General features: G+C 39.8%; 1 protein-coding gene and 3 pseudogenes across 3 annotated transcripts; 2 read left to right on the plus strand and 2 right to left on the minus strand.

Moving 5' to 3' along the window:
* Positions 1-32,053: 32,053 nt before the first annotated feature.
* LOC138847056 (adenosine deaminase-like protein pseudogene) lies at positions 32,054-35,197 on the plus strand (annotated as a pseudogene).
* A 22,612-nt stretch (positions 35,198-57,809) lies between these two features.
* LOC138846910 (egl nine homolog 1 pseudogene) lies at positions 57,810-60,200 on the minus strand (annotated as a pseudogene).
* Positions 60,201-60,287: 87 nt separating this feature from the next.
* LOC138847157 (protein shisa-3 homolog) lies at positions 60,288-68,015 on the minus strand (annotated as a pseudogene).
* A 40,448-nt stretch (positions 68,016-108,463) lies between these two features.
* Positions 108,464-238,244, plus strand: LOC127486139 (uncharacterized). 3 transcript variants are annotated; one of them, XM_070063769.1, is made up of 6 exons: positions 108,464-108,620; positions 198,694-198,820; positions 201,366-201,499; positions 204,864-205,074; positions 205,814-205,890; positions 235,343-238,244. In XM_070063769.1, exons 4-6 carry the CDS (start codon positions 205,013-205,015, stop codon positions 235,804-235,806), a joined length of 603 nt encoding a protein of 200 aa, XP_069919870.1. In that variant the 5' UTR covers positions 108,464-108,620; positions 198,694-198,820; positions 201,366-201,499; positions 204,864-205,012; the 3' UTR covers positions 235,807-238,244. The 3 variants fall into 3 exon arrangements, with proteins under 3 accessions (XP_069919870.1, XP_069919869.1, XP_069919871.1); XM_070063768.1 differs by lacking the exon at positions 108,464-108,620 and adding an exon at positions 159,451-159,934; XM_070063770.1 differs by lacking the exons at positions 108,464-108,620; positions 201,366-201,499 and adding an exon at positions 159,451-159,934.
* Positions 238,245-266,695: the final 28,451 nt, after the last annotated feature.

Genomic DNA, 266,695 nt, shown 5'->3' on the forward strand with positions numbered 1-266,695 from the left:
TATTTTCCTGGTTCTTTTTTCTGAGGCTACCGTAACTCCCCTTTTATTAAACTAAATTTTCCCGGACTATCCAAGACCTGTGTATTGGGTCATTTAATAGTAATCCATAAATCTCTAACACTGTTTATAATTTTTCTATTTTCCTCTTCCATTTGTGTGTGTGTGTGTATGTGACTGAAACATTTCCAAAGTTTTGTCTTTTAGATAATATTTTTTTCTACCTCACAAAGTCTGTTTTTAAGGCTTTCCACTGTATTTTAATTGACATATTGAATTCTATATTTGTTGTATTTCATTTTGAATTCTAAATCTTAATTTCATGGGCAAATTTTTCATTCATGTCATTTACAGATTTCTTTAATTTGTGAATTTGCTTCTCATTGCTTCTGAGTAATCCTATGATTAATTGTTTGTATTCTGTTTCAGGCATTTCATCAATCTCTTCATCTTAACATTCTAATATTGAAGTTTCATGTTTCTTTTAGGGAAGTCATTTTGTCTTCCTTATTTTTTTAAAGATTTTTATTTATTTGAGATATACAGCTACAAATATAGAGGGAAAAGACATATTGAAAGGTTTTTGTCGATTGGTTCACTACCCAAATGGAAATGATGGCCAGTACTGAGCTGAGTCAAAGCCAGGAGACAGGATCCTTGTCCAGGCTTCCCATGCAGGTGCAGGGGTCCAAGCTTTTGGGCCATCTTACATTGGTTTTCCAGGCCACAAGCAGAGAGTTGAATCAGAAGAGGAACAACTGGGAAACAAACTGTTGCCCATATGGGATGTTGGGCCACTGGCAGAGCATTAGCCTACTATGCCAAAACACTGCCTCCAACTTCCTTATTCTTGGTTCTTGAATTTCTGTACTTATTTTTATGCATTTGTGGAGATACTTGTTGATTTTTTCCCTCTTACTCTTCTTACCTTTGAACTATGCCTCTGTGGTTTAATAGGGTGTCTGCTGTTTCAATGAATACCCAGAGGTGTGTGCTGAGTGTTTCCAGGGAGCTCTGATCAGTGCTAAAGGGTAGGCCAAGTATCCAGGTGACTACCAATTTGGGCATGGTAGATCTCTTGTTAACAGAAAGGGAGGTATTGTCATCTCTCTAACCACACCCTCACTTCCTCTCTAAAAATGTGATCAATGCTTAGGTATTAGCCATCAGTGAATGTGATACTCATCTGAGATTCCACATGAACTGCACAAGGAATCTGTGCAGTTCTGAATGTGAGCATGGTTCCCACTCCAGTGACCCACCACAGGTAATCAGGGAGCTCTGAGGGTGTGAAGCTGCACACAGTGATTTCCTTGAGATCCAGCTACACGTCACACCCTCTTATGCAGTCACAAAGTTCCTTCTGTCTCAGCACACAAGGCTCCAACATTCATGACATGTGCACAAAAGAGCTATGACAGCTGCTACCTACTTTTGTCTAAAATGGTGCCCTCCCTTTCTCATCTGGTTTCTGGGCAGCATTGTAGGGGATAGGGAAAAAGAAAAGTGTCCCTTTCTTGATTGAGTGAGTAGGCATCCTGATCCTCTCAGGGCTCTTGGCTAGAATCAAAGACAGTGTAGTCTTCTAGGATCTCCCTCAGGCTAAATCTCCAGTGTCATGTGTCGCTCCCCGTCTTCATGGAGGAACGACACAGGACCCTGTGCTGTTCTTTCGTCTGCTCGGCCCTCCCCGGGTTTGCTGCTGGTTCTTCCCGGGTTGGCTACCGACCCTTCCACCTCCGTGGAAGGGCGGTTCCCCCTAGCCACTTTCCCCACTTCCGCGGGGGAGAGGCATACCGCCGGCCAGCTCTCTCGGGGGCTGCACAGGTGTTCCCTCAGATGTTCCTCTTAGATGTTCCTCTTAGATGTTCCTGGTGCATGTTGTCTCTCTCCTCCTTTATAGTCCTCTTCCGCCAATCCCAACTCGGCTGCCCACACACCGAGTACGCTGCTCTCCTCCAATCAGGAGCATGATCAGCTCCTGGAGGTCATCACTCAAGTTGGCAAGAGGCAGCTGCATAGAAGCTGTTTTCTCCTCTCACAGCGCCATATTGTGGGAGAGCAGATACATAGAATAAGTCTTAATTCCAGTAACTCAGTCCAGTCCGAGTTGCTCCCCACAGTCATGGGCAATTACAGTCTGATCTCACCTTCCTCTCCAAGCTGGCACTTTTTTGGCTCTGTGCTGTTGAGGTTTTGTGCTGTGTCTGTGCTCATTGCTGCACATTTGCACCTTCCACACAGTTCCATGATGTCTCTCCTCCTGCTGCAGAATCTCCAATGGAGATTTTCCTCTAACCCTCTCCTGAGAATGCACTTTCTCCACTTTTTAAAAACTATTTTCCCCTAGCCTACAGCAGCCCATCCTTTCCCTATTCTACTATCTTGCAACCCAGAATTTCTTGTAAGGCTAATTTGGTAATGGTGAAGTCTTTTTTTTCTTTTTTGCTTATCTTGGAGATACTTTATTTCACATTTAGTTTTTAAAGATAGCATCACTGCTTATAATATTATTGGCTGGAAGATGTTTTTTCAGACGTTGAATACAACCTTCACTCTCTTCTGGCCTATAGAGTTTCTAATAAAAAGTTTTCTGTTAGGGTGTTTTTTCTTTTTAAGTAATTTGACACTTTCATTATCTTTAACATTCTCTATTTGTCTTTTTTTTTTGACAACTTTTCTACAATATACCTTGGAGAAGATTTTTTTGGTTGAGTCTTATTGGGGTATTTTGTGTTCCTTGTATCCTGATGGCCCTGTCTTTTTCAAGACCAGGGAAATTTATGACTACTATTTCATTTAATAGCTTTTCTTTTTTTTATCTTTTATTTAATGAATATAAGTTTCCAAAGTACGACTTATGGATTACAATGGCTTCCCCCCCATACCGTCCCTCCCACCCACAACCCTCCCCTTTCCCACTCCCTCTCCCCTTCCATTCACATCAAGATTCCATTTAATAGCTTTTCAATATATTTTACTCACCTTCTTATTAAGAAATCAATGTCATATGAATATTTGTCCATTTAAATCATTAAACCCATACTTCACATAAACTTTGTTCATTCTTTGAAATAACTTTCTATTTGTTTTTTTTTCTACTTATTTATTTTTCTTTTTTAAAGATTTATTTATTTATTTGAAAGTCAGAGTTACAGAGAGGCAAAAGCAGAAACAGAGAGAGGTCTTCCAACTACTGTTTCACTCCCCAGATGGCCACATCAGCTAGAGCTGCACTGATTCAAAGCCAGGAGCCAGGAGCCAGGATCTTCTTCCAGGTCTTCCATATGGGTGTGGGGGTCCAAGGTCTTGGGCCACCTTCCACTGATTTTCCCAGACCAGAGCAGGAGAGGTGCTGTGATCAGAAGTGGAGCAGCAAGGACTCAAACCATTGCCCATATGGGATGCTGGCACTGCATGCAATGGCTCTAACCACTACATCACAGCACTGGGTGGTTGGGCTATTTCAAAAGTTTTGTCCAGTGCTGACATCATAAATAAGAATGCCAATTGTTAAATCAATAACGGGAGTCACTGGGTACATGCTCCCCACGTAGGATCTCTGTCCTTAATGTGTTCTACTTTGAAACTTAAAAACAACACTATTAGTCAAAAAATACCCTATACCTTGTGCGGTTGTGTGAGTGCAGCCTGTTGAAATCCTTGCTTAGTATATACTAAGTTGACCTTCAGTATATAAAGGTAATTGAAAATGAAACTTGTTGAAGGGCAGGATGGGAGAGGGAGTGGGAGATGGGAGGGCCATGGGAGGGAGGGAGGTTGGGGGGGAAGCCACAATAATACAAAAGCTGCACTTTGTAAATTCACATTTATTAAATAAAAAAATAACTATATAGCAAACAAAAAACAGAAAAAAAGAACTTAATACTTTACCCTTTTAGTATTTTTTATGTTCTACTTAAAACTATTGGTTAAACTCTGTAATTAATACACAATTACTCTTAGGTGTTTAATTAATGCTATAACTAGTACTCAAATAATATTTTACACTTTGTGTTTCTGTGTGGGTGCCAACTGTTGAAATCTTTACTTAAAATATGCTAAATTGATCTTCTGTATATAAAGATAATTGAAAATTAATCTTGATGTGAATGGAAGGGGAGAGGGAGTGGGAAAGGGGAGGGTTGTGGGTGGGAGGGACGGTATGGGGGGGGAAGCCATTGTAATCCATAAGCTGTACTTTGGAAATTTATGTTCATTAAATAAAATAAAATATAAAAAAAGTTTTGTCCAGATAAGAAATCCTTTCTTCCACTTGATGTATTCTGCTTTTGAAACTATTAATTATATTTTTACTTCACTAACTGAAGTTTTCACTTCCAGTATTTCTACTTTGTTATACTTAATGATTTGTATCTCTCTGGTGAAATTTTCATTCATTTCAACATTGCTCTTTCCATTTCTCTTGTATCTCATTAAGTTTCCTCACAATAATTATTTTGAATTCTAGTTCTGCTATTTCATTGATTTTGTTTAGAAGATGATCTAATTATGGAGAAATCCTGTGTGCTTTTGGTGGTGTCTTGCTACATTGCTTCAGTTTTACTTGGTCCCCATGTTGATGTCTTTGCTTCTGGTGTACTAATCCCTTCTATATGGAGCAAGTTTTATTAGAAAAGATTTTATGGTTTAGATGGAATGTAGAGTAGCATTTGACTTGTTGCTTTGTCTTTGATTCTAGGTAAGCCCATAAGGGTAGCCTTTGAGTGATTTCTTTTTATTCAGTGTCAGATGTGTCTATAAGTGACACAGTGGTCTATTCTGATGTAGTTCATAGGATAGAAGTGTGACTTGGAAGTGAATGTGGACTTTCAAGTTGTGTATATTTAGTCCCCAGAGTTTGGTGCATTACACTAGGGATTGTGATTACCAGGGTCTAATTTTTGTTCATATTGACAAAAAGCTGACTGTCCCATTGTCTCACTAGAGAGCTTGGGAGATTTGGGGGGCATTTGGCACCAATATCTGGGGATCTATCACTGTATGGTGTGACTGGTTCCTTCTTCAGGTCTTGCTGAGAAAGTGGCAATGGTGCTCAGGCTGGTAGCACCAACATTCCTAGTCCCTGGACTGAGAGATGTGAACTGAATCATGTCCAGTCCTACAGAATGAGTATAAGGTATACAGAATATTTTGCAATGGCAGATATGGGTTTAGAATAGAATGCAGACAGATCTTCCTTGGGGTCCACAGAGCCAATTCTAGTTGAGTGGAGCAAATTAGTACTGATTTTTACAGTGCTAGAGTAGCCAGGAACCATGGAATCATTATTTAGATCTTTCAGAGTATGAGTCAGGTTTGGGGGATAGTGATAGCCACCTATCTGAAGCAAAGTGATGTAGATAGAGCACTCCAGATATCACATGTGCAAATAACACCAAAGTTTATAATATAAATGTCAACAGTCCCAGTTCTGCAAGGCAAAGAAACTGCCCCCAGTTCTCACAAAACATACATGGATTTTTTTTTTTTTTTTGCTTTGTGCCCATGGCTCCTAGCACTATTGTCTAGGAAGTAATGTGGGAACTTCCTCATGTCAGATTCAGATATTTTGGGGGCTACTGTTCTTGCTATTCCCAAGTAGCAGAAGAGAACTCCCCTGAATCATATAGAGTCGATGGATACAGCTTTTGGGATTATGCCCAAAACTCCTACTGTTGCAGGAGGCAAGACATCTGTTCTATACGGTGTGAGATGCTCTGACTCTGGTTCTTGTCACTTCTAATAGCAGCAGAACAGATATCAGCTGCATGACCCTGGAAAGTTGAGTCTGATGTTCTGCAGATGTAGGGGAAGGGAGGGAAGCTAGGTGGCTTCATTTTTCAGAGCCAAATTGTTGCTCAGACACAGTTGGCTTCCAGATAGCATGAGTTAGGGACTGTAAGATTCTCCCTCAGGCTGGTGCTGTAGCTCACTTGGCTAATCCTCTGCCTGCAGCACTGGCACCCCAGGTTCTAGTCCTTGTTGGGGCACCAGATTCTGTCCCGGTTGCTCCTCTTCCAGGCCAGCTCTCTGCTGTGGCCCGGGCGGGCAGTGGAGGATAGCCCAAGTGCTTGGGCCCTACACCTGCATGGAGACCAGGAGGAAGCACCTGGCTCCTGGCTTCAGATCGGCACAGTGCGCTGGCCACAACAGCCATTTAGGTGGTGAACCAATGGAAAAAGGAAGGAAGACCTTTCTCTTTGTGTCTCTCTCTCTCTCTCTAACTCTGCCTGTCCAAAAAAAAAAAAAAAAAAAAAAAAAAGATTCTCCCTCAAGTGAAACTGCCACCAATGGGGCACAAAGAAACAACTTTTCACAGAAAGAAACAACTTTTTACAGTGGGAAGATGGTAATTCCCAGCTGGCAGCTGGCTGTGCCACACAGCTGGCTGCAGACATCTCTCTGTCCTCAATCCTTATAATGCTTGATGGAATCTCTTTTATGTTTTATCATTTCTTCACTGGTGATATATGTCACAGATGTGTCTACTCTACACAGCTTCATGAGGAGCTATACTAGTGGAACTTCCTTATAGTGACTATGGTGCTGGGATGGGCACCCTGATTAAACCATCCTTTGAAATCTGGGTGGAAGTCTCTGTCTTCATGGATTTGTGGGTCTTCACTAAATAGGTGTACTCTGAGGCTGCATGCTGATATTGTTGTCCAGACTACAGTGACACACTTGTAGATTTCCTCAGCATATGTTTCACCTTGCTGGCACCTATGCTGTTTTGTAAATTCCTCTGCAATTCATTTCTTTTTTTTCCATATCTAGACTAATTCTAATGAAATATTAGAGAAAGTCATTTCTTATAAACTCATCACAAATTTTTCTTTAAATGTTTTAAGGAGGTTGATTCTAATTTTTTTTAATTTTGAATTTAATTGACTTTTTCTTTTTACTTATAAAAAGAAAATAGATTTCATGTATTTCTTGTATACAATTTTAAGACCATAATGATACTTCCCACTCTCCCTCTTCCTTCCTTCCTCTCTTTTTTTTCTTTTAACATTTATAATGACTTAAAATAATTTTTTAACTTTTATTTAATGAATATAAATTTCCAAAGTACAGCTTATGGATTACAATGGCTTCCCCCCCATAATGTCCCTCCCACCCGCAACCCTCCCCTTTCCCACTCCCTCTCCCCTTCCATTCACATCAAGATTCATTTTTGATTCTCTTTATATACAGAAGATCAGTTTAGTATACATTAAGTAAAGATTTCAACAGTTTGCTCCCACACAGAAACATAAAGTGAAAAATACTGTTTGAGTACTAGTTATAGCATTAAATCACAATGTACAGCACACTAAGGACAGAGATCCTACATGAGGAGTAAGTGCACAGTGAATTTTTTGTTGACTTAACAAATTGACACTCTTGTTTATGGCCTCAGTAATTACCCTAGGCTCTTGTCATGAGCTGCCAAGGCTATGGAAGCCTTTTGGATTTGCCAGCACTGATCTTATTTCAACAAGGTCATAGTCAAAGTGGAAGTTCTCTCCTTCCTTCAGAGAAAGGTACCTCCTTCTTTGATGACCCGTTCTTTCCACTGGGATCTCACTCGCGGAGATCTTTCATTTAGGTTTTTTTTTCCCCCAGAGTGTCTTGGCTTTCCATGCCTGAAATAGTCTCATGGGCTTTTCAGCCAGATCCGAATGCCTTAAGGGCTGATTCTGAGGCCAGAGTGCTATTTAGGACATTTGCCATTCTATGGGTCTGCTGTGTATCTCACTTCCCATGTTGGACCATTCTCTCCCTTTTTTATTCTATCAGCTAGTATTTGCAGACACTATTCTTGTTTACGTGATCCCTTTGGTTCTTAGTCCTATCATTATGATAATTGTGAACAGAAAGTGATCACTGGGACTAGTGAGATGGCATTGGTACATGCCACCTTGATGGGATTGAATTCGAATCCCCTGGTATGTTTCTAACTCTACAGTTTGAGGTAAGTCAGTAAAAGCATGATTTCTTCAGAAATTCACCACATAATAGGGACAATAAAGAAGAAAGGCATCTTAGGAATATTTCAAAATGGCAGAATATGGAATGAATAACATTGTACTAGGCTAGGGAAAAACAGTCAAAAAAAAAAAAAAAGGAAGTACACTCTCAGGGTAAAAATGGAGAGAAAACCACACTAGAAATTCTACAAAGAAAGGGGAATACTGTATACCTATGTAGAAAGTGCAAATTCACAGCACAAACACAGACACAACACATGACTGCATCAGCTGAGAGAAGCAAGCAGAGGCTTGGAGACAGAGGTGAGACCAGATTGCAGTATTTCGTAGTGATATAGCCAGAGGGAGAGCATTGCATGAGTTAGACTGGAGCCTAGAAGCAAGAGATTATCAGTGGCAGACCCAGTGGAAGTAAAAGAGCCACATTTATCTCACCTTATTCTGCCCGCAATAGCACCTGCTTCCTGCTGAGAAAGTGAGAACACCATTTTGGGCTTCAGTGGTAGCTGCATGGCCTTTTTATATGCAGAGCAACTGACTGAGATAAGATGTCATCTTCTCAGCAGTACTGGTGGCAGTGGCAGGGAGAGGGCAACATTTGGTGAGCGGCTCTTGTATATGAATGTGATCCAGAGATTCTAGCAGAGGGAAAAATCCACAGTCTCCATAGACTTTGAGCCTGGCTGGGAGGATTGACAGGTGGAGGTGAACCCACTCTGTGCTCCCAGCCCTCCAACATACCATAGGATCCAGGGCACAAGCCACCTAGACAGAGGTGGCTCAGGAAACATCTGCCTCTCTTTTGACTAGAGAGGCTGGCAGAGAAGAGCCAAACCTCTGCATCCAATGACTGAGGGAGCCTTGTGAGCTGAGACTGTGGGGACTTGGTGTCTACATGAGAGGGTACAGGATATAGCTGTGTCTCTGGGCATCACTGGAAGTGGCCCCAAATGATCAGTGCTCCACATGATCAGTGGTTGCCTGGAGTGGGTCATGGCTGTAGGAACCATACTCAGGGTGAGGACTGTGCAGACAATTTCTGTGGTTCATACAGCAGTGCAGATAAGTGTTGAACACACTGGTAACTAACAAGTGGGCATCACTCAGCTTGAGGAGAAGAGGTGAAGGGGTGATCACATCAACAGAGGTGAAAAATTCCTCTTCTTTTAAAAAGAATGGCTCTTCTAAGCCCAACATGGGTCTTACCCTAGATAATTGCCCCAGCCTATAGTACTGACCAGACTGCCCAGCACACTTCTTGGTATTCCCTGAAAGTGCAGACATTCTACTAAGCCATAGATGAATAGCTCAGAGATAAAAGACATCAAAGGAAAAAAACCAAACTACAGAAAACAACCCCAATTTAGAGAACCAAAGGGACATCTAATAACAGGAAACACAGACAACTCCTAATAGACATGACCAGACATGACTTCACCATGACACACTGTAGTCAAACTAAAAGACATCAAAGGAAAAAAACCAAACTACAGAAAACAACCCCAATTTAGAGAACCAAAGGGACATCTAATAACAGGAAACACAGACAACTCCTAATAGACATGACCAGACATGACTTCACCATGACACACTGTAGTCAAACTTTCAAGAGAAAAACAAAGAAAAGGTTTTAAAATGTGCAGAAGAGAAATGTGACTACTATCAGAGGATCTAAAATTATAATCACAGCTAACTTCTCATCAGAAACCATATAGGTTAGAAAAGAATGGGGAGATATAGCCCAAGTCTTAAGAGAAGAAAACTTCAACCCAGAATACTGTACCCTGTCAAGCTCTCATTTATGAATGAAAGTGAAATAAACACCTTCCATAACAAACAGAAATTAAAATAATATGTCAATAATTCATCCAGCTTTACAAAACATGCTTAAGGATGTTACACCCAGAAGCACATAAAGATAGCCATGATTATGAAAGAATAGGAAGGCGGAAAACACTCAATAAAAGTATAAAAGTAGGCCAGTGCCACAGCTCAATAGGCTAATCCTCTGCCTTGTAGCGCTGGCACACCGGGTTCTAGTCCCGGTCGGGGTGCTGGATTCTGTCCCAGTTACCCCTCTTCCAGTCCAGCTCTCTGCTGTGGCCCGGGGGTGCAGTGGAGGTTGGCCCAAGTCCTTGGGTCCTGCACCTGCATGGGAGACCAGGAGAGGCACCTGGCTCCTGGCTTTGGATCAGCGTGGTGTGCCAGCTGCAGTGCACTGGCTGTGGTGGCCATTGGAGGGTGAACCAATGGCAAAAGGAAGACCTTTCTCTCTCTGTCTCTCTCTCTCATTTTCCACTTTTCCTGTCAAAAATAAATAAATAAAAATTTTTTAAGAAGTACAAAAGTAATCCAGAGTAAACAATATAAATATTTATGAAAAAATGGCAGAGTCAAATCATTATTTGTCAATAGTCACATTGAATGTAAATGGCCTCAACTCTCCAGAAAAAAGATACGCACTGGCTGACTGTATTAAAAAAAAACATAATCTATTGTTTGTGTAAATGTAAGCTGGTAAAGCCACCATGGAAGACAGTATGGAGATACCTCAGAAATTTGAGTATAGACCTAGCATATGACCCAGTCATCCCACTCCTGGGAATTTATCCAAGGGAAATGAAATCAGCAAGTGAAAGAGTGATCTGTACTCCCATGTTTATTGCAGCTCAAATCACAATAGGTAAGATATGGAATAAACCCAAATGCCCATCAGTTGAAGACTGGATAAAAAATTATGGGATATACACAGTGAAATACTACACAGCAGTAATAAAAAAACTAACTTCAGTCATTTGCAACAGAATGGATGGAACTGGAAAACATCATACTTACTGAAATAAGCCAGTGACAAAAAGACAAATATCATATGTTCTCCCTGAACTATGACAATTACTAGAGCACTTAAAATGTAATCTATAGAAGTGAAATTGACTCTTTGAGAAGCAATTACTTTCAACACCCCTTGCCTTGGCTACTGAAGAATAGTTTCTTTTCCATACAATTTGTTGAACACTTTACTTCTCAGAGTTAATCATATGTGTATAAAGTTAATTGAAAATTAAACAAGAATGGAAATAGGAGAGGGAGGAGGAAGTGGGTAGGAGATTATATGGTGGGAAGGATCACCATGTTCCTAAAGATGTAATTATGAAATGTATGCAATTTGTATTCCTTAAATAAAAAGTGTATAGGGGAAAAATAAAGGAACTTTAAGGGCCAATGAATGGAACAGCAGATTAGTCTGCAGCCTGGAGTGAGGGCATCCCATAAAACTCACAGTACAATTGCAACCACTCTCCATGCAGTCATCCATTCTTTTAAGTTGGACACATGCTACAATTTTGAATCGATATTTTTGTTACCATACTCCATAGAGTGCTAAGATTAAAAATCATTTGAAGTTTCTGTTTCCTTTTATAGTTATCAATTTGAATATATAGCACTGCTTCTTTTAATATTTTAAAAGTATATGGAATAATAGAAAAACTCTAATATCAATGAACCTTTTCACATAAGAAATATAACTAGAAGTCATTTTGAATATTAAATTCCCTACTAATTTTTATATAAAATATTGCTATATGCTCATAAGATATATACATATAAAGGAAAAATCATAAGAAAAACTGTTTATGTGCATACACATGTGTATCAGCAATTACTCTTCATGCTACCACTCATTTAATTATTTTGTACTGTTTCTTTCAAGCTTTGTCTGAAGTATGCATCTATGCATATTTAAACTCTTATAGCCCATACAACTTGGAACCATGAGATTTTAATTATTTTCATGTTGAATGATACTATTTATGCCCAGAGAAACATATCTATTTATCACATATCTCAATAAAGAGAACATTAAGAGCACTTATGAATTACTATATACTTACATTTTATGTTTACTACACTTGTGTTTATTCTTAGACAACTTTGTACAAACGTGTCATCCAGAATAGATTTGTCTGCACTTGTTTCTTTTAATCTGACATTAAATATATAAGCTTCATAAATGTAGTTGCTGTAGTTTGGTAATTAGCAATTCTGTATAGTATACAAGAATATGAATAAGCCATATGTAAATTAGCCATTTCCTATTAATGAACATTAACATAGTTTACCTTTGTTCTTGTTAATAATGGTATCACTGTATAAACATCTCTATTCACTTCTCCAGGTGTACATAAGCAATATAGTTTCTGTGATATCATGTCCTAGAATTAAATGCTGATTGTAGGGTATATACTTCATTTTCCTGGATAATGCAAACTATTTTGGAAAAGAGCTGTACTAATTACCCCTCAACCAGTAGAAGTCACTGTTGCTCTGTAATTTGTCAATGCTGGTATTGTCAGATATAAATAATTTAAATTCTGATGAGAATTAAATGCTATTTATTTTGAATACAATTTATGTTTCTCTCTATAAGGGGGAATGTTTTTTTTAATATTTATTTATCTGAAAATCTGAAAGTAAGAGTTACAAAGAAAGAATGAAAGAGACAGCAAGAGAGATCTTCTATCACTGGTTCATAACCCAGATGCAACAATGACCAAGGCTACGCCAAGCAGAAACCAGCAGCCAGGAGGTCTCCCACGTGGGTAGCAGGTCTCCCACATGGGTAGCAGGTCTCTCACATGGGTAGCAGGTCTCTCACATGGGTAGCAGGTCCCAAATACCTTGGCCACCTTCCACTACTTTTTCCAGGCCATCATCAGGGAGCTTGATCAGAAGTATGGCAGCTGGGACATAAACTGGCATCCATATGGAATGCTGGATTTCCAGGTGGCATCATTACCCACACCGCAATGCAGGTTCTCTGAATGTTTTTCTATGGTTGGTGATTGTTCTAGTTTCTTAGTCTATAAAGTGTGTATTCATGTCTTTTGTCTATTCTTCTATGGTTATCTTTTTCTTGCAGCATTAGCAGTTCTTTATATATTATGGATATTAATCTCATTAGTAAACATAATATAAGTATCTTGTCTTTCAGGATTGCATTTTCATTCTTTTTATGGTAATTTCAGCAGGACACACATTCCTAATATTACTGAAGTGGTATTTGTCTTTTTTTTTTTCTTAAATTCTTTACGTATCTTTTTTCTATTTTTTATTTTTATTTTTAATTTATTTAAGGAATACAAATTTCATGCATTTCATATATACAAACTTAGCAACATAGTGATTCTTCACACACTATCCTCACCCCGTCCATCTACCCACACTTCTTCCTACTCCCTCTCCGATTCCCATTCTTATTTTTTACAAAGATCGATTTTCATTCAACTTTATACTCATAAGATTAACCCTACACTAGGAGTTCAACAAATAATATGAAGTAAAACAAAACAAAACAAAAACACTGCTTCTCAATAGGTGAGATACAGGCTGTTCAAAATCATCGCATCTCAAAGTGTCAATTCTACTCCTATAGACTGCCTTTTAGATGCCTTTTTGATATGCTGGCCTGACTTTAATATAAAGCATAAATAGTACTTCTGAGTTTCTGAAGGCTTAGTAACTCCATACATAACAATGTTAAGAATACTAACCTGTGCTTGCTAGATTTGTGTAGGTCATACACAAGAGTGTAGCTATGATTCATTGACAAGGTTGGATGCACAAATATTTCATGATAAATTGGATAATCTTGACTTGGGCCAAATATATTGTTATGCTATGCCACCCTCACATGTTTTACTTAATGTTTCTAATATTGTTTTGTCATTATTTTCTAATGGATAAACTAATTTTCCTGAGTAAGATTATGAAAAAGTTGCTCAGTCTATCAATGGTATAAAAACAAAAAATCAGCACCCTGGTAGACTTTTTTTTACATAGCAATGCTGTTTCAGACATAATGACTGCTGTTCACTCATTCATTGTGACTGGCCAATGGAATGAACCAAAACATGGAAACTTTCTCTTTTTTTCTGTGTCTCTCTTTCCTACTCAAGAAATATATTTCTAAAAATCAATTAAAAGGTTAAGTACCTCAAATGTTAGTAAATAGTGGTATTTAGTGAGTTTAAATATAATCTTGAGTTATAAAATGATATCTATACATGTACTATAGATATACCATGTTCATTCTCCCACCAATTGTACACTATTCTTAAGCACTTTCATAGAACACGATCTACCATTCTTTTATATTAAAAAACAATGAGATGGTGATCATTTTGCTAATATGTCTTTGCTGTGATTTAAATACTTTTGTAGGATAAATATCTAAAGGATTATTTTTCCCAATAATTTTTGTCTTCATTGTTGTTTACAATTGTGGAAAATATTTAGATGTATATATTTTTTTAGTAAAACAAAGTACAGAATAATAATATGACAAGGAACTTTGACTAATAAACATCCTAATATATTATATATGGTGTGACAATTGAAAGAAATAAAGTATATTTTCTACCTTTCTACTGCAGTTGAAAAGTTCAATAAAATAAATATAATTCAAAAAGTGTGATAGTTTTAAACACTTAAAATTTTTGTCTGTGCAAAAAAGATATAGCTGGCCGGCGCCGCAGCTCACTAGGCTAATCCTCCGCCTAGCGGCGCCGGCACACCGGGTTCTAGTCCCGGTCGGGGCGCCGGATTCTGTCCCGGTTGCCCCTCTTCCAGGCCAGCCCTCTGCTGTGGCCAGGGAGTGCAGTGGAGGATGGCCCAGGTGCTTGGGCCCTGCACCCCATGGGAGACCAGGAAAAGCACCTGGCTCCTGGCTCCTGCCATCGGATCAGCGCGGTGCGCCGGCTGCAGCGCGCTGGCTGTGGCGGCCATTGGAGGGTGAACCAACGGCAAAGGAAGACCTTTCTCTCTGTCTCTCTCTCTCTCACTGTCCACTCTGCCTGTCAAAAAAAAAAAAAATTAAAAAAAAAAGATATAGCTGTGTTTTGTTAGCAGTTTTCATGTGAGAATGATGGCAGAGATTTTGTTTATGTATTTTCAGTAAATCATAACAATTAACATAACAGTGTACATTTACTCTTTCACACTGTAATATTTATTAGAAACCATGTAGAATGTATATAAATACGTTCTACAAGACACCCTACTCTTATGTGTCCCTCACTAATTATCCAGATTCCCTCTTGGTTATAGACTTACCAAGACCGGCTACAAGTAAAGCCTGAGGAAGAAAACATGATCCGAACTGTGGATACTGTAGTGACACATCCCACATCTCATCTCATGGATTGGGCCATTTTCAGAAACATCTCCCTTGAGAAAGCACTTCTCCCCAAATGCAAGTACAATATTGACTCTGGTCAGTATCAGCCAGAATCACATGACCCAAAAATCAGCTCAAGTGCTGACAGGGACAGTAGTAGATATGGGACAGGCACTTGTGCACTCAGAACTGAGGCCTTTGCTTCTGCATTTGGGGAGGGTGCAGTCTGAGGCCCCTGCAACTTTCCTGGTGTTGTATGCTTTGGTCAGCAGCATTCCAAAGTGACCACAGGCTTAGTGTCACAAGTGCCCAGCAGGTCACTAATTTTCAGGACTAAGTTAAAGACCTCTTAAAAAATATCTTAAGTATCTGCCAGGGATGTGAGCTCAGGACCTAAGAAACTACCAAGTGACTCATTCATTCTGAACCATGGCACAGCAGGTTTGCAACCAACTGTGACCAGCCCTAGATCAGTACTGGAGAATTAGACCCTTGTGTGCAGTAACAAGGTCTTTAGTTTGTTCTCACAGTTCTACCTAGACAGGAGGGAAAGGCAGGGACTGGGAAGGTGGCCATAGAGCACCAGATATGGCAGTGGTTTGGGGAATTTTCTGAATGTATCTTACCAAAACTACGTGAAACAAGGATGAAGTAAGTGTTATGAACAAGGAAGTGAGCTTGGGCTCAGGATTTATAGGCTGACTGCACACAGGAAAAGGATGGGCCAGTGTGACTAGGGTGACCATCACGTCCTCTGGGCCTGACAGGTGTTAGATGGGGGAATCAGGTGTTGCATGCAGTCAGTGAATAGGAGAGACAGATGGACAAGTGGACACCTTTTTAGGGTTGTGGCAATGCCACTCTTGATGGCACCAAGCTGCACGATCCCAACAATAACCAATTCTTAGGTCATAACTGCACATCAGTCAGTTCCTGTGGATGGTTACTGTGGGTAAGCAGATCACCCAACCATGGGCAGTCCATCTGTTCTCATGAGAAGCCTCTCTCAGTTCCTAACAACAATAATGTATTCTGCCTGGAAAGGACAGCCTGAAATCAAAGCCAGTATCTCCCATGGACACCAAGGAACTTTGCCTAGCCTTGTGCTCTCTGTGTTCTCTGCCCATACTGGATGATCCTTAAGGGCCCCCTTGTCCCTTTCCTCCTCAGTCTCCTGGCTGAATCATGGGGCCTGATGGGAACAATGCTGCTACTTCTGTGATCCTCCACAGGAGGTGGATGGCACATACCTCTGCCTTGCTTTACAGTTAGAAGAAGCTGCCATATGACAAGGTTATGTGGACTGTGGGCAATCTCAGCAGTTAGCTGAGCCCAGGTACATTTCTCCCCCCGCCCCGCCTTCTGCCAGTCAGGTAAACTACTGGGTGTGGCCAGGCACATTACACCCACCTGGGAAGCCAATTGACCTTCAATCTGATTCAATAGGTATATTGGTGCCAGTGTCCATTCTGTCCAATGGTTAGTGTTCCTCAGAGTTGGTTACACCCCTTTCACCTGCCCTTTATAATGTACGTGCCTGTGAATAAACACAGACATGTTCACAGAAGTCTGTCACCCATGTCTTTGTGGAGGAAAAAGGTACCACCACCCTGCTCATCCTCAAGTGTGGCTTAGCAGGATGAAGCAGCATCTGGCAATCAAACATGGACCTCAATGCATAAGGTATATGACGAGCAAAGACATCTCCTCCCAGGTGGAGAGGCATATCCCATTGGCTGGGTGCCCATTACCACCTCCACTAGATGAAGAGAAAACTCCTATATGTCTCATTATAGAGACCTGCCTCACAGGCTTCTGGGCCTCTCTGCCAGGAGAGAGGAAATCGCATCTGGTCATAGAGGCTACTCCCATGACTGGCCCCAAAGACTTCCGTCTGCTACTGCCACAAGCTTCTCATGTGGGAAAGCAACTCAGCAACATGGTGAAAAATAGCCACCCACATCTTTAAGCTCTGCTTCTCTTCCTACGCTCATCCTGCTCCACACCCCCTGCCCAGACCGCAGGTGGGGGAGGGGGAAAATGGAGATTGGGTGTGCTTGCAATGTACAGCGTGCTCTTGCAGATCTGCCCCAGGCTTGTATTGGCTTCCCACCAGTGGGCAAATTCTACAGGGGGAGGGAACCTCACTCATGGCCATGGTGGCATCCACAGGTGCCATAGCAACCTGCATTCTGGCAGCTCAGACATGTGCCCCAGCCCCAGGACACCATGAGGGATGAGGGCAGTACCCACTCCAGCAAGCCCAACCTGGGCTCCCATGGCTCTGCAGCTCCTTTGTCAACCTGCTGCTGACACAGGTAAGAAAGATCTTTCAATTAACCCTATAATTACCATCACAGGTTGTCCCCACCTTGTAACTGAATACCAAGAAGAAATTTCTCTCTTTGAATCCAGGTGAATTGCTGCCTTCAAAAATATTGCTTTGGGCCTGTGCTGTGGGTCACTTGGCTAATCTTTTGCCTGCGGCACTGGCACCCCAGGTTCTAGTCCCAGTTGGGGTGCCGTATTCTGTCCCAGTTGCTCCTCTTCCAGTCCAGCTCTCTGCTGTGGCCCAGGAAGGCAGTGGAAGATGGCCCAAGTGCTTGGGCCCTGCACTCACATGGGAGACCGGGAGGAAGCACCTGGCTCCTGGCTTCAGATTGGCACAGCACACTGGCCATAGTGGCCATCTGGGTGCTGAACCAACGGAAAGGAAGACCTGTCTCTCTGTCTCTCTCTCACTGTCTAGCTATGTCTGTCAAAAAATTGCTTTGTAACTCACTGAATTTACTTTGCAATCTATATTTTAACAGGTTTCCAATGCTATAGCAACATGCAATCAATCAGTGTTCAATGAAAACAGCAATGAGTAATCAATGCTAATTATAGAAAAATGGAATTTTAGTTTTGAGTAAGTTCAGATACTGATATAATATCAGAATCTTAAGTCATTTAGGTTAAGTGCTAAATGTAAAATAGTTCCATACCGCTTTGAATTAACTAAGCTCAAAATCTGATGTTACCTTATTTTTTAAAAAGTCTTAATTTGGAGATTTCTAAAGGGATATTTCAAAATGTAAATCAAGGAAATTGGTAGATGAAAAACAAGCTATTAGTCTAGTCTAGTTTTAGTTCTATTTGACATAGAACTAAAATCTGTTAAAACAACAAGGTTTTTACAATACATATATTAATAAATATCCAAACTAGTGTCAAAAATCTATGCAAAATCCCACAGCAACTTCTTTTGATAGCTTTGTTTAATTAATGACTCTGCTTAGTTTTCAAGCCAGCTCCAGTAAGCTATTCTGTCTTCCCTAGTTCTGATTGTGTTAAAACTTCCAAATTATGGGATTTGATTCAGTACACCAGCTCTTAAATTTAAGGTTTTATATAATTCTTGGCTCAACTAAAAAATACGGATTTTGTATTATGTTAAAGTAATCTATTATGTTTTCTTAATAGCTAAAATAGTTGAGTTTTTATTGGAGTTATGATTTGTTTAAATATATGCTTATTCTAAAACATGTGAGTAATCACTTTATAACCATAATCAGATTTGGTCTATATGATGTCATGTGTAAAAGGATTCTATTTCAACCTGATATTTTAGATTTTGAGCCTTCTTGACATCCTTTACAGGAATTAAAAAATCAAAATTCCAAAAATATTGGGCTTTGAAATTTCCACATGGGCCCATGGAAATGACAAAGACACATGTCTGTCATCTTGTAGAGATACCAACTAATCAGGCTATTTGAATTATATTAGAAGTACTGTCAAGATGTGAAGTGGTGCTAAATTTTAAGTTTTGATAATATAAGGTACTGCTAATACAAATGTCTAAATGTTAAAAATTCTAGTGACCTTGTATTACTAGATGTGATGATTATCTTAATGAGAAAGGCCCAGAGGAATGAAAGGGTTATTTCTCTTAGAAGATCCTACAGATGCTTTGAAAAATACTATATGGAGTAAGTGAGTACCTCTTGTTAGTTAATGAGTTTATAGTTTTAAACATGGCTATTTGAATTCTTGTCATCCACAGTTCTGTATACCAGACCTGCTGCTCATAAAACATAAAACATTATTGTTTCTGTGTTTAAATGTGTCATTTTAGGTTTCAAAGGACCTCTTTTTCCCGACTGCTATTGTGTTCAATATTCTGGCACAGTCCTATGAGCAGATAAAGCCAATAATGTACTAGGTTCCAATTTCAAGAAGTTCGATATATTTAGATTAATAAGAAGGGAAAGTAATTCTCATTGGTTTTTGGTAATAAAATACAGCTGAAGTTTTTGGGAAACTATTACCAAAGCTGCTTCATTATTCTATCTTATATGCTTTGTTATGCATATGTACATATTGTACATCTAAATAGGAAAATTTATTCAAAGCTCCATCTTAATTGGCTTATAAATTAAAAATTGCTCATAAATTTAAACTGACAAAATTGATCAAAGAAATATTTGATTCATTTGACCTAAATATCTTTGTCAGATGTTTAAAATCTATTGGTAATATGAAACTAAAAATGCTTCATATGTGTGTGCTTAAGTTTGCTGGTTAAGCAAGGTACACTGTGTTAGATATTTATCCAAAGACATGCATTCTTAAAATTTATAAAATACATTGGACCTTCTAGTAAATATTTTCATAAGTTGTTATTTAATGGTTGAAACTGCTGTTCCCTCATTTCTCTATTCGCTTTAATTTGGGAAACATACTCTGTGCTTAGGGATTCTGCAAGATGTACAGACTGATTTTCAGATCTTATGAAAGGAGTGGCTAACATTTTTTACATAATAGCATGACCAAAATGAGAGCTTAACTTGTAACTTTACAACTTTCACCGTGGGATCTCAAATCCCTTTGGGCTAGATGGTGAAAGTGGTGTGTTAAGCTTTAATGTGATTATGCAAATTAGATTGTTTTGAAATGACCATATGAGATTGGATTTTTTAAAGCTTTCATATAGATAGGACTAATTGTTATAGTGATCATATCAATAAATTAATAAAATTATAGAGGAGTGAATGCTCTGACATGGAAAGCAGTTCTTGCAGCAGATTCATGGAGTGGCAATCACTTTAAGTAGCACTCAGTGACCTCAGAATTAGCCCTAAAGGTGTTCTAGTCTGGGGAAAGGCTCACAAGAGTATTTCAGGTGTGAAAATCCAGGACACTTGAGGGAAAATGTGTCCCTGCATGGAGAACTTCCCTAGGTGAAATCCCAGTGGAAAAAAATGGTCATCAAAGAAGGGTGTACTTTTCTCCAAAGGGAGGAGAGGACTTTCACTTTGTTTATGGCCTTGTCTGAATACTGACAGAGTCTGTGGATTCAGAAGGCTTCCACAACCTAGGCAGCTCATGTCAAGAGCCACAGGTGATCACAGATATCACACATAAGAGTGTTAGTTGTTAAATTAACAATAGGAGTCACTGTGTATTAACTTCCCATGCAGGACCTTAATACTACGCTTAAAAAAAAAAAAAGAGGGAGGAGTATGGCACCCATCCACCAGCATGTTAACTTTGCTCCTTTCACCTTAAAGATAATCTTTAGTACAGCAGAGTTACATTTTGTAATGGTCCTGGCAAAGAAGCCCTCATAGTGCACAGAAAGGACCCAAAGTTCCCCGGGTCCAAAGAAATCCTGGGACTCCTTTATTGTCCTGTTACGAAAGAAGGCAATATCCTTGTGTTCCCTCACAATGAGCTGAAAAAATAACCCCCCAAATTAAAACCCATGAGCAGATCTACAGTAAAGATGGAGTTCAGGCCGCCACTGTGGCTCACTAGGGTAATCCTCCGCCTTGCGGCGCCGGCACACCAGGTTCTAGTCCCGGTTGGGGCGCCGGATTCTGCCCCGGTTGCCCCTCTTCCAGGCCAGCTCTCTGATGTGGCCAGGGAGTGCAGTGGCGGATGGCACAAGCACTTGGGCCCTACACCCCATGGGAGACCAGGATAAGTACCTGGCTCCTGCCATCGGATCAGCGCAGTGCGCCGGCCACTGCACACTGGCTGCAGCAGCCATTGGAGGGTGAACCAATGGCAAAGAAAGACCTTTCTCTCTGTCTCTCTCTCTCACTGTCCACTCTGCCTGTAAAAAAAAAAAAAAGATGGAGTTCAGGCAAAGCTGTAGAATTATGCCTTCCTGTTGACTGAGCTGTGACAGTGCTCCTGTCTTACAAGCAGGGATGGCGCTGTGGCACAGTGGGTTAACACCCTGGCCTGAAGCACCAGCATCCCATATGGGTGCTGGTTCAAGACCTGGCTGCTCCACTTCTGATCCAGCTCTCTGCTATGGCCTGGGATAGCAGTAGAAGATGGCCCAAGTCCTTGGGCCCCTGCACCCAAGTGGGAGACTCGGAAGAAGTTCCTGGCTCCTGGCTTGGATTGGTGCAGCAGCTCCAGCCATTGTGGCCATCTGGGGAGTGAATCAGCAGATGGAAGACCTCTCTCTCTCTCTCTCTCTCTCTGTCTCTACCTCTCTAACTCTGTCTTTCAAATAAATAAAAAATAAATCTTTAAAAAAAAGAAAATGAAATATTCAAAACACATATAGAGTCATGTATTTCCTAACACTTTCTAAAGCATTTGTTTTCAATGCCAAGATAAGAAACTATTTACTATAGAGAAGAAAAATTCCTCATCCAAAATCCAAAATATAGAAATCTGTACAACTTTGCAACAATCTGTGCAAACTTACACTGGTTCTTAATTTACCCAATAAAACATGACTAACAAAGTTAATGAAATAGATAGTAGTTTTTGGAAAAGACTTTTACATAATTAAGTCCAAGGAGAGTTACAAACCAGACCTCTACTTTCTAAAATTAAGCTGTTTACTCAGTCTTAGAAAACTGCAAACTAAGAAATGTACAGAAAGCTGGCTGGTGCCTCGTGTCTTCTCAAGAGCCTTTTTTTTAAAGCCTGCTGACATGGAAGATTCTGGTCACTTGCTACTTTAAAGGCCAAAAAAACAGCATACAAGAGCTGACCATTTCCCCAGGTCATGCTTACTAGTTTGTCTTTATGTACATTTATAGATATTCAAGTGCTAGGTAAAAGTCTTGTCATAAAATTTCCAGTACTACTATTCTAAATATTAAAAATTTCCAGTACTACTATTTTTATCTTTCCTAGTGAACTACCAAAAATTATGATAATTTTCAAGCATTAATAGTGAAAATTTATCTGGAAGGCTTAAATGCAGAGAACAAGTCATTGAAATATTGATTTTCATTAAAGAGAAGGATTTAAAATTTTAGGTATAATGCCTGGGAGAAACTGAAACATAGGACTTCACTCCCTAGGAAATAAAGTGATCATTTACTTGGTCTAAAAGACTACCAAGTCATTGAAAAGGACTGTACAACCCATGGCTTTTGGCACTTAAAAATTATTTTATCATTCTATCTTGTGTAAGGTCTTCACAGCTATGACGTGCTTTAAGTTCCATAATGTATCCTCAAGAGGAGCTCACCCAAAATGAAAGTCAAATTGTCCATCCATTATAAGATGTCTTTCCAGACTATCTTAACCTAATAGTCATCATATTGTAGTTTTTGAAAGGGTTTTTTTCTACTCAAGAGAACCATCCTTTTTTAAGATTTATTTATTTATTTATTTGAAAGATTTACACAGAGAGAGGAGAGGCAGAGAGAGAGAGAGAGGTCTTCCATTTGCTGGTTCGCTCCTCAATTGGGCACAACAGCTGAAGCTGGGCCAATCCGAAGCCAGGAGCCAGGAACTTCTTCTGGGTCTCCCATGTGGGTGCAGGGGCCCACAGTCTTAGGCTTTCCTCCACTGCTTTCCCAGGCCCAGAGAGCTGGATCAGAAGTAAAGCAACTGGGACTAGAACCAGCACCCATATGGGATGCCGGCAATACAGGCAGCAGCTTTACCCACTACCCCACAGCACCGGCCCCGAGAACTCTCCTTTGAGCTGATTCTTCTGCCTACCATTTGCACTTTGGTGCTGTTTTGACTGGGGCTGCCTGCTGGCTAGGCTTCCTACAGTACTCTGATGGGGCTGTACTGTCTGACTCTGTAGAACACTTCATGGGGATCAACCCAGAGTGTAAGTTAGTGTTCAGAGAGTATCCTGAATAGCTCCTGACTGGCTCAGTGCAAGCAGAGTATCCAGTTTGTGGTTGATGCCAATAGAAATATGATGGTAACCTGATCCCTTGCACAACTTCTGTGGGAGCCATTGGAGTGTGTAATGCTCTGCCCACCTCTCCTGCAGGTTCTGGAGGACCTTTATCTCTCTCTCTTTGCCTCTCCTTCTCTCTGTGTAGCTCTGACTTTCAAATAAATAAATAAATCTTTTAAAAAAAAAGATCATTCCCATTCACAGTATTTACAAAAATATTTAAATGCCTTGGATTAAAGTTAACCAAGGAGATTAGCAATTCTATCATGAAAAAATTTTAAAAATAGAAAAAACAGAAGACACAAAAAATGAAAATATCTTCCATGTTCATGGATTGGAAGAATCAATATAATCAGAATGTCTATTCTACCAAAAGCAATTTACAGATTCAGTGTGATCCCAATGAAAATGCCAAGGACATTCTTCTCTGATCTAGAAAAAATAACGCTAAAGTCATATGGAACACTACATACCCTGAATAGCTAAAGCAATCTTATAAATAAAACCAAAGCTGGAGGTGTCATGAAATCAGATTTCAAGACATACTACAGGATGGTTATAATCAAAACAACCTGGTACTGGCAAAAAAAAATATGTGTGTAGACCAATGGAACAAGATAGAAACTCCAGATTAATCTATGCATCTACAACCTACTTATTTTTGACAAAGGAGCTAAAATCAATCCCTGAAACAAGGACAGTCTTCATCAAATGGTGCTAGTAAAACTAGATCTCCACATGCATAAGAATGAAACTAGGACTCTATCTTACACCTTACACAAAAATCCACTCAAAATGGATCAAAGACATAAATCTATGACCCAATACCATCAAATTATTATAGAAAAAATTTGGATAAACTTTGCAAGACATTAACATAGGCAAAGACTTTTTGGAAAAGACCCCGGAAGCACAGGCAAACAAAAGCAAAATTGAAAATGGGATTACTTCAAGCTGAGAAGCTTCACATTGCAAAAGTAACACTCAGCAATGTGAAGAGGCAACTGACAGAATTGGAGAAAATATTTGATAACTATGCAACTGATAAGGGAAAGTGTTAATATCTAGGCTCTGTAAAGAGTGTAAGAAATTCAACAACAACAAAACAAAGAATCCAGTTAAGAAATAGGCAAAAGACTTGAGCAAGCATTCTTCAAGAGAGAAAATTCAAATGGCCAACAGACACTTGAAAACATGCTCAGGATTATTGGCCATTAGGGAAATGCAAATCAAAACCACAAAGAGGTTTCACATCACACCAGTTAGAATGGCTGTCATACAGAAATCAACAAATGACAAATGCTGGTGAGGATGTGGAGAAAAAGGTACCCTGGTCCACTGTTGGTGAGAATGTAAATTGGTAAATCCATTATGGAAGACAGTATGGAGATATCTCAGAAATCTGAATATAGACCTACTATATGACCCAGACATCCCACTTCTGGGAATTTACCCAACCAAAAGAAACCAGAATATGAAAGAGTTATCTGTACCCCCATGTTCATTGCAGCTCAGTTCACAATAGCTAAGATATGGAATCAAATCAAATGTCCATTAACTGTTGACTGGATAAAGAAATCATTTTATGTATACACTATGGAATACTATGCAGCTATTTATGAAATCAAATTCTGCAACAAAATGGATGCAACTAGAAAATCATTATACTTAATGAAACAAGCCAATCCCAAAAAGAGAGACACCATATATTTTCCCTGATCTGAGGTAACTAATAGAGTACTTAAAATGTAATGTATTGGAGTGAAGTGGACATTGTAAGATTTGATGATTGTTTACATCCCTTATTTCTTCCATTGAGGAATTTTTTTTTTTGGTTTCCATACCATTTGTCAAATTCTTTTACTTAGTGTTAACTTCATGATCATTTAACTAAAGTAGATATTTGTAAAAGATAATAGTGGGAATGGGAGAGGGAGGAAGAAGAAGGTTTGGAGCATGGCTGGGAGTGAGGGTGGTGTAGGAAGTATTACTATATTCCTAAACCTGTATATATAAATTCCATGAACCTTGTATAAGTTAAATAAAATTTGAAAATATATAAAAAATTAAAGAAAACCCAAAATAAATAAATCTTTAATATATATTATAGACTATGCAATATTTTACATATTTTGTTTTTCATTCAGTTAAATATTAATATGGGTTAGTTATTTTGCTGTATATATGTGGACAAATATTTAGCAAAATTGTATCGACTCTAACTTCTACTAGGCATCTTTGACACTTCTTTTTCCCTTAACCTTAAGCAAGCCTAATAGTTATGCCTCATAAATATTCCTCAAATACACTATTTATTTCTGTTTCTACCCACTACTATTAGCCAAAAATTATCTTTCCCTATAAATATTAGAAAAACCAAACTTATTTCTGGTGATGTGTAAAATTACTTTTCTAGCAAGTAGACTAAAGGAGAAGGGGACTTAGAATTGAAGGTAAATCATAATTTATAAGACATTGCTATGTATCACAAAAGATAAATTTTTCTAAGACATGAAAGGGACACTAGCATAAACTCTTTTTAAATGCCCATATATCAATATCAATACATCTGTTAAATCAATCTAACAGTAATTTGGTATTGTGTCATATGTTCTAAAGATAAAAGAAAACCTGACTACTTCAGCAAATTGCTTACTTTACTAATGATGATCTGACCCTGACAAAACAGTAGACTATGTCCCCCAAAGCCTCCAAATTTATTTTCCTGACATGTTGCTTCTGAAATGTTCTTGGTTCTTCAGGCTGCTTTCAACATTGTAAGAATGGAAAGCCAACCTTTGCTGTCAATGTGACTATTATCTTTCTTCCATGGTTTTTAACATATTTAGGGAGGTACCTACACAATTCAGCAACACCTTTAATACTAGGGACCAGGGCTCTTCACTTAGTAATTCTGATTAATTTTATGAGTAAGGGATGCTCAGGGATGTGGCGAAACATTATTTCCAGGTGTATACGAGGGTATTTCCAGAAGTGACTAACATTTGTACCAGTATGAGTGAAGATTCACTGTCATCATTGTTGGCCAGTGTTGTCCAAACCACAGAGGGTCCACACAGAACAAATTGGTGTAGGTAAAGCCAATTCTATCTCGTTACTCTTGTGCTGAGACATCCCTCTTCTGTCCACTGACACCAGAGCTCCTGGTCCTTGGGCCTTGGTAACTAGAATCCATTTCAATAGAGGATTTCATCCAGGATCTCAGGCCTTCACCTGGAACTAGGAGTTATATCATTGGTTTCCTGGTTCTCATCTTGCAATAACCATTTTTTTGCCACAATAATCACTTGAGCCAATTTCTACAGTAAATTTCTGCAAAACATATACTTATATATCAATATATTCTATTGGCTGTTTCTCTGGGTAACTCTGGCAAATACAGTAATAGTTTGTACATTTAAGAATACTTTAATTTTTATCCCTCAAGGCCACTATGCCTGTGATTATGAGGAATTACTATAATTAACTGTGAATATGAATTATGGTAATAAAAATAATGACTAATAATTTTTGAACACTTAATGAAGGGCAAATTTTGTTCTAGGGACTTGGCAGATATACTACCATTAATTTTTTTCAGTGACCCTGTAAGGTAGAAACTATAACTTTTTTATGTTTTGAAAACAGAAACTGAGGCTCAGTGAATTTAAGTAGCATGTGAAGGTCACAAATGCTTTTCTTTTATTCTACAAAGAGAAACTGTTCTGCATAATGCATTTGAGCATGGGGTTAAGGGACTTACAGATTTGGGATTATGCCTTATCCCTCAAAGTGCAGCCACAGTCATTTGTCATTGGTTTTCCACAAATGGTGGAGAAATACAAACTTAAAGAAGTATATTGCTCTTTTTAATCTACTCTGAAAATGTTTTGACTTACTGGAAGTTTAGGTAGCAATTAATGGATAGATATTGACACATGGGTGAGTGGATGAAGACCTTTAGGTTTGTTATTTTCTGCCACTGCATAGCACAAAAAATGCCTAAACAAGTTGAAAGACTCCTTTCTGGGAGTCACAAAACATATGCAATAATAAATAGTCACTAGACTTTAATACTAAGCACTGAAGATTAAAAGGGGATTTTACACTTTATAAACATGATGCAAAGACTACTTTGCTTTCTTATTGTTTTGTCTTTTTCTATGCATTCAATATAATTTTTTAAAATTACCTTCCTTGTTTTAAAATATTTTCTCAGTTCTTTTTAATTTTCATTAATATAAAGAACAGATTTAATATATTTCAGAGGTATGATTCTAGTGAGATAACCGGACTTCACTCCCTCCCTTTTCTCCATCAGCCAGTGCTCTTCTTTCCCTTCCTTTTTCCTTTAATCTTTGCAAAAACACAATTTCAATCCATTGTATAATCACAGATTTAATGCACCACTAACAATAATAAGTTAAAGGTAGAAAGACCACAGTTTCACAGAAGTATAAACGAGGGCTAAAAACATCAAATCACAAGATGTCCATTTCATTCCTATACATTTTTGTGCTTTATAATATCTATTACATATCAGAGAAAACATATAGTATTTGTCTTTGAGATACTGGCTGATTTCACTAAGCATAATTATTTCCAGTTGCATCCATTTATTTTCAAGACAGGGTTTCATTATTTTTTAAGGCTGAGTAGTAGTCAATCATGTATATATACTAAAAACTCTTTTTTGAGGATTTATTTATTTGAAAGTTAGAATTATAGAGAGTGAGGGAAGGAGAGAGAGAGAGAGAGAGAGAGAGAGAGAGAGAGAAAATATTTTCCTTTTGCCTTCTGCCAGTTCACTCCTCAAATGGCCACAGCAGCCAGGGCTGGGCCAGACTGGAGCTGGGAGCTTCTTCCCAAGTCTGCCACATGGGTTCTGGAGCCCAAGAACACAAGGCATTTTCCACTGTTTTCCCATGTGCATTAGCAAAGAGCTGGATTAGAAGTGGAGCATCCAGACCTTCAACAGGTGCCCACATGGGATGCCAGCACTGCAGATCTGGCTTAACTTGCTACAGCGCAGCTCTGGCCTCCACATATTCTTAATTGAGTCATCAATTGATGGACATTTGGATTGATTCCATGTGTTAACTATTTGTGGATTGATCTGAAATGAACATGAGGGTTCATTCATATGGTAGTCTCATTTTATTTGGGTAAATTCCCAGGAGATGGATGACTGGGTCATATGGTAGATCTATTTTCAGATTTCTGAAGAATCTCCCTATTGTCTTCCATAATGATTTTGCTAGTTTACCTTACCACCAACAGTGTTTAAGGTCACATTTTCACTACATCCTCACCAGAATTTATTATTTTTCTGATTTTTAGATGATTACCATTGGAACTGGGTGAGGAAAAGCCTAATGTGGTTTTTATTTAAATTTCCCTGATGATTACTGATCCTGAGCATTGTTTCATTTGTCTGTTGGCATTTGTATTTCATCCTTTGAAAAAATGCCTGTTCATGTCCTTTACCCATTTCTTAACTAGATTATTTTGTTTTATTGTTTTTGAGATTCTGGAGCTCATTATAGGTTCTGGATATTAATTATTTATCAATTTCATAGTTCACAAATATTTTCTCTCTTTCTGTCAGTTGCTTCTTCAATGTGTTGAGTATTTTACAGTGAAAAAGCTTCTTAGCTTGATGTAATCCCATTTGTCTATTTGGACTTTGACTATACTTATGGGGTCTTTTCCAAGAGTTCTTTGCCTATGTCAGTGTCTTGCAGTTTCCCCATTGTTTTCCTCTACTAATTTGATCATATCAGGTCATAGATGTAGATCTTTGATCCACTTTGAGTTGACTTTTGGGTAAGTGTCATATTTCATACTTCTGCATGTGGAGATCCAATTTTCCCAGAACCATTTGTTGAAGAGACTGTCCTTTCTCTAGGGATTGATTTTATCTCCATTGTCAAAGATTTAGCTCCTTTGTCAAAATTGGGTGTACATGCATGGATGAATTTCTGGGTTTCTATTCTGTTCCATTGGTCTTCATGTCTTTTTTTTTTGCCAGCACCAAGCTATTTGATTGTAACTGTCTCATAGTATGTCTTGAAATCAGGTATGTGATGCCTCTGGTTTTGTTTTTGTTGTTCAAGAATGCATTAGTCTTTCCAGGTGTTTTGTGTTTCCATGTGAATTTTGGCATCATTTTTTTCTAGATATGAGAATATCATTGGCATTTTTATTAGGATTGCATTGAAATCTGTAAATTGCCTTGGGTAGTTTGGACATTTTGAGTATATTAATTCTTCCAATCCACAAACATGGATTTTTAAAAATATTTTTGTGCTTTCTCTTATTTCTTTCTTTAATGTTTTGTAATTTTGATTGTAGAGATATTTCAAACACTTGATTAAATTTATTCCAAAGTATTTAGATTTTTTGTAGTTATTGTGAGTTGTACTGAATTTACAAGTTGTTTCTCAGCCATGGCATTGTCTGAGTATATAAAGACTACTGATTTTTTGTGTTGCTTTTATATCCTGTAACTTCACCAAATTCTCTTATGAGTTCCAGTTTTCTTCAGTGGAATCTTTTGGTTCCTTTATATATAAGATCATGCTATCTACAAACAGGGAGAATTTGATTTCCTCCTTTCCAAATTGTATATCATTGATTTCTTTTATTTTTCTTTTTGCCTAGTGGCTCTGGTTAAAACTTCCAGGACTATATTGAATAGCACATGTGAAAGTGGGTATCCTTGTCTGGTTATGGATCCCACTGCTTCCAACTTTTCCTCATTCAGTATAATGCTGGCTGTAGGTTTGTCATATATGTCCTTGATTGTGTTGAGAAATGAATGTTTCTGTATCCAATTTGCTTAAGATTTTTATAATAATAAGATGTAGTTTATCAAATGCTTTCTTTGCACGTATTGAGATAATCATGATTTTTATTTTTCAGTTTGTCAATGTGATGTATCACACTTATTAACTTGCATATGTTGAAACATCCCTGTACACCAGAGATAAATACCACTTGTCCAGGTGGATGATCATTCTAATGTGTTGTTGGATTCAATTAGCTAATATGTTATAGAGGATTTTTGCATCTATGTTCATCAGGGATATTGGTCTATAGTTTTCTTTCTTTGTTGTATCTTTTTCTTGTCTTAGAGTTAAGGTGATGCTGGCCTCATTTCAATTGTTGTGAAGATTTAAGAATTAGAATTTGTTCTTCTTTAAACGTTTTGTGGAGTTCAGCAGTGAAATCATTTGGCCCTGGGCTTTTCTATGTTGGGAGGGTCTTTATTACTAATTCAGTCTCCATCTTGTTTATTGGCTGATTTAAGATTTTTGTCTTCATGACTCAATTTTGATAGATTGTATGCTTGTAGAAATCTATGCATTTCTTGTAGATTTTCTGATTTGTTGGCATATAGTTGTTTGCAGTAATTCCTGATGATTCTTTTTATTTCTGTGGTCTCTGTTTTAACATCTCTTTTATCTTTTTTTTAAAGATTTGTTTGTTTTAAATTCAGAATTACACAGATAGAAAAGGAGAAGCAGAGAGAGAGAGAGAGGGGGATTCCATATGTTGGTTCACTCCCCAAATGGCCACAATAGCTGGAGCTGGGCCAATCCAAAGCCAGGAGCCAAGAGCTTCTTCTGGGTCTCCCATGCATGTGCAGGGGCCCAAGGACTTGGGCCACCTTCTACTGGATCATAAGTGGAGCATCCGGGGCTCCAACCAGTGCCCACGTGGGATGCCAGCACTTCAGGCCACAACTTTACCTGCTGTGCCACAGTACCAGTCCCAACATCTCTTTTTTCATCTCTGATATTGTTAATGTTGTTCTTCTCCCTTTTGTGGTTATTTAAACCATGGATGTATCAATTTTGTTATTTTTCAAAACAGTACTTCTTCATTTCAGTGATCTTTTGCATTATTACATAATGACTTTATTTTTCTCTAAAATTCTATTCACAATAGATACAAAAATTTAAATATTAAGAAATAATTTTGGAAGGTGAAAGATATTTAAGATTATAAAACATCAGTGAAAGGTGTCATCAGGGTCACAGAAAAAAGGAAAGATTTTTGTTCATGAACTGGAAGTACTAATAGTGTTGAGATGTCCATACAATCTAAAGCAATATACAGATATAATGACTTTCCATCAAAATATCAATGACATTCTCTACAGAATTACAAAAAAAATCCTAAATTTATGTGGAATCACAAAAGATCCAGAATAGCCAAAGTGAACCCAAGTGAAAAGATAGAACTGGAGGCATCACAGTACCAGATTTCAAAGCTTCAATAATTGAAACAGCATCATACTGGCATAAAAACCAACACAAGGATAAATGGGACAGATTAGATAATGCTGAAATCAACCCATACACATGCATCCAATTTATGTTTGATGCAGGTGTCAAAAACAGACATTGGGAAAAGGATAATCCATTCAACAAATGATCTGTCAAAACTGGCTATACAGATGTAAAAAATAAAATAAAATGCATACTTCTCACCATATACAAAAATCAACTCACAATGAATAAAGACCTAAAGATAAAACATGAAACTATAAAATTACTAGAAGATAATTATGGGAACAAACTTCAAAATATTGATGTAGACAAAGAATATATGAACGATGACAAAATGGCACAGGCAAGGAATACAAATTCCTTGTATTAAATTAAAATATAATATAATATAATATAATATAATATAATATAATATAATATATAAATATAAATTAAATTATATTACATTCAGATACTACTTCATAGCAAAGGAAGTGACACATCTAACAAAATGGAAGAGAATATTTGCAAGCTACTTACCAAAGAAATGATTAAGAATATATGGGAAACAAAAACTCATGAGCAAAAATAATCCAGTGAAGAAATGGGCAAAGGACATGAGCAGACAGTTCTCAGGAGAAGATATACACATCCCCAAGAAACACATGAAAAATGCTCACTGGTCAAATATCACTGGTCAAAATAGAAATTCAAATGGAAACCACAATGAGATATCACCTCAACACTGTTCAAATGCTATCATTAAAGAGACAGAAAGTATAAATGCAAGCAAGGATGTGGTGAATTGGAAACTCACACATGTCTGTGGTAATGTAAATTATTTAGCAACTATGGAAAACTGTCAGAATTTCTTTTTGTTTTTAATTTAATAAGTATATTTTGGAGATAAGATTGTTAACTTACATCATAGTCAAAGGCTTAATGGTTCTACTAATTTGTAAAAGTTAAACAAATAAAAATTAAAAATACCATAATCCAGCAGAAAAATAGGCAAGCGCTATAAGCAATAATCAAATGAAAAGATATGCAACATCACTTACATAAATTAAATTTTAAAATAGTCACAAAATTATTAACACTATAGTAATATATAATTCCTATCTATGCATTTAGCAGAGATTCAGAATAAATTTTGACAATTTCTTTATAATTAGGATCCAGAAATCCCACTATTGGGTAAATATCTAAAAGACATAAAATAATTGTATCAGAGAGTTACAGTACTATTCACAGTAGCTAAATATGGAATCAATGGAGTTTCATTTTCAAGTGAATGGAAAAAGAACATATGGTACATAAACACACTGGAATACTACTCAGTCATAAAAGGGATGAAGTCTTGTCATTTGCAGCAAAATGCTGGAAACTGGAGTCCATTATGTTAAGTTAAATGCACCAACATGGATGGATACATGTAATGAAACATCATATGGTATCCCACAGATATGCATAGCTTTAAAAATCTGGGTGACATTTCCCCATACTGACTTTCCTCCTTACATTCAGTGTATCCACTATACAACTTCTGTAAGCAGTGAAATACATATTACTAAGCGTTTGTTTATTGATAATTATATGTGTATTAATAGGTACTAGAGTTACATTTCTAACATTACCAGAGAATGGGTAGGCTTTATGCCCTATCTGCATTACATAGGCCTGAATGGAGTTACAAGATATCTTGACCATATTCATTACCAAAACATATTTATATTGAATTTCTAAATACTGTTTCCAAATGGATTCCTTTGAAACACTAAGCATCTTTGTCTATATTTAAGTATACATTCTTAATGGAAATTTTGTAAGAATGCATGCAATTTAAGTGAGGCAAATTTGTTGTCTTTCCTGCTCTTCATTATCTGAGAGGCAAATGGAGAGACAGAGCCATGTAGAGAGAAGACGGAAGCAGAACTCCCTTACACTAGTTCATTTCCCATTTGTGCAAAAGAACTGGGAATGAACCTGTTGAAACCAGAAGTCAGGAACCCAATCCAGATCTCTTATATAGGTGGTATGAATCAAAATACTTGATCCAGAGGTGCCAATGAGCTCAGGAAGGGGTAGCTTGTGCTAAAATATGAGGGCAATTGACATTTTTTTGGTTCTGCCGGGAAGACAGCCTGCTACCCCTGTGACATGTGTGTTATGGGAGCGCCGCTTGTCATTTTTCTGTACCAGCTTTTCAGTCTGAAGAGAAAACATGTTTAGAGCCTCATAGTTGCAAAATCTCCAGGTGAAGCTGAGCCCAGACCTACCTAGTGTGCTCATCTTATCAAAATATGTGGAAGTAAAATAATCTGAAGAAAATTCAGGACCACAGAATTTACTGATTGAAATACACTGTATTTTGCACACCAAGAGTAAGAGTGGAGAAGAACCATTTTTTCCCTTCTGCAATCATGGTGGAGGTGGAGGAACAGCAACAGTCATGGAAGACAGACTTTTACTTGGAACTACCAAAAGTGGAACTTCATGCCCACTTGAATGGATCCATTAGTTCTAATACCATGAAGAAGTTAATAGCCAAGAAGCCAGACTTTAAAATCCACGATGAGATGACCATGATTGATAAAGGAAAGAAAAGAACTCTTGAAGAATGTTTCCAGATGTTTCAGATAATTCATCAGCTTACTACTAGTCCTGAAGATGTTCTAATGATCACAAAAGATGTCATTAAAGAATTTTCGGATGATGGTGTCAAATACCTGGAACTAAGGAGAACTCCCAGAAGAGAAAATGCTATTGGAATGACTAAAAAGAGTTATGTGGAATCTATACTTGAGGGTATAAAACAGTCCAAACAAGAAAACTTAGACATCGATGTTAGGTATTTGATAGCAATCGGCAGAAGAGGCGGCCCTTCAGTTGCCAAGGAGACTCTTAAACTTGCGGAGGAGTTCTTCCTTTCTACTGAGGATGTAGTTCTTGGCCTTGACCTTAGTGGAGACCCTACTATAGGACGAGCAGAAGACTTCTTGGAACCTCTTTTAGAAGCTAAAAATGCATGTCTGAAGTTGGCGTTGCATCTTTCAGAGATCCCAAACCAAGGAAAAGAAACCCAAATGTTCCCGGATCTACTTCCTGACAGAATTGGGCATGGAACTTTCCTCAACTCTTCTGAGGGAGGATCCCTGGATCTGGTGGAATTTGTGAGGCAACATCGGATAACTCTGCAACTGTGTTTGACCTCAAACATCAAAATTCAGACAGTTCCATCTTATGACCAGCATCATTTCAGATTCTGGTACAGCATTGCACATCCTTCTGTGATCTGTACCGATGATACAGGTGTTTTTGCAACATACCTTTCTCAAGAGTACTGGCTGGCAGTGGAAACATTTAATTTGACCCAGTCTCAGGTGTGGGATTTATTGTATGAATCCATCAACTACATCTTTGCTTCTGATAGCACCAGATCTGAACTGAGGAAGAAGTGGAATCATCTGAAGCCCAAAGTGCTACAATTTTAAGCTATAATGAAGTCAACTACCTTTGGGTTAGTGTTGCAACCAATCTTCTTGTTATATCCCATAAGCTGTCCACCACTGCTTTTAGGAAGCACAGCAGCCAAGTATCATGGGCTCCTTTACTGAACCATACCCATGGCTGGTGTTCAGTTAATATGTCTTAAACTGACTAAGGCCTTGAGATGTAGCTTACTTCCCTGCTACTTACTTGGAAAGACTTTAAGTGCTGTTGCTTCCTAAACTCCCTGTTCCACTAGTGATTTCTTTGATTTAGCAGTCCCTCCCCAATAGCTAGAGGAATAAAACTAGAGGAATCAAAGTAATTTCTTATCAAGAAAAGTTTTGGAATGATAGCCTACAGTAAAGCATAAAGGGGAAAATAAATTACCACCAAGACCCTTATAAGCCTGCTAGCTTGTGACGATAGCCCTGTATTTTGTTGTGCTTACTCTAATCAGACTCCTTTCACTTAAACTCTATCACTGTAGTTTTTTCCTTTTTCTTTCTTTCACTGGAGCTACCAAGATTTCTACTGCACTACTCATTTTCTTCATTTGCAAAGATCTCTCTAGTAGTGGCAAAACTGGAGTTACTGGGGTTCTGTGCATGACCAGTAACCACACTACTGGTCACACTATCAGACTACTGGAGCAGGCCTACATAAACTCACACTTGTAACATGTCTACTTCAGATGAAGACAAGGGACAAACTAAGATCAGTTCTGAATAGTAAGAAAAAGAATTTATTACATATCAAAGTATACTTGAATTGCTTTGCTCCTTAGAATATATATCCTTGATATCAGGAAGTTGGGCTAATACTAATTTCAGTTGCTAAGGGTTTCTGAAAAGCATTTGTTCTCTTTGGGAACAGGGTGAAGGAAGCTCTGAGGTTTTTGAAGTACTTAGATGTATGTTTGTAACTTCGTATAACATTATATTATTCTCTACTCCCATCTACTCATATAGAAATCACAAAGTAAAAAAGTAATGGTTTATCCATAAAACATGGATATTTTGCAGCCACTTAAAGTGTTAATGTATATATATGGAAGTTAGTGATGTGAGTGATTCTAGTTTATTAGCTTTATCATGAAATTCTTTTCACAGTATGAAAGTCATACTAGTTTTAATTGGGAGTGGGAAGGTGAGGAGGGCATAGGTTTTCCTGTTTGAGGTTCCAGAATTCAAAATATGTGGATTGACTGATAAAGAACATTTATGAAGCTATGGCTAACATCAAAAAAATTGTTTGGAGATTTTTTTCTTTGTTTGAAAGACAGAGAGAGGGAGAGACAGGGAAAAAGAGAGATCTTCCATCTGTTGGTTCACTCCCCGGGTGGTCGCAGTGGCCGGGGCTGGGTCAGGCCAAAACCAGCAGCCAGGAATTCCATCTGGATTTCCCACGTGGGAAACAGGGACACAAGTCCTTGAGCCATCATCTGCTGCTTCTCAGGAGCACTGGCAGGGAGCTGGATCAGAGGTGGAGTAGCCAGGACTCCAGCTGGTACTCTGACATGGGATACAGGCATCCCAATGCTGACTAAACTCATTAAGCCACAATGCCTGCCTGGTAGCATCAAATTTAATGGTGAAATATTTAATGTTTTCACTTAAGATCAGTAACAAGTAAAGGACAGCTGCTCTAACCACTGCTCTGTGATACTGATCTAGAGGTCCTAGCCAATATAATAAGGCAAGCAGAAGTAAAAAGTAGAAGGATTAGAGAAAGAAAGAAGTAAAAACCATTTCTATTTACAGATAACATGATTATTTACTTAGAAAATCCAAAGGAATCTACAAACAACTAAAAGAATTCTACAAAATGAAGTAACAGTCAGAGGAAGAAATCAATATTCAAAAATCAGTTGAAGAAAAAGATGAATGATTACAGTAGAAAAACACACAGTGGGAAACACCTACTGCATCAGAAAATAAGGGAGTGCAAAATGAGTACAAGAGCTAATTTGAAGAGACTCCTACAGTCCACTCTGAGATAATTTTAGCATTGAAATATAGGATAGTAATAGATTTTTTAAAAAATATTTATTCATTTATTTGAAAGTTAGAGACATCCTCCATCTGACAGTTCACTTTCCAGATGGCTAGAATGGCCAGGGATGGACCAAGCCAAAGCTAGGAGCCAGGAGCTTCAAATGGGTTTCCCATGTGGGTAGCGGGGGCCTGAGTGCTTGGATCATCTTCCGCTGCTTTTTTCTAGGACATTGCCAGGAAGTTGGATCGGGGTGGAGCAGCCAGGACAGGAACTGGCATCCAAATGATAAGCTGGCGTTGTAGGTGGTGGCTTCACCTGCTGTGCCACAGTGCTGACCTCAGGATAATAATAGATTTTTAACTCATCAAAATAAAAAATTTGAGTTATATAGCAATAATATATGGAGGAAAAGGGAAAGTTTTTCCTTAAAGTAGCATGTCAGCTAATATACAGTCAGTCTTCTGTATCCATGGGTTCTGTATCTGTGAGTTCTGCATCTGTGGATTCAGCTAACTGCAGATTGAAAATATTCAGAAAAACAATTGTGCCTACACAAGAGTGTGTACAAACTTACTTACCATCATTTCCTAAACAGTAGTGTGACAATCATTTATATAGTGATTACATTGTAGTGACTTTGAGATGATTTAAAGTATGTGAAAGGATGTACATGGACTTGAGCATCTCTGGGAGGTCCTAGAATCAATTCTCCATGGATAATGAGAGATGATTATAGGGAAAGAATGATGGAGTTAGAAAATGTAGTGAATGGAGGCCAGCATTTTGATGTAGCGGGTTGAGCTGTCCCTGTAACACCAGTGTCCCATATGTGTGCTGGTTTGAGTCCTTGCTGCTCCACCTCCAATCCAGCCCCCTGCAAATGAGCCTGGGAGGGCAGCGGAGGATGGTCCCAGTGCTGGGTCCCCTGAACCCATGTGGGAGACCTGTGTGAAGCTTCTGGTTTGTGCCTGGCCCAGCCCTAGCTGTTGCAGCTATTTGGGTATGAACGAGCAGATGGAAGGTCTTTCTTTCCTCTCTTTCTGTAACTTTGCCTTTCAAATAAAAAATCTTTAAAAAAAGAAAAAGTAGTGAATGCTAAAACTGGTGGATGAAACAAAGTATGAGAAACATGGTCTCAAAGTATTCCTACATATTACTAATAACAATGGGGGATAGTAACTACAGTGAATAAACCTAATAAACACACCATAGCCAAGGAACAAAGTTAATACCACCAATATTGGGAGAAACTAAATCATGTGTCTCCTGATAGTATGCACTCAAAAAGACACAACATTTCTTTTATGGTATTCTTTCCAAAAATGCGCACACTGAACCTAATCATGAGGAACCATCAATTAAACCTAAACTGAAGGTCATTCTAAAAAATAACTGACCTAATACTCTTCAAAAAGTGTGAAGGTCAAGAAAAATGAAGGGTAAGATTTAAAAGAGACTAAAAAGAAATGTCAGATGTAAAATATGATCCTGGAGATGGGCGTGCATCCTACATTGGAGTGCCAGTTTCAATCACAGCTACTCCATTTGTGATAAAGCTCCCGCTAATGTGACTTTTGGGGAACGGCAGATGATGGCTCAGGTGTTTGGGTCCCTGCCATCCATGTGGGAGAGCTGGATGGAATTTGTGGCTCTTGGATTCAGCCAGGCTTAACCCTGGCTGTTATCATTTGAGGAATGAACCAGCCACACATGGAGGATCTCTCCCTGTCTCTATCCTTATCTGTCATTCTGTCTTTCAAATAAAGAAATCCTTACATAAAGACATGACACTGGATTGCATATTGGATGATGAAAAAAAATCATTATAAGGAACACTAGTGGAGTGATTTTAAAAATGTGAATGAAGAGTATTAATTTTTTTTAACTTTTATTTAATGAATATAAATTTCCAAAGTACAGCGTATGGATTACAATGGCTTCCCCCCATAACATCCCTCCCACCCGCAACCCTCCCCTCTCCCACTCCCTCTCCCCTTCCATTCACATCAAGATTCATTTTCGATTCTCTTTATCTACAGAAGATCAGTTTAGCATACATTAAGTAAAGATTTCAACAGTTTGCTCCCACACAGAAACAAAAGTGAAAAATAATAGATGATTTTTTAAATGATGATGAAATCAGATCAGACCTATTGTCATGTTTAATCCCAGTGAGAGTCAAGTTGGGAATTGATAATTTCTTTTTTTTTTTTACAGAAGATCAGTTTAGTATGCATTAAGTAAAGATTTCAACAGTTTGCACCCCCATCGAAACACAAAGTGAAATATACTGTTTGAGTACTAGTTATAGCATTAAGTCTCAATGTACAGCACGCTAAGGACAGACATCCTACATGAGGAGCATGTGCACAGTGACTACGGTTGTTGAGTTTACAAATTGACACTCTTGTTTATGTCCTCAGTAATTTCCCTATGCTCCAGGCATGAGTTTCCAAGGCTATGGAAGCCCCTTGAGTTCTCTGACTCTTATCTTGTTTAGACAAGGTCATAGTCAAAGTGGAGGTTCTCTCCTCCCTTCGAGAAAGGTACCTCCTTCTTTGAAGACCTGTTCTTTCCACTGGGATCTCACTCACAGAGATCTTTCATTGAGTTTTTTTTGTTGTTGTTGTTGTTGTTGTTGTTGTTGTTTTTTTTTAACCAGAGTGTCTTGGCTTTCCATGCCTGAAATACTCTCATGGGCTTTTCAGCCAGATCTGAATGCCTTTAGGGCTGATTCTGAGGCCAGAGTGCTGTTTAGGACATCCACCATTCTATGAGTCTGCTGAGTATCTTGCTTCCCATGTTGGATCACTCTCCCCTTTATTTATTCTATCGGTTAGTATTAGGAGGTACTAGACTTGTTTATGTGCTCCCTTTGACTCTTAGTCCTTTCATTATGATCAATTGTGAACTGAAATTGATCACTTGGACTAGTGAGATGGCATTGGTACATGCCACCTTGATGGGATTGAATTGGAATCCCCTGATATGTTTCTAACTCTACCATTTGGGGCAAGTCATCCTGAGCATGTCCCAAATTGTACATCTCTTCCCTCTCTTATTCCCACTCTTATGTTTAACAGGGATCACATTTCAGTTAAATTTCAACACTTAAGAATAACTGTGTATTAATTACAGAATTAAACCAGTCATATTAAGTAGAACAGACAAAAAAAACTACTAAGAGGGATAAAGAATTAAGTTGTTCATTAACAGTCAGGGCTATGTTGATAAAGTCACCGTTTTTCATAGTGTCCATTTCACTTCAACAGGTTTCCTTTTTGGTGTTCAGTCATTTGTCACATATCAGGGAAGACATATGGTATTTGTCCCTTTGGGACTGGCTTATTTCACTCAGCAAGATGTGTTCCAGATTCCTCCGTTTTGTAGCAAATGACTGGATTTCGTTGTTTCTTACTGCGGTATAGTATTCTAAAGAGTACATATCCCATAATTTCTTTATCCAGCCTATCGTTGATGGGCATTTAGGTTGGTTCCAGGTCTTGGCTATTGTGAGTTGTGCTGCAATAAACATTAGGGTGCAGACCGCTTTTTTGTTTGCCAATTTAAATTCCTTTGGGTAAAATCTGAGGAGTGGGATGGCTGGGTCGAATGGTAGGGTTATATTCAGGTTTCTGAGGAATCTCCAGACTGACTTCCATAGTGGCTTGACCAGTTTGCATTCCCACCAACAGTGGGTTAGTGTCCCTTTTTCCCCACATCCTTGCCAGCATCTATTGTTGGTAGATTTCTGTATGTGAGCCATTCTAACCGGGGTGAGGTGAAACCTCATTGTGCTTTTGATTTGCATTTCCCTGACTGCTAGTGACCTTGAACATTTTTTCATGTGCCTGTTGGCCATTTGGATTTCCTCTTTTGAAAAATGTCTATTGAGGTCCTTGGCCCATCTCTTAAGTGGGTTGTTGGTTTTGTTTTTGTGGAGTTTCTTGATCTCTTTGTAGATTCTGGTTATCAATCCTTTATCTGTTGCATAGTTTGCAAATATTTTTTCCCATTCTGTCGGTTGTCTCTTCACTCTCCTGACTGTTTCTTTTGCAGTACAGAAACTTCTCAATTTGATGCAATCCCAATAGTTGATTTTGGCTTTGACTGCCTGTGCCTCCCGGGTCTTTTCCAGAAATTCTTTGCCTGTGCCAATATATTGAAGGGTTTCTCCAATTTTCTCTAATAACTTGATGGTGTCAGGGCACAGATTTAGGTCTTTAATCCACGTTGAGTGGATTTTTGTGTAAGGTGTAAGGTAGGGTCTTGCTTCATGCTTCTGCATGTGGAAATCGTTTTCCCAGCACCATTTATTGAATAGATTGTCCTTGCTTCAGGAATTGGTTTTAGGTCCTTGATCAAATATAAGTTGGCTGTAGATGTTTGGGTTGATTTCTGGTGTTTCAGTTCTGTTCCATTGGTCTATCCATATGTTTCTGTACCAGTACCATGCTGTTTTGATTACAACTGCCCTGTAGTATGTCCTGAAATCTGGTATTGTGATGCCTCCGGCTTTGTTTTTGTTGTACAAGATTGCTTTAGCTATTCTGGGTCCCCTGTGTCTCCATATGAATTTCCGCATCCTTTTTTCTAGATCTGAGAAGAATGCCTTTGTATCTTGATTGGTATTGCATTGAATCTATAAGTTGCTTTTGGGAGAATGGACATTTTGATGATGTTGATTCTTCCAATCCATGAGCATGGAAGATTTTTCCATTTTTTGGTGTCCTCTTCTATTTCTTTTTTTAAGATTTTGTAATTCTCATCATAGAGATCTTTAACGTCCTTGGTTAGGTTTATTCCAAGGTATTTGATTGTTTTTGTAGCGATTGTGAATGGGATTGATCTTAGCAGTTCTTTCTCAGTGATGGCATTGCTTGTGTATACAAAGGCTGTTGATTTTTGTGCATTGATTTTATATCCTGCTACTTTGCCAAACTCCTATATGAGTTCCAATAGTCTCTTAGTAGAGGTCTTTGGATCCCCTAAGTAAAGAATCATATCATCTGCAAAGAGGGATAGTTTGACTTCTTCCTTCTCAATTTGTATTCCTTTGATTTCTTTTTCTTGTCTGATGGCTCTGGCTAAAACTTCCAGAACTATGTTAAATAGCAGTGGTGAGAGTGGGCATCCCTGTCTGGTCCCAGATCTCAGTGGAAATGCTTCCAACTTTTCCCCATTCAATAGGATGCTGGCTGTGGGCTTTTCATAGATTGCTTTGATTGTATTGAGGAATGTTCCTTCTATACCCAATTTACTTAGAGTTTTCATCATGAAAGGGTGTTGAATCTTATCGAATGCTTTCTCTGCATCTATTGAGATAATCATATGGTTTTTCTACTGCAGTCTGTTAATGTGGTGAATCACATTGATTGATTTGCGAACATTGAACCATCCCTGCATACCAGGGATAAATCCCACTTGGTCTTGGTGGATGATTTTCCTGATGTGTTGTTGTATTCTATTGGTGAGAATTTTATTGAGGATTTTTGTGTCTATGTTCATCAGGGATATTGGTCTATAATTTTCTTTCAGTGCTGCATCTTTCTCTGGCTTAGGGATTAAGGTGATGCTGGCTTCATAGAAAGAATTTGGGAGGATTCCATCTTTTTCGATTTTTCTGAATAGTTTGAGAAGAAATGGAATCAGTTCTTCTTTAAATGTCTGGTAGAATTCAGCAGTGAATCCATCTGGTCCTGGGCTTTTCTTTGTTGGGAGGGCCTTTATTACTGTTTCAATTTCTGTATCAGTTATGGGTCTGTTTAGGTTTTCTATGTCTTCCTGGTTCAATTTAGGTAGATTGCATGTGTCCAGGAATCTATCCATTTTTGATAGATTTTCTTGTTTGCTGGCATACAAGTCCTTGTAGTAATTTCTGATGATTCTTTTTATTTCTGTGGTGTCTGTTGTTACGTTTCCTTTTTCATCTCTGATTTTATTGATTTGGGTCTTTTCTCTTCTTTTTTTTAGTTATTTGGGCCAATGGGGTGTCAATTTTGTTTATTTTTTCAAAAAACCAGCTCTTCGCTTGGCTGATTTTTTGTAATTTTTTTTTTGGATTCAATCCTGTTAATTTCTTCTCTGATTTTAATTATTTCTCTTCTCCTACTAGATTTGGGTTTGGTTTGCTGTAGGTTTTCTAAATCCTTGAGGTGAATTGAAAGCTCATCTATTTGGTGCCTTTCCAATTTCTTGATATAGGCCCCTATTGCTATAAACTTGTCTCTCAATACTGCTTTTGCTGTATCCCATAAGTTTTGATGTGTTGTTATCCTCATTTACTTCCAGAAAGTTTCTGATTTCTCTTTTGATTTCTTGAATGACCCAGTGGTCATTCAGGAGCATGTTGTTCAGTCTCCATGTGTTTGCATACTTTCTGGGTTTCCTGAGTTGCTCATTTCCAGCTTCATTCCACTGTGGTCTGAGAAGCTGCATGGTATGATTCTAATTCTTTTAAATTTGCTGAGACTTGCTTTATGGCCTAGTATGTGATCAATCCTAGAGAAGGTTCCATGCACTGCTGAGAAGAATGTAAAGTCTTTGGATGTAGGATTGAAAGTTCTGTAGATATGTGTTAGATCCATTTGGGCAATAGTGTCAATTAAATCTGCTGTTTCCTTGTTGATCTTCTGTCCAGATGATCTATTTCTGAGAGTGGAGTATTGAAGTCCCCCAGTACTATTGTATTGGAATCTAAATCTCCCTTTAAGTCCCTTAACATATCTTTTAAATAGACCGGTGCCCTGTAATTAGGTGCATATTCATTTATAATAGTTACATCTTCCTGTTGAATTGAACCCTTAATCATTATATAGTGTCCCTCTTTGTCTCTCTTAACAGTTTTTGTATTAAAGTTTATTTTGTCTGATATTAATATGGCTACACCTGCTTTTTTTTGGTTTCTGTTGGCATGGAATATCTTTTTCCAACCTTTCACTTTCAGTCTGCGTGCCTCTTTGTTAGAAAGATGTGTTTCTTGTAGGCAACAAATAGTTGGGTGTAGTTCCTTAAACCAGTCAGCCAGTCTGTGTCTTTTAACTGGACAGTTCAGGCCATTCACGTTCAATGTGACTATTGATACGTAGTGACTTTGCCCTGCCATTTTCCCGGAGATATTTTCTAGTATATGCTTTGAGCTTCCCATGCTCTTTTACTGGTAGGTGTTCTTCCTTTCCCTTCTTTCATATTGATGGCCGTGTTTCTGTGTTTCTGAGTGTAGCACATCTTTATGTATCTTTTGCAGGGCCGGACGAGTGGCCACAAAGTCTTCAATTTCTGTTTGCTATGAAAGGTCTTTATTTCACCTTCATTCACAAATGAGAGCTTAGCAGGATATAATATTCTGGGCTGGCAATTTTTCTCTCTTAGCACCTGTGCTATGTCTCGCCATTCCCTCCTAGCCTGTAGTGTTTCTGATGAGAAGTCTGCTGTGAGTCTGATTGGAGATCCTCTGAGAGTAATCTGAGGTTTCTCTCTTGCACATTTTAGGATCTTTTCTTTATGTTTCACTGTGGTAAGTTTCATTACCACGTGTCGTGGTGAGGATCTCTTTTGGTCATGTTTATTGGGGGTTCTATGAGCTTCCTGTACTAGGATGTCTCTGTCCTTCTCCAAACCTGGAAAGTTCTCTGCTAGTATCTCACTAGAAAGGCCTTCTAAACCTTTCTCTCTCTCCATGCCTTCAGGAACTCCTAGAACCCAAATGTTGGGTTTTTTAATAGTATCCTGTACATTCCCAACAATATTTTTTAGATTTCTAATTTCCTCTTCTTTTCTTTGGATTGACTGTATCCTTTCCTCTTCTCTGTCTTCTAAGTCCGATATTCTCTCTTCTGCTTCACCCATTCTGTTTGTAAGGCTCTCTAATGTGTTTGTCATTTGATCTATTGAGCTCTTCATTTCATTTTGATATCTCTTCACTATCACTCTTTCCTGCTCTACTAGTTTCTGCGTTTCATTTTGATTCTTCCTTAAAATTTCATTTTCATGAGAGAGATTCTCAATCCTGTCCAATAAGGATTTCTGTAGTTCAAGGATTTGCTTTTGAAAACTTCTAAATGTTTTTATCATAAATTTTTTTAAATCCGTATCTTGCATTTCTTCTATCTCATCATCTTCATAATCTTGGCTTGGGGTGTTTTGTTTATTTGGAGGCATCATAATGTCATCGTTGATCTTGTTCCCTCGATTTCTGTGTTTATTGCTTGGCATGGTTAATTCTGTTTCCCTCACTGTGAGGTTTTTTTTATTATTATTATTATACTATGTCTGTGTTAAGTGGACTGCCTGCTGTTGGAGGAGCCTTGGAGGCTTGAGATGGGTGTGGCCTGAGAGCTCTGCTTGGTTCTTCAGGGTCACAGGTGTGCAAAGGTGACACCCTCAGGTTATGCATGGTAAATCTCTATTATTTATTTATTCTTTTATTTTATTTTATTTTATTTTATTTTATTTTATTTTTTGTTCAGGAGGTAAGTAATACTGCAAGGCTGAGCAGAATGGATGGTATTTAGCTTCAGCTGGCTTCTACCCAAAGAGTCTGTGCAGGCTTGGTTTCTCCTGTGGACTCCCACTGGGTTGCCTAGGCTACTGAACTGTAGGCTTAACTCTCCCCTTTTATTATGTATATCCCAGCTCTTTGTCTCTTGCTTGCCTTTGCAAGGTTGGAGGAAAGTGGAATTTGTCTGTACCAGTATGCCCCCAGCTTTTTATTTATTTATTTTTCCTTCTCTCCTGTAGTCTGTTGGACTTTCCTGCTTCAAAACCCACGTCCCTCTAAAATTCTGTCTGCCATTTCCCCGCCAATGTCTCCAGTTACTGAGCTCACCTCCGCTTCCAGCGCCGATGTGGAGCCCTTGGCGTCCCTTCTCTCCCCGCTGGTGTCTTTGTCACATAGACTCCCCTTCCCACACTGGCACTCAGACTCTGCAGCTCCTGCGGTTCGGCTTCCGCGTGGTGGGCGACCCTGCTCTCCCAGTAGGTCCTTTTGGTCACAGCAAATAGCTCCGGAAGAGTTTCCTCTGCAATTTTTTCCTGATCCTTTTTCTGAGGCTACCGTAACTCTGCTTTTATTAAACTAAATTTTCCCGGACTATCGGTGCACGCCCTCACTATTCCGCCATCTTGGCTCTGCCCCCTGAAGAGTATTAATTTTAAATGTCCTGATGTTGATAATTATTCTGTGGTTATTTCAGAGAATGTCCTTGTTCTTAAGAAATACACAATATGAAATGTTTAGGGGTAAAGAGCCCTGTGTCTCCTAGTTGCTATCAAGTGATTTTTATTTTTTATTTTATTTTATTTTATTTATTTGTAAGACAGAGTTACAGAGAGGCAGAGACAGAGAGAAGTCTTCCATCCACTGGTTCACTCCCCATATGGCTGCAATGGCCGGAGCTGTGCCGACCTGGGGCCGGGAGCCAGGAGCTTCCTCCTGGTCTCCTACTGGGTGCAGGGGCCCAGGGATTTGGGCCATCTTCTACTGCTTTCCCAGGCCACAGTGGAGAGCTGGATCGGAAGTAGAGCAGCTAGGACTTGAACCAGTGCCCATATAGGATGCCGGCACTGCAGGCGGCAGCTTTACCTGCTATGCCACAGTGCCGGCCCCAATCAAGTGACTTTTAAAATGTGTACATAGGGGCCGGCGCCCGCACACCACCGGGTTCTAGTCCCAGTCGTGGCACTGGATTCTGTCCTGGTTGCTCCTTTTCTGGTCCAGCTCTCTGCTGTGGCCTGGGAGGGTGATGGAGGATGGCCCAGGTGCTTGGGCCCTGCACCAGCATGGGAGACCAGGAGAGGCAGGCGCCTGGCTCCGGGCTTCTGATCGGCGTGGTGTGCCGGCTGCAGTGACCATTGGGGGGTGAATCAATGGAAAAGGAGGACCTTTCTCTCTGTCTCTCTCTTTCACTGTCCACTCTGCCTGTCAAAAAGAAAGAAAGAAAGAAAGAAAGAAAGAAAGAAAGAAAGAAAGAAAGAAAGAAAGAAAGAAAGAAAGAAAGAGTAAAAACAAATAAACAAATGTGTACATAGGTATATGTCTGTATATACAGAAAGAATCTAAAGCAAATTTCCAAAAAATTTACTTTGGTGAAATTAGATATACAGGAGTTTTTTTGGAACTTTTTCTGTTAAGTTTTAAATTATGTCAAAAAAAATAACAAAAGTTACAAAAAACTACATATATGTAGATATGGAACAGACCCTCTGGAACTTTATTTCCTTGATTTCTTTCATGATCTGCTATTTTGAAAAACATGCCCTGTTTCTACTGATAATACCAATTCATCCTATGAGTACATTCTATTTTAATTTTCAGAGTTCCTTCCCAGACCTACCTGATATCACAGTAGCTGCTGATTCTTCCCTATGCTAAAAACATACATTTTTTGAAAAGATTTATTTTACTTATTTGAGGGGCAGAGTTACAGAGAGAGAGAGGATAGAGATGCACAGAGAGAAAGATCTTCCATCCATTGGTTCACTCTGCAGATGGCCACAACTACTGGGACTGGACCGGGCCAAGGCCAGGAGCCTGGAATTTCATTCAGGTCTCCTATATGGGTGTCAGGGAACCAAGCACTTGGGCTATCTTCTGTTGCCTTCCCAGGAGCATTAACAGGGAGCCAGATTGGAAATGGAACAGCTGGGACTCAAACCTAACACTCATATGGGATGCCAGTGTCACAGGCAGCAACTTAATCCACTGTGCCAAAACAGTGGCTGGCCCCTTTAAGGGTGTATTTAGCTCATGGTTTATTATTTTACCTACATGAGATCCACATCAAGACCATCACTAGAACTTGGCCCAGTTTCTTAAATGGTTGCTTCCTCATTTATCTGTTAAAAATTGACAAATGCCAACTTTGGACAAACAGGGGTTTGTGAAGCCTAAGAAATGTTCAGGTGCTTGGTGGCCACAGCATGAGATATTGGAATATGGACCTCACTGTGTAAAATGACATAGTGTCCTTTGGTTTCTCTGCTGTTCAGGGAACATGTCAATAAAATACTATTTTTAAATTGAAAAAAAAAATACTTGATCCATCACCTGCTGCTTCCCAGGGTGTCTGATATTACAAGGCCAGAATCTGGAGTAGAACCAGGGCTCAAATTGAGGCACTATATTATATGTGGGCATCCCAACTTGTGACTTAACTGCCAGGCCACATACCCATTTACTTTTATTGTTTCTAAAATTTCTTGACAGTCCAAGACTCTTTTTTTTTTACTTTTATTTAATGAATATACGTTTCCAAAGTACGAATAATAGATTACTATGGCTTCCCCACCATACCGTCCCTCCCACCCACAACCCTCCCCTTTCCCACTCCCTCTCCCCTTCCATTCACATCAAGATTCATTTTCGATTATCTTAATATACAGAAGATCAGCTTAGTATACATTAAGTAAGGATTTCAACAGTTTGCTCCCACACAGAAACATAAAGTGAAAAATAATAGATGATTTTTTTTTAATGATGATGAAATCAGATCAGACATATTGTCATGTTTAATCCCAGTGAGAGTCAAGTTGGGAGTTGATAGTTTCTTTTCTTTTCTTTCTTTTTTTTTTTTTTTTTACAGAGGATCAGTTTAGTATGCATTAAGTAAAGATTTCAAGATTTCAACAGTTTGCACCCCCATAGAAACACAAAGTGAAATATATTATTTGAGTACTCATTATAGCATTAAATCTCAATGCACAGCACATTAAGGACAGAGATCCTACATGAGGAGTAAGTGCACAGTGACTCCTGTTGTTGACTTTACCAATTGACACTCCTGTCTATGGCATCAGTAATCTCCCTATGCTCCAGTCATGAGTTTCCAAGGCTATGGAAGCCCTCTGAGTTCTCCGACTCTTATCTTGTTTAGACAAGGTCATAGTCAAAGTGGAGGTTCTCTCCTCCCTTCAGAGAAAGGTACCTCCTTCTTTGAAGACCTGTTCTTTCCACTGAGATCTCACTCACAGAGATCTTTTGCCAGAGTGTCTTGGCTTTCCATGCCTGAAATACTCTCATGGGCTTTTCAGCCAGATCTGAATGCCTTTACGGCTGATTCTGAGGCCAGAGTGCTATTTAGGACATCTGCCATTCTATGAGTCTGCTGAGTATCTCACTTCCCATGTTGGATCACTCTCCCCTTTATTTATTCTATCGGTTAGTGTTAGCAGGTACTAGACTTGCTTATGTGCTCCCTTTGACTCTTAGTCCTTTCATTATGATCAATTGTGAACTGAAATTGATCACTTGGAACAGTCCAAGACTCTTAAATTACAATGCTCTATGATGTGCCCTGGATGCAATTTCTCTTGTAATCTTCATACTCATCTTTAATGGTTTGAAAGTCACATTTTATTCCTGAAGTGTAGGTGTAGAATTATCTCTATAGATTGCTCTAAAATTGGCAAATGTTATTAAGACTTTTCATGGAAATAAATGAATCATATATCTGAATGATATAACAATTGTAAATATTAATGTGACCAAAAGAAAGTATCAAATGACATGAAACAAAAGACACATGGGTGATCACTGAGGTCATAAATAAGAGTGTCAATTGTTAAATCAACAACAGGAGTCACTGTGCACTTACTCCCCATGTGGGACCTCTGTCCTTAATTTGTTGTACTGTGAGAAGTAACTGTAAACCTTGTTTTCAAACAGTACTTTAAATGTTGTGTGTGAGTGGTACAAATTGTTGAAATCTTTAAGTATAGAAGTGGTCTTCTGCATATATAGTTAATTAAAAATGAATCTGAATGAAGAATGGGATGGGGAGGGAGTAGGAGGTAGGATGACAGTGGGGGTGGGAGGGTGGGTATGGGGGAAACAACCACTATATTCTTAAAGCTGTACCTATGAAATTTATATTAATTAAATGAAAGCTTTCTAAATATTTTTAAAAAAGAAGTCAATAAAAAAATAGAAGCCCGGAAGCCTTGGGTATTTAAAACTCAAATAACCTATATAATCTATGGGTAAAAAAAAAAAAAAAAAACACAAAGAATTTGTGTTGAATGAAACAAAAATACAAAATAACAATGACAATTGTGATAGATACCTGGAGGCCAGAATGTCTTTGTGACTCTCACATCTGAGGTGGAAACTACTGCCCTTTGAATGTAGGCTGGCCAAGGCTTACTGAGCCAATAAACTTGGCATATTTAAAACACTGAAAAAGCTAGTAGTAGCAAAGGATGCCACCCTAACTGGAAATGTATTAAATTTAATTTGAATATTGTTCTCTAAATAAATGACAATATTTTAATAGTTTGTTATGATATCAAATTTTAATTTTGGATTTAAAATGTTAAGAAAAAAGGGAGAAACTTATTTTATATAATAAAATAGGGTTGCAGTAACTTATTTATATAATATTAATGATTCAAAAGCAACAAAAGAAAACTGCAACAGGAATTGTATAAAATTAAAACTACTTATACACAACAAAAAGCACTATCACAGTTAAAAGGGAACCCATTTAATGGGAAAAGTCTTTACAATTCATAATACACAAAAGATCATTATTGGGGATATATTGCATATAAGAAAATCATACAACTTAGAAACAAAAACATTTAGAGATGGACAAATGATTAAATAATTCTACAATTACTGTAGAGACCTTCCCTGTTAAACAGAAATTGAAAAAATTTCACCCCACTTGTTCAGCTTTATGAAGGATGTTTAAGGATGTGCTACACACAGAAACACAGAAACAGGGTCATCGATATGAAATAAAGTGAAGACATAAAATGTCCTAGTAAAAGTACAAAGGAAATCCAAAATTAACAATAGGAAATAGGAATATTCACCAGCGCCTAGGCTCAATAGGCTAATCCTCTGCCCTGCAGTGTTGGCACACCAGGTTCTAGTCCCGGTCGGGGAGCCAGATTCTGTCCAGGTTGCCCCTCTTCCAGGCCAGCTCTCTGCTGTGGCCAAGGGGTGCAGTGGAGGATGGCACAAGTGCTTGGGCCCTGCACCCCATGGGAGACCAGGAGAAACACCTGGCTTCTGCCATCGGATCAGTGCGGTGCGCTGGCCGCAGTGCGCTGGCCGTGGTGGCCATTGGAGGGTGAACCAACGGCAAAGGAAAACCTTTCTCTCTGTCTCTCTCTCACTGTCCACTCTGCCTGTCAAAAGTAAAAAAAAAATAGGAATATTCATGGAAAAATGGCAGGGCTGGGGGTCGTGCTGTGGCGCAGCAGGTTAACACCCTGGCCTGAAGTGCCAGCATCCCATATGGGTGCCGGTTTGAGTCCCAGCTGCTCCTCTTCTGATTCAGCTCTCTGTTGTGGCCTGGGATAGCAGTAGAAGATGGCCCAAGTCCTTGGGCCCCTGCACCCAAGTGGGAGACCCAGAAGAAGCTCTTGGCTCCTGGCTTTGGATCGGCACAGCTCGGCCCATTGCGACAAATTGGGGAGTGAACCAACAGATGAAACACCTCTCTCTCTCTCTCTCTCTGTCTCTCTCTCTCTCTCTGCCTCTCCTCTCTCTCTGCCTCTCCTCTCTCTCTGTCTCTCCTCTCTCTGTGTAACTCTGACTTTCAAGAGAATAAATAAGTATTTTAAAAAAGGAAGAAAAATGGCAGGGCTAAGTTGTTATTTATCAATAGGCACCTTGAATGCAAATGGCTTCATCTCCAGTTAAAAGATACAGACTGGCCGAATGGATTGAAAAACAAGACCCATGTATTTGCTGCCTACAAGAAACACCAACAAAGATACATGTGGACTGAAACAGAAAGGATGGAAAAAGTTATTCCATGCTAATGGAAACTAAAAAAGAGCTGATATAGCCCTCCTAATATCAGACAAAATATATTTTAACACAAAAACTGTTAAAAGAGAAAAAGAAGGGCACTATGTAATAATTAAGGGAACAATTCAACAGGAAGATGTCATTATAATAAGTGTATATGTACCCAGTTACAGGGCATCTGGATATTTAAAAGAAATGTTAAGGGATCTAAAGAGAGATATAGACTCCAATCCAATAGTAATGGGGGCCTTCAATACTCCACTTTCAGCAATGGACAGATCACCAGACAAAAAATCAGCAAGGATACAACAAAGTTAATCAATATTGTAGACCAAATGGACCTAAAAGATATCTACAGAACTTTCCATCTCACAGTAGCAGAACACACATTCTTCTCACCAGTGCATGGAAGTTTCTATAGGATAGACCATATGCTATGCCATAATGCAAGTCTCCGAAAATTCAAAACAATTTAAATCCTACCATGCTTCTTCTCTGGCCACAATGGAATGAACCTGGCAATCAACAATTTAAGAATCTCTAGGACATATGCAGACAAATGGAGACTGAACAACATGCTCCTGAATGAATAGTAGGTCATAGAAGAAATCAAAATATTTCTGGAAAGAATCAAAGAGTACAATACATCATATCAAAACTTATGGGGTACAATAAAGGAAGTGTAGAGAAGGACGTTTATAGCAATTGGAACCTACATAAGAAATTGAAAGACACCAAATAAGTGAGCTGTCAATGCATCGCAAAGACCTAGAAAAACAATGAACCAAACCCCAAGTTAGTAGAAGAAAAGAAATAATTAAAATTAGAGAAGAAATACACAAAATTGAAACAAAAATACAAAAGATCAGTGAGGGCCAGCACCATGGCTCAGTTGGTTAATCCTCTGCCTTTGGTGCCGGCATCCCATATGGGCACCAGGTTCTAGTCCCTGTTGCTCCTCATCCAGTCCAGCTCTCTGCTGTGGCCTGGGAAGGCAGTGGAGGATGGCCCAAGTGCTTGGACGCCTGCCCCCATATGGGAGACTGAGAGGAAGCTCCTGGCTCCTGGCTTCAGATCAGTGCAGTTCCAGCCGTAGCGGCCATTTGGGGGGTGAACCAACAGAAGGAAGGTCTTTCTTTCTGTCTCCCTCTTTCTCACTTTCTATAACTCTACCAGTAAAATAAATAAAAAAAGATCAGTGAAATGAGGAGCTGATTTTTTTGAAAAAATACACAAAATTGATACACCACTGGGCCAACTAACCAATAAAAGAAGGAAAAGATCCAATTCAATAAAATCAGAGATGAAAAGGGAAATATAAAAATAGATAATATAGAAATAAAAAGAATCACTGGGACAAACTACAAAGAGCTATATGCCAATAAATTTGAAAGTCCTGAAGAAATGCATACATTTCTGCACACATACAATCTAATTAAATTGAGTATGAAGACAGAAAATCTAACAGACCAATAACCAAGACAGAAACTGAATCACTAATTAAACCATCCCAATAAAGAAAAGCCCAGGGCTGGATGGTTTTACTACTCAATTCTACAAGACATTTTAAGAGAACTAATTCCAATTCTTCTCAAGCTATTCAAAACAATTGAAAAAGAGGAAAAACTCCTAAACTTGTATGACACCAGCATCATCTTCATTCCTAAACCAGAATAAGAAACAACAGAGAAAGAGATCTATAGATGAATATCCCTGCTGAATATAGATGCAAATATCCTCAAAAATATTAGCTAACTGAGCAACACATCAGAAAGATCATTCACCCAGACCAACTGGAGTTTATCTCTTATAGATAGGGATGTTTCAACATTCTCAAATGAATAAATGTGATACATCACATTAACAAACTGAAAAAAACAAACCATATGGTTATCACAATGGATGAAGAGTAATTCCACTCTAGGAATTTACCCAAATGAAATGAAATAAGCATATGAAAGCTATCTGTACCCCCATGTTCATTGCAGCTGAATTCACAATAGCTAAGATATGGCATTGACCCAGATGTCCATCAACTGATGACATGATAAAGAAATTATGGCATATGTACACTATGGATCACTACTCAGTTATTAAAAAAAATGAAAACCTGTCCTTTGCTACAAAATGGATACATCTGGACACCATTATATTTAGTGAAAAAGTACATCCCCAAGACATAGATATCATATGTTTTTCCCAACCTGGGATAACTAATAAAGTGCCCAAAATGTAATGTATTGGAGTGAAATAGGCATTTTGAAACTTGATGATTGCAGTTCTAGTTGAGGAGCAGTGTTTTTTTTTTTTTTTCTTCATACTGTTTTTTGAACTCTTACTTAATGTAGGGTTAACTATACAATCAGTATGTAAGCTGAAAATACATCTTTGTAAAAATTAAACGTGGAGGCCAGTGCCATGGCTCACTAGGCTAATCCTCTGCCTGCAACACTGGCACCCCAGGTTCTAGTCCTGATCGGGGCACTGGATTCTGTCCCGGTTGCTCCTCTTCCAGTCCAGTTCTCTGCTGTGGCCCGGAAAGGCAGTGGAGGATGGCCCAAGTGCTTGGACCCTGCACCCACATGGAGACCAGGAGGAAGCACCTGGCTCCTAGCTTCAGATCGGCATAGCGCGCTAGCCATAGTGGCCATTCGGGGAGTGAACCAACAGAAGGAAGACCTTTCTCTCTCACTGTCTAATGCTGCCTGTCAAAAAAAATTAAGGGTGGGAATATGAGGGAGGGGGAAGAAGTGTTGAAGCATGGTTGGGAGGGAGGGAAGAGTGGGAAGTATCACTATGCTGAAAATACATGAAATTGTGTAACTTAAATATAATTTTTAAAACAGTTTTAAAAGATGGAAATTATGCCTTTTGTGTAAAGAAGTTGCCAATTTTGTTAAAGTAAAAAACTCCCCCAAATTTAGAGCCTTTTAACTCTTTTTTTTTTTACAGACAGAGAGGGCAGTGAGAGAGAGAGAGACAGAGAGAAAGGTCTTTCCTTTGCCATTGGTTCACCCTCCAATGGTCGCCATGGCCAGCGCGCTGCTGCTGGCGCAGCACGCTGATCCAAAGGCAGGAGCCAGGTGTTTCTCCTGGTCTCCCATGGGGTGCAGGGCCCAAGTACTTGTGCCATCCTCCACTGCACTCCCGGGCCACAGCAGAGAGCTGGCCTGGAAGAGGGGCAACCAGGACAGAATCTGGCTCCCCGACCGGGACTAGAACCTGGTGTGCCGGTGCTGCAAGGCAGAGGATTAGCCTGTTGAGCCACGGTGCCGGCCTACTCTTTCTTAACTATATGCTCATGCTCATCCCTCCAATCCACAGCAACCAGAAATCTACTATTTTGAGAAATCTGCCTATTGTAAACATTACATGCAGTTGATGATGGTATCTAAGTGTTCTTATGCACAATGTAGAGCCCCCATCAACAAATGAGGTCAGAAACCTACCTCTCAGTTGCACTCAACTATAACATATGACCAGCAGCAGGTACCTGGGAAAGGAGAAAAAATGAGCATGTCTTGTCACACTCAGAATACTCACCAACCAACTACTGGGAGAGGAAGCCTCATGCTCTTGACTCCACATGTCTGAAATAGAGTTCCCATTTCACTGACAGGAGAGAGAGATAAGTTCTGGATTGAAATACCACTGGATCTCCATGCTGTTACTGTTTCTTAGAAGATCTTTTTCAGTAACTATTTTTCTTTTATTTGCTGTATGACCTTCCAATCATTTACAGAACATTTAAATGGTTGGCTTTTTGTTTTTCTTTTAAGTAATTTTCTAAATAGGGGTCTATCATGCCAGATTTTTCTCTAGGAACCATTAATTTTTTTTTTCAAGAACATTTATATATCTTTTTAATTAGGTTAGCTTTACAAGCAACTTGAGAGCTGTTTCATAAAGAAACACTGCTTCCCAAATTATGACTTTATAGTCTTTTCTATATAGGAATTCTGAAATTATTTGCCTACTATTGATAAAGTTATGTGTTTTACAACTGGTTAATGTGTTGAATACAAATAAGCATTGTGAAGAATTATCTTTAACCAGGATTAAACACATAGAGGCCACAAACCATTTTCAATTTAGTTTTAATTATAGTCCTACTCAGTGACAAGTTAATGGTCCCACTAACATCAAATGAATAGTTTCAGCGAGTATTAAAATAAATGGCTATCCTGATTTCTTGATATTTTCACACTGATCTCTAAGAAAGTATATAAACTTATTCAAAAAATACACAATTTAAGACCTGTCTATCAAGCACAACCAATAGATATTAGAATCTGATAACTGTACAACTGCAAAGGTACACACATTTGAACAACAGGGGCTCCCAAATTAAAAGGCTATGCTATACATCTTACAGACTTCACTATACATAAAACAATTCCTACTAACCCTAAAAATGATAGTGCTTTCAAGATGTGGTCCAAGGCAGTGCACTGCACTATAGATGAGATGGCAAGAATAACTTGCACTCCCATATCAGGCTGGCAGAGAGGAACTTACTGTAGGGTTGTTATGTTAGCATCTGGGGGAGGAAGTAAGACAAAGCTGAACATGTGCAAGGAGAAGCAATGATCTACCATTTTTTTCCTGCAGGTTCTCCTAAGTGAGAACATGATATCGAATAATTAATCATTCTAAATTCACACTGTCAGTTTCACTAAATAATTTTTTCATATTTTACATGAACAATAGCAATATTTTAATAAAAATTACTGAGCTTTCCATAGAAAAGGTCTGCAATTACATACAAACTATACAGATTCTAAAACTTGTAAATTGAAATATATAGGAATATTTCTGTATACTCAGATTTCGGCAAAGAAGATAGAGGAAGGAGGATAGAAAACTTAAATTAGTAAGGGCTCTTTGCTAAAGGGCCTAAGAGAATGAAATCCAGGAAGTCTATCTCAACTCATTCTTTAACTAACAGAAGTCTTAGATGATTATGTGGTGTTTCTTCTTTCTCTAAAATGTAAAAAAGAAACCCCCCCAAAATAAAATTGTCTGGTTTTGCACTTTTTTGTTTTTCTAAACTAAGCATACATCTATCAGTACTGACAAGAAGGCTGGCATCACATTTGAGGAAGGCCTCAAGAGCTGTCTGAAGATTCACTGAACATCAAGTCTGCATAAACACATTTCCTTCTCAGTGCAAATATAATCTCCCCCTGATATTCTTCAAAAGAAACAAGGTTCTGATCTGCAAATCAGATGGATCATAGTAATAGGAAGAAAACAATAAATTTAAAAGTACAATCAATTTGAGAAAACCTTGGAAATGGGAAATTATCATCTAACTCTTTAGGAAACACCTGAAAGCAGAAGAAAGCCCTTTATCTTAGGAACTTGATGCTGAGGATAATCTCAAGTTTATTTAGAGGCAGTCATTTTAGTTTTGTTAAAAAAAAGTTTGAAAAGATAAATCCTTCATACAGTGTATTTTTCCTTATAAAACATGAACTAAAGTTACTGGTAATAAATGGTGACTGTTTTACTGTTAGGTTTTATTATTAACAATGTCAAAAACATGATGGCAGCAATCTTTAAGAATCCAAAATAGAGCAAGATTGGACTACAAAACATCTGAAACCACTGGTAAAGTGCTCCTTTTCTTATTTTAAATGAAAAGAAAATTAATTAATCATCAGTCACTAGCAACAATCATTTTGAAGGTGTTTTAGGGCAAAATTTAATAGTATGAAGAGGTTTACAAAAATAGATTGAGAATAATAATTTTGAGAAATAATACTGTAATTTTTTTCTCAATTCAGTTTTTATAAGTTGTACCTAATCATACAAAAATTACCCCAAATTCAAACTTGATATAAAAAAGGGAGAGATGAACTCAGCTAGATGACAGATTGGACAAAATATAAGAATGAAAAAATTCTATACAGGGCACTTACTTCATGTACAGATGTAAAAACCCTTTCAACTGATAGCTTACCTTCCTCTCATAAGCAATCACAGATTTGGGGTAGATTATGCAGTACAAAGTCACAGCAATTAAATCTTCTTGTTTGATGCACCACAAAACAGTTGTATCTTTTCCTCATTAAAATGCCAACTGGTTGTCTATTTTTCTTTATCCCATTTATTTGCATTCATAAGTTAACAAACAGTGTCAGCAATTATTGTAGTGAACTGAGGGTATTGCTGGATGAGAGGCTTCATAAGACACCTTTACTGATTGAATCAGGTTTATTGAGTTCAATCTTCACTCCTTTTTCACCTGTTAGATATTTTATTTTAGCTCGTGCTCTCTCATCTGCATCAAAATACCAAACAGTTATTGTAGCATATGCTGGTTGTACTTCATGAGGGTTGTGACAGACCAGAAAAACAGTAGTCTATCAAATTTGGGTTCAATGTCAGCAAACTGGGCTTGCATTCTGGAAAAAATTCAAAGTATACCTCCACTTGGCACCCCAGTCCTTATTAAGATAATATATACATGTCAGACATCTCCCATCTCCATTTGGATTATCAACATACTGCACATAACCTGTTCCACTGCCTGGATAACAAGCAACCATGGCTTTCATCCGGCCATTGATTTTGTAGTTGCCCAGCTTCTTATTACAGTGGTGGATCAGGTCGTTCATGCCGCTCATCAGCAGCCCAATGGTTTCACAGCAGGGCTCTTTGCCCTTGATCCAGGTGATCTTATTGCTTGGGATGTCCTTGGATGAGTCGCTGTTCTGGCTAACCAGCTGGCCATCCGTGAACCTGCAGGTGTAGTGCAGGGTGCACCTCGTCGCGGTTCTGCTGCCCAGTCTCCTTGCCCAGGAAGTCATCCACTACACAGATACCATGCTTGTTCATGCAAAGCAGGATGTACTCGAGCGCAACTTCAGTGACCACAGCGGCTTCTCTGCCCTTTGGGCTGCAGGCCGACGCTGTGGCCCAGCCTTCGCTGGGTGTGTTGCTTGGTGGGTACAGGTTCATCTTCTCCAGGTACAGCGACCAGCTGGTCATTGGTGCCTCCTTCCCAGGCTCCGCCTTAACCGATGCAGGGCCCTGGAGGGCAGGGTTCCCACGAGGCGGGGACACGGCTACTGCAGGGTTGGCCACCGACTTGGCCTTTGCCTTGGTCGCATCTCTGGCGGTCGGCCAGCCTGAAACTTTGGCGGCGGCGGCGGCGACAGCGCTGTCCCGAAGCAACGCTCCTTTTCTGGCCTCCCAGGCTCCGACCCCACCGGCCCTGGGCAGCGGCCTGGGTGCTGGTGCAGGCCTGCTGCGTGGCCAGAGGCGCCCTCGCTGCCCTAGCACAGGAGCTTGTGTTTCTTCTGGTCCTGATGCTGGTGCTCCTTACAGCAGAAGGAGCTGCAGCAGCGGCCTCAGCACAGCTGGTTCTCCATCTTCCCGCAGGGCTCACAGTACTGCCGGTACTTGCTGGGGCTCGGCCCGCCAGGCCCGCCGCTGTCATTGACCATGGTGGCAGCGGCGGTGGTCCAGTAAGAGAGGTGGTGGCCGCAATGTCTAGCCTAGGGCCAGGGAGCAGGGAGAGCTGTAGGGAACGTTACCGTGCCATGCGCCTGCCGCCCCTCTACTCAAGCAGGCCAGCGCCCCTCGCCCTCTGCCAGGCTGCTTTCTCGTCCTTGGGGACGGCCCCGCAGCACCAGCGGCTGCTTCAGCGCCTCATCTCGCAAGGGCCGAGGGTGTATGGCCTGCATGGTGGACAAGGATCTCCACTCTGGGCACACAAGATCATCAGCCTTCCGGGCCGCCTCATCAGCACCCCGGGCGGCCAGGCCCAGTTTCTGGAGGAGTGCAGGGTGTGCAGACTCCTCTAGCTCTGCGTGCTCTGCTCCGTATGTACACCACAGCCCCCTTGAGACCCAGTTGGGAGGCATGAGAGGCCTGCAGGAGGGCCAAGGTGGGCAGTGGCTGCTTACAGGCTTGGTCGCAGGTGTGGCACCTAGGCCTCCTCCTTAGATCTCCTGCACTCTGCAGGACATGGCCTCGGCCTAGGGTCCAGCCCCATCTCTCCGACCCCTGAGCCCTTTCTGCCTCAAGTTGGGGAACTGCGGTTACCAGGAGCATCAAACTGTTGGCCATTTTCTCTGTTCCCTGTTCCTGACTGACACTGACATCTGCCTTCTGCAGTACTGGACCTTTATTCTAGAATATTTCATCTGCTCCCTGCTACTTAGCGCTGATTGTTGCACAGTTCCCTAGCCACTGGAATGTTAATTACTTGAGATGCTGCCTCTCACTTCTCAGGACAACCCTAAGCAATAAGGTACTCTTCATAGCTCCACTTTATAGATGAGAAAATAGATAAAATGCAGTTAAGCCATTACCTAGAGTAGAGTTAATCCTCTGTGTATAAAGTTCAATGAAAATGAATCTTGGTAAAAAAAAAAAAAAAAAAAAAAAAAAAACAGGATGGGGAATGTAAGAGGGAGGAGGAGCAGGAGGGGTGGGAGAGTGGGTGGGAGGGCAAGTACAGTGGGAAAAATTGCTATGTTCCCAATGTTATGTTTGTGAAATGCATGCAAATAAATTTTTTTGAAAAAGGCAGTTAAGAAAATAGCCAAGGCGTTGGCCTTGTGGAATAGCAGGATAAACCACCGGCTGAGATGCCAGAATCCCATGTTGGTGACAGTTCAAGTCCTGGCTGCTCTGCTTCCAATCCAGCTCCCTACTTATAGCCTGGGAAAAGCAGCAGAAAATGGCCCAAGTGGTTGGGCCCCTGCACCCATGTGGGAGACCCAGAAGAAGTTTCTGGCTTCTGGCTTCAGTGTGGCCCAGCCCTAGCCATTGCAGCCATTTGGGGAGTGAACCAGCAGATGGAAGCTCACTCCCACTTGCTCACTCTCTCTCTCCCTCCCTCCCTCTGTAACTCTGCCTTTCAAACAAATCTTTTTTTTTTAAAAGAGAAGAAGGGGTGAGAAAGACAATACTCAAAAGCTACTCCTCTTTTAAGAGACAGAGCCAGAAAAACTCAAAATCTCAAAATCCATGCTAAGGGTAGAAATTTGAGGCACCAGTTGAGACACTGGCTTACAATGCCCACAAACCATATTAGAGTGCCTGGGTTTGAGGTCTGGCTCTTTTGGGATTCCAGCTTCCTGCTTATACACCTAGGAGCAGTGATGATTCAAGTAATAGGGTTCCTGTCACCTACATGGGCCCAGTACCAGCTGTTGTGGGCATTTGAGGACTGAACAAGTCAACAGAAAATTTCTGTCTCTCTGCCTTTCAAATAAATTAATTAAAAGCTAAATCAACCTTTTGTGTCCTGTGTCTCACATGCATATGGGGAGAAACATTTATCATCCAGTACCTCTATTTGAGCTTTTTTGTATTCTATGTCCTCATGATGTAGCACAAACTCTACTTATTTCAAACCCCTGATATTTTTAGGATATAATATTACACAATTAATAATGTTTCTCCCACAGATTTTCTGAAATTAGGAGGGATATGTTTCCCTGAAAAATGTAGGCTTTCTAAGCCTAATGTCACAAAAATTGTAGTTTCAAAACAGAATGCCTGGGTTCAAATCTGGGCTCTCCTATTATTATCTGCCCTTGGACGTGGTGATTAACCTTCCTGCCTTGATTTCATCTGCAAATCAGGCATGATAGTCCCTGCTTCAGGGTTGTGAAGATGAAACAGTACAATCCATAAAGCACTCAGAATACACATGGGCTTAATAAATGTTATTCATTATTGACATAACCATCTTTTAGGGTATAGAGCTTTCACTATTAATAATAACCATGGTTTGAAGATGTTGAGGCTCACTTTTGTGTTTGTGTGCATGTGAAAGTAACAAAAACATCCATCAGACAAGTTTTTGCTGTGTTCTGGTGTTGTGGCAGGTTATGGTGAATATCCCTGTGGAAAACCAAGTGATTTGGGTTGAGCTTTGCTGTCTAATCTTCCAAAAAGAAGATGTGATAAAGCCACTGCCCTCTGTAAAACCCTTCAAGGTCTGTCTTGCTGGCACATTTCCCAGCCACCGCCCTAGCATTCAGGATCTCTCCACCCTCACTCGTCTTTTGGATTGTGTCTACTTTCCAGAATAGTCTTTGTTGTTTCATGCCCATGGGTACTTCTGTAATATGCTCATCCTCTTATTTCCATCCATGTTTTCTTCCTCTATCTCTTCCTCCTCACCTCCCCCCAATCCAACCCTGGTCTCCTTCATTCAAATTCCAGGCATATCTCAAGGCCCAATTTCAAATTTAACACTTCCAGGCTGCATGAATGCCCTTTGTCCATGCTGCCTGGGCATGCTGTACTCCCCTGTAACCATCACAGTTAGCTCAATGCTGTTTAAGTGTTGGTTTATGAATTCCTCCTCCCTTGTCTGACTGTGAGTTTCTAGAGAGCCCAAAAGGTAACAAGATTCTTTCATAAAGCACCTATAACTTTTACCACAAGCCCCTGTTAAATAGTGGCTCCTTGAGTTAGAGGTGCAGCTTATCATTTATCTTGGGAGTCCCAAGCCCTATTACAGTGCCTCACAGGTGTTGTTCCAAAAAAGTTGGTTGAATAGGACAGCATCTGTAATTCTGTCACAGGATGGCCTTGTTACCCTAGGATTGTGAATAATAATACTACCAGCTATGTAACTTCTATATAGAAAGTCAAAGACATGCACTATGCCACCAATTACATAAGAATGTGATGTGATTCAGTATCACTGGATGTCTAATGAGGTAGCATTATCTCCCTAATTTTAAAACATATATGGCCAGTGAACTTAGCTGATTGGGACATCCTACTAAGGAAGGAAAATCTGCAGATGTGAGCTCTGTATGAATTTCTTAGTGTTAATCAGCCTGGTGGACATAATTGCTCTCCAAACAGATAGAAAAATACAGTCACAGAAGAAACCTGATGAACCTAATGGTTCTACCCTCTGGAGGACACTGCAGAATTGCAGGGGGGCACCTGTGGCATTAGGAGGCTTGAGGATAGAGGTGGGTATGCTACTGGCATTCACTGGGTGGAACTTGGTTATAACAGAGTTACTACAATGAATGAAGCAACCTGCACAATAAATACTCTATGTCCAGGACCAGGACTTTGCAATGTCCCACCATTCCTACTGGCGTACAAAATTAATCCCGTTACACCTATAAAGAAAATACTCTTGTCTTCATATATAGCAAATTTTCTACTTATACAACTATTATGTAAGTCAAAGGAAGTTCAACCTTTGTTTGAAAAGTCACTGTAACAGCAGCAGGGCAACTGTGTTGAGCTGTCCATCTCACACACCTGCAGTGATACGGATTCGGAGCTGCTGCACCCCTGTGATTCTGCATAAGGAGTTAGCCTCTGAGTTCTTTGAGTCTGTTCAAATTGTTATATTTTGAAACAAGTTACTTTCCTTTTCTTGCTCCTTTCTATTTACCAATAATATTATAATTATGAGTTAGGTTATGAGTTTCATTTTAGGATGGTTAAAGGGATCTCACAGAATATTTGTTCCGAGGAGAGCTCCTTGGGTCAGCCTCCTTGGAGGCTTTAACTCACACTCGACCTCTGCAGTGGCTTTTGTGTACAGAGAGGTCAGAATCTCAAAGCAAGTGTTTCCCCTTGATGTTTGAATCTATTTTTGCATACCAACTCCAGGAGTGACTAACTATGGGACCTATTTCTCTGTGTCTCAATTTCCAAATCTGTACAATAGGAATTATAATCCCACCCTGCTGAGGTTGTTTGGGGGATAAGTTAGTATATCTAAATAATTAGAAGAGTGCTCAGCCCATTATAAGAGCTCAATAAAGGTGAACTTAAAACTGAAAAAAACAAGCAGTACACAAACAGATAAAATCAGTCTGATGGTGTAGGAGTGTGACCACCCTCTCACACCCACCATTTCCTTCCTGAATTATCCAGAGTAATTTGAGGTACCTGGGAAACAGACCCCATGTGGATGTGGAAGAAAGCAAGAGACTGGAAGTCAGAGCCATCAGACTGAGCAAATCTTTGAACTTGTTCCCTCATGTGGAAAATAAAGCAACTCTCTGAGATCCAAATTCAATCCTTGCCCAGTTGTGCTCAGAAAGAACCACTGAGGAAGACATGTGATAGTATGAATTCATTTAAACCTGCACTCCCAGGCCACACTGCAGGGGCCAGGTGGGCCAGGTAGGGGAAGACCAGGCAGGAAGCCAGCCAGTGGCAGGTGGTGCCCTGACTGAAGAGGGTTGGTGTGACCCCATGGCAGTGAATGACCCATCATGCCACCCCTTCTGCATGTCACAAGAAGCCAGAAATCTATATTCTTACAAGCAGTGTCACTTTGCTAAAACTCTACAGGCCAAAGGACTTGTCCAAGGGCTGCGTACAGCCCTCAGACTGAGACTGCTTGAAAATGTCAATTCCTCTGCTGCTCTCCTAAGCCCTGCTGGAGAAAAACTTAATCTCAAGATAAGAGGTAAAGACATTTCTTTTTATTGAATAACAAACACTATCTCTCAGGAGATAAAATGAAGTGCTTTGATCTGAAATTCAAATAGAGTTCATAAAAACATATTTTATTTATTCTAACCCAGCAGGATATTTGCCCAAATACATACATAATCATCAGGCATGAAATTCAGTGGCCCTTGAGATATGTAATATTAGATGATTACACCAATAGCTGGACTTTGAACTCCACAATTATCATTAACATAGAAATTACAGTGTGAGTACTAAATAATTAGTACTGTCAGTGTAGTAAATACATTAAATTATCAACTTTTACATTTATACATAACTCATTTTATAAATAAATGTTTTAAGACCCAACTGTTCAACTTTCATTTAAACACTAAATATTGCTGACCAAAAAAGTCTGCAATAAATATTCCCTCAGGTGGGTTGGGAAAATGACTTTATATAGAAACTGTGTTGCAATTGATGAATATATGAGTACATAAAACTTGAAGCTCCTCCTGTGGTTATTGAAACTTTGAATTATTGAAAGAAAATAATATTTGAAACAAAATTTACTTATTAATTTAAAAAGTTAATGTTCCCAACATGCTAATATTATTAGGTTACTCCAAAAGATATAAATAGATTATTCACTGATTTCTCAAGTTTACTTCATAGTTAATTTTTAACTGATCCTTTGATAATCACAATTAGGTATTTTTCTTTACTCATTTATGTATATTTGTATTATAACTCCATAAACAACTGATGTGAAAAAGGATCATGTAGCCCTTGTCTAACCACTATGCAGCTAAATTGTCGAGTAAAACATTTTCAGTCAATTTGTGACTTCAAAGTCAAACTGTTGCATATTTTGAATAGAAGTAGCATGGGTTGAAATGCAATAGTCATAACATCTGCCAAGCCAGACATTCTGTGATTGTAGTCAGGAACCTCAAGACTAGAAAGTGCTGTGTTTTCTTACCTCTTTTTGCCAAGAAGTTGATCAATTACACGAGAAATTCCCTCAGCAAAGCACTTGACATTGGAAGCATCACTCCACCTGTCTGCAACTTTACTACTTGCTGGATTCATGGCCATGACCTGTCAACTGGAGCTGAAGTCTGGACAGTTCTTCCCAGGCTGTGGGGGCTCCTGTTGAAGGCGGTAAGTGAAATATTGAGGTGACACCAGGAAACCGGATGGCTGTGTCAGGTGGATTGGGTGGCCTGTGGTGTAAGGCGGGGGAGATGAGGGCACCAGGCAGCTTGGCTCCATCCTGGCAAAGGAGAATCTAAGGATGGAGCCACCTGTGGAGCTGGAGCTGGTGGCTGTGCTGGATCATCTGTAAAGTGTCCTGAGGCTCCTGGAGGTCAAGATCATGGGCAGGGTATCTGTCTGATAGCTGCGGAGTGAGAAGCGGATTGGCTGCTGTGAGGGCTCCTTGGGTCTCAAACAGGTGCAACAATAGCTACTAAAGAGCCCAGGATAATGAATGCAATGAAGATGGAGCCGAAGATGAGGAAGGGGATGTAGAGGGGCTCTACAAGGCAAAAACAGACACACAAGTGTTTGCATCATGGTCTCCCAAGCCTAGGCTCTGCCTGGGCAATTGAGGGGAGGGAGGAGGAGGCTCAGTATTACCACTGTTGGTGTCCGCAACCCAGGCTCCAACAGCTCTGAGAGCATTTCTCTTTCTCTACTAGACAGACATTTCCCACCCCATTGGCATCCCCCACCCCAACCCGGTTCAGTTCTCCATGGCTCTCCCCTTCTGATAGAGCCATGATGGGATGCAGCCTCCAGCTCAGGGAGAAGAGAAAACCTGCATTGACTAAAGTCCTACTGTGCACCTGGCTCTTTCATGATCTGATTCAAGTGCCATGGAGAGCCTGTTAAAATGACATGCTAAGCTGTCTTACCCACGGGCTTTTTTGACTTTTCCAAAAACACAGCCAGCGGCTGACAGGTAGCCTACAACCTCAGGGGACTCCCAGGTCTAAGCCCTTGCCGGCCACCCACTCTCCCGTGGTTAATGGCACCGTGGAGCAAGGCAAGGGAGGTGAATGGCGGCCCTCATGGCGCGCCCCACCAAGCACTCACACACTCATTTAATCAACAAGCAGGCCAGGGCCAGCGAATCAACTTGCCCAAGGTTACACCCTTGGCAAGCGACAGAACCTCAGGGCGCCTGATCCCAGCCTTGGGGAGAGGGAAACCACTCCTCTTCCCTGCTGTCTCTTAGGCCTCAGAGAGAGGAGAGAGGGGAGGCCCCGGAGGGAGTCCTGGCTGCAAACCCAGCAGCTCCCCTCTGCGGGAAGGAACGCGCTCCCCACTGACGCCTGGGGAGCCACTGCCTTTTTCTAACAGGGCAGAGCCACCAGAGTCCCCTATTTTCCGCTGAGCATCTTATCTCCAGAAACCACTCTCCAAATCCTCCAGATTGGACTCACAGACTCCCGCAATTCACTCCCTTGAGAGCCTGGTGGACCCGCAGAGAGCTGGCTCCGCTTTCCTCGGAGGCAGCAATTCGGGAGGAGGGCCTCCTCAGCGAGGCCACCAGCCTTTCCCAGGACCCTCCCTGGCTGCGGGTTGTGGCTCCTGCGACCCTCCCTCGCCCTCCCTCCTCCCCCCCTCCCTCCTCCCCCCCCCCTTCCTGCCGCCCCGCTCTGGGCTCAGCCTGCCTCTCTGGTTTCCTGACCATAAAACCGTGGCCTGGAGTGCTGAGGGGTTTCCCTGATGTCCGATTGAGGTGGAAACTTTTTTTTTTCAAGGTGTAAATTTCCTGTGCTGGGGTCGTGATTTATTCCCCTTTGAAGTGAACGGAAATTTGACCCGTGTTTCTCTAAGCGAGAATAGGGGGCAGGGAGGCCCCTGCGCCCCCAGTTTCTAAATCTCAACCTCCAAGTCCTGGGTGTTGCTGAAAGGCGTGACAATAGCGGGTGGGCTGGGGAGAGTCATTCCATGCAGAGAAATGAAAGGAAGTCGGAAGAGTGGAGCAGTGGCTTAAAAACGCTGCAAGGATGGTGGGAGAAAGAGAGAGATGGAGGAAGGAAGGGAGGAGATAGAGAAAAGAAAGAAAAGAAGAAGAGGTTGAAGCTGCTTAGCGCAGCCGGCCCACAGTCGCGCTGCCCCGCCCTTGGCACCACTGTGGCCCCTCGCCGCCCCGAAAGCCACCCGTACTCTAGTGCTACCCCGACCGCCCTCCTCCACGGACCTCCAGCGTCCTCTCCCGGACCGGAGCATCAGGTGTAAACTCCTGGTCCTCGCTGTCCCTCGCGGGGACTCGCGAGGGACTGCCTGTAGCGGGAAGAGGGACTGCAAAGGAACAAGGCCTCCTGGCCCGAAAACGCGACCACCCACTCCTCCCTTGATTCCCCCCACCTGGCTGCTGCGTGCACTCTGCGCACGGACCCTGGGAGGCCTGCGCATTCCCCCATGAGCACTTGGACGCTCGCGGCGTGCCTGCTGGGGACTTCTCCCCAGGGCTTGGCATTTATGCGCGGTGATGCCCGGGTGCTCCAGCTCGCCATGGTCTTTCGTGCAGCCGCCCGGCTCCAGCCTGGCGACGGCCGCGGCTCAGCAGCAGCGGAGCGCTCAGGAGCCTCAGCAAATGGTGGCGTCCAATGTGTCGAAGTCCTCCGGGCATTGGAAGCCCTCGTGGTAGTTGCCCTGCACGGCCAACCAGCCGCGGCAGTACTTGCCAGGCTGCTGGGCACCCGCAGGGCCCCAGGGCAGCCAGCCCAGGAGGCAGAGCCAGCAGCGACCCCATCGCTGCTGGATGCTTGGACGGCGGGGAAGGGGACGCACGCAGCTGGAGAGCGAAGGGCTGAGCTGGGACTCCCTCCTGGCACCGCAGTTCCGCCTCCCTCGGGGTATGGCACGGGCGGCTGACCGCTCCCTCTGTGGCTAGCGGTGTCCAGAGAGGCGACAGGGGCTGTGCTGAGGGCTCCACAGGCAGGGGGTCTGCATGGTGCGCGGGAGCTAGTTGGCGAGGGACCATGGGAGGTGCTGGCAGAGGCTGCCGCTGAGGCTGCTGCTGCCGCCCTTTGCCAGGCTCATCATGGGAGGGGCGCGCGGCTCCCCCCCCGGCCACCTCCCTCCCCACTCCTCACGGGAGCCATCGCGTAGGGCGAGGGCTGCCAAGTCCAGGATCACACTGCGTCCTGACTTGTGCCTGTAGCCTGGTCCCAAGAGGAGCCCAAAGAAGGCAGAATTTGTTCCCCACGTGCGGCTGCCCAGCCCCCGCCCTTGCCTGTTACAGGAGCTGGAGTCAGACTGGCCGCCGCCAAGTGCAAATGGCCTCTCAGCTGCTGACAGCTCTGCCAGCCAGGCGTCCCTTAAAAAGGAAGAGGGAGAAGAGGGAGGAGGAGACCGAGGGTGAAGAGAGAGTCCGCCCTCCTGGGTGTCGCGAATGGAGCTAATCATGGCGGTGCGGCGAGCGCTGCGGGGCCTCTGCGCTCCTCTCGTTCGCGCGGGGTCCGCGGCCTACCCCTGCCACCCCCGCCCATCACGCTCCCCCAGGACCCGACGCTAAACCTGCGGGACTGGGACCTCACCGGCACACACCCCAGCCCTCACCCAGCCCAGACAAGCGTGCGCACTGAGGTCGAGGTTGCGGGGCTCCAGGTGTGTCCACAAGGTGACTGAAGTTTGTCGGATCTTCTGTCTCCTCGTTCCTGGGACACCAGTTCTCGGGGTTTGGGACTCACAACCCGATATTTACGGGTCGCCAACATTATCACTGAGCTTTCCACCTGTGTCACCATGGTTTCCAGAAGAAAGGGACGGTATTCCCACGTTCACACCCCGTTGCCCCCCCCCCCACCCTATGCTGCGCGCCTCTGGTCCCCTCCGCCAGCCAGGGCTCGCGCACCCGAACTCGGCCTAATATTGCGGTTCGCACCCCCAAAGGACATAAAAGAACAAAATGAATGACAATTGAGCAGATCTGAACTTCTGTTCCGGCAAAGAAACACATTTCTTTAAATGATGTGTCCTCCATGTGCTATTTGCAGGGGCACTGATCCTTTAGAGGCGTAACTGCCTTATGAACTGGTGTTATGTGAAACCTGGGCCAAATTACAGAATTTATTTTTGCTGCACCCTGAGCTACCTCTCATCGTTTATGGGGATGCTGAATGTGTTCGGCATGGCTCTATTTGTCAAACACGCTGAGTACCCTTGTCCCTGATGCAGATGCTGGCGAAGTGAGTGAAACCAAATGGGCTGCGCACTAGCGATGCCAGCGTGCGACAGCCAGCGCCTCTCGCACCTGCAGCTTCGCGATGGTCCAGTCTGTTCTAGAGATGCTTTTTAAAAAGAAAAAAAAAAAAAACCCTCCAAATAAAACGGCTCCTTTTATGAAATCTAAGCTAAAGTGTACTCCAACTAAAGAATTGCTTCTGACTTCTAATTCTTAAACACTGGGATTATCCTTTGGTTTATATCCCTGTAAAACTAAATGTCCAACACATTTAACATGTTCAGTAGGACTGTAAATATTTAACTTTATTCTCTTAGAAATAGATGTTTCTTGGGACAATAAAAAGCTATTCAATAAAACAAAATTAAGTTAGGGCTTTTTTTTTAATCAACCAACAACTCTTGGGACAGTTTATATTGTTTTAAAGAATTTAAACACATAGAAAAATGTTTTTGCAGAATTTTTTTTAGGTACTGGGTCTTTATTTACCAAAAAAAAAAGTGTTCTTACCAGGCTTAATGAGTTTTTTTTTTTCCCCCTAGTTTGTTTTTAGGAGTGTTATTAATGTTGTAAATATATCCTAAGCACTGAAGGGGAAAGGTAATTTGGAATCACAGCAAAAGTAAGATGGAATAATTATGATAAGATGCTAAAACTACAAAGAGATATTTACTGCTAATAACTTTCCCAGAACCACACTTCTTAGTGCTATTGCTGTTAACATGGAGAGGAATTTCATTACATCACAAGTACATAAAGTTCTGCAGCAGCAGCCTCTGCAGTCCCCAAGGGTCAAGATTTTCTCATTACCCAGCTGTTCTTTGATAGCATTAATATTTTAGGGAGTGATTTGTTGGCGCTTACCTCCCATTAATTATATTCTTCCTGCCACACTGGGATTCTTTTCCTTGAGACACCAGCAATAATTAATTCCCCCATTCAAAGCCCCTGTCTATTCGACTTACTCAAAGGGCATTTTACCCGAATTCAGTTAGATGATATTTACTAGTTGAAAATATCAAACCTCCAAATTACTTGATACTCCATATATCTGACCTCCTTTTCATTAGTGTATACTGGAACCAGTGGCTAGAAGTTCTCTCTGTCTCTCCCTCTCTCTCTCTGTGTATATGTCTCTGTCTTTGACACGTTGTCTTTCAAATACACAAATCTTTTAAAATAAGTAAATGAATAAAAATAAAAGAGGGGTAGAGTAGGGTGAGAGAATAATCCCCACCTTGACAGATTGCCATAAGGCTTCAAAATCAAACACGCAGCAAGTCTGGCACATAGTGGGAGCTTCATAACCTTCATCCCTCCACCAGCTGATGTGAATCCATATCAATTATGGCAGGGAACCTGTTAACTGGAACAGATCAATTCCCTGATTAAGTGGAGGTTATGTATACATCCTCAATGTCCATTCCCTGATTTATCCAGTGAAGCCATTCAGAACCACTGGTAATTGAATATTGATTATTTGTCTTTAGAGTTGCTCCCAGGAGACAGGCCTAAAGCTAGGAGAAGAGGAGCACAAGGGTGTGTGTCAGATGATCACAGGGTAGGCACAGGCCCTACTGGACAGATCTTATTTCAACTGGATTTCTACAAGGTATAGCCCCAAGCACAGGTGGGCATTTAATAAGTATATGATTAGTTTATGATTCCATATGATGTCAGTTGAGATGTAATTTATTAACCTGGGCTCCTGGCATCCTTCCAGTGCATGTATAATGGAATGACATTTTTCATGCAGAAATATAAATTAAATTAATTGGCATCCACATTTAATTGATACTTCCTGACAGTAGATGGATTCTACCCCCAACACCACCGCCTTCTCAGCAAGGGACATTTCCTTCTGAGTGTGTGCAGACTGAAGAGGGGCCAGCCCCAACAGCTGGGGCTCCCCAAGGAGCTGGCTTTCAGCAGAGTTTAGAGCAGCAGGACAAGTGAACTGACCCTGGAAAAATGGTAAGCTGCTGCTCAGCAGCCATGTGTTCCTTTGATGAAGGAAAGGCTTTTAGAAGAGGAAGAAAGCAGAGGGTTCTTGTCTTATTTCTATCTTCTTACTACTCTCTCACCTTTACCAGCCATAAGAGAATGTTTTGAAAAACTGCCTTTAAAGTTTGTAAATCATATGGAGTTCTTTCAAAAGCTGCTATATAATTGCTGTCAAAGGTATCTTTTATTTAAATTTTTTTCCTTCTCAAATGGTCTGCATTAAGTTAGCTCTGCAGGAACTGTAAGGGACCAATGAGGCAAAGATCTTAATTTCTACCCCTGAGGGTTAACTAAGTTTCCACTGTCTCAGAAATACAGAATCCATACTTGACCTTGGTTTAAGAACACCTGCTGTGAGTTATTTGAAGGCATCAGCTGAAGAGCTTGGATGTAAGAGACACAATCAACTATGCAGCATGGGAAATGGACTCAATGCTATTCACTCCTACAGGAAATGGTCATTAGTGTTATCTTTGTAAATGCCTATAATAGCACTTAATACCTGGTACTCACATGCCCTTTGTCCTATCAGAGCTGTGCGTTGGGGATTATATTTCTTTAACATACTTTTTGTAACCAAAAACAAAAAGAAAAGTTGTCCTTAGCATCTTTCTCAGCTTCTTTGCTTGATTCTGCCTTGAAGGAGCAAGCACTGTTGAAGCTACCTGCAATGTTATTCCAATTTAGCATATCAAAAATCAGGATTCACTATTTCTTTAGTTTATCTGCCACTTTCCTCCCCTTGTCTTCCTAAAAGGGCACAGAATGTCACAAAGTCTGCTACTAAATTGACTTAATTGATAAGAGAGTTATTTATACTTCCACACAAGACCTATCTTTCTATAAGTACCACTGTTAATTTGTCTACCTATCTTCCTTGATTTTTCTACTGGTCTGAGCAAAATGCCCCCTCCCTTATTTTAATAACTATCTCACTTTCCCCCTTCCATGTGGGCCTGGAGGTGCTGTCAATCTGCTGTTGCACTCCAGGTCAAGGGCTGAACATGAGATCACAATGAAGCAATCAGAGTTCCTTTATATATCTGGACTTTGTGATGGGTTCAAGGGGGGAGTACATGACTAAAGCATGGCCAATCAGAATGCTTCCATGAGATTTCATCTGGATAGTGAGGGGGAGCAGCACTTTTCATCTTTTTACATTGTGAACTGTGGGGATTCTTGTTTGGGACAAGACATGATCCCTACCTAGTAGAGTAGATCTCAATGAAAATAAGACAACTTAGAGAGGTGAGAGAAGAAATAAAAATATCTTAGTCCCTGTATACAGCTATGCTTGAAGTTAATGTTATCATGGTTCTCCTGTTACATGAGATCATACTTATCACTTTAAGTTTGGATTGGGTTTTGATAAAATATAACTGAAAGCATCTTGACTTCTACAATAAATGTTATGGAGATAGCCTTAATAATTGATTGCTTCCTGCAACTGTGGGGTCAGTAGAGCTATCAAAACAGAACGATGTGAAAGCACAGCATCTGGAGCTATACCATGAAGGGACAAAGGTTTTATTCACATCATTAGGCCTTTAGGGAAGTATATTTCAAGATATCAGTCACAGAATATCACCTGGGTCATGAAATAAATTTAGCTGTATGTGAGTGACTTTTTTTAAAGCACAGAAAATACAGAGTACATCATACAGAGTAAAGATAAATTTTATCTCCTGACTTGTAAAGGATGTTTATGTATTTATTTGTTTACACACACACACACACAGAGAGAGAGAGAGAGAGACAGACAGACAGCCAGCCAGAAGGAGAGGGATATCTCCCATCCACAGTTTCACTCTCCAAATGCCCAAAGCAGCTGGGCCAGGTCTAAAGCCACCAGGAACTTAGTAGAGGTTCCCCACATGGTTGACAGAAACTCAATTGCTTGAGCCATCATCTGATGCTGTGGCAGGAAGCTGGAGCCAGAAGCAGACTTGGGACTGAAACCTAGGTACTTGGGATGAGCACATCTTAATCACTCAGCCAAATACCCTGCCCATTTTGTGACATCTTATTTCAAGCACATGCATAACTAGAAATATTCTTGATAATGCTGTAAAATATATTTTTATTCAGGGGTATGATCAAAACATTTTGAAGTCATTGCTTAAGAGAAAACAGATGATTGAATATAGAAGAGAAGTAAAAAACGGCACACTACTCTTCATATATTCTAAGAAAAGGACTATATTTTCTTAACTGATTTTTGTCCCTACGTAGCTAGGCATGCATGTGTAGGAGAGATGAGTAGAAAGAGTGCTTAGAATTTAAGTGGTTAATTAAGAGACTCAGACTCTTCTTGTTTAAAACTTCTTTGTTGGAGTTATTCATTCAGCTGGTTCAAAGTTCATTTATCAGAACTGTTTGTCCCTGATCTTCCCTTGGGAATAAGGGCTAGGGAGAGAAACAGCTTGCCCCACTCTGGGAGAGAAGACCTCACATTACAGGGGCATCAGAAATGATTTACTTAAGAAATTTAGAAAATTCTTAAAAGTTTCCAGACCATTGTGTTTGAATGAATTTAAACAAACAAACAAAAAACACCCCATATTGGTAGGCAAAACCTAGGGATCAGCCCTTTCCTTCTCTTTCTCCTATTTCAACAAATCTGAATAACTTGAGGTAAATGAATGCTCTTGGTTGACTGGGGGAAGGTTAAAACCTTGATCTGCATTGTGAAAATTATTGACATAATCATACAAATATTATCCTTTTCAAACACTATTTTGTGTTTGTAATTATTACATGTGGGATCAGCTTGAAACATGCTTTTCTAAAAAATACTTGCTGCCAGGTGGAGGGCCTTTATCCTAGGAGTAAGGCCCCTGTTAATATGCCCATACTCCACATCAGAGTACTGAGGTTTGATTCCTGACTCCAACTTCCTCCCAGTTAAGACTCCGGGAGACAGTACTGATAGTTCAAGCAGTTGGGTTCCTGCCACCCATGTGAGAGACCTGGATTGAATACCTGCCTCTTGGCCCAGTTGTAGCAATTGTGGATATTTAGAGAGTGAACCAGGTCATGGGAGCTCTTGCTCTGTGTGTTTGCTCTCTGTCCCTCTACCTTTAAAATAAATAAATGATATTTAACTGCCTGACCACATATACATGCACAGACATGGCTGTGTTCCAAAGAAGCTGTATTTATGTGTATTTAAATACTGAGATCCAGTTCTCTGATTCCTAAGTATCTAGGCCATAGAGGCATACATCATGAGTCATTCAGGAAAGTTCCATATATGATCCATTTAAGAAAAAAACTAGATATATGATGCAATTAGATAATGTTCCAATCATAGATGGGATCATTCAAATATTCTACAGGATACAGTAGGATAACTATGATTGGCAATTGTATATTTATTTTTTAAAATATTTATTTATTTGAAAGTCAAGGTTACAGAGAGACAAGGAGAGACAGAGAGAGATTTTCCATCTGCTGGCTCACTCCCCAGATGGCTGCAGCAGCCAGGCCTGGGCCAGGTCAAAGCAGGAGCCAGGAGGTTCTTCTAGGTCTCCCACATGGGTAGCAGGGCAAAGCACGTGGGCCATCTTCTGCTGCTTTTCCCAGGCAGGGTGCTGGATTGGAAATGGAGCAACGAGGACTCAAACTGGTGCCCATACTTGATACCAACATTGCAGGCGGTGGCTTTACCTGCTGCACCACAATTCCTGCCCTAACAACTGTATATTTCAAAATAGCTAGTAGAAAGGATTCTGAATGTTCCCAACACAAAGAAATAATAAATATTTAATCATTTACCCTGACCTTACCATTCACATTGTATTGTAGACATGTATTAAAATCTCACATTGTACCCTATAAATATATGCAATTACTGAATCTAAAAATCTGCAGGGCTGGCACTGGTGTAGGGGGTTGGGCTGCTTCCTGTGGCAGCATCCCATATGGGTGCTGGTTTGAGTCCCAGCTGCTCCACTTCAGATCTAGTTCCCTGCTAATGCTCCTAGGAAAGCAACAGAAGATGGTCCAGGTCCTTGGGCCTCTGCACCCATGTAGGAGACCTGGAAAAAGCTCCTGACTCCTCGCTTTGACCTGTCCCAGACCCAACTATTGTGGCCTTTGGGGAGTGAACCAGCAAATGGAAGATCTTTCTCTATCCCTCCTTCTCTCTTTGGGATCTGCCTTTCAAATAAATAAATTAATATAATAATAATAATAAATCTGGGACATGCATTTGGCCTAGCAGTTAAGATGTCATTTGGGAAGCCCATATCTCATATTAGCATGCCTTGGTTCAAGTCCTAGCTCCACTCCTGATTCCAGAGTCTTGCTGAGGTGTGCATTGGGAGACAGCAGGCAATGATGGCTCAAGTAGCTGGGTTACTGGCACTCATATGGGAGACTCAGACTGAGTTCCCAGCTCCTGGCTTTTGCCTGTTCCATCCACAACTGCTGCAGGCATTTGGGGAGTGAGTCAGTGATTGGAAGGTCCCTCTCTGTTTCTTTGTTGCTATAACTCTTTCCCTGTCTTCCAAATATCAATTAAAAAGTTTTAATTAAAAACTTATTGAAGTTGAAAAAACATTCCAATACAAGTCATTGAAATATTCATTATTTTGCTATTTTAAAACAGCTATCTGGAACCTACACAACAACTCATTCCCAGTGAATCTGGAATAGCCAAGCTTTCCTGTAAAGTTGCCTTCTGCAGGGCTCGTCACTGTCACGCAGTGTATAGGATTTGCAAGAGTCATTCATGGCAGTATGTGTGAGGTTAAATACCACAAACTTCTATATAACACTATTTTTATTACCCAAACAAATTCTAACTAAATAAACAATGTGTAAAATATAAATCCTCACCAGAATTACACCGTCCCTGACTCCTGGCCATCATTCATTTTCACATTACATAATTTAAATTAATTGAATGAAAATAGTCCAATATTTTGAAGGTATAGACTTTAGAGGTTTCATTATAAGAAAGAAAAATAAATTATTCACACAAGAAACCTCCTTTAAGAGAACTTCATATAAAATGTTTACAATTAGTGAACATTGGAGTTCTTGATTCACTAAAGGTAATTTTATGACCATTTTTATTTGCTTCTATTCAAGTTGTTTCTACAGGTTAAGAAAAATGATTTCTCTGTATATAAAAGTCATAAAATGGCAGCTAATTTTATATTATACTCTTGAGTGTGGAAGGTCTTTAAGAATAAGTACAATGGTAGATGTTTGCCATATTTTCACTTGTTTAATCATCACATCAACCATGTGAGAAACTTAGAACACAAGTAGGGTTATCCGAGATCATTGGCCCAAGACTGCTGAGCTGTACTGATGTTCTCATCCACTACAGGGTCTCAATGCATCCCCAAATTGTCTATTCATTAAGGCTGCAGCACAATGCTAACAACAGGGAAATAGTCAATCAGTGGATTGTCTTATTGATGTGGTAACAAAAACTCCAGCTGATAGATTTTTCTTAATAAATAATCTTTCTTGGTTTTGTCCAATTAACTCAACATGGTTTCAAATTTAATATACTGATTACCTTCTACATGGGGAACTCAGGCCTTCATGCAGTTTTTATGTCACTAGACAGATATGCAGTCAGGCTAAAGAATTAGGCATTCCAAACAACCTCTTCACACCAAGCATAACTTACACCTTAGCCTGGCTGACAGTGTAGATGTGTTACTGCTGGAGGAAGTGTCATCCCATGAAACCTTTTTTTTATTATTGACAAAGCTCAGATTTCAAAGATTATAACCTAATTATGATTTCATCCTTGGATAGTTCTTTCTGCAATTAACTTATTTTCAGGAGTAGATTGGTTATACAGTATATTAAAATTGACTTTGGGGATTTCTTCTTTAATTCCCACTTCTGTAATATTTGGCTCTCACTAAATATTGTAGGTTAAAAATAATTGGCCTCTGAAGCAGATTCATTACTTAGGAAAAAAATGAACAGACTTCTGAGCAAAACAATACAATAACTTAACAGCTAGTGAGAAATTATTTTGTCCTGGAAGAGGACAGAAAACACACTGACAAGGCCATGAAGTTGGTGATACTGGAGCAAGGAGTGCATTGGGACACCTGGGAAGTGAGAGGGAAAGTGATGGAGACCTGCAGAGCATGCTAATGACTTGTCATAATGTTTTTCAGGAAAATGGCATGTTGAGGCCAGCCTAGTGTTTTGTAGAGGCTACATTAGAAGATACGAAGTCTGAGAAATGGAACTGATGGGCAATTTTGAGTAATTTAAGACAAACCCCTCACACAAAACCTAGAAAGACAGGAGGATGTGTTTGCAAGTGTTTTAGGATAGCATCCATGTCTATTTAGTGGCCTTCCCTGGGAAAGAAAATGCAAGTTCATGTCCTATGTAGAGTACTAAATTCTCCACAAAGTTCTCCACTACACACAAGCAAAAAATACACAAATATAAACTTTTCCATCATTGCTGGGATCTCCGGCTGAAGGGCAATGCTCAAAAAAGAAAGAAAATTTTAGCAGTAAACACATGTAAAACTTACCCAGAAGTCCTGACACTCTCACAACAGGGCAGAAAAAAAATGGGGAAGGGCTAAATTGTTACAGGTACTTTAGACCCCTGGCAACTGAAAAAGGCAAATATGTATCTTCTTACAAATCAAGTTTTCAAACAAAAATGAACTCACAATCAAAGATAAACAAATGCTTTTTTTCCCTCCTCTTAAAATTTTATTTAAGTTATACAGATTTCATGTATTTCATGTACACAGATTTAGGAACATAGGGATACTTCCCACTTCACCCTCCCATCCACACTCCCACCCTTCCTCTTCCTCCCTCTCCTAATCCCACACTTAATTTTTACAATGACCTACTATTCTTTTTTAAAAGATTTATTTATTTTATTTGAAAGTCAGAGTACACACAGAAAGAAGGAGAGGCAGAGAGAGAGATCTTCCATCTGCTGGTTCACTCCCCAGATGGCCACAATGGTCAGAGCTGTGCCGATCCAAAGCCAGGAGCATGGAGCTTCCTCTGGGTTTCCCACTTGGGTGCAGGGGCCCAAGGTCTTGGGCCATCTTCTACTACTTTCCCAGGCCACAGCAGAGAGCTGGATTGGAAGTGGAGTAGCCAGGACTCAAACCGGTGCCCATATGGGATGGCAGCACTGCAGGCAGTGGCTTTACCTGCTATGCCACAGTTTACTTTATAAGCATAAGATTAAACCCACACTAAGTAAAGAGTTCAACAAATAGCAAGAAGGAAGGAAAAAAGCTACTTTTTAGGGCTGTAAACAATTACCAAAGCTCAAAATGTCAATTTCACTCCCATACATTACATTTTAGGTGCTCAATTAGTTACAACAGATCAAGGAAAATATATGGTATTTGTCTTTTTGGGACTGACTTATTTCACTAAGTATAATGGTTTCCAGTTGCATCAATTTTGTTGTAAAAGACAGGGTTTTATTCGTTTTATAGCTGAATACTATTCTATAGTGTATATATACCAAAATTTCTTTATCCAGTCATCAGTTGTTGGACATCAGGGTGGATTCCATACCTTAGCTATTGCAAATTGAGCTGCAGTAAACATAGGAGTACATATAACTCTTTCATCTGCTGATTGCATTCCCCTTGGGTAAATTCCCAGGAGTAAGATGGCTGGGTCATCTTAGTAGATCTATTTTCAGCTTTCTGAAGTATCTCCACACTGTTTTCCACAATGGCTGCAACAGTTTACATTCCCACAAACGTTCCCCACCAACATTTATTGTTGGTTGATTTCTGTATGAGAGCCATTATAACTGGGGTGAGGTGAAACCTCATTGTGGTTTTGACTTGCATTTTCCTGATGGCTAGTGATCCTGAGCATTTTTTCATGTGTCAGTTGGCCATTTGAATTTTCTCTTGAAAAATGCCTGTCCAAGTCCTTTGCACATTTTTTAACCACATTGCTTGTTTTTTGTTCAGTTTCTTGAGCTCCTCATAGATTCTGGATATTAATTCTTTACCAGTTTCATAGTTTGCAAATATTTTCTCCCATTCTGTTGGTTGTCTCTTTGTTGAGTGTTTCTTTTGCAGGGCACAAGTTTCTCAGCTTGCTGTAATCTCTTTTGTCTATTTTAGCCTTTGATTGCCTGTGTTTCTGAGGTCTGTTCTAAGAAGTCTTTGCCTATGCCAATGTGCTACAGAGCTTCCCCAATGTCCCTCTCTGGTAATTTGGTGGAATCAAGTCCTAGTTCAGATCCTTGAATTAATTTTTGTATAAGATACAGTAAGGTAGGGTTCTTGTTTTATACTTCTGCATACATAGATCCAATTTTTCCCACACCATTTGTTAAAGAGACTGTCCTTTCTTCAAGGATTGATTATAGCTCCATTGTCAAAGATAAGTTTGGTTTTAGATGTGTGGGTTGATTTATGGGGTTTTTATCCTGTTCTGTTTGTCCGTATGTCTATTTTTGTGCCAGTACCAGGCAGTTTTGATTATAACTGCCCTGTATTATGTCTTGAAATCTGGTATTGTGATACTTCAAGCTTTTAAACAAATACATTGAGGAAGGATGACATAAGTGAGAGACAGTGGGCACAACAAAATATAAATTTAGTCTCCCAATACTTTGGAATTTGGAATTATCTGATTCAGAATATTAAAAAATTACATATTTTTAGGCTCTGCACACCAGTGCTCCAGGGGAGTGCGTGCCACACAGACAACAGCAGGGAGACTTGGGACGTCCAGGGCTCCGAGTCCACACATCGGCGCTGGAAGGGGAGCGGACCTGCGTGGAGAGCGTGGGAGCCCACAGTTCGGGACACCAGCGGCAGACTCAACACACCAGCGCTGGAACACGAGGTGAGCCGAACCTCAATAGCCCGAGACACCGGCAGGCAAGCGGAGAGAGGAGACTAGAGGGAACAACCCCTGGGGGAGGGCCGACAGTTCAGCAGGCTAACTGGAAGAGAGACAGAGAGAAAAAAAAAAGGTGACTGGTACGGACACGGGTTTCTCTCTCTCCCCTCACCTCTCAAGGGCGAGCAAGACAAAGAGCAGGCGCCATCTTGGACATACGTCATAAGCAGAGCGACCTCAGGTCTGCACCGGCCCTGAGCCTAGCAGTAAAACCTGACTCTGGGCGGGGCGAATTAACAGGAGATTAGGACCTAGTAAATTTGTGGTGCTACTGAACTGAGACTGCGAAAAAAGAGACGGTGGGGGAGAGAACTCACGGAATTCACGTGAGCACTCACCAGAGACGCTACAATTCCGTAACTTTGGCAACCTAGTGGGAGACTGAAGGAGAATTTGAGCTCACTTTGAGGGCCAAACAGATTCCCTGTGTGGTCCTTGGGAAAGAGCTTCCGATCTCTGGCTCCTGTGGGTATATCATTTGCCTGCTAACTACCTCCAACTTCGTTCAGCTGTGCAGAATAACTTCCCTTTTGAATCAAAAAAAAAAAAAGAGAGAGAGAGAGGTTTACCACGCCTAACCTGGGAGTGTCACCTTTGGCACAGCAAACAGAGCTCTCAGGCCACACCCATCTCAAGCCCCAAGGCTCCATCAAAAACAGATAGTCCACTTAATCTAGAGTCATAGTATAACAAGAAAAAGCACCACAGTGAAGAAAACAAATATCTCCAATATGCCAAATAACAAACACAAAAACCGAGGTAATAAAAACAAGGAAGTCACCATGAAGCCCTCAAATGAAAAAGACACCCCAATTCAAGATTATGAGGATGATGACATAGAAGAAATGCAAGAAGCAGATCTCAAAAAATTGATAAGAACATTAAGAAGTTCTCAAAAACAAATTCGTGAACTACAGAAATCCTTAATGGACAAGATAGAAAATCTCTCTCGTGAAAATGAAATATTAAGGAGGAATCAAAATGAAACGAAACAACTAGTACAACAGGAAACTGGGATAGTGACTGAAGTGAAGAATTCAATAGATCAAATGAAAAACACAATAGAGAGCCTTACAAACAGAATGGGTGAAGCAGAAGAGAGAATATCGGACTTAGAAGACAGAGAACAGCAAAGGATACAGTCAGACCAAAGAAAAGAAGAGGAAATTAGGAATCTAAAACATATTGTCGGGAATCTTCAGGATACTATTAAAAAACCCAACATTTGGGTTCTAGGAGTTCCTGAAGGCATGGAGAGGGAGAAAGGATTAGAAGGCCTTTTCAGTGAGATATTAGCAGAAATTTCCCAGGTTTGGAGAAGGACAGAGAAATCCTAGTACAGGAAGCCCACAGAACCCCTAATAAACATGACCAAAAGAGATCCTCACCACGACACATTGTAATTAAACTCTCCACAGTGAAACATAAAGAAAAGATCCTAAAATGTGCAAGAGAGAAACGTCAGATTACTCTCAGAGGATCTCCAATCAGACTCACAGCTGACTTCTCATCAGAAACTCTACAAGCTAGGAGGGAATGGCGAGATATAGCCCAGGTACTAAGAGAAAAACTGCCAGCCCAGAATATTATATCCCGCAAAGCTATCATTTGTGAATGAAGGTGAAATAAAGACTTTTCATAGCAAACAGAAATTGAAAGAATCTGTTGCCACTCGTCCAGCCCTGCAAAAGTTGCTTAAAGATGTGTTACATACAGAAACAAAGAAACACGGTCATCAATATGAAAGAAGGTAAAGGAAGGAAACCGAGGAAGGAAAGCTCACAGCAAAAGATCACAGGAAATTCAAAGCATATATTAGAACTTATCTTTGGCAAATGGCAGGGCAAAGTTACCACTTATCATTAGTCACATTGAACGTGAATGGCCTGAACTGTCCAGTTAAAAGACACCGATTGGCTGATTGGGCTAAGGACCAAAACCCATCTATTTCCTCCTTACAAGAAACACATCTTTCCAACAAAGATCCATACAGACTGAAAGTGAAAGGCTGGAAAAAGATATACCATGCCAACAGAAATGAAAAAAGAGCGGGCCTAGCTATCTTAATTTCAGACAACATAAACTTTACCACAAAAACCGTTAAGAGAGACAAAGAGGGACACTACATAATGATTAAGGGATCAATTCAACAGGAAGATATAACAATTATCAATGTATATGCACCCAACTACAGGGCACCGGTTTATCTAAAAGATTTGTTAAGGGACTTAAAGGGAGACTTAGACCCCTATACAATAGTACTGGGGGACTTCAATACTCCACTCTCAGAAATAGACAGATCAATAGGACAGAACATCAACAAGGATACAGTAGATTTAAATGACACTATAGCCCAAATGGATCTAACAGATATATACAGAACTTTTCATCCTACACATAAAGCATTTACATTCTTCTCAGCAGTACATGGAACCTTCTCTAGGATTGACCACATACTAGGCCATAAAGCAAGTCTCAGCAAATTCAAAAGAATTAGAATCATACCATGCAGCTTCTCAGACCATAAAGGAATGAAGTTGGAAATTAGCAACTCAGGAATCCCTAGAGCATACGCAAACACATGGAGATTAAACAACATGCTCCTGAATGAACAATGGGTCATAGAAGAAATCAAAAGAGAAATCAAAAACTTTTTGGAAGTAAATGAGGATAACAGCACAACATACCAAAACTTATGGGATACAGCAAAAGCAGTGTGAAGAGGAAAGCTTATATCAATAGGTGCCTACATCAAGAAATTGGAAAGGCACCAAATAGATGAGCTTTCACTGCCTCTCAAGGATCTAGAAAATCTGCAGCAAACCAGACCCAAATCTAGTAGGAGAAGAGAAATAATTAAAATCAGAGAAGAAATCAACAGGATTGAATCAAGAAAAACATTACAAAAAATCAGCCAAACGAGGAGCTGGTTTTTTGAAAAAATAAACAAAATTGACACCCCATTGGCCCAACTAACTAAAAAAAGAAGAGAAAAGACCCAAATCAATAAAATCAGAGATGAAAAAGGAAACGTAACAACAGACACCACAGAAATAAAAAGAATCATCAGAAATTACTACAAGGACTTGTATGCCAGCAAACAGGGAAACCTATCAGAAATGGATAGATTCCTGGACACATGCAATCTACCTAAATTGAACCAGGAAGACATCGAAAACCTAAACAGACCCATAACTGAGACAGAAATTGAAACAGTAATAAACGCTATCAACAAAGAAAAGTCCAGGACCAGATGGATTCACTGCTGAATTCTACCAGACATTTAAAGAAGAACTAACTCCAATTCTTCTCAAAATATTCAGAACAATCAAAGAAGAGGGAATCCTCCCAAATTCTTTCTATGAAGCCAGCATCACCTTAATTCCTAAGCCAGAAAAAGATGCAGCACTGAAAGAGAATTACAGACCAATATCCCTGATGAACATAGATGCAAAAATCCTCAATAAAATTCTCACCAATAGAATGCAACAACACATCAGAAAGATCATCCACCCAGACCAAGTGGGATTTATCCCTGGTATGCAGGGATGGTTTAATGTGCACAAGACAATCAATGTGATACACCACATTAACAGACTGCAGAAGAAAAACCATATGATTATCTCAATAGACGCCGAGAAAGCATTTGATGAAATACAACACCCGTTCATGATGAAAACTCTAAGCAAACTGGGTTTGGAAGGAACATTCCTCAATACAATCAAAGCAATCTATGAAAAACCCACAGCCAACATCCTATTGAATGGGGAAAAGTTGGAAGCATTTCCACTGAGATCTGGTACCAGACAGGGATGTCCACTCTCACCACTGCTATTCAATATAGTTCTGGAGGTTCTAGCCAGAGCTATTAGGCAAGAAAAAGAAATTAAAGGGATACAAATTGAGAAGGAAGAAGTCAAACTATCCCTCTTTGCAGACGATATGATTCTTTACTTAGGGGATCCAAAGAACTCTACTAAGAGGCTATTGGAACTCATAGAAGATTTTGGCAAAGTAGCAGGGTATAAAATCAATGCACAAAAATCAACAGCCTTTGTATACACAGACAATACCATGGCTGAGGAAGAACTCCTAAGATCAATCCCATTCACAATAGCTACAAAAACAATCAAATACCTTGGAATAAACTTAACCAAGGACGTAAAAGATCTCTACGATGAAAATTACAAAACCTTAAAGAAAGAAATAGAAGAGGGTACCAAGAAATGGAAAAATCTTCCATGCTCATGGATTGGAAGAATCAATATCATCAAAATGTCCATTCTCCCAAAAGCAATTTATAAATTCAATGCAATACCAATCAAGATACCGAAGACCTTCTTCTCAGATCTGGAAAAATTGGTGCTGAAATTCATATGGAGGCACAAGAGACCTCGAATAGCTAAAGCAATCTTGTACAACAAAAACAAAGCCGGAGGCATCACAATACCAGATTTCAGGACATACTACAGGGCAGTTGTAATCAAAACAGCATGGTACTGGTACAGAAACAGATGGATAGACCAATGGAACAGAATTGATACACCAGAAATCAACCCAAACATCTACAGCCAACTTATATTTGATCAAGGATCTAAAACCAATTCCTGGAGCAAGGACAGTCTATTCAATAAATGGTGCTGGGAAAACTGGATTTCCACGTGCAGAAGCATGAAGCAAGACCCCTACCTTACGCCTTACACAAAAATCCACTCAACATGGATTAAAGAGCTAAATCTACGACCTGACACCATCAAGTTACTAGAGAACATTGGAGAAACCCTTCAAGATATTGGCACAGGCAAAGAGTTTCTGGAAAAGACCCGGGAGGCACAGGCAGTCAAAGCCAAAATCAACTATTGGGATTGCATCAAATTGAGAAGTAACTGTACTGCAAAAGAAACAGTCAGGAGAGTGAAGAGACAACCGACAGAATGGGAAAAAATATTTGCAAACTATGCAACAGATAAAGGGTTAATAACCAGAATCTACAAAGAGATCAAGAAACTCCACAAAAACAAAACCAACAACCCACTTAAGAGATGGGCCAAGGACCTCAATAGACATTTTTCAAAAGAGGAAATCCAAATGGCCAACAGGCACATGAAAAAATGTTCAAGGTCATTAGCAATCAGGGAAATGCAAATCAAAACCACAATGAGGTTTCACCTCACCCCGGTTAGAATGGCTCACATACAGAAATCTACCAACAACAGATGCTGGCGAGGATGTGGGGAAAAAGGGACACTAACCCACTGTTGGTGGGAATGCAAACTGGTTAAGCCACTATGGAAGTCAGTCTGGAGATTCCTCAGAAACCTGAATATAACCCTACCGTTCGACCCAGCCATCCCACTCCTTGGAATTTACCCAAAGGAGTTTAAATTGGCAAACAAAAAAGCGGTCTGCACCCTAATGTTTATTGCAGCTCAATTCACAATAGCTAAGACCTGGAACCAACCTAAATGCCCATCAACGGTAGACTGGATAAAGAAATTATGGGATATGTACTCTTTAGAATACTATACCGCAGTAAGAAACAACGAAATCCAGTCATTTGCAACAAAATGGAGGAATCTGGAACACATCATGCTGAGTGAAGTAAGCCAGTCCCAAAGGGACAAATACCATATGTTCTCCCTGATTGGTGACAACTGACTGAACACCAAAAAGGAAACCTCCTGAAGTGAAATGGACACTATGGGAAACGGTGACTTGATCAGCGTAGCCCTGACTGTTAATGAACAACCTAATACATTATCCCTCTTAGTAGATTTTTTTGTCTGTTCTACTTAATATGACTGGTTTAATTCTGTAATTAATACACAGTTATTCTTAAGTGTTAAAAATTAACTGAAATGTGATCCCTGTTAAACATAAGAGTGGGAATAAGAGAGGGAAGAGATGTATAATTTGGGACATGCTCTAGCTGACTTGACCCAAATGGTAGAGTTAAAAACATACCAGGGGATTCCAATTCAATCCCATCAAGGTGGCATGTACCAATGCCATCTCACTATTCCAAGTGATCAATTTCAGTTCACAATTGATCATAATGAAAGGACTAAGAGTCAAAGGGAGCACATAAACAAGTCTAGTACCTGCTAACACTAACCGATGGAATAAAGGGGAGAGTGATCCAACATGGGAAGTGAGATACTCAGAAGACTCATTGAATGGCAGATGTCCTAAATAGCACTCTGGCCTCAGAATCAGCCCTAAAGGCATTTGGATCTGGCTGAAAAGCCCATGAGAGTATTTCAGGCATGGAAAGCCAAGACACTCTGGCAAAAGATCTCTGCGAGTGAGATCCCAGTGGAAAGAACAGGTCTTCAAAGAAGGAGGTACCTTTCTCTGAAGGGAGGAGAGAACCTCCACTTTGACTATGACCTTGTGTAAACAAGATAAGAGTCGGAGAACTCAAGGGGCTTCCATAGCCTTGGAAACTCATGACTGGAGCATAGGGAGACTACTGATGCATAGACAGGAGTGTCAATTGGTAAAGTCAACAACAGGAGTCACTGTGCACTTACTCCTCATGTAGGATCTCTGTCCTTAATGTGCTGTGTATTGAGATTTAATGCTATAACAAGTACTCAAACAATATATTTCACTTTGTGTTTCTATGGGGGTGCAAACTGTTGAAATCTTTACTTAATGTATACTAAACTGATCCTCTGCAAAAAAAAAAAAAAGAAATTATCAACTCCCAACTTGATTCTCACTGGGATTAAACATGACAATAGGTCTGATCTGATTTCATCTTCATTTAAAAAAAATCATCTATTATTTTTCACTTTATGTTTCTGTGCGAGAGCAAACCGTTGAAATCCTTACTTAATGTATACTAAGCTGATCTTCTGTATATTAAGATAATCAAAAATGAATCTTGATGTGAATGGAAGGGGAGAGGGAGTCGGAAAGGGGAGGGTAGTGGGTGGGAGGGACGGTATGTGGGGGAAGCCATTGTAATCCATAAATCGTACTTTGGAAATTTATATTCATTAAATAAAAGTTAAAAAAAAACTAAGGAAAAATTAAAAAAATTACATATTTTCGGCTCAAAAAAGGGTAAGAAGAGCAAAGAAATTAATAATTATGACGTAGGGGCCTGTGCTGTGTTGCAGCAGGTTAACACCCTGGCCTGAGGCGCAGGCATCCCATATGGGCATGTTTGAGTCCCAGCTGCTCCACTTCTTTTCCAGCTGTCTGCTATGGCCTGGGAAGGCAGTAGAGGATGGCCCAAGTCCTTGGGCCCCTGCACCTGTGTGGGAGACCCAGAGGAGGCTCCTGGCTCCTGGCTTCAGATCAGCACAACTCCAGCCATTGCAGCCAATTGGGGAGTGAACCATCAGATGGACGACCTCTCTCTCTCTCTACCTCTCCTCTCTCTGTGTAACTCTTTCAAATAAATAAATAATTAACATGTAAATGTAATAATCAAATATAACTTCCTAAAGCTAAGATTATAATTGTTGAAATACAAAATATATAAGATATGTTACTTACATAGTGGATTAGACACAGGCAAAGAGAGACCTTGGAAGAAAGAAAATGGAAGACACATTTTAAAACCTTTGTCAGGAGGCTGGCATTATGGCATAGTAGGCTAAGCCTCCACCTGCACTGCTGGCATCCCATATGGATCCAGTATGTGTTCCAGCTGCTCCTCTTCCAATCCAGCTCTCCACTATGGCCAATGAAAGCAGTGGAAGATAGTCCAAGTGCTTGGGCCACTGCACCCATGTGGGAGACCTGAAAGAAGCTCCTGGCCTCAGATCAGCCCAGCTCTGGAAGTTGTGGCCACTTGGGGATTGAACCAGTGGATGGAAGACCTTTCTCTCTCTCTGTCTTTCCTTCTCTCTTTCCATAACTCTACCTCTCAAATAAATAAATAAAATTAAAAAAAACTTTTTCAGAATAATAACATGAACAAAATATATAGAGATATTGAAGATAGAATGAGAGATCTTACACAGCCCATTTTGAGTTGCAGAAAGAAAAACTAGAAATAATGAACAGGAAACACTGAAGTATATAAAAGATGAGAATTTCAAAGTTCACATGAATGGAAAATACAACATGTAGCAAGCAGAATAAATAAACAGAAATTCACTGTAATACATGCAGGAATAGTGCTGTAGAACATAAAATAAAAACAGATGAGCTGAAAAGTAGGCAGAGACTAAAACAGAGAACCTGAAAGGAAAATCACAACTGACTTAGAGCCAGTTTCTCAATGGCAATGACGAAAGACAAAGTACTGAAAAGTAAAATCTCAATGATATGGAGAGAGATCCATAATTCTATAGTCAGCAAAAACTGTATTTCAAAAGTAGGGGCTGCTTGATGTGGTTTAAGGACTGTGACATACTAACATAAGGTATTAACAATAGAGAAAGCTGCATGTAGGCTAGATTAGAACTCATCCTACACAACTTTTATTTTGTAAATTTAAAGCCTTTCTGGGAAAAAGTTAAGAAATAAAAATAAAATATGGAAAAAATCAAGATATCGTCAGAAAAGGAAATATTAAGTGACTGGAATGAAACTGTCCTAAACTTATTTAAGTGTTCAGGAAAGGAGTTAAGACATGCATTTTGTCCATATTACTAATACTTGCTAAATTCAAATAATAATATTTCAACATACTGACTAAAGAATAGCAACAGAGTTCATTTAAAAAGGACTGAAGATTTAGCAAAGAAAAAACTGTAGGACTGGTAAGTAACACTTCAGAAAAGCTGCAGGGTATAAGGGTCCATCACTGTGTCCAGAGGTTAAAGTCCCAGCCTGCAATGCCAGTATCACACATGGACACTGGTTCAAGTCCTGGCTGCTCCACTACTGATCCAGTTCTCTACTATGGCCTGGGAAAGAAGTAGAAGATGGCCCAAGTCCTTGAGTCCCTGCACCTGCATCGGAGACCTGGAAGAAGCTCCTGGCTTCTGGCTTCAGATCAGCTCAGCTCCAGACATTGCAATCATTTGGGGAGTGAAACAGCTGATGGAAGACTGACTCTGGCTTTACCTGTCTTTGTAACTCTTTCAAATAAATAAAATAAATCTTTTTTTTTTTAAGTTGCAGGGAGTAAAACCAGGATACCAAAGTTAGTTGGCTTTCCATACACCAATAATCAATTGCAAGAAAAAGAAGAAAACAAGGCAATCCCCAAAATACCTCGGAATATGCTTTCTGATATTTATTTATTTTGAAGTGTGTAGGGGAGAAAGAGGGAGAGAGAAAGAAAGCACCCATTTACTGGTTCACTCCTGAAATACCAAAACAGCTAGGGCCAGGCCTAAGCTAGAAGCTGGGAACTCAATCTTGATCCCCCACATGAGTAGCTGGAATCCAGTTACCTGAGCCATCACCTGTTGCCTCCTAGTGTCTGCATTGGCAGGAGTCAGAAGCCACCAGAAGTCCAGGCACTCCAACATGGCACATGATCTTAATCAGCATCTTAACTACTAGGCAAAATAACTTACCACGGGCTACTATTTGACTCTGTAATTTACCTTAGAGCCCAAAATTCTACCCTGGATATAAAAAGAAACTCATGCACATTAATATTACATTCACATTCAACATATTTTAAGATTTAAATAAATCTAAAAAATTATTCATAATCCAAGAACACAATAAGTCCTTGAGAAGATTCATGAAGTGAGAGTATTGAGGGCGGAACCAAGATGGTGGAATAGTGAGGGCACACACCGATAGTCTGGGAAAGATAGTTTAATAAAAGTGGAGTTACGGTAGCCTCAGGAAAAGGATCAGGGAAAAATTGCAGAGGAAACTCTTCTGGATCTAGTGGCTGTGACTCAGAGGACCTATGGGGAGCACAAGGTCACCCACCATGTGGAAGCCGAGCCACGCAAGCCACTGGACCTGCTGGAGCCACCTGACCCGCCAGACCCGCCGGACCTGCTGGACCTGCTGGAGCTGCCGAGTCTGTGCACCAGTGCTGGAAGGGGAGGTGAGACAAAAACCTCTCTCAGTAACCTGAGACATTGGTTGGGAAAGGCAGAAAGAGCCTGCAGAGAACGAGGCCTGAAACCCCATTGGGGAAAGTTCACCTGGCTGGCTAGAGGAGATAAAAAAATCGAATAAATAAGGAGAACCGGCACAGATATTTAGCCTCTCTCTCCACTCACCTTACAAAGCCGAGCAAGACAAAGGGCAGGCAACATTTTAAGTAAGTAAAGCAGTGTGCGCCATTTTGCATATGTAAAGCGGGTGCCCCTCATTAGCCAAGCAGAAAAACCTGACTCTGGTAAGCAAGCGAATAACCACAGGGGGCAGATTTCATACATCAACTACTCTCAATTACACTCAGCAGTGTGGAATTACTTCCCAACTGAGTCAAAAAAAAAAGAGAGAGAGAGAGAGGGTGAGAATGAACAAGAGAACAATCAGGGTGAATCACCTTTGGCACACCCTTAACCCTATAGAACCAGAGCTCTCTGGCCACACCCATCACAGCCTCTAAGGATCCATCAAAAGCAGTAAGTCCTCTTAATCTAGAGTCACAGTATAATGAGAAAAAACCAAAGAATATCTCCAATATGCCAAACAAACACAAAAGCCGAGGTAACAAGAAAAAGGAAGACACTATGATGCCCCCAAATGAAATAGACATCCCAATTCAAGATTATGAAGATGATGAGATAGAAGAAATGCAAGAAGCAGATCTCAAAAAATTGATAAGAACATTAAGAAGTTCTCAAAAACAAATTCTCGAACTACAGAAATCCTTAATGGACAAGATAGAAAATCTCTCTCATGAAAATGAAATATTAAGGAGGAATCAAAATGAAATGAAACAACTAGTAGAAATTAAAACTGTGATAGTGATGAGAAATCAAAATGAAATGAAGAGCTCAATATATCAAATGACAAACACATTAGAGAGCCTTAAAAACAGAATGGGTGAAGCAGAAGAGAGAATACCGGACTTAGAAGACAGAGAACAGGAAAGGATACAGTCAGACCAAAGAAAAGAAGAGGAAATTAGAAATCTAAAAAATATCGTCGGGAATCTTCAGGATACTATTAAAAAAACCAACATTCGGGTTCTAGGAGTTCCTGAAGGCATGGAGAGGGAGAAAGGATTAGAAGGCCTTTTTAGTGAGATATTAGCAGAAAATTTCCCAGGTTTGGAGAAGGACAGAGACATCCTAGTACAGGAAGCTCATAGAACCCACAGTAAACACAACCAAAAGAGATCCTCACCACGACACGTTGTAATTAAACTCACCACAGTGAAACATAAAGAAAAGATCCTAAAATGTGCAAGAGAGAAACATCAGATTACTCTCAGAGGATCTCCAATTAGACTCACAGCAGACATCTCATCAGAAACTCTACAAGCTAGGAGGGTATGGTGAGATATAGCCCAGCTACTAAGAGAGAAAAACTGCCAGCTCAGAATATTATATCCTGCAAAGCTCTCATTTGTGAATGAAGGTGAAATAAAGACCTTTCAAAACAACCAGAAATTGAAAGAATTTGTCGCCACTCATCCATCCCTGCAAAAGATGCTTAAAGATGTGTTACACATAGAAACACAGAAACATGGTCATCTATATGAAAGAAGGTAAATGAAGGATATCTCACAGCAAAAGATCACAGGAAGTTCAAAACATATATCAGAAAATATCTTTGGCAAATAACAGGGCAAAGCTACTACTTATCAATAGTCACATTGAACGTTAATGGCCTGAATTGTCCAGTTAAAAGACAAGATTGGCTGATTGGGTAAAGGAATAAAACCCATCTATTTGCTGCTTGAAAGAAACACATCTTTCCAACAAAGATGCATACAGACTGAAAGTGAAAGGCTGGAAAAAGATATACCATGCCAACAGAAATGAAAAAAAGAGTGGGTGTAGCCATCTTAATATTGGACAACATAAACTTTACCACAAAAACTGTTAGGAGAGACAAAGAGCAGCACTATATAATGATTAAGGGATCAATTCAACAGGAAGATATAACAATTATCAATGTATATGCACCTAATTACAGAGCACCGGTTTATTTAAAAGATTTGTTAAGGGACTTAAAGGGAGACTTAGACCCCAATACAATAGTACTGGGGGACTTCAATACCCCACTCTCAGAAATAGACAGATCAACAGGACAGAACATCAACAAGGATACAGTAGATTTAAATGACACTATAGCCCAAATGGATCTAACAGATATCTACAGAACTTTCAATCCTACAGCTAAAGATTTTACATTCTTCTCAGCAGTACATGGAAGCTTCTCTAGGATTGACCACACACTAGGCCATAAAGCAAGTCTCAGCAAATTCAAAAGAATTAGAATCATACCATGCAGCTTCTCAGACCATAAAGGAATGAAGTTGGAAATTAGCAACTCAGGAATCCCTAGAGCATACGCAAACACATGGAGATTAAACAACATGCTCCTGAATGAACAATGGGTCATAGAAGAAATCAAAAGAGAAATCAAAAACTTTTTGGAAGTAAATGAGGATAACAGCACAACATACCAAAACTTATGGGATACAGCAAAAGCAGTGTGAAGAGGAAAGCTTATATCAATAGGTGCCTACATCAAGAAATTGGAAAGGCACCAAATAGATGAGCTTTCACTGCCTCTCAAGGATCTAGAAAATCTGCAGCAAACCAGACCCAAATCTAGTAGGAGAAGAGAAATAATTAAAATCAGAGAAGAAATTACAGGATTGAATCAAAAAAAAAATTACAAAAATGAAGCCCAACAGGAAGCTTGTGTTTTGAAAAAATAAACAAAATTGACACCCCATTGGCCCAACTAACTAAAAAAAGAAAAGACCAAATCAATAAAATCAGAGATGAAAAAGGAAATGTAACAACAGACACCACAGAAATAAAAAGAATCATCAGAAATTACTACAAGGAACTGTATGCCAGCAAACAGGGAAACCTATCAGAAATGGATAGATTCCTGGACACACGCAACCTTCCTAAATTGAACCAGGAAGACATAGAAAACCTAAATAGACCCATAACTGAGACAGAAATTGATACAGTAATAAAGGCCCTCCCAACAAAGAAAAGCCCAGGACCAGATGGATTCACTGCTGAATTCTACCAGACATTTAAAGAAGAACTAACTCCAATTCTTCTCAAACTATTCAGAACAATCAAAAAAGAGGGAATCCTCCAAAATTCTTTCTATGAAGTCAGAATCACCTCAATCCCTAAGCCTGAAAAAGACGTAGCAGTGAAAGAGAATTACAGATAAATTTACCTGAAAAACATACATGCAAAAAAGCTCAATAAAATTCTGTCCAATAGAATGCAACAACACATCAGAAAGATCATCCATATAGACCAAGTGGGATTTATCCCTGGTATGCAGGGATGGTTCAATGTTCGCAAATCAATCAATGTGATACACCACATTAACAAACTGCAGAAGAAAAATCATATGATTATGTCAATAGATGCAGAGAAAGTATTCGATAAAATTCAACACCCTTTCATGATGAAAACTCTAAGCAAATTGGGTATACAAGGAACATTCTTCTAACTGCTGCCAGCATCCTATTGAATGGGGAAAAGTTGGAAGCATTTCCACTGAGATCTGGTACCAGACAGGGATGCCCACTCTCACCACTGCCATTCAATATAGTACTAGAAGTTTTAGCCAGAGCCATTGGTCAAGAAAAAGAAATTAAAGGGATACAAATTGGGAAGAAAGAACTCAAACTATCCCTCTTTGCAGATGATATGATTCTTTTTTTAGGGGAGCCAAAGAACTCTACTAAGAGACTATTGGAACTCATAGAAGATTTTGGCAAAGTAGCAGGGTATAAAATCAATGCACAAAAATCAACAGCCTTTGTATACACAGGCAATGCCATGGCTGAGAAAGAACTTCTAAGATCAATCCCATTCACAATAGGTACAAAAACAAATACCTTGGAATAAACTTAACCAAGGATGTTAAAGATCTCTATGATGAGAATTACAAAATTGTACAGAAAGAAATAGAAGAGGATACCAAGAAATGAAAAAATCTTCCATGCTCATGGATTGCAAGAATCAATATCATCAAAATGTCCATTCTCCCAAAAGCAATCCATAGATTCAATGTGATACCAATCAAAATACCGAAGACATTCTTCTCAGAAAAAAAAGGATGCTGAAATTCATATGGAGACACAGGAGACCTCGAATAGCTAAAGCAATCTTGTACAACAAAAACAAAGCTGGAGGCATCACAATGCCAGATTTCAGGACATACTACAGGGCAGTTGTAATCAAAACAGCATGGTACTGGTACAGAAACAGATGGATAGACCAAAGGAACAGAATAGAAACACCAGAAATCAATCCAAACATCTACAGCCAACTTATATTTGATCAAAGATCTAAAACCAATTCCTGGAGTAAGGACAGTCTATTCAATAAATTGTCCTGGGAAAACTGGATTTCCACATGCAGAAGCATGAAGCAAGACCCCTACTTTATACCTTACACAAAAATCCACTCAACATGGATTAAAGAGCTAAATCTATGACTGACACCATAAAATTATTAGAGAACATTGGAGAAAGCCTACAAGATATAGGCACAGGCAAAGACTTCTTGGAAAATACCCCAGAGGCACAGGCAGTCAAAGCCAAAATTAACATTTGGGATTACATCAAACTGAAAAGTTTCTGTACTGCAAAAGAAACAGTCAGGAAAGTGAAGAGGCAACAACAGAATGGGAAAAAATATTTGCAAACTATGCAACAGATAAAGGATTAATAACCCGAATCTACAAAGAGATCAAGAAACTCTACAACAACAGAACAACCCACTTAAGAAATAGGCCAAGGACCTCAATGGACATTTTTCAAAAGAAGAAATCCAAATGGCCAACAGACACATGAAAAAATTTTCAGGGTCACTAGCAATCAGGGAAATGCAAATCAAAACCACAATGAGGTTTCACCTCACCCCGCTTAGAATGTCCCACATGAAGAAATCTACCAACAACAGAGGCTGTCGAGGAAGCGGGGAAAAAGGGACACTAACCCACTGATGGTGGGAATGCAAACTGGTAAAGCCACTATGGAAGTCAGTTTAGATTCCTCAGAAACCTTAATATAACCCTACCATACAACCCAGCCATCCCACTCCTTGGAATTTACCCAACGGAAATTAAATTGGCAAATAAAAGAGCTGTCTGTACCTCAATGTTTATTGCAGCTCAATTCACAAAAGCTAAGACCTGGAATCAGCCTAAATGCCCATCAACAGTAGACTGGATAAAGAAATTATCGGATATGTACTCTACAGAATACTATACAGCAGTAAAGAAAATGAAATCCAGCCTTTTGCAACAAAATGGAGGAATCTGGAAAACATCATGCTAAGTGAATTAAGTCAGTCCCAAAAGGACAAATATCATGTGTTCTCCATGATCGGTGACAAGTAACCCAGCACCTAAAATGAAACCTGTTGAAGTGAAATGGACACTATGAGAAACAATTACTTGATCAGTCCTTGTCCTGACTCTTATGTTACAATCTACTACTTTATTACTTTTGGTATGTTTGTTCTATTTAACACTATTGGTTGAACTCTTTAATTAACACACCATTATGCTTACATGTTTACATTTAACTGAAAAGTGATCCCTGTTAAATATAAGAGTTGGAATAATAGACGGAGGAGATGTACAGTTCAGCACATGCTCTATTGGACTTACTTCTAATGGTAGAGTTAGAAACGGACCAGGGGATTGCAATTCATTCCCATCAAGGTGGCATGTACCAATACCACTAGTCAAAGTGATCAGTTCCAGTTCATAATTGATCATAATGATAGGATTGAGAGTCAAAGGGATCACATTAACAAGACTGGTGTCTGTTAATACTAACTGATAGAATTAAAAAGGAGAGAACGATCCAACACCGGATGTGGGATACACAGCAGACTCATAGAATGGCAGATGTCCTAAACGGCACTCTGGCCTCAGAATCAGCCCTTAAAGCATTCGGATCTGGCTAAAAAGCCCATGAGAGTATTTCAGGCATGGAAAGCCAAGACACTCTGGCAAAAAGTAAAAAAGTGACCTAAAGTGAAAGATCGCTGTGAGTGATATCCCAGCAGAAAGAACGGGCTATCAAAGAAGCAGGTACCTTTCTCTGAAGGGAGGAGAGAACTTCTACTTTGACTATGACCTTGTCTAAATGAGATAGGATTTATCAAAATCAAGAGGCTTCCATAGCCTTGGCAACTCATGACAAGAGCCTAAGGTGATTACTGACACCATAAATAAGAGTGCCAATTGTTAAAGCAACAGGAGTCACTGTGCACTTACTCCCCATGTAGGATCTCTGTCCTTAATGTGTTGTGCTATGTGAATTACTGGTATAACTAGTACTCAAACATTATTTTATACTTTGTGTTTCTGTGTGGGTGCAAACTGTTGAAATTTTTACTTAACATATACTAAATTGATCTTCTGTATATAAAGATAATTGAAAATGGATCTTGATGCGAATGGGATGGAGAGGGAGTGGGAGATGGGATGGTTCCAGGTGGGAGGGAGGTTATGGGGCAGGGGGGAAGCCACTATAACCCAAAAGTTGTACTTTGGAAATTTATATTTATTAAATAAAAGTTTAAAAATGATAAAAGGGAGCATTAAACCTTTTTGCTATAGTAATAGATTGATACTTTCTCAGAACCTATCTTCCCTATTTGTCATATAATCATAATTTTAAACAGAATAACATTAATTCAAACTTTGTAAGATCAAGGGGCTGGCACCATGGCACAGGGGTTAAAAAAGCCCTGGCCTGAAGCACAGGCATTCCATATGGGCACCACTTCTAGTCCCAGCTGCCCTTCTTCCAGTCCAGCTCTCTGCTATGGCTGGGAAAGCAGTGGAAGATGGCCCAAGTCATTTGACACCTGCACCCACATGGGAGACCCGAAGAAGCTCCTGGCTCCTGGCTTTGGATTGGCTCAGTTGTGGCCATCTGGTGAGTGAACCAGTGGATGGAAGACCTCTCTCTCTGTGTCTCTACCTCTCTCTGTAACTTTATCTTTCAAATAAATAAACAAATCTTAAAATAAATAAATAAATAAATAAATAATAAATAAATAAATAAATAAATAAAACAAATCTTAAAAAAAGTTTACAAAATCATTAGGACAACGCTCCTCATGTAAACTGGCCTGTATTCCTGTAAAGAATAGTTTTTTTTTTAAAAAATAGATTTTAAAATAGATTTATTGATTTACTTGAAAGACAGAGCTCCAAAAAGAATGGAGAGGCAGAGAGAGAGAGAGAGAGAGAGAGGGAGGTCTTCCATCTGCTGGTTCACTCCCCATTTGGCTGCAACAGCCAGAGCCACACTGATTTGAAGCCAGAAGCCAAGAGCTTCTTCTGGGTCTTCCCATGTGGGTGTGGGGGTCCAAGGACTTGGGCCATCCTCCACTGCTTTCCCAGGCCATAGCAGAGAGCTGGATCAAAAGTGGAGCAGCCAGGACTTGAATTGGCACCCATATGGGATACCAGCGCCACAGGTGGTGGCTTCAGCCACCATGCCATAGCACCCGCCCCAGTTTTAGTTTTGTTTCTTGTACTTTGGTGCTTGTTTTTTGGTAACTATAAATTATGGGATCATATATACTCTTATATAACTGCCTGTGTTGTTATTTTCCTATTTCTTTTCCATTTCAATATTTTCTAATATTCCATTGTATGGGTTACTATGTTGATTTTACCTGAATACAACATTTAGAAATTTTTATTTTGTGTATGTATACACAGGAATTTGTAAGTTTATATATATGTGTGTGTGTGTGTGTGTGCATTTGAGAGACAGCATAGAAAATAATATTATGAGGAACCCTAACCCTCATTTCAAACACTAAGCCCTCTTCAGACCTGGCTTTCTTTGATGCAGAGCCCTGGGACCCTCTCACTGTAATGGGTGGAACTGATTCTCCCAAAAGTTACTATCTTGCAACCCTAACCCCCAATGTGATTATTTTTAGAGACAGGACCTTTTAAGATGTAACAGAAGAAAAATGATATCAAGAGTGAGGCCCTAATCCAGACTCACAGCTGTCTTTATAAGGAGAGCCATTAGGGATTCACATGGACAGAGGAAATACCATGTGAGCACCCAGCAAATTGGTGGCTGACTGGAAGCCAGGGAGCGAGGTCACGGAAGTAACCATGCCTGAAAACACCTTGATCTTGAACTTCCAATGTGAAGGACTGTGTGAAACAACTTCTGGTGAATTAATCCATCCCATTTGTTGTAATATGTCATGGTGACTTTGGCAAAGTCATATATCCAATCTCTACCTGCTTTACCTGCACTCACCCAGAAGCTCCACAAAAATTTTTTTTCAAAGAAATATAGAAATTAAAAACTGTGGTTTTAGGTGCCTAAATGCCTAAATGAGAAAATGAGAGAAATAAGATAAATGAAAAATAAAACACTCAAAATATTTCCATTAAAATCTAGATATCAGAGAAAGGGAAAGAAAATACAAAATGAATAAATTATTCTTGTGTATTTTTTAAAAAGTCCATACTTTGATCCAACTAGAAATTAAAATATTTAATGATATAATAAACAGATTTAAAAGGATACTGGTGGACTTTGGTGTTTCCATGGCATGGTGTCTAAATGAACTTTTGAGACCAGCATTGTGGCTTAATGGGTTAAATCAGTGCCTATGATGCCATCATCCCATGTGGATGCTGGTTCAACCCCTGGCTGCACCACTTCCCATCCAGCTCCCTGCTAATGTGCCTGGAAAACCATTAGAGGATGGCTCAAGAGCTTGGGCCTCTGCATTCATCTGGCGGACCCAGATGAAGCTCCTGGCTCCTGGCTTCAGATTGGCACAGCTCTGCCTGTTGCAGCCAATTGTGGAGTGAACCATCAGATGGAAGACCTCTCTCTCTCTCTCTCTCTCTCTCCCCCCACCCTCTAACTCTGCCTTTCAAATAAATAAAATAAATCTTTATTAAAATTAACTTTCACAGCTTCTAATATGCACCTATTTTCAAAACTTCATGGGTGAAATCAATAGTGTGGCCCAAATTACAATTTTACCAAGGGATAGCTCTAAATTTAAACAAAATACATCATATGATCTTAGGAAAATTACAAAAATAAGAACAGAATAAAAATAATGTATTCACTTATTATACTTCATTTTAATTATAACAATGCTTTAATTTTCTTTTTTGTTAAAACCATTGCATCATTTCATCTTTTTTTAAGATTTATTATTTTATTTATTTGAAAGACAGAGTTACAGAGAGAGGTAGAGGCAGAGAGAGAGAGGTCTTCCATCTGCTGGTTCACTCCCCAGATAACTGCAATGGCCGGAACTGCACCGATCCGAAGCCAGGAGCCTGGACCTTCTTCTGGGTCTCCCACGTAGGTGCAGAGGCCTAAGGACTTGGGCCATCTTCCACTGCTTTCCCAGGCTATGGCAGATAGCTGGATTGGAAGAGGAGCAGCCAGGACTAGAACTGGTGCCCATATGGGATGCCGGCACTTCAGGCCAGGGCTTTAACCCACTGCACCACAGCACTAGCCCGCTTCAATTTTCCATGGTCAAATGAACCCAATTATTCCAAAGGAGGCAGAGTGACTCTAACAGCATCAGTAACAAATTAAAAGTAAACTAAGTTTTTGGAGTTAGAATTTGGCTAGATGAAGTGGAAATCCACAGACAAAATTAAAATGAGTAAGATGGTCAAATATTAGGAAATTCAAAGGATTCAAGTATTGCAATTTATGATAGAAGACACAATTAATAAAGGGGTGATTATTCCCACTGCTTTCCCATGCATCCAATTTTGCCCTGTTCTTAAAACTGGAAAGAAAAATGGCACTCATAGGGTGGTGGCTTAACCAACTTAACCACAAAGCCAGGCCCCTTGAATATCTTTTGTTATTTGATATTGGACAGTTACCTTATCTTGTTCCCTGACTTGTAGCTTCAGACAGCAAACACTGGAGGCCACCCTTTCTGGCAGTGGTCACCCCCAGTATGAAATGACAAAAACAATTCAAGGGGCCTGGCATTTTGGCTCAGCTAGTTAAATCAATGAATGCAGCACTGGCATTCCATGAGTTCAGGTCCTAGACCTGGCCACTCCATTTCAGGTCCAGCTCTCTGCTGATGTGCCTGAGTGGGCAGCAGGGGATGGCCCAAGTGCTTGGGCCTGTGCCACCCATATGAGAGACCAGAAAGTATTCCCAGGCTCACAGCTTTGGCCTAGTCCAACAGTGACCATTGCATCCATTTGAGGAGGGAAACCTCCCTCCATCTTTTGCTGTGACTCTGCCTTTCAAATAAATAATATAATAAATCTTAGGAAAAAGCTATCCAAATATATCTTTACACCATCCTTCTGACTGTTGGTTATATTACTGTTGGTCTGGATGCATGCATCAGTTTGCAATCCAGAGACCCAAACTTTGTTTTTCCCAAAGAAACCTTTTATTTAATGAGTGCAAATTTCATAAGTACAACTTTAAGAATATAGTGATTCTTCCCACCATACCCACCCTCCCAGCCCTACTCCATGCCACCTCCTCCTCCCTCTCCCATTGCAGGTCCCATTCTCCATTAAGATCTATTTCAATTAATTGTATACACAGAAGACCAACTCTGTACTAAGTAAAGATTTTAACAATTTGCACACACACACACACAAAACTATCTGAGAACAAGTTTTACAGTTAATTTTCATAATACAACTCATTGAGGACATAAGTCCTACATGGGAAGAAAGTGCAGTGACTCCTGTTGTTAACTTAACAATTAACACTCTTATATATGACATCAATGATCATCCGAGGCTCTTGACATGAGCTGCCAAGGCTATGGAAGCCTTTTGGATCCACAATTTCTGTCAGCAGCAACCCAAACTTTAAAAGAAAGCACTTATATGAACCAAAGGTGACAAATGGTGTGGCTCACATACCACCAATTTTGGCATACAATCATCATAATCCAAAGATTTTGTGACAAAATATAATAACCATGGCAAAGAGACATAATAATTGACCTAATTGTCAGATCAGCTTATAAGTTAATGCTGGAGATCTAATGTCACTCACAAGTATTTTCACTGACAAACAATTGGTCACTGTATTAATGAATGATCAAATTTGGCAATACGTTTTAAAGCCTATTTACAACAGAACTCCTCTCATCACATCTCTGGACCAAAATTGTGCTGGATGGATTCTAGAGCTTTGAGCTGCATTGACAGTCCCACAGACACCAATATCACCCTTCTGTCCTTGCATGCTCCTAAGCACAAGGCTTAAAGGAAACTGTAAATCAATCTCCCAGATCCTATGTTGTCCTCATATTGAAATAATTGGGATAGTCTTTGAACTCTCCCTAAATACACATACTATGCCTCCAGGCCTAAAATGGAAATCTAGTAGAGGTTGCTACTATCTGTGCCATTCTAACAATTGGTGAAGATTATTTCTATCACCAGGAGTCAGCTGTCTCATATCTGTAAATTTCTCCATTCTCTGAGAATATAAAACTTTTTTTGGTTCCTCTCCTCCTGTCTTGGTCTAGCTTTCCATCATTTTTTAAAAGATTTATTTATTTGAAAGTCAAAGTTACACAGAGAGAGGAGAGGCAGAGAGAGAGAGAGAGAGAGAGAGAGAGAGAGGTCTTACATCCAATGGTTCACTCTTCAATTGGCTGCAACAGCTGGAGCTGTGCCAATCTGAAGCCAGGAGCCAGGAGCTTCCTCCAGGTCTCCCACACCAGTGCAGGGACCCGAGGGCTTGGGCCATCTTCCACTGCTTTCACAGGCCGTAGCAGAGAGCTGGATCAGAAGTGGAGCAGCTGGGTCTCGAACCGGCACCCATATGGGATGCTGGCACTTCAGGCCAGGACTTTAACCTGCACCACAGTGCTGGTCCCCTAACATCAAGCCTTAGCCTCCAACCATGATCACTACAAATGCACCTTTCTGGTATGTTATGGACTTAATGTTTATGTCCTCCACACTTCAATACATTTGTGGAAAATGAAACAAAGGATATGCTTACTATGCTGCACAATTTTTAAAAATTCATTCATATAAGGTTTTAATAACTCTATGGAAATGTATATTATAGAAAACTGTGTAGTTTTAAATTTCTTTGTACCAAAATGAACATGTATTTTATTTTTCTACCATTTTGTAGGTCATTTTCATACATATGTTGAAGTCATTTACATTTTGAGATCAGTTCTTTGGAACATACTATTATATGTGGCAATAAGGGTGTGGCCATCCTCTTGTGATTAGTGGATTCTTAGGTATAGGAAAAGAGCACACTGCCCTCCTCCACTGCATGCACATACTGAAGGAAAAAAATCTCAGACAATGGTGAGATGAAATCAATCCACTAAAGAGAGAGCTCAAACAAGACCCAAATCAGCCAACACCTTGATATTGAACTGTCCAACTTTCATAACTGTGAAAAATAATTTTATTTGTTTAACAAACATAGGCAGTAGTATTTTACTATGGCAGTCCAAGAAGGTTAAGACATATGGTGGGACTAATATTGGGGTACTTTTCTAACAAATACTTATGCATGTAAAAGCAGATTTGGAGCTGGATAAGAGGGTACAGTATGGAATAGTTTTAATATACATACTAGAAATATGGATCATGTGGGTGATTCTGGCGTGGTTTCAAAGGGGAATGAAAAATATGCTATAAGAACCTGGAGGAAAGGCAATTCAATCTATAGAGACTTGGTTCTGGACTTTTGCTAAAGGTCAAACTTGTGAGAAATAAAATTATATATTTAAAAGAGGAGATGTTTATTTTAAAAAATCAGTTTTAGATATTTGAAATACAGAATTACAGAGAGGAGACAGAGAGAATGAAAGATATTCTAACTTATGGTTCATTCCCCAAATGGATGCAATGGATAGGGTTGGGACAGGCCAACACCAGAAGACTGGAACTCCATCCTAGGTTTCCTGCATGTTTAGCAGGGGCCCAAGAACTTGGACTATGTTCTGTGTTATAAGGCACATTAGCAGGAAATTGGATCGGCAGTAGAGCAACCATGATTTGAATCAGTGCTTCAATACAATATGTTGGCATTGCAGGTGGTAGCTCAACCTGCTGTGCCATGTCACCTCTCTGAGATTCCTGAATAAATATTTAAATAATGGTTTGGTTCCTCCTGAATGCTTATAGAAAAATGGAAAAAGCAATATACTGAAGGAGGAACTAATAGCAAAGCAGAATAAAAATATAAAGCTTTGGGAAATTTTTAGCCTGTCTATATTCCAAAACATGAAAATGCATGTACATAACAGAACATCATACACACACACACACACACACACACACACATATATATATATATATATATATATATATATATATATATATATACAGTTTATTTCTGTGACTAGAGACATGTGGGGAGCATGCCCTCTGCATCCTGCCACTGTGGGAGTTTGGGCCATAAGCCCCAGAGCTATGCCATTCACTCTATGAGATCCAAGAGGGTTCCCCTTGTTTTATTGGGAGTAGTGCAAGTAGCAGCCCTAACCTTACCTGAGGAATTTCCCTCTGCATCCCTTAGCTCATTGTGCTGCAGCCCAAGGCATCAACCCCAACAAGACCCTTGTATACCTTCTGAGAACTGGGTCCAATTTCATCTGTGCCTTGTGGAACTAAGATTGTTAATGTTGAGTATTATAATCTTTGGAGTAATTTCCACTCACTTATGGCATTTGGAATGCTCTATTTGTATCACTGTGTTTCAGATACACACCACTATACTCAATACTTCCCTCACACCATAGGAAACCTGGGTAATGGCTCCACTGTACCCTGAAATACCAGGGCTGTAATGATCAGTACTAATTTCTTTAAGCTGACTAGATTCTACCTTGTGGTACTTCTGGAGGAATCTGCATGCATTCTACCTCTCCAGATCCATACCTACCCATACAAAATTCTCTTTATACCTGTAGTTACCCTACAGGATTGCAGCAGGGTTTAGTTCACATCCTCCAGTCCTGGGATGGGGCGGGTTTGGTGGTAAAAACCCCTAGTTGCACTCTCCTAGGAAGACCTGTGACAGGGCCTGTTCATATCACACAGTCTTAGAGCCAAAACTATTGGTGCCACAAACCCAAGAATCACTCAGGCTTGCTAATGTAACAAGGACTGTCCCCTTTGTGTCCCTCAACAACAAGAACAAGGCTCTGGTGGTCACATTTCCAAACAGAAACTGACAACAAACTCTTTGTGAACTGAAAATACACACCCTAGGAAGTCTACACTCACCTCAAAGTCACATTTCCTTTTTTTTTTAAAGATTTATTTATTTATTTGGAAGTCAGAGTTACAAAGAGAGAGAAGGAGAGGTGGGGGGTATCTTCCATCCACTGGTTTACTCCCCACTTGGCCACAATGGCTGGAGATGTGCCAATCCAAAGCCAGGCACCAGGAGCTTCCTCCAGGTCCCCAACATGGGTATAGGGACCCAAGGACTTGGGCCATCCTCCATTGCTTTCACAGGTCATAGCAAAGAGCTCTGTCAGAAGTGAAGCAGCCAGGACTCAAACCTGCACCCATATGGGATGCCGGCACTGCAGGCAACAGCTTTATCCACTATGCCATAGCATGGGCCCCAGATTCGCATGTCTACCTCTATGAATTACAGCACATACTCCACAAAAAAGAAAATTATAAAATATTTTAAAGCATTGATGAAAGAAATAATCAAAGACACAAAAAATGGAAAGATATTCCTTGTTCATGGATCTGAAGAATCAAATCATTAAATGTCTGTACCACCTAAAACAATCTACAGATTCAATGCTATTCCTATCAAAACACCAATGACATTCTTTACAGAATTAGTGAAGATAACCACCAAATTGATATGGAATCACTACATGCAGAGTGGCTGGAGACACATGCGGTTTGGCATGGTCTCCAGCATACTAGGAGATTTGACTAGAGATGTGCTGTACACAAAAGGGATGAGGACACTTGCAGCTGGTACATGCTGCAGATACAAGGAATAGAAGCTTTAAATAGCTGGCTTGGATGACATTTTTAAAATGACAAAAATATCAAAATGAACAAAGGTCCCAGATAAAAGAGATATTGAAATTCCAAATAATATATGGGCTTCAGGAACAGGATTAGAGATATGCAAAGTGAGCAGGCACATGGAACTGAAGACATTAGGAGGCAGACAGGGCATATTATTACAGGATTTGGAAACACAGCAAGCAAGCAAGACCTGCTTAGAGAAAAACTAGAGCCCCAAGTTACTGAGAACCACTCATTGTGGCTTCCTTTTTTTTTACATGATTTATTTTTTTTATTTGAGAAAGAGAGAGAGAGAGAGAGAGAGAGAGAGAGAGAGAGAGAGAATCTTCCATCCATTGGTTCACTCCCCAAATGGTTGCAATGGCCAGAGCTGGGCCAGTTGAAAGCCAGGAGCCAAGAGCCAGGAGCTTCCTCTGGATTCCTCATGTGGGTGCAGAAGCCAAGTACTTGGGCAAACTCTTGCTGCTTTTTCCAGGCCATTAGCAGGGATCTGAACTGCAAGTGGAGCAGTCTGGACTCAAACTGGCACCAATATATAATGCTGGGGTTTCAGGTAGCAGCTATACCCACTATGCCACAATGCCATCCCTCTGTGATTTCTTTCTTAAGAACTAAAATTAACTATAGAATGGGATATACAATAGAGACAAGTAAAAACAGAGGCAGGCATTAATGAAATACCTGTAGAAAGATGCACAACAGAAATAAGGAAAAAAGGGGTTTTAAAACATATTAACAAAATTAATAAAAACTAGTATAAATCATTAAGGAAGTGAAAGAGAAATACCATACAAATACCAATTAAGGAAGCCGGCGCCGCGGCTCACTAGGCTAATCCTCCGCCTAGCGGCGCCGGCACACCGGGTTCTAGTCCCGGTTGGGGCACCGGATTCTGTCCCGGTTGCCCCTCTTCCAGGCCAGCCCTCTGCTGTGGCCAGGGAGTGCAGTGGAGGATGGCCCAGGTGCTTGGGCCCTGCACCCCAAGGGAGACCAGGAAAAGCACCTGGCTCCTGGCTCCTGCCATCGGATCAGCGCGGTGCGCCGGCCACAGCGCGCCAGCCGCGGCGGCCATTGGAGGGTGAATCAACGGCAAAAGGAAGACCTTTTTGTCTCTCTCTCTCTCTCACTGTCCACTCTGCCTGTCAAAAAAAATAAATAAATAAATAAATAAAAAATACCAATTAAGGAATCAAACAGCATCATCTTCAAAAATTTTCTTTTTTTCTGTTAAAGATTTATTTATTTATTTGAAAGTCAGAGTTATGGGGGAGGCAGTGGAGTAAAAAAAAAAAAAAGAAAAAGAGTTACCCAGAGAGAGAGAGAGAGAGAGAGAGATCTTCCATCTCCTGGGTCACTCCCCAAATGGCTACAGTAGATGGGGAAGCAAAAGCCAGGAGTGAGGAGCTCAGAGCTTCATCTGGGTCTCTTGTGTGGGTTGCAGGGGTTCAAACACTTGGGCCATCTTCAGCTACCTTCCCAGGCCATTTATCAGGGCACTACATCAGTATTTAAATTGGCACCTTTATGGGATGCTGGCATCCCAGGCCCAGCTTCACTTGTTACACCACAAAGCCCCCCAGCCACCTCCCTCCATTTATATACCTTAACAAGATAATAAAGATTTTGAGAAATAGTTAGGAGTAAAAATTTTTTAGAGAGATACAAAAAGTCACCATATTTTAAAAACCGATATACCATAACCCAGATATTGTATAAAGTAGAAACTTCTATATAAGTTAAATAAGTTGAATCAATATTTGAAAAATCCAATCAGCCAATGAACAAATTCCACAAGCAAAATTTCAGACTCAGACTTATAGAAAATTCTACACATACAAGGAAGATTGTTCCTCATTTTCCCAGATTCATCCAAAGTAGCAATAAATAGGGAATATATTTTAATTTCTTTTGAATTCAGTATTACATTGGTGACACAGTCAGATCAGGTGAAAATAACCTAACATGCACTTTTAAAAAGAGGCACAAATATTTTAAGCAAAAATATTATTCTTAAAATAAATATGAAAACAGAAGTGATGATAACAAGTATGATATACTAGAAGATGCAAAGGTGATTAACATTCCAAAATAAATCAAGTAAATAATTCATGTGTAAGAAAAATATAAGTACATCACATGATCATTGATTTTAAATGTTGGAAACCTTTTAATAAAATTCAGCTTTTAACCATAAAAAGAATCATTAACAGAAGTAAAAAAAATAGTAATTCCCTTACTATAATTAAGATGGCTACAATGAAGTAATAATAAAGAGCATAATTAACACAGAACACTGAATGATTTTTCCCTGGGAGTAAACTTGGACAAGGCTTTCTCCTCTCACTTTCTCTCTTCAACATTGTCCAGGATGCATAATTAGGGAAATAAAGCAAACAAAAGGAAATTTTATCCAAAGGGTCAGATTTTAAGCAACAGAACTGTTAACATGTTAATGATACTAGTATAGATAGAGATAATCTAATACTATCCAAAACTAAATACGAGCTGATAGGTAAAGTAAGCAAACAAGTAACACAAACAAGAGGGTTACTAGGTACTCATAAAAAAGCAAATAGAAAATGGTAACAAAGTACAATCTAGAAAATGAATATCTGTATAAGAAATAACTCTTCAAATCCGTATTTAATAAAATCAAATGACCTAACAGAAAAATATGCCAAAAATACAAAGAAAAAAAGGCCCAGAATCCAATAAACAGTCAGTAAACTGTAACTCACGTGAAGATTATCACAAGCTCGGAGTTTCAAGAAGTGAACAGGATCTTGGACAGGGAAGCGGAGGTCTCAGGAGAGGGATCCTGCAGTCCGGAGGGCCCAGCTGCCAAGCACGCAGCTTCAGGCCTGAGGCCAAGCCCCGCCTCTCACTTCCCCAACCCGCGCAACCCCAAGGGCCCACCCTCAGGCTAGGGACAATTCTGATTGGATACGTCCTCTGTGACGTCATGCGGCCTCTGTGTCCGGATGAACTGCTGAATCAAGCCCGCCAGGGCAACACTGCAGTCCCTGGGGATCTTTCAGTTGCCTTCGAATTCAGCTTCCTGGTTCTGCTCCTGAGAGAGCCCCGGCCGGCTCAGACGCTTCTACTCTGAAGTTCCCTCACCGCAGGGCCCTGAGGAGGACGCAGGAAAGCAGTGAGTGTGTGAGGTTTCCTGGCCCACAGGAGGTGAGGTGGGCCGGCAGCTGGGACCGTGGTGTGCTGCCCTGACTCGGTGTGCAGTGACTCTGCCTGAACCCTGGGCCTCTCCTTTCCAGAGTGTGTGTGAGAAGGGAGAATCTGAACTTCACGCATGACCCAGTTTCCTTGAGTTGGCCAACGGGGTCTCAAGTCATAGCTCAGTTTTCCCTAGGGGTCGGAATCAGTTTCCTTGTTGCTAGTAACAGAACAGCAGACTGGGTATGGTAGAAAGGAATGGTATATTTACCGCACACTTTTGGTCCAGGGATGAGGGGCAGTGTGTGGTGATGGTCTTTTTGCTGGTGGAGGCTTAGGATGGCAGAGACACCACGTGGACAGATGGAGTGTGGGAGAGGCCTATCCCAGGTGGCTTCATAGCAGACCGCGGGAGAGAGGCCATTAATCACATGAGGGATTTATCCTAATGACTTTTTACACCTATTCTCACTGCTTAATTTCTCAGGCAGGATTACCTCAGTCCTCACGAGTTTCAGAGGGGACCAACCATGTTTAATAGAGAGGAATAGATCTTTAATCTCCAGATCTTTTCCCACATTACCAAATGCCAACTTCAACTCTGCAGTTCAGAACACTACCCAGTGTTTTTCCCCATGAAAAATTTCATTCAGATTCAGTATTTTGTCTTTTTTTCCCCCACAAAGCAATCAGTAGCTCTTTAAAAGGCTGTTTTCTGTCTGTGAATATTATACATTAGAGAAAATTAGACAATGCCTACATTACATTGTGCTATAAGAAATCATTGTCCTGGAGTGGGCGCGTTAGCAGTTTTGGAAGTGACACTTGGGTCCCACATACCTCTCAGAGTGCTGGGTTTAAGTCCTGGTTCTGTTTCTGACCTAGTTTGCAGTTAGGGCACATCCTAGGAGGCAGCAGGCAGTGGCTTGGGTTCTGGCCACCAATATCAGAAACCCAGATTTAGTTCCTGTCTCATGGCTTAAGCCTGGCCCATTGCTGGCTGTTGCTGGCATGTGGGGTAAGCATGGTAGATGAAAGATATCTGTCTGTCTTCATTTATTTGCATATCAAGTAAATATAAATGAAGTTAAAAAAATTTTGCAGTCTCCTTTTACTGATATTAAGTGCAGAGATTTTTTTTCAGAATGTCATCATCAGTGTGAGATTCTTAGAAACTTTACAGAGTAGTGTCTTCTCAATACACCTTGCTCTCTCTTTTTTTTTGAGATTTACTTTATTTATTTGAAGCACAGAGTTGCAAAGAGAGGTAGAGACTGAAAGAGAGGGAGAGGTCGTCCATCTGTTGGTTCACTCCTCAAATGGCTGGAATGACTGGAGCTGAACTGATCCAAAGCCCAGAGCTGGGAGCTTCCCCCCTGCATCTCCCAAGTGGGTGCAGGGACCCAAGGACTTGGTCCATCTTCCATTGCTTCCCCAGGCACATTAGCAGGGAGCTGATTTGGAAGTAGAACAGCTGGGACTTGAACTGGTGCCCACATGGGATGCTGGTGCTGCAGGCTGGGACTTTAGCCTGCTGCACCACACCACTGGTCCCTACACCCTTCTCTTCCTTTTCCTGGGTTTCAGAACTCTTTGTGAGTGATGGTCTCTGTAGGAATGCAGAGTGAATGTTATCCTTGATAGGTTTTAGGATTTTAGGGTTCAAAACAGACAAGGAGGCCCATTGAAGTAGATAAGACTTTGCTTTAATTGGGGGATGTGTCGCTCCCCCTCTTCGTGGAGGAGCAACACAGGACCCTGCGCTGTTCTTTCGTCTGCTCGGCCTTCCCCGGGTTTGCTGCTGGTTCTTCCCGGGTTGGCTACTATCCCTTCCACCTCCGTGGAAGGGCAGTTCCCCCTGGCCGCATTCCCCACTTCCGCAGGGGAGCGGCACACCGCCGGCCGGTTCTCTCGGGGGCTGCACGGGTTCCCTTAGATGTTCCCCATAGATGTTCCCGGTGCATGCCGTCTCTCTCCTCCTTTATAGTCCTCCTCCGCCAATCCCAACTCGGCTGCCCACACGCCGAGTACGCTGCTCTCCAATCAGGAGCAAGTCCTACAGTTTATTGGTTGAACTGGAGGCAGCTGTGCGGAAGCTGTTTACTTCTCTCCCAGCGCCATATTGTGGGAGAGCAGATGCATAGAATAAGTCCTAATTCCAGTAACTTAGTCCAGTCCGGGCTGCTCCCCACAGAGGAGAGCAGATGCATAGAATAAGTCTTAATTCCAGTAACTTAGTCTAGTCCGAGCTGCTCCCCACAGGGATGAACCCAAGGTGGGGGATAAAGAGAGTGGGGGTTAAGCCTGCCCACACAGAGGGCAAGGGTTTTGTAGCCAGGCTTCATTCCATTTGTGCAGCAGCAGTGTCCCTTCTCAAGCGGCCTGTTGGGGGAGGTGCAGAGTACCACATTGACCCTGATAAGATGGGTGGGGGGCATGCAGAAAGGCTCCTTTGTGAAATTTACAGTGCATTGTCTAGCAGTTTGGAATATCCCAGGTGCAGGGCTTTCCCAAGCAATAAATATTTCACCAACCTTTAAATGATCTATCTGTGCCCACTTTCATTGGGCCTGAAGGTGCGGTGCAGGCCCAGTGGCCTAACAGGGCCTCAGTGCCCCAACAGAGTCTAACAAATCCCCTTCCTCATCTTCCTGAAGAACAACAGTAAGTTGAGGGAGAATCCAGGGTGGTAATTGGTGCCCTAAAACTAGGGAATCTATTATATACCTGTGGGGAGCAACTCAGACTAGACTAAGTTACTGAAATTAAGACTTATTCTATGCATCTGCTCTCCCACAATATGGCGCTGGGAGAGGAGTAAACAACTTTTACACAGCTGCCTCCAGTTCGACCAATAACCTGCAGGAGCTGATCCTGCTCCTGATTGGAGAAGAGCAGCATACTCGGCGTGTGGGTAGCAGAGTTGGGATTGGTGGAAGAGGACTATAAAGGAGGAGAGAGACAACATGCACCGGGAACATCTAAGGGGAATATCCGGATAACATCTGAGCAGCCCCCGAGAGAGCCGGCCGGCGGTGTGCCGCTCCCCCGCAGAAGTGGGGAAAGTGGCAGGGGGAGCCGCCCTTCCACGGAGGTGGAAGGATCGGCAGCCAACCCGGGAAGGACCAGCAGCAAACCTGGGAAGGGCTGAGCAGGCAAAAGAACAGCGCAGGGTCCTGTGTCATTCCTCCGCGAAGAGGGGGAGCGACATATACCCTCCATCAAGATAGCTCACTCTTTGGGACATTAAGATTTTCTCTCAACCACAGTTCTCATTCCTTGGAGACATATTAATATCAGCTAACTAGATGCTGGTATTGAAGGGACAAGACAAAAATGATTGATGCACACTGTATTCTCTCAACCTTGTGTAGGGAGTAGAACCTTTGTAAATGCCAAGGGAAATGCATCCTAGTTAACTGGTGTGAGACCTGAAAAGCAAATGCACTTTGGGCACACAGCAGCTTTATTTTGTGTCATGGAGTTGGTTTAGTCAGACGATGGTTTGTACGAAATCAGAATATCTGTGAGGATCAAATTTTGCTGGGTGAGAACAGGTTTATGAATTTGAGAATTTATTTATGATTTGTATAATAAAAATATATTTTCTTTTCTCCTCAATCTCTGGCCCATGTGTATTTAAGACCCCTGCAGTTTCCTGATTGGAGTGGCTCTGATTCTTCATAACCACCCTTTCCTATAATAGCTAAGCTTATGCTAATGAAAACTCTGAGTGAGATCCACAGAAAACTTGAGGAAAGAGATGGGGACCAGAAAGAGAAGACACATGTCTTGCACTGGCTTCTGCCTGGAGGTGCCTGGTGGGAGTGAGCCCTGAATCTGAAGCCTCTGCTAATTCTAGATAAAAAGTGTGAAGCCCTCAGAATTAAAATTTCTGAATCTTTTAGGCATCCCTCTCTCAGTAGCTAGGAATGAACTCCCATGGGATGCATCTCTTCAGTGTGATGTGATCACCAAGACTTGAAACCTGGGGAACCTTCTGAGTGTAGGTTCCCTGTGAACTGTGGGTTCAGCAGGCTGCTTCCCAGAGCTCATTCCATTTCATGTATTTTGTGGAAATTTGCTTCCATTTATTCACAATTTCCCCACTTATGCAGGAATTATGTGCCATTATTTGAATGTTACATTGCTATTTTCTTTCATGGAATCTGTTTATTCAATAATAAGACCTGAAAAGGGAAAGAGGATGGTTTTACTTTCTGCTAAGTTTGAATAATAATGTAAACACTCATGGAATGACTACCCATTCAAATAAATGGGCCTTGGTCAGTTCAGGGGTTGTCATTTTAAATTTTTTTTAGATTTATTTATTTATTTGAAAGGCAGAGGTAGAGGGGGGGTGGATCGGTTTCCATCCATTGGTTCAATTCCCAGATGGCCGCAATGACTGAAGTTCTGCCCATCTGAAGCTAGGAGCTGGGAGCTTCTTTCTGGTCTCACATGGGCATGCAGGGGCCCCAGGACTTGGATCATCTTCTGCTGATTTCCTAGGCCATAGCAGAGAGCTGGATTGGAAGTGGAGCAGCCCAAACAGGAACAGGCACCCATTTCGGATGGCTGCTCTGCAAGCAGCAGCTTTATCTGCTCTGCCACGATGTTGGCCCCCAGAGGTCTTCTTGATCTCTTCAACCTCTGCCCTCACTGGTGAATGAGTCTAGGTTCTTTTTAATGTTTGCTGTAGCTTAGAATATATTATGCTCAACAGTGAGTTTTTCTTGGTTTATTTTTTGATATTTATGATAATATTTTTCTTAATTTATTTCCTCATGCTAATTCATGGTAGTTTTTTAAAATAATGGGAAATGTTAGGTTATAGATTGTGAATAAATTCTAATTCTGTATGAAGTGTTAGTGGAGTAGAAGGATTAAGTATCTAACTTTTCATGCATATGCTCTCATTTACTTTTTGATTTCCCAGCACTTGGAGTGACCTTATTTATTTATTTACTCCACCTAGTGTTAACTGACATTTCTGAATGGTAACATATTGCTAGTTACTAGTGACCACTGGTTGAATATTTACACTGTACATTTATGTACTGATTACAAATGGTGGATTTATATTTTTTATTTAGTTCTTTTTTTAAATTTTTCTTTATTTTTATTTTTTGACAGGCAGAGTGGACAGTGAGAGAGAGAGAGAGACAGAGAGAAAGGTCTTCCTTTGCCATTGGTTCACCCTCCAATGGCCACCACGGCCAGCGTGCTGCAGCCAGCACACCACACTGATCTGATGGCAGGAGCCAGGTACTTATCCTGGTCTCCCATGGGGTGCAGGGCCCAAGCACTTGGGCCATCCTCCACTGTAGTCCCTGGCCACAGCAGAGAGCTGGCCTGGAAGAGGGGCAACTGGGACAGAATCCAGCACCCTGACCGGGACTAGAACCCGGTGTGCCAGCACCACAAGGCAGAGGATTAGCCTAGTGAGCTGCGGGCCAGCCAGTATTTAGTTCTATAACTTTTTTCTTATTGTCCTATTTAGGAAAACTGGTAGGAACCATTGTAATTTCTTGTAGAACTGCCTGTTGTCTCACTCTATAACCAATGTAGTGTTTTGACCTAAATCCTGATTAGTCAGAAATGAATGTTTTGTTTTCTAGGTTTCATTGGACTGGTATTGTAATGGACTGTATTTCTGCATATTTTTAAAAGATTTATTTATTAATTTGAAAGGCAGATTTACACAGAGAGAAGGAGAGTCAGAGAGAGAGAGAGGTCTTCCGTCTGCTGGTTGACTTCCCAGTTGGCAGCAATAGCTGTGCCAATTCGAAGACAGGAGCCAGGAACTTCTTCTGGGTCACATGAATGCAGAGGCCCAAGGACTTGGGCCATCTTCTACTGCTTTCCCAGGCCATAGCAGAGAGCTGGATTAGAAGTGGAGCAACTGAGTCTCAAACCAGCAACCATATTTAATGCTGGCACTGCAGGTGGTGGCTTTACCCACTATGCCACAGCTCCAGGAGCATATTTTTACTTTTATTTTTATTTTCTTTGAAGAGTTATTTACTTGAAAGTCAGAGTTACACAGAGAGAGAAGAGAGAGAGAGAGAGAGAGAGAGAGAGAGAGAGAGAGAGAGGTCTTCCATCTGCTAGTTCACTCCCCAGATGGCTGCAATGGCTGGAGTTGTGCCAATCTGAAGCCAGGAGCCAGGAGCTTCTTCCAAGTCTCCCATGTGGGTGCAGGGACCCAAAAACTTGGGCCATCTTCTACTGCTTTCCCAGGCCATAGCAGAGAGCTGGATGGGAAGTGGAGCAGCCGAGTCTCCAACTGGTGCCCATATAGAATGCTGGCTCTTTAGGCTAGGGCATTAACCCACTGTGCCACAGCATTGGCCCCTATTTTTATTTTTAATCAGTTGTGTCTTTTATTTATTTATTTGACAGATAGAGTTATAGACAGTGAGAGGGAGACAGAGAGAAAGGTCTTCCTTCCATTGGCTCACTCCCCAATGGCCACCATAGCTGACACTGTGCAGATCCGAATCCAGGAGCCAGGTGCTTCTTCCTGGTCTCCACGCAGGTGCAGGGGCCCAAGCACCTGGGCCATACTCTACTGCCTTCCTGGGCCACAGCACAGAGCTGGACTGGAAGAGGAGCAACTGGGACTAGAACCCAGTGCCTATATGGGATGCTGGCACTGCAGGCACACTATTAACCAAGTGAGCCATGGCACTGGCCCCTATATGTGTCTTAAGCTGATAAGAATGAAATGTCTTTAGCACATAGTCATGTTTGGAAATATTTATATATTTTTAATAAACAAATTAAGGCAATTATCATATCCATTATATACCTATTTTTCATGATGAGAATACTTAAGTCTAAACTGTTATTTTCTATAGTAGAACACATTGTTATTAACGATTCTCACCATTTTGCACAACATACATCTTGAATGTATTCCTACTATGCGAAGGAAATGTGTTTGACCGAGATGACTTCCAATCCCCTCCATGTGTCTGTGTATTTAAATGGTTTTCCTATAGACAGCATGAAGTTGGATCTTGGTTTGATTTTCCCCATATCAATCTCTATCCTTGATGTGTTTAGATAATGCACATTTAAAGTGATTATTGATGTTAAGTGGGTTAGTATGTAACATAATTGCAATTGTTTTCTCTGTCATCCTTTTTTAAATGGTCTTATTTATTGATTTTTTAATTGAAAGGCAGAGAGACAGAGGGAGGGAGATCTTCCATCAGCTGCTTTGCCCCCTCCAAAAACATAAACAAACAAAACCCTACAGCAGCTGCAACTCAACCAGGTTGAACACAGGAGCCAGGAAGTCCATCCTGGCCTCCCACATGTGTGGCAAGGACCCAATAACTTGAACCACTACCTACTGCCTCTCAGGGGGTGCATTCACAGGAAGTTGAATCACAAGTTGGGTGTTGAACTTAAAGCTGGCACTCTGACATGGGACATGGTTATCAAAATTGGTGTGTTTAGCTACTGCACCAAATGCTCATGCTAATACTTGTTTTTAAACATTTTCTGTGACCTTATTTTGTATTTTAAATTTTTAAATTCATTTATTTAATTCATTAAAGGCAGAGATACAGAGTGATCTACCTTGTGCTGATTCACTCCTTAAATTTCGGCAAGATGGGGCTGTCGCTGCGGCATAGCCAGTAAAGCTGCCACTGGCAGTGCCTGCATTCTGTATTGGTACTACTTTGAGTCCTGGATGCTCCATTTCTGATACTGCTCTCTGCTATGGCCTGGGAGAGTGGTAGAGGTTGGCCCAAGTCCTTGAGCCCCTGCACCAATGTGGGAGCCCCAGAAGAAACTCCTGGATCCTGGCTTTGGATCAGCGCAGCTCCGACATCTGGGGATTGAAGCAGTGGATGGAAGACCTCTTTCTCTCTCTACTTCTGCCTCTCTGTAACTCTAGCTTTCAAATAAATACATAAATCTTAAAAAATTTCTGCAAGAACAGGACTAGGCTTAGCCAAGGACAGGATCCAAGAGCTCAATCTGTGTCCAGTTGGCAGGGACTCAAGTACTTGAATAATCTGCTTCCTTCTATGGTATGCATTAGCAGGAAGCTGGAATTGGGAGTGAAGACAGAATACAGATACAGGCTCTCCAACGTAAAATGAATGTAGCCTCTTAACCACTATGCCAAATGCTTATTACCTATTTTATTTTAATAAAGAATGATGTTAGCTTTTTTTTTTAACTTGATAAAATTTAGTAGTGAAAACATCTGGGGCTGACCTTTTATTTGGAGACTTTTTTATTCCAAATTCAATGTTGTTACTCATTTTTTGTTTATTCACGTTTTCTATTTATTCCAGTTTCAGTTTTGGTAGGTTGTATTTATCCATAAATTAACCTTTTCTTCAAATTTGTTGATTTATTAGTTGCTGTTAACAGCCCTAGTGATCTGTTGTATTTCTGTGATATGAATTGTAATATCTCTTTTTTTAAGATTTTATTTATTTATTTGAGAGGCAGTTACAGACAGAAAGGGAGAGAGAGAGAGAGAGGTCTTCCTTCCACTGGTTCATTCCCTAAATGGCCACAAAGGCTGGAACGTGGTCTGATCCAAACCAAGAGCCAGGAGTTCCTCCAGGTCTCCCACGTGGGTTCAGGAGCCCAAGGACTTGAGCCATCTTCCACTGCTTTCCCAGGCCAAAAACAGAGATATGGATTGGAAGTGGAGCAGCCAGGACACAAACCAGTTTCCATATGAGACGCTGGTGCTGCAGGAGGCTTAGCCTGCTATCCCACAGTGCTGGCCCCAGCCATTGTTTTTAATTTCTGTAAAGTTGGTTGTAGATCCATGAATTCATTTCTGGAGTTTCTGTTCTGTCCCATTTGTCTACATGTGTGTTTTTGTGCCAGAGCCAGGCTGTTTCAATTATAACTGCCCTGTATTATGTCTTGATATCAGGTATTGTGATGACTGTAGCTTTGTTTTTCTTATATAAGATTGCTTTAGCTATTCAAAGTCTCTTGTGTTTCCATATGAATTTTAGCATCATTTTTCTATATCTGTGAAGCATCCTATTGGTATTTTCTTTGGGATCATTTTGAATCTGTAAATTGCTTTTGGTAGTATGGACATTTTGATGATGTTGATTCTCCTAATCCCTGAACATGGAAGATTTTTTTTTTCCACTTTTTAATGTAATACTTTAATGTAACACTTTAGTGATTTGTGATTTTCTTTTTTTTAAAATTTTATTTAATAAATATAAATTTCCAAAGTACAGCTTTTGGATTACAGTGGCTTTTTCCTCCCATAACCTGCCTCCCACCTGCAACCATCCCATCTCCCACTCCCTCTCCCATCCCATTCACATCAAGATTCACTTTCAATTATCTTTATATACAGAAGATCAATTTAGTATATGCTAAGTAAAGATTTCAACAGTTTGCATCCACACAGAAACACAAAGTATAAAATAATGTTGGATAACTAGTTATACCATTAATTCACCTAGAACCACACATTAAGGACAGAGATCCTACATGGGGAGTAAGTGCACAGTGACTCCTGTTGTTGATTTAACAATTGACACTTATTTATGATGTCAGAAATCACCCTAGGCTCTTGTCATGAGTTGCCAAGACTATGGAAGCCTTTTGAGCTCACCAACTCCAATCTTATTTAGAGAAGGTCATAGTCAAAGTGGAAGTTCTCTCAGAGGAGGTGGTTTTAAAAGAAGACTTCAGAGTCAAGAGTAAAATAAAATTAAAAACAGAAAAAATATATTTTCACTCAAATTTACTAACAGGCTACTGTTAAAGTTTATTCCAGGTTACTGATTAGAAAATAATGTTGTATTCTGTCTTAGAGATTATATTGATATATATCTATATCTATATATATATATATATATACACTTTCACACTATACTTTTAGTATTTGCTTTTCATTTGAAATTTTACCTTTTTTTTTTTTGAAAGAGAGAGCGGACAGAGAGAGAGACAAAGGTCTTCCTTTGCCATTGGTTCACCCTCCAATGGCCACCATGGCCGGTGCACTGCACTGATCCGAAGGCAGGAGCCAGGTGCTTCTCCTGGTCTCCCATGGGGTACAGGGCCCAAGCACTTGGGCCATCCTCCACTGCACTCTTGGGCCATAGCAGAGAGCTGGCCTGGAAGAGGGGCAACTGGGACAGAATCCGGTGCCCCGACCGGGACTAGAACCCGGTGTGCCTGCAGCGCTGGCCTGAAATTTTATCTCTATTTTACAGGCTCTCAAAATATTTTTTTTGGACAGGCAGAGTGGACAGTGAGAGAGACAGAGAGAAAGGTCTTCCTTTGCCGTTGGTTCACCCTCCAATGGCCGCCACGGCCGGCACGCTGTGGCCGGCGCACCGTGCTGATCCAATGGCAGAAGCCAGGTACTTACCCTGGTCTCCCATGGGGTGCAGGGCCCAAGTACTTGGGCCATCCTCCACTGCCTTCCCGGGCCACAGCAGAGAGCTGGCCTGGAAGAGAGGCAACTGGGACATAATCCGGTGCCCTGACCAGGACTAGAACCTGGTGTGCTGGCGCCACAAGGTGGAGGATTAGCCTAGTGAGCCATGGTGCCAGCTGGCACTCAAATTTTTATAAATAAATATGCACTCAAATTTAATAAAATCAGTTTTCTCATTTAAGCCACTACTACCAAAGACTGAAATTATAAATAATTTTGTCTGGTCTTTGTTGTAAATATTAAGGACAAGTTTGCTTTTTAAAGATTTATTTATTTATTTGAAATGCTTACAGAGAGGCAGAGGCAGAGAGACAGAGAGAGAAGTCTTCCATCTGCTGGTTCACAAATGCAGAAGTTGTGCCAATCTGAAGACAGGAGCCAGGATCTTCTTCTGGGTCTCCCATGTGGGTGCAGGGGCCCAAGGACATCTATTGCTTTCCCAGGCCATAGCAGAAAGCTGGGTCAAAATTAGAGCCTCTGGGACTCAACCAGTGCCCACATGGGATGCCAGCACTGCAGGCAGTGGCTTTACCTGCTACACCATAGTGCTGGGCCCTGAGGACATACATTTTTAAACAGGGAAATAATCTGAAGTTTAGTTTGTTTACAGAAAAGCAGATATGTTGTATCTTTTATTAATCTGGATTGTGTGATTACATTGTAAACTGGTATAGCCATTATATAAGTCAGTATAGTGATTTCTCACAAATCTGAAAATAATCTACCATATGACCTAGCCGTCCCACTTTGGGGAATGTACCCAAATGAAATTAAATCAGCATAGGAAAAAGTTATCTGTACCCTCCATATTTGTAGCAGCTCAATTCAGAATAGATAGGTTATGGAATCAACCCAGATGTCCATCAATTCATGATTGGATAAAGAATATGTGCTTGGGCCCCTGCCATCCACGTGGGAGACCTGGATGAAGTTCCTGGCTCCTGGCTTCTTCCTGACCTAGTCCTGGCCATCATGGTCATCTGGGGAATGAACCAGTGGATGGAATATCTCTGTTTCTCTGTCTGCTTCTTTCTTTCAAATACATAAATAAGTCTTTAAAAAAAGAAGACACTTGGCTTGCTATATGTGCCCAAGAACATTTGCACCTTATCAGGGAGCTGAATCAGAAGTGGTGTAGCTGGGAGATGAACAAATGTTCATATGGGATTTTGGTGTTACAAGCCACGGCTTAACCTATTATGCTACAAGGCTGACCCCTCCAACTGATTTTATGCAATTAAGAAAAATGTGTACAATAAAACAGTACTTTAAGGTTTCCACACAAGAGGAGTTCCTTCACTGTTCTTCTGGAAACCAATCCACCAAAATCAGAGGAAAGGACACAAGGTGAAATTTGTATTCCTTAAAAAAATTAATTAATTAAGAAAACTACTAAAAAAAGAAAATGTCAACATTTTTAGGCTAAAGAATTTTACCTACTAAAGAAAAAGTATAATGTCTAGGATATCTACCATGAAGGCTATACAAAATGTTGGGCCTGTCATCATGTACTTATTTGTGGGAAAGTTGAATAAAATTTGACACCTAAATTTTTCCTTTCTATTGGCATCCTAAATGAAAAAAGGGACTGGCCATTGTGGCACAGTAAGCTAAGCTGCCTCCTCCAATGCCAGCACCTCATATTGGAGTGTTAGTTCTATTCCTAGCTGCTTGGCTTCTGATTCAGTTCTCTGCCAATGTGCCTGGGAATGCAGTGGAGCATGGCCCAAGTACTTGGGCCCTTGTCACCCACTTAAGAGTTTCAGGTTCATGGCTTTGGCCTGGACCAGCCCCAGGCACTGCAGACATTAGTGGAGTGAATCAGTAAATAGAAGATCTGTCTCTCTCTTTCTCTCTTTGTCAATTTGTTTTTCAAGTAAATAAAATATTTCAAAATAAATAAGCAAAAAATATAGGCAGCTATGGTATATATAATAATGTCAATACAAAATATTTAACTAATTTCACAATAATCTCAGAACTATTGAGCATTAATTTTAACATAAAATATGTAAATTAACTATTAAATTCAGTTTAGTTTCCATTGTTTTATTCATAAGACATATGCTAAGCTTTATCTGTGCCAAGATTTAAAATAAATAATCTCTGCTATAACTATCATAATTTATTTTAAGATGTTGTAATATTTTTCTTTGCTTTACATCTAATTAAATTATTTTCAATAAAGGGCTATTATAAGTAATAACAAATACAGCTAGAAATGCCAAAGTGTCATCTACTTGATTCACATTATTTCTTGCAATCCTCTGTCACATCTCTAGGGTTCTAAAGATCAGTTTAAGTTGTCCTTTTTACTTCAACCTTCTTTTCTCTTTAATTCTTTCCCAGTTTTTCACACAATATAGCAGCATTGTTTCTCTTTTTCTTTCTTTAAATCTGCAGTTAAATATGGTTATCTTACAAATCATCTTGTTAGAAAAGTGTGATTCTATTCCTAAATTGTTATATTTGCTTAATTTAATTTCTGTGTTCTCAAATATTTTCCTTTCTAATTTGCACATTTTGCAATTCATATTTTACTTTCTTCCAAAAGGCAAATATTCTTGAAAATTAGTAATTTCACTAACTGATCAGTTTCTTTTAATAGTATCTGCAGTACACATTAAAAAATAATTTTAGAGTTATCTGTATCCCCATGGTTTTTGCAGCTCAGTTCATAATAGCTAAAATAATAGAATCAACCCAGATGTCCGTCAACTCATGACTGGCTAAAAAAATTATGGAACATGAAATACTACTCAGCAATAAAAAAGAATGAAATTCTGTCTTTTTGCAACAAAATGGAAGTGACTGAAAAACATTGTACTTAGTGATATAAGGCAGTACCAAAAGGACAAATACCATATGTTTTCCTTGATCTGTGGTAAGTAATAGAGTATCAAAAACATATTGTATAGAAATGAAATTGACATTTTGAGATTTGATCATTGTTTATAGCCCTTAACTCCACTGTTGAGGAATATCTTTTTTGTTATTCTTACTAGTTGTTGAACCCTTTACTAGTACAAAGTTAATCTTGTGAGTATAAGGTAAACTGAAAGTAGATCATTATAAAAATTGAGAGGGACTAAAAGAGGAAGAAGGAAGAAATGTGGGATTATGCATGGGAGGGAGTGTAGGGTAGGATGTATCGCTGTGTTCTTAAATCTTAAATATAAAATAAAGGAAATTTGTTGACCTTAAATGAAATGAAAAATATAAATAATTTTAAAGTATTCAGCTGTTACAAATTACATTTTTGAAAGATTCATTATTAATGCTTAATTAAGACAAAATTTAAAGATAGCAAATTTTAATAAGTTACTACTATGAATGTCATATAATTATTAAAATTAACATTCCATCTTCATGAACTATTTCAATAATTTTTGAAAATTAATCACAATATAGGACATCACCATCCAATGTCTTTCATACAGCATACATCTGCAAAGTACTATAATCCATGGATAAAGAATATTGTATATGTTACCATACACATAATAATTTTAAGTTCATTTCTTGGTAATACTTGTTTTATTATATCATTGGGGTGGGGAGGAAGATGGACAGGGAGAGAGAGAAAGAGAAATCTTCCATCTGCTAGTTCACTCCCAACATGGCCAGTCCAAAGCCTGGAGGCAGGAGGTTCTTCTGGGTATCCCACATGGGTGCAGGAGCCCAAGGGCTTTAGCTATCCTCCACTACTTTCCCAGGAGAATTAACATGGAGCTAGATTAGAAATGGAGCAGTTGGGACTTGAATCAGAACCCATATGGTATCCTGGCATTGCAAGCAGCAGCTTTACCCACTGTGCCACAATACTGGCCCCTATAAACAGTTTTAAAATTCTTTTTGGAGCAAGACATTGTCTAATTTCATTAAAGAAGAGTAATAAGTCATTTAAGTGTAGAACTTTGAATTAATTTTAACTGTGTGAAAAGATTTCATTTTATATTTATTCCAATTAATAATAAAACAATAATTTTAAAAAGCATTTTGGATTTAGAAAATGGTCATTTTAAACAATTACTGGAGTTGTAAATGAATACAGACTTGCTTGAAAATTTAAGAACATTAAAGACTTTTCAGTAAGTTTCAATATCATAAACTAATACTTAAATATTGAAGAATTTACACAAGATTATTAGAAATCTAAAAGAAGATTTATATATAAGATGTTCCTTGTGGCACTAATTATATTAACATAAAATGAAAACTAAAAATTCAGTTGTTAAAAATAATGAAAATTTCATATGTGGACTTCTATACTGCCATTAAAATTATGATTTTGAAAAATAAGTATTGAATTTTCAGAATTATTCAGTTATGAAATTAAAATATTATTTTCCAAGAATTTCTTATCCCACAAGACTAAGAAGGTTTTCCTCCAGTAAAAATCTCTGAAAGTGTGCCAGCACCCCAAATTCTCCTGTTCATTGTCAGTGTAAACTAAATAGCTCAGAGATGAGCATTTGATCCATCAGTTATGATGCCTGTGTCCCATACTGAATTACCTGCATGCAATTCTTGGCTCTGGTTTCTGATTCTGGCTTCCTGCCAGAGCAGATTCTGGAAGACAATGGCTATGGGTCAAGTAAATGGGGTTCTTACCACTCAGGTGCAAGACTCAGCTTCTAGCACTGGTGCTTGTCCTGCCCCAGGACATTACAGGCTTTTGATGAGTTTACTAGCCCATGCAATCTCCCACTCTTGCTCAAATTAATATTTTTTTAGAAAATATATAGTTTAAACATTTCCTTAAAAGTAGGATGTCATTCCTCAAACTTCAGCATCCCTATTCCCATTCTACTCTTTGATGTTCTAGTTATGATTTCATTTTTTACTACCAAGAGCTTTTTTTTGTACTATACTAATCGTACTTTCCACATATCTAATTTTTCCTATCAGCAGCCAAAATAATTTTTTGGATTCTATTAATCTGTCATAGAAAAGTATTGCATCCTGGATTTTTAGTAAATTTACAAAATCTTTTATAAGGGAGAAAAGAAGAGGTATAAATTATGGAATTTTTGCATATAATATTCAATTAATTTTCACATACATACATTCATATGTCCTTAATGTTAAACATCATACTAAGCTCTTCAGATAAGATAGATAAGATCCTTATTATTACTTAGCTTAAAATCTAATGGAGAAGAAAAAAATAAAATTACAACTCTAAATTAAGATATGCTGTAAGAAAACAGAATTCTATAACCACATAATACAATTTGATCTACACTGATACCAAGGAAGAGTTCCTTGAGGAATGGAATGCTACACTGAGAAATGAAAAATCAAGAGAGAGCTGCTAAGCAAAGGGAAGAAGACAATCCAGCCAGAATACAGTATATGCAGGCATTCAGCTGTGGTTTGCCGCTGATCAAAATGGTTTACCTTCTTACATGAAACAGTAAAAACCAAAATAGGGGAATAACATTAAGTAACACTTTTCATAGAATAAAGCAATAATCCATAAAAAGACAAAAATGAACAAATCAAGTCTCAGAAATATCCCAGCTCCCAAAATGAAGGAATTCTAGGACACGAAACAGGAAGATGGATCTGAGGCAGACATCATGAACCTGAGAGTCTGGTAACACCGAGGCAGTTGGATATCACAGGATACCGCAAGGAAAGAACAGTACTGGGAAGGAACTCTGGAGGTCTGTAGAGGTCCCACTTGGGTATTGAGCAGAGCCATGAGCAGTGCTTGACCATCAGAAAACTACCTAAAACCAAGAGTATATACTGGAAAAAGTTACAGGAAATCCTTCCTGGTGCACATGGAATTCCACGGCAAGGCATCCACTCCCATGAGCCAGGCTGACAAACTTCTAAGTCATGTAATGATTAATGAATTCATGAGAATGATTTTGCATTAGGAGTGGGGAATTGACCCTATGCTGAAAATTGTTCTTACCCATCCATTGCAGAATAAAAAGAAGACTGGAAAGGAGCTAGCTGTTTATAAAGAATTTAATTATATAATAAAATAAAGCTCAAGAAATAAGTAGATGGATAGAAAGTATTTTATTAAAACAAAATTAGAGTTGTAGAGATTGAAGTTGCATTGTCATTGATTGTCATGATACTAGATGGAAACAAACACAAATTACATAGTAAATGAAAAGATAACATCTCTGAGGCATTGTGAACTATGAGAAAACTTCAAGTGTCTAATACAAACCCCAAAAGAAAGAGAAAAGCAGAAAAAGTCTGAAGGAGAAATGGAAAAAATATTTTCTCAACTTAATAAAAACTATAATCCCACAGACCCAAGAAGGATGAAGGTGGCAGAAAAGAAAATGAAAGTAGAATATTACTATTTTTTAGACTATTATTATCATATGATGTTGTGTAGGGTTACTTGATAGAAAACTATGGTAATCTTATACTATAAGTGCTAAAGCAATTATTAAAGTTGCAAAACCAAGTATTATATTTAATCATCCTCCCCAAAGAAGAAGGAAGACAAAATCATAAAAAGTGCTTGATTAATCTAAAAAGAAACAAACAGAAAGGAAGAAACAAATAAAAGCTGGAAGTAAGATAAATCAAACAACATAAAGTCAGAAAGACCTAACTGTACCTAATAAGAGCATCAATTTGTCTTATGAATAATGTTATATTATAGACTCTATACATATTAATATACATATTAAAAGAATAACAATGTGATGATATGAAATTTATGTGAATAAGCATCACAACTGATATAAAATAAGTAAATTCCTTGTAAGACAGAGACTACCACATCTCAGTCAAGAAGGAATAGATAACTGAATTGCTCTGCATGTCTAAATGTAAATAATGCCATAGTTACAAACCTTTCCACTAAGAAAATGTCAGATTCACCAGATCTACACTGGTGAATACCCTCAAAATTTTAAAAATAATGAGACTATATAAAACCATTTCCAAAAGAATAATGAAGAGGATCGAATTTGACCTCACTCTATAATATAAGCATTACCCTGAACCAAAATTAGAGGTAGCTAATTCAAGAAACAGAACTTCTTCATAAGAATATACAAATTCAACTATTTTTCAAACAGACAAGATAACTCCCAAAAGGTGAATGAATGAATCAACCACATCATATCATAAACGGAATAGTATTTAGTGCTAAAAAGAAATGAGCTAGCAAACCATGAAAAGATATGGAGGAACTGTGAGGCATATCATCAAGTAAAGGAAACCAATCTGAAAAGGTATAAACTATATGATTCTAAGTATGTGACATTCTCAATGAGGCAAAAGTCATGCAGACAGTATAAAGATCAGTTATTGACAGGGTTTGATGGGGGAGGAAGGGATGAACCGTCAGAGAGGATTTTTAGGGCAGTGAAAATACTCTGTAAAATAGTATAATGGGAATAGTATAAATTGTAAAATAGTATAAATGGAAGATCCCCCCCCCTTCTCCCCTCCCCCAACTTTGTAATTCTCTCTTTTTCCTCTCTGTAATTCTGCCTTTGAAATAAATAAATAAAATTTGCATTAAACTTAACAGTAAATAAAAATTGAACAGTACATGGAAAATAAAATAAGTAATGTTCAAATGAATGAGGGTTTATACTTGAATGTTATTAATGTTATTCATGTCAATGTTATTTACAACATCAAAAAACTGAAAGAGATCACTATAGTGGGTAGTGGCATTTGACACACTCTTAACATTCGTTAGTGACTAAAGATCTCAGGAAACTAAGCATACAAGGAAACTTTTTCAACATGATAAACAGCATCTATTATAAAACTACAGTTAATATATGTAATAATGAAAACTGAATACTTTGCCTGTAATATCAGAAACAAGACCATTTATGTTTTCACTACTTTATTGAAGATTTAAAAGGCATCCAAGTTCTATTCACAAGCCTTATCAAAAATCATGGTAGGAAAACCCCAACCTCAAACTCTAACTTGAAGGACAGCTTCTTATTTTAGTAATAAAGTTTTATTGTTTTATTGGAGCTGATTTACAGATTAACTATGGCTTCTCTCACATTAGAATTGCAGACAAGTTGTTACAAAATCCCGCAAATGCAGGGGCCAGTGCCGTGGCTCACTTGGTTAATCCTCCACCTGTAGCACTGGCATCCCATATGGGCACCAGGTTCTAGTCCTGGTTGCTCCTCTTCCAGTCCAGCTCTCTGCTGGGAGGGCAGTGGAGGATGGCCCAAGTGCTTGGGCCTCTGAACCCACATGGGAGACCAGGAAGAGGCACCTGGCTACTGGCTTCGGATCGGTGCAGTGCCAGCCATTGTGGCCATTTGGGGAGTGAGCTAACAGAAGGAAGACCTTTCTCTCTGTCTCTCTTTCTCACTGTCTATATCTCTACCTGTTAAATAAAAAATCCCACAAATGTGAAATATGGACTGTCTTTAGTAAGATATTAATTGGAGAAATAGAATAATTGACACTCCACATTAAAAATCTGATGGAATGTGCCAAAAAACTCATAGAATGAGTAGATAATTTTAGCAAGATTGGAGAATGCATTCTCAAGATTAAAAACTCATCTGCATTACTGCATACCAGAAAAAAAAAATCAGAATTTTACTATTATCTCAACTGTATTGAGAAATATGAAATATAGATCTATGCAATAACAGTTGCAAAGATTATTGCCTAAATATTCTCTATAAATGAAGAGAACTTTGCTCATTACTATTCTCAAAGAATTATTTATTTATTTATTTATTTTTGTGTATTTACATATTTATTATAAAAGGCAGAGTGATACAGAAAGAAGGAGACAAAGTGAGAGAGAGACTCCATTTGCGGGATCAGTCACAAAAGGAGCCAAGAACTCAATTCTGATATTCCAAACAGGTGGCAGTGGTCCCAGTATTTGAGGCATCCTCTGCTACTCTCCTAGGTGCATTAGGAAAAAAATGGATTATAAGTGGAGCAGCTGGGACTCAAACCAGCAGCCCAATACAAGATGCCAGTGTCACAAGCAGCAACTTTACATCAAGTGTCACAACATGAGACCCAAGATTCACTATTATTAAATCATTCCCCTCCCCACCTTAACCTTTAGAATCAATCAATTTCTAATTCGAAGCAGGCTAATAGGTTTTTGTTACCTGACAAATTAATTTTGAATTCATATGGAAGTGCAAAGGATTTAGGTGAGCCAAATAATTCTGAAAAAAGAATAGAATCAGACTGATTTCAAAAATTATTATAAATATATACTAATTGTAAAAAAATATTTAAAAAAATAATAATTCTAATAGAGTGGTAATGATATAAAGAACATGACATATGTCATTGGAACACAATAGAGAATTCAGAAATAGATGCACACATGAACAAGCAGTTATTTTTGACTAATGCACAATAACAATGCAGTGAAGACATGCAGTATTAAAATGCATATATTGACATGCATGTAATTAAAATACAGTATTAATATGCAGTAATAAAATGATTACATATTTATATTGAAACAATGAAATTGCATTCATACATAACATCTTTTACAACAGTGAATGCCAAATGTATAATAAATCCAAATTTTTAGCTGAGAACAATAATGAAACCACTAGAACAAAGCATGGAATAAGATATTTTGACTTCCCTCTAGGAAAGATCCATAAGATATGACAGAAAAATAAAAATCTATAATTGAACAGAGATAAATTAAGCATAACAAAAATTTAAAACCTGATCAAAAGATATTATTTTTCAATTAATTTTCATTTAAGTTTCTTTATTTTCTCTTCATTGCTTTGTAATTATTTTTAAACATAGAAATATTTTATGTAAGATGTACAAACTTCATGAATTTCATATACACAAGTTTAGCAACATAGTGATTTTTCCCACACTCTAACCCTTCTTCCTCCAAGTCAAGTTAAAATATCCTTGCAAAAATGCTTGATATCTATCTATCTATCTGTCTATCTATGGGTATCTATAATATAAAGAACTCTTAAAGCACAACGCATTAGAAGCAATCTAATTCTAAAATGATAAAACATTTTTAAAAAATGGTTCACCACACAAAAGATGTACAAATGACAAGTAAGCACATGGGAAGGTGCTCAAAATCACTAGTTATTTTGGAAATGAATATTAACCACATAATATTATTTCTAACATAATGCCTAGCAGAATGGGCTAATGTTTTTAAAATAGACAATACTTTGTATTTGTGAAGATACTTAGAAAGTGAGCCGGCGCCGTGGCTCAATAGGCTAATCCTCCACCTTGCGGCGCCGGCACACCGGGTTCTAGTCCCGGTTGGGGCACCGGATTCTGTCCCGGTTGCCCCTCTTCCAGGCCAGCTCTCTGCTATGGCCAGGGAGTGCAGTGGAGGATGGCCCAGGTGCTTGGGCCCTGCACCCCATGGGAGACCAGGAAAAGCACCTGGATCCTGGCTCCTGCCATCGGATCAGCGCGGTGCGCCGGCTGCAGCGGCGGCCATTGGAGGGTGATCCAACGGCAAAGGAAGACCTTTCTCTCTCTGTCTCTCTCTCTCACTCTCCACTCTGCCTGTAAAAAAAAAAAAAAAAAAAAAAAAAAAAGTGAAATTCTCACATGATGTTGGTAAGAATTGGTAATGGCTCCAGTATTTTGGAAAATTATTGGCAGTTTCTTGATTAGTGAATATGAGGACATACAAGGACACTTTTTCTGGGTGATGGATATGTTAAGTAACTTGCTCATGATGATGGTTTCACATGTGTAGACATATCATAAAAGGTATCAAATTGTGCATTTTATAAATTTGAATTTTATTACATAGAAATCATACTTACATAAGGAGGAAAACTATGATGTGGCAACAAACATCTAAGACTGTGGCTGGAATATAGAAAGAAGGATATAAAATGGTATAAGAGAAAGGCTAAAGGATCAAGATTCTTAACTTTATTGATGTGACAAGTGATAGCTGAGTTTCAAAAAAGAAGACAATATAACCAGATCAAAGTTTTTGAATGGATGTAATTATTTAAAACACTGATTTATAAGGAATCCACTGGCAAAACAATTCATTTATTAATTAAAAAAACATTTAGGATGTACTAACCATGTATAAGGAAATGCACATGAGGATTTCAATAACTTGTGGGAAATTGGCATTAGAAATGTGTCTGTTACAAAACACATTTGATCCCCATGCATGATATTTCACAATATTAATTTCCTTGAAGTTTCCACGTGTATACTCTCCTTCAGAAATATGTAAATATACAAATTTGATACTATGTGATATATGAGTTGATACTGGGATGAATGTTTTCCATAGTGGTTAAGATTTCAGTTAATATGCTCCCATATCATACTGGGATCCCCAATTTTAGTTCTCAGCTTGGACTGCCAATCTAGCTTCATGCTAGTGCAGAACTCAGAGGCAGCAGGAGATGGATTAAGTAGTTTGATTGCTGCCACCAATGCAGCAGTCCTGGATTGACTTTGTGACTTCCAGGTTTTTCCCTATACAATCCTGGCCATTGTGGACATTTGATATAAACAAGAGGATGAAAGTGCTCCCTCTCTCTTTCTTGTTCTCATTCTCTTTCTCATTCTCTCTCTATCTCTATCTCTCTCTCCATCTATCTCTCTCTCCATCTATCTCTATCTCCATCTATCTCTTTCTCTCTCCCTGTCTCTTTATCAGTGCCACGTGAAAATATTTATAAAAAAATTATAACCAACCACAAGGAAAATTTTGAAATGGAGATATTATATAAAAAAGAAAGGAAATGAATTGAAGAAAATAATTTTACTTATGTTACAAATGTGAGCGCACATACTAGGCACATTACATCTGCTTGTTTCCAGCAAAGTTGAAAAGTATAAAATACATGAAAACAAATTATGAGATGAAAGATACAATAACTGAATGCTACATTAAATTGCTGGCACTCACTGATTAAAACACTGACTTAGAAATGGGAGTAATAACTATATAAGCATTTTGTTTTGAGTTTAGTTTTTAAATAGTAATGTTTAATTGAAACAAAGTTTTTAAAATAAATTGAGGCATTTGTGACAAGAAAGAAGCAACTAAGAAATATATTGGGGGGGTCCATTACTCAAAATGTCCACATATCTTTATATATAGGCTGCAGATGAGAATATTCAGTTCTTAATTATTTTGATTGAAAATCAAATAATTAACATTTTTATAATAATATACCCTAGTATCCAATTCTAGCATAAAACTTGTATTTACCAACAGGAACTTATAGTTAAATTTTTATGAAGCAAACACATGCAGAAGAATACCACTGTCATCTACCTACATAAATTTTTAAAAACTAAAATTTTAATAGAGTTTATTGTGTTGGGGGAGTTGATCATGAGCCCCCAAAAGTACTGAGAATAAAAACAATGTTAATGATTAATTACAAAAATATGGAGATAACTCTTCTAGTTCGGACTAAACATCTAAAAAAGGAGCTATTGTGGAAAGCCATTATTAAACAACTAGTCTTGACTTGGCTTTCCAAAATAGATCTACAATTTTAAAATTTTGGATAATGGAAGGCAAATTTTTATTTTTGAGATGCAGAGATAGAAAGAGAAAGAGATGCTGAGACATAAGGAGACAGGCTGAGAAAAGGGAGCTCCCATTTGCTGATTCACTCCCAAATAGCCCCAACACTCAGGCTGGGCTAGGACTGCTTGCACTGAAGCCTGGTGCCATACCAAAGCCTCTATCAATGTCTTTCACACGGTGCCAGGAGCCCAGTTACTTCAGATGTCACTGCTGCCTCCCAGGCATTGGAATTAAGATGGAATTGGGAACCTTGGCTTAGGTAATCTGGTGTGAGAATCAGGTATATTAACCAGCATTTTAACTGATAATCAAAATGCCCACCCAAAGAGGCAACTTTTAAACAGAAAACAACTGATTAATGTTGCCTCAAACTTACAAAAGAACTGACCTGTAGCCTTGATAAGAAGTAGGCTTCCAGAACCAGATTTAAATGTATTCAATCAGTGACGTTGGGCTTCTCTCAACCAATGTCAGTCTCTTGTTTCTGAACAACAGCCAATCAGACACTAGCTCATACCATAAACACAACTTGAGTGCCAACTGATTAAAAACAGTCTCATTTTAATAAGCAGGCTTCTATGATAGACAATTGCAAAACTTTTATGACTTTGAAAGTTTACCAATTGTTAAATTCCACTCTTTTCCAAAGACTACATATGACCCATAGCTTATCTGTTAAGGAAGACTATGCCTAAACAGCATAGGTCTCTATTACTATACAAGGCAGTAAACCACAGTATTATCTTTTTATTTGAAATATTGATGATTTATCACACCTTAGTGATAATTTTCTAAGTCCATTATATCTACTATCCATTTTTTTGCAGGCAGAGTTAGACAGTGAGAGAGAGATAGAGACACAGAGAAAGGTCTTCCTTCCATTGGTTCACCCCCGAAATGGCTGCTATGGCTGGTGCGCTGTGCTGATTTGAAGCCAGGAACCAGGTGCTTCCTCCTGGTCTCCCATGCGGGTGCAGGGCCCAAGCACTTGGGCCATCCTCCACTGCCTTCCCAGGCCACAGCAAAGAGCTGGGCTGGAAGATGAGGAACCAGGACAGAATCTGGTGCCCCGACCGGGACTAGAACCTGGGGTGCTGGCACCACAGGCAGAGGATTAGCCTAGTGGGCCATGGTGCTAGCCTACTACCCATTTTTAAAAACTTTTTTTAGTAAAATGCAAATGGCAGAATATGGCTGAAAATAGGATCTGCATCCATCTCAGCCAGGAAAAGTTTCAGAACAATGAGAGAAAAAACACATTTCCCAAGATTGTCTGAGGAAAAGCATTCGTAAAGAAGTGATGAGAACTACAAATTGCACAGAGACTGAAAAAAAAGAGAGGAAGAAACAGAGCGTGCTTCCACTCCTACCCAGGGCACTGGCCAGGGAACACCATATCTTTGGGAAAAGACTTCTAACTATACAATGTTAGAACTAATAAGACTGACTAAAGGAACACTTCACTAAAGAAGTGATGAGAACTGAAAATGGAAGACTCCAAAAACCAGCAGGAAAACAAAGCCCAGCAGTACTGCTGCTGCTTCCTGCATCTACTGCCCTCCACTCCTACCAAAGCCACTTAACTGGTGAATATCAGCTTTCTGGGAAATGATTCTGAATATCAGAAATGAGGAGACAGCTAAGGGAAAAACTTCAGTAAGGAAATGGCAAGATCTGAAAACAGTATGAAGACTCTGAAGGCAAACCATGGGAGGGATGGAGGGAGAGAGAGAAAGAGAGAGGGAGATAACAGCTGCTGTTACCACCCAGGGCTCCATAGCTTCCCTTTTAGGGCACAAAATCTTGTCAGAACATGCAAGCAGAAAACATCATAACCCTCATCAACACCCCTGTTGCAGAGTGGGGGGATTACACAGCCTCACTGATTTTTTTGCAGTCTTGAGGGCTGAGTTGTGTCCACAAGAATACTTTGCTCAACCTGCCTTAGGAGGATCAAGAAACCCCTCTGTACCAGAAGACCCCAGAGACAGCAAGGGCAATTTACAGGAAAGAGAACAGGCCCCTGTGAATCCTGCACTCCTGGGAGTTCTGGGTCAAAGCCCTAGAGCTAAAATTGCTCGTTCTGTCTCATCCAGGAAGTTCCCTGTGATTTTTTGGAACTAATTGTCAGGAGCAGCTGGGATTCATCCAAGAGGACCAAATCTGAGAAAGCACATCCCAAAGTTATTACCATAGGGTGCTAGGGGGCCAGAGGAAAACTCCAAGCATCACTTCTGCATTTCCTGTGGGAACTGAACCCATCTGCTGTTACCCTGAAACACTGGGACTGTTGCTGCTGGTGCTACAACTCCTTGAGTAACTTGTCTTACACTTTCATCAAAGAGAAATAGCAAATTTCAGAGATGAAAACTTCAATAAAAATAATCAACTGGGAGCTTGAAAAACAGAAAAGGTCAAATAGAGGAAATAATTTCTAATCTGGAAATACTTTAAAATAATCCAGTCAGATGAAAATAATAAAGGAAGACTGCATGACATGTATGAAACCATTAAATAAATAATCATATTATAAGGACACCTGAAGTAGAGGAAAAGAAAAAAAGCATTGAGAACATACTCCTTGAAATAATCAAATAAATGATCTAATAATGTAATTCAAGGACTTATGAAAACAAGAACAAACCAAATCAAAAATTAGCAGGATGTAAGAAATGAATTAGAGTAAAAGTAAATGAAATTAAAACTAAAACAAATACAGTGTTCAAAAAGGAAAGCTATTTATTAATATGAACAAAATAAACCTTTAGCCAGACTAACAAAGAAAAGCAAGAGTGGAAAATCGTAAGAAACTACTGTAAACAGCTATTGGCTAACCAATTGGACAACCTAAAAGAAACAGACAAATGCTTGAATACATATAATCTATCATGTTTAGATAAACAATCTAGGGTTTGGTTATGGTATGGTAGTTTAAACTGTCTTCTGTGATGCGGGCATCCCTTATGGGCACTGTTCTCAAATCCTGGCTTTGCAAATGTTCTCAAGTCCTGGCTTCTGATAGAACTCCCTGCTAATGATCCTGGGAAAGCATGATAGGATGGCTAACATCCTTGGGTGCCTACCACCCATGAGGAGACCCAATTCCTGGCTCCTGGCTCCTGGCTTTGCTGTGGCCCAGCCCCCAGCTGTTGAGGATATTTGGGGAATGAAACAGCAGGTGGACAATATTTTTCTCTGTCTCCCCCTCTTTCTGTAGCTCTACCTTTCAAATAAATAAACACATAAACACTTTAAAAAGAAAAAAAGTTATCTTTCTATCAGCTATCCATTGACACTCTATGACTAAGTTGCTTGCACAATCCTATCCATACCCTAACACACACATCACATGTACATCAGAATATTAGAAAACTGAGAAAACAGGGAGAGGTGAGGGTTCACCTGCCCTACACCAGAGTTCACTGTAGCTCAGCAACCTCCAGTCCCTGAGTAATCAAGAGGTGCTTTATCACCTAATACAAATTGGGGGTGAAAGTACAAGATATCACTTTATCATATGCTCCACAGACTTCTCTCAATGGTTCGAAATGCTTGAACACCCTTCAACAGAAACTTTGAAGTTTGTTAGTTCCTCCAAAAAAAAGAATATATTTTCCAAATTCCATTGAATATATTACCATTTAAAATGTAGTTATTTTAAAGGCAGAGTAGCAACACAAACACACGCTCATGCACACACACACACACACAGAGTGATGGGAGAGAGAGAGACAGAGAGAGAGAGAGAGTGAGAAAGCAGTTCTATCTGCTCACTCACTCCCCCAAATAACTGCAATAGCCAGGGCGACCCCCACTAAAGCCAAGAACCATGAATTATATTTGGATCTCCATGTGGGTGGCAGAGACTCAAATACTTGAACTGCTGCTCCCTAGATACATTGGCAGGGATATGCATTGGAACCAGAGTAGTCAGGACTCAAACCAACACTGATATGGAATGCGATAATCCTTAGCAGCTTCTTGATCAGCCACACTGTATCATTCCTGCCCCTGGAATTTTTATCTAAATAATATACCTACCTAGAAAATTCCCCAAATCCTGTATCTTTTGTTCTTCTAATTAACCTTTATCAAAATTGTCAGAAAACCCCAATTCTTATTATTTGCCAAAACCCTTATTCCTAACCATACCAGTATTATTCTTCTGAAAACCTGGTTCTCATTTCTTATTCTTAGATCTATTCTTATCTTTCTCCACTGTACATTCTCTCCTTCTTATCTTTGTACTGAGTACTCTAGACCTGCTTCCTTTCAAAAAAAGAAAAAAAAAACTCACGTACACAATGACAAATAATATGGAGTCCTGGGATTGAAATTAAGAAACTTGAGTTCACATCTCATTCCTGCTAATTACTATATCCAAATAAATGACTATAGACCCTGAATTCTAAGGTTCCCAACCATCTAAAAATTGTGTGAATTAGATGTTAAACGCAGGATGGAGTAATACATGTGTTTCATTCGTCCCCAAGATTCATTAAAATCCTGAAATTATCTATGTGCTTTTAATTCTGTCTACAGAAAAGTGGTAAATATTCAGTTGAAAGAAAAAAATAGAACAAAAGAAACAAGAAAATCAGAAATAAAGTGAAAAATCAAGAAAAGATGATGAAGAAAATCATGTAAGATAATTAGCATTAGAAAAAGAGATAAAAGACACTTCAGAGGAGTAAGCCAGGGGTAGTATCTTTATTACCAAATTAGAAAGTCAGGAAGTAGACAAATCATCAAGAAATGTTATATAACTATATGCTATTTAAAAAGAACTTAGTGTACATGTAAATATTCCTTAAATTATTTCCTCTCTAAGGTTTATGATCTATGGTCCTACAGTTATAAATAAGTGAGATCTATCCCAAAGGTTTCATGGTGAAAAGATAGTGGTTGCCACTGAAGAAGTCAAATATATAGACAAACACTTGGACTATCTTGGCTAATTAGGAAATTTCTAAAGCAAAATTAACACATAACTGGCTTTTAGAATTTATCTGACATGGATCTGTTATTTTAAGATTTATTTATTCCTTTAAAAGTCAGAGCTACACAGAGAGGAGAGGCAGAGTGTGTGTGTGTGTGTGTGAGAGAGAGAGAGAGAGAGAGAGAGAGAGAGGTCTTCCATCCCCTGGTTTACTTCCCAATTGGCCGCAATGGCTAGAGCTGAGCCGCTCCGAAGTTAGGAGCCGGGAGCCTCCTCCAGGTCTCCCACGCAGGTGCAGGGGCCCACTGACTTAGGCCATTTCCTACTGCTTTCGCAGGCCACATCAGGAGCTGGATCAGAAGTGGAGCAGCCGGGACTTGAACCGGTATCCATATGGATGCTGGCACTGCAGGCCGCGGCTTTACCTGCTGTGCTACAGCACCAGCCCCAGATCTGTTTCTTATCTCTGTGCTGCACATGTCAATAGAAATTAGGCTAAGGAGCAAGAAAATGCATTTGGGATCCAGGCAAGGTGAAAACAAAATCATGGGTCAGATACTTTTAACTATAGAATCATGGACTAATAATCCATATTTCTGAACCACAGTTGCCTAATAGTAAAAAGTAATTACAATAACATCCTTTTCAAAACAGTTGTGATGACCATGAGAAATTACAAGTTACAAATGTTAAACACATAATAAGTTGTCTGAGACTATAACAATTAGCAAATACTAGTTTCTTATCTCTGCTTTCTCTTATAAGGTAGAATACAAAAATATTCTGAAAACTTAAGGTGGTGATTGCTCACAACTTGGAAGAATTTGTTACTGAAAACAGATAATTTATGGGAGCACATTGTGGTGTCGCTTTGGAAAAGAGTGGCATGGGACATTTCACTATCTAAGAAATGGTGCTAATACAAGATATAAAGGGGTCTTTGGGTACACATCTGGTATCAGAGAAGGAAAACTGGTTTCTCCTCACAACATTATTTGAACTTCTCTGACAGTTTAGAATGTGCCTTAATAATATTTCCCAGCAGAAAAAAAACAAGAACCTCAAATGATATCATTCAGGTCCAGGCTAAGGTGTGGACTCCACATGGGATTTATTTTATTTATGTTTTTTCTTTTTATTGAAAGGAAAAGGAGTGATCTTCCATCTGTGGGTTCATTCCCCAAGTGCCTCCAACAGCCGAGGCTCACCCAGGTCAACGTCAGGAGCATAGACCCCAGTCTGGATCTCCCTCATATATGCTCCATCTCAGCTCACAAGTGTCGCTCCCCCTCTTCGTGGAGGAGCAACACAGGACCCTGCGCTGTTCTTTCGTCTGCTCGGCCCTCCCCGGGTTTGCTGCTGGTTCTTCCCGGGTTGGCTACTGTCCCTTCCACCTCCGTGGAAGGGCAGTTCCCCCTGGCCACATTCCCCACTTCCGCAGGGGAGCGGCACACCGCCGGCCGGCTCTTCTCGGGGGCTGCACAGGTGTTCCCCTTAGATGTTCCCCATAGATGTTCCTGGTGCATGCCGTCTCTCTCCTCCTTTATAGTCCTCCTCCGCCAATCCTAACTCGGCTGCCCACACGCCGAGTACGCTGCTCTCCTCCAATCAGGAGCAAGTCCTACAGTTTATTGGTTGAACTGGAGGCAGCTGTGCGGAAGCTGTTTACTTCTCTCCCAGCGCCATATTGTGGGAGAGCAGATGCATAGAATAAGTCTTAATTCCAGTAACTCAGTCTAGTCCAGGTTGCTCCCCACAGAGGGAGAGCAGATGCATAGAATAAGTCTTAATTCCAGTAACAGTATAGTCTGAGTTGCTCCCCACACACAAGCACTATTGCCAAGGCACAACATTAATGCATGCGACCTCCTGCGCCTCTCACGGTCCATGCTCTGCACATGCATGCCAAATCCCAGTGACCAGGAATGCTAACCACCTATTGGCAGGGCCCTCCAGCTCTGATTGATTGGTTTACTTTCAAAGGGCAGTGGGTATTGGCTGACTGTTGTGAAAGGACCTTCAGGAGGCTCCCTGCACCTGAGATAGAGGAACAGTGCCCAGGCCGCCTCTCTGAGTAGTGACGGGGGGAGGAACAGCTGTTTCTAAATCCCCATATAGAGTACATGGCTGACAAAATGATTTAACTAACAAAATTCTGTCTGTACCATGGCTTATTTTTAATGTACACATCCTACTGGGTATACTGTGTACATGACAAAAAATGGATCTGTAACAAAATATTTTCCATACTTTATCATCTTGTGGGACCCCATCATTCTTTTGATAATATCCAACACCTGACTCCTGTAAGTTCAGAATCATGTATACAAATCCATTAATGGGGCTGACACTGTGGCGTAGCAGGTAAAGCTGCTGCCTGTGGTGCTGGCATCCCACATGGGTGCCAATTCAAGACTCAGTTGCTCCACTTCCAATCCAGCTCTCTGTTATGGCCTGGGAAAGCAGTAGAAGATGGCCCAAGGCTTCAGGCCCCTGCACCCACGTGGGAGACCCGGAAGAAACTCCTGGCTCCTGGCTTTGGATCAGCATAGCCCCAGCCATTGCGAACATCTGGGGAGTGAACCAACAGATGAAAGACCTCTCTCCCACTCTCCCTGCCTCTCCTTCTCTCTGTGTAACTCTGACTTTCAAATAAAATAAATAAATCTTTAAAAAAAAAAACAATCCATTAATGGGGGGAGGGCCTCAGACAGGAAAGTGAAGCTGGTTCTGGCCAGCTCCATGGGAGACCCAGATTAAAATCTAGCCTTTCAGTGCCTCCCTGGCCCAGCTCTGGCTGGATCAGATCTTTTGGGAATGAACCATAAAAGGGGAAATCTTTCTGCACCTTTCAAGGAAACAAATCAATATCTTCAAAACCTGGGTAGTATTATACTAGATGAAGTAGTTTCATGTAGAATATATGGTTTTCAACTTATCCAATGTGTATCTCATGATATCCATTTGCATATATTGTATTTTGTTACAAATGGGATTTATATAATTTTAGTATCTTCAATTCTTTTAGCTATATATTGTTATATATTAAAACTGATTTGCAAGCCAACACATACCAGTTGCTGACATGACCAAGATAAGAGAGTTCCTGTCATTGTGAAATTTAGTTTATAGAATCGCAGTTAGTGAAACAACATAGGAGACAGTAAGTCCAGAATGGTGCATAAGTTGGAAGCATTTGTTTGAATAGAGGATAATTATGATTTGTATCTTTGACACTTTATTAGTCACCTGACAGTTTTTAAAAGCAACAGTGTTAGTAGTAGCAATATTTACATCATTCTGTTGCAGATAGAATTGTATTAGGTATCTATAAAATATTATGTTCCACAGATATGTTATAGGCAGCAATGTGAAAGCATGATTTACCTAAACTTTAGCCTTTTTACATTATAATTTTTGTTTGTTAATAATGTAAAATATTCATCAATTATGTGACAATAGTTGTAACTCCAGCATTATATGTATATGTATATTATATAATATGTAAACATTATTGTATATGTATATGGATTTGAAGCAGAGTTTCCAGGACATGAGCTGTCATTTGAATGTGTTTGTAGTGTTACAAGTGGTAGGTGGTACCCTAACTCACTGTGCCACAAGTCTGGCCCTAAGTTAATTACTGCTACTGTGGAACTCCACTAAGCATCTCTTGTGGAGCTCATGTAGTCCGGATACATTCTGTTAGTTTTTGTTTGTGTGGTAAACAATTATTTCTCTGTCATTTCTAGAGGATCAATTTGGTTGGTATTTTATCCCTGTTTATTGGTTTTTATTGTTTCTTTTTGTCTTTGTCTTCAATTTTTTAAATACATGACCCAGTGCTTTTCTGGCCTGTAAGTTTTATGGGAGTAAATCTGCTGTTACCTTAATGGGTTTTCTGCAGGCTGTTCTATCACTGTTTTCAGGATTCTCCACAAGATTCCAGATTTTGAGAGTTTGTTTATAATATGCTTTGGAGACTGCTGCTTTGGGGTTGAGTCTGGTTGGATCCCACTGAGCTTCCTGTGAGGATATGCATATAAGGATTTAGGTAGAGAGATTTCTAAATGAATTTCTAGCAAAAGAGTAGTAAATGGTAACTATCCTAGCTGGGATTATAAAAGGTATCTATATATTTTAAAGATTTATTTATTTTACTTGAAAGAGTTACAGAGGAGAGAGAGAGAGAAAGAGAGAAAGAGAGAGAGGTGTCTTCCATCTGCTGGTTTAATTCCCAATTGGCCACAATGGCCGGAGCTGCACCAATCCAAAGTCAGGAGCCAGGAACTTCTTCTGAGTCTCTCATGGGGGTGTAGGGTCCCAAGGACTTGGGCCATCTTCCACTGCTTTCCCTGGCCATAGCAGAGAGCTGGATTAGAAGCAGAGCAGCGGGGACTCGAACCAGTATCCATATGGGATGCCAGCACTGCAGGCAGTGGCTTTTACCCACTATGCCACAGCGCCAGCCCCAAAATGTATATATATTTAAGTCTCAGAAAATACTGAAGTTTATTGTCAGAAAATTTGACTAATATACATTTTCATTTGAGGGCACACAATATATCACTAGAAAAGTCTACCTCTAAGTGGTTTTAGATGTGAAGTTTCATTGTAACCACTGCCTGTGTCATTCCTCCTTTTTGTTTAAAAGTGTCACTTATCCAGCATCTATATGACTCTTTTAAATAGTATATATTTGTATGCTTGGGACTCAGGGTTATGTAAAAATTTCAGAGAAGATACATGTAGCCAATGGGAAAGTACAGTGGCAATAACATGCAATCTAAACTTGTGGATTTATTTTGGTTCTTTTAGGGGCTCTGCAGCTTCCATAAACATGATTTTGAACAAGTTGTTAACTAGTGTATATGTTTATTTACACACTTATGAAACAAAATTAATAAAGTCAAACTCATGTTTTTCTAAACAAAAGCAAGATAGTAAAATGTATGTCTTAAAACAAATTCTTGTTAACATGCTTTTCCCCTCTATCTACAAATTTATATTATAGTGCAGTCTGAACCTAAAAAATAGATAGGTATTCAAATAATAATTTATGCTTACCATCAAAGATGTGGAAATGCTAAGTCATGATGAGACAATAAATATTAGAAATTCTTTGAAAAGAATCAAATAATAACTTACATGAACTCAGATAGAGCAAGTGCACATAGTTCCCTTTGTACTATTTCCAAGTCCTCTACAATATTGTTTTGTTACTGTAATACAAAAATATTAATAAGTGACATGCTGTGAGCCCATTAACAGCACTCAGGTATATCCAAACAGTGTGTCCCAATCACACAAGCGTGCTGCTAGGATTGACAGACCTGCAGAAATAGAGGATTATCAAGTGGGAAGTATCAGAATCTGTCTTTGAAGTACACACACATTCCTGTGAGCTTCTAGATCTCTGTATTCCTCTCTTGCTTGCTTCATCCTAGAGTTTGAGACCCAAATACAGACCGAGTGGATTCTTAAACCACAACTACATCTCCAATGGTACACTAAACCTCAGTGATGGCACATATCCTGCCATGGATTCTGGCCAGAAACCCCAAGGAAGAGTGCTTACCAGTTTGGCATTGGTGTGGTTTGGTGTGGTAGTTTGGCATTTCTTGGCATGACTTGGGCAGATATCAGTGTCTACCTCCATAAGGCTGTGGCAGGTTGCCACTTCAGGGGAGTGTGACATATTTAAAGGCCGCAGAACAGGTAGGATTGATTAATGGCACACATCCTCCTGAACTGAAAACCAGGGTCTGAGGTCACCCTGTAGCTACACAGTGGGCACTGGAACAGAGAGCAGGGAAGACCACCACCACACAATTGTAGTGTCATTCACCATTTTAATGTCAAAAATCAATCGTTGTAGTATGATCTATTGTGATGTTATAATGCAACTATTGTGATGTTGAATAATTATGATATCCACAATTCTAATGTGATAATCCAATGCTTGTGATGTCATCAGTTGTGATGTCACTGTGATGCCATAAACCATTGTGATGTCATAAACAGTCGTGACATAATTTACTATGACCATATCATAATCACACAATAATGATGCTGTAAACTAATCACTGCACCGTGAAAATTGTGATGTGATTCATCATTGTGATGTCATAAATTAATCATTGTGATACCATGAACAATGAGAAACTGGCAGAAGGGACCTCTGAATAATAAAGATAAAAGGAGCTGAGTCTCTGATCAAAATGCATGCTGCCACCTGTACTCTTAAGAACAGTTAACAGTGAATGCCACATGTCTGCTTCTTTAATGTTTCTGAGTCCATCCTTTGATAAGTATTGGTCTCAGATGGGCTAATTTCTCAATCAACCATTGTAATGTCATAAAAAACTGTGATATCATTCATATTGTGATGTTATAAATCAATAATTATTGCCTTTAACAATCGTGTTGTCATTAACAGCACTCTGGCCTTGGAATCAACCCTTAAAGCATTCGGATCTAGCTGAAGAGCCCATGAGAGTATTTTAGGCATGGAAAGCGAAGACACTCCGGCAAAAAAAAAAAAAAAAAAAAACACCTAAATGAAAGATCTCTGCAAGTGAGATCCCAGTGGAAAGAACGGGACATCAAAGAAGGAGGTACCTTTCTCTGAAGGGAGGAGAGAACTTCCACTTTGACTATGGCCTTGTTGAAATAAGATCAAAGTCTGTGAGCGCAGGGGTCTTCCATGGCCTTGGCAACTCATGACTAGAGCCTGGGGAGATTGCTGACGCCTTAAACAAGAGTGTCAATTTGTTAAGGCAACAACAGGAGTCACTGTGCACCTATTCCTCATGTAGGATCTCTGTCCTTAATGTGTAGTTCAATGTGAATTAATGATATGACTAGTGCTCAAACAGTATTTTGCACTTTGTGTTCTGTGTGGGGGCAAACTGATGAAATCTTTACTTAATATATACTAAATTGATCTTCTGTAAATAAAGATAATTGAAAATGAATCTTGATGTGAATGGAATGGGAGAGGGAGTGGGAGATGGGAGGGTTGCAGGTGGGAGGGAAATTATGGGGGGGGGAAGCCACTGTAATCCATAAGCTGTACTTTGGAAATTTATATCTACTAAATAAAAGTTAAAAAAAAAACAATTGTGTTGTCATTCACCGTCATGACATCACAAACCAATATTATATCAGGAAATGTTTTTTGATGTCATTAACCATGATGTCATAAAAACCATTGTGATGTAAAAAATGAACTACTGTATTATTGTATACAATTATGATCTCATTCACTATTGTGATGTGAAAATCCAACCATTGTGATGTCATAAAAACCACTGTAATGCAATTGCATCATAATGGACCATAGTGTAGCTTTTTCATTCTTTTACTTGTGTTTAACCTTTTAAAAAAATCTGTTGGTTTGTAGATTTTTACCAACCTCAGACATTTTTCATTAATCATATGTTCAATCATTTTATATACATAACTTTCTGTCCTGTTCATTTACTTGAATTACACATGTATTAGGGCAGTTCTTGGTTCTTCAATTCTTTTTTAAGAAAACTTTTATTTCATGAATACAAATTGCATAGATACAGTGTTAGGAATATAATGGTTCTTCCCCCCATACCCACCTTCCCACCCCAACTCCTGTCCCACTTCCTACTCCCTCTCCCATCCCATTCTTCATTAAGATTTGATTTTAATTGATAAACAGAAGACCATTTCTATACTAAGTACAGATTTCAACAGTTTGCACACCCCAACACAGAAAGTATAAAGTAACTGTTTGAAAATAAGTTTTACAGTTAATTCTCATAGTACAACTCAACTCATTAAGGAAAGAAGTCTTACATGGAGAATTATCACAGTGTCTCCTGTTGTTGATTTAACAATTAACACTCTTATTTATGATGTCAGTGATCATCCAAGGCGCTTGACATGAGCTGCCAAGGCTATGGAAGCCTTTTGAATCTACAAACTCTGTCAGTATTTAGATAGGGCCACAAGTAAAGTGGAAGATCACTCCTCCCTTCAGAGAAAAATAGATCTTTCACTGATAGCCCTTCTTTCCACTGTGGTCTCTTTCACAGAGATCCTTCATGTAAAACATTTTTTTGCTACAATGTCTTGGCTTTCCATACCTGAAATGCTCTCATGGGATTTTCAGCCACATCTGAATGCCTTAAGGGCTGATTCTGAGGTCAGAGTGCTGTTTAGGACATTTTTCATTCTATGAATCTGCTGTGTGGACTGCTTCCCATGTTGGAACATTTCCTCCTTTTTAATTCTATCTATTGTTATTATCAGACACTTGGTCTTATTTATGTGATCCCTTTGACATTTAATCCTATCTATATGATCAATTCCACATTTAATATGGTCACTTTAACAAGTAAGATGGCATTGGTACCACCTACCTGAATGGGATTTGGAGTCCAATGGCAAGTTTTTAGCTTTACCCTTAGGAGTAAGTCTGTGGGAATGTGTGTTGAAATGTATAGCTCATCCATTTCTTATTCCTACTCTTATTTTTTACTGGGGTCTATTTTCAATTGGCTTTATACACCTATGATTAATTCTATGTTAAGTAAAGAGTTAAACCAATGGTATTAAGCAGAAAATAAAAATCAATTCGTTTTTGACTTTCATTTTAGAAAATTTCTATTATTTTCAAGTTGACATATTTTTTCTGCAGCAACTAATCTGTACTGCTATAGAGTGTATATTTCATTTCAGACATTACAGTCTTCAGCTCTAGGAAATTATATGTGCTCCTTGTTTTCTTGTGTATCTGCTAACATGTATAATGTTTTTTATATCTCCTTGAATAGTTGGAGTAAGTTATTAGAACTGTTTCGGCCAGCGCCGCGGCTCAATAGGCTAATCCTCCACCTGTGGCACCAGCACACTGGGTTCTAGTCCCGGTCGGGGCACCGGATTCTGTCCCAGTTGCCCGTCTTCCAGTCCAGCTCTCTGCTGTGGCCCAGGAGGGCAGTGGAGGATGGCCCAAGTGCTTGGGCTCTGCACCCGCATGGGAGACCAGGAGGAAGCACCTGGCTCCTGGTTCGGATCAGCGCAGCGTGCCGGCCATAGCAGCCATTTGGGGGGTGAACCAATGGAAGGAAGACCTTTCTCTCTGTCTCTCTCTCACTGTCTAACACTGCCTTTTAAAAACAAAATAAGGGAATTAATCTTATTCATGAGGGTTATACTTACATGATTTCATCATTTTCCAAAGTTTCCATTACTAGGAACATCTCCTTGGAGTTTGGGGTTGTAATATGGGACCATAGCAGTTGGCTAAATCCTGAGTCCTGCTAGGTGCCCAGCACTGTGCTGAGTGCCGGCCAAATACAGATAAGAGATGGCTCTTTGCTTCAACACTTGTAGTCTACCAAGGAGATGGTCATATACAGTGAAAATAGGACACCCTAATTTCTGCCAAAAATGATAAAAAATAAAACAAGATGATTAAGTAGTGTAAGAATAATTCAACTGATAGCATAAATTTTATAAAAAAATAAAACTTTAAGAAAGTGCAGTTTTATTGTGATAGACAAAAGGAAGCTAGCGTACAAAGTTTAAAACAAAAAGCCCAAGCAAATGCAACAGAAATGGAGGTTTTTGTCAGCCCTGGAGTGGAGATTAAAATGAGACAGAAAATCAGATAACAGATAAAGATAAGAGCTAAACATGGCAGCAAGAGAAAAGGGTGATCCCGTAAATAGAACATCCTGGATATTCTCCCACATCATTACTGGACTATTACTACAAAATAACATCTTGTACATAGTGTTATCACCAGGCATCAAAGAAGCAAGTTCCTTACCTACTCAGCATCATGCACATATCTATCACTCTCCTTTTAGCTCTCTGATTTACGGAAATGGCTGAAAAAGAAGCCTCATTGTTTTTAAAAGATTTATTTAAAACTCAGAGTTAGAGAGAGGAAGTGAGGGAGGGATGGAGGGAGGGGGAGAGATATATTCTAAGTTATGGCTTAAACCATTTGACCACAACTGCCACCACAGATCTAAAATAAATTTTCATTTCATTTAATCAATGATAAGCTATAAAAGAGACAAATACCAAATAACATGTATATTTTCTTCTCTATTAATACAACCTTCTCTTGAACTCTTGTTGTGAGCTCTTTATAGCAAATCTTCTTGTCAGAGTTATTCGTGTTGTTTCTGATTTCTCCACACAGACTCTTAAACCCATTTCAATTGGATTTCAGCCCCACCATTCCATCTTCACTGCAAGATTGCCAATGACCTTCATGTTGCTAATACCTCTCTTTAGATCTGTTTTCAGAGACCACTTGTCTGAGCAACACTCAATAACATTTCTATATGCAATCACCCTAGTATTTCAAATGCAAGAGACTTACAGCTGAAATTGACACTCATCCTGTCAACCCTTTAACTGTTTTTAGTTCTCCGGCCTGCCTATCTAAATGATTACTCTTTCCTTTTAACTTCTTTATGTAAAATCTTCCAAGTATACTATTCTCTATTCCCATTACCCCTTCTATAATTCACACCCTCCACTCCTTTTGTTGTATAATTTCCATATTAACCCCTTGTCTCTTTTCCCTGGTGTAATCTGTTGATTGTTGCCAGGTTAATCATCCCGAGACAAAGCTCCTTGTCTGCTCATCACTCATCCAAAAGCGTTTATGTCACAGGGTAAGGCGGATCCCTTGCACCTTTTCATGATTTTCACATAGGAGCATCCCTCATATAAAATAGAGTGGTTCTTTACCCACCCCCACACTTTCAAAGATTATTTTTCTTATTTCTTAGAGAATACGGTTTTCCAAGTTTTATTTTGTTCTTTACATAGATTTTTAAGGATTTATTTATTTCAGTTTTTTCTCTTTGCATCAGAGGTCTTCAAATTTCTCTTGACTTTTGCTGCCCATTAATTTTTGATTTCTTTGATTTGTTACCTCAGTTATGTTCTTGGAAGCTTTATACCTTCCAAAATGTTTCTCTCATGATCATTCTCATACACCCTCAGATTTACACCCATTTAAATCTGGCCCTTTCTTACTATTTTAGTGTGGCTAGTGATAAAATGGAAATAAATGCAATTGGCTTAATCTGTCATGCCTATAAATAAGTTCCAATAATTTTCCAATTCCCACATTAATAAATTATTCACTGAAACCATATTGTGTTTTTATTGCTTTGTGCCTTTGCCCATGTCCTTTTTTAAAAATTTATTTGACAGGTAGAATTATAGACAGTGAGAGAGAGAGAGACAGAGAAAGTTCTTCCTTCCTTTGGTTCATTCCCCAAATGGCTGCTATGGCTGGAGTGCGACAATCTGAAGCCAGGAGCCAGGTGCTTTTTCCTGGTCTCCTATGTGGGTGCAGAGGCCCAAGCACTTGGGCCATCCTCCACTGCCCTCCTGGGCCACAGCAGAGAGCTGGACTTGAAGAGGAGCAACCGGCACTAGAACCCAGCACCCATATGGGATGCTGGCGCTGCAGGTGGAGGATTAACCAAATGAGCCACAGCACCAGCCCCTACCCATGTCCTTTTAACCTTCTTTCTGTCCTTGTATTAAACACAAAATAGCCTATAAAAGCCTTCCACAAGTTCCTTTCATGATCAACACACACAAATGATTTTTCTCCCACTCACCACTGCTCCCCAGCAGTTTATTGTGCCCTGAAGTACATACATAGCTGCTGCATCTTTCTGCAAGACTCCTTCTAGGAGAGAAGGAGCTGTCTCTACCCCCACCTGAGACAGTATCTTTTGCACAGTAACAATCATCAGATGTTTAATTAATGAAATCATGAATACATTTTTCTTGCTGCTAACATATTCCTGCTATTTATCCCTAAGGTAATTTCTGTTTACATATGTGAATCTTTTACTTACTTTATCTTGCAACCTATCAGCAACTATGAGTACACATTATGTGTTTCTCTTTTTCTAGATTGTACACTTTGATATTAATGATTAATCAACATAATTTGAGAAAGATGTACACAAAGAATACAAAAGAAATCTGATCTACTTGGGATTGATCTAAAACACCATATACTCCATAACACATGTTGGAGTCAAAGACTACAGAAGACATCACCAAGTCTGGTTTCTACTTCTATTGTCACACAAACAGTGAAAACAACAGACACTTTAATTTTTCTTAAAATCATGAAAAATGAACTATAAAGGTCATAAACATTTCTATCAAGGAATATTTGCATGGATAGTTCATTTTTTACTTGGAGCACTATTCAAGCACATTGTACCAAATAATTTAAGATATAAGTAAACGAAGTAACTAAAATGAGAGTAATCATGCTATTTCACAAGGAGAGTATATTTCTAATGTACTTTCAGAGTTTATTAAAATGAAAGTAATGAATTTTACTTTAATTTTATTTTGAGTAATTGGAAACAGTGCCCCAATGACTAACTTCTTAGGGGTAAAGATTTTCTTACAGAGTGAAACATACCCCTTATATAAAATTATAATTGAAAAACTCTATATGTATAAAATTAACCCTATAAAATTTAATCAATATAAAACTATGTATGTACTCAAATACTTCCATTATCAATGGGATTCTTCAAACATAATGCTGCTTACTAGTTCACAAAATAGTTATTGCATTTATGTTTGTTTTTACACTGCTCCGATTTTAAAAATTATTATATGAGGTAAGCAACAAATAATGAATACTCAAGGTCCTACTTATTAAAGGGTTACACCTGCAGTGGAAACACAGGTGAATATAACAAAAAGAAAGTGACAAGAAATGATGATTGATACATCCTCTGAAATGTGCTCCTGCAATTGAGTAGGAAGTGCAAAAGATGAGAAGATGCAATCGATAAAATGAAAAAAAAAATATATTGTATGGAGCTCAGGAAACAGAATCAGGTTTCCTTGTTCATTAGCTGAAAATGAGCTTAAGAGAAAGCTAACATATTGTGAAGAAGTTAGCAGTTAAGAATTGCAAGAAATGCAGTTGTTCCAAGTTCTATCACAATACATATTAAACTCACCACAGTGAAACATAAAGAAAAGATCCTAAAATGTGCAAGAGAGAAACATCAGATTACTCTCAGAGGATCTCCAATCAGACTCACAGCAGACTTCTCATCAGAAACACTACAGGCTAGGAGGGAATGGCGAGACATAGCACAGGTGCTAAGAGAGAAAAATTGCCAGCCCAGAATATTACATCCTGCTAAGCTCTCATTTGTGAATGAAGGTGAAATAAAGACCTTTCATAGCAAACAGAAATTGAAAGACTTTGCTGCCACTCGTCCAGCCCTGCAAAAGATACTTAAAGATGTGCTACACTCAGAAACACAGAAACACAGAAACACGGCCATCAATATGAAAGAAGGGAAAGGAAGAACACCTACCAGTAAAAGAGCATGGGAAGCTCAAAGCATATATTAGAACTTATCTTTGGCAAATGACAGGGCAAAATCACTATGTATCAATAGTCACATTAAACATGAATGGACTTAACTCTTCAGTTAAAAGACACCAATTGGCTGACTGGCTTAAGGAACAACACCCAACTATCTGTTGCCTACAAGAAACACATCTCTCTAACAAAGATGCATGCAGACTGAAAGTGAAAGGTTGGAAAAAGATATTCCATGCCAACAAAAACCAAAAAAAAAAAAAAAAGCAGATGTAGCCATATTAATATCAGACAAAATAAACTTTAATACAAAAACTGTTAAGAGAGACAAAGAGGGACACTATATAATGATTAAGGGTTCAATTCAACAGGAAGATGTAACTATTATAAATGTATATGCACCTAATTACAGGGCACCGGTCTATTTAAAAGATATGTTAAGGGACTTAAAGGGAGACTTAGATTCCAATACAATAGTACTGGGGGACTTCAATACTCCACTCTCAGAAATATATAGATCATCCGGACAGAAGATTAACAAGGATACAGCAGATTTAATCAACACTATTGCCAAAATGGATCTAACAGATATCTACAGAACTTTCAATCCTACATCTAAAGACTTTACATTCTTCTCAGCAGTACATGGAACCTTCTCTAGGATTGATCACATACTAGGTCATAAAGCAAGTCTCAGCAAATTTAAAAGAATTAGAATCATGCCATGCAGCTTCTCAAACCATAAAGGAATGAAGTTGGAAATTAGCAACTCAGGAAACCCCAGAAAGTATGCAAACACATGGAGACTGAACAACATGCTCCTGAATGACCACTGGGTCATTCAAGAAATCAAAAGAGAAATCAGAAACTTTCTGGAAGTAAATGAGGATAACAGCACAACATACCAAAACTTATGGGATACGGCAAAAGCAGTATTGAGAGGCAAGTTTATAGCAATAGGGGCCTATATCAAGAAATTGGAAAGGCACCAAATAAATGAGCTTTCAGCGCATCTCAAGGACCTAGAAAATCTGCAGCAAACCAGACCCAAATCTAGTAGGAGAAGAGAAATAGTTAAAATCAGAGAAGAAATTAACAGGATTGAATCCAAAAAAACATTACAAAAAGTCAGCCAAGCGAAGAGCTGGTTTTTTTGAAAAAATAAACAAAATTGACACCCCATTGGCCCAACTAACTAAAAAAAGAAGAGAAAAGACCCAAATCAATAAAATCAGAGATGAAAAAGGAAACGTAACAACAGACACCACAGAAATAAAAAGAATCATCAGAAATTACTACAAGGACTTGTATGCCAGCAAACAAGAAAATCTATCAGAAATGGATAGATTCCTGGACACATGCAATCTACCTAAATTGAACCATGAAGACATAGAAAACCTAAACAGACCCATAACTGAAACAGAAATTGAAACCGTAATAAAGGCCCTCCCAACAAAGAAAAGCCCAGGACCAGATGGATTCACTGCTGAATTCTACCAGACATTTAAAGAAGAACTAATTCCCCTTCTTCTCAAACTATTCAGAACAATCGAAAAAGAGGGAATCCTCCCAAATTCTTTCTATGAAGCCAGCATCACCTTAATCCCTAAGCCAGAGAAAGATGCAGCACTGAAAGAAAATTATAGACCAATATCCCTGATGAACATAGACGCAAAAATCCTCAATAAAATTCTCACCAATAGAATACAACAACACATCAGGAAAATCATCCACCCAGACCAAGTGGGATTTATCCCTGGTATGCAGGGATGGTTCAACATTCGCAAATCACTCAATGAGATTCACCACATTAACAGACTGCAGAAGAAAAACCACATGATTATCTCAATTGATGCAGAGAAAGCATTCGATAAAATTCAACACTCTTTCATGATGAAAACTCTAAGCAAATTGGGTATAGAAGGAACATTCCTCAATATAATCAAAGCAATTTATGAAAAACCCACGGCCAGCATCCTATTGAATGGGGAAAAGTTGGAAGCATTTCCACTGAGATCTGGTACCAGACAGGGATGCCCACTCTCACCACTGCTATTTAACATAGTTCTGGAAGTTTTAGCCAGAGCCATCAGACAAGAAAAAGAAATTAAAGGAATACAAATTGAGAAGGAAGAAGTCAAACTATCCTTCTTTGCAGATGATATGATTCTTTACTTAGAGGATCCAAAGAACTCTACTAAGAGACTATTAGAACTCATAGAGGAGTTTGGCAAAGTGGCAGGATATAAAATCAACGCACAAAAATCAACAGCCTTTGTATACACAAACAATGCCATGGCTGAGAAAGAACTGCTAAGATCAATCCCATTCACAATAGCTACAAAAACAATCAAATACCTTGGAATAAACTTAACCAAGGACGTTAAAGATCTCTATAATGAGAATTACAAAATCTTAAAAAAAGAAAGAAATAGAAGATGATACCAAAAAATGGAAAAATCTTCCATGCTCATGGATTGGAAGAATCAATATCATCAAAATGTCCATTCTCCCAAAAGCAATTTATAGATTCAATGCAATCCCAATCAAGATACCAAAGACATTCTTCTCAGATCTAGAAAAAATGATGCTGAAATTCATATGGAGGCAAAAGAGACCTCGAATAGCTAAAGTAATCTTGTACAACAAAAACAAAGCCGGAGGCATCACAATACCAGATTTCAGGACATACTACAGGGCAGTTGTAATCAAAACAGCATGGTACTGGTACAGAAACAGATGGATAGACCAATGGAACAGAACTGAAACACCAGAAATCAACCCAAACATCTACAGCCAACTTATATTTGATCAAGGATCTAAAACCAATTCCTGGAACAAGGACAGTCTATTCAATAAATGGTGCTGGGAAAACCGGATTTCCACGTGCAGAAGCATGAAGCAAGACCCCTACCTTACACCTTACACAAAAATCCACTCAACATGGATTAAAGACCTAAATCTATGACCTGACACCATCAAGTTATTAGAGAATATTGGAGAGACCCTTCAAGATATTGGCACAGGCAAAGAGTTTCTGGAAAAGACCCGGGAGGCACAGGCAGTCAAAGCCAAAATGAACTATTGGGATTGCATCAAATTGAGAAGTTTCTGTACTGCAAAAGAAACAGGAGAGTGAAGAGACAACCGACAGAATGGCAAAAAATATTTGCAAACTACGCAACAGATAAAGGGTTAATAACCAGAATCTACAAAGAGATCAAGAAACTCCACAAAACAAAACCAACAACCCACTTAAGAGATGGGCCAAGGACCTCAATAGACATTTTTCAAAAGAGGACATCCAAATGGCCAACAGACACATGAAAAAGTGTTCAAGGTCACTAGCAATCAGAGAAATGCAAATCAAAAGCACAATGAGGTTTCACCTCACCCCGGTTAGAATGGCTCACATACAGAAATCTACCAACAGATGCTGGTGAGGATGTGGGGAAAAAGGGACACTAACCCACTGTTGGTGGGAATGCAAACTGGTCAAGCCACTATGGAAATCAGTCTGGAGATTCCTCAGAAACCTGAATATAACCCTACCGTTTGACCCAGCCATCCCGCACCTTGGAATTTATGCAAAGCAATTTAAATTGGCAACCAAAAAAGTGGTCTGCACCCTAATGTTTATTGCAGCTCAATTCACAATAACCAAGACCTGGAACCAACCTAAATGCCCATCAACGATAGACTGGATAAAGAAATTATGGGATATGTACTCTTTAGAATACTACACCACAGTAAGAAACAACGAAATCCAGTCATTTGCAACAAAATGGTTGAATCTGGAACGCATCATGCTGAGTGAAATAAGCCAATCCCAAAGGGACAAATACCATATGTTCGCCCTGATCGGTGACAACTGACTGAACACCAAAAAGGAAACCTGTTGAAGTGAAATGGACACTATGAGAAACGGTGACTTGATCAGCATAGCCCTGACTGTTAATGAACAACTTAATTCTTTATCCCTCTTAGGAGTTTTTTTGTCTGTTCTACTTAATATGACTGGTTTAATTCTGTAATTAATACACAGTTATTCTTAAGTGTTGAAAAGTAACTGAAATGTGATCCCTGTTAAACATAAGAGTGGGAATAAGAGAGGGAAGAGATGTACAATTTGGGACATGCTCAAGCTGACTTGCTCCAAATGGTAGAGTTAGAAACATACCAGGAGACTCCAATTCAATCCCATCAAGGTGGCATGTACCAATGCCATCTCACTAGTCCAAGTGATCAATTTCAGTTCACAATTGATCATAATGAAAGGACTAAGAGTCAAAGGGAGCACATAAACAAGTCTAGTACCTGCTAATACTAACTGATAGAATAAATAAAGGGGAGAGTGATCCAACATGGGAAGCGAGATACACAGCAGACTCATAGAATGGCGGATGTCCTAAACAGCCCTCTGGCCTCAGAATCAGCCCTAAAGGCATTCGGATCTGGCTGAAAAGCCCATGAGAGTATTTCAGGCATGGAAAGCCAAGACACTCTGGCAAAAAAAAAAAAAAAAAACAACTAAATAAAAGATCTCTGTGAGTGAGATCCCAGTGGAAAGAACAGGTCTTCAAAGAAGGAAGTACCTTTCTCTGAAGGGAGGAGAGAACCTCCACTTTGACTATGACCTTGTCTAAACAAGATAAGAGTCAGAGAACTCAAGGGGCTTCCATAGCCTTGGAAACTCATGAATGGAGCATAGGGAGATTACTGATGCCATAAACAGGAGTGTCAATTGGTAAAGTCAACAACAGAAGTCACTGTGCACTTACTCCTCATGTAGGATCTCTGTCCTTAATGTGCTGTACATTGAGAATTAATGCTATAACGAGTACTCAAACAGTATATTTCACTTTGTGTTTCTATGGGGGTGCAAACTGTTGAAATCTTTACTTAATGTATATTAACTGATCTTCTGTGAAAAAAAAGAAGAAGAAATTATCAATTCCCAACTTGACTCTCACTGGGATTAAACATGACAATAGGACTGATCTGATTTCATCATCATTTTAAAAATCATCTATTATTTTTCACTTTATGTTTCTGTGTGGGAGCAAACTGTTGAAATCTTCACTTAATGTATGCTAAACTGATCTTCTGTATATAAAGAGTATTGAAAATGAATCTTGATGTGAATGGAAGGGGAGAGGGAGTGGGAAAGGGGAGGGTTGAGGGTGGGAGGGACATTATGGGGGGGAAGCCATTGTAATCCATAAGCCGTACTTTGGAAATTTATATTCATTAAATAAAAGTTAAAAAAAAAACATACTACCAAGATATAGTGCTCAAATCACCATGGCATTGGCATAAATACACACACACACATACACAAACACACACATTGTCTTTCAATTAAGCAAATACATAAATCTTTGGTAAAAATCTCATATCTGTTTGGCTTACATTGAGAAATGTCAATCAACTATATGCATTTAGGTTATAGTTAGGAAAACTGCTTTAAGAAACTAGGAATAATTCAGAGGCATTTTACAGAGAGCATCCTTCTCATACTGATGTTTAAGAATTCAGTGAAAAATCCATAACAACTTTGATCATATTCTTTATCTTAGTCTTTCTAGGCTGAAGAGAGAATCATTGACATAGAAAATTTGAGCATAGCTTAAGAAATGATGTTGTAATATTTAAAAGTTAAGAGATAGGAAACACAGAATGAAAAAAAATGAGAAAAATCTGACTGACATCTAAGCCCAGAAGAATGTTGCAGATACATTATTTGAAAATATAACTGTGGTTTTCCAAATCCCCCAGTGCAAGAAACAATGTTTCCAAAGTATGGGTGTGCTAAGCACAATAAGTGACAAGAAATCTACACATACAGATCAAAGCATAACTTCTTCATAGAAAATAGTCAAATAAAATTATAAAACATTCATAGGGATAAGATGATTGAAGAATGAATAACTCGACTTACAGAAAACATTTCAGTATGTGAAACCAGAGGCAATTGAGTAACATCTTTGAAGTACTGAATGCAGTCACTATAATCCTACACATATCTGGACAAATTAGCTTTCAGGATTGACAAAAAAGTGAAAACATTCACATGGACATAAACGAAGAGTTGAATTAAGAGATCTTCATTAAATGTGAGGTAAACCATGTCCCTCAAGAGGAAAGGACGTAATTTCAGAAGAGTTAGATGCAAAAAAGAATAGTGAGAAATACAATGTGAATTACACATGTTTAACCATCTATGTAAGATAATAAACATGATGTCTAATGTGTGGAGCTGAAACAAGAAAGGACTCCAGTTCTGAGTAAAAACAGCTGTAAGTCAGGAGAGAAGCGATTATAGTTTCATTATAACACTCCCTACAATCTTGAAGAAAGAGGTAAAAACTTAAACTTATAATTTATTAAGAAAAAAAGTCTGAAAAATGTGTAAAGATAATGTCTAGGATAATAAAAATTGTATGCACAAATCTCCAAAAGGGAGGGGATGAAAACTCCATAAAATAAAATTCTGAATTACTAAGGTGGAAATAAACATAGATGTGTTAATGATAACAATAAACATAGCTAAATAAATTCTCTGAAAATTACCAGAATTTGTGCTGCCATTGCAGTGGAGTAGGTAAAGTTGTCGCTGTGACAACAGCACCCTATATGGGCACTGTTTCATGTCGTGGATGCTCCACTTCCAAGCCAGCTCCATGTTAGTGACCTGGGAAAAGCAGCAGAGGATGACCTGAGTACTGGGGGCCCTACCATACAAGTGAGAGACCTGGATGAAGCTCTTGGCTCTGGGTTTGAACTGACTCGATTTCAGCTGTTGTGGCCATTTGGGAAGAAGTGAGCCAACAGATGGAAGATCTCTCTCACTCTTGCTCTCCCTCTCCATCTCCCTCTCTCTTTGCTGTTCTGTAATTATGGCCTTCAAATATATCAATAAATATTTTAAAAAATTATCAGGAAGGGTATGATCAACAAACTCAGCTTATTTGCAGTTTTTAAGAGAAAACCAAAATACAAAACAAAACAAAAGCCAAGGTTATGAAAATGTTAAAGTAAAAGATGGGACACATTATTTCAGCAAAACACTAAAAAAAGAAACTCACAATCACTGAATCTGACAAAACAGACCTTAAGGAATAAAAAATATTTTTAGAGAAAAATTATCAATTAACAAAAATATGCTGATCTGAGCCTTATGTACTAAGTCACCTGAAGATATATAAATCAAAAAGTATAACTGAAAAAGTAAATAAAGCTAAAATCATAGCAAGGCTCTTTATTGATAAGCAGTTAAAGATAAAAACTCACAATGAAATTAAAAAATCAAATAAACAAATTCAAATATACCTACATGTAAAATATAGAGCACTTGTACAATTCAATAACATTCTCATTCTGCTGCACCACTCCTCAAATCTGCAAAAGTCTGCGAAAATCTACGTGCTACTGCTACACCTTAAAGTAGTCTTCAACAATATCAAGACACCCTGTGATTTTGCCCATGTTGTAATTAGGTAAAAAAAATACGTTTTAGAGCTATTAAATATTGCAAAATAGCATGGATCAAAATAACACATGGTACCTCAATCAAGCTTTTTAAAAATAGAGTAAAATCACAGTACTTGTTGATTGAAAATAAATCATTAATATGTTTTTAAGTTATAAAATAGATAAATATGGTAGAACTTGAAGGTATGTGGCGCTAAGCAGAAGGAGGATGATAGAAACTGATGATGCTGTGTTAGCCATCCTCTGAAACTTTACCTATCATTTCTGGGCATGTATTCCATTGATATGTTAAAAGCAATTTTTGATGTGAACATATTTTCAAATTGATAATGGGAGAGTTTATTTTGCTTTTTTACTAGAAGCAAATAAATTCTGAAATTCTCTAATATTTTAGTAAGTTTCAGCAGATTCACATCAATTCACTTTGATTACTTGCAAGCTTCAGTTCATCGTGGATAACTGACTAGAATTGCAAAACCATAGAGTAAAATTTCTAGGCTGAGTTGATTGGTTTATAGAACAATAAAATGTAACATGAACTAAAACTGCAAATATCAGATGACAGATATAATTTTTTATCCTTCCTAGCATCTACATTCCAGAACCTTCTTCCCCTTTTCCAGAATGTGTATTAGTAGCCTAAGGCACTCCAAACAGAAGAGTGAGGGTTTAAAACATCTTCTTTGATTAAGATCATTCTCAGTTTTCACCCAGGTGCCTGCCTCCTTTTGCTAATTATCTCTGGGTGGATACTGGTTTTTGTTGGATACTGGATTCTTCATACCTGTAAAGTCATATATGCTTGTATGATTTTTTTAAGACACTAAATTGAAAATTGGTATTTAAGTTTTCAATAAATTAAATACTTGTATTTTTTCTTTAAGTTATTTTATTAAGTAGTAATAATTTTTTTCAATTTATGTACTTAAAAATTTTTTAGTAGTTTGTAAATGAAATTTTAGGGATGTTCTTCAAAAATACTCCCTTTATCTACTTGGAACTCTATGACTTTTCCAGGTAAATTTCCCAGTGCTTTTCACAGCAATCAAAATATAATGTGTAGCATTACACTTGAATCATTTTGTATTTTAGTTGGTGATTGAGTTTATTCTGTGTATCACATCAATAACTTGTCCTATGCCATTTCTAGCACAGGGAACCTGGCTCCATTCTGGCTTGCGCTTTCCTTTTAAAGTTATCAACTACTCATTTATTCTGAAAGTTGTCCCAGCAACTTTCCCATTCATCACTTTTCAGAAGCCACTAGGCCTTATTGTCATAATGCTCATCTCTAGATAATATATATTATATTATATTATATTATATTATATTATATATTATAGACATATTACATATATAGTGTGTATGTTTTCATGATTCTCATGGAATTAAAATATTTTCTTGGATTTTTAAAGTTTTTCAATTACAATTCTCTCTACTAGTATTTTCTCACTCAAACACTGATCCTATCATACAACTCTGTTGTTCAGGGGATTTTACATTGCTGGCCATGTGCAACAGATTTCTATTTTGTTTTCATTGCTCTCAACTTTGTATATCATCAATATCCATGTGGAAGACAATTTTAGCATAAAAACATGTTCTTTTTTTTGACATTCACAGTGTAATGTCATGAAGCCACTCAAAATTGTTCTTTTATCTATCAAAAATGTTAGGACACTATACACACATTACTGAGGATACTTTTTTAAAACAGTTTCTTGTTAGGGACTCAAAATTCATTCACATTAAAATTTCTATGCATTAGATTGAAACAGTATTGTATAAGCTTTATGATACTGAATTAAACTGAATAAGATTTTCTTGTGTTAAATGCCTGATAATTTTCTATATTTTAAAATATAATTTTGGAACTATTTTTATCTCTATTACATCTTGTGATGTTATTTCTGCATTTCCCAAATTTCCCATTGGTACACCCAACAGAAAAAAAAACAATGTATATGGAAATGTACACATTTTTCTATTTTTAATGCTATATTTAAGTTTATTATAACCATAATAAAATCAATAACCTAATTTATGCCAATTCTAGCACAGGAAACTTCAGGATAACTTGGTTTTCTTTATCATTGTTTGACCATCAATTTTCTAATTTTCTGGAACTTCTCCAAACAAATTTTAGTTCACAGTATCTGAGCACAATCTTGGGCCAAGCCCATCACTTGCATTAGCAGGGGATTATTTTAGACTTTATGGACTTTTATGGAACTTGATATTAAGTTTTATTTTAGAAATTTAGTTTAATTTTTTGTTTCATATTTGAATAAATAGAGCTCACTTTTTTCATTAACAATCTATTGTAGATAAAACCCAGCTCTATGAACTGGTGGCCATGATGATTTAAATTTTCATTGTGAGATCATCATCACCCCCAACATTCTATGGGTGTCCTGGAAACCTTCATGTACATAGTGTCTTTGAGCTATCCTAGTGAAGGTTGATCATTCTCTCTTCTCAAGGTAATACACAGATTTATATGTAAAAATAATATGTGTAAATATATATGTGCATTTCTGGATTTTTTATAGAACTCTGAGCAATCATTTATTAAATTTTGTTGATTATTCAAGTTTTCCACTGTGGTTCTAGATACTGTGCACATCCTGGCAATTATATGAGGAAGTGGCTGGATCATGAAATGATTTTTCGCCCTAAAATTTTATATATTTTTTTTTCTTTATTTAATTTTAGAAATTAGTAGACAAGGGGACAACAGAGGGACAGGGAGAGTGAGTTACAATTTGGTACTTCACTCCCCAATTCCATATTGATCAGGAACTGGATTATTAGGGAACTCTGAGCTATCATTCCTTGATGATAAAAAATATATATAAGTATATTAATAATTTATACATTAGTATATGTTTGTGCATATATAAATTTTAAAGGTATAGTTCTAGATACAAATATCTGCTTGATTAGTTATGCCTGATCTTTATTTCTATTCCTTAATTTTTTTTCTTATTTTCTCTTTTTAATGTAGAAGTAATGGGCTTTTTTTTTTTTTTGAAAGGCAGAGTGGACAGTGAGAGAGAGAGACAGAGAGAAAGGTCTTCCTTTTTGCCTTTGGTTCACCCTCCAGTGGCCACCGCGGCCAGCACATTGCACTGATCCGAAGGCAGGAGCCAGGTGCTTCTCCTGGTCTCCCATAGGGTGCAGGGCCCAAGCACTTGGGCCATCCTCCACTGCACTCCTGGGCCACAGCAGAGAGCTGGCCTGGAAGAGGGGCAACCGGGACAGAATCCGGCACCCCGACCGGGACTAGAACCCGGTGTGCCGGCGCCGCAAGGCGGAGGATTAGCCTATTGAGCCATGGTGCTGGCCTTAATGTAGAAGTAATGGACTATTTATCACAAAAATCACTTAGATGTGCTTGTCACATTATTTTTGTTATCAAGTAATTGAATTCCATACACAGTAATGAAAATATAATTTCTATTGTAACTAGTACACCTCATTTCAAATTTTGTTTTGGATTTCAGTTTATTCTTTTTTCTTTTTTCTCTGAAAGGCAGAGTTACAGAGAAAGAGGGACAAAGATCAAGATCTTCCAACTGCTGGGTCACTGCTCAAATGGCCACAATAGCTGGGGCTGGGGTAGGCCAAAGCCAGGAGCCCGGTGCATCTTCGGGGTCCCCCACATGGGTGGCAAGGGCACAACTACTTGGGACATATTTCAACTGCTTTCCCAGGCTATTAGTAGCGAGCTGGATTGGAAGCAGAGCAGCTGGGCCATGACCCAGCACCCCGTATGGGATGCCGGGTGTCACAGGAGGCAGCTTAACCCACTATGACACAATGCCATCCCCTCTTTGGATTTATTCTTATCACCCCTGTATATGATCAGTAACTTAATGAAAGGCCATCTTATGCCTAAAGCTATCAGTGTGTTGGCCTGACTTTTATGTTGGAAGGTCTTCAACATACTCAAAACTGTGATACTTTTGTTGGCCACTTTTATGTATGCAGTTCCATCAAAAGCACTTTTGGACCATAATATAACTTTCCCTTCCCATATGATATAGTTTTACGTTTTGTGGGATATGAATGTAAATAAACTTTTGATAAAGGATATTTTTAAATATCTTTAGAACTGAATAGCTTTCATTTAAGGTTTTTCTGGGAAAGGGCTTGATATTTTCTTTACTTATCATTTTTGATCTTCTCCTTCACTTATCACATTTAATGCACACTTAATACACATTGGTTCACACAATTTTCTGTGTATCTTTGTCATGCTGTTGTTTTCCCTATATTACTGCTTACTGCTACTTATGGTAATCAGAATATGTTATATACTGACATATGCAGTTGTTTTAATTTTTTTATTCTATATACACATAAAATCATGTATACATTTATACATAATGATGTTGTAGTGCAAGCCAATCCTAGTACAAAGAACCATAGCCCATCATGGTTAACTTTTTCACTGTGGCTTCATCAATTTATGAAAATTAAGTTTTCAACTTTCCTCGATTTACTATTTTGACTTTAAAAGTTTTCTGATAGTAAAATAATGTACTGGACTATTGTGCACCAAATTCCTTTATGTCTGTTGATCATTGTATTATTTATACTCTTCCTTCTACTAATTATTAAAATTTATGTTCTAAAACATATATTATTTTAGTTAATTATGACTTTTAATTCAACTGTGTGACCTATTTATGTTATCAATCTCTGATTGGCCAGCGCCATGGCTCACTTGGCTAATCCTCCACCTGTGGCACCAGCACACCAGGTTCTAGTCCCAGTCAGGGTGCCGGATTCTGTCCTGGTTGCTCCTCTTCCAGTCCAGCTCTCTGCTGTGGCCCGAGAGTGCAGTGGAGGATCGCCCAGGTCCTTGGGCCCTGCACCCATGTGGGAGACCAGGAGGAAGCGCCTGGCTCCAGGCTTCGGATCGGCCCAGTGCACCGGCCGCAGCGCACCGGCCTTAGTGGCCATTTGGTGGGTGAACCAACAGAAAAGGAAGACCTTTATCTCTGTCTCTCTCTCTCTCACTAACTGCCTGTCAAAAAAAACTCCTGTTATAAGTTAATCCTACTACTATTAAATTTAAGCCTTCTTGGGTGGCTTTTTTTGTGATATCAACTTAATGGAAACTATATAAAATCTCTTTGTAACTCTTTTATGCCCCTAAACTCTCAGAGCTATGTTTTTTTCTAAGATTTATTTATTTATTTGAAAGGCAGAGTTTCAGAGAGGCAGAGGCAGAGAGAGAGAGAGAGAGTGAGAGGGAGAGAGAGGTCTTCCATTTGCTGGTTCACACCCCAGATGGCTGAAATATCCAGAGCTGCACGTATCCAAAGCCAGGAGCCTGAGCTGTTTTCATGTCTCCCATGGGAGTTTAGGGGTGCAAGGACTTGGGCCATCTTCTGCTTTCCCAGGCCAGAGCAGAGAGATGGATAGGATGTGGAGCAGCTGGGATAGGATGGGACATGAACTGGTGCCCATATTGGATGCTGCCATAGGAGATGGCAGTTTTACCTGCTATGCTACATTGCCAGTCCCTCTCAGAGCTATCTTGACCCATTCAGTCATTCTCAATTCTCAGTTTTTATGCTATTTGAGCTTAACTGGAATTCTAGAGGACTATACAGTTCACTTTAATTTTGAATTTCCAGATTGTAACTATAGATACAAGTTTCTTTTTCTCAAGTTTTTTTTTTTTTTTTTTTGGTAATTACCAAGATCTTTGCTTTGATCTCTTTATTTTTCATTTATTTTCCATTCTAATTGCAAGTTAACATACTTTTTTCAAAAAATGCCCTTATATATGTTTTTTTTATTTTTTTAATTTTTTTGACAGGCAGAGTGGACAGTGAGAGAGAGAGACAGAGAGAAAAGTCTTCCTTTGCCATTGGTTCACCCTCCAATGGCCGCCGTGGCCAGCGCGCTGCGGCCGGCGCACCGCGCTGATCCGATGGCAGGAGCCAGGAGCCAGGTGCTTTTCCTGGTCTCCCATGGGGTGCAGGGCCCAAGCACTTGGGCCATCCTCCACTGCACTCCCTGGCCACAGCAGAGGGCTGGCCTGGAAGAGGGGCAACCGGGACAGAATCTGGCGCCCCGACCGGGACTAGAACCCGGTGTGCTGGCGCCGCTAGGCGGAGGATTAGCCTAGTGAGCCGCGGTGCCGGCCCACAAAAAATGCCCTTATATATGTTTATCATTTTATTATTTATTTTTGTCTTCTTAAAAATGATCTATTTATTCATTTATTTGAAAGTCAGAGTAGCACAGCATGTGCACATGTGAGAGAGAGAGAGAGAGAGAGAGAGAAATCTTCCATCAGCTGGCTTATTTCCCAAATGGCTGCAATGGCTGAGGCTGGGCCATACCGAAGCCAGGGATCAGGAGCTTCCTGGAGATCTCCCATGTGAGCAGCAGGGGCATGAATATTTATGCCACACTCCACTGTTGTTGCAGGCACATTAGCAGGCAGCTGGATTGGAAGAAGACTGGATGGGATTCTCCTCAGTGCCTGTATGGGATGCTAGTACTGAAGGTGGTGGTTTAGCCCACTACAGTGCAATGGTGGTCCCTGTCATTGTCATTTAATTATTGCTCCTTAAGGTAACAGTTCTACTCATAGTAATCACAATTTAATATATACCCTAGTATGATAAAAATGTAATCTTTACTTTATACTTGAATATATGAATATTGCCTGATTATGTCATCAAATAGTAGTGTATACCAGTGTTAGCATTGTGACAGGTGGTCATGTTTGTTGGATTTTCATTATGCTGTCAATTCATGAAAGTTTTTTAAGAAAGGCAAGAAATTTTTATCTATGAAACTTATTGGATCATTTAGTGCTCTTACATGGATTTCTTTTATCTTTTTAGTATTGTTATGGGACTGTGTTTCCCCTTGATGTTGAACTTTTCAATAGTATATTTCTAAATGCTGGTGTTGTTCAACTAATATCATTTTTTTTTACAGCCAGAGTGGACAGTGAGAGAGAGAAGGAGACAGAGAGAAAGGTCTTCCTTTTCCATTGGTTCACCCCCCAATGGCTGCTGCAGCCGGCGCGCTGCAGCTGGAGCAATGCTCTGATCCAAAGCCAGGAGCCAGGTGCTTCTCCACTGCACTCTCGTGCCAAAGCAGAGAGCTGGACAGGAAAAGGACTGCGCTGGTGCTGCAGGCAGAGGATTAGCCTATTGAGCCGTGGGGCTGGCCACATAATTTCATCATTACATTTATGTCCTTTTTTCTTTTCACTTTGAATTCAATGCTGTTACCTATATATAATTTTAGTTTCTTGTAGTATCTTGGTCCTAGCATCATGAGTCTGTATATTTTGATTTTTGTTTCATTATAAGTTTAGCAGCACAAGCTGTCTTGGAATCTTTCCTGTAAACAATATCTGGACAATCTAATAGTAATATATTTTTTCAAGCTATTGAATCATACACTTTCTGCAAACTTGGAATTTTTAGGGTACTCCAAATTTATCACTAGTTTTGAAATTTTCCATTGTTTCATTCTAAGTGAAGGAGATCTTCCATGAACATTCTTCTCTTCTTTTTTTACCAGGCAGAGTTAGACAGTGAGACACACACACACACACACACACACACACACACACACAGAGAGAGAGAGAGAGAGAGTTACAGACTGTGAGAAAGAGAGACAGAGAGAAAGTTCTTCCTTCCATTGGTTCACCACCTAAATGGCTGCTACAGCTGGCACACTGCACTGATCCAAAGCCAGGAGCCAGGTGCTTCCTCCTGATCTCTCATGCGGGTGCAGGGCCCAAGCACTTGAGCCATCCTCCACTGCCTTCCCAGGCCACAGCAGAGAGCTGGACTGGAAGAGGAGCAACCAGGACAGCATCCGGTGCCCCAGTTAGGACTAGAACCCGGATTGCCGGCACCACAGGCAGAGGATTAGCCTAGTGAGGTGCGGTGCCGGGCATTCTTATTCATTTTTAACTTTTATTTAATAAATATAAATTTCCAAAGTACAACTTTTGGATTATAGCAGCTTCCCCCCCCCATAACCTCCCTCTCACCTGCAACCATCCCATCTCCCACTCCCTCTCCCATCCCATTCACATCAAGATTCATTTCCAATTACCTTTATATACAGAAGATCAATTTAGTATATACTAAGTAACGATTTCAAAAGTTGCACCCACACTGACAAACAAAGTATAAAGTACTGTTTGAGTACTAGTTATGCCACTAATTCTCATAGTACCACACATTAAGGAGAGGGATCCTACATGGGGAGTAAGTGCACAGTGACTCATGTTGTTGATTTAACAATTGACACTTTTATTTATGGTGTCAGTAATCACCCAAGGCTCTTGCAATGAGTTGGCAGGGGTATGGAAGCTTCTTGAATTCACCAACTACACTCTTAATTAGACAAGGCCATAGTCAAAGTGGAAGTTCGATCCTCCCTTCAGAAAAAGATACCTCCTTCTTTGATGGCCCATTCTTTCTGCTGGGATCTCACTCGAAGAGATATTTCACTTTAGGTCACTTTTTTACTTTTTGCCAGAGTGTCTTGGCTTTCCATGCCTGAAATACTCTCATGGGCTTTTTAGCCATATCCAAATGCCTTAAGGGCTGATTCTGAGGCCAGAGTGCTGTTTAAGACATCCACCATTCTATGAGTCTGCTGTGTATCCCGCTTCCCATGTTGGAGTATTCTCTCATTTTTAATTCTATCAGTTAGTATTAACAGACACCAGTCTTGTCTATGTGATCCCTTTGAATCTTAATCCTATCATTATGATCAATTGTAACTGAAAGGGATCACTTTGACTAGTGAGATGGCATTGGTAATGCCACCTTGATGGGATTGTATTGGAATTCCCTGGCACATTTCTAACTCTACCATTAGGGGTAAGTCTGACTGAGCATGCCCCAAACTGTACATCTCCTCCCTCTCTTATTCCCAATCTTATATTTAACATGGATCACTTTTCAGTTAAAATTTAAACACCTAAGAATAATTGTGTGTTAATTACAGAGTTCAACCAATGGTATTAAGTAGAACAAAAAAATACTAAAAGAAATAAAGTAGTAATTTGTTCTTCAAAAGTCAGGACCAGGGCTGACCAAGTCATTGTTTCTCATGGTGCCCATTTCACTTCTACAGGTTTCCTTTTAGGTGCTCAATTAGTTGTCACCAATCAGGGAGAACATATGATATTTGTCCCTTTGGGACTGGCTTAATTCACTCTGCATGATGTTTTCCATATTCCTCCATTTTGTTGCAAATGACCAGATTTCATGTTTTTACTGCTGTATAATATTTAATAGAGTACGTATCCCATAATTTCTTTCTCCAGGATTCTGTTGATGGGCATTTAGGTTGATTCCATGTCTTAGCTATTGTGAATTGAGCTACAATAACCATTGAGGTGCAGATAGCTCTTTTATTTGCCAATTTAATTTCCTTTGCATAAATTCCAAGGAGTGGGATGGCTGGGTTGTATGGTAGGGTTATATTCAGGTTTCTGAGGAATCTCCAAACTGACTTCCATAATGGATTTACCAGTTTGTGTTTCCACCAGCAGTGGGTTAGTGTCCCTTTTTCCCCACATCCTCACCAGCATCTGTTGTTGGTAGATTTCTGTATGTGAGCCATTCTCACTGGGGTGAGGTGAAACTGCATTGTGGTTTTGATTTGCATTTCTCTGATTGCTAGTGATCCTGAACATTTTTTCATGTGTCTGTTGGCCATTTGGATTTCCTCTTTTGAAAAATGTCTATTCAGGTCCTTGGCCCATCTCTTAAGTGGGTTGTTTGTTTTGTTTTTGTGGAGTTTATTGATCTCTTTGTAGATTCTGGTGATTAACCATTTATCTGTTGCATAGTTTTCAAATATTTTTCCCATTCTGTTGGTTGCCTCTTGACTTTCCTGACTGTTTCTTTTGCAGTACAGAAACTTCTCAGTTTGATGTAATCCCAATTGTTAATTTTGGCTTTGACTGCCTGTTCCTCTGGGGTATTTTCCAAGAAGTCTTTGCCTGTGCCTATATCTTGTAGGGTTTCTCTGATGTTCTCTAATAATTTTATGGTGTCGGGTTTTAGATTTAAATCTTTATTCCACGTTGAGTGGATTTTTGTGTAAGGTATTAGGTAGGGGTGTTGCTTCATGCTTCTGCATGTGGAGATCCAGTTTTCCCAGCACCATTTGTTGAATAGACTGTCCTTGCTCCAGGAATTGGTTTTAGATCTTTGATCAAATATAAGTTGGCTGTAGATGTTTGGATTGATTTCTGGTGTTTCAGTTCTGCTCCATTTGTCTATCCTATTTCTGTACCAGTACCATGCTGTTTTGTTTATACCTGCCCTGTAGTATGTCCTGAAATCTGGTATTGTGATGCCTCCAGCTTTGTTTTTGTTTTTCAAGATTGCTTTAACTATTGGAGGTCTCCTATGCCTCCATTGAAATTAAGCATCTTTTTTTCAAGATCTGAGAAGAACGTCTTTGGTCTTTTGATTGGTATCACATTGAATCTATAGATTGCTTTTGGGAGAATGGACATTTTGATGATATAGATTCTTCAAATCCATGGGCCTGGAAGATTTTTACATTTTTTGGTATCCTCTTCTATTTCTTTCTTTTTTTAAGATTTTGTAATTCTCATCATAGAGATCTTTGACGTCCTTGGTTAAGTTTTTTTCCGAAGTATTTGATTGTTTTGTAGCTATTGTGAATGAGATTGATCTTAGCAGTCCTTTCTCAGCCATGGCATTGCCTGTTTATACAAAGGCTTTTGATTTTTGTGCATTGATTTTATATCCTGCTACTTTGCCAAACTCTTCTATGAGTTCCAATAGTCTCTTAGTAGAGATCTTTGGATCCCCTAAAAAAAGAATCATATCATCTGCAAAGATGGATTGTTTGACTTCTTCCTTCTGAATTTGTATCCCTTTAATTTCTTTTTCTTGCCTGATGGCTCTGGCAAAAACTTCCAGTACTATATTGAATAGCAATTGTGAGAGTGGGCATCCCTTTCTGCTACCAGATCTCAGTGGAAATGCTTTCAACTTTTCCTCATTCAATAGGATGCTGGTGATGGGTTTTTCATGAATTCATTAGCATTCTTCTATAAAGTGCCATTTTCTTTTCTTGATTTAAGTTTCTATAGTATATACTGGTTCTTTTTTGGCTTTTAGAAATAATTTCAAGCCTTTTTTCTCTGAATTCCTTTACATTTGCTTGGTAATTTGTAATTATTCCAACAAACTACTCAGCTCCACAAAAAGTAATCACAATTTACAGTAATATGAACATCACTTATTAATTTTTCTTTGATTTTATTATTATATTAGTATATGTCATCAGTATCCTATTGTAAACAAATAGATGCATTGTTGGTTACCATTTTTATTAAGAGTTTATCAACTCAATGAAAGCATGTAGATTTTTGGGGCAATTTCAAGGGCACAGTCTTTCAGCACTATTGATGTACAGTGTATTCTTTCATCAACTGAAGTTGAATTTCTTTTACTGCATTGTGATAAGACTCAATTTAATGATGCTTTTGCAATATTCCACAGTGTCATTATAAACAATGTCATCTTTGCATTATTATTTTCTATTAACTTAAGGAATGATATTTGCTTGATTTCTAATTCCAGAGTGTAATTTTAAAATATATATACAGGTAACAAATTTATTTAATTCACAGTTTTAAGAACATAATGATACCTTCACTCACTCACCCTCACCTTCCCTCCTCTTCCTTTATTATATTTTGTTTAATTTTTCTAATGACATATTTTCAATTGACTTTATCAACTCTTTCAATTGATAAGCTTAACCCACCACTAAATGAAGAATACAAAAAGTAGTAAGTAGAAAAGCCACTTTTTTCAGGTGTATAGACAAAATCTATAAACAATAATCAAATCTCAAAATGTCAGCTTCACACATATACATCATATGTTTTGCATTCTGTGTATTAGTCACCAAAATCAGGGAAAATATATTTGTCTTTTGGGGACTGGCTTATTTCGTTAAGCATAATGGTCTCTGGTTGCATCCATTTTGTGGCAAAAGACAGGATTTTTAAATTCTGTTTATAGCCAAGTAATATTCTATCATGTATATATGTCACAATTTCTTTATCCAGTCATTAGTTTATGGATGTCTGGGTGATTCCATATATCAGTTATTGTGAGTTGACCTGCTGTAAACATGAGGATACAGGTAACTATTTCATATGCTTATTTAATTTCTTTTCCCAAGAATGGAATGGATGAGTCATATGATAGAACTATTTTTCAAATTTCTGAAGAATCTCAATATTGTCTTCCATAATGCTTGTTCGAGTTTATAAACCCACCAATAGTGTATCTGGGTAGCTTTTCCCTCATATCCTCAGTATAATTTATTTATTATTTTTTAATTTTTGGATGATAACCATCCTAACTGTGATGACATGAAACCAGCTCATTTTGGCTTTTTTTTTTGACAGGCAGAGTTAGTGAGAGAGAGAGACAGAGAGAAAGGTCCCCCCCAAAATGGTCACTGCAGTCGGCGTGCAGCGCCAACCCCAAGCCAGGAGCCAGGGGCTTCCTCCAGGTCTCCCATGTGGGTTCAGGGCCCAAGCACTTGGGCCATCCTCCACTGCCTTCCCGGGCTACAGCAGAGAGCTAGACTGGAAGAGGAGCAACTGGGACAGAATCTGGTGCCCCAACAGGGACTAGAACCTGGGGTGCCAGTGCCACAGGTGGAGGATTAGCCTAGTGAGCCACGGCGCTGGCTCATTTTGGCATTTATTTGCATTTCCCTGCCTAGTGATCTTGAGAAAGTTTTCATATAAATGTTGGCCATTTGTATTTTACCCTTTGAAAACTGTCTGTTCGTATCCTTATCCCATTTCTTAAATGAATTTTCTTGTTATTGAGTTTATTGTGTATTACATTATTGGATATTAATATTTTGCAAATATTTTCTCCCGTTGTGTTGGTTGGTTCTTCACTTTTGCTATTTCCTTTGCTGTGGAGATGCCTCTTAACTTGATGTATTCCCTTGTGTCTGTTCATTTTTTTTTTTTTGAATTTATTTATTTGCAAGTCAGAGTTACCAGAGAGAGACAGAGAGAGAGAGAGAGAGAGAGAGAGGTCTTCCATGTGATGGTTCACTCCCCCAATTGGCCACAATGGCCAGAGCTGTGCTGATCCAAAGCAAGGAGACAGGAGCTTCTTCCAGGTCTCCCACATGGGTGCAGAGGCCCAAGGATTTGGGAAAATTTCTACTGCTTTCCCAGGCCTACACAGGGAGCTGGACTGGAAACAGAGTAGCCAGGATTGGAACCAGCATGCATATGGGATACTGGCACTTCAGTCCGGGGTGTTAACCTACTGTGTCACAGCGCCAGCCCCCCATGTGTCTATTCTTACCTGTATTACCTATACTTCAATGTCTTTCAATGTTTCCCTATAATAAGGCGATGATTTCATGTCTTAGATTTAGATCCCTAATCCACTCTGATTTAACTTTTGTGTAGAGTGTAAGTAGGGATATTGTTTCATACTTTTTCAATTAAAGATTTAATTTCCCCAACACCAGTTGTTGAAGAGACTTTCCTTTCTCCAGGGAGCAATTTTCACTTATTTGTCAAAAATTAGTTGGTTGTAGATATGTGGATTATTTCTGGGGTCTATACCTGGTCCATTGGCCCACATGTCTATTTTTGTGCCAACACCAGGCTGCTCTGTAATATGTCTTTAATTCTGGTAATGTGATGACTCCAGCTTTATTTTGATTCTTTATTCTTTAGGATTATTTTAGTTATTCAGGATTTATTATGATTTTATATGTATTTTATGGTCTTTTTTTCCAAGATCAGAGATGAATGTTTTTGATATTTTGATTGGGATCACATTGAATCTCTAAATTGCTTTTGGTAGGTTGGGCATTTTTATAATATTAATTACTCCAACCAATATACATGGGAATTTTTTCCTTTTTTGTGTCTTCTTCTATTTTCTTAATAATGTTCTGTAATTTTCATTGTAAAGATTTTTCACATCCTTTAAATTTATCTCAAGTTATTTACATTTGATAGTTACTGTGAATGAGACTGATCTTACCAGTCCTGTCTCAGCCTGGCATTGATTGTGTATGCAAATGCAATTGTTTATTTTGTGTTGATTTTATATCCTTCAAGTTTGCCAAACTTTTTTATGACTTCCACCAATCTCTAAGTGGAGTCTTACTGTTCCCTAATGGATAGGATCATATGATCTTCAAATAGGGATGATTTGACTTCCTTTCCCCCCATTTGCATCCCTTTGATTCCTTTTTCTTATTTAATGTCTCTGGCTAAAACATCCAGGACTATATTGAATAGTAAGGGTGATATTAGCATCCTTGTCTGGTTTCAAAACAGTAGAAATGCTTCCAATTGGAAGTAGAAATGATTCCAATTTGAAGTAGTTCTTAAAGAGTTTGATGGAATTCAGCAGTGAAGCTATCTGGTCCTGGTTTTCTTTCTTGAGAAAAGAAAGCTTCATGAAGCTTCATGACAGTTTCAGTCTCCATGTTGGTCATTGGTCTGTTAGGTTTTCTGTATTTTTTATGCTTCAATTTTATATGTTTTTTGTGTGTTTTGTGCTTCAATTTTGTATTTTTCAAGAAATCTATCCCTTTCTTCTAGATTTTCCACTTTGTTGGCATACAGCTGTTTGAAGTAATTCCTGGTTTTTCTTACTCTTTCCGTTGTATACCTCATAACATCACTTTCTTCCTCTCAGATTTAATTTAGATATTCTCCCTTTTTTAGTTAGTTGGTCTAATGAATTACAATTTTATTTTTTCCAAAAAAAAAAAAAACAGCTCTTCAGTTCACGGATATTTTGTTAATTTTTTTAATTTCAATTTTGTTTATTTGTTCTCATTTACTTTCTTTCCTCCTAGTATTTTTATCATTGGTTTCTGCTTTTCTGAGATGGAAATGCATTGTTAGAGCATTTATTTGATACCTAGACTCAATTAAATGTGATTTTTTTTGACAGGCAGAGTGGACAGTGAGAGAGAGAGACAGAGAGAAAGGTCTTCCTTTGCCATTGGTTCACCCTCCAATGGCCGCCACAGCCAGTGCACTGCGGCCGGCACATTGCGCTGATCTGATGGCAGGAGCCAGGTACTTATCCCGGTCTCCCATGGGGTGCAGGGCCCAAGGACTTGGGCCATCCTCCACTACACTCCTGGGCCTCAGCAGAGAGCTGGCCTGGAAGAGGGTCCACTGGGACAGACTCCAGCACCCCGACCGGGACTAGAACCCAGTGTGCCGGCGCCACAAGGAGGAGGATTAGCCTAGTGAGCCGCGGCACTGCCCTTAAATGTGATTTTACATAGACATTCTTATTAAGAGACTCAGGCAAATATAATCAGTGATCTCTACTGACAATATACATGACAACAATAATAGTAATGACAAAGTGGAAATAAAATTTCTTAAAAGAAATATTTCTGGATATCTGCAGGAAAGAGTAAAAAATGGTATACTGTTGACCAAAGACTTATGAAAATTGTATAAAGAGCATAAGGAAAAGAGTACATATGTAAAGGCCATGTTGGAGCTGATGGCTCCCACCCTTCTGCTGGCCTATATTCAAGCTTGGGACATTTTAAAGGAACTAGGATAATGCCTAAACCCTGGTGCCAGTACAAATCAAATCACTAAAAAGTCTATCGACCACAGATTAATTTGAGTGCATACTGGAAAAATGGGTCAACCACAATAGCTAGAGCCTTAGTTGATACTGGGGGTGGGGGAAATTCTTAATTTATGGAAACACTAATAGCTTCAAAAAAGGGGTGCTAATTATTATTACTGGGATTGGAGGAAATGAGATAACAGCTTAAAAAGTAAAATTAACAATGAAAGCAGGAAAATTACCTTGGTATTCTGTAGTATTTGTACCTATTGCAGAATGTATAATGGAATATATATACTTCAAGGTATGACCTAAATTCACTTGAAGAAAAGCATCAATTTGTTGTAACAAACAGATATTAAAACAGTTTTAGGGGCCAGTATTGTGATGCAGTAGGTTAGTCCTCCACCAGCAGTTCTGGCATCCCATATGGGTCCCCGTTATAGTCCTGGCTGTTCCTCCTCCAATCAAGCTCTCCGTTATGGCTTGGGAAAGCAGTAGAAGATGGCCCAGGAACTTGGGCCCCTGCACCCACATGGGAGACCTGGCAGAATCTCTTGGCTCTTGGCTTTGGATCCCTGCAGCTCTGGCTGTTGTGGCCATTAGGGGAATGTACCAGAAGATGGAAGAACTTTCTCTCTTTCTCTCCCTCTCACTGTCTGTAACTCTACCTCTCAAATAAATAAATAAAATCTTTAAAAAACAGTTTTAGTAGGTAAAGCCACTATACCACTGATGATATTACCACAACCAAGATGGTTTCTTTAAAAACAATATTGCATTCCTGGAGGAAATAGTTGATATTATTAATAAATACATACAGTCAGGAACATTGACCCATACTATCTATATACTGCTACTAGATATATACTGTGCTATTTACATAGTTCCACTATATGCCATAGAACAATGGGAGAACATTTAGATGAAAGCATAACTGGAATGTGAATAACCCATTTTATCTAAGGCATTATTCAGGGAATGACTTTAGAAAAAGTATAAGAAACATTACATGACTTATTACACACATGAAAAGCAAAAAGGTGGGAAATTAATCCAGATAAAATTCCAAATCCTCTCAAAATGTCAAACTTTTAGAAAAACATTGGAATTCGCTGGCGCCGTGGTTCACTGGGCTAATCCTCCACTTGTGGTGCTGGCACCCTGGGTTCTAGTCCTGGTTGGGGCACCAGATTCTGTCCCAGTTGCTCCTCTTCCAGTCCAGCTCTCTGCTGTGGCCTGGGAAGGCAGTAGAGGATGGCCCAAGTGCTTGGGCCCTGCACCTGCATGGGAGACCAGGAGGAAGCACCTGGCCCTTGGCTTCAGATCTGCACAGCACACCGGTCATAGCGGCCATTTGGGGAGTGAAACAACAGAAGGAAGACCTTTCTCTTTGTCTCTCTCTCTCTCTAACTCTGCCTGTCAAAAAAAGAAATAAATACATTGGAATCAATGACATCAGAAAGATTCTCCATAAAGTCCATCAAAAAGTTAATCTTATAGACCCTATCAATGAAAAGGAAAACCAAAGATTTATAGGAAACCTCACTTATTGGAGGACTCCCATTCTTCATTTGAGACAATTTTTATAACCCCTGTATAAATTTACAAAGAAAAAAGTAATTGGGGACAGAAAAAAAAGAGTAAGGCATTTGAAAAGGTCAAAGCTGGTATAAAAACTGTCTGGTCTTTGAAAGAGAGACCAATGTAAATTCAGGTTTCTGTGTAACATGGTTATGCTGATTGGAGTTTATGGCAAAAGCAAGGGAGAATTTTTTCTTTGGCATTTGTGTCTCTATATGAAATGGAGCTAAACTAGATAAACATGGAGTTGCACAATTATATGAAAAAATAGGTAATGAAAGAGCCTCTCTAAAAAGTGAATCAATTCCTGCCTTGCAAAAAACATCTCTCCTGTTTGTTGAAATGCAAGATACAGTAAGTTAACTGAGGAGCAGAAACAACATGCTTGGTTCACTAATGAGATGGTAAAATGCATAGGACAAATGTGTTGCTGGATGGTGATTGTATGTAACCTTTGCATAAAAGTGATTTTAGAAACCACTGGTAAACAGTGAAGCAGTCAATTACCTGAACTAACATTAGGCCCTTGTTAATGAAAGGAGAGGAGAATGTCACATTTTCAATGACTCATGGGCAGTTGCAGATATAATAGCTACATAGATGCCTATTTGGAAGGGTAAAAATGGAAATTCATGAATGGGACTTATGGAGTAAGCAATTGTGGTAAGACATCTTGAACATATCACAAAATACTGACATCTCAGTTTTCCGTATAGATGCCTTTGCCACTTTGAATTCATCTGAACATGAGTATAATGATCAAGGGGAACAACTAGCTAAAATTGCATCTAATAAAAAATCAAAAGAAAAGGAATATTCCCTGGCAAAATGGGTACACCAGCATTCAGGCTACCTGGAAACACAAGCTATGCACAGGTGGGCATTAGCCAAGGGAATATCATTTATCCATTTTAAGCAAATAATAAGAAATTTTTAAAAATAAAGCACCAAGAATGGGGAGTACTACTAACAATTACAGGATGATTGGCTTAAAGAACTTCACCAGCTCAAATCTGGCAAATAGATTATATAAGGCCTTTACTTACTAATAGAGGATATCAATATATTTGTACTTGTGTTGATATGTATTCTGAAGTATTAGGAACTTGTCCTTATCAATGAGTTACTCTGAAGAATACTTGCTGTACATTGGATATACTCACTCTATATTTTGGGCCCCTTTACATTGTCAGAGTGACAATGGCTCCCATTTTAAAGGAAATTCAGTAATATTGCAGGGAACACAATTTAGAGCAGATATATATTCTTTACCATCCTTAAGCAGCACACCTTACTGAGAGAATTGATGGTCTTGTTAAAATTTAAGAAAACAGATTATTCTGTACAAATTGACAAGATAATTTATTTTTAGGATTAAAACCAATAAAATGGACCCACAAGGAGAGACTACTCCTATAGTCTTAATGATGGCTTCAAATTTACAAATTCAAGTTCAATTCAAAGCCAGAGTCACCATTAAGTGATGTATTCAGGATTTTTGAACTCAAGCTCCATACCAGGGGACTTTGCAGTCATCAGGTAGTGATGTAAGTGCTGTATTAGAAGACTGGGATATAGGCCGGTGCCGTGGCTCACTAGGCTAATCCTCCGCCTTGCGGCGCCGGCACACTGGGTTCTAGTCCCGGTTGGGGTGCTGGATTCTGTCCCAGTTGCCCCTCTTCCAGGCCAGCTCTCTGCTGTGGCCAGGGAGTGCAATGGAGGATGGCCCAAGTGCTTGGGCCCTGCACCCCATGGGAGACCAGGATAAGCACCTGGCTCCTGCCATATCAGCGCGGTGTGCTGGCCGCGGCGGCCATTGGAGGGTGAACCAACGGCAAAAGGAAGACCTTTCTCTCTGTCTCTCTCTCTCTCACTGTCCACTCTGCCTGTAAAAAAAAAAAAGAAGAAGACTGGGATATAGAATTAATTAAAGGAATACCAACTGGATCAGGCATTCAAATTCCTTACAGGGTATTTTGGACATTTACTACCTCAATCTACCTTGGCAAAACAAACAAAATCACAAATTGCAGAAGGCAAAATAGTCTCCATGTAGGAAAAGTTCAAGTTTGGATTCACAACACTGGGAAGGAGCCTTTGCATATCCTTCCCAAGGATTATACTGTCTAGCTAATCATAATTCCTTATAAAATGGGTGCTTTGGGAAGATTGTCACAGGCCCCAGATGTCACCACACACGAGGGAGGATTTCACTCCACAAATATTAAAATTGGATCTAAGTTTTGAGTAAAGAGACATGATAAAGATAAACCTAAGGTAATTGAGGTAATTCCTGAAGGAAAATATACTATAGTAGTGACTTATTCAGGACAAGATGAATTAAAAATAATGCCTACTAAGCAATCATTCTTGTATGAATAGAAGTTTTTTACAGGACTGCTGATCTTAAGTTGAGTCTTAATTTATGGGCACAGACACTGAGATCCCTCCTCAGGTTGAAATTTCAATTAGGTTAGATTTAAGCACTGCTATATTTGCTTGATCATAGTTTTGCTAAATAGCATGACATGATTTTATTTCATATTCCTGCACATTTTCTGTCTTAAAAATTTTATGAACTTTTCCCAAACATATCTCCTTTATCCCCTAGAATTTCAGGACTTCTGCAAGAAAAGTTTTCTTTGCTACTCAGAGCAATCAAAATAGAATGAGGATTGCCACAGCGGCTTTATTTTACATGTTTAGGTTGTCTTTTAATTGATTGTTTTCATGTCTGTATGTCATCAATACTGAGATTTATGTCAATTGTAGCATAGTGAAACGATCCTCCTTTTTCTTTTAATGCGATGTTGCCAGGTTCTTGCTCATTCCAGAGGTTGTTCTAGCAAATTTCATTTTCATATTTTTTTCAGAATCAACCAGGCCACAGTTCCCTCATGCTGAATTACAGGGAACATAGTTTTGTACTTTTTTGTCATTCTCTTGGTGTATGGATTTTTTCCTGTTTTTGAATTTCCCCAGTATGTGAATCTATAAACAGGTACACTCGGTTTAAGTCTAATCTATGATTCTTGGTGTTTTCTTGATGAAAATTACTGCAATTTCACTTCCTGCCTCTTTCTTATGTTTAAAGAATTGATATTGTCCTAGCTTTCCCTGTATTTGTGTTTGTGACTTCAGTATAACTCCTTCCAAATCACTGAGTTCCAACCACAGAAACGTGTGCATAGATGTCTTCTTACACTATGCGTTTTCTCATTTTTCTCTTCCATTGTATTGTGTTCATGTGTGCTCTTCATGTACTTCTCTGCCAAAGCCACACTTAGTGTTTCCTCAATGTGGTCTTGCTGAAATGCAATGAAATGGCCATTCACTTGTGAAGTCAGCACTTGCAGGGAAAGTCTCTAAATCATCTCACAATTTGGATGTATCATTTCCTCCTAGCCATCTTGTGAGAAAGCATCCTTTCCCATTACAAGATTTACATATGCATAAGAAAATTACATGCTCTCAATTAAATTTGCACACCTGTGCAACTGTGGACCTTCTACTTTTTACTTCTTGAATAAAAAAAAGAAAGAAAGAAAAAAGAATGCTATACTTGGGCCGGTGCTGTGGCATAGCTGGTAAAGCCACCGCCTTCAGTGCCGGCATCTCATACAGACATTGGTCCAAGGCCTGGCTGTGTCACTTTAAATCCAGCTTTCTGCTGGCCTAAGAAATCCTTGGGCCACTTTACCTATGTGGGAGACCTGGAAGAAGTTCCTGGCTCTTGGCTTCAGATCCACCCTGCTCCGCCCATCTGGCCATTGCAGGCATTTGGGAAGTGAACCAGCAGATAGAAGATCGATCTCTCTCTCTCTCTCTCTGCCCTTTTGTGTCTCTACCTTTCAAATAAATTTCTTAAAAAGAATTCTATATTACCATAGTTTTCATAATAACATTATTTAAAAATTTATTGATTGAAATGACTACCATTCCATTTGATATTTGTTTATAGCCCTTGCCTATATTCTTTTATTTTGTATTTGTTGATCTCTTTATTTAGTGGACCATTAAGTCCTTGACTACAAAGTTAATTAAAATATATTATCTTTAAAAACAAAAATTAATTCCTTTGACCAATTTATTTTTTAAAGATTTATTTATTTGTAAGTCAGAGTTACACAGAGAGAGGAGAGGCAGAGAGAGAGAGAGAGAGAGAGAGAGAGAGAGAGAGGTCTTCTATTCAATGATTCACTCCCCATTTGGTCACAATGGCCGGAGCTGTGCCAAATCAAAGCCAGGAGCCAGGAGCTTCTTCTGGGTCTCCCACGCAGGTGCAGGGGCTCAAGGACTTGGGCCATCTTCCACTGCTTTCCCAGGCCATAGCAGAGATCTGGATTGGAAATGGAGCAGCTGGGTCTTGAACCGGCACCCACATGGGATGCCAGCACTTCAGGCCAGGGTGTTAAACCACTGTGCCACAGCACCGGACCAACCAATTTATTTTTGATGACCCCAGTTACCCACTCTGGTCTTGCTCCTAGAAAACTATGGAGTTATAGTATTGCTGTGGTAATTTGATCTCCCTGTCAAATTTCAATTGTATTTCTTTAGGTTTCCATATGATTTAATACATATACATCTAAAATAAATGTCTCAAAAAGCCCAAACATTGACTTTCCTGAAGGCTGTCATCTTGGATGCCAGTTTCATTATCATCATGTCCATAAAAGTTATTACATCAACTGTGTGACTTTCATGTACATACTTTCTAAGGACCACATTGGAATAGGAAAACTTATACATTGTGAGATTCATCTATTCTTTGACCATGTATTGGTCCTTTGGAACACCACACTGAAAAAAGCTTTTGAAATTTCCATTGGGGCCGGCCCATGGCTCACTTGGTTAATCCTCTGCCTGTGGCACCAGCATCCCATATGGGTGCTGGGTTCTAGTCCCGGTTGCTCCTCTTCCAGTCCAGCTCTCTGCTGTGGCCCAGGAAGGCAGTGGAGGATGGCCCAAGTGCTTGGGCCCCTGCACCCACATGGGAGACTGGGAGGAAGTACCCGGCTCCTGGCTTCGGATCGGCATAGCTCTGGCCTTAGCAGCCATTTGGGGGATGAACCCGCGGAAGGAAGACCTTTCTCTCTGTCTCTTTCTCTCACTGTCTAACTCTATCTGTCAAATTAAAAAAAAAAAAGAAATTTGCATTATGTTACAGTGAGCCACTGCTAATATTTTCTTAACCATGGTTTAGCTAAATAGCAAGAATTCACATGGATTTATATTCCTGCATATTTTTATAAACTTTAGGGCCTTTTACCAAAAATAACATTTTTATCCCCTAGAATTTCAGGATTTCTGCAAGTAAATTTCTTGTTGCTACTCATGGCAATCAAAATGTAATGAGGGCCGGTGCCGCAGCTCACTAGGCTAATCCTCCGCCTTGCGACGCCTGCACACCAGGTTCTAGTCCCGGTCGGGGCACCGGATTCTGTCCCAGTTGCCCCTCTTCCAGGCCAGCTCTCTGCTGTGACCAGGGAGTGCAGTGGAGGATGGCCCAAGTACTTGGGCCCTGCACCCACATGGGAGACCAGGATAAGTACCTGGCTCCTGCCATCAGATCAGCGCGGTGTGCTGGCTACAGCATGTTGGCCTCGGCGGCCATTGGAGGGTGAACCAACGGCAAAGGAAGACCTTTCTCTCTGTCTCTCTCTCTCACTGTCCACTCTGCCTGTCAAAAAATAAAAAAATAAAATAAAATAAATCTCATTTAAAAAATGTAATGAGGAATATAATAGCTTAAATACTTGACTTGTCTTTCATTAGATTATTGTCACATGTGTATGTCACCAGTAACCATTTTTCTGGCAATTCTCGCGTTTTCACTTTGATTGTGATGCCTCCAGGTCTTTGTCCATTCTGGAAATTATTCTATCATCTTTTATTTTTCAAAAGCAACGAGGTTCCAGTTCGATCATAGTCACTTGCTGGGAATATAGGTTTCTACTCTTTGATGATTCTTTCTATATTATGGGTTTTTCCTAGTTTTGAATTTCCACAACATGCATCTGGTATGCCCTGTAAGTCTAATCTCCTGTGAGGCATGATATTTCTTGATGAAAATTTAATTATACTAAATATTTCACTACTGTAATACAGACAGATACGTGAGACTGGGAGGAAGACTGAGACACTCTCAGATACCCTCAGTTCTGGTGGGCTGGTAACAAGTTAGCCTGGTTCTAGGGGCAAGAGAATTCATGCCAACACCTCACAATTCTTAAATTTGAAGGAAGTTGGCACAGAAAGAAAAAGCAACTCATTTGTATGTTCAACATTTCCATGTAAAGACTACGTCATCTCAGAATTCTGATGCACCTATAGCCATGTTGGGGAGGGGGCTTTAAATAACATCCTCAGTGCAGACACTTGTACATAAATATATTATCAAAATCAGAAGTTTTATGTTCTTTTTAATATATTAATAAATATATTAATAAATATATTAAATATATAATATATTTAATATATTTATTACCTTTTCTCCAATCATGTTGATCATTAATTTGTTTAAAATATATATTAACTTCCATTTTATATCCATGAAACTCTTTACAAATTATAGTATTTTCACTTACCATAGATTTCAGCAGATCCACAATTGGGAGGGGACATTTCATAGAGTCAGCATGTCCATAATAAGGTGACAAGGCTGTAAAGGCAATGACGGTGCTTTACTTACATTGTTCTCTCTAACACTCCCTATCTCTATCTCTGTCTACCTCTATATCTCTTTCTATCTCTATTTCTCTATCTCTATCATCTCTGTCTCTATTTCTATTTTTATCACATTGAAATCCTCCCAGGCTTAGGAAGAAATGGTTTTTTTTTTTTTACTTTTAAAAAAGATTTTATTTATTTATTTGAGAGGTGGAGTTATAGACAGAGCAAGGGAGAGGCAGAGAGAAAGGTCTTCCATCGCTGGTTCACTCTCTAAATTTCTGCAATGGCCAGAGCTGAGCCAATCTAAAGCCAGGAGCTAGGAGCTTCTTCCAGGTCTCCTACATGGTGAAGGAACAAAGCATGTGGGATGGTGTGGGATTAATTAGGTCAACATTTTATATAAAATAGGTTGTTTTTATAGTTCTGCAAATAGGTGTTCACCATTAAGTTAAAATATAGTCATGAAGCCCTTGTGTAATTTTAAGGAACACAAAAATTACTTTTACAATATAAAGTACATCTTGTAAAAAAGAAACATGTATCTCAAAATATCTAATTATTGGGGAATATTTTTAGCCTGTATTCAAGGCAAGGAGAAGGGGAAGAAAGAAAAGGAACATCATGGTCAAAAAGCCAGGGGAAGGAGTGATCATTTGGCAGCTGCTTGGGATGCACATATTCCACATTGATGTGCCTGGGTTTGAGTTTTGAATTTATACTGCACTCCCACTTCCTGTGAATGGGCAACTGGAGGGAAGCAGGTGATTGATTAACTTGTTGGGTCCCTATCATCTGTGTAGGAGACCCAAATTGAATTGCCCCCAGGCTTTGGCCTTGGCCCACCCTTGGCCATTGCAGATATTGGGAGATTCTCTCTCTCTCTCTCTCTCTCTCTCTCTCTCTCTCTCTCTCTCTCTCCATAAAAGATATTTAATAAAATAAAATCCAATCTTTTGGTTAAATAAAATGAGCTTATGACTAGAAGAGACTAAACTCTTATTTTACTTATGTTATATATCTATATAAAATCTACTTTTATATAAAGTTTTTCTGCTCATGTTTATATAAAATAACTGTGCATGCATCTTTGATGTATGTCACTAAATAATTTATGGCATATTTTCAAAAGAATTCAACACTGCTGTATACAGAGAGAATTAACTTGCACATTTTAGGTCTGAAATTTGGTGATATTTTTCCTGCATTGGACAGTTAAAAATAATAAATCAAATGGAAAAACAAATTTAAAATTTGGAGCCAGAAAAAAGCACAAAATTTGGTTGTGTCAAGAGTATTTGTATTCTTAGGCAAGGCTGTGGCTGTTAAGGTGATGGTAAATAACATCTTTGACAAAATCTTTTCATGTTCTATGTGTATATGTATGAATACAAGGTGAAGGCCTCTACCTCCTGGAATTGTGTAACTGGCCTCATTTACTTCCACATATTGATATGATATTTTTAAATTCATTGTGAGACTTGAAACTTTAATGTCCCTTCCACCTTTTATATTAAACATAAAAAGAGGCTGGTGCCACAGCTCAATAGGCTAATCTTCCACCTGCGGTGCCAGCACACCCGGTTCTAGTCCCGGTGAGGGCACTGGATTCTGTCCCGGTTGCCCCTCTTCCAGTCCAGCCCTCTGCTGTGACCAGGGAGTGCAGTGGAGGATGGCCCAAGTCTTTGGGCCCTGCACCCTCATGGGAGACCAGGAGAAGCACCTGGCTCCTGGCTTCGGATCAGTGCAGTGCACTGGCTGCAGCGTTCCAGCCACAGATTCCACTGGGGGGTGAACCAACAACAAAGGAAGACCTTTCTCTCTTTCTCTCTCTCTCACTGTCCGCTCTACCTGTCAAAAAAAAGCATAAAAAGAAGAAAATTGAAAGTTATTTTTGCCTGTTTAAGAAGCACTAATGGGTTATCTTGAAATTGGTCAAGAATAAAGCCATGGTGTAGGTTATGAACGATAATCTGTTAAAGTTATTGTAAGTTATCTGTATTTAGCAGAATATATTCATCAAAAACTATCTGAACTTGATTTTAAAGACTATTAAGAAGTTATGTTCGGAAGTTTTAACATTGATGAATTATTTGCTGTGAAACAAAAAATATTGAATTAATAAGCAAAGATGGTGTGATACCTTTGGGTTTTATGAAGCTGCTGAAAGTAAGTTAAGCAATTCAATTCACTTGAAAGAAAAACATGTTTAATATCAATAGAAACTTTGAAGATATTGGCGCAAAAGATACAACCTCATAGATTGGTCAGTTAACATGGTACATTTTTGCTCACTCTGTTCAATGTGGATTTGAAGTACAGTGGTGAAAACAGTAAATGTGACATTTGAAAACAAACAAACAAAAAAACCCTATACTTGAAAACAAAAGTTGCGACATGTTAACATAGATTACATGGATCATCGTCTCTTTTTGCACTCATTATTCTTTAAAAATCCATAGCTGTGTTTTGTTCTGATAATTGCAAATTTTGAACATTTACTCGGCTTGTTGTTTAATGATGTTGAAGAATGGCTAAAAAGTAGATGTGTTCATTTACCAATAATGTTGTTAGTTGTTTCCTTCAACTTGTTAGCTTATTGCAATCCCATTTGTGTATTTTTCCTTTTATTACCTATGCTTTTGGGGTCTTACACAAGAAACATTCGCCTAAGCCAATGTCTTGCAGCATTTTCCCTATATTTTCTTTTAGTAATTTGATGGTTTGGGGGATTAAGTTTAGATTCCTTTTCCATTGTGAATTTATTTTGTATATGTTGTAAGGAAGGGATATTGTTTCAAACTTCTGCAAGTAGAAATCCAATTTTCCAAACATGGTTTGTTTGAAAGGAGTACCCTTTTTCCAGAGTATGATTTTAGGTAGTTTGTCAAAGATCTGTTGATTGCAGATGCTTGGGTTAATTTCTAGGGTTTCTATTCTGATTCATTGCATACATGTCTACTTTTATGATAATACCAGGTTGTTTTTTCTTATAATAGCCCTGTAACTAAATAATTTCTTGGTTATCTTAAAAAGAATGCAATGTTGCTATTATAGAAATAATTATATTGCAAATTGTAGGTCTGAAATTTTGAGACATTTCCTGCATTGGACAGTGAAAATATTAAATCAAAGACAAAACAAATTAAAAATTTAAAGCCCCAAAAAGCTCAAAAATTCTGTCAAATGTACTTGTATTTTTAGGCAAAGCTGTGGCTCTCATGGTGATAAACAACATTATTTTTTGACAAAGTTTTTACCATGTAGGAATCCTGAGTTGTGTGAATACCTGTAACTATGTAACTGTCCTTGTTTACTTCCACAGGTTGATGACAGACATTTTTAAGATCAATGTGAGACTTGGAACTTTAATGTCTTTTATATTAAAAACAAAAACAATAAAATTGATATGTCTTGCTATCTGGTATTATCATGCCTCTGGCTCTGTATTTATTGTTTAAGATTGTTTTGGATATTCAGGGATTTTTATTTTTCCATATGAATTTTAGGATTTTTTTGGTTCTGTGTAGAATTTCCTTGGAATTTTCATTGGAATCACACTGACTATGTAAATAGCTGTGGGTAGTATGGACATTATGATTATATATTATTTTAATTCATAAATATGGTCAATTTGCCTATTTTTGTATTCTCTATTTATTTCAAATTTTTTGTAACTTTCATTGTAGAAATCTTTCACATTCTTGGTTAAATGTATCCCATGGCACTAGAATTTTTATAGGTATTATGAATAGGACTGTTGTTTTAAGATCTTTTCCAGACAGAACATTGCTGGAGTTTAAGAACGCTATGGATTTCTCTGCATTGATTTTATAACCTGCAACATTGTCAAATTCTCTTATCAATTCTAATAGTCTCAGTGGATTTTTTTTTTTTGGTTCCCATGTATAAAGGATCATTTTGTCTTCAAACAGGGTTAATTTGACTTCTACCATTCCAATTTTATTTGTTTGGTTTCTTTTTCTTATCTAATGACTGTGGCTAAAACTTCCAGAAATATATTAAGTAATAGTGGTGACAGAGGGTGTCATTGTCTGATTTCAGATCTTAGTGTAAATACTTGCAGCTTTTCATCATTCAATGTAATTTTAGCTGTGGATTTGTCATATGTTGCATTGATTGTATTAAGGTATATTCCTTCTATACCCAATTTTATTATAAAAGAATATTGTATCAAATGCTTTCTCTGCATCAATTGAGGAAATTATGACTTTAGCCTTCATTTTATTGATATAATATATCAAATTTATTTATTTATATATGTTGAACCATTCTTGGCTCTCTAGGGTAAATCCCACTTAGTCTGGGTGGATTATATTTTTGATGCATTGCTGAACTCAATTAAGTAGTAATTTGCTTAGAATTTTTGCATCCGTGTTCAACAGAAATATTGGTCTGTAATTTTCCTTTTCATTGTACTTTTACTTGGTTTTGGAATTAAGGCAATTCTAAAATTTAGCATCCTAAAATGATTTTGAAATGGTTTCCTCTTTTCCAACTCTTTTTGGAACATTTGAGAAGTATGGATATGAGTTCTTCCTTAAACATATGGTATAATTACGTAGTGGTATTAAGCATGCAGGTCAGGGCTTTTCTTTGTTGAGAGGAACTTTAACCCTGCGTCAATATCAGTCTTGGTTATTGATCTATTCATGTTTTCTATGTCTTTGTGTCTCAGTCTTGGTAAATTGTATGTGTCCAGAAATATATCAGTTTTTCTAGATTTTCCAATTTGTTGTCATATAGCTGTTTGTAATAATTCATAATTATTCTTTATATTTCTGTGGTATCAATTGTGACATCTTCCTTTTCATTTCAGATTTTTATTAACTTGTGTCTTCTCTTTTTTGGTTAGTTGGGTAAATGATTTTTCAATTTTATTACTTTTTTAAAAAACTTCATTTCACTGATCTTTTATATAGTTTTTATTTGTATTTTGTTTATTTCTTCTCTAATTTTTATTATCTTTCCTCCCAGTAATTTTGGGGTTTTATTAAATTGTTATTATTTTTGTATGTCATGAGGTGGATTGTTAGATCATTTATATGATATCTTTAATTTTTGTTATAGCCACTTATTGATATAAACTTAACACTGCTTTTACTTTGTATATAAGTGTGATATGCTGTTCTTTCTTTGTCATTTATTTAAAGGATTTTTTTATTTGTCTTTTGATTTCTTCTGTGATCCACTCTTCATTCAGGAATATGTTGTTTATTCTCTATGTGTAGAATATTTTCTAGAATTTCTTTTGTTGTTCATTTCCACCTTGATTCCACAATGATCAGAAAAATTATATGATTTGGCCCCACTTTTTAAAAACTTGTTGAAACTTGTTTTACGACCACAGTTCATTGTAGGGAATACTCAGTTCATTGATGAAATGAATTTCTATGCTGCAGCTGTGGGATGGAATGTTCCATTTGGTTTATATTGTAGATGAGCTCTGTTTTTTACTTTGTTTATTTTTTATCTTATCTGTCCTTTGATGAAAGTGGTGTGTTGAAGTGCACCATAATTATTGTATTGAAGCTTATGTCTCGTTCTAGAACAATTAACATTCCTTTCATAAAATTGAGTGTCCTAGCATTGGTTGTAAATATACATGCCATAGTCAAATCTTCTAATTATATTGATCCCATAATCATTATATGACTTTCTTTGTCTCCTTTAAGAGTTTTTTTTCCGTTTCTTCTTTTTTTTTTTTAAGTGGGCGGCCGGGGGTGGGGTGTTGGGGGGTGCCAAGCCCCGCACTCACGCTGCCCGCGCAGCAGGAGGGGAGGGAGGAGACACGGGAGTCGCGCTGATCTGCTGATCGTGGGGACAAAAGGTGGGGTCATGAGGAGGAGAGGCACCACCGCCACCCCTGCAGCTGCCCCTGCAGCCACGGCCTCCTGCCTCCTCTGCCTGCCTGCCAGCTGCTGGCAGCCCGAGGCCCCGGGGCGCGGCGCCCCCCCAACCCCGCAGGCAGCCCTCAGGCCTCCTTCCCCGGGGCAGCCACGGCTGGCCGCCACCTCCGAGACTGTTTTTTTGAGTTCGGCCAGCCCTAAATCAGTTTTTTTTCTTAAAGTCTATTTTGTGTGATATAAGTGCAGGTACTCATGCTCACTTTTGATTTCTATTTGCATGTAATATATTTTTTCCACCATTGAATTTCAGTCTGTGTGAATGTTCATTGGTAAGTGTGTTTTGTGTAGCTGGGTCTCTGGGTCTTGCTTTTTTTTTTTTTAATCTACTCAGCCAATCTGTATCTTTTAATTGTGTAATTGAGCCCTTTTACATTCAAATTATTGTTGATATGTAATGATTTTGGTCAGCCATTTTCCCATAAATATCACTGTTGTTCGTTCAGAATCACCACTGTTCTATTTATTTTATTTTATTTTATTTTATTTTATTTTATTTTATTTTTTTGGACAGGCAGAGTTAGACAGAGAGAGAGAGAGACAGAGAGAAAGGTATTCCTTTTCCGTTGGTTCACCCCCCAAGTGGCTGCTATGGCCGATGCATTGCGGCCCTTGTACTAGGCCGATCTGAAGCCAGGAGCCAGGTGCTTCCTCCTGGTCTCCCATGCCAGTGCAGGGCCCAAGGACCTGGGCCATCCTCCACTGCACTCCCGGGCCACAGCAGAGAGCTGGACTGGAAGAGGAGCAGCTGGGACAGAATCCGGCGCCCAACTGGGACTAGAACCCCAGGGTGCCAGCGCCACAGGCAGAGGATTAGCCTAGTGAGCCATGGTGCTGGCCATCCACTGTTCTATTTTAAAGATTTATTTATTTATTTGAAATACAGAAATACGGATAAAGAGAAGGAGAGAGAGCGATCTTCCATTTGCTGGTTCACTCCCTGAATGGCTGGGCCACGCTGTAACCAGGAATCAGGAGCTTCTTCCAGGTTTTCCACATGATGGCAGGGGCTTGAGGACTTGGGCCATCTTTTGTTGCCTTCCCAGGAATATTAGCAGGGAGCTGGATAGAAGTTGAGCACTCAAGGCATGAACTTGTGCCCATATGGTATGGCAGCACTGCAGAAAGTGGCTTCACCTCCTATGCCACAGTGCTGGACCCACCACTGTTCTTTTGCTGGGAGTTTTCTGTCTTCACCTTCTTTCATGATGCTGATTTCTGTTCTCTGTTTCTGTATGTAATACATCCTTAAGTATTATTTGTAAGGCTGGTCCAATGTTGAAGTATCAGAATTGGAGCAGCCAGGACTTGAACTGGTGCCCATGTAGGATGCTGGCACTTCAGATAGTAGCTTTACCAGCTACACCACAGTACTGGCCCCTGTTTGTTAATTTCTTATGTGAACCATTCTAACAGTGGTCTGGTGAAACCTCATTGTGGTTTTGATTTGAATTTCTAATGGCTACTGATTCTAAGCATTTTTTCATGTGTCTGTTGGCCATTTGAATTTCCTCTCAAAAAATGCCTGTTCAAGTCCTTTGCCCATTTCTTAACTGTATTTTCTGTTTTGTTGTTGTTGAGTTCCTAAGCTGTTTATAGTTTCTGAATATCAGTCCTTTAATAGTATCATGGCTTCAAAATATTTTTCCCATTCTGTTGGTTGCCTCTTCACTTTGGTGACTTTTTTTTCAGTATAGAAGGTTCTCAGCTTGATGCAATCCCATTTCCCAAATTTAGCTTTGATTGCCTGTGTTTCTTGTGTGTGTGTGTTTTACCAAGACATCTTTGCTTATGCCAATGTCTTGCAGAGTTCCCCCCAATATTGCCTAGTAATTGATGGTATTGGGTCATAAATTTAGGTCTTTGACACATTTTGAGTGGATTTTTTTAAAGTGTAAGGAATGGGTCTTGTTTCAAACTTCAGAATGCAGAGACCCAGTTTTGCCAGCACTGTTTATTAAAGAGACTGTCCTTGCTCCAGGGATTGATTTTAGCTGCTTTGTCGAAGATAAGTTGGTTGTAGATGCATGAATTGATTTCTGGAGTTTCTAATCTGTCCCATTGGTCTACACATTTTTGGCCAGGTCTTTATTTCACCTTGAATTATGGATGAGAGATCTTCCCTAGGTATTCTGGGTTGGGTTTGAATCCAATTGCAAGAAATTGTTTTCATTTTTAAAAGGTTTGTTCATGATTGGTTCACTAGCTTTTTTCCTCCCTCATTCATCATAGAATACTCTAGCCTCAGATACTCCCTACTTTGAGTTGCCTCCTGACTCTAAGGAAAACTGATGTAAATCAGCTTGTGTTCTCCATGTTGGGGATTCACATGATGCTAGTTACTTAATTCTGACCACTACTTCTCCCTCCATGATGTATTTTGATTTTGGCACAGGCAACTATGGAACAGATTTCATACTGAGATAAAATGTGCTGGCAGATTCAGATTCCCATCAGAAAACTCTCTAAATTATTTGGCATTGGCCATAATGCTAGTGTCCTATTATCTGTACATAGCAGAAAAAGCCACAAAATACACAAAGAAATATCGGGGAAAGTTGTTGGTGAAATAGCATCTGAAACCCTGTTCAATATTAATCACTATGGGCAGTTGTATCCTGCAATCTTAGTGTTTGTGTAGCATTTGTTAACTAAAGTTGTACCTAATACACTATTACTAATTAAATATGCTGCATTGATAAATGCTGCATGATAAATGATGTTTCTGTGTAATAAAAAAGAGCAAAATAATTTAACCCTTTGATACTGAGATGCCTAATAGGAAAAAGGTACACAAAAATCTGCATCAATTGAGAGTATGTTATAAAGTCTTGCATACTAAACCATCAAGAATCATGGAGAACCATGAATGTTTGGTGCAGCAGTTAACATGCTGCCTCTTGGAATTTCTGTATCCCATATTGGAATGTCTGGGTTCTCATATTGGCTCTGATTCTGATTCCAGCTTCCTGCTAACATGAGCCCTGGAAGACAGCAGGTGTTGATTCCACTACTTTGATTCCTCCACTCATGTGGGAGATCCAGGTAGAGGTCAAGGCTCCTGGCTTCAGCTTGGCCCAGCCTTTGCCATTATGGCCATTTGAGGAGTGAACCAGTGAACGGAAGACCTCTGTCTCTTTCCACCTTTCAAAAACATTCTTTAAAATCTGGAATTGAACAGAAGTGAGAGTTAAGAGAGTGATGATAAGCCAACTAGTCAAGTCTTCCAAACATGAGGGGGTAGTAAATGATGTAATCTGATGCCATCAACTTCAAGAATTTCAAATATCTTTGTTTCATCAGTGAATCTTAATAGTGTTCATCATTGAAAAGAAAATTTTAAGATATTTATTTATTGAAAAGGCAGAGTGGCAGAGAGGAAAAAACAGAAACTTAAAAAAATCACAGTGCACAAAATATCCAGCACCTAGTAGAATCACATAGTTAATAAACATCTGTTGAAAATAGATCTTTGTAAATAATAGAAGAGGAGTGGGAGAAGAAAGATGGGTGGGAGTATGGGTGGGAGGGAGCCAGGGTGGGAAGAATCCTAAATTAGTATATATGAAATGCTGAAGTCTGTATTCCTTAAATAAAATTTTAATAAATAAATAGATGAATAAACAAATAAATAATAGTTTGTGGAATGCCTGTCTATTGACAAAAAGCAAACACAACTGAAGAGGCCAAAAATTGAATCTAGATAGTTTCAAACAATATTAATATATCTGTTTAATGGATCATCACACAGTCATCAAAATTAAGCCTTTGAAAACTATTGCTTTGTGACACAGAGTGATGTTTGGTGCAGTGGTTAGGATGCCTGCATCCTGTATCATCCCATACCAGAGTGCTTTGGTTCAATACTCATCTCAAGCTTCCTGTTAATGCAGATCCTGGAAACCAATAGGTAATAACCCAAATAATTAGATCCCTGCCACCCACATGAGACCTGAATTGAAATTTGGCTCCTGGATTTTGCTCAGCCTGGTCATTGTAGGCATTTGGGGAAGTGAACCCATGAGTGAGAGTGCCCCCTCAAATAGCTAAACTTAAAAAAATAAATAAGAACTAGATAAACATTGTAGGTACCTTATGCTTATTCCCATGTAAAAATATCTGGATAAGTAAAGTGGCAAAATTACAATAATTATGGTTTTATCAAGCTAGTAGAACCTGGGATGATTTAAAAAAATTGTTCTTTTTGAAAGGTGTTTGTTTATTTGGATAAAAGGTAAATACTAAAAATTCCATCATCCAGGAAATCCACCACCATTGTGAAGTAGGTTCTGCTTTATTTCTGGTGTTTCCACCTCTTAGTCTATTCTTTGGGCAACTTTTGTCAGTCACATAGTGTTGAAATACCATAATCTATTTGCCTGCAGTAATATTTGCCATGACAGCTTGGTTGCAACGTTTTAATTGGGAGAAGAAATGATGGAGCCATGTCATTACCCAAATTCTCTCTTATGTGTTGAGGCTAAAATTTTTAAAATAATAAAAAAAGAAGAAACCCCTGTGTGTATCAGTATTGTTGCATTCATTCTGTCAAAATATTTATATTTTTGTCAAAACAATGTTTAAAATGTTGTAATACTTTTATAAAATTTTTTATTCATCTGTGATTAGTTAAGAATTTCCTGTACATGGGTGAAATAGTCATCTTTCCATTTTATTATTATTTATAGCCCTTGCCTATATCACCACTGAACTAGGGCCTTTTTACTTGTTTATCTATTTAGTGGAACATTTACCCTGTTGACTGTAGTGTTACCTCAAATACTGAAAAAAAGAACGAAGAAGGAAATAAGGAAGGGGAAAGTCAAGGGGAGGGAAGGGAGAGTGAAGGGAGGGGGGTTGCTAGGGAGGAAGGGAAGTGTCATATTTTAGAATTGTATCTGTAAACTACATTTAATCTACCCTCTTTGTCTTAATATTACATTGCATAAAAGAATAAAATATTTCAGAATAAAATAATATGTTTTATGCAATATCACATAGTCATCTATAATTGTTTTTGAGAGCTATCAATAAATTATATGGAGTGACATTTGGCCTAGTTATTAGCACGCATCCATCTCATATCACAGTTCTTGGATTGCTTACCTCCAGCTTCCTGCTAATGCAGACCCAGAGATGTAGCAGATGATGGAGTAAGTAATTGGGTCTATGTCACTCATGTGGGAAACCTGGATAAGTTCCTGGCTTCTGGCTTCCACCCAGACTACCCCTTGTCATTTCAAGCATTTGGGAAGTGAACCAGTGTGTGAAAGTGATCTCTTTCCTTGGTATTTCTGCTCTGACTCTCTCTCAAATAAATCAGTAATTTATTAAAATACAGGATAAAACATTGTAGGTACATTATGCTAATACATGTGTAAAAATATTTGAGTAGGAAAAAGGCTCAAAGTCATAATACTTATGATTTTATCAAATTAGCAGAATGATAATTTAATTTTTTTACTTTAGTCTAAAAAATCATTTTTTAAAAAGGAGAAATGATCAAAAGGATCAATAAGAAAAAACAAATCTGAATTCCATAAACCTAGAAAGGCACTGCCAATGAGGGAGTAAGTTCTGCTTTATTTATGGCCCTTCCCCATTTAACGTATTCTTTTCATGACTTTTAAAAATCACATGGTATTGCCACACCGTAATATGCTTGCATAATATTTGACATTATAGTCTGTTTGCAATCTTTCACTGAAAAATAATGACAGATCCACGTCATTACTCAGCGAGGTGACCAGAGTTGAAAGTAAGATGTCTGGAAAGTGGGTAGGGGTGGGTGCACACCCCAGGGAGACTGCAGGGCACAGGAGCATAAGGGCTCCTCAGGGGCTCTAAGATGTGAAATCTCCACGTGTGGCACTTAAAACATGGTGAGATCTGTACCAGGAGGGTCAGAGATGGGTGGCAGAGTTCCTGACCTCTACGCTCTAATCCTGAGCAAATGAAGTTTGTCTGAGGGATTGGATTTGCATAGGTGTCTGTGCCCTAAGCTGGAGGTGTGATGAGACCTAGCAGGGTGCATTCCCTTTTGTAATTCTCCCAATCTGAGCTTTGATTTGGGCAGTGGAGGAGAGGCTGAAGCCCAGGATGGATGTGCTGGGGTGCAGAAGAGGGGCCCAGTGATAGTCAGGGGGCGTTCATAATGCAGGGAGCCTTCCCAGAGCTGACCACAGAAAGCAATGGGGTGGGGAGCCTGAGACTTGCGGTGATATTTAGACAGGCATGGGTAGGTCCTGGACGGCTGTAGACCCGAAGGAGAGAGAAAGCTGGGAAGGTCAGGAGCAGGCTGATGAGAGTGCACCGAAATGGAAGAGATAAGGCCTGGTGAGTGGGGAGGGCGGGTGCTCCGAGTGTCCCTGGGGTACAAAAGAGGCACGTGATAGGGTGTTCAGGAAAGGGGGAATGGGCCACGGGAGAATAGCAGGGTCATGATTTGCTCCCGTTTCCGCCTTTCATGGAAGAAAGCCAGGGTCATTGCCTTTGGAGTCTAGAGGCCTGGGACTCAGAAGGAGAGGGAATGTGTGAACCAAGAGTGGCTTGGAGAGGCGCAGGAGAGGTAGGCGCGACCGGGGTGGAGGGCGGTCCAGCGGGTACAAGCTCCCCTGACTGGGCACCAAGCCTGCTCCGGGAGCCGCCACCACCACAGGGCTGGCAAGGGAGCCGCCTAGAGGGGCTTGGCCCTGCGGCTGGCTAGGGGCGGCCATCCTCGGAGCCTGTCGGATCCGGCCTCCCTCTGCGCTCTGGGGGCGCGCCTCCTGCCTGCCTAGGGCAAAGACCTCCAGCACACGGGCGCGTGGGGCTCGGGTCACCAAGGACATCCCAGGCTCTGCGCTGTCTGGGAGCCCACCGCGGCGGAGATGAGAACCGGCAGTGCCAAAGGGCAGTGGGGGAGGCGATCTCAGAGGAGGAGAGTGGGGACCGCCCGCCGGGAACCGGGATCCCGCGCTCCTTCAGGCCCCCTGTCCACTCCGTGCGGGTGATCAGTTCTCGACCCTGCCCTCATCCCCGCGGACTCCTCCTTCCCTACCGCGATCCCAGCCCCCCCATTCCTGCGACCACGCCTGTGTGCTGCCCATCAGTCGCGTTCATCCCCCAGACCCCTCTCTGGGTGTCTGTCTCCAGTCTCCCGCAGGCCCAACCCTTCCCCATCCCAACCCTCCCGATGCCTTCACCGCCTTAGCTTTTCCCAGCGCCCCTCTCCCTCTTTGGCTCCTGTCACTTCAAACCCGTATCCCTGCTGCTGTTTCTGCTCCGGCCACCTCCTTGCCAGCGTCCTCCCACAGGTGTCCTCAAGTCCATCCCTCCGTTCCGCGCAGACCATGCCCGCGGAGCTGTGGCTGCCTACTTCTCCTGGGCCGGTTGAGCATTCTGCAGACCCAGAGTCAGCCTGCGGATGTGAGCAAGGCCACTGGGCCCAGGTCTCAGCTCTGTCTGGACATCCTCGCTTGCATGATGACCCCTGGCGGCCAGAGCCGGCACTGCAGCCGCTGCCACCTTCAGGCCAGAGCCAGGTGGTCCCTTTGGAATAGGATACGACTCTGTGCTCCCTCCCAGAGCTGTGCCCACCCACTTCTTGGAAACAGGAATCCTCTCCCGAGTCCTGCATCTTAGGCAGCCATATACTGACTCAGACTCTCCCATTCCTCATCAATCTATTGCATTGTAACCTGGGCCATGGCTGCTGTGTGCCCCTGGTCCCCTGGAATAAGTACCCCTAAACCATTCACTCCCCATTCCCCAGCCCTGCTCACTCACGACCAGGCCGAGCCCCAGGACAGAGGCTCCAGTGCCTGAGACACTGCTGTTCACAGCCTATCAGTCTTATGGCACCAAGACAGCAGCAAACTGGCCAGCCTGATCCCCACCCACCACCAGCACCAGCACCACTACCACCATTCCCATTCACCTTCCTGCCTTATGCTTCTTCTGCTTTCCTCCTAAGCCTGATTCAGAGGGTCTGACACATTGCCTCTCAAGCTGCTTGGGCAGAGAGGCCTGAAGCTTGACAGGAATCTGGAGAACAGGAAGGAGGGAAGGCATGGGTTAGCCTGGGAGAGAGGCTGGGGTGGGGGTTCTGCTGAGAAGAGGCTCTCTCACGGGTCACTCTGTGGTTGACTTGCAGGGGGGTGCAGATCCCGTGGCAGCAGAGAAGCTCTGCACATAAGGAAGGGAGCTGGCAGGCAGGTTTCTCACTTATCTTGCAATGTTGGGGGCTGTCAAGGGTACTTCAAAAACCTTGTGGGAAATAGAGCTATATGAGAAATTTACTTTGTGCAAATATTTTTGAAATTCATGCACAAAATGTTCACAATACACATTTCCCAATAACATTTTGAAGTCCTCCTGATACATCTTTGGAAGCCTTTTAATGAGATGAGTCAGATGTATGCTCTGGAAGGGACAGGAGGTTAGTCCTGATGGCCTTTTTAAAAAAGTTGATTTGACAGTGTTATAGACAGTGAGAGAGAGAGAGAAAAAGGTGTTCCTTCCGTTGGTTTACTCCCCAAATGGACATATCATGGCTGGTGCTGTGCCGATCTGAAGCCAAAGACAGGTACTTCTTCCTGGTCTTCCATGCGGGTGCAGGGCCCAAGCACTTGGGCCATCCTCCACTGCCCTCCCAAGCCACAGCAGAGAGCTGGACTGAAAGAGGAGCAACTGGGACTAGAACCCAGCACCCATATGGGATGCCTGTGTCACAGGTGGAGGATTAATCAAGTGAGCCATGGCGCTGGCCCCCTCCTGATGGCCTTTCATGGTGAGTTTTTATTTTTTTTTAACATTTTTCCCATTTATTTATTTATTTATTTTAATTTTCATTTAATGAATATAGATTTCCAAAGTACAGCTTATGGACTACATTGGCTCCCCCCACCGATGACTTCCCTCCCACCCACAACCCTCCCCTTTCCTGCCCTCTCTCCCCTTCCATTCATATCAAGATTCATTTTCAGTTCTCTTTATATACAGATCAGTTTAGTATACAAAAGTAAAGATTTCAACAGTTTGCACCCACATAGAAACACAAAGTGAAAAATACTGTTTGAGTACTAGTTATAGCATTAAATCTCAATGTATAGCACATTAAGGACAGAGATCCTACATGAGGAGTAAGTGCACAGTGACTCCTGCTGTTGACTTTACAAATTGACACTCCTGTTTATGGCATCAGTAATCTCCCTATGCTCCAGTCATGAGTTTCCAAGGCTACGGAAGCTTTTTGAGTTCTCTGACACTTATCTTATTTAGACAAGGTCATAGTCAAAGTGGAAGTTCTCTCCTCCCTTCAGAGAAAGGTACCTCCTTCTTTGAAGACCTGTTCTTTCCACTGGGATCTCACTCACAGAGATCTTTCATTTAGGTTTCATTTAGGGTTTTTTTTTCCCCAAGAGTGTCTTGGCTTTCCATGCCTGAAATACTCTCATGGGCTTTTCAGCCAGATTTGAATGCCTTTAGGGCTGATTCTGAGGCCAGAGTGCTGTTTAGGACATCTGCCATTCTATGAGTCTGCTGAGTATCTTGCTTCCCATGTTGGATCACTCTCCCCTTTATTTATTCTATCGGTTAGTATTAGCAGGCACTAGACTTGTTTATGTGCTCCCCTGGACTCTTAGTCCTTTCGTTATGATCAATTGTGAACTGAAATTGATCACTGGGACTAGTGAGATGGCATTGGTACATGCCACCTTGATGGGATTGAATTGGAATCCCCTGGTGTGTTTCTAACTCTACCATTTGGGGCAAGTCAGCTTGAGCATGTCCCAAATTGTACATCTCTTCCCTCTCTTGTTCCCACTCTTATGTTTAACAGGGATCACATTTCAGTTAAATTTTAACACTTAAGAATAACTGTGTATTAATTACAGAATTAAACCAGTAGTATTAAGTAGAACAGACAAAAAAAAATACGAAGAGGGATAATGTATTAAGTTGTTCATTAACAGGGATATGCTGATCAACTCACCGTTTCTCATAGTGTCCATTTCACTTCAACAGGTTTCCTTTTTGGTGTTCAGTCAGTTGTCACCGATCAGGGAGAACATATGATATTTGTCCCTTTGGGACTGGCTTATTTCACTCAGCATGATGTGTTCCAGATTCCTCCATTTTGTTGCAAATGACTGGATTTCATTGTTTTTTACTGCAGTATAGTATTCTAAAGAGTACATATCCCATAATTTCTTTATCCAGTCTATCGTTGATGGGCATTTAGGTTGGTTCCAGGTCTTGGCTATTTTGAATTGAGCTGCAATAAACATTAGGGTGCAGACCGCTTTTTTGTTTGCCAATTTAAATTCCTTTGGGTAAATTCCAAGGAGTGGGATGGCTGGGTCGAACGGTAGGGTTATCTTCAGGTTTCTGAGGAATCTCCAGACTGACTTCCATAGTGGCTTGACCAGTTTGCATTCCCACCAACAGTGGGTTAGTGTCCCTTTTTCCCCACATCCTCGCCAGCATCTGTTGTTGGTAGATTTCTCTATGTGAGCCATTCTAACCGGGGTGAGGTGAAACCTCATTGTGGTTTTGATTTGCATTTCCCTGATCGCTAATGATCTTGAATATTTTTTTCATGTGCCTGTTGGCCATTTGGATGTCCTCTTTTGAAAAATGTTTATTGAGGTCCTTGGCCCATCTCTTAAGTGGGTTGTTTGTTTTGTTTTTGTGGAGTTTCTTGATCTCTTTGTAGATTCTGGTTATTAACCCTTTATCTGTTGCGTAGTTTGCAAATATTTTTTCCCATTCTGTTGGTTGTCTCTTCACTCTCCTGACTGTTTCTTTTGCAGTACAGAAACTCCTCAATCTGATGCAATCCCAATAGTTGATTTTGGCTTTGACTGCCTGTGCCTCCCGGGTCTTTTCCAGAAACTCTTTGCCTGTGCCAATATCTTGTGGGGTTTCTCCAATGTTCTCTCATAACTTGATGGTGTCAGGTTGTAGATTTAGTTCTTTAATCCATGTTGAGTGGATTTTTGTGTAAGGTGTAAGGTATGGGTCTTGCTTCATGCTTCTGCATGTGGAAATTCATGGTCAGTTTTTAAACACTCAGGTGGTCTCAGAAATGCCAGAAATGATGCTGATTGGCATTTACATTTACAAACATCATCTTTTTCTTTTTAATCCTAATCTCCAGAGATATATCACCAATTTACAGATGATAAAAGTGGAGGCTCAGAAGTGTTAGAATAAAGAACCAGGACTTTGACACTACTATCTGGTGATTTGGTCCCATGTGTGTCCTATACACAGCCCCAGTCTGCTTTCCTGGGACCAGTCTGCTTTCCCTTAGAGACAGTCGAATGCTCCGCTGTTTCTAAAAGCAAGTTCTGCCTCTTTCATCACACCCCATACCCAGAATCCTGAACCTGTGCTTCTCCCTGTCAGGTGTGACCTGAGATTGTACTGGCTGTACTGCAAGCACTTCATGAAGATGCCATGTGCCAGCATCCCTGTACCCCGTCCTGGTGTTGCATCTGCTACAGTGGCTGGGCAAGCAAGTGCTATGACAAAGGTAGGAGGGGAGCTGGGGGCTGGGGACCTCCTGTGTCTCCAGGGAAGATCTAAGATTATTGAGTACCTATTGTGTTCTGCTCAAACCCTCAGATACATGATATTTAATTATTTTTAAATGTTTATCTATCTTATTTAAGTCAATATTTAACATAACCTTAGAGGCAGGAAAGGTAGTTTCTAAAACTGTACTTATTTCACAGATGAGTAAACCATGGCCCAGAAAAGACAGTTTGAGTGAGACAGAGGGACATAGCCGGCCAGGATTCTCCTAACTCCAAATTCAACATTGTGCCCTCATCCCCCAAACACCATGACGCTCTACAGTAGGCTTCTGGTGTGAGCCACACTCACCAAGTCATGGGTCTGGAGGGCCTGCAAGTGGGGCCCAAGCAGGTCTGGGAGCCAGATGTGAGAGTCCATCCCACTTGTCCCATCTCCTCTCCAGATGAGCACATCTGTACCATGCAGGCCCCTGCCAGAATGGAAGGCAGTGCATGCATGATGAGAGTGGAGACTACCACTGTGTGTGCCCACCAAGTTTGCACAAGCATGAGCACAAAGCTGTGCTGGTGAGCAGGCAGGTGAGTGCTAGACCCCTGGGCAATGTGGAAGTTAGACCATCAATCTGGTGTTGAGGAGAGGAAATAGGCAGCACTGTTGAGAGAATGGAAACCAAGTGGGAGACTCAACTGGGGGAACTAAGATAGAACTGCAGCATTCACACCAGTGTCCTTGCTCTCTCAGCTAGCTTAGTACATTCTGATCCATGACATCAACAACAATCTATGGGGTTTGGGTGTAACAGGTGCATATGGGACAGCTTGGGTAGGGGAGGATGGGGGTGGAGTGGCTCAGGAGCCTAGGGCTTTGCTCATTCTCCCAGAAAGCTGGCTGTGACAATAAGGGATTGTCCACGTGACAGCCTTATGCCCCCTGTCTGAATGAGGAGCTGCCCCTGGCTGGACTTATCTTTGTTTCCTTCTCAAGCTTTGACACCTCTGAGGTTAATGCAAGTGCACTCATCCTGACCCTTGCCTTTGGTCCAGACCCTGTACTATCTGCTTGATGTTGGATAGTCTCTTTATCCTTCCAAGATTTGGAAGTTGGGTACTATTTTTATTCTCTTTTTAAAAAAGTGAGTTATTGGGGCTGGTGTTGTGGAATAATAGGTTAAGCCACTTCCTGCAATGTTGGCATTCCTTAGTGGGGAGTCTCAGCCATGTATATGCACCCTGTTTCTCCAGTTTCCAGTTTCCTCCTGATTCTTTCCTAGTGAACTTAAAGAAGGTCATATCCCTATTGGTAATAATATTTTAGAAGATTTTTTAAACAAAAGACTGTTCTAAACCCGATGGCTTTCTCTTCTCTGAAGATCAGACTGCTCTTAGAGATCTTGGACCTCTCGATCTCCAGGAGCATCCAGTCAAGACCAAAAATCTTAAAGCTCTTGATGTTTCATTCATGCACTCCTTTCCCCCAGCTCTCCATTTTCTCACACCAGTTCTGCACAGGCATGAGGTGGCAATGGCTCAGATCAGGACACAAGTGGAGGGTGGTGGAGCTGACAGTAGAAAATCTACATTCCTGCTGTCACACCTGAGCAGATACATCCTGTGATTAGCCCATCTCCTACCCCACACTATTTTCCTGGACAAGCACCCAACCCCCAACAGCAGCAGCACATCAGCCCTCTCCAAGCAGAGTAACACTACCAGGATGCACCTGTGCAGCAGTTGGATGGCCACATCTGTATCCACAGCAGCCAGAATGTCATGGAAGAAACCCGGCTTATTTTCCAAGGGAGAAGCAGGGACACTCAAGGCATCAGGACCCCAGTTCTCTAGCCAGAAACCATAGGTTCTCCTTGGCACTGATATAAAGCAAGTCAGAGAAGACACCTGAAAGAACCACGGGGCTGCCCCTGCAGTAGAGGAGGTGAGACCTGAGAGTGGGCATCCCTCAAGTAAGGACAGTTCATGGCTTTGATGGATCCCAGTGCCTCAGCCCACATGATGGCGTTTGACGGGCCTTGATTCTTCCTGGAGCTACAAAAGGGGGACAGGATGGCCAACACCTCAAGACCATGTGGAGGGAAGAAAATGGATAGAGGTGACTGTGTTCCTGTGTCCACACAGCCTAGTGTCCAAGGCTTGGTTCTCCTCCCTTCTCCTTTCCTGTGCCATGCCTTTAACTTACCTGGTAAACAGCATGAACAAGGGCACTCCAGACCCACTCTGCCTCACTGAGGATTACACCCTCCCACCAACTCTGTATAGTCTCCAGCAGGCAGGATCTGATGGCACAGACACTCCGATGAGTCTGCAGCAACTCAGTACCTTGTGCCTCATTTCTTATCCTGGCAAATGAAGAGAGTGACTGAGTTTGAGGACTGCACTTAAATATGGGTGAGTCCATCAGAGGCAACACACCATAACTCCAATTCCACCTAGCATTTACCCAACAGGAGCCTAGCACATTAGAGGCACTAGCTCATTCAAACCCCATGACAACCTCATGAACTTGGTATCATATCCTTTTCCCAGCTTTCATAGGTCTCTAGTGGAGGAATGTACCCTGAGCCCTCCTAGGGCCTTAAGAGTGGTCTACTAAGCTAGAGGGCCCCAAAACCCAGAGGATGAACTAAGTGTGCTGCACCAGACAGTGAGTGTCCTGAGAGGTAAGCTTTGTTATTCACCTCATTCTTAGTGCCTGAAATAATGCTCTGGACACAGCAGACATTTGGGAAATGATCGATGATCATAGGATGCCAAAGGGCCCCCCATCTAGGGAAGCTGCACATTTACCTTGTGGGGTAGAGATGATGATAGTCTTGGAGGGAACATGGAGTTGAGTGGAGAAATCATGGGAGATTATCCTCCTTGATGAGTTCAATACTCTGGAATGGGGCAAGGGGGAATCTAATGAGCTTATAGCAGATTTTGTTAGGCTTCTGAATGACATTTTTGACTCTCCCAGTGGGAGATGTGGGAGGCCCTCCTGAGTCAAATGGGTACCAAGACTTGTGCAGAACTAAGTCTGGGGAAATCCTCCCCTGGCCCTAGATGATTTAAGGCTCTCTAAGATTCTGGAGGAACTCCCAGTCACCAATACCCCTCTGGGCCTTATGAGGAGGCAGGACTTAAACCACTGGATACCCTAGAAGGACCAAAACATGACACTCAGTTCTAGATAAATGATGCTAGAATAGAAGCAGCCACTTTACAGAGATGCAAGTTTCTGTTTGAAGTATCAGGGACACATGGGCAAGCAGGCAGTCAAGTTTCAAAACCAGGCACCCACCCTGAGATTGTCATGGAGGATGTAGGCCTCCTGCACTTCCCTGTACAGCTGGGCATCAAATGTCTTCCTGGAAAGGATGTTGTCCTGGATGGCATCAAACTGGATCCAGGATTTCTGAGTGGCCAGGCCAAAGCCCTTGGACAGCTGATGCATGCATGTGTGCACACACACACACACACATACACAAGTATACACACACACATAGACAAACATACACACATATCCACACACATACACATACATGTATACATTAACACACACAAATACACATATATGTACACGAACACACAAATACACATATATACATATATACCTACACACATCAACACACACATATATACACATACACAAAAACACACAAATATGCACCACAAATGCACATATACACACATAGACATTTACACATATACTTACATACACACACAATCACACACACAATCACATACACATACACATACACACACACATAACCTCAGACAGCCAGGCTAGCATCATGGGGACCTCAGTAGCCTCCTGGATTGTTGCCTTTTATACAGGGTCCCCTTAATGTGTCATATGACTCTGAGTTGGCAGCTGCTGGCAGTGAGGGGTGCACATTTTGGCGAACTCCTTCTGGATCAGGGAGGGAAGAAATTGCCCTTTGGCTATAGCTCAGAAGCTGTCATATCTCTCTAGCTCAGGTGGCATTCTCTTCAACCTGGGAGTTAAGAAGTCCCTCATCCAGGTTATGCTTCTCTCTGGCTCCCTCTTCTGAGGTCTAATAGATACAGAATCGTTCCATTTCTTTCTTCCATCAGCACTGATATCCTTTTGGTCTAAAGATTATAATGACCCACTTTCTTGATGCTCTTCCCCTTCCCAGATGGAAAATTTCCCCAAGAGGCTATTTCTTCTACTTTTGGGAATGCTGACCCCTAAAAGGTGTCTGACACATAGCGTCTGGATGCTGGGTTAAATCAGCTGCAGCTACACTTTCAATGTCTCTAAGCAAAAGACTGGGCTTTTGGTACAACTGCCCAATTCTGTTATTTCCTATGTTTTCCCTCAATTTCTTAGCAGTAACACACATTCCTAGAATTATCTCCCTGCTGAAAAAGAATCAAAACATCTTTCTTCTCTAGAGACAATCCAGGCTTCCAGAAGCTGCTCATCTGTGATGCCCCCACCATGCTTGCCAAAGACTCATCTACTGGGCACCAGACTCAGATGAGCCCTACCCTGGGAAAGTGGGTTAGGTCCCAGAAGCAACTTCTTTCTGCTTTTTAAAAAATATTAATTAATTTATATATATATATATTTATTTATTTACTTAAAAGAGTTATGGCAGTGGTGGGGGTAGGTGAAAGAGAGCTTCTATCACTAATTCAGTCCCCAAATGGTCATAACTGCCAGGGCTGGGCCAGGCTGAAGCCAGGACCCAGGAATTTCATCCGGGTCTCCCATGTGGGTAGCAGGGGCCCATCCACTTGGGCCATCTTCCACTGCTTTTCCCAGGTCATTAGCAGGGAGCTGGATCAGAAGTGAAGCAGCTGTGACACAAACTGATGCACATATGGATGCCCATGTCACAGGTGGCAGCTTTACTTGCTGTGCCATGACTCTGGCCCTGGTAGTTTCTTCAGCTTCTGTTCAGCAGAAAGTGGGTCTCTGGGAAACGAACAATGAAAATACATAGAGGCAAGCAGAAGGCAGAGAGCTTCTGCAGGTTGAGACCTGGTTCCAGGCTATTTCTAAGGCCCAGCTGTGCTATCCCCTTTGGATCCTAACAATTCATCTGAAGTCCCTGGTATAGATTCTTCATTGTTTAAGGTAGCTCCAGTGGGTTTATATACTTATATAATTTTATATAGCTTACATCCCAAAAGTCCCAAGAAACATAATTATAAAATTCATTTGAAACATTCTAGCCTTGTCTTTCCTGAACTAGTGGAAGAAAAACCAGAACAAGGCAAAACCATGAGGCAACTGTGACAGAGACAATTCAGCTAGTGATAGGGAACACTGGATTGAGCTGTGGGGGAAGGGGTTGGTCAAAAGCTAGGGAACATTTACAGCTCAGGAGTCACCTGGCTAGGAGTTTCCATTCTGTGTATGCTTCTACCATGTTTGCTGCAGTGAGAGTCATGGGCTGTGACTGCTTCTCAGCAGGACTGAGAGGACTTTATATGCCATTCACAAAGTTTAGAAAGGGCTTGGCCTCTCCCCCAGGCCCTTAGCCTGGGGGATGCTGGATAAACCCCATGGCCTCCTCTGTACTCCATAGCCCCTGAGGTCCATGAAAAGACAAACCCAATGGTCTGGACTGGCTAGGAGAGAGCTGCCTGAAGATAAGGGAGAGGTGCAACTTTTCTGGAGAAATGGAGTGTTGGGGAACAAGGTGCAGATGAAGTGGCATCACCACCTCTCAGACTACAGCCTACTGAGAAGATCATGCCCCCACATCCTGGTTTATAGGAAACTATACACAGGTCTGTGGAAGGAAGAGCAGGCCATGATGCACATGCCAGTCATTTTTTTTTGACAGGCATCAGCAGCAATGCCAAGACAAGACCACCTATGAAAGCCATGCCCACCTAGTGGTGCATGAGGCAGAGGGCAATGACCAGCTGCAGGGTTAGGTTCCAGGCCTCCTGGAAGCTCCAGACAATGTTAAGCAGTAGCCCAGTGTCAGTGCCTAGTAGGGTCAGGTCCTCTCCAGCTGGAGCATGCCTGGGTCCCAGTTGAAAAACTTTCTCATACAGGATGTGCAACACAAACCCCGTGGCCAGCAGTGTTACCTTCTGTGGATCATACCCCTACTGATACTGAAGCACAACATCCAATATGACCCCACAACTAGCCCTGGGTCATACAGCAAATCACGGCTCAGCAGCTCCTGCCCTTCTTCCAGATGGCCACCAAAATGGAGAGCAACAGGAACCCTGAGAATCCCTATTGTCCCTACCAACTCTGGTAAGCCAAGTGCCACAAAACAGCTCCATGCAGAGCCCTCCATAATGGGGGCCTTTCCTGTCAGTATAGCATGGCCCCAGTAGGATGGCTGCAGCCCATGGGGAAGGTAGCAAGTATCTGGGGGCTGCTGGAGCTTACAGAAGCCCTGCAGGTCATCAACAGTGCCAGGCAGCATCATGGCCAGTAACCAGGAGACACTACAGCACAAGGATGCATGAATTAAGGTAAAGGGCTCCTTGGGGTCCCCCAGCAATCTGGAGGCCCCCTCTGGATAGGTCTGGCCATCATTCAGTGACAGTGCTGCTTATGTATTCTGGGAATTTCTCAGAGTGAGCTAAGTCTTAGCATTAAGATGCAACCTGAACCCCTGGATGGACATCTGGATTTCTAGGGCCTCTTGGTATTTTCTAGCTGGCCCCTCAGCTCTGTTGCTGCACGCTCCTCCCTACATAGACCCATGTGCAGAGTTCCCCATTCTCACCATCTTTATGGTCCATAGTTGTTTTTTTCTGAAAGGCAGATAAAAGAGAGAGAGAGAGAGAAAGAGAGAGAGAGAGGGAGAGAGAGATGGAAAGAGAGTGAGGGAGAGAGATATCTCTTCCATGAGATGGTTCACGCCCCAGATGGCTGTGATGGTCAGAGCTGCACCAGGCTGATGCCAGGAGCCAAGAACATATCTGAGTCTCCCACATTTGTGCATTTGCCCAAGAACTTAGGCCATCCTCTGCTCCTTTATCAGGTATGTTAGCAGGAAGCTGGGTTCGAAGCAGAGCTGCTGGGACTTGAACTTGCAGTCTTACTATGAAATCTCTGAAGGTAATATGACATTTCTCATGCATATTTTAGAACATTTATGTTTTACTTATGAAGTTTGACTGTAATGTTTCATGTTTACTGTTTCACTTGCTGATCATGTCTATTAGGTGTTCTATGTAATTCTTGCACTTTGATGTCCCTATCTTTTTTTAAATTAGGGAAGTTTTCCGCTATTATTTTGCTGAAAATGCCTTTTAATCCATTCCACACCTTCAGGAATACCTAAGACACATATGTTTGGTTGTTTGATAGTGTCCCATAATCCTCAAACACTAGTTTTAGTTTTCTAATTTTTTTTTCCTTTTTTGGTTTTAATAAGATATTTCCCAGTATTTTTCTTCTACCTAGGATATTTCTTCTGCTTCACCAAATCTGTTGTTAAGGCCCTACATTGTGTTTTCTACTTGAAATATTGAATTATTCATTCATAGTATTTCAGTTTGATACATCTTCTATCTCTTGGCAAAACTTTTCATTCATGTCATGTATAGATTTCTTTGTCTCATGTATATGTAAGTTTTGAGTAAGCTTATGATAATTTTTTTGAATTCCTATTTCATGCATTTCATTAACCTCTTCATGTTTAATTCTAATATTGAAGTGTTGTGTTCCTTTAGGGGAGACGTATTATCTTCCTTGTGCATGTTCCTTATATTTTTGCATTTACTTTTTGGCATTTTTGGAGACATTTGTCGGTGTTCTCCTCTAATGGCTTTTATCTTCCAATTCTTCCTTGTGGCTTAGTGGAGTGTCTGCTCTTTCAGGTGATATACAGAAGTGTGCGCTTCATGGGGCCAGGGAGCTCTGGGCAATGCATGAGAGTGGGTCAAGAGTCCAGGGTGATACCAACTTGTATCTGGTAGATTTCCTGTATTCTCAGGAGTTGGGAGAGTATGATCATGTCAGCTGGAGAAATCACAGCCTCACTCCTACCTTCCAAGATCATCTATGCCTTGGGTTACCCAACAGTGGCTACAATCCCCCCCCCTCCATGCAGGTACATGCACTACACAAATGATCTGTGCAGTGTTCAGTGTGAACATGGAAACCTCAGGAATGGGTCAACCCTCGGTACTCTGGGAATTCTGAGCCTCTGAAGCCAGACACAGTGAATGTTCAGAGACCCAACCATACCCCACACCTTATTGTGCAGTCACAGAATCCCATTAGTCATATTGCACAAGGTCCCCATAGTCACAGACTACAGGAGAGCTGCTCTCAGCTCTGTAAGCCTGTCCTGTCCATGGAAAGAACAGAGGCATTCCCAGAGCCAGCAGCCTATTGGTACTCCACCTTGGCAGTTTGAAACCAGGATCCTGTTTTAGAGTATGTGTGTGTGTATGGGGGGGTACCTCATAGTCTTAAGTGGGTGCCCAGACACATGCATACTCTACAGGGGAGACTTAAGTCAGTGGGGACAGCAGATTTTTTTATTTTTTATTTTTATTTTTTGACAGGCAGAGTTAGACAGTGAGAGAGAGAGAGAGAGAGAGACAGAGAAAGGTCTTCCTTTTTCCATTGGTTCATCCCCCAAGTGGCTGCTACAGCCGGCATGTTGCGGCTGGCGTGCTGCACCAATCCAAAGCCAGGAGCCAGATGCTTCCTCCCAGTTTCCCATGTGGGTGCAGGGCCCAAGGACCTAGGCCATCCTCCACTGCCCTCCCAGGCCACAGCAGAGAGCTGGACTGGAAGAGGAGCAACCAGGACAGAATCCGGTGCCCCAACCAGGACTAGAACCCAGGGTATCGGCACTTCAGGCAGAGGATTAGCCTAGTGAGCTGCAGCACCGGCCCGGGGACAGCAGATTTATCCCTCTGATAAAATCCCCTAGTTGCATATATGCATTAGCTACAGCAGTCTCTACTCACACTGTTAAGATGGCACTTTCTTCCTGCTAGTCACCAGGGTACATTTACAGGAAGATGGTAAGAAACCAGTGTGCTCTCCCTTCACAGAGTTAAGTGGGAACCCTGCCCCTTGCCAGAACTCCAAGCTGGATGCTAAGTCAGTGTGGTCCATAAGATTCTCCCTCAGGCACTATCACCAATGACACAGGCTGCCACAGTTGCCTCTCACCTTGCTCCCAGATGGCATCTCCTCCAGCCCCCAGCTATGGCAGTTGTGGTGCTGTCCTCACTCACTGCTGCATGTTTTCCTGTCCATACTGCTCCATGGTGTCTCTCTTTCTGTGGAATTTCTCCTGAAAACTTCTCTGCAACTCTCCCCTAGGAAGGCACTTCCTGAGCTTTTCTTCTGTTATCTTCCCATGGGCAAAATCAGCATTTTTTTTCTTATTCAGCCATCTTGGATTCTCATTAAAAGATTGTTTTTAATTTAAAAGTTTTTGGGACTTACAATATGCTGTTTGTGAAGATTTCAGAGAGCTCATGTGCAGAGATAATATTAAAGGCATTATTTAAGAAGCTGATTATGGACAGAAATCCTACATGAGGAGTAAGTATACAGTGACTCCTGTTGTTGACTTAACAATTTGACACTCTTCTTTATGGTGTCAGTAATCTCCCTAAGCTCTAGTCATGAGTTGCCAAGGCTATGGAAGCCTTTTGAGTTTGCCGACTTCGATCTTATTTCAACATGGTCATAGTCAAAGTGGAAGTTCTCTCCTCCCTTCAGAGAAAGGTACCTCCTTCTTTGATGGCCTTTTTTTTTTAAACTGGGATCTGTCCTTAATTTGTTGTCCAATGTGAATTAATGCTATAACTAGTACTGAAACAGTATTTTACACTTTATGTTCTGTGTGGGTGCAAACTGATGAAATCTTTACTTAATATATACTAAATCGATCTTCTGTATATAAAGATAATTGAAAATGAATCTTGATGTGAATGGAATGGGAGAGGGAGTGAGAGATGGGAGGGTTGCAGGTGGGAGGGAAGTTATTTGGGGGAAAAAGCCATTGTAATCCATAAACTGTACTTTGGAAATTTATATTTACTAAATAAAAGTCTAAAAAAAAGAAGTTGATTATGTTCATGGAGTTAAGGTTGTGTTTTGTTAACATTTGTAAGTATTTTTTTTATTGTGGAAATGTGTATTTGACTAAAGCCATATTTGGCTATGGAAATACATTTTGTAGTCCAAGGTATACAGTTTATAAGTGTTTTTAGCTTATTATATTAAATTATTGTTGCATTAAGCTTAAAATAATGAATAGGATTACATTTAAAGAAATTATTGAATGGTCACTTTTTGTGAAACTCAATGTTTAGTGTGCTGTTTTTAAGCATTCCCCATAAATCAGTATTTGGGAAAATTTTACTTTGTTAACCAATTAATATAATAAATGATAAGAAAAATAAGCATATTAATGCTTGAAAAAACCATATATAGATTTCAAAATGTTGTAACAAAATAAACTAATCTTCTATTTTACTTTCCTTGAACTTTTTGAAGTAACTTCATGCATGATAATTATTTAAAATAACTCATAAAATGTTTCTTATTTTCATTTTGAGAGATAGACACACACACACACGCAGAGAGAGAGAGAGAGATTCCATCCACTGGCTTAATCCCAAAATGCTTACAGTAATCAGGGCTGGGCCAACCAAAGCTAGGAGCCCAGAATACCATTTGGGTCTCCCACCAGGCTAGTGTGCCCCAAACACCTGGCCATCAACTGGATCTCAATAGCATTATAAAGAAGCTGGATCAGAAATGGAGCAGCCAGAGTTCAAGCCAGCCACTCCAATATGGAATGTGGACATTGCAAGTAGTTACTTAACTTACTGCACTACAATGCCTATCCTTAAGAAACTTTTCTTAAAGTTTTATTTGTTTGGAAAGGAGAAAGCGTGCTTTCACCTGATAGTTCACTTCTGAAATGCCTAAAACAGAGTTGGGCAATCCAAAGCCAAGAGCTAGAAACTCCATGTGTATTCCCCACCTGGATGGCAGGGATGCAAGTACATGAACAATCATCATGTACCTTCCCAGTAAGAAACCAGATCATAATCAGAGTAGCCAGGACTTAAACTGGCACTCCCATATGGGACGTGAGCATCACAAGTAATGACTTAACTCATTGTACCATAATACACACCCCTTAAGTAACTCAAAATGTGTTTGTATCTGCTGGATAACAGACATGGATGCCTTTGTGCCACTTGTCAGTTTTTAATGAGGATACTTTGTTTTACAGATTCAGCTATCAGGTATACCAACAAATATTTCTTTTTAACTCCTGCTACCTGCCCAAGAAATGTCAGATTTGCTCTTGTTACTTTCTGCTTCCCCCCAGAATGCCATTTTGTTTGGGAATGTAAGCTGGCAAAGCCAATACAGAAGACAGTATGGAGATACCTCTGAAACCTGAATACAGATCTATTGTATGTCCAGCCATCTCTGGGAATTTACCCAAGGGAAATGAAATCAGCATATGAAAGAGACATCTGGGCCAGCACCGTGGCTCATAGGCTAATCCCTCTGCCTGCAGCACCAGTACCCCAGGTTCTAGTCCCGGTTGGGGCACTGGATTCTGTCCCAGTTGCCGCTCTTCCAGTCCAGCTCTCTGCTGTGGCTCGGGAAGGCAGTGGAGGATGGCCCAAGTCTTTGGGCCCTGCACCTGCATGGGAGACCAAGAGGAAGCGCCTGGCTCCTGGCTTCGGATCGGTGCAGCACGCTGGCTGTAGCGGCCATTTGGGGGGGGGGTGAACCAACAGAAGGAAGACCTTTCTCTCTGTCTCTCTCACTGTCTAACTCTGCCTGTCAAAAGAAAAAGTCATAAAAAAGAGCTATCTGTACCTCCATGTTTATTGCAGCTCAATTAACAATAGCAAAGATATGAATCAACCCAAATCTCCTTCAACTGAAGACTAGATAAATTAATTTGGGGATATGTACACCATGGAATACTACAGAGCAGTAAAAAATGAAATCCGGTCATTTGCAACAAAATGGATGAATCATGAAAACATCATACTCAGTGAAATAAGATAGTCCGTAAGGAACAAAATACTGTTTCCCTGACCTATGATAACTAATATAGCGCCTAAAAGGCAACCTGTAGAAGTGAAATTGACACTCTGAGAAGCAATGGCATTGAACAGCCCATGCCTTGACTGTTGAGGAAGAGGTTTTTTTTTAAATTTTTTATTTTTTTCCATTCTTTTAAAAAAGATTATTTATTTGAAAGTCAGGAGAGGCAGAGAGGTAGAGAGGTAGAGAGGTAGAGAGAGAGAGAGAGAGAGAGAGAGAGAGAGAGATCGTCCATCTGCTAGTTCAATCCCCAATTGCCAGCAATGGCTGGAGATGCACTGATCTGAAGCCAGTAGTCAGGAGCTTCCTCCAGGTCTCCCACATGGGTGCAGGGGCCCAAGCACTTGGGCCATCTTCTAATGGTTTCCCAGGCCACAGCAGAGAGCTGGATTGGAATTGGAGCAGCGAGATCTCTAACCAGCATCCAAATGGGATGCCTGTGCTTCAGGTCAGGGCATTAACCTGCTGCACCACAGTGCCAGCAATTCCTTTTTCTTTTCTTTTCTCCTTTCCTTTCCTTTCCTTTCCTTTCCTTTCCTTTCCTTTCCTTTCCTTTCCTTTCCTTTCCTTTCCTTTCCTTTCCTTTCCTTTCCTTTCCTTTCCTTCCTTTCCTTTCTTTTCCTTTTCCTTTTCCTCTTCTTTTCACTTCTTTTCTTTTCTTTACCCTTTTCTCCTTCATACTAATCATTGCACTCTTTACTTAACATAGAGTTAACCATATGTGTATAAAGTTAATTGAAAATACATTTTAGTTAAAAATAAGAGTGAGAATAAGAGAAGGGAGAGGAAGAGGTGTAGGAGTGGGGTTCAGAGGGCAGGCACTGAAGGAATAATCACCATGACCCTAAAGTTGAAATTGTGAAAAGTATGAAGTTTTTAATTGTAAAGCTTTCTAGTTCTGCATACATTCCTGTGGACTTCTAAAGGTACAATTTAAAAACTTGCCATGGGATTCCAAATCCTCTTAAGCTAGGTGGAAAAAATAGCATTTTAAGTGTTAAAATGAGCATATGGATAGGGTTAAGTGTTAAAGTGACTATATAGACTGGATTACTTATTAAAGTGATCATATAAATAGGATCATGTGTTTAGTAATAATAATAGATAGAATTTACAAGGAGTGAATGCTCCAACATGGGAAGCAGTCTTTACAGCAGACTCACAGAATGACAATCACCTTGAGAGGCACTCTGACCTCAGAATCAACCCTGAAAGCATTCAGGTCTGCTTGGAAAGCCCATGAGAGCATTTCAGGCATGGAAATCCAAGACACTGTGGCAAAAAAAGTCCTACATGAAGGACCTTTGTGGGCGAGACTCCAGTGGAAAGAAGTGGTCACCAAAGAAGGATGTACTTTTCACTGAATTGAAGAGAGAGCTTATATTTTGCCTATGGCCTTATCAAAATACTGAAGGAGTTTGTGGATCCAAAAGACTTCCACAGCCTAGGCAACTCTAGTCAAGAGTCTTGGGTGATCAATGACATTATATATTAGAGTGTTAATTGTTAAATAAACAAGAGGAGTCACTGTGCACTAACTTCCATTTCAGGACCTCTGTCCTCAAAGAGCTGTATTATGATACTTAACAGTAAAACTTGTTCTCAGTGAATACTTTGTATTGGTGCATTAAATGGAGGATAGTCTTAGGTCACATAAATTATAGTTATGTCTAAGTGCTCACAAAATATGTATCAATCATGAGTTCCTCTTTAAAGACAATTAAGTTTCTAAAAAAAAAACAAAATTACCATTGAAATGCAATGGCTTTGAACAGCCCTTGTTTTTATTTAACTTTTATTTAATAAATATAAATTTCCAAGGTACAGCTTTTGGATTACAATTGCTTTTTCCCCCCATAACTTCCCTCCCACCCACAACCCTCCCATTTCCCACTCCCTCTCTCATCCCATTCACATCAAGATTCCTTTTCAATTATCTTTATATACAGAAGATCAATTTGGTATATGTTAAGTAAAAGTTTCAACAGTTTGCACCCACACAGAAACACAAAGTGTAAAGTACTGTTGGAGTACTAGTTATACCATTGATTCACATAGTACAGCAAATTAAGGACAGAGATCCTACATGGGGAGTAAGTGCACAGTGACTCTTGTTATTGATTTAATAATTGACACTCTTATTTATGGCGTCAGTAATCACCCGAGGCTCTTGTCAGAGTTGCCAAGGCTATGAAAGCCTTTTGAGTTAGCCAACTCTAAACTTATTTTGACAAGGTCATAGTCAAAGTTGAAGTTCTCTTCTCCCTTCAGAGAAAGGTACCTCCTTCTTTAATGGCCCATTCTTTCCGCTGGGATCTCACTCACAGAGATCTTTCATTTAGGTCATTTTTTTTTTGTCAGAGTGTCTTGGCTTTCCATGCCTGAAATATGCTCATGACCTTTTCAGCCATATCCATGTGCCTTAAGGGCTGATTCTGAGGCCAGAGTGTTGTTTAGGACATCTGCCATTCTATGACACTGCTGTGTATCCTGCTTCCCATGTTGCATTGTTTTCTCCTTTTTAATTCTATCAGTTAGTATTAGCAGACACTAGTCTTGTTTATGTGGTCTCTTTGGCTCTTATTCCTATCACTATGATCAATTATAACTGAAGCGGATCACTTTGACTAGTGAGATGGCATTGGTTCACGCCACCTTGATTGGATTGAATTGGAATCCCCTGGCATGTTTCCAACTACTCCATTAGGAGGAGCAATTGAGCATGTCCCAAATTGTACATCTCCTCCCTCTCTTATTCCCACTCTTATACTTAACTGGGATCATTTTTAGTTAAATTTAAACACCTAAGAATAATTGTGTGTTAATTACAGAGTTCAATCAATAGTGTTAAGTAGAACAACACAAAAAAAAATACTAAAAGGGATAAAGTATTAAGTTGTTCCTCAACAGTCAGGACAAAGGCTGATCATGTCATTGTTTCTCATAGTGTCCATTTCACTTCAACAGGTTTCCTTTTTGGTGCTCAGTTAGTTGTCACTGATCGGAGAGAACATATGATATTTGTCCCTTTGGGACTGACTTAATTCACTCTGCATGATGTTTTCCAGATTCCTCTACTTTGTTGCAAATGACTGGATTTCATTTTTTTGAATGCTGTGTAGTATTCTATACTGTACTTATCCCATAATTTCTTTATCCAGTCTACTGTTGATGGGCATTTAGGTTGATTCCAGGTCTTACCTATTGTGAATTGAGCTGCAATAAACATTGAGCCATTAGACAAGAAAAACAAATTAAAGGGATACAAATTCAGAAGGAAAAAGTCAAACTATCCCTCTTTGCAGATGATATGATTCTTTATTTAGGGGATCCAAAGAACTCTACTACGAGACTATTGGAACTCATAGATGAGTTTGGCAAAGTAACAGGATTTAAAACCAGTGCACAAAAATCAAAAGCCTTTGTTTACACAGGCAATGCCACAGCTGAGAAAGAACTTCTAAGATCAATCCCATTCACAATAGCTACAAAAAAACAATCAAATACCTTGAAATAAATTTAACCAAGGACATTAAAGATCTCTATGATGAGAATTACAAAATCTTAAAAAAAAGAAAGAAATAGAAGAGGATACCAAAAAATGGAAAAATCTTCCATGCTCATGGATTGGAAGAATCTATATCATCAAAAGGTCCATTCTCCCAAAAGCAATATATAGATTCAATGCAATACCAATGAAAAGAGACCAAAGACGTTCTTCTCAGATCTGGAAAAAATGATGCTGAAATTCATATGGAAGCACAGGAGACCTCTAATACCTACAGTAATCTTGTACAACAAAAACAAAGCCAGAGGCATCACAATACCAGATTTCAAGACATCTACAGGGCAGTTTGTAATCAAAACAACATGGTACTGGTACAGAAACAGATGGATAGACCAATGGAACAGAATTGAAACACCAGAAATCAATCCAAACATCTACAGCCAACTTATATTTGATCAAGGATCTAAAACCAATTCCTAGAGCAAGGACAGTCTATTCAACAAATGGTGCTGGGAAAACTGGAAGCATGAAGCAAGACCCCTACCTTACAACTTACACAAAAATCCACTCAACATGGATTAAAGATCTAAATCTATGACATTGGAGAAACCCTGCAAGATATAGGCACAGGCAAAGACTTCTTGGAAAAGACCCCAGAGAGGCACAGGCAGTCAAAGCCAAAATTAACATTTGGGATTGCATCAAATTGAGAAGTTTCTGTACTGCAAAAGAAACAGTCAGGAGAGTGAAGAGGCAACTGACAGAATGGGAAAAAATACTTGAAAACTATGCAATCAATAAAGGATTAATAACTAGAATCCACAAAGAGATCAAGAAACTCCACAAAAACAAAACAAAACAACCCACTTAAGAGATGGGCCAAGGACCTCAATAGACATTTTTGAAAAGAGGAAATCCAAACGGCCAACAGACACATGAAAAAATGTTCAATGTCACTAAAAATCAGGGAAATGCAAATCAAAAGCACAATGAGGTTTCACCTCACCCTGGTAAGAATGGCTCACATAGAGAAATCTACCAACAACAGATGCTGGTGAGGATGTGGGGAAAAAGGGACACTAACCCACTGTTGGTGGGAACACAAACTGGTAAAGCCACTATGGAAGTCAGTTTGGAGATTCCTCAGAAACCTGAATATAACCTTACCATACAACCCAGCCATCCCACTCCTTGGAATTTACCCAAAGGAAAGTAAATTGGCAAATAAAAGAGCTGTGTGCACCTCAATGTTTATTGCAGCTTAATTCACAATAGCTAAGACATGGAATCAACTTAAATGACCATCAACAGTAGACTAGATAAAGAAATTATGGGATATGTACTCTATAGAATACTATACAGCGGTAAAAAAAAGGCATGAAATCCGGTCATTTGCAACAAAATGGAGGAATCTGGAACAGTCCTTGTATGTTCTTTTGTGGAACAGTTTTTGTTGTTTTTTGCTTTTAGGTTTTTTGTTTTGTGTTTTGTTTTTTCTTTCTCTCTTTTTCTTTTTCTTTCTCATGCAAAGTGTTGAACTCTTTACCTAAAATAGGGTCAATCTTCTTTGTTTAAAGATAAATGAAAAAAGATCTTAGTAAAAAACAAGACTGGGTACAGGAGAAGGAAGTGAAAGAGGGGCAAGAGTGTGGTTGGGAGGGCAGGTGTTGTGGGAAGAATTTCTATGTTATTAAGAGATATTTATGAAATGCATGCAAATATATAAATAAATAAAATATGTCCCTGCCATGCTTCATTTCAAATGAAATGAAAAATATAATTTTAAAAAATTGTGTTTAAGCTATACAAATATCATGTATTTCCTATATACAGATTCAGGATCATAGAGATACTTCCCACTCTACCCTCCTTCCCACCCATGCTCCCACCCTTCTTCCTCCTCCCTCTCTTATTCCCACTCTTAAATTTTTACCAAGACATATTTTAGTTAATTTTATATTCATATGATTAATCCTACACTAAATAAAGAGTTCACAAAATAGCATGAAGAAAAACGCACTGTTCCTCAACAGTTGAGACAATCATCAAACTTCAAAATGTCAATTTCACAGCTATACATTTGAAAATATCTGAAAAGCACACATTTGGACAGCAGTTAAGATTCATCTTGGATGCCCACATCCTACTTTGAAGTGTCTGGGCTTAGTTTTGGCTCTGTTCCTGATACAAGCTTCCCACTAATATGTACCCAGGGAAGCAGCCAGTGATGACTCAAGTCCTTATATCCCTGCCACTCATGGGTGAGGCCTAATTGGAGTTTATGGTTCCTGAATTTGGCCTGGCCCATTGTGGACATTTGAGGAAACAAGTGAGCTACCAAGTGGGAAATTCTCTCTCTCTCTCTCTCTCTCTTTCTTTCTCTCCCTCTCTCTCTCCCTGTGTGTGTGTTTGTTTGTGTTTGTACATCACTTTATCTGCCTCTTTTGCTATCACATGAATAAAGACATAAAAATGTTAAACCATGAAAACAAGAAAAGAAGAACATTGGAGAAGTTTGCAAACGTGTAAAACAAGCATCAAACTCCCAAACACCCAGTGAGCAATAGAAGAAACTACAAGAGAAATTAGAAATTTTCCTATTATTAAAAAATGAAAATGCGTGGGGCAGGCATTCTGGTGCATCAGATTTACCCAATGCTTGGGACGCCCCCATGGAAGTGCCATTTCAAGTCTGCATTACTCCACACTTCCGATTTGGATTCCTGCAAATGTGCCTCTGAGGTGTATCTGGGTTTCTGCAATTCATGAGGGAAACCTTGATGGAATTCCTGGACCTTAGCTCTGACATGGCTTTACCCTGCCTGTTGTGGGCATTTAGAGAATGAATCAGTAGATAATACATCTGTCTTGCCCTCTCTATATGTCACCCTGTCCATTTGGAAAAAGAAAGTGAATTAATATCATTATTTTAGTTTTTTCAATCCTCAGGTCTTTAAAAAAATGTGTTCTACTGAAAAGTTGGGTGTACTGTTTTTAACATTCAGCAGAAAAAGGAAATATGACCATCTTCTGAAGAGAGTTTCCAAGTACTCTGAGATCCCAATTTAAGTGACCTACTTTACTGAAGTGTCTCCACATTAAACACTTTGCATTTTGTCCCTAGTTATCATAAGATGGGGTCTGTTTATTTCCAGTATCATTTAAAATAAATATTAGCAACAGACACAAAGTTGTCTTTACCCCATTATGTAAAACACATATTATTTCTGGATGCATCTGGCAGCATTTATGTTTGGTAGAGCGTTAGAATACTGCTGTATGGCCATGGGTAATTTTAGTACTCCTTGGAGAGCCCAAGCTAAAACAGAGGCTCAGACTGAAGATGTCAACCTTGCAGGCAGTGTGTGGTTCTCAGTGGGTGGTCAAGGTGAAAGTGTCTATTTCTTCTACAGAAGTCGTGACCCACTTTCACCAAGATTTATCCTTCCTCATCCATGTGCAATGGCAGGTAGCTGTGCTATGTCACATGAACTACACACTGCCTTCTACACTTATTGGCCCTCACGTCCCACAGCTTGTTTTTTCCAATCATGCCTGACACCATCAACAATTGTTATTAGAGAATTTGTATAGAGGTCTTGACTTAGGCACAGAACAGGCTGGGGCTTTGCTGGAGCCATGTCCTTCATTTCAAGCATGCAGATAATTGGCAAAAATTCCCCCAGAATAATAGCCATTAGACAGATAATTAACCATGAGAATAAAGAGCTGGGCCAAGGGTTCCATATGACTGCCAGTGTCCTGTCACCATGTTTATCAGCAGAGGCTGCCAAAACAACTCTGTCCTCAGGGAGCCATTTTCCAGGACCAGGCACCCAGGATCTAGAAATTGCAGAGCATGACAGGCCTGCCTCCTTTACTGGGTGACTCCAGAGAAATAGTGATGCAGGGAGCAGTGTGGTATGACCTGGTATCTCTGCAAATTCCTCCCATATGCTCAACAGAATGTGGGAGTGCAAATAATTAATTGAGGCCCAGCACATAATTCACCACTGGGTGGGTGATGTAGAAGTATTTATTTTTTACCTTTAATTGGAGGTACTCAGACCATGCAATGTACTACTCAGATCACATGACTTTGGCACTGTTTGGTGTGAGGAGCTAGTCACTGAATAGAAATAAATAAATAAATAAAATATAGGAATATAAATAAACATATAAATATATGTATATGCACACACTCAAATCTTTTTTTCAGAATTCAGAACTTTTTTCATAGCATACATACCACTCCCAGCTCACTCACAGTTGGTGGAATTGACAGCAATAACTGGTAGTGTTGAAAAATCCCAGCTGATGTTTTTATAGCAAGAAGAATGCACTGGCCGGCGCCGCGGCTCAATAGGCTAAGCCTCCACCTAGCGGCACCGGCACACCGGGTTCTAGTCCCGGTCAGGGTGCCAGATTCTTTCCCGGTTGCCCCTCTTCCAGGCCAGCTCTCTGCTGTGGCCGGGAGTGCAGTGGAGGATGGCCCAAGTGCTTGGGCCCTGCACCCCATGGGAGACCAGGAGAAGCACCTGGCTCCTGCCTTCAGATCAGCGTGGTGTGCTGGCCACAGCGTGCCAGCTGTGGCGGCCATTGGAGGGTGAACCAATAGCAAAAGGAAGACCTTTCTCTCTCTCTCTCTCTCTCTCTCTCTCTCACTATCCACTCTGCCTGTAAAAAAAAAAATAAGAAGAATGCACTAAGCCCCATCCTGATTGTGTTCTTTTTTCTGTTGTTGCTCTCCCTATGGCTGCTGCAGGATTTGCTCCTCATTTCCTGTGCCTGCAGCTTTCCTTTCTGAGAAAGTTGCAGTTCTGACATCCAGGGAACAAAGGAAGAAAATTTTCTTTCCAAGATCAAAGTGTTGCTTTAGTAGATCTGGCATTGAAAAACTACCAGCTGTGCTAACTGAAGTTGAAGTAAGCACATAATTGCAATGGCCAGAATCCTTGTGTCTCTGTGGTTCTCCCTGTGTTACATTTCTCATGAGACTTTTGTGTCTGAGCTGATGGTTCTGCTGGTGGCTTCTTTCATGATGACTAAAGTCCATGGGCTCCTGCACCAACCTGGGAGACATGGATGAAGCTCTTGGCTCCTCCTGGCTATTGTGGCCATGTTGGGAGTGAACTAGCAGATGCAAGATTCTCTCTCTCTCTTTCTCTCTCTGCACCTCCCCCAAAGCTTTCAAATAAATAAAATACATCTTGAAAAAATGAATATTACTCAATTATATTACATGTCTAGCAATGGTTCTGAGCCCTCTCAACTGTATTTTCCTGAATCTGGGAGAATCCAGGCTCACCATCGTTAATGCTGCATGTGGCAGGGTTAGAGGGAAGAGGAGATGAAAAACAAATACATGTGCTAACTCATGTATTTTACCCTGAGAAACTACATAGGTATTACTTTACCCCTATTTATTTGACTAGAACTAGCTATAGGCAACAACATAATAAAATCTAACTTGTTTCTAGGAGAAGAGAAATAAAACACTCATGAACAACCCTGAAAAATCAACATCAACAAACCCCAGGTCCTCAAATAGTCAGTTGAATCTCCTTCTGGCTAAGAATAAGTGTGATCTTAAGGGAAACAATTAAAAATCTCTATTCAGCCATAGCATAGAACTAAAAGTATTTTGAATGATGCACAACGATATCTTCAGTTTTGAAGTCATCACTTTAAACACATAAATGTTAAAGAACAGTTACTTACAATATGGATGTAAAAAATGCAGGGGGCTCCAACTGAAAAGGAAATAAAGTTGCTAAGCCTTCGCTCAACAAGGCCTCTAAGCTTTTGCTCGAGTTTGATAAGGCCTCAAAGCCTTTGCTTGAGTTTGCTGCACTTCTGCATCTCAGTGGCTCAGTGTTTCCAACGATCTAAGATGGCCCTCGGGGGAGGTACCTAGCCTGACAGGAGACTTCCGTATTCGTGGACAGTATGTGTCCTCGGCTGTGATAGGCCCTTGAGGGCATGCCCGGCTTGTGTCCTGCCTTACCTTTCAGCTGGTTGGCTCAATTCCCTTGTGCCCTGGACAGCCCACTTTCTGTGTCTATAAAAGCTCTTCCCCTCCCAATAAAGTCAAGAACCCGGCTGTGCCCTGGGCATTGACTAATCTCCCAGCTCTGGTGTGGTTCCTTTGCCATTGACACTCATCATCCCACTCGGCCCCTGAGCTCCCCAGGCTGGCCCTGAGGAGCTCTACTGGACATGCTGCCCCGTGATGAGCAGCAAAAAAGATATGTAGTTTAAAAATAACTGAAGGAATTAAAATGTTTTAAAAGAAAACATTCATTTAATGAAAATTAGATTAGTAGCATGGGACAGAAACAAGAGAAAAATATGAACAAAAAAGAAAACTCAGAATATCAAAATTATTTTTTATTTTTTAAAAATATTAACAATTAAAATATATACTCATGGGATACCATATAATGTTTAAAACATACACACATTGAATAATAATAAATTGAGTTAAATATGCATTTTTGAGCAATTAACATTTCATTATCATGAAAACTTTCAAAATATTTTCTTCTAAAGTTTTTAAGAAAAATATATATTTTTATAACATGTAGCCATTTTACTGTTTACTGTGCAATGGAATACCAGAACTACTTACTTCTAAGTAACAGTGTTTGTTAGTTAAAATTATTCCATCTCTCACACCCCTCAGTAATCCCCACCATTATATTTTTAAATTCTGTAAGCCTTTTTAGATTCCACATATGAATGAGTAAGATCACCCAATACATGTCTTCTTTAATTTTGTTTGGCTAATTTCACTTAACTGACCTCCAGTTCCATATATGTTGTTGGAAATGACAATTTTCAGTCTTATTTATGACTGAAGAGTACTCTATTGTGAAAGCATACCGCATTCCTTTATCCATTCAGGACTGGGTAGACAATGAGATTGTTTCTCTTTCTCAGATATTATGAATAGTGCTGCAATAAACATGGGAATGCAGGTATCTCTTCAACAACTGATCTTATTTCCCTTTGATAAACACCCAATTGTGGGATAGCTACATCATATAATGTTGTTTCCAGTTTTTCAAGGGAAGAGCACATTTTTCCTCTATAACTGTACTAATAAATATTCCCACTGACAGTGTAAAAACCTTCCCCTCTCTTCATCCTTGCCAGCCCATGTTATCTTTTGTTTTTCTGATTATAGTCAATCTAACTGCATATGTGTATATGTGGAATCAGTCTTACATTCCCAGGACGAATCCTATTTAATCATGGTGAATAATCTTTTTAATGTGCCTTAGGAGTTTCTTTGGCATATTTTGTTGCAGACTTTTTCACCTATCTCAAGGATACTGGTTTATAGCTGTCTTTTTTATTCTGTCTTTGGCTGACTTTTGTATTACAGTGATGTTGTCACATAGATTGAGTTTGAAAGAGTGTCCTTTCTCTCTTTCTGCCTCTGCCTTGCTGTAACTCTGCCTTTCTACTTTAGATTAGTTGGAGCTTCTGTTAACTATATACATCTCTTGAATACTTAAGCAACTTCTGTTACAGTCAGCTCCATAAATCAATTTTCAGGAAGGTGAAAATAATGGAAAATGAAGAAAAGGAACTAGACTACAGACAGTGAGTATTAATTACAACATGTTTTAAAAAGTTATGACCCTCAAATTTATATGCTCAACTGTAGGATACCAAAATATAAGAAATTATAAATATAAAAATTCCCAAGATTAAATTTTTTTTAAATTTTTTTTTTGACAGGCAGAGTGGACAGTGAGAGAGAGAGACAGAGAGAAAGGTCTTCCTTTGCCGTTGGTTCAACCTCCAATGGCCGCCGCGGCCGGCGCGCTGCGGCCGGCGCACCGCGCTGATCCGATGGCAGGAGCCAGGAGCCAGGTGCTTTTCCTGGTCTCCCATGGGGTGCAGGGCCCAAGCACCTGGGCCATCCTCCACTGCACTCCCTGGCCACAGCAGAGAGCTGACCTGGAAGAGGGGCAACTGGGACAGAATCCGGTGCCCCGACCGGGACTAGAACCCGGTGTGCCAGCGCCGCTAGGTGGAGGATTAGCCTAGTGAGCCACGGCGCCGGCCCCCAAGATTAAATTTTACAGTTTTTCTTTTCTCCCCAAATTCAAGGCAGGAATAAAAAAACATATACTCAAAAATATAATCTCCATAAGTTAACAGAAATTTTACAGGTTTCCAATTGAAGGAAATCAGTGATTCACAAAAGTGGAAATAATGAGCTGATATTAACTTTAACTGAAAGATTTGAAGCTAGATAACTGTGGAATCTCATCTACACAACAAAGATAAAGCCTGAAACTCAGTATCCTTACTTATTTTAAAGATTTTATTGATTTTATTCAAAAGTCAGAGTTACAAAGAGAAGAGAGGCAGAGAGAGAGGGAGTTGTTCCCTCCGTTGGTTCACTCCCCAGATGGCCACACCGGCCGGAGCTGCGCCAGGAGTCAGGAGCCTCCTCCAGGTCTCCCATGTGGGTGCAGGGGCCCAAGGATTTGGGCCATCCTCCACTGCTATCCCAGGCCATAGCAGAGAGCTGTATCAGAAGAGGAGCAGCCAGGACTAGAACCGGTGCCCATATGGGATGCCAGCACTGCAGGCGGAGGATTAACCTACTGTGCCACGGCGCTGGCCCACTCAGTATCCTTATTGAGGAACTATGTATTCATTCATCAAAGTGATATATATTTAGAAAGATTATATCAGTCATGACCTTTATCTGATAGAAATATTCTTAAAAAGACTTGTATGAAATAATTTGTTAACACCGATAAAAATTTGAATAAGATAAAATGTGGAAGGTAGGATTGCTATGAATGAATAAACATTTGTCATCTTTTTATCTACCACTTATCTATAATTATCTAAATATTGATCCATAATCTATCCACATATGTATGCTTACATCTAGATAGTATTATAGGAATGCCTGAGATTGTAATAATTATGTTGAAGAGGATTCTTGAACTATAATAGATATATTACAAGGAAACCCAAAATAGAAACATGGCCAAGCTCAGAGTCAGATGAGAGGAGTGTGGTAAGTAAAATCTTCCAAAGGTCATACCTAGGGAGGAAGGGAGTGTGGGAGTCTCAATAGCCTGGTATTTCTTATTTGGAGAAGAAAAACAACAAGGGTAAGAATAGATTTTTATGGCAAATGTACCAAACTAACTGTTTTTACATTATATATTACCATTAAAAAAGATAGTGATATGCCTCACATTGACCTCCCCCCCAAAAAAGTGTGTTGGGGGTGATGGCACCAGAAAAGAGACAAAATATGATGAAACATAAAACTAGCATAAATATTGATAAACTAAAGGCCAGTGGATAATTACATATTAGATGTAATTTTATTAGAAATAGGAAAGATAGTTTCACATTACCTAAAATAATATTTAAATAATGTTTAAAAAGGTAAAAAATGGCAGAGACACAATAGGCATCAACATAAAAATATTAAGTGTCTCTGTTAACATCTGATATGTGTAATATAATAATGAAGTTATTAAATATGATAAAGATATGATAGACACTATGTGTTTACACAATTTCTAAATTAAATATAACAAATTACATGCACCACTCAAAATATCAATTAATTATATACAGTCAAAACTATTGAAAATTCAAACTGATAAGGAAATTAAACTTTGGAAGTGGAGAATTTAGTGATTTCTACTTTAATAATTAGGTAAGTAGTGCAAGATAAATATGTATTAAAATTAAGTCAAGTTACTAGTAACATTAATACATATGATTTTTGTATGCATTATTTGACTAATATGTATGATTTGAATATATCAACCACACTCACTTTTGTTTTTCCATCGAGCATTTCCACACATGGCTGTTTAGTCAAAAGCAGCAAATTCTTTGCTACTCCAAAATAAAAATACAAATAAAACTGACAACCATAAATTTCAGCACTCTTAAATATAATCAAGAAATTGAAGCATAATGTCCATCCACTGATGAATGAAAAAATGTAGCACATATATGCACAGTGGATTACTATTCAGCAATTAAAAAGATGACATCGTGCCATTTACAATAATGTATATGGAACTGGAGATCATTAGAAACAAGCCAATCACAGAAAGAGAAGTACTCACTTCATGATCTCACTTCCATGCAATAATATAAAAAGATCAATGTTATGTAGATAAGTAGTATAATGAGGGTTCACAGAAGCTGTGGAGAGTAAAAGGGAGGAGATGTATTGAAAAGTATTTAATTGGTACCAGTTATGGATCCATAGAGGAAAGAAATACTGTTGTGTTTCACAGTACGATATTATTGATAATGATAATTTATGGCATATTTCTCTAAAATGAGAAGAAATTATTTAGTATGTTCTCACCATTAAGAAATATTAAATATTTGAGAAGATGTATATGTTTACCCAAACTGGAAATTACAAAATAAGGACAGATATCAAACATCTCCCAATATCCCATAAACATGAAGAATTTTACATATCAGTGAAAACAAAAACCCATAAAATTTACATTGTTATTCAATGCATTCTTTTTTTTAGATTTATTTTATTTATTTAAAAGACAGAGTTATAGAGAGGTAGAGACAGAGAGAGGTCTTCCATCCGCTGGTTCACTTCCCAGATGACCACAACAGCCCGAACTGTGCTGATCTGAATCCAGGAGCCAGGAGCTTCTTCCAGATCTCCCATGTGGGTGCAGGGGCCTGAGGACTTGGGGCATCTTCTGCTATCCCAGGCCATAGCAGAGAGCTGGGTTGGAAGAGGAGCAGCCAGGACTAGAATTGGCACCCATATGGGATGCCAGCGCTTCAGGCCAGGGCTTTAACCCACTGCACCACAGTGCCGGCCCTGAAAACATTCTTAATACAATGCTTAAACCATTCACAAAATCATCTTCCCATCCTTGCTGTTTACTCATATCTCTGCTTGTTAATGTCTCCTTTGAAATTAAATGAGAAGGCTGATCAGTTATTCTTGTGGATTATAAAATGAAAGTTGATATGGAAGGTAAACTACAGCATGATGGCTAACAAATTATAGTATAAGGATAAATTTTTTCTCTAATACAAAAACACATTTCAGGACATCAAATTTTAGTGCTTAAAATGATTTCAATGAAGGCTTAAATGAATCTTCAAAAATATTTACAAGAGGTAAAATAAATTAATGGTCTTGGAATTAAGCCTGTGTCTTGCATATCAATTATGGGAGAATACTCAGATTACCTGATTTTTAATATTTTACACTTGAAGAGAGAATATTTTATGGACGATTTGAGGCTTCGCTGTTTGGATTATGCTATATAATATAGAAAAAATGATTAGTTGTTTGATTATGTAGCACTGTTTCTAAGCGGCTGTGTAGATGGGAAAGCCATTCAAATTACCTGTCAGTGAATATAAAACATAAATTAAGGCCGGCGCCGCGGCTCACTAGGCTAATCCTCCGCCTAGCGGCGCCAGCACACCGGGTTCTAGTCCCAGTCGGGGCGCCGGATTCTGTCCCGGTTGCCCCTCTTCCAGGCCAGCCCTCTGCTGTGGCCAGGGAGTGCAGTGGAGGATGGCCCAGGTGCTTGGGCCCTGCACCCCATGGGAGACCAGGAAAAGCACCTGGCTCCTGGCTCCTGCCATCGGATCAGCGCGGTGCGCCGGCCGCAGCGCGCCGGCCGCGGCGGCCATTGGAGGGTGAACCAACGGCAAAGGAAGACCTTTCTCTCTGTCTCTCTCTCTCACTGTCCACTCTGCCTGTCAAAAAAAAAAAAAAAAACATAAATTAAGTACATTGTGATAGCTTTATAACATTCAGAAGAAAAAGCAAAAAAAAAAAATTAAGAAAAAGTAAGTTCATTCCTCTAATGCCACCAAGAATGGGCTAAGCCAAAGCTGGAAGCAAAGAACTCAATCAAATATGTGTGTTATGTATGCAAGTACTTGAGTCATGGCTGCATTAGCAGGAAGCAGGAGCTAGAAGCAGCATCTGAATATTGCTCTCAGGCACTCCAAAATAAGACAGGACTTATAACTGGTGTTTTAGACAATAGGCTAAATGCCTGCTCTCTGAAACAAATTTTGTTTTATTTTTGAGTTAAAATTTCCAAGATATAGAAATCATGTTGATTATACAAACTATTATTTTTGAAATATTTAACAGTAAGTTCAAATGTATTATACTCAAATATACCATTTGATGTCAAACAAAATTTTTGACAGATGAGCAAATATATTCTACATATAAATCATTATCTGGTGGATAATGACCACCAAATGAGCCATATTACATTTTTCATTGTTTTGGCAAAATTTGCCTTTGAAATCATGTCACTGAGAATGGGACAATATATTTCTTGAGTAAATTCATTCATGGATAGTGGCAAAAAGGGGGACAATCATTCAAAATATTTATCCTATTTTTACTTTTATTTATATAAGGGGAAAATTTCATACATTTCAAAGGTATAGGATTTTATTTATTTATTTATTTGAGAGTTTGAGTTACAGAGAGAGGCAGAGAGAAAGGTCTTACATGTGCTGGTTCACTTCCTAAATGCCTGTCACTGCAGGAGATGGGCTTATCTGAAGCAAGAAGCCAGGAGTTTCTTCTGGGTTTCCCACATGGATGTCGGGGCCCAAGCACTTAAGCCATCCTCCACTGCTTTCCCAGGCCATTGGCAGGGGGCTTGAGTAGAAGAGGTTCAGCTGAGACATGAGCCATTGCCCATACAGGATGCTGGGACTGCAGACAGAGGCTTAGGCTACTGCGCCATGGTGCCAGCCCATAAATACAATGTTAAGAGCAAAAATACTCATTCTTAGCTCATTTTTAATTTTATTCAATACCTATCAAATTCTCTCTTATATTGAGTCTCTTTTTATCTTTATTATGGATGTCAGTTCCCTGATTTTCCTTTATTCTATAAATCTATATAATCTTCTAGAAAATTCCCTTGTCCTGTCTTGTGGATATGCCAACATGAAACATGCTCAAACCCTTACATGTGATTTGAGGTCAGAATCAACTTTTTCCAATCTACTTTCATTATAAAGAATTGTATTTACTGGTTGTCCACTGTTCTTCCATAAGTCGCTAATGCATTTAAAATTTTTCATCAAATTTTGTCTTCCTACATATTTTTGTGCTACTAAAATCTCCAAATTCATATCCATCAGCAGAACAGCTTTTATCATTTATAAATGGAAATAAAAATAATTCAGTTTAATTTATTTTTCAATTTTTAATTTTTATTAAAATGTGTATTTCTTTTTTCAAGCAGTCACTGAGGGAACCGGTAATCTCAGTATGAATATTATCTCACATTGCAGTTCTGTCTTACCCAATATTGTCTAAATGTATCTCTCATTTATTGTCTTCAGTCTCATTATGCAGCTATAAGAGATAAGCTAAGAATGGATAATCTATAGGGTCAAGAAATTTACTGTTTTTCAGTTATGGATGCTAGAAAGTTCAATAGCATGGTGCTCACATCTGGCAAGGTTATTCTTATGTCATCTCATGAAAGGAGGTCATTCTTGTTATGTCATCTCATGAAAGAAGGCAGAAAGTTTGGAGAGCATGTTCAAAGGACAGAAAAGAAAGGAACTCAACTTACCACCTATCAGAAACCCACTGCTCTGAGTAAATCATTTATTCATTAATGACATAGTCACCTCTTAAAAATCTGAGGATTAAATTTCCTACAAATGAATTCTGGGGACACATTCAAACCAATCACTTATCTACTAAAACTATTTGTTTCTTTCCCCCAGTACTTTTTACCCATGTTTTAAAGAATCCTAAAGAGGAAACTTGCCTTAGTTCTTTTTATAATTTCGTAATACTACCACTATGTTGACCTTTGCAATAGAAATCTCATCTCAGTGATGTTTGTTGGTGCAGGAAACAGGTGGGAGTAGAGAACGTTTGGAAACCTAAGTATTGCAGACCTCAGATTTAGGTTCATAATCTTGAAGATAAAAATGAGGTTTATGCATCACTCCTTGTATGCATAGTAATAAGGAGATTGTGAATAAAATTTTTATTAATGAAAGTGACTTTAGTTAAATCATGTATAAGTGAGGTTTACTTTTTATAGTTTATACTTACTTTATAAAGTCCATTATCACAAAATTTTATGTTGATTACATAGATTTCAAAAAGTCTTTATAAAACTGGTTTATGATAAAACATAGTCATGTGAAAGCATAAATGTAATGCCAAAGCAAATAAGGCTCTAAATCAGGCTTCTTTAGCACTATTGCTATTTTAGGAGGGATAATTATGTGCAAAGGGATATGCTCTTTACACTATATGATACTTAGCATCATTTCATAGCCTCTATTACTGCTGGGCTACCACAAGCCAGTAGCCACCCGCTTTTGCAGGAATAGCTCCCGAAAATCACTCTAGACTTTGACCAGTGTTCTCTGAAGCCCATTAGCATCCATCCCTGAGAATCATTGCTGTTAGTGCAATGGAATTCTGGAACTCTCTACAATCAGTGAGAATCCTGTCCACAAGGCCAAGTTCTACCTTGGCAGAACTCATCATTTTTAATGTTGTCTTATATTTAAACTAGGTAATTGTTTTTACTGTTTTTTGTGCTTATGTTTCTTTTTTTTTAACTTTTATTTAATGAATATAGATTTCCAAAGTACAGCTTATGGATTACATTGGCTCCCCCCCCCACCCAATGACTTCCCTCCCACCCGCAACCCTCCCCTTTCCTGCTCTCTCTCCCCTTCCATTTTTATCAAGATTCATTTTCAATTTTCTTATATACAGAAGATCAGTTTAGCGTACATTAAGTAAAGATTTCAACAGTTTGCACCCACATAGAAACACAAAGTGAAAAATACTGTTTGAGTACTCATTATAGCATTAAATCACAATGTACAGCACATTAAGGACAGAGATCCTACATGAGGAGTAAGTGCACAGTGACTCCTGTTGTTGACTTTACCAATTGACACTCCTGTTTATGGCATCAGTAATCTCCCTATGCTCTTGTCATGAGTTGCCAAGGCTATGGAAGCCTTTTGAGTTCACTGACTCTTATCTTGTTTAGACAAGGTCATAGTCAAAGTGGAGGTTCTCTCCTCCCTTCAGAGAAAGGTACCTCCTTCTTTGAAGACCTGTTCTTTCTACTGGGATCTCACTCACAGAGATCTTTCATTTAGGTTTTTTTTTTTTTTTTTTTTGCCAGAGTGTCTTGGCTTTCCATGCCTGAAATACTCTCATGGTCTTTTCAGCCAGATCCGAATGCCTTTAGGGCTGATTCTGAGGTGGCCCAAGTATTTTAATAAATACCTGTACCTCCTGACTGATTTTATAGTTTCATGACATACTATTATTTATTTAACCAGACCCCTTTTCACTGAATATTGTGATTGGATCTAGTTTTTATTCTTCCAATGATGAATAACCATGTATATGTGTCATTTCATACATGTTGGAATGCATCAGTGGAACAGAGTTATATGATTGCAAGATCATATATTTTAGTGCACTTGCTGGATTCAAAATAGCAACTTTAGAGATATATTTGGTTGTCACTTCCCATGCCGAAGGTCTCCAGGAATTCCCCATCCCTATCAGAAGGAAAACCATTGGTGAGATACACAAGGCCCTTCCTTATCTGGCCCTTGCTACATCTCTGATACCACCTGTTAAATAAAAAATGTTAAATAAATTAAATTTAGTAGAGTTTATTTGAGCAAAGAAATGCATCGGGCCACAGTCTGGACCAAAAATGGTTCACAGTGCTCCATGCTACAGCAACTCTAGGCTATAATTTAGCCAGAAAAAAGGACATGACATCAGAAGCAGTCTGATTGGCTATAACCAGTATTTGCCTTAAGGGGGTGTGGTCATGTCTTGGCAGCTGCCAACCTCTGATTGGCTAGAGGTTCAGCTCTTATGTTTAGCTGAGAGTCCACTACTTCTTAGCAAAATCTATTTTCATGTTAGCTTGCAATTTGTTTACATATCAAGTTAGGTTGCAATTCATTTTGTACAGAGAAAACTTTGAGTCAAACAAAATATATATGGAAGCTGCTTTAGGCCAAACTTTATTCAATTTAACACACCTATGTCTTTTCCCCCCTCTATGGACTAGGTAGCTCTCATTTGTAAAAATCCTGTAGTTTGGCAAAAGTTGGTTTGCATTGTATTTGTACTGTATTGTCATGTGTTTAAAAATCCCATCATTAGTTAGAGACTTGACAAGGAAGTTGATATTCCAAAGGAAGAAGTGATGTCCAATGGAAATAACTATTTCAGTGGATTTTATAAGCAGTCATTGGAGAAGCAAACATTTCTGGGCTATGCTGATTTTCAGTCTCCTGCACAGCTTCAGACCTCAGGGATGTAGATAATGAATGATGAGATTGTGTGGACTTTCTCTCCTTCAGGAGCATTGTAACCATGGATCTCAGATGCATCCAGGTCAAATGCTGACCTTATACAGAAATATAATATGGTCAGATAAAGAGCATGGGGCTAGGGACAGCAGGTCCTGGGTGCTGTTGCAGAAGCTGCTACTGATTAAGCTATGAGTAGTTGTGCAATTGATTTAGCCTTTCCTTGCCTCATTTTATTGGTAAGAAAAAGAAGAAAATAGAATTCATACTGATTCTCGATATTTTTATTCACCAGGGATTTCTTTCATCTCCCTCCCTCCCCATGTTTGTATACTGAAAAATTCGGGGGGCTGGTGCCATGGCTCAGGGGTTGATCCTCCACCTGCGGAGCCAGCATCCCATGTGGGCATCAGTTCTAGGCCCAGCTGCTCCTCTTCCAGTCTGGCTCTCTGCTGTGGTCTAGGAAAGCCATGGAAGATGGCCCAGGTGCTTGGGCCCCTACACCCACGTAGGAGACCAGGAGAAGGCTCCGTTCCTGGCTTCGGATCAGCACAGCTCCAGCCGTTGTGGCCATTCAGGGAGTGAACCAACAGAGGGAGGGCCTTTCTCTGTCTCTCCCTCTCACTGTTTATGGCTCTACCTCTCAAATAAATTTATAAAATCTTAAATAATTGGGGGGCCTCTGTTGTGGCATAGCAGGTTAGGCTGCCACTTGCAAACACTGGCATCCCCTAGGGGTGTTGGTTTGTTCCTGCCTGCTCCACTTCAGATTCAGCTCCCTGCTAATGTGCCTGGAGAAGCAACAGAGGATGGCCCAAATGTGGGAGACCCAAATGAAACTCCAAGCTCCTGGCCGGTGCCGCGGCTCAATAGGCTAATCCTCCACCTAGAGGCGCCGGTACACCAGGTTTTAGTCCCGGTCGGGGCGCCAGATTCTTTCCCGGTTGCCCCTCTTCCAGGCCAGCTCTCTGCTGTGGCCCAGGAAGGCAGTGGAGGATGGCCCAAGTGCTTGGGCCCTGCACCCCATGGGAGACCAGGAGAAGCACCTGGCTCCTGCCTTTGGATCAGCGAGGTGTGCCATTGGAGGGTGAACCAATGGCAAAAACGAAGACCTTTCTGTCTGTCTCTCTCTCTCACTATCCACTCTGCCTGTCAAAAACAAACAAACAAACAAACAAAAACAAACAACAACAACAAAAAAACTCCAAGCTCCTGATATCTGCAGTTATTTGAGGACTGAATCAGTGCATGGAACATCTCTCTACCTCTCCCTCTCTGTCTACAACTCCACCTTTCAAATAAATAAATAAATCTTTAAAAAGAGAGACAAAAGTGAGCTAACAAAATATATTCATTAGTAATCTGTTCATGTTATATTTTGTAATCATTAGTAATACGTAATACGTTCATGTTATGTTTATTGTTCATTAACATGCAAATATTTGTTATTAATAAAAGATATATGGTATATAATTTTTAATTCTATTTAGTATTAAATAATCAACTGACATTGGTTGAGTTGATACAATATCATCCAAAGTAAAGAAACTTTTTTTAAAGATTTATTTTTTTATTTATTTGAAAGACAGAGTTACAGAGAGAGGTAGAGCCACTGGTTCTCTCCCTAAATGACCACAATGGCCAGAGCTGAGCTGATCCAAAGCCAGGAGCCAGGAGCCTCCTCTAGGTCTCCCACATGGGTGCAGGGGCCCAAGGACTTGAACCATCTTCCACTGCTTTCCAGGCCATAGCAGAGAGCTGGATTGGAAGTAGGGCAGCTGGGACTCAAACTGGCACCCATATGGGATGCCAGCACTGCATGCCGGGGCTTTAACCTGCTGCACCACAGCACCAGCCCCAAAGTAAAGAAACTCTTAATTTGCCCAAGTAGTTTTTTGTTGTTGTTGTTTGTTTAGTCCTTAAGAACTAAGAGACTGCAGGCTGGGAATCTCTGCACCCAACTGATTATGCTTGCTTCCAAATCTGTGATCCAATGTTATTTATATTTATATTTAGTTCAGTGAGTTTTCAGGACTCAGTAGAGTGGCTCAGGAACAGAAATAGGGGTGGGCAAAGGGTCCCCAAACCTATTTTATACAGAGTATTCCCCCCTTTTTTCCTGATCCAAGTATTGAGTTCTGCTAAAGATGTTCTTTGAGGGGTCTTCGTTGTGGCACTGCAGATTAAGCTGCCCCCTGTGACACTGGCATCCCATTCGAGCACTTGTTCAAGTCCTGGCTACTCCACTTCTGATCCAGCTCGCTACTAATGCACCTGGGAAAAACAGTAGAAGGTGGCCCAAGTGCCTGGGCCCCTGCCACCCACGTGGGAGACCCAGAAGAAGCTCCTGACCTCTGGCTTCATCCAGGTCCAACCCTGGTCATTGTGGCCATCTGGTGAGCGAACCAGTGGATGGAAGACAACCCCCCCCCCCGTAACTCTGCATTTCAAACAAATGAAGTTTTTTTTTTTAAAGTTGACTATATTATTTGTAGAAAAGTTTCTCTACCTCACTGCTTTACATGACCATCCCATTACCATTGTCACACTGTCCTGCTTATGTGCCTGGGAAAGTAGTAGAAAGTAGCCCAAGTGCTTATGTTTCTTATGGTGTACCTGGCCACTCTTTCAGTGTTGGAATTTTTCATGGAGAGTAATTTTAGGAATTAAAAAAGTCCTGAGAAATCAAGTGCTCTGCTAAATATAAGACTAATACAAAATACATTTACATTTTTATCTTCAGATTTTACAATACACAGATTCTAAAATTTGGAAGGAATTTAAACTACAATATGCACTTGCTCTTTATCAATATAAAGTAATTATTGATATTTGAAACTTTTTTCTTCTCTAATCATTTTTGAGTGCTTTAGTACATATAATGTGTAGTGTAATATGCTACAAAATACTTATTACGGCAACGCAGTGACTATACGGTGACAATGATAAGATAAAATTTAAACATAGTAGCTTTTATATTTGGTTGAGGGAGTTAATGAACAACAAAATGTACTATGAAGAAAGACCTTGAATCAATTCAACTGTAAGAGTAGAGAAAACTTCATGAAATGTTTAAACATACTGTAATCCTACTCAAGCCCTGTCTTTAAGGTTTCTCCATTTCATTCATTTTGAATATGACCATCAGATCATCCTTTCTCAATTATATATTTCATTGCCTTCAAATTCTTAAAATATTTCACTCCACTAATATAAAGGTTTCAAATATATGTATTCAATGTATTAAAAATATTTTGGTATTCTGTCATCTCAGACTCTATTTCAAAGGTAATATTTTTAGATTTCATAACTAAGGCAATTTTAATATTTGAGAAAAACAGCAAACTGCATACACTTAAAACAATTTAAAAGCATCATAAAGACAATCATGAGTGCATAATATTTGTCTTTTAGAACTGTTACCAGGTGCTTAGCAATAAATTTAGGATATTAATAAGACTGTGGATTCTTGCCACGAATTCAGAGAATTCTGAATACTGGCACAAATAAACAAGGCGGCATGATAAGTTTTAAGTTCTTTATTCAGTGGGAGAAATGCATAAGGGAGGGAGTGTCCTATCTAAAAGTGAGAGGGAAATCTGGATTCATACTGAGCACCAGGAGCCAGCTATGTGGAGGAACATGCAGGCCAAGAAGCTTGGGGTGGGTGGCCCTAAGGCCATGTGCTCTGAAGACTCAGAGCAGGAAGGGTTTGCAATGGCTAAAGAGGGAAAAAAATGGCCAGGCGCAGGCCCAGTGTTCCAGGCCTTTAATCCACTTCCAAAGGGGAGTGGTTAATTAGTCTGATTGGCATGTGGATGCACTGGTGTGGTCAGGTAGGGGCATGAGGTCACACACGGGCATGGTGAAGGTGTTGTCTTCCAGCTCACAAACCTTATCAATTTTATCCTATATGCCTGCCTACAACAGAACCACTAAATCTTTGTACTTGGTTCTTTATTGAACATCATTAATTTTTATAGATTTACATCTTGTATAACAAAATAGTTTCAGTTTCAATGGCAACATCTTGCTTGAAGTGCATTTATTAACTGTATATTTAGTTTCCATGAACCATGGCATTATTAAAGGAAATATTTTTAAACAACATATTATTCTTATTTTTTAAAAATCCTTTACATTTTTATTTTTTAAAATATCTTTTTAATTATTAATGTAGAAAGAACAGATTTTATGCAATTTATAGGTACAAATACAGAAACAACCACAATTCCATCATTCCTCTGCTCCTCCTTACCCCCACGCCTCCATTCCTTTCTCTCCATAAGTTTTTGAATCTAAAAGCCACAGACTTTGCCTTATAATATTTGCAATACAAAGAACAGTTCATGGAATTGCAGAATCAGCAATCACAGTGGAGCTTTTTAACCTGCAGAAATTTAGGTTGTTCTCACACAAATAAATCAGATCTACTTTCCACAAGATCCCCAGATACTTCACAGGCTTATGAAATAAACATTCTCCTAGACCATAACTAGTTTCTGCTTAAATAATGCACTGAAATGTTCTCATACTCTGACAAGAAAATAAAGCATGTTTTCTCTTTTTGTTTAGAAATACAACACAGCAATAAAGCAAGTTTGGAGAATGAAATTAAAGAACAAATACAATGCATAAAGAATTCCAGGCCAGCAGCTTGGAGCTGCTACCAAGTGGGCTCCAGACCTAGCAAGTGCCTCCGCGCAAGGCAAGGCTTGAACCAGGCTCTTCCCGGAGGGGCAGCGGCAGGAACCGGTGGAGGCCAGCGCACCGCGGGCTGCATGGACAGTGGTGGACGCCAGGCAGATGCGGCGCTTCTCTCCAGGCACACACGGAGTCCCAGAGGCTGTGGCTTCAGGACCCACTGCCCTCGCTGCCCCTCCCCGCGCCGCCGCCTCCCTGGTCACCGCGCCCAGCGTGCCTGTGCCCAGACTGGCCCTCGCCCCTGTGCCCCAGCGGGGTGGCCACCGCCAGAGCAGGCGCGGGGGCAGGAACCGGCCTCCGTGATGAAGTTCAAGCCCAACAAGGCACGGACCTAGGGCAACGCAGACTTCTGGAAGCGTCGGCGAGACTGGGCTTCAGAGCCAGCAACACTCGCTCCCAAGACCAGTGCGTTGTCCCAGGAGGAGGAGTGGAGCCCGGGAGGAGTCTGGCGGTGCTGTAGTGAGAGGTTTACCAGAGGCTGGAGTCGAATGAAAACTAGGCAGACTCCTGGGCATATTTGAGAACCAAGCCCCAAAGCAGAGGACCTATGTTTGTGTTCTCATAGTCACCGCACTATCAGAAGACTGGGAAGACGCAATACAGAAAGGAAGAGACACTGGTCGAAAGCACAGGCTGCAGGCAAACTTCCCGGTGTCATAAACCTGTTTTTGCAGAATTCCTGCGAACACTAACGCCAGGTTGTCCCCCACACAGTGCAAACGCCAGTCCCTTCCCTCCCGGATAATAATGCCTTGTCTGCGTGCCATCTGCTGTGAGATGGAACTGGGCAGACCTCTGCCACCATGTGCAGTCTCATGGTGGGGAGGGGGGACTTCATCTTCCTTAGCAAACCTCTGCATAATGCTTCTAAACTACCTGGATTTGCTACGCAGCGATTTCAAACAATTTTCGTGTTTTTCAGATGCCTTCAAATCGTCTTTAAAAAAACCATTGTAAAATATTTAGTAAACCAAAACCATGTGGAAATATTTTAGATGTCTTCAAATCCCCCCATATTATTTTGGTTGTCATTTTTTTCACAGCAGTAATTTTTGTCCACTTAACATGAGCATCGTTTAATTTTCACATCTCATTATTATGGGTATATTTTCCCCTTAATTTTTTTGTTATTCATATCATTAACATATTAAACAAATCCTTCTATAGTGGGAATTAGTGAAAAATACATTTGAAATTAAAGGAAACCATCCTTCTCAAAACTTGCTTCATAAAACCAAATCTGTAATTCTTAAATTTGAAATGTGGGCTGTTTGTGTTTGGTTCAATAACTATTTTGACCCCCGTGGCTCTTTGGGGAATTTATCGAATCTGTCATCATAGCTGCCCTCATGGCACTAGATAGCTGACACGACTGCACCACAGGAAGCATCATTCTAAAGAGTTGGTGAATTTTAGGGAAATACTGTTAGCAAAATGCATGTATGAGTACATCACAAGAGTTATTTAGCACACTCAATCACCATTTCCCTGTATAATTGTTTTACATAGAATACTGCAAAATGCTATTTCCCTCAATGTAAATTAAGTAAAACATATTTTCAGTTTTTAGGTTTAGTGATGTGGCAGGGACTATTCCCCTAAGATAGAAAAATCATTGGCTAGGGGCTGGCACTGTGGTGCAGCAGGTTAACAACCTGGCCTGAAGCGCCAGCATCCCATATGGGCACCAGTTCTAGTCCCAGCTGCTCCTCTTCTGATCCAGCTCTCTGCTATGGCCTGAGAAAACGGTAGAAGATGGCCCAAGTTCTTGGACCCCTGTACCCACATGGGAGACCTGGAAGAAGTTCCTGGCTCCTGGCTTTGGATCGGCGCAGCTCTGGCCATTGCGGCCAATTGGGGAGTGAACCATCCGATGGAAGATCTCTCTCTCTCTCTCTGCCTCTCCTCTCTCTGTGTAACTCTGACTTTTGAATAAATAAACAAATAAATTAAAAAAAGAAAAATCATTGGCTAAAGGCAGAAATGCTAGGGTCTTTCCAGCAGGGGCTTTCCAAGAACAAGGGGGCAGAGGGAATGTTCTGTTCCAAGAAAAGCCATCTTGCAACCTCAACAGTTTTTAACATACCTATTTGCAGCCTTGCAACAATTATATAGGCAGTGCTGTAGCCCTAGAATATCTAATCAAAATATGTATAACCAAATATGTAAAAGAAAACTCACAGTTGGTGCCCTGTTTTGTTCAGTGCCCAGTCTCTGGATACAAATCCTCTGGTTCTGCTGGCATAAAATAGGGAATAAAACCTGCTTCCTGCTAAGAGCCTTGATGGCCTGCTTCTCTGTCCAAGTTTCCTGCTATAGTGGCACCCCTTCAGTTGATATTCCATGCTTACTAATAACTGGAGGATTGGGGTCTGACCTTGTACCCAGCCATGATGACTGCACTGCAGTGGAGAAATGAAGCCTTCTGCTGTTCAGTTGTTACAGACAAGGGCTGCTCAGATCTCATTTTTCTAGGTGTGAGGCACCCAGACATACTTGAGCTTAGGATTATCCTCACATGCCTTTATCCACACTCAAAGTATCCCATCTAGACCACAAGAGTACTTTGTGGGAGACTTCTGCAGTGCCCCACCAGGTCAGAAAGGAAGGGAGAAAAAAGCCTCTGAGTAAGGTGTGTGGCGGGTGAGGGTAGGATCATTTTTATGTAGACTTCAGCTTTTTTAATTGATTTGCTGACACAGTAGAAACTACCCAACATTGTGTTTTTGTAAACATGAACTTTTCCAACCAGCTAGCTGCCAACCCATGTTCTGTCAAGCACACCATCGTAGAAATCAGCAAAACTGAATGGGGAAATGATCATTGTACCCACTGGATAATTTTGCATGGTTTCATTTGAGATAATTGGTAAGAATCTTAACATTTTACATTTGGAAACTTCAAATAAAAATGGAAGTAAAATTTAAAAGAAGTGTAGTAATTTAAAAGGTTAATCATTTTTTAACTTTTATTTATGAATATAAATTTCCAAAGTACAGCTTATGGATTACAATGGCTTTTCCCCCAATAACTTTCCTCCCACCTGAAACCCTCCCCTCTCCCGCTCCCTCTCCCCTTTCATTCACATCAAGATTCATTTTCAATTATCTTTATTTACAGAAGATCAATTTAGTATATATTAAGTAAAGCTTTCAACAGTTTGCACCCACACAGAAACACAAAGTGTAAAATACTGTTTGAGTACTAGTTATAGCATTAAATCATAATGTACAGCACATTAAGGACAGAGATCCTACATGAGGAGTAAGTGCACAGTGACTCCTGTTGTTAACTTAACAAACTGACACTCTTGTTTATGGCATCAGTAATTACCCTAGGCTCTTGTCATGAGTTGCCAAGGCTATGGAGGCCTTTTGAGTTCACCAATTCTGATCATATTTAGACAAGGTCATAGTCAAAGTGTAAGTTCTCTCCTCCCTTCAGAGAAAGGTACCTCCTTCTAAAAGGTTAATCATTAATCACTAAAAGGATATGAAGATTTAGCTTTTAAAAATATAGTGTGAAATTCCATAAAATATTATTCTAGAAATAAGATTTAATAGTTGATTGAAATAATTTAATGGACTGTATAATAAGTATGTTAGTTAGACAAATAATGATGAGTATATATATGCTGAAAAATTAAATTTTCTTGTATGTGGCATTATTTAGCATTGTCAGATGATAAATCCATTAATATGTAGATGTTAGTTCTCCCCTATTTTCTTCTATTTCCTTATATTTACCCATATTTCTCTTTTCTTTACCATTTTACCCTCATCTATCTTCACAATTTTCTCCTCTCGTTCATTTTAGTGATTTCCAAAGAAAAGGAAAATTGCAAAATTCTATTCAAAGACTGAAATTAAAAGGAATTATTTGAAGTGAATTTCAAAACAGGAGGTGTGCTATTTTAATGTACAATAAAATATTATTGACTTTTTAATTGATTCAGTAAAAGGAAAACAGGAAGACTCAGCTGAAAGATGGGAGTGGAATATCGGAAAGGAAGTGCAAACTAGGGTATCTTTCTCTCATTCCTATAAACTCTCAAAAAAAAAAAAAAAAAAGCCTTGCCCTGAGCAGGTAGCAAGATAAAAGTAATCATTGTTCCTATACTGTGCCCTTTTTAAACAAATTCTGAATCACATGTCAGAAATCTATTTAAAATTGCTAACTCATAAAATCCTAAATAGCATACACCTGATTCTTTTAATATCTGCCTATGGGCACTCTCCCCTTGAAGGTTTTCCTTTTATCAGAAACAATACATCACAACAACCAAATACATCCAGTGCAAGAAAAGTACTGCATAATGTAGAAGAATCTAAAGGACAATCCTGAGGAAAAAACTTCCAGCAGACTCTTGCAAATAAGTTTTTCTCATAGAGAGTAGGAGTCATACTTTAAAATATGGTTTAATCTGGTGTCCTTTGTTAAACCTTTATCATAATCATTCATACATTCCAGAGGAGATGAGATACTATAAACTTCTACATAGAAACTACCAGTGCTGATACTTCTAGACACACTAATGGAAAACAGACTTGGGGTTTCCATGATTTTCACCCCTTTTAATCAATGCTATTATTTAAAATCCTTTATTCAATGTCCTCCCCACACATATTTTTTTCTATATTTATGTTAAGCACAAACTAGAGAAAGGAAAGTCAATTAAATGGAAAAAGATTTCAAACCTTAAAAACTTTTATAACCCGAAGGCTGTAAATAAAGATGATGTTGGATTTGCAGTTTTGGCAGAATTAATCAGTCCCTAAACTCAGTGCATAATGTTGAGCTCAGATAACTTGGGCAAAATAAGATACACTTGTCTTTTTTTAAGATTTATTTTGTTTATTTGAAAGAGAAAGGTAGAGACAGAGAGAGAGAGGTCTCCCATCCGCTGGTTCACTCCCCATAGGGCCACAATGGGTGGAGCTGTGCCAATCCAAAGCCAAGAGCCAGGAGCTTTGTCTGGGTCTCCCACATGGGTTCAGGGGCCCAAGGACTTGGGCCATCTTCTACAGCTATCCCATGCCATAGACAAGAGCTGGATCAGAAGAGGAGCAGCTGGGACCAGAACCAGTACCCATATGGGATGCCAGCACTTCAGGCCAGGGCTTTAACCTGCTGCACAACAGCAGATACACTTGTGTTTTAGTGATAATCTGTTAAAAATAACTCAGAGATGGTAGAAATGTCTTTCTACTTCAGCTGCTAAACCGTAAGAGGAAGATAATATCTTTAGTTGCACAAAGTTGTTATGAGTATTCTATGAGAATATATAGGGTGCCTAGGACATCATTTTTTAAAAATAATTTTTACTTTAGTTTCAGAAAATGGGGTGATTTTAATAGTTGCAATTTTAGTTATATTTAGCAAAAAATAAAGAAAATTTAAAACTTCATATTCTTGTCATTCAGAATAAAGCACTTTTGAAAATCTTGCATTAGCTTTTTGTTTCATCATTCTATAGTTTTTTAAAAAATGAAATGCTCATCATACAAAATTGAAATAGTAGAAAATATAAATTGATTTAAATCACAGCAAAGAAACTGTTATCACCCATTTAAAGTGAACATTATTATAACTACATAGAGCTATAGGATAGCACAATTAGAAAAAATATACAAAGTTTAAAACTGTCTTACCCAACATCTTAGCCTGGAGTTCCTCTTTAGAAAGTTTAACCCAAACTTCTGATCTCTGAGGAAATTTTGTGTTACATTTCCATGCTGTGATTTTTATTTCCACATCACATTCCAATATCACTATTGATAGCCCAAAAGTAAATCACTGCTTTGGGTTTTATAACCCATTATATTCAATTACATTTGCAGTTTTTATTTTATATCAATAAAATATCTTTTAAGTCTTTGAATTATTGTTCTGTTTTCTTTCTACAGCCAATATGTTTTATATGCTTAAAACATAAACTTTTCCTGAACTAGGTTATTTTAAATATCATATGTAAATGACAATCACCATGCCAACCGTATGTTTTTGTTTACGCTGTATTTGGAGCTATTGCTGTCTTTTCAACATTATATGTATGGTGGAGAGAGAAACATTTACCAAAGTAATATACTTCAATAAATGTTTTTGGTATAAAACAATACTGGAAACTTTCAGAGTGGACATTGTGTCACAATGGGTTAAGTCACTGCTTGCAACACCCACATACCATATAAGCAGAGTCCTACCTCTGCTTCTAATACAGCGTCCTGCTAATGACCTTAGGGGCACTAGATGATGACCCAAGTACTAGGGTTCTCATTAGTACTAGATTGTTATCATTATAAAAACTTGAGAGTTGAATAAATTTTATTAAAGTCATAGATCACACTACACACACATGTACACACACATACATATTCTGTCATGTGGAAACTGTCATATAATTCGTGTTTTTATCCTGTATTATCCTTCTTATGTGCTTAACAAGACTATAGGTTTTAGAAGAGTAAGAAATAAAGGCAAACAAATGAATTCCTCTCAACATAAATTTTATTTTAATTTTTATTATTTATTTGAAAGGCAGAATCACAGAGAGACAGAGAGATGCTCCATCCACTGGCTCATTAAATAATGGGAAGGGTTGGACCAGACTGAAGCCAGGAGCCAGGAGCTTCCTCTGGGTCTCCCACATGAGTGCAGGGTCCCAAGGACCCAAGCCATCTTCCACTGCCTCTTAGACACAACAGCAGGGAGCTGGATAAGAAGTAGAGCAGTCAGGACTTGAACAAGCAGCCACAAAGGATTCTGGTACCACCACAATGCCATGCCACTCAACATACATTTAACACAATTAGAATTAAAGGAGGCACCATCCACATAAGGAAGAGTCACACTTAACTAGTTGCCAAACTGGGATAAAACCACAAACATCTTAAAAAATAACCCAGCCTTCTTTTTCATCTGTCTCATGTTTTAATGATGTTCCTTCTCAATTTCTGTTCTTTTGTATAGATCCAGGCAAAATTCCCTCTTAATTAACATTTTTATTAACTAATCACTATGGACTGTTTTAGCTGCTATTTTATCATATAGCTATTTTTTAACTATTCCATTAAAGAAATACTGAACATTATCTCTAAATTTATCCTTTATAGGTATTTAATAATTCCCAGCAAAATTCCATGAAGTTATAGCAATCATTTTGTGAAAGCTAGTCAGGCATCTATTTCACCCAAACATAAAGATATTTTTTTATTTTTTGACAGGCAGAGTGGACAGTGAGAGAGAGAGACAGAGAGAAAGGTCTTCCTTTGCAGTTGGTTCACCCTCCAATGGCCACCGCGGCCAGCGCACTGCGGCTGGCGCACCGCACTGATCCGATGGCAGGAGCCAGGAGCCAGGTGCTTTTCCTGGTCTCCCATGGGGTGCAGGGCCCAAGCACCTGGGCCATCCTCCACTGAACTCACTGGCCACAGCAGAGGGCTGGCCTGGAAGAGGGGCAACCGGGACAGAATCCGGCGCCCTGACCGGGACTAGAACCCGGTGTGCTGGCGCCGCTAGGCGGAGGATTAGCCTAGTGAGCTGTGGCGCTGGCCGGCAAAGATAAAATTTAATGCCAATACCGAGTTCAGTTTTTGCTAGAAGTCTAATCTTTGAAATGGGTAACCTCAAGAAATCATTATCTAACATATCCAAGATTTTAGCCAAAGTATTGGAAACATTTACTAACATATTTCAATCATATATGTGCTATGTTATGTAAGATGTCATCAAGAGGCTCAAAACCTTGCCAACTTAAAATTGGAATTATGTGGTAGACATTAGGCATAACACTTAGGTCACCGGTGAGGATATTCATGTTGAAGTGCCTGTGTTTGGTTCTCATTCTTGTCTCCAGGTTCCTGCTAACTTGGGCCCTGGGAAGCAGTGGAGATGGCTCAGTTGGTTGGGTTTCTTCTACCCACATGGAGATCTGAATTGAATTTCCAGCTCCTAGTTATAGTTCTTGGTTGTAGGCAGGCTCTAGAGAGTGATGACAATAATGACAGTTCTCTGTCTTTCTCACTTTGTCTTTCTGTACTCTCACTCTCTGAATCTATGTGCATATTTTATGTGTGTCTCTCTTCCTCTCAAAATAATAAATAAATTTTCAAAGATTATAGTATCAGTTTCCATTTTTGAAATCAAGAGCTATAGAGATAACAGACAATTTTGTTAAATGTAGTAGTAGAAATATCCAATAAATTCAAATGTCATTAACTGGAAAAGACAACTTGGAAATTATTAAAATTAAATTTTTGGAAAAAATTATAATTATTATTACTGCCAATAAAAATGAGGTTGTTTGCTCTTCTGCATTTAATGATGCTTTATTCTGAAAAATAATGCCTGCTGCAAGCTTTGATTACAAATAAGCTTGGCAAATCTGCTTTATTTTGGTAACAGCAGTAAGTGTACATTTGGGAAGACAGGAATACAATTAACTCTTGGGAGCTGGGGACCATTATGTACTGCACCCAGTCAGTTAATAATATAACTGTAAATCTCACTGGATGACATAATATAAATATATAATTTTTCATATTCTACATAGAAGTTTTATGAACTAATTCTATTTTCGCAGTTCATTTATTTAAAAGGTACAGTGAGAATGGATTAAAGGGAGAGCAGAGAGGGAGAGGCAGAGCATACCTTCCAACCACTGGTTCTCCCCAAAATAATTACAATTGCCACAACCACTTAGTGGCTGCAGGAAGTGAAGAAGGAACTTGTTTGGATAACAGAATGAAAATGATGCAAGCAAAGGGAACTGCCAGGAGAAAGACCTGAGCAGACACATGTCCACAGTGTTTGATGTAGAGCAAGGAAGTGAATATTCTGGGGATGGAATGATAAGGGGTGAGCAGGAGATTCCAATGTCAAAAGAACCAAATGGTACGGGTCCTTACTACCCTTCTGCTTTTACTCCACATCAGATATAAGCCATAAGAGGGTTTTGAGCAGAGCAGCAACATGTTTTATGTCACAGCTTAGCGGGATCAGTATGGTACTGAGAAGAGACATAAGTAGGGGAAGGCAAAGGTTAAAACAGAAAATACTTAAAAGTTCATTATACTTTAAAAAAGTAAGATATCATTGTGGCTGTGGCCAAAGAGGAAGTTGTGGAGATGCTGGGAATGTGTAGGATTTTTGAAATACATTTGCAGGGCAACAGAAAAGATTGATGGTATACAGGGTGGCAGAGAAAAGAGACAAGGAATGTAGGAGAAACAGATTGGGGTGGATAAATTCAGGAGTTTGATGTTGACACACATTTGAAATGGCTAGACACCCAACTGGACATGCACAACAAAGCTTTGACTATGATTTTTTGAAGTTAAGTAACTAGTCCAGGAAGTAGATATAAATTTTAGAGATAGCATATAGATGGCTTTGAAGTGTTGACATTAAAAATGGTCACCATATTCTACCAGTCTCTCACCAGGCCACTTTTTGTTTCCCTAATCTAAGTGCATCCTTGACATATCTGAGACCATGTAACCGGGGGGAAAGGACTGCAGAATTCTTAGTTTCTTAACATATTCACTTCCATTTGTTTAAAGTTTCCTGAGATTTTTTCTCCAGCCCACAGGGCAGAGATACAGTTTTGATTAGAGATCTCATGATCTCTCATGAGAGCAGAGACTGTTGGTCTTCTCCATTTTGCTTTTTTAAAAGCACATATAAGGGGGATGGTGTGGTGGTGCAGTGGGTTAAGTAATGGTCTAAAGCACTGGCATCCAATATGGGCACCAGTTCAGGCACCAGATGCTCCACGTCCAATCCAGCTCCCTGCTATTGTGCCTGGGAAAGCAGAGGAAGATGGCTCAAAGACTTGGACTGGTGCCACCCACTTGGGAGACATGGATGGAGTTTCAGGCTCCTTTCCCTAGCTGTTGAGGACCTCCAGTAAGACTGACAGCTGATCTCCCAGCAGAAACCCTACAAGGTAGATGAGAATGGAGAGACATAGCACAAGTATTAAAAGAACAAAAATTAACCCAGAATACTGTATCCTGAAAAGTTCTCATTTATGAATGAAAGTGAAAAAAGACTTTCCATAACAAACAGAAATTTAAAGAATCGGTCACAACTCATATGTTCTTACAGAGGATGCTTAAGGACATTCTATACAGAGAAACATAGAAAAATAGTCATCATCATCAAAGAATATGAAAGCAGAAAACCTCCTAGTAAAATTACAATGGAAATCCAAAGCAAATTGGAATATTTATAGGAAAAATGACAGGGTCAAGTTGTTACTCATCGATAGTAACCTTGAATGTAAATGGTCTAAATTCTCCAATTAAACAATACAGATTGGCTGAAAGGATTTTTAAAAAAAACAAGACCTCTCTACTCACTACCCACCAAAAACAAAAACAAAAACAAAATGCACCTCAACAATAAAGATACATGGAGACTGAATTTACAATGATGGGAAAAGATATCCCATGCTATCAGAAAAGCCTGCAGTTTCTGCCAATCAAATATCAGACAAAATACAATTTAACACAAAAATCATTAAAAGAAACAAAGAAAGACACTATGTGATGATTAAGAGATCAATTCAACAGGAAGATATGTCTATAGTATATGTTTATGCACCCAATGCCAGGGCACCTGCTTATTTAAAAGAAATGTGAATGGATCTAAGGGATACATAGAGACAGTAATTATGGGGGACTTCAATGCCTCACATTCATCAACAGACAGATGAATTAGACAAAAAAATCAACCAAGAAACAACAAAGCTAATCTGCACCATGGTCCAAATGGACCTAAAATATCCACAGAATATTTTATTCCACAGTTGCAGAATACACATTCTTTTCATCAATGCATAGAAGCTTCTCTAAGTTAAAGCATATGCTAGGCTGCAAAACAACTCTCAGCAAATTCAAAAAAACTAAAATCATACCATATACCTTTTCTAAACACAATGAAATGAAGCTGGAAATTAACAACCTAAGAACCTGTAGAGAGTATACAAAAATGTGTGAATTGAATAATAAAAATGAATAAAAATAAAAATGATCAGGATCAGTGAAATCAAGAGCTGACTTTTGAAAAAGAAATAAAATTTATACACCACTGGGCCAATTAACAAAAAAGAGGGAGAACGCTGAAATGAATATGAAAAAGGAGATATAACAATGGATACCCAGGAAATCAAAATGAATCATTAGTAATTAACATAAACAGCTATATGCCAACAGATTGGAAAATCTAGAATAAATGGATAGATTCCTGGACACATGCAATCTACCAAAACTGAATCATAAAGACATTTAAAACATAAACAGACCAATAACCAAGACAGATTGAATCAGTAATAATGACCCTCCCAACAACAAAATAAACTTCAGAACCATATGATGTCACTGTTGAATTCAACCAGACTTTAAAGAACAAGTAATTCCAATTCTTATGAAGCTATTCAAAACAACTGAAAGCCAGGAAATCCTCCCATTCTCCCTCCATGAGGCCAGCATCACCTTAATTTCAAAATTAGAGAAAAATACAACAAAAAAAGAAGACTATAGACCAATATTCCTGATGAACATAGATGCAAAAGCCCTCAGCAAAATACTAGGTAATTGAATCCAACAATACATCAGAAAGATCATTTACGTGGATCATGTGGGATTTACCCCTGGTATGCAAGCATGTTTCAGATGAAACAAATCAATAAATGTGATACATCACATAAACAAACAGAATTATAAAAACCATATGATTATCTTAATAGATGCAGAGAAAACATTTGATGAAATACAACATCCTTACATTATAAAATACTTAAGCAAATTACTTACAGAAAGAACATGCCTTGAGACAAGCCAATTTATGACAAACCACAGCCAGCCTCATACTGAATGGGGAACTTTGGAAGTATTTCTGCTAATATCCTGAGACAGACAAGGATGCCCACTTTAAGCACTGCTCTTTAATATAGTTCTGGAAGTTTTAGTCAGAGGCATTAAAATGTGAAGAAATTAAATCAAAGGGATATAAATTGGAAAGGTGAAGTCCTATTACCCATTTGCAGATGTAATGAGTCCATACATAAAGGAACCCACTAAGAGATTACTGGAACACATAAGAGAGTTTGGTAAAGCTTCAGGATATAATACCAATAATCAGTAGTTTTTATGTACGCAGACAATGTCATAGCTGAGGAAGAACTTATAGGATAAGTCCCATTCACAATAGCTTCAAAAAATTTAAATACCTTGGAATAAATTTAACCATGGAGATGAAAGAAATAGAGGAAGACACAGAAATAAACATTTTCCATGTTCCTGGATTGCAAGTATTATCATCATCAAAATGTCCATACTACCAAGACAGAATTTACACACTCAACAGAATCCCAATTAAATATCAATGACATTCTCTGATCTAGAAAAAAATGATGTTAAAATTCATATGCACACCCAAGAAATTCCAAACAGCTAAAGCAATCTCAAACAACAAAACCAAAGCCAGAGGCATCACATTGCCAGATATCAAGACACACTACAGGCCAGCGACGCGGCTCAATAGGTTAATCCTCTGCCTGCGGCATTGGCACACCAGGTTCTAGACCCGGTCGGGGCGCCAGATTCTGTCCCGGTTGCTCCTCTTCCAGTCCAGCTCTCTGCTGTGGCCAGGGAGTGCAGTGGAGGATGGCCCAAGTCCTTCCTTGGGCCCTGCACCCCATGGGAGACCAGGAGAAGCACCTGGCTCCTGGCTTCAGATCAGCGTGGTGCGCCTGCCACAGCGGCCACTGGGGGATGAACGGAAAAGGAAGACCTTTCTCTCTGTCTCTCTCTCTCACTGTCCTCTATCAAAAAAAAAAAAAAAAAAAAAAAAGACGCACTACAGGGCAGGGAAGTTTTTATCAAAACAGCTTGGTACTGGCACATAATTAACATGTAGCTCAAGGGAACAGAATAAAATATCCAGAAGTCAATCCACACATTTACAGCAAGCTAAATTTTGACAAAGGAACTAAAATCAAACATTGGAGAAATGATAGTCTCTTTAACAAATGGGTCTGGGAAAACTGGATCTCCATGTGCAGAGGTATAATATCAGACCCATATTACAACTTTTTAAACTTTTATTTAATAAACATAAATTTCCAAAGTACAACTTTTGGATTATAGCGGCTTTTTTTCCCCCATAACCTCCTTCCCACCCATAACCATCCCATCTCCCACTCCCTCTCCCATCCCATTCTTCATCTTTTATAAAAATCAACTCAAAATGGATCAAGGATCTTAATCTATAACCTGATACCTTCAAATTAAGAAAGACAATGCAGAAACTGCAAGACATTGGCATAGGCAAAGACTCATTGGGAAAGATCCAAGCAGCACAAGCAGTTACAGAAAAAAATAGATAAATGGGTTTACATCAAGCTAACAAGCTCCTGCACTGGAAACACACTGGAAATACAACAAAGTGAAAAGGCAACAGTTAGGATGGGAGAAAATATTTGCAAACTACGCAACTGATGAAGGTTAATAGTCCAAAAGATATAAAGAGCCCAAGAAACTCAACAACAACAAAACAACCCAGTTAGGAAATGGGCAAAGGATTTGAACAGGCATTTTTTGAAAAATGAAGTTCAAATGGCCAACAGACACATGCAAAAATGCTTAGGACCACTAACCATCAAGGGAATCCAAATCCAAATCTCTATGATGTTTCACATCACCCCAGTTAGAACAGCCCTCATAAAGAAATCAACAAATATTAAATGCTGTTGAGGATGTGGGGGAAAAGGTTCCCTAATCCACTACTGGTGGGAATGGAGACCAGTACAGCCATTGTGGAAGACAGTATGGAAATTCTTCAGAAAGCTGAAAATAGACCTACCATTCAAACCACATCCCACTCCTAGGAATTTACTCAAAGAAAATTAAATCAGCATATGAAAGAGTTATCTATACCTCCTCTTATTGCAACTCAAATAAAAATAGCTATAGACTATTACACAAATCCTGGTTTTGTTTTGTTTTGTTTTGTTTTTTGCAACAAAATGGATGCAAGTAGAAACCATTATGCTCAATAAGTCAGTCCCAAAATGATGTTTTCCCTGGTTTGTGGTAATAGAGTACAAAACATGTAATGCATACGTATTTGCTTTGCGATCTACATAAAATTTTCCTGCACATAAACTGTTGAGAGGAAATTCCTTAAAGGTTAAATATACTTAATTATTATGTTGTAACCACACAAGAAATACTCAGATGTTACACAGCAATTGGTTCTATTTCATTGAAGTAAATTATGCATAACTAATTGACAAAAAAGTTGTATATGGTGAAATTGTCATTTTTCCATTCAATTGTAGTTTACAGTCACTTTGGATTTGCACTAAGCTGAGTCTTTTTGTTTTTTATTTGTTAAACTTCTTATTCATGGAAGTATTAAGTGTTTTAATATAATGTAAACTTAACTGGGAAAAAAAGAATCGTACATGGAGGCAGGTTGGGAGGGAAGAAGAATGGAAGGGAAGGATGAAGGGAATACCTTTGTGTTCTTACACTTAAAATAAAAAGGAACAAAATGAAAAAATAATTTTTCTTATTTACTAAGAAATCTTACTCATGAGCAAATGAGCTTCATGAACTCCTAGACAATGCCTATTTTTGTTTCCAATTCTAACTCAAACACTTGGAAGAAAATGTATGTACAATAACCTAAAATAAATAAATGAATGCACACTGCCTGTGCTCCTTCTCAGTCATCTTCCTACTCTACTTGTTTAGTAAAGATTGTAAGAATGTGCTAATAGTTTGAGAGGGGGTGGGAAATTGGGATCATTGCCTTAAAGGCTTCCCTTTGCACAGCAGAATTCAACCCCTTCCTGTTTAAAGATCAACATAACTCTGTCAACATGCTGGAGCAAAAAGTATAAAAATGTGGGGGTCAGAACAGTTCTATTCTCCCTTCTGTTGTTTACTTGCTGCATGACCCAGGAACTGAGCTTCTGTTTCCTAATCCGTGAAATGAAAATAGAACCACTTATCTCACTTCACTCATGCTTACACAGCTTTTCCAAGGATCATGTGTCACAATTCTGTAAGAAATATTTTTGAAATCCAAATTATCACTGATAACCAGGAGAGACACCTGTGCTTCTTCCTGAGTGTAACAGTACTAATGTTTTCCTCAGCTTCTGGCAAATTTAATTTTTCTCTACCTCAGTGGCTGTTTTCTGCCTTCAAACATGGAGAATATTCCCTCTTGTCTCCTGTTGTGTTTCATTCCACTTTTGTTTTCTCCTTCCCCAACAAACTTACTACCTTCTTTTCTTATCAGGTAATTTATCTATAAACCCTGATAGGTTCCTTTATACCAATTACATCAAATCTGTTCTCCAGACCTTCTCCTTGCCATCTTCTATGGCCATTATACTATCTCAAAAATTGAATTCACTCATTTACCAGTTTCTCCCAATTATCAAACACATAAAAACAATGGCCACACAATAAGACCACAGGCTTATCTCAGTAATGTTTGGAGAGAGTTCAACTCAGTTACCTGCCTTCCTTCATCACACTCTTCCCTTTTCCCTGTGTGTCCTCTGATGCAGATACACAAAATTACCTGTTCTCAGCTCCCAACTCCCTGGGGTCTCCCATATCCCAGGGTCTTCTGTAGCCCCCAAGCCTCCCCTAGAGTTTCCCTCCAATCCTGTTCTCCTTAAACCTCAACTGTACACCCACATTTTTATTCCCAAATCTCTCCAAGTGCAGACAAAACATGCTTTTCAGTTTCAGGGGACAACACTTGCTTTTCCTCCCGGGTCTACCTCCCATACCTTGATGCCCAAGTCTTCCATCATCTTCCCATGTTCCTTGGCCCCTCATTCTCAGCAGAAAATCCTCCACTTCTCCTATCTCCTTGGCCCCTAACTCTGGTCAAGCTTTGCTTGCACCCAGGTTTCTCCCCACTCCTGTGAGGCTCCCCCATTTGCCTCTCGTGTGGCGGGATGGGGGTCCACCTCACTGCCCACCTGGCCCACCCATCTCCCAGGCTCAGGTGACCTGAGCTTGCCCCTTGGGTTGGGGCCTCCAGGCCACAGCCAGCCCTGGTAGGCCTGGCCGACTCACCAGTTGCTCATGTGCAGGAGGAGCAACCAGCCAGGTTCAGCTTGAAGCCAGGCAGCCTCTGCATCTTGAAGACCAGGAAGTTTGTGCCAGCCGTGGCCAGGCAGCTGAACTTGAGCGTCAGCTCCATGTCTATGTCCATAACCTCTAGGCTGGAGGCTGCACACACAACAGACACTGCCTCCACCACAGACCCGCAATCATTGCCACCGCAATCATCGCCACAGACTTGCTCATTGCTGCTACCGTCAACCCGCTTCTCTGCTGCTACTGAGACCAACCGGCACTTCTCACACACCCCGCTGCTGACCCGCGCTTCTTAGAGGCCAGCTCTGAGCTTCTCTGCCAAGGCAGACCTGTGGGTCTCTTTCGGCCCCACACAGACCCAGGCCTCACCCCCAACACAGGACACCTGCACCAGTAACAACACAGATCCCCGCATCACCGACCCCGGAAACGCACACTTCAGCGCAGCACCCCAGGCAGATCTCTCATCTCCACCGCCTTCCGGCGCTGCAAGCTCGCCGACCCGAGCATCTCTGACGCCGAGCAGCGCGTCTCTGCCGCCCACGGGCGATTCAACCCCACCGACCCGACCAGGGCTTCCTCGCTGCCACCGACGCAGATCAGTGCTTCACCGCTGCCAGACCCAGGCTTGTCATTCGCCACCGTCGCTGACCCAATGCCTTCGCTGAGGCTGACACGCCAGCAATACTGACGCAATGCCTCAGACCCGCGCCGCGGACCCGACGCTGCAGCCGCCACCAACCCAATGCTAACCCGCTGACTGGCCCAACACTGGATGCCCGTGCCACCGTCGCCAACGCCGCCGCTGACCCGACCTGCACACCCACGCTGACCTGCCGCCGCCACCGCTGACCCAACGCTGCCACTGATACCTACGTGACGAAACGCTGACCTATAGCTGCAGACCCGCGTCGGTCAGTTGCCTCCCCCAACACTGACGTGATGCTAAGACCCGCGCCGCTGACAGGACGCCACCGCCCCAACAACCCGATGCTGACACACCTACGCTGACCTCAAGCAGACCCACTCCGACCCGCTGCCTCCACAGACGCTGACCCAACACAGCGCTGCAGATCCCCTGCCGCGGCACCCACCTACCCGCTGCCAATACAAACACGGTACCGCAGACCCACCCCGACCCAACGCTGCAGACACAGGCTGACCCGCTGCCTACCCTACACTGACGGGCCACTGACCCCACGCTGACCCCACGCTGACCTGCCGCCGACCCGACGCCGACCCGACGCTGACCCCTCGCTGACCCGCCACCGACCCGACGCTGACCCGCCGCCGACTAAATGCTGACCTGACGCCGACCCGACGCTGACCCCACGCTGACCCGCCGCCGACCCGACGCTGACCCGACGCCGACCCGATGCTGACCCCACGCTGACCCGCTGCTGACCCGACGCTAATCCCTCGCTGACTCGCCGCAGACCCGTCGCGGACCGGACGCTGACCTGCCGAGACCTGACACCTCAGATCCACACTGACCCGCCACAGACCAGACGCCGGCCGACACGGACCCCACGCTGACCCCACGCTGACCCCACGCTGACCCGCCGCCGACCCGACACTGACCTGACGCCGACCCAATGCTGACCCCTCGCTGACCCGCCACCAACGGGACGCCGACCCGACGCTGACCCGACGCTGACCCCACGCTGACCCGCCGCCGACCCGACGCTGACCCGATGCTGACCCCACGCTGACTCGCCGCAGACCTGACACCTCAGATCCACACTGACCCGCCACAGACCAGACGCCCGGCGACACGGACCCCACGCTGATGGGATGCGGACCCCATGCTGACAAAACGCAGCCCGACTCTGACCTCACGGTGATGCGAGGCCAACTCCACGCTGACCCGCTGCTGGCCCCAGCTGACGCATTACCAATGGCGACCTGACGCTGACCCGCTGCCGACCCGTGCCAACCTCACGCTGACACAACGCCAACCCTATACCTCGGATTTTGTCATAAAGTATTGTTATTTTATAATTTGACCTCTTTGAAAGTATATGATTTTGATATTTTATGCTATTTTACTTGTTTGGTAAGTTTTAGTTCCCGTCTCACTACTCATCTTTTTGTTACATTTGCCTTGATGTTTTATGTGGATTATTCGGTTTCTGATGCTAATACTCCTACTTAACGTTGCACTATTGGCCCTCTCCGTAGCCTTTGAGTATTTCTTCTGTTCCTGAGGATGCCACTTTCCTCTTCCAAAATGCCGGAAAAGGTCACGATGTTGATACTACATCGAATCTGTTATCTTGTTCATAAGATTTCAGACACATATTCAGAGCCCTGTCTTCTGAGTTTAGAGTGAAGGTTGCAGCTTTTTCCTGACAGTTTCATTCTCAAGTAATGTGCTCCATAACTCTTTTTTAAAATCACCCATTCTGTACTATGAACCCTGCTTCATAAGAAAAGGGAGCGCAGATTAGTGACGACAGATGAAAACTGCATAAACTAGCTTATTTGATTAAAAACTTGTCACTGGAATCCTCCATTAGCATTGGAAACACTGGATTGCATTACAGCCCACTTACCCACTTGTGTACTCTAGTCAATTAAGTGTATTATGACAGTACCTGCAGATTTAATTAAAGCCTCATGAACTATAAAATCGTTTACAGGTATGCTTGTTATTTTTTTCAATCTAAAATGCATCTTTTATTTTTTTCTTGCTAATTGTGTCGTCTTTTCAGTTTTGAAGTATAGTTGGCTCTTAGAATACAAAAGTTACATACCAGCCAGCGCTGCGGCTCAATAGGCTAATCCTCTGCCTGCATCATCGGCACACCAGGTTCTAGTCCCGGTTGGGGTACCGGATTCTGTCCTGGTTGCCCCTCTTCCAGGCCAGCTCTCTGCTGTGGCCAGGGAGTTCAGTGGAGGATGGCCCAAGTCCTTGGGCCCTGCACCCCATGGGAGACCAGGAGAAGCACCTGGCTCCTGGCTTCGGATCAGCATGGTGCACCGGCCGTGGAGGCCATTGGAGGATGAACCAACGGCAAAGGAAGACCTTTCTCTCTGTCTCTCTCTCTCACTGTCCACTCTGCCTGTCAAAAATAAAATAAAATAAATAAATAAATAAAAGTTACATACCTTCTGGTTCAACCAACCGTCGATTGCAAACACTCAAAAAATAATTTGCATCTATACTGAACATGTACAGATTTTTTCCTTGTTATTCCCTAAACAATACTGTAATGCAAATATTTACATAGTATTTATATTGCATTAAGAATTGTAAGTATCTAGAGATTATTTAAAGTATAAAATAGGATTGTATAGGTTATATGTAAACAGTAGCTTTTGATTTTGGTATCCATGGGGGATCCTAGAAACAATAATCACTGTGAATACCAGGAGACTATTGTTATTATGAAAATTTTAGCATGTTTAGTTAAGAGCTTTATTTACTTAGTAACATAGAGAGTCTGTTCTTAGGTATCAGTCCACTTAATACAGAGTTGTAGTTGTAAAATATGTTTTATGTAAAGAGGCAACAAAATACGATAGGCTCATGAAAGTGTCATTGGTAGGAAAAGTGTTAGGGAAGCAGTATTGGGCTGTTATTAGAAAATCCTCTGTTAACACAGCATGCTTATAGGGAAGGTAACTAGGTATCCAGGGACAGGTGTGATAAGGAAAGTTTTAAACATATAATCGCTTGTTTTGAATTTTGAATCATGTGGGTAATTTTCTTTTTAGAAAAAAAATGTAAAAACTTTATAACGTAGATTATTTTCTTAAAATTCTCATGTGTTCCCTGAGAAACCATCCATAAATCATTGAAATGCAGGATGAGGTATATACCTCAGTTGATCCTCTGATCAAAATTAATCAAGTGTGTGTGTGTGAGATTTTGTCTTTTTTTTTTTTTATAGGCAGAGTTAGACAGTGAGAGAGAGACAGAGAGAAAAGTCTTCCTTCCATTGGTTCAACCCACAAATGGCCACCACGGCCGGCGCACTGCACTAATCTGAAGCCAGGAGCCAGGTGCTTCCTCCTGGTCTCCCATGCGGGTGCAGGGCCCAAGCACTTGGGCCATCCTCCACTGCACTCCTGGGCCACAGCAGAGAGCTGGCCTGGAAGAGAAGCAACCAGGACAGAATCGGTGCCCCAACCAGGACTGGAACCCCAAGTGCCGGCGCCACAGTTGGAGGATTAGCCTAGTGAGCTGTGGCACCAGCCCAACATTTTGTTTTTTTTATGTTGATTTCTACCTTTCCTTATTACCATTGTGCTGCATATTCAACATGTTCTGAAGGATCTCTGTCCTTATTATGTTGTACTATGCAAATTAGCAGTAAAACTAGTATTCAAACAGTACTTTACACTTTGTGTGTGTGTGTATGCAATCTGTTGAAATTTTTACTTAGTATATACTAAGTTGATCTGTATAGAAAGATAATTAAAAATGAATCTTAATGAAGAATGGGAGGGGGAGGGAGTAGGAGATGGGATGGTTTGTAGGTGGGAGAGTGGTTATGGGGGGAAAACCATTATAATCCAAAAGTTGTACTTTTGAAATGTATTTTTTTTAAGATTTATTTATTTTACTTGAAAGTCATAGTTACACAGAGAGAGAAGAGGCGGGGGGGGGTGCCTTCCATCCACTGGTTTATTCCCCAGATGGCTTCAACGGCCATAGCAGAGAGCTGGATCAGAAGTGGAACAGCCGATCTCAAACTGGCACCCAAATGGGATGCTAGCACCTCAGGCGGTGGCTTTACCTGCTATGGCACAGCACTGGCCCCAGAAATTTATATTTATTAAATAAAAGTTTAAAAAAAAGAACACACAAAGAGTGGGCATTTAACCTGGTAGTGTCCCATATCAGCATGCCTAGGTGTGATTCCCGGCTCTGGCTCCTTACTCCAGCTTCCTGCTAATGCAGACTGAGAGGCAGCAGTGATGGCTCAAAGAATCAACTCCTTTATTCAGATAGGAGACCTATATTGAGTTCCCTGCACGTAGTTCTAGCCCCGACCCCTGCTAGCAGTTTCAGGAGTTTGGGAAATAAACTGGTGGATGGGAAACCTTCCCCATTTTGTTACTCTGCCTCTCAACTAAGTAAAAATAAAGTGAAATAAAATAAAAAAATAATGCAGTATAGCAGAGTGTGGCTTTTTCAATAGTATTTCTCAGAAGTTTTTAGAGGGAAGAATTGGATGCATTGTTGAGAAAATGCTTTATCTGTTTTGCTTTTGTTGTTGTTGACCTTAAGCCATCACAATTCATAAGAAGGCACACAGGTTGGTAAATGTTAAAACAAAGATACATACATGCTTATACTCCTCCCAGTTGTAATGTATTCTAATAAGCTAAAATGTAAACTATTTTACTTTTTCTAAAAATTAGTATAATTTTTCATCAGCTAGACAATGAAAAACAGTTAAAGTGGAATATATGTATTACAAAAAACTAATTTTACTGGAATGCAAGGAAAAGTGATCATATAAAGGCATATTTTTTTCTTTACTCCAGTAGGTGGTTTGTCCACATCCATGTAATTTTATATAGATGTATTCAGAGGCTTTAGCATGAGATGATGGCATGCCAGTTATGTCGATGCCTTTGATCCAGTGTGTGCTGCAAAGCCAGGAATGGTATAGTGCTCCATGCTGTCCTCTGCAGCAATGGCTATATTGCTCCCAGGCATCAACAGGCAGCTGTACTTGTAAAACATGTATTTTTAAAATATGATAGATGGTTGTGTTATTACCATTGTCCTATCAAAAATTCTTAAAATACAGGAATGGTGCTTTTAAAGTAAATATGAAATAATGCTGCAACTTTTTAATTTTGCTGCAGAATTTTAACTGAGAATATTTATCAGGAGTAGTCAGGATATTAAAATGCTTTGGATTTATTGCCATGTCTTTTTAAGGGAATTTACTACCCTCATTTTTTTATGTACACAGTATGCATATTGTCTTCGGCATTCCCTTGAGGAGTTATGAAATAGTACAGGTGAATATACTGAGGAAAACCCACAGGAAGCACCAAAAGTTATTTCATTGACTAAATTATGAAACATCTCAACTTTGCACTGTCCTGTTGAGGTCATCTGCCAAAAATAGTTTCCTAAGCCAAGTTAATTGCGAACTGTTATGATCTTACTGGCATATGCTCTTTGGATTTTAATTGTCTTAATTCATATTACTCAGTGAGCCTTGATCTTGATGATATATCACTGGGATTTTTTAAAATCCCAGTAATTTTTATTGAGTCAAAATTCATTTTGTGAACTTTCATCTCAATTTCTCCACCACCTGAGACAGACTACCCATAGTATACAGCTCCTCTCTTCCTTCTGTCACTTTGCCCTTTCTGGGAATGTCTTGTGTATTTTTCAGTTCCAGGAACTAAATGCAAGGCAGTTTTACTAACAATAAAAGTTTGAAGGTAGGTATATGGTCTTGTACTAGGTCTTTTTTAATTTAAGTTATACAAGTATTATGTATTTCTTATATATAGATTTAGGAATATAAATGATACTTCCCACTTACACTCCCTCCCACCCATGCTCCAACCCTTCTTCTTCCCACATCTGCTATTCCCACACTTTTTTTTAAAGATTTTTATTTATTTTTACATGTTGAGTTACAGGCAGTGAGAGGGAGAAACAGAAAGAGAGGTCTTCCATCTGATGGTTCACTCCCCAAATGGCCACAATGGCCAGAGCTGGGCCAATCCAAAGCCAGGAGCCAGAAGCCTCCTCCAGGTCTCCCACCCAAATGCAGGGGCCCATGCACTTGAGCCATCTTCTACTGCTTTCCCAGGACATAGCAGAAAGCTAGATCAGAAGAGAAGCAGTCGGGACTAGAACCAAAGCCCATATGAGATGCCAGTACCACAAGCAGAGGATCAACCTATTGCACCACAGCACCGCCCCCCCCTTAAGTTTTACATATTTTCAGTTTACTTAATGATCATAATGTTAACCGTACACTAAGTAAAGAGTTCAACAGTAAGAAGGAAAAAAGCACTGTTCCTCAACAGAAGAGACACTAGGTCTAGACACTTGTCTGCCTTTACTTTCATCAAGCTTAGGTTGAAAATGAAAGAAGTGCTCCAGATATTACCATAGGTAGGTAGAATCCATCTTGTGAATGCATTCTAGAAAAGTGGCACTTGGCATTAACTGGGTCACAGACTCCTTTTGAAAATCTGCTGGAATCTATAGTACCTATACACAGAGAAAAGTACATGTGCGAAACTGCTTGTGTCTAATCTTAGGAGGTTAAAACACGTGCAGCAATGCAAGTAAGAATCCTTGACCTGCAGTTCGCTGGCAGTAGGAACTGAATAGAATAGCGTTCATTTTTGCATTGGTTAATGCCATTTTCTTATTTCTGTGTGATTTACAGTTGAAATCCCTAATTATCCTTTTTTTCCATATTCCTTACCCTCCTAAATCCCCAAATGTTGGTTTTTGTATCTCAACAGAGGATTTTGCTTTGTAGTGGATGTTGTAATACCAACAAAGTATACATTTGAGGCAATTCCAAAAATAATCATCAGTGATGGCAAATTTAGATGGGAAGCCAAATTTGAAATCACTAACAGATGAATATTTTTCATAGCTGGCTGTTTGACCAAGAAGAATTAAACATTTTTAATATTGAATTTTGCTAGAATATATTATAGAGCTTGCTATGGTACTCCTCACTTCTCACCACGCTCACCAGCAGGTGTGGAAAAAACTCAAGCCAGTTCTCAGTATTTGAGTTGTCTTCATTCTAGTCCAGGGAGGCCTACTTCAAAAGCTGGGTCTAAAAGGTCTTTAGCTTTTATCTAGAACAGACAACATGCTTGAGAATGGTCCTTTAATTTTTTTGTTTCAGTTGACATTGACACAGTGGGTCAGATTTGTCCCAAAGCACCATGTCTAAACAGCTTCCTTTATGTGATTCTAATTGGGTTTCTTTCTCGGGAGAGTCAAATTAGGGCTCCTGCAAATTGGAGCTGCAGTGCTTCCAGTTAATAGTATCAAAACAGTTCTGCCTCTTGAGGCATGTAAGACAGCCACTTAGAGTTTGTTCCTACTGACTTTTGACAAATGGCCCTTCTCTGACTCTACCTAATAGACAGTATTTGTTTTTCTTCTGGATCTGTGCCAAAACTGTGGTTTTTACTTAAGCACCTTGCTTGTGCTTTATTTTCTTTGCTTTTGACTTTGGTTTGCCATGAATCTGTTTGTTCAAATGCAATCATGAATTATCTGGTATTCCTGTTATCTCTAGCATACATACATAATGACACCTGGTTTACACAGATTCATTCCAGTAGAATGAATGCAACAGAACATTGAACACCTGAAACTTCTGTAGGTCTGTTTGTGAAGAAAATGTGTGGTAGATCATTTACATTGGACATTGTAACAATAAAATTAATTAGCAATGACAGGGTTTGATCTAAGACTTCTTCCAAAAAAATAATTGATTAGTTGATTACCTCTCATGTACCATGACCTTTGAAGAGATATGTTACATGTGTTAATTTTAACCTTATTTTGTTGAGCATTTTGGTGTACAGATTTTCCAGTGTTCCATTTTTGGTAGCTTTGAAACAGGAAGCTTTTATAAAAATTTTAAATTGCATCATACCAGCTGAGTTTAGTTACTGGAATTTAAGTATGTTCCAGTGCCTTGTTAAATTCTTGTTTAAAAGCCCAAGAAGAAATTTATGACCGTGAAAATAGTAGTGATAAATTGGAGACTAAAGCATGCATTTCTTTTTCCCAATGGCCTGCCTGATAATAGGAGGTCAGATAACTTAAGTCCGTTTCTCTTTTCTGGGTTCTATAATATGCTTGTAGATGAAGGGGAAGAATTGTTTTTGAACAGGGGCAGCAAGAGTGCCAAGTGACTCTTGTCTTCAGGGTCTGTAAAGTTTGATTAGTTTTATGCTCCCTTGACCAAAGTTATTTACAAGGGGGATACTTGATTTAATATTATGAATACGCTTAACACCATGAACATCCTCTCTGACTTGCTTTGAAATACTTTGAGTCATATCAGAGCTCTCTTTGTGGTCAGAAGGATCCAAGTATATGAGGGGGAAAAAAAACAGAGGCTAAGAAAGGGTACAATAGGATCATTTCCCCCTCTTGCTAGCAAAAGATACATTTGCCAGGCCCTTCTCCCCTGTCCACAAAAGAAAGAAGACAGAATGTGTGAATGTTAAAAAGGATTTCTCCTCCTCTCAAGAGGAGGGAAGCTAAGTGAAGAGAAACACTTTCTGTGCCCTTTGCTTTGTTAGATATGTGATGGGATTTTAGAGAGGACACTTTTTGTCTTCTGATGACTTCTGTTTTTTACTTGCATCTGCTTATTTTTGACAATCTTGACTGTTTTCTTTCCCACTCATGTTGAATGGTTTCTTCAGGCTCATGCTGAGCAGCAAGCTGTCTCAGGCATGGAATTGAACAACTGCCCTGCTAGGGTCTCCATTAAGTCTGTGGGTGTCCCACAGTCATGACCTCTGAGCACACCACATAGTCCCTGCCTTGTTCACATCATGCTCCTCACTCAGCAGACCTGATTTGTATTTGTGTGTGTGTGCACGAAAGAGATTGTTTTAAGAGAATGGCAAGGAACCTCAATAGATAATCTTAGGGAATGCTGTCCTTAAATTACATAGCATCCACTGTTGGATCAGTGTTATATTCTTAAAGATTCTCATACATAGAAATTCCCTATCTCCCTAAGTAGGCATCACTTACCATTTACACATAAAATATATTCAATCTGCATTGGATTTATTGCAATTGTGATAGTCAAACCTTTTCAGTATTCTTGGCTTGCTCATAGATTGCTTTTTTTTTTTTTTTAATTTTGCAACTGTTTTAAATTTTCATTGCTCAAGTACCCTGGTTTCTAACCACTCAGTGGCAGGGGCCATATGTTGGTAGTACAGACTCAGTTGTCCTTTCTTTGGATACTATGTGTGCTACTCAGTGTGCTACTTATTGTCTCAGCTCCATCCTCTAAAAAGGGGCACACCACACTGACCTTACAGGATTTTAGTAATGCTAATTGATAACATGTGTATATGGTGTTTGGCACATAGTAATACACTTTAGTAAAAGATGCTTGATCTTAAAGTTTCCTTGAAACTACAACATGATGAACATGTAAATGATGGCCAGTGTTAATAGAATGATTATTACTTAAGAAACATAGTTAAATAAGTATAAATTCTACTGGACCAATGTCAACTAAAGGGGTATGCCACTGGCAACTGCTGAGGGTTGTAGAGAAGACATATAGTAAAACGTTGTTTTTTGAAGGCATACATGTTTAAAAGAAGGAGAACACTCTTCTGTGAAGTCTTTCCCTTTACCTCAGGACCAAGTTAAGCAAGTAAGTGCTGTTATTCTTGTGTTCCTTTTCTTTGTATGTGTTTTGAAAACAAAACAAAGAGGCCGGCACCACGGCTCAATAGGCTAATCCTCTGCCTAGCGGCGCCAGCACGCCGGGTTCTAGTCCTGGTCAGGGCACCAGATTCTGTCCTGGTTGCCCCTCTTCCAGGCCAGCTCTCTGCTATGGCCCAGGAGGGCAGTGGAGGATGGCCCAAGTGCTTGGGCCCTGCACCCCATGGGAGACCAGGATAAGTACCTGGTTCCTGCCTTCGGATCAGTGCGGTGTGCCAGCTGCAGCGGCCATTGGAGGGTGAACCAATGGCAAAGGAAGACCTTTGTCTCTCTCTCTCTCACTATCCACTCTGCCTGTCAAAAAAAAAAATCAAAAAAAAAGCATTTTTAATGCTAAAAAGTATTTAAATTTTTTATTCCTATAAAATATATGTAATACACTTTACCATTTTATCCACTTTTAAATACTTATTTTTCATTGATACAAAAAACACTTTTGAGGACCATATGATGTTTTGATATATGTACAGGGATGCTTGAAAAGATACATGAAAAACTTAATTAAAGGGTACACTTAGTACAACCTAAATTGAAATCTATATAATTCTTTCATAATACATTTTTCATGAACTTTTGAAGATCCCCTGTGTGCATGTGTTTCAAAAATTGCATCAAAAATAAACTTATTTTTCACTTCCAATTTCCATAAACTTTGAAGCACCCTCGTATAGATAGTGTATTGTTCAAATCAGAATGAGCATATCCATCTCCTCAAGTGATTATAATTTCTTTGTGGTGGAAGCATTCAAAATTCTTTCTTCTCGCTTGTTTGAAATACACATTCCAGGACCCATTTCTAATTATACAATATTGATCATATTAAGTACAGTCACATGACTGTGCAGCCATCACCACCATTGATTTCTAGAACTTTCTCATCTCCAACTGAATTTTTGTAGGCTTATCTCCCCCTCCCCACTGCCCACTGCTGCACACCCCCATGCTACTTTCTAGCTCTATTTTACTCTTGTAGATTCTGCATATAAATGGAATCATATTTGTCCTTTTGTAATTGGCTTATTGTAAACTAATCCTGTGAGGCCTACATTGTCAGGATGGTGGGACTACCACCTTCAACAAGAAGCTTAGGAGACAAGTTTTGGGTGAACATGTCTGCTTATTAACAGTCAGGCACAAGTTTTTAAAGGGCAGGCAAAGAGGAGTAGCTAGCTCAGGGTAGCAACACTAAAGCAGATACTGCCACCTCAATGCTCCTCCAATCAACTTGAAGGTCATGTAGTGCATGTAGCCTTCCAGGTGATCTTTAAGGATCAGGGCCACACCTGGGAGCTGTTTACCTAGTTGACAAGGCAAAGCCCTTCAGCAGGAAGTGAGGGTGGAAGAAATATGCCTGGGGTCCCTGCTGCCTGCCAGCAGTCAGGTCATTTGTGGCTCTCTGTTAGGAAACTGGGGCAGTTTTAGCCAGGTGGCTGCATGGCCCAGCTACCTGAGCCAGGCTCCACCCCCATCCTAAAGGGATTCGCTGCTCCTGCTTCCCTGCCCACCCTCAGGCAAAGTTTTAAAAGGGCCTGTTCCTGAACACGTGCTCTCTTGACTCCTCTCTTGGCCTCCCTTGGCTCCTCTCCTTCTCTACTCTCTCTTCTCCCTCCTCTCTGTCTCCCTGTCTTACAGTCTCCTTCTCTTTTCCTTCACCACCCCTTCACTCCGGTCTGTTGGGTGTTCCCCAATAAACACTTTCCCTTACTCCGGTGTTCAGTGTGTTTTGCGATGGCTAACATTAATATATAACACTCTCAGTGTGCCTGAGCCCCTGACCAGGGTCTTTCCTGGGAGGCATGGTATGCCATGCTCTCTTAACCTCCTGCATGGGGTAGGCAGGCAGTCTCCCAGCCAGGTACAGGCTCACCCACAGCTTATTATACTTAATATAATGCCTTTAGGGTTTAGTGTATGTAAGAATTTCCTCTCTTTTTCAGGCTGAATAATAGTACATTTTGTGTACACATCATGTTTTGTTTATTCATTCATCTATCTCTTCATGTATGGGTTGTGCCTTTTTGGTATAGTGGATAAGGCACGTAGGTTGCTTTTTTTTAATGCCATAAATAGGCACCACATAGAGTGCAAATCTATATATCAGTCTATGATAATTAAATGTGTGATACCACTAATGTGGACATACTGATACTTTTACATTTAAAATTACCAGATGAGAATAATTTTTAAGTAAATTGTGTGCAAAATAACCCTAAGTACTCTGAAGTATCAGGTACCCTATTTCCCATAGTTGCAATGAAGTTTCTGAATTTTCTCTGATGAGTTACAATTAAATATATGCTTATAAGTTTATATAATGTAAACTTGTCAGAATTGGTATTTCCTTTCCAAACTCCACTTACTGCATTTTGCTAAATGAAATTTTGCCCCATTTGGCATTTTATTATGGTAACTGTTAAGAGTTATTAATTTATTGGATTCATGATTGAGTTTTTTTTTAGTTATATAGTACACACACTTGAAAAGATTCTCTCCTCCCATTTTAGTGTTAAGTAAATGTCATTTCCTTTTGATTAAAAATTCTTGCTTTCTCTTAAAAATTATCTGTGTTGTGACCCAGTTGGTTGAGAGAAAGAGAGAGAGAGAGAGAGATCTGTAGGCTGGCTCACACCCCAAGAGCCTGTCTAATTAGGAAGTCATCATTCATTTGTTCATTTATAGGCAAATTTCAGCAGACTGGAAATGACCTTTATTAACATTCATACTTTTTTCACTCAGGGCAAATTCATATAAGATACAATTAAGCATTTTAAATCATACAATTCAGTAGCATTTTGTATATTCACAATGTGTATTTTTTACAAGTACTAAATAATATTATCTATGACATTCTTGGAAACTTCTTTTGTCAAGATGAAGACTTTTTTTAAAAATTGCAAAGTTTTCTTTTAATTTCTAACTAAATAGAAGTCAGGACATTGTTTCTCCTACATTTGCAAAACCAAAATAATGTTGGATAGGCTAAGCTTCAGTCTGCAGTGCCACCATGCCATATAGGTGCCAGTTTGAGTCTCAACTGCTTTACTTCCCATCCAATCCCTGCTGATATGCCTAAGGAAAACAGCAGAAGATGTCCTAACAGATGTGAATGAAGCTACTGGCTCCTGGCTTCAGCCTGGCCCAGGCCCAGCTGTTGAAGTCATCTGGGGAGTGAACAATTAAAAAAAAAAGTTGGAAATATTAAACTAATAAATGAATTGAGAGTCTTTTTTTAAAGATTTATTTATTTGGTGGCTGGCGCTGTGGCTCAATAGGCTAATCCTCTGCCTGTGGCACAACACACCGGGTTCTAGTCCCCGTCTGGGTGCCAGATTCTGTCCTGGTTGCCCCTCTTCCAGGCCAGCTCTCTGCTGTGGCCCAGGAGTGCAGTGGAGGATGGCCCAAGTCCTTCCTTGGGCCCTGCACCCACATGGGAAACCAGGAGAAGCACCTGGCTCCTGGCTTCGGATCAGCGTGGTGCACCGGCTGCAACACGCTGGCCACAGCAGCCATTAGGGGGTGAACCAATGGAAAAGGAAGACCTTTCTCTCTGTCTCTCTCACTGTCCACTCTGCCTGTCAAAAAAAAAAAAAAGATTGATTTATTGGAAAGGCAGAGTTAGAGAGAGAGAGAGAGAGAGAGAGAGAAAATCTTCCACGTGCTGGTTCACTGTGCAAATGGCTGCATAGGCTAGAGCTGGGCCAGGCCAGTACCAGGAGCTTCATCCAGGTCTCCCACATCGGTGCAGGGCCCCAAAGACTTGGGCCATCCTCAGCTGCCTTCCTAGGCACTTTAGCAGAGAACTGGATCAGAGGTGGAGCAACCAGGGTGAGTCTTCTTTTTCAAACCTTTAGCCAATGAATCTAATCTCTTAGTAAACAGTTTCATAAGAAATTAAGATAATTTGGTGTGTAAATGATTTTATGATCTAAAATCATTCATAAGGCAAGTGCTACAGAATATACATGTGTATATAATATATTCCGATACTGAGATTTGTCATTAGACATAAAAGTCTCTTTGTTAAGTTTGTCTCATAGAAAAATCTGTTTTTCCTGTTCTAACTGTAGATGAAATTGTCTTGATTTTTTATAACTGCTGATTATGTTCATGATCATTATGTTCATGATAATTATTTTTGAAATTTGCTATTAAAATAAATTAGATAGCCACAAGAAAATTTTCACACATCTTTGTTTCTCTCTTTTTTTTTTCCTCCACAGACTGAAGTGAACTTCTTACTATGTAACATCCCTGGAGTTTATTCAATGCATAAAGTCTCATTTTCTTGACAATCTAGAAATTATGATTCTGATATTTAGTCATTTCAGAAGTTCCCTTAGGAGGTATCACCTGATTAACGCTAGAGGAGAGAACTGCCAAAGACCTTAGAAACTTAAGAAACCTTAAGAGAGGCTCTTTTTCAGAACCACAATGGAGCTGGGCAGCTTTTAGGGAATTTGAAAATTACAACAGACTGAGAGTATTCACAGTATTTGGCCCATATGTGGCTTTACTTTCTGTATTTTCAAGTAATAACAACCAAATTGTTTGAAGTAGTTTAGATAAATTAGACAATAGTCTGCCTCTCTCTCTCTCTCTCTCTCTCTCTCTCTCTCACACACACACATCATGTTCATA

This window comes from Oryctolagus cuniculus, chromosome 19 (assembly GCF_964237555.1).
Source record: "Oryctolagus cuniculus chromosome 19, mOryCun1.1, whole genome shotgun sequence".
NCBI classification, from domain to species: Eukaryota; Metazoa; Chordata; class Mammalia; order Lagomorpha; family Leporidae; genus Oryctolagus; species Oryctolagus cuniculus.

Bases quoted from the DNA above. Each gene is read 5' to 3' on its own strand.
- LOC127486139 (XM_070063769.1), top strand. From the start codon at position 205,013: ATGGCCACCAAAATGGAGAGCAACAGGAACCCTGAGAATCCCTATTGT. The intron at 205,075-205,813 runs GTAAGCCAAGTG...CTCCTTTATCAG, and splicing joins TATTGTCCCTACCAACTCTG to GTATGTTAGCAGGAAGCTGG. The intron at 205,891-235,342 runs GTAATATGACAT...CTTTTTGTTTAG, and splicing joins TTACTATGAAATCTCTGAAG to AAATACAACACAGCAATAAA.